The 288,358-nt window shown below is 37.8% G+C and overlaps 2 protein-coding genes and 3 non-coding genes across 13 annotated transcripts; 2 read left to right on the top strand and 3 right to left on the bottom strand.

Annotated features, from left to right (window-relative positions):
- The first annotated feature begins 64,247 nt into the window (after window positions 1-64,247).
- SGCG (sarcoglycan gamma) lies at window positions 64,248-205,867 on the top strand. 6 transcript variants are annotated; one of them, XM_038175207.2, is made up of 9 exons: window positions 64,248-64,407; window positions 109,360-109,451; window positions 137,215-137,409; window positions 153,096-153,197; window positions 156,361-156,448; window positions 171,244-171,363; window positions 179,675-179,747; window positions 201,626-201,749; window positions 202,195-205,867. In XM_038175207.2, the coding sequence occupies exons 3-9, from the start codon at window positions 137,215-137,217 to the stop codon at window positions 202,366-202,368; spliced, it is 876 nt and encodes a 291-aa protein (XP_038031135.1). In that variant the 5' UTR covers window positions 64,248-64,407; window positions 109,360-109,451; the 3' UTR covers window positions 202,369-205,867. The 6 variants fall into 6 exon arrangements, with proteins under 6 accessions (XP_038031135.1, XP_038031126.1, XP_038031123.1 ...); XM_038175198.2 differs by having other exon boundaries at window positions 137,212-137,409; XM_038175208.2 differs by lacking the exons at window positions 64,248-64,407; window positions 109,360-109,451 and adding exons at window positions 111,221-111,360; window positions 127,898-127,945 and having other exon boundaries at window positions 137,212-137,409.
- TRNAN-GUU (transfer RNA asparagine (anticodon GUU)) lies at window positions 112,648-112,721 on the top strand. The gene has a single exon. It is a non-coding gene; the product is annotated as a tRNA-Asn (tRNA).
- TRNAS-UGA (transfer RNA serine (anticodon UGA)) lies at window positions 120,024-120,105 on the bottom strand. The gene has a single exon. It is a non-coding gene; the product is annotated as a tRNA-Ser (tRNA).
- On the bottom strand, window positions 127,141-127,214 carry TRNAN-GUU (transfer RNA asparagine (anticodon GUU)). The gene has a single exon. It is a non-coding gene; the product is annotated as a tRNA-Asn (tRNA).
- Window positions 205,868-208,047: 2,180 nt separating the features above from the next.
- Window positions 208,048-267,300, bottom strand: SACS (sacsin molecular chaperone). Of its 4 annotated transcripts, XM_072032673.1 has the most exons (11): window positions 267,042-267,300; window positions 248,842-249,394; window positions 238,037-238,187; window positions 235,763-235,850; window positions 232,835-232,920; window positions 230,824-230,935; window positions 229,452-229,598; window positions 226,955-228,437; window positions 224,640-224,731; window positions 222,517-222,543; window positions 208,048-221,231 (listed from the first exon to the last, which is right to left on the bottom strand). In XM_072032673.1, exons 2-11 carry the CDS (start codon window positions 248,865-248,867, stop codon window positions 209,671-209,673), a joined length of 13,773 nt encoding a protein of 4,590 aa, XP_071888774.1. In that variant the 5' UTR covers window positions 248,868-249,394; window positions 267,042-267,300; the 3' UTR covers window positions 208,048-209,670. The 4 variants fall into 4 exon arrangements, with proteins under 4 accessions (XP_071888774.1, XP_027325016.1, XP_027325008.1 ...); XM_027469215.3 differs by lacking the exon at window positions 222,517-222,543; XM_027469207.3 differs by lacking the exons at window positions 248,842-249,394; window positions 267,042-267,300 and adding an exon at window positions 238,385-238,847.
- Between the last annotated feature and the right edge of the window lie 21,058 nt (window positions 267,301-288,358).

Raw genomic sequence — 288,358 nt, 5'->3', positions numbered from 1 at the left:
TTTCCCTTCCCCCTTCACTTTCTCTTCCTCTTCATCTTCTTCTTCCACTTCCTCTTCCCCTTTCCCTTCCCATTTTCTTTCCCAGGCTGTAGTAGAGATGGACACTGGCATACAAAGATTACAGACAAGCCATATTCAAGCATACTTTATATTTACATAAAAATAATAATAACAATTAATTAAAATACCCACAACCCCTTTCCGATAACGACTCATCCTATTGAACCATTAAATTTTTCAAGCTTTTGATGAGTCAAAGGTCAGTAATAATTTTATTTTAAAAGAACAGTTTCTAATTAGTGCAATTAAAGCTGGAAAAACTACAAATCTTTACTTAAACTATTTTACCTTTTTTCAGGGTGTGTGAAAGATGGGCATTTTCAGCAGACATTTTTTGCTAGTAAAAAGAAACATCTGCCAAATTTATGTTTTTGAAAACTGTTCTGTTCAATAATAAAAATAACTGGTATTGATAATATGGACAATTTTCAGTTATTAGTAAAAATAAATAAAATACACTTACTTTGTGTATTTTATTAAATTATAGCAATACCCTGGGAAATAAGATTAGGTCTGGAAGGACTTCATTTGTGTATCATTCCATTATAAAAACAAAGAATAAAAAGGCAATAAATGATGAAATATTTAACTTTTATGTTTTTAGAGTTCAATCATTGGCTGCTACTAGAGGAATAAGACTGTAATTTATTCATACTATACTCTGAAAATAGTTAACAAGTGGTAAAGGATCTGCTATTTTAGCACTGATGGATCATGTTTAAGAAATTAAAACTTCTCCAGGATTGAGACTCACTTACAAAAACTAGAGGACACCGCTTTCAACTAAATCAAAACACTATAGAAAAGATCTTCTAAAGGATGTTGTAAAACTGCCTTTGACAGTCGGTTGATGAACAGAGTGGAAGAAAAGTTAGAACTATGAAAAAAGATTAAAACATTGAAGTGGTTCATAAGATTCAAAACTGTATATTGAGAAGTCACTAATGATAAAGTGAAGTATGATGACAGAAACCACTAGAAAAAACTCTTAGGCATACAAAACATTTTCTGTAAAAGTAAATTAAAGTTGTAACTTATTGGCACTAAAGCTTAAAATGACTTAGAAATTATCTATTATTTTACATACAAAACCAATCAATAAGGTTTATTTACAATCTCTAATGCTACCCTCTCTGCTACCTTTGCAGCTTTTTATGAAGAAAAATTCTCTACATCAGTTCTGTAAGAAATAAAAAGAAAGTTCTAGAAATAGCAAGCTTGTTAAAGCAGCGTGAAACTTTTAAAGGAGCAACACAAAAGGAGCTCTTATGAGTAAGACTAAATATTCCTCTAGCCCAGTTTCTTGTTCCTGGCAATGACTAATGGTGACTGCCCAGGAAACAGCAAAAAGGAGGACAAGCAAATAGCGATACCTCCCGTATATATTCTTCCCACGTCCAAAAATTCTGGATCAGAGATTTCCTGGGGCAAAGGCTTGGCATTTTTTTATCATTGTTCTTATTTAATAACCCTGTATAACATTTTCTTTTGTGCATTTGTCCTGACTTTTTAAAGTTAGTGTAAACCTTTGTGAGTGTGTTCTACTCTGTCTTGTCCGGAAGAGTTTCATTGCTTTATTCTGTGAACAACTACTTATATCTGTCTTGAAATATTCACCTTCTGATTTCATTTCACTTTCTCTTCAGTAAGACAGCAAATATTCTTTCCCTCTTCACCACCTCTTTGCCATTTATGATCTAGTAGAACAGTATTGTTCTCTATTCTCCCTTGGCACCTCTTTTTCCAAGATGCAAAGTCCCAGTCTGTCCAGTTTTTTTCTCTCTAGAAGCTACTTCACGACTTCAAGCAACCTTGTTTCTGTCTCTGTGCTTTCACTGCCAGTAATTATCAATTTATCACTTGCTATTTTCACTGTTGCCGAGCACTGGACTCAAAAAGAAAACATACGAAATCCAACAAAACTCTAAAAATATATTTGTTTTCCAAATGCAGTGAAGGTATTCTAAGTAAAACTTGGGCCTTACGTGATTTTAATAGTGTTGCACTGGGGAAAAGTAACAGTGATTTATTGAGAGCACCTACTGTTTCGGTCTCCTGAAAGTTATGGTAACTGCTGGAAAAAGCCTGAAAGACACAGCAAGCTGCTTTGGTACAGGAGATTTTTGTATAAACAACCTTATATACATCTCACCTGGACAGGCTATTGTTGGATTGCAATAAAAAGGTTTCATGAAAACCAACAGTTTAGGCTGGAATTTCCCTAACGTGATTTAAATCACATTCTCAAATTATAGAAAATATGTTTAAACCAGATTAATTGAAGATAAGCAAATATAAAATCACATTGAATGATTATTAGAAACTTTTTAACTGGTATATGGAAAATAAATCATTTTATTAATATTTTAAATCCTTACAAAGAAATAGAAGGTTTCTGTTTAAGCACTCATCCAATGTAGATGCCATTCTTCTTCTCTTTAAATAGGTGGGTATTCTTTATAGAAGCCCAGAATCGGTTGTCTGTTACAGAATAATTTGCATAAATTTATACAAAAACATTTCTATACACTTATATTATTATATCTATGTTAAGAATTACAGAAAATGCCACAATGTGGAAGTTGAGCCAGATACCTTACTGAAGATCACGTAGTTCTCTGAATTTATGTTAATCTTAAAATGCTAGTTGTTTAATTTTTCTGATTTAATCCATTTTCTCCATCCAAAAAAAAAAAAAAAAAAAAAAATCAAGGCTACTGACAATTAAGCTTCTGAAAAAAAAAATCTAGAAGAATTTTATTATTTTAAATGTTCATCCATCCCATCAGAAAATTACAGATTTTATTTTTGAAGGAAGTTCAAGGAAAAAAATAGGAGATAATGAAAATAAGTATTTTATCAAGGGCATCTTTTCTGTTTACAATCCCTTCGTAATTATTTCAGATAAAGCAGAGGATGCTATTGGGCTTTCTGAAATAAGAAAAGAATGACAGTGACTGAATAGACAAGGGGATTTAAATGCCATCTGGCATTATCAACTCAACCACTTTAAAGCAACAGTGAATTTAAGGTTCTTTAAGCCACCTCTTTAATTTCCAAGAAAATACAGGTTAATTAAAACTTGTAACATGAGCAAGCTGATCACATGAGTCTAAATTTCACCTTAACTTGGCCTTTATTTTAGCTCCACCAGGTACAGCTGCTTGTAGTCTCTGGACACCCTGGTCACAGTGTCCTCTTTTGGAGCCCAGCAGCCTTTGCTAGGGCTGTGGGAAGCTCGGTCCCCTCATTTCACACCTCTTCTCATTAGTGTGATGCTGTCTCTGGGCTGGGGCCTGGGGTTCCCTTGTGCCAAGTCTGAACCCAGCTGCTGTTGGTGGCCTGCCCTGTACCAAGGTCATCCTTTCACCTTCCCTACTTGCTCCTTTTGGCCATCTCATCCTTTTTTTAACACAACAGCAACCATCACCGTGGGAACAGAGGTGGTGTGCCACGGTCACAAAAATTGTACAGGCATTCCTTAGTTCCATATGGAAATATTTGGGTAATAAATGATAAGACCTATTCATGGAATCACCGTTATTCTGGGCATTGAGGTCAATGATATGCTGGTGCAGATAAGCACAACATCAGTCAAAGCAGACATAAACATCTGCATCAGAAAAGAGTTTTGCTTGCAGGATTGAGAGAGAAAAGTGGATCCAGCATGTAACTGATAAAGAATGAAAAGAAAAAGATTTCTATCAAAGAAATTAATATAGAAGAACTACATTGCACTGTATTCTCTATATGGCCTGATCCCCTGTTGTCTTGAAAGTTCTCAATTAACATTCATTTTAATAGAAATCTTGCAGGATGTTCAAAACACACAGAATTAGGAGTGTGCTACTTTGAGTAATATGTAAAACAGTAACGAGAGTAAATGAAGTATAAATTAAATTGTAAGGGATTCATCTTTGTTTTGAAAAAAATACAGTATATGGGAGAATTATTTACAGGCATAATTCTTATCTTAGATCCATACACGTATGAAGATATCTTTTTTTTTTTTTTTTTTTTGTGTCTTGCTTTGAGCAAAGATAAGATGAAAAACCTCTATTGACCATTTAATTTTCCCAAAAGAGAACTAGAAGAACAAGTCTGAATTACAATCCTCTCATCATCAAGTTTCCAAAGTATTTCAATAGGATTATGTGCAGGACAATGGGTAATGCTTCTGCTGTAACAGAGTGGTGCCGGTGTTCTCCACATGCATTGTGAGGCTGCAATGTCCAGCCTTTTCAGCCAAGGTTATTGTAACATTTCCAGACAAAAAGAAAGCCTGATGAATAATACATTGGAATTAAGCTAGATTTCTGTAAGATTTTGTATGGTTCATGTGATGCAGAACATAAAGCATTCACATAATTAAAATCTATCACATTTGTGGGTTTTACTGTGCCTGACATTTCAAGGTCCGTGGACGAAGTAGCAGAACTTTCTTGCTGGTTTTCAGTTTATTGAGGGCAATGTGCTTTATTCCCTCACATAGCCATATTGGTAGAGACCCGAAATGGGCTAATGAGAACAAATCCTGAAATGATGGAGATAGCATTCAGATTTCAGTGTATTGAACATGTATCAGTGAATTCAGTCCTAATGCAGCAGAATATTTAAACCTGTTCTTATCCTTAAGGTTTTCTTTTTAGCATGCTTGGAGGTGGTTTGCTGGCCTGATGAGTGCCCCAGACTTGCATCTATTTCAGACAATCCTGGAGAAGGACTTGCCTCTAGGCCAGGCTGCCTTTCTGCTCTTTGTTAGCCACCCAGCAGAATTGCTGTAAGTAGCAGAGCTGCACCAAGACAAGATGATCTGCACTGCATAATGGGTCTTTAATTTTTTCCTACAGCCACCTTCAGTTTTACATCTTGCTGGTGTACAACAGCTGACAACTTTGGCCAGTCATTCATATCAGAATAAATGTGAGCTTCATATTATTACAGATGTGAATTTACAAATATACACATCACCTGGAGTCTGACATTTTCTATATCATCAGCCACTAGCTAGTCAGACTGTTACTTAGATTTGCTGTGAAATTACATGACAATAATGATAGTCTGTTCTGCTGAGAAACAAAAATTACATTTTTCTTTAAGTAACCTTAGCTTTGTTAATGGTTCACAATAAATAAATTCAGTATTTGATTTTTATAGTATGTTGCCTCTATATTTATGCTATAAAGCAAATCTTTGAGGAATGGTGTTACCTGCGTTAACGTTCCTCCAGGATTCTGGTGGGCAATGTGCAGTTCATCTCTCTTTATAGGACCACAGCACAACAGAGGCTGGAAGGGGCAGGTTCTGAAAATGCCCCCGTGGCACAGACTGCACTACCTCTCTGGGCAACCTGTGCCAAGGTACAACTGTCCTCATGGGAAAAAGTTTTTTCATGTGTTCAGTCTGAACCTCTTGTCTCAAAGAAGAAAAATAGGTTTATAGGCAAAGACGAATGACGGTACTGCCCATGGATGCATCCCAACCTGTCCAGCTGCTCTCTCAGGGAGCTCGAATCACCCCCAAAAGAAGTTTAAACAATAATGTTAGATGTACTCTGTAATTAATGTAACTTCTCATCCGTACTGTTTTTGAGGACACTCAATTTGACCTGGTACCTACTCCACAAGCTTGTGTAAGGCAGCAAAATCCCCTTTGATGGCATGGTCCGCCAGTGGGTCTGCCAATGCATGCCAGCTAATTGGAAAAAAAATATTTTAAAAATATAAAATAAAAAAAAATAAAAGAAGAAGAAGAAGGCAAATAGAGTTGCAAGGTCCTATTCTCATTTAATTGTTAAGAGAAATATAGCAAAAGGGCAAAGGCTTAGATGGAGGGAATAGGTAGAGCAGCACACGTCCATCTCTTCTGCTTACTCCCTGTCCTTGATATGGATGGTATGAACTTGAGCCACTACCACACTGGGCACTCACAGACTTTCCTGTCATCTCCCATCAGCCAGACCCATCTGAACATGCATGACCGTGTAGAAGGACTCAGCTGTAACACTCAAGAAATTTCATAGAATCATAGAATCATAGAATATCCTGAGTTGGAAGGGACCCTTAAGGATCATCAAGTCCAACTCTTGACACCGCACAGGTCTACCCAAAAGTTCAGACCATGTGACTAAGTGCACAGTCCAATCTCTTCTTAAATTCAGACAGGCTTGGTGCAGTGACCACTTCCCTGGGGAGCCTGTTCCAGGCTCCATTTCACAGAGGCGCCCTTATAGACAAAAATATATGCACCTACTGGCCTGGCAATATCGCTGTGCTGGGATAAGAGATCACAGAATTACTGAATATCCTGAGCTGGAAGGGACCTACAAGGATCATCAAGTCCAACTCCTGGGTCCCCAAAGGACAACCCAGAAATCAAACCACATGTCTGAGAGTGTTGTCCAAGCAATTCTTGAACTCCAGCAGGTTTAGCGCCATGACCACTGCCCAGGGGAGCCTGTCCCAGTGCCTGACTACCCTCACAGTGAATATTAAGGAAGATGTAGAAAATGAAGTGTATATCTTCTGTTCTTCTAGAATAAAGAATGGAGTATACTTGAGAGGTAAATTATTGTCCACGGCCCCTTCTAAATCATGAACTGTGACCAAAAAATACCTGGCAGAATTTTATGAAGTAAAAGGAAAATACAAGAAAAAAAATCTGGATGTTTCCTACACTCATCTACTGGCACAGACAGAGCATCTCTGTCCTCTGAGATAGCCCTAATAAGCAGAGCTGTTCTCAGAGGAACCAGGTCCAGTTAGTTCCTGGGGATGACTTTTTGGATGATCAAAAGAGATAGAGAAATGGTAATCAAGAGAGAAAACATGCAGGGGACTCTGACATAAATTATTTTTAAAACCCTAGGAAATGGCTTAGCTTTATCTGAAATAAAAGCAGAGGCTGTAAATACATTGACTGGGAAAAAAAAAAAAAAAGAATAAATCTACTGTTCCTCCCACGCTTGCTTGCTGAGAGTGACAAATCTCTTGACATAACCCTTGCCCAATTTAATTCAGCTTGAAAAAACTAATGAAGTCTTTTAAGTAAGGTATGAAAACTTGGCTGCAATTAGAGGGGAGATGCCCCTGTTATACTAAGCGATGAGCTGAACAAGTTCAACCCCAGTTTATGATTAAGGAAAAGATGTGGCTGGGCTGCTGCCTTCAGAGTTACAACCTGCCGTGCATCACACCAGTGCATTTATGAGCAACAGGATGCAATGCTCTCATTCACTCACAAAGTGAATGGCATGCATAAGCCAACAGCATTCCCAGATCTCAGGGGAATCATGCCATACTTCAGTTCCCAGTTTGCCAAAAAAGAATATATTTTAACTTGTAACAAGTGCGGCAACATTAAAATAAGTGAACAATAAATACGTAACTATAATAACCTAGGAAAAATGATGGTTTTCCTCCACCAATATCCTCAAGTATAAAAGAATTTAGTGAAGCATTCAAAATAAAATTATGCTAAATACTTGCTGTCATAAATTTCCTTGAAAAGATAAAAACTGCGGAGCAGTTAAGTCCAGAGTTAACAATTTAAAGCAAAATAAATGGGTCAGATAAAGACTCTTTAAACAACCCTATTTGTGTGTCTGGCGTACCAACAGCTTAGGTGGGACTCCTTTTGACATGCGGGCTGCGTAGTGTCTATATGTGCAGTGTTGTGTTCCCAGAGGATTCATTTTGTCCTACAGGGTTTCCTTAGACATGTCCTTTCCTTAAACACCCTGGCTATGTAATACAGGTTGTGCATCCTGTGCTCTCCCTCTCATGAGACACAGCAGATAATTTGATCCAGTGTTTCCTCGCTCCCTAATGCCTGCTGAGAATGGGATTGATGTTATGATCAGGATTTTCCTCACTTTCCACTTAATAACAACAATTATGAGTTACATGCTGAATGAAGGCCAGAAGCATCAAAGTTCCCATCCTACAGCCCACCCCTGGTGTGGAGAGGCTTAGAAATGTTCAGCTGCTCAGTGGCCACATTACAGCCATGTTCCTGTTCTCTGACAAGCACAACCTGTATGTTTGTTATTTATAATATGGTTTCAGCCCACGTATACATCCGTTCCCTTTTCTAATGCACATCTTCAACATAATACAAGTTACAATGTAAACAGCACATAATGACATCAAGGACTTCCTAACAGCACACTTTATTTTTGCTGTGTTTACTTGGTACAACACCAGCAGGTATGGGAAAATGGAAGAAAATGGAACTCTCAAAACTGACATGAATTTCTGAAACACTTTATTTTCTTTTTGTAAGTAAATTTGTTCAGAAAATATGTCAAGGCCACTGCTTTTAAAAACTTATTTTGCACTTCTGTATCCTTGAAACACTTTAAAAACATCTACTTGATTAAAAACTGACCACTCAACCTTGTCAAATGCTTTTCCTGCACATAAAGACAAAGGAATGCATTGAGCTAGTAAATTATAATAATCCCATAATCCTAAGAGTATGTTTATAGAGCTTTCATATTACTAATTGCCAAGAGGGTTGCATTTAATTACTTTCTACGATCTCCACACAATATTTCTCTTTTGTCTTACCTTTTTAGAATACACATTTATTATTTTTCTCAAATTGCCTGGAATACCTTAAATAACAAGAGAATTGTGTTTGTCCAGTGTTATGAAAGATTCACGTTATCTGTCATCTCTGCAATTTAAATACAGTTTTAATTTTTTTAATGTTGAGATTTTGTGTGAGTTTGTTCTTTGATGATCATGTTATTTATTTTGCATTTATTTTGTTTCCTTTTGAAGTTGTTCAAGATTAATAAATACATCTCTTACAGCCTTGGCAGCTTTCCTAATAATTTTATTAATTTTCATTGTTATAGTCCATAATAGCAGAAGGTTCATCCTTTCTTTCCTCCTCCTTGGATCCTTGCCCAAATTCATATTCAAGCCCAAATCTCATTAAAGCTAGGAAAGAGTTGCAAGAATAAGATTTTAAAGATTAGGTCAAAACTCTTTGTGGCATAAATAAACTGTCTGCACCAATACTGTTTCTCTGTTTATACATATATGTCATAATTAATGCTATGAAATACTGAAATTTCACAAAAGGTGCAAAACAGCTGAAAAGCAGTTCAAACAGTTGCAAAGAAAAACAAAGCTACAGCACTATGAAGTGTTTCCTGTACCATTTTGAGACTTTCTGAAACATTATATTCTGAAAAGTTGGAATTTAAAAGGAAGAAAAGCATTTTTGCTGATGAAAAAGGAGAGTTTTATTTATTTATTTATTTTCAAATTAGAACTCTTCACATTTACTTAAAATAATAAATATCCTCTCAGTTCAGAAACACCAAGGTAAGAAATCTCAATTCAAATATTTCAAAATCTTCTTCCTTGGATCTACTCCTTATAATCCTGTGCCCTGTGTAAATATTTTTATGATATGAACAGGTGCTCACCAGATCTTGGCGAAACATTTGTTATGAAGTACATGGCCAAGAATTAGCTACAAAGAGTAACCAACACTGCTAATGCTACGCATAGTATTTTTTTGAATAATAATCATATACAAAAACAAAAAAAAAGACAATTTAAAAAATGCTAACCTTTCTTTTTTTTGTATAATCTTTTTAGTTCTGAAATCAATCTGACTTTAGAAAATGTTTTTAAAAGTTATTTGTCCCAGAAATCAATATTTTAGTCCAAAGATATTACTTCCAATTCATTAACTCAAACTATTCATATATACAAATTCATATATTCATATATTACAAATTAATTTTTGGTTGGTTAGTTGGTTGGTCAGTAAATTTGTCCTAGAGATGCAATTTCTGTTGTTTGCACAGCACAACTGGCCATAAAGCGGTAAAGGATGCTTCCAATAAACCCAACAGCACTTTCTCCAATTCAGACTACCTTTGCTTTGATCCCTAATGCCTAGGACACATGTATGTTATAAACACCTGCTAAGCATCTGCTAATCAAATGTAGCCACTGGGAAACAAATCTTACTCTTTCCAAAATGCATTTAAAAATTGTTTAAGTTAAATTAAGGAGAAAAATGATGCTTTCATTCTAAGAACTAACCCTCCACACATTTGACAATTCCTAGCACATTCAGGATTTAGGTGCGAATGTTCATTATAGCTAATATTAAAACTTTAAGGTGCATATGTATAAACAACAGTAAATTCAAAGCTCCTCATAGACTGTCTAATTAACGTGCACAGCCAATTTACATTTTAACTATCTTTTCCAAATAACATTGGACAAAATCAAATCTGTCAATTGGACAACTTTTTATTTTAATATTTCTTCTTGCTGTGGAATTATTTGGGAAAAATGTGCAACTTGCTTCATCACTGAATGCTGCAGTGAATAATTGTCATATCTATCTTCATTCTCTTTCTTTTAAATTTTCTTTCCCTTCATTAGGGACAACCTTCTCAGCATTTTGAGTTTCATTTGGCCTTTTCTTCACCCCCTTGCACTTTCCGTCATTTTTTACCTTGAAGCAAAGCACTATTGTCAGGTATCATGGTACCTATAGTGTAGATGTGACTCTGTGACTCCAGACAGTGGGGATCTGGGCCATCTTTTATGACCTAATAATTCTTGAATGTGGCACACTGTTTTCACAGAGGGAGGGTGAGTGCTCAAGGGCTACTTCTCTTCTGCAGCTCTGCAGGGAGAAGCTGCTGCTGGGGCAGCCCCTGCGTCCACTGTATCTCTTTTCACTGGAATGCTGAGAGGTGATGCCATCATCCTCCCATATTTCTTTAGAAGAGTGATTTATTAATTAGTAATGATTTTCTGCTTCACGGGAACACAGACCTGACAGCAATAGCAGCTGTTGCTGTACCAGATCACCAGAGATTTTCTTTTTTCCAAGGAGTGTTGATACAGTGTGGAGGTCACGGTCCTGACAAAGAACCACAGTACAATGTTATATGACTTTCACTGCTGTAAAACTTTGAATCTAAACAAATAAATGTGTCCAACACAATATAGTTCTCTTTTATGTCCTGGACAAACCTGCAGTTTCCATGGTTACCAAAGGGCAGCCTAATAGAGAAACAGTCCACATTCTCCTTTAGTAGGTATTTTTTAGGACTCTCCTTTTGAAAAGTTAGTTCAGAATTGCTCTGTGATAACACATATCCATGCTACTGCATTTTGCTATTTAGTTACCAATTTATGCAAAGACAATTAATTTTAATAAAAAAATTACAGGACAACTTGGATTACTACTCATTCCAAAACACCATCTCTAGACATATCTCTGCAGTTTTTATTCACACACTTTAGTATTTAATTCTTCTAGAATTAAAAAAAAAAAAAAAAAAAAAAAAAAAAAAAAAAAAAAACCACAGCCCTATGTTTTATTTCTATTTCAAAAATACTTTAAATGAATCTAAACTACAGTCTTAGAAATATTTCTGTCCTCCAGGAGCAAACTTTAGATTTTATTTTCATTGCTTATAATTGCCTGCACTATTTATCCCTTATTTATCCCTCCAAGTGCAAGGCAGGTAGCACTCTTCCTGAACCATGAGAAAAACTGAGAACTCTAAGCAAACATCCTTAAATACTATGCAACTCCTTCCCCACAGTGCTGATGTTCTGATCTTGGTCTCCTGCAATAACTCTTGGTCTTCTAAGTGCTTAAGTCATTTCAAAGACATAACTGTAAGGATTATGTGAGGCTAGGCTGAACATTTCACCTTGATTTTGCTGTTTCTGTTAGAGGAAAATAAATAGTGTCATTTATTTAAGTGGAAAGGTTCCAGTAAATAAAACATACTTAATGTTAGGAGCACAAACTATCCAAGTGTATTCAGTGAACAGTTATTATGTTTGAATCTTACTTAATTCAGTGTAACCTTGTGAAATATATTTTTCACAATGGTTTTCCTAAGATTTAACCATATTCAAGAGGTTGCCCCAAAACATCATTGGTTGTTACATAGCCCATGCATACTTCTCTTTTCTCTTTCTTCTGCACCAGATCAGAAAGAGTCAGGAGTGCTTAGTGGAGAAAAAAATCATCTGAATACAATCTCTAGCAGTGTCTGCTGTTTTTCCAAAGCAGACCTTCTCACTGCTTTCCTGAGGCTTCCGCACATCCTGGGAAGATCTGGTTGACATTTTCTACTCTCATGAAACATACCAGGGAGGACCATAAGATTTGTAAGTTTTTAAATTTACCTTCCCTTGTATATAGAAGTGAGACAGGATGGAGTAGAAATAATCCTTGGATTCATTCAGTGGAAGGCATGTGGATAGTTTGCCTATTGGTACACAGGAAGAAGACTAAACAGATCCAGACAGGTCATTTGTAGTGTGGCTTTCTAATTAAAATAGATTAAATTATTACCTGGAATTTTATAATTGTACTTTGGCCTAGAACCTCAAAAATTTTTCTTTCTGCATGTGTTCCTCTATTTAATACATCACATCTGTGTCCTGTATTTTATTCCCAAGACTCCCAGATTTATTTTCCAAGTACCCTTTTGTCTGACAAATTTAAAGAGATTGTGCACAACCTGAGTGCAAAATTAGGGACTGAAATCTAGTTTTAGGGATCATTAAGATTTGACTTTGAAATATTTTGGAATAGTCATTAAATTGTATTAAGGTCCAAAGTACTTGGCTGTAAAACATGACATTGACTTTAATGGTATTTAAGCATAGACTTCAGTACTTTGATTATTACGATTGTACTTTGGGTTCACTATCCCATGTGTTCTAATTCAACTGTATTGTTCAATTAGAATCTTATAATACCAATACCGACAAGAATGGTGACAGTGATGATGCAGGATTATAATTTTACAAATACTGGGCATTGATGTTAAATATGGGCATCAGAGATTATTAACAGCATTGCAAAATCTCATTTTGAAATGGTTTCACAAGGTTCATTTGCATCTGCTCTCTCCAGATGGTTTGGAAATCTCCAACTGTGGTTTTTAGTCCTGCCTATAGTGTCTTAGGTCCCAGGTTTGGCTCCCCAACATTTTTTTTTCATGTTTGCTACCTTTCTTGGTCCTCTATTCTCAGACCTCCTTCCACCTTCCATAGTGAGCTCAGAATGCTTCCCAGTGCTCAGAGCATCACTGAGAATTTACCAGGGTAGAAAGCCTCAGATCCTGATATCAACCCCACCTTAGATTTTGTAACCCGGTGCAGGAGTCATGCCCCACACCAGAAGGGATCTGGCCTTATCAAATTAGGCAGGATCTAAAGAGCCCTCCAACACCTCTGCGCATTAAATCTCATACTGTCTTTGACACCTTTGACTCTTTGACTGTGGAGCAATCCTTCCTCTCAGTTGCTTCTGTTGGATTATTTTATTTTATTTTATTTTATTTTATTTTATTTTATTTTATTTTATTTTATTTTATTTTATTTTATTTTATTTTATTTTATTTTATTTGGGACTCCTTCTCAGTTTGTTTTTTTTTTTTTTTTTCATCCATTTAAAGACAGCCTCTGAAACGAAGGCAGTATTTCAGGAACTGCTGTAAAAGAAATGTGTAAAAAGACCATCACCACCTTACTGCCAACTTAATGCAGCTCCACAGGCAGTCTTTGTCTACTTTCTTACTGTCTCGTGTTACAAATTAATATATCATTTGCTGCCCACTATTTCAACTGATTTTCACATTTCTCTAATATTGATTGTCACTAATGATTTTCAAGCAGATCTGTTAGCTTGCCTTTCTCTAAGAGGAGTTCTGAATCCTCTTTGACTGAACACATGAATACCTCTGTATTCTCTAGTAATTTTTGTGGGTTTTTTTTGTTTGTCTGTTTTGGTTTGGTTTGGTTTTCCTTAATATTAAGACAAAGCTATAGCTGGTATAGCAAGTGACCATGTACTATTTCTAATACTTATCTAACTGATTGCTGCATTTTCTAAACCAGCCAGTTAGTATGTATATAGAAGAATGCATTAAGTGTTTTTAAGTATTTAATTTTGTCCCAAACTGAAAAAAAAATGATGAATTGTCTTCGTTTCTGATAATTTTTAGATTTGGATATTTTACCACCATTACAATTACCACTTCTAGCTAAACTGAGAATGTCTTCACTCAAGTATTCTGATACCTACTTTTAAAATGTGTTAAAATAAAGCATATTCTTACTTTTATCATTTTAAAGACATGATTATGATTTTAATGCCATGATTTCTATTAAATCATTTTAAATATTCATCTAATTGAATTTGGTCTGACTGTTTTTCAGCCACTTTGAAATATCACCATCTTATTTTTCCTGCCAGCAAAGCAGCTGATTAAACTGTCAGGTAACCTCCCCAACAGAAGGGTATTTCCAGCATAACTGGCAGCATAGCACATACTACTTAATATTTTCATCAGCATGTTCATGTTTTTTCTTTCTTCTGAAAACAGAGAAAACACAGTATCACTGAGATCTGCAGAATATTAATTGCTTTCCAATGACTGAAGAAGGCTAGTATATCTCATCCCTTTTTCCTAACACTTTTTAAATCCGCAAATCAAGACTAATTTCAAGGGACATTGAACTATTTCTTACTAAAAGAACCTCACACCACAAATGGGTGTCTTCTGTTGGCACCCAAGGCACCCCAAAATAATACAGGGGTTCGAGCATTGTGTCACTATTTTTGGACATGAACCCCTGCACGCCGTTTTGCAGGGTAGGACCTACCTTCTCTTTGAGTTAGGTCAACAGCAAATGGGGACCTGGGGGCACACAATCCTCCAGAGAGGGCCTGGGCACCTCCAGCAGTGTTCCCTCCATCAGCTCCCCAGTGAATGATGAGCCAGTTCAGCTCAGAACCGCACCAGGGGAATGGCCACCAGCATCTGGACAATCTGCAGAGCAGGAAATGAATTACAGGTAACCCGTTTCAACCACAATTATTTAAGGACATAAACAATGGAATTTAGACATAGTAAGACTCCTGATCTGTGATCAACAGAGAAAAAAAGTAAATTGTGTGTTCCAAGTGTAAGGGCCAACATCTATTTTTTTCCTTCAGTTGTTGCTGGATTTTTTTTTTAATTTTTTTTTTTTTTTTTTGAGGGGGGGGAATATAATTAAAGGCCAAGCAATAGCCCCTCTGGTAAATTAGCTTATAACCTCATCTATTTATAGCTTTATGTATTTAGGTCTGTGTAAGGATTTCATGATAAAATGTTTCTTTGCTAACAGACACAGTACTACGAAGAGACACAATTTAGGATCCACTTTTCAGTAAAGGAAAACAAATCTTTTGAAGCTAACTAACTTCACAGTGTTCCATTAGCAACTTTTTACACTTAAAGAGCCCAGAGTGAAATTTCTTCCCAAGATTTTTCAAAATGCCCTTTAAAAACTGAGATGGAACAAATTCTGGAAATTTCTTTTGGATTTAAATGTTGGAGCACGGAGACATGATTTCCCAGTATTTTAGGATTTTTTTTTCTACCATTTACACAATACCCTGCTGAATTATTAAAAAAAATATATATTTTTTTTCCACTGAGGTTAAAAGGAAGCCTGGAGAAGAAAAGTACAGGGAGGTTTTATCAGTATGCATAAATACCTATTGGAGGGAATGAATAAAAGGAGAGACAGAATCTGCTCAGTAGTGCCTTGTGACACAAGAAGCAATGGACACAAATTAAAGTACAGGAAATTCCATCTGAACACAAGATTATTTTTATTTTTTATTTTTTTACTGTGAAAAACCTTTCTTTACTGTGAGGGTGATTAAACACTGGAACTAGTTGCCTAAAGAGGTCATGAAGTTGCTGTGGTTTAACATCAGTAGGTAACCAAGGACTACATGGCCACTCTCTCACTCCCCCTCCTCATGACAAGGATATGACAAAGGAAATGCTCATGGGTTGGGCTAAGGATAGGGAGATTGCTCAACAATTATAATAAAGGGCAAAACAGACTTGGTTTATGAAAGATTAATGCAATTTATTGCCAATTACTAACAGACTAGAGCAGTGAGAAACTAAAATCAAACTAAAAACACCTTCACCCCAACCACCCTCTGCTAACTCTTTCCACCAAGTGGTGCAGGGGAACGGGCAATGAGGGCTGCGGTCAGTCCCTGGCATTTCGTCCCCGCCGCTCCTTCATGGTTGCTCTCTGCCCCTGTTCCACGTGGGGTTCCTCCCATGGATGCCATCCTTCCCGAACTGAGCCTGCAGGGGCTGCCCACAGGCTGCAGCTCTTCAGGAACTGCTCCCACACGGCTCCGTCCCACGGGGTCCATCCCCCAGGAGCAAACTGCTCCAGCACGGGTCCCCCACGGGTGGGCGGCAGCTCCCCCCAGACCCCTTGCTCCTGCGTGGGCTCCTCTCCACGGGCTGCAGCTCCGGCCCGGGGCCTGCTCCTGCGGGGGCTCTCCATGGGCCGCAGCCTCCTCCAGGCCACATCCACCTGCTCCACCAGGGGCTCCTCCACCCATGGGGGGGCTGCAGCGTGGAGATCTGCTCCATGTGGGACCCATGGGCTGCAGGGGGACAGCCTGCTCCACCAGGGGCCTCTCCACAGGCCGCAGGGGAACTTGTGCTACCTTGTGCCTGCAGCACCTCCTGCCCTCCTGCTGCACTCCCCTTGGGGGCTGCAGGGCTGCTGCTCTCTCAGCTCTCACCCCTCTCTCCCAGCTGCTGTCGCACAGCAGATTTCCCCTTCCTTCAATCTGCTCTCCCAGAGGCCCAACCAGCATTGCTCATGGCTCGGCTCTGGCCAGCGGCAAGTCCTTTTAGGAGCTGGCTCTGATCTGACATGGGGCAGCTCCTGGGCTCTGCTCACAGAAGTCAACTCTGCAGTCCCCCTGCTACCAAGCCCCTGTCATGTAAACCCAATACAGGAGTCTCCATCTGTGGAGACTCAAATCCCTCCTAGACACAGTACTGGGCAACTGGCTGTAGCTGATCATGCGTGAGCAGGGGGTTTGAGCTAGATGATCTCAGAGGTCCCTTCCAAACTAAACCATCCTGTGATTCTATGATCAATAAGCATCTTCTGTGCTGCTTCTCCTTATTCCTAATACTACTTTGGGTTTGAAATACACCTCAAAACCTTAGGAGGAAAGAGTTATTTCAGTAATTTAGGGAATTGCTTTATCAGCCTTTTTAATCTTCATTTTTGGTAGCTTATGATAACACTTTCAAATCTAAAAGATTTTGTATTCTAGTGAACATTTTAATTAGCCTGATACTAATTTCAATATCTGCATCAGATTGTCACATATGACCGTGCTTTAATGCTTCTTTGATTCAAGGCTTTTAATGATAAGTTTGTTTGAAGTGCAAGCTCACATTTCATTACTCTTATAATGAAACTGTGAATGATGAATTCTTAGGCCAATTCCACTGCTTTACGTGAAGATGGATTCCATAACTCTTACTCATTTTATGACTAAGAGATCCTGATTTAATTACAATTTTTTGTAACTCCTAGTCTTTTTCTGTATTTACATTTTCTCTGAAATAAGGAGTTTTTATAACCTTACAAATTAGAAGATTCCTTTATCCTTAAGCCTTGAAAGTAAAGTTACTTATGTTACATATGTCAGTTTCTTAGTCCAGTTGTCCTATTTAAGTGTCTAGTTAATACCGATGGATGTGCTGTCCCATATTGGGCTGTTGTCTCTGTTGCAATGATTTTTCTCTTTATTTTCTATGGCTTGCTGTAAAATCCTTCCATACAATTCCTTATTATACTACTAATGCAATTACAAATGCAATTTTAATGCTCCAGTACTTTTACTTTATGTCTCCACATTACATTATCTTTGCTACTCTTCACATGTCAAGGTAACAGATGTTTGTAGAGAAACGTATTTCTTTATTTCATATTTAAGCATCATTTTTTTGTCAGAGTAGCTGAAAGTATTAGGATAAGCATGCACCAGATCTGGCCTTAGCCTGGCTGAAGTGTTATTCATCATGTCCACATAAAATAACTATTTTGTAAAGATCAGTGATCTGAAGCTGCTTATAGCCTTGAAACAGTCCCTCAAGGTTTGATTCCTGAGTTGTTGCTCCCTGGGGTCATATATTAGTGATGCTGACTTGATCTTTTTAACTCACTCACCAAATGTCATCTGTCTGTATAAGAAACTGTTATTTATGGGTTTGGGAATACTTTTTTAATGACTTTCATCTTTTCCTCTAGTTATTGTTTTCAGAACTTGTAAGATTAGCTTCAAATGAATCTACTAGCTATAATGCCACAAGTACAGGCACGTGGTTTATCTCCCAAAGAGCAATGCTTGGATTTGGCACCAGGTAACACTTGCTTTGAAGGGCTCTGCCCTCCAGCTGTTCTGTATTCTGAGCGTTTTGAGGATGTGTCTAAATGTAATCAGACTTTGACACCTGAACTTGTACCTTGTGCTCCACTGTGGTCCTTTACTCTGCACCTTTTAGAATTCCTTCTATTTCCGGCTCTGGCTCTACAGCCCATTTTTCATCATAGAGCCTTACAACCTAGCGGATGAATTTTATTAATCCACGGAAGGAGACTGGGCGTGGGAGACCAAGACCCAGAGTGGTAACACTGTTCCTGTGCAGAGCGCTCCACTCCCATCAGTACAGAGGCCTTCAGGTGTTTCCAAATGCTTCCGTGTGCCAGAAAAAAAAAGATATTCTGACACCTCAAGTTATTTTGCACATTTGAATGCTACTTGCTGTTGCCACATATGAAAATATTGCTTCTCTTAATAAATCAGGTAGACCAGATTCTCAGTGCACTCGTCTAATGTGAGAAGTGAAGGTTTCCTTCAAGAGCTTACCACTGGACAAGAGAGACATGTACATACTCGAAGGAGTCCAGTGGAGGGCCACCAAGATGATGGAGGGACTGGAGCACCTCTTCTGTGTGGAGAGGCAGAGAGCTGGGGCTGCTCAGCCTGGAGAAGAGGAGGCTCAGGAGGATCTCATCCGTGTCCCTAAATCCCTGACGGGAGGGTGCAGAGAGGACGGAGCCAGGCTCTGCTCAGTGGTGCCCAGTGCCAGGACAGGAGGCCATGGGCACAGCCGGGAACCCAGGAAGCTCCCTCTGAGCACCAGGCAGCACTGCTGTGCTGGGCGGGTGACGGAGCCCTGGCACAGGCTGCCCAGAGAGGCTGTGGGGTCTCCTCCTTGGGGAGCTCCAAAAGCCGCCTGGACGTGGGCCTGGGCAGCCTGCTCTGGGTGTCCCTGCTTGGGCAGGAGTTGGATCAGGTGACCTCCAGAGGTCCCTGCCAACCTCATCCATCCTGTCATTCTGCAACTCTGTAGTCAATAAAATGACTGGTGATTAATTCAGTACCATTTGGATTAGGCCTTGAATGGATTATTTACCAGGAAAGCCTATAAACAAGCCTGCAGTTTACCTGTACCTGACTGACTGCAAACAACAGCACTAGTAACAATATCCCAATGTCAGCTGCAGATTTTATTTTTTTTATTATTATAAAATATGTGGTATGGGCTCAGTTTCATATCTTTTAAAGAGAATCGGATTTGGCAGAAAATTCTCAGGGAACAGGGAAGAGCAGCTGAACTGTCAGCACTGGAGTATCAGTCCCCTCTCTGAATGAGCTTTGCCCTTGATTAGAAGTACAATCAAACACAGTCCTGTGGCACTTGTCCCATGCACATACAGAGCCTGGGATGTTTCACCTGAAGATATATCCAGGTAGTCAAGAGACTAAGACTCATTCAACTAGAGTTTGAAGGTAGTGTGAATATCTGGAGGCAAATGAGCCCTGTTGACTTCAACAGACTGCCAGACAACTAAAGCACTGTGCAGTACTTTGAAACCACCGAGTTTCAAATAGCTTTATCTTTCACTGCACAATCATATCATTTTTCATTATATTTCTGTGTATTCCTTTCATGAGAATTATTACATTATCAAGCAGAGCAGAAAAATGAGACATAGGAGTTACAGCTTCCTGCAAAAGAAGTGCCAGATATAATAGTTTTCTCTTTATCAGCCTCTCTTTCTTCGGCATCCTGCCAGCTATTGTCTTTGGACGAACAAAGCTTTGAAAAGATTTCAGAATCTGAAAATATCTTTTTCAAACAAGCTAGTTCATTTAAACGCCTTTTGAACATTATCTACTGCATTAACAATAACACACTTTCAGATGCAATTACGAGCATCCCATTAGACTGTACCTTATAACTAGGTGTTTGGTAAATGATCTAATTGACCCCAGAGACATAAGGGTACTAGTCTTTTAAACATGATGCAAGATCAGTATCATAGTTCTCTAGTAAAGAAAGTAACTTAAGCAGAGTTTCTGCCTGTAGTTGGCAGTTTTGAGCTGCTTGTTTGGGGGAAAGGGGGAGAGTATTATGCCTACATGCCCACATACATGACAGGTTACATTTACATGTGATTTTTTTTTGTGGTTTTGTTTTGTTTTGTTTCTTTAATTTCCTGAAACATTTTTAGGGGGTGAATTTCTCATTAATAGCTCTCTACATGGACTTATTCATATTTATTGGGCTATGTCAATGAATAAATTATTTGTATTTCCTTGATAGAATCAGCTTTTAGTTTATCTATTTATATCGGAGGCAGAAAAGGCTCCAGTAAACACTGTAAAACATCCTGTTGTAGATTTAGATATCCCATTCCAGAAAAGCATATGCTTCATGGGACAGGCTGTTTTTCGAATTGTTTAGACTGCAGATGAGTAACAAGTCTACTCTCAGACAGCATGTAAAATTATTGGCCTTCTCCCTCTCTTTTGCTTTTCTTTCAGGCATCTGAATCTACTCTTTGTCCACTCAAAACATTTCTTAATACAGCAGCACAGCAAATGAGTTGAAATCACCCCAGACCTTAGTCAGCTGGAGCACTAATGTGGACAGCAAGAGGAATGCATGGCCCATTGTAAAGCAGCTCTGTGGTTTGCTCTCTCAGAGTTTGGAACCAGGGAGATCTCTGCAGTTCCTGTACTGGTAGGCAGCCCAACAGGGGAAAACCTGTGGACAGAGAAGCCCTGTTTCCGTTCAACAGGGTTATTTAGAAAATGTGCTTTGAATTGTGAAAACTCTGTTTTATTTGTAAGGATTGTCCTTAAGGATATACATAATAAATGTCAAAAGTGATTGAAAATGAAATGCCAAGATATGATCTAACATGAAGTAATTTGTCATGAAGAAAAAATGTAGCCTTTTTTTTTTTTAAGTGGTGGCAATTGCTGGAGATCATTTGGAGCAACAAGAAAATATTTATTTCTTGTTCTGGAGCAAGACTGAGAGACGTTAGTCATCACATACTTTACAAAATTATGTTTATTTAAAATGCTTGTTTTGAGAAAATCTCTCCTGGTAATTTGGATTTGAAACAGCAGAACACTGAGAAAAGAGATGCTTAAGATTAATAAGGATTTGCTTATCAGTCAGATGCTCAAAAGCAGTCTGGCACGACCACTCATTTTGTGAATGTGTTTTGTGTGATAGTAATATGAGGCAAACATGTTTTATAGTCAGCATTTCCAAAGATCATTGCCTGAATTCGGGATCCTAACCATGTATTAGGACAACTTCACTAGGGAACGTATTGTTTATTTGCACTTTCCATTTGAAAGCATCGCCTGTATTTAGTCAAGGTAAAAAATACATTGATTGAATATAATCTTTTTAGATCAGATAGGTAAAAATAACATGAATTTGTAAATACTTAGAGTGGCTTCTTCCTTTATTCTATGCTTGAAAAAGCTCTTTTTCTTTCACAAAGAGAAAGCTTTCCACTTCCACAAAACAATTCTTAAGGTCTTGTCAATGACACTTAGCGGGACAAGTGCATGAATTGAAGCATCTATAAAAATATGTTTTATCTTTGAACATTTTGTTCTACAATTGCTTTGTAGTGGGTGACGGGCTGCTTTCATAGAAATGACTGGTATTTCCATCATCTGGTCTGCAGGTCAGCGGGATCCTCAGACAAAGCTCAGGGCAGAGGCTCCTCAGCAGCAGCTTGCCCATGGTGATGCCACCAGGTCCCTGGTAAGGCAAGGGGCTTTCTGCATTGGGGAACTCACACACAGCCCTGAGAAAGACTGCTCCCCTCACCGCATGAAATGTGAGCATGACAGCGTAAAAAGACTCAGGTCAAGGAGTAGCAGGCTTCTTGCAACTCTTTAATCACAGCTTTTTTTTTAGGGGGGCTTCATTTTTTCCAGATTCAGGAATAATATACTGTTACAGGATGTCAGTGGATGAGTTCTCTAAGTTTGTTTCTGTTTTGTCATGACCATAAAGCCCTTTGTCAACATATTTTTTTAAATCTTAAATCATCTAGTGATTGTTACTTGTATCAAGTTCTTTTTTTATTTTTGATAGAGATCATTTAATTTTCTCGTCATTATCCCTGATTTTGACACCTTAGGCTGTTATGTACCTTCAAAGTATGCACACACTGCCACTGAGTGACATAATCAAGCATTTCATATTTTAATTATTTTCTCCTAACATGTTTACAGGCTTCATTACTCTTTTCTTATTCATTTATTTGATGATTCTGAGCACATGCAAGAACCAAGCTGCAGGAAATATTTCTAGTAATTCAGACTAAAAAGCACAACTCTTCACTTATCCTGGCCTGAATGGCAAAAGTACAGATTATAATATACATGGGGCAATGCAAACATTCATCTTTATCAAAGTAGGTCATAGCACAGAGCTATGTTCTTAATGCTAAATACTTATTAATTTTTATATATTTATATATATGTTAGAATATACTCTTTCTAAGCTGGGCATATTAAATTAGCCAACAATAGGAAGTGGCCATGATCACTGCAGAAGAAGACCCTATTCCATAATCCAGCCAACAGAATTGTTTGCTGCCTTTGTTTAGTACTCACTTAAATACCAGATCCACTAACGTGAGGACCATTAAACATTGTTCCAATTTTAATTCAGCAGTTGGTGGTTATACGGCCATTTCCATTAATTCCTAGCAGGTGGAGGCTGCCTTTAGCCTGTATAAAGCAGGACAGCTACCCAGCAGGATGCTGGGCTGCAGTTTAGGGAAAGCAATGACTCTGTGTGTGACCTTGGTAGGTTATATGGTTGCCACCCACTCAGTATCAATCAGTCCTGCTGGAAAATTGAATGAAGAACAGAATCTCTCTGAAAATCACAATCTGCAAGCACTGAATTTCTATGGATAGCTATGTTACAACATTTTTAGGGAGTAGGAAAAGATTATAAATTCAATTTTGGTGCTAGTCACTGTGCTAATGCTCAATATAAAAACAATGATGACAACAACAACAAAAGCATAATGGCTTCTCTTGTGTTTATCTCCTATCAGAAGACAGGAACCTAGCTGTGAGACTGAGATGTAAGTGAATAATTTTGTATAACAGCTGTGATGAATTAGAAGGCCAAAAGACTTGATACTGAGCTCTCTAATCCCACACAATGTGTGGCTCAGAGATGTTATCTGGCTGGATGTAGCCTGTTCCCCTGGATCAAGCATCACCCCAAAGCATGCAGCGTGAAGTGGTTTGAAGGGCCAGCTGCTGGTTCCTACCAAAGTCTGCATTTGCCTTTGCAGTGACTGTATGTACCTTGGAGAACAGCTTCTTGTTGAGTTTCCCCCAACAGAAATCCAGTTCTACCTCTCTGAGCTGCTTTATGAGTTCTGGGACCTGGGAAAAGAGGACACCCAGGGCTTCCTTCTCTGGAGATATTCAAGACCTGTCTGGATGCCTACCTGGGCAACCTGCTCTAGGGAACCTGCTTTGGCAGGGGGGTTGGACCCGATGATATTTGGAGGTCCCTTCCAATCCCTACACTTCTGTGATTCTGTGATTCCCTTCTGCTGAGGTTTAACCTGGCAGTCAGCTCTGCACCACACAGCCATTCACTCCCTCCCTTCCCCCCTCAGCTGGATGGGGGAGAGAATAGGAAAAAAAAAAAAAGAAAAAAGTAAAAGCTCCTGGACTGACATAAAGACAGTTTAATAGGACAGAAAAAGGAAGGGAAAATAAAAGTAATTATAGTGATGATAAAAGAATATACAAAGCAGGTGATGCACAATGCATCACTACCTCCCAACTGATGCTCAGCTGCTCCCCGAGAAGTGGCATACACACACACACGGACAACTTTCAGCCCCAGTTTTACTGTTCAGCATGACACCGTGCAGCATGGGCCATCCCTTTGGCCAGGCTGGGCCAGCTCCTGGCTGTGTCCCCTCCCAGATCCCTGTGCACCCCCAGGTACCTCGCTGGCAGGGCAGCACAAAGAGCTTAACAGTCCTTGGTCTGTGTGAGCACTGCTCTGCAACAACTAGAACAGTGGTGTGTTATCAGCATTATTCTCATCCTAAATCCAAAACACAGCCCTGCACCAGCTGCAAAAAGAAAAATAACTCAATCCCAGCTGAAACCAGGACACCTTCAAGCCCATACCTTTGTTCCAACCCAAAACCCTAATGGAGATGAAGCCAAAAGCTCTGAATGTGGGGAAGGCCACTGGAAATGTCTTCATTAAGTTTTAAAAGATCAGAAAGTCACATTTTGGGTTCTTACTCAGTGTGAAATTACTGAATTTCATTTAACTTTGTTATCCTTGAGTCAGAAAGTCACCATGGTCAAGGCGCATACTAACATTAACAACGGGTAGAATTTAAAGGAAGAAATTAATCTGATCACCAAGAAAAATTCCAGAGACTGTAATATTTTTTTCTGAAATACTTTCTGCATCCTTGCATAAAGCCAGTTAGAGTTGAGGAATGCCAGGCTTCTAGGGCATGGCAAAAAGTCTTGTAGGAAAACATATTTCACAGTTAAACCCTATAGACACATTTCTTTCATGAGATATCTGGCAAGCAGATCCATGGACCACTCCTCTGACCCTCCTTCCTTCTCCCACTTCACAGCAAATATATAAAAGAGGCTAGAGCTGCCACTCTACTGTGACAGACACCGAGACCTCCAATTACCAATATATCTATTCCTCAGTACAGTCTAAAACATGGGAGATAATGTAAGCTTATTCCTTTTGAACAGAGACTTAAAGGAGGTTGTTAAAAGGAAGTAATTATGTTCTGCTTCTTGAGATCTTAATTTCAGGGAGTTATTTATTAATATTCACAATTGTTTAAAGTCCCCACATAGACTGGCAGGACAGTCATTAAGAACAAACCATATGATATAATATTAAAGAAAAAAAAAGTTCTTAAAGTAAAAGGAGGTTAGAAGAGCAGTTTCAGGGGCAGTTTTCTTAGTGTATTGACAGAGCTTTTTTTTCTTTCTGAGTCTAGCATGCCTAAGGAAAATTATTATATATTTGCATTGTAAATTACTGTTCAGTGAGGTCAGATGCTATACCATTATTTCCCAGTGGTTCATATTAGTTTTTCAAAATACCCGAAGGAAAGAAATATTTATACTATTGCTGTTTTTCTTTCTTTTCTTGGTTATTACAGAACATAAATTTTTTTAGACACATTGCTTCAAAATTGAGTCAAATTGGAAGCTTTTTGCATCCTTGAAAAGTTTTGAAATACTAATATTGGTAGATACTTCCTCACCATTGGAAAATAAAGGCAATAAAGTAGCCTGACTTCCAAGAGTGGGGCAAGATCCCTGACCCCAGGCTCTGCACAGGAGCAGCTTGGTGCCTATCTCTGGCAGGTTCTGTGAGGTGCAGAGGGGTTCCCCCCAGTCCAGACAAGCCCTGATGCATGGAGCACACTGGTGTCACCACACACAGTGTGATGCAGACCACTCAGGGCAGAGTATTTTAAAAAGATCTGGTGGTGTAATGGCACAAGGACTATGGGGTTGCTAAAGCAGGAAGAGCCACTCCAGACATCATGCTGGACAAGCAAGCCATGTCTGCTCTAAATAGACTGAGGGTTCAGGAGTATGGACACACGCAGAACATGCCCATGGCTTGGGGTTGATGAGATACCCCCCAAAGGCAGCACAGGGTGGCTTTCCCATATGGTACATTCATATAACACCAAAAAAGAAATCATGCAAATGCATCATGCAAATGCTGTTCTCTGCATATGCAGAAATCACTATTTTCTAATAAAATAACCATTCTGGTCCTGAGTTTGGTTTCCAGACAAGATGGAAGCTGTTGAACTACTTTCCTTCTGTTCTGCATCACTCCTGTTCTATACCAGGACAGATGATCAGTGACCCAAATTGCAATGATTTGTTCCTGCTATTGGGTCAAGATTTTAATAACTGTAGCATCATACGTGTTGTTACTGGAAAAATAGTCCTCTCTGCTCACCATCCAAATATATGCAGGTTGCATCTGAATTACAGAGACAAGCAGTCTTTCTTTTATGTGCACAGTCTTGATATTTAATTATTTTGTCTTTATATAACCTTGAGAGTATGTCAGATTCTCACTTTCTAATTTCTATAAAGTTATTGTCTTTTAGGAAAAAAGGCTATTTACTGTTTATTCAGCTGTCAGAATCATCATAGCATATATACTCAAGGAGAAATACCAAGAGACCTCATTTTAAAAAGCATTTTAAATCTCCATTTTGCTGCCCGTGGTTATAAATGAACCAGAAGTAAAAAATACTGTCTGTATTAAAAGTGACAGGGCATTTGCAGCTGGTTCCTAAGTAATAATCCAGAATGCAAAATCATGAAACAATATCTCATTTTTAAAAATGCCTCAAACTGGTTTGAGGGAACTGTCTGGTAATTCTTAACACAACCCCCAAAAAGATTTATTAGGACACTTTGATCTTTTCAGTTCTTGATTCTACAATATGATAATTTTTGCTGATTTCTAAAAAAACAAATGTTGACAATTTTTAGATAAACCAGCAAGTGGAAATGTTACAAGCTGATATGTTGTAACTGTTGTATCAGCTCAAAACAAAAGCATGGAATGATAAATAAGGAACATGTGCAGTAAAATGATACTAATCATAAGTACATATTGAAAGCCATTTCTGAAAACTTTTTCTCTTTTTATACTTGAAAATACAGAAGGTATAAATGAATAGTTACTCATTGTATACAAAATGAGCGAACTACAAAGGGTTCAGATTACATGGCTGACACTCTTTACACCCTGGATAAAAACTTCAAAAAAATCTAAATGACTTACATGAAAGTCACCAGTAATTAACCTTCTTCATTTCTCGTGTGCTTTTGAAAATACTTGAGGATTCAGGCTAGAATTTTTATGAGCTTGGAACTCACTCCTGAAGCGAGATTTTCAGAAGAGGTTAGCATTCACTTTCCACTTAAATGCTAGAATAAACAGTCATATTTCAGGAGTTCAAGAGGACAGCAAGTCAAGCCTTACCAGAGATTTCAAAGGTTATTTGAAATAATAATAAACATTTCTCAACCATTTTAATTAAAGTAAAACAAGGGAAAAAAGAAGTTTGTTGAGAAGGTCAAGATTAAAGATAATCTTGGAAAGTCCTCAAAACTAAATGAGTACTTGCTTCAGTTGTTAATACAGATAATGATGTTGAATTTGGGGGCAAAAGCAGTACAGGTAATGAGAATGAAAATTATCTCACCTTAAGTGGAAGCAAAACCCAAAGACATTATTGAATTTCAATCAAAAATAGCTATCTTCCAAAGCTTTGGAAGACCTGCTATATCACTTTGCAAATTCTGCAGCAAGGTTTTTCTAATACTGTTGTTTACATTGTTTGAAAAATATTTGTTGTGTTTAACAAAACGGAAAAACCCAGGACATAGGTAGTTTGTTTCCCCTCCTATGTTGTTGTGGCACATACAGAATTATAACTTTTTGTCTTTTACTGCAGATTTTAACTGTTAAAAGGAATCATTCTGTGAATGATTTCCACATATGACATAGTGGCACATGGAACATCTGCTCTGCAAATCCTTCTGAAACAAACATCTCATATACTGCTGCCCAAATTTATAGACACTGGATTGAGCTATCCCAGTAGCCCAGTCTTCCTGTCCATCATCTGGAGACTGATGTTCCAGCTGTCTGGAGATGCTAACAGTAATGCCTATAGTTAAGAGAGACAAATGTGATCTGGGTCACTGCAGGACAAAAACTGGAGGGCATTAGGGAGATAGGTTAGGAGGAGGCTGAGGTGTTGGAAAGGAATACACAGACAAATTTTTTGCAAATTTTGGTATGGATTAGATCTCAGGCTCATCCTTTTTAATGTTTTGATGAATGAAACTGGCACATCTTGTGCTAACAAATTTGCTGGTGACATGAAATGAGAAGGCACAGTTGAAAGTGAGGGGGATCTTACAGTAAGAGCTTGAAGACCCTAAGAACAAGAATCACAAAGAAGAGACCAAGTGCCACATACTCAGACCAGTACTGATCACCTTTAACTTAGGTACCTCAGTTTACCTACTTAAGAAGTCTGTTACCCAGAAGTCAATAAGAAGAGATAGAAAGAGGCATCTTCAGAGGGCAGCTCTGTTCTGAACCCTCCCTGGAAGTGCTTAGATTTCTTCAAGGTCTATACAAGAAACACACAGTCCTAACACATGTACATGGCTGGGGTGAATCCAGGTTTTGGAGACAGTTAAAATGAACTTGTGCTGCAAGTCAGAAGATAATGAATGGAAATGATGATGAGGGGACATAACAAGCTATCAGCATGACACAACAAAATACAACATCAGGCAGTATTAACTGTACAGGTAAAGAAGTATCAGTACCCTTGAAGAAAGTGTTCTAGACACATCATCCTAGGCATGGCACATAATCCTTCATCAGCAGTGCTCAAGATGAGTGACTTCTGACTTGGAAAAGGTGCAGAAAAGTTCATCTGGGATGATAGCCTGTGACAGTGTAAAAGACTGACTGTTCGGCCTGGCAAAATGCAGGCTAAGAAAATGTCTACTTTTTATAAATATATTCTAGGATAAATACTAAAAATAAATAGAACTGTTTCGGCTAAAAAACACTGTTTGCACAAGATCTGGGGGTGTAACCAAACAGGAGTATCTTTTAAGACCAAAAATACTGAAACAAATACATCCTCAGACCTGTCTGGAGCAGCTTTCCAGAAAGAGCAACAGGATAAAAAAAAAAAAAAAAAAGAAAAGAAAAAAAAAGGGGGGGGATTTAAATAAGTGTACGAAGGACATGTGTGTGCCCTGTTTGCCTGCAAGAGCAAAATACTGGCTGCAATGACTGAGGAGATCTTATCTGCAGTTCTGAGTCCTTCTGACTGTCTGTCAGTGAATGTGGGAATGAGAGTTGCTGGTTGCTGACATATCTAGAAAATATATTCCAGCTGGGTTGCTGAGCTGATGAATAAAAGCAGTCTTTAATTTAAAACTAAAAGCCTGTGTGTATTTGGATAATGAACAAAGATCAGACAAAAGTGATGGTAAAAAATATAAAACCTCCTATGTGTGAGGCTCTTTCCTAGCTGGATTTACATTTCTGAGGGCTGTCTCTCATTCATACTTGGGAACAGAAGCAGTTTATCATACCATTGCAGTAATCTTGCTATCAGATGGCCAGCCTGTGATTTGCTTTTGCAGAAGTGCATAGTGGCAGGGAACTGCAAATCCTTCAGTCTCCGGGAAATGAACCACATAACCTGGAGATTAGGAACACTTGCCATCATTATGGAAAACCCCTCTCTACCTCTCATATGCTTTGCCCTAAAACAAAACTGTTCCTCGTGTTCTTCCTGACCTAAGGATATCATACGGAGGAAAAAAAAAAAAAAAAAAAAAAAAAAAAAAAAAAAAAAAGAGAGAGAGAGAGAGAGAAAGAATCCTTTGAACTTTTGAAAAAAAAAATAATCCATGTTCAGAGTCAAGTTAGGGAAGATGGATGTTAAGGAAGTTGGAAAGCTGGAGATAAGCTGTGAAGAATAAGTCTGTGTTAGTGGTAGAGAACAAATAGGTGAATGAGAGATGCATTTGATGAGATTTGGGATGCATTAAAAAAGAGGAAAAATAATAGCTAGGTAAGAAACTACAAAAGACAATCATTAAAAAAGATGTGAACCATAGGCTTAATCACACAGATAGTTGTGTCTTTAATCATTTTTGCAGTCTCTGAATTTTAGACTATGAACTCTTCAGAACAGGACTGTATCATTCTAGTGCAGTCAGATTTTTTCAGAGTAATTCAAGGTTTGATAAATGGGAAAAATAGCATTATGAAATCAGCTTCATATTTGCCAGCAAAGACAATAATGTTTTATTATGACTTCATGACTGGTGAAATCTTTCTTTATTATGAAAGCAAATTCTTATGTATAGGTTCTAACATCTTATTGTATACTATCAGTCTGATTACAAATTTTGATTCTGTCATGGAAGCTTTTGTTGTATGAGTGAATATTTTTCAGAAAATCTCTGTTGAAGTTAATTTGAAATACAAGGAAAGAAGTCTGTATTTCATAAATTTGAGAACTTTGTAGCTAATGTTTCAACACTGCAGACTTTATATTTATTTTCTGAGGCTAGTCCATATTAAAGGTCAAAATAGAAGTCCTATCTGGCCCTGGGAGATTGTGCTCTGTATGTTTATGTTTTTCTGTATGAAATCCTGGCTAGAGCCTGTAACTGAAGTGCTAAGTTAATCTTCCATTTTCAGCAGAGATAATGACATGTTAATAAAAAACTTGTGACAAGTGACTTGCATTATTTAGTAATTAGCAACTGCCAGTGTAATAGAACTGAAACATCAACAAGGATAAAGTGTGAAAAATTATCTTCTCCCTGAAACAGTTTTTCTGCTGGAGTGTTGTGCTCCTGAGAAGCAAAAGCTGTGCAGAGTTGATTTGACGAAGATATTTTGAAACATTAAAATATATTTATTTTATCTTTCCTTATCTGTAGCTTCAGGCAGTCCAGGAACATCAATAAATTTCTCTGAATCCTGTGTTATTAAACCAGATTACAGAGGAGACCATAAACATTGCAGCATGGGAAGCACTGTTTAGTTGCAAACTGCAGCTGAAGATTTACCCTCTGCATCAGATTGTCTTTGTCTTGCTGGTTATGGACATTCAGCAGCTTTCTCCCTTTTCTAGGTGTGCTATCTTAAATTAACCAGTACAAATGAAATGAGGCATGAATGCAGCACAAGCTAGGAACACAATTGAAATAAATCTGCTCCCTCACAAGTTCTGTTTGGATACCCAAGCGCATGCTGAAAGAAATGTGACACATTACCAGGGACATGCGAGGAAAGACTGAGATGAGAAAAAGCTTCTGCATCACCCGTCTGCCCACAGCTGCAGGAAAAAAAGAGCTGCTGCCTCTGCAGCCTCATGCCACACTGAGGCTGGGTGGCTAAGAATCAGGTGGAAAAGGCAGGCAGCCACATTGATGCACCTGAGAGGACCAAGCTCAGTGGAGTGTCTAGGTCAGCAATGACAATTAATGCAACATTACATGCTAAAAGTATTTCATCTTTTCTTTACCCATCCATTCTTCTTATTATTGTTATTTTTATACACTAAACATGCCTGACATGATTTGGGCTGCTAATGTGCTTAGACCTCTTCTGAGGTTTGTGCTGCTGAAAAATAGTCTCAGTGTTTCTGTTCCATTCCCTTGTTTGCACCTACCTCTTGCCCTTCCTTTTATGATGACACAGAAATCTGGAGGTGAAAGCAGAGATCTTATACTTTTTAAAATATGTTTGTACAGGGCTTGGTGTATGCAGCTGTTCATGGTTACAGCTCCTAAGTGCAATGGAAACATAAGCAATATTCAGGTTTAAAAGAAAGTTGATATCAAGCTATTTCTCGTAGTAAATGAGCAATGTCTATAGCAAACAGGTAGTTCTGGAAACTAAACACGGAGGTCTGATAGGAAGGTAGAGCCCCTGTACTCACACTACACTCCCAACAGATACTATCTATCTTCAAAGGCACATGTTTTCTGATGTGCATTGCCATGGTTGTGAAGAAAACACAGGCATTTTGCTGGAATGAAGCAGGACACAAGTCAAAAGCTCTCAAAGGCACTGGAAGCTCTTCCACAGACTCCAGTGGGTTACTGAACAGGCTCACAGGCAGGTTGAGCATTGTGCTATAGATTTATAGACCTTACAGTACTTCCAGGAGAAGGCCATTCTTGGTGAGAGAAATTGGAGCTTGGTGGTTGTTGCAATGCTGATAGATTAGAATGGCTTACTTCTCCACACAAAGACAGAAGCTACTAATGGACTGTCCTACCCTGCAGGTAGGTCAAACATACTAGGTCAATGACAACCTATTTTTGTCACTTCCCACCTTCTCATAAAGCCTTTGGGGTCCACAGATCCTTCTTCTCTGCAACTCAGATATACATATAGCCCTGAGATGTGGCATTGCGTCAGGTTGGTTTAGCAGCACCAGTTCCAACAGTCCTCACCAAATCAGATGTGTAACAAAGAAAGATGGTGACAAGATCTATGTACACTGAGACATTACTGATGCTATTGTAGGACTTTGGAAGAAAACTTCCAAACAAATGGACACCAGAGAACATACATTTAGATTCCTTACCTTCAATTACCTAAGCAGACATGTTAAAAATTGACCTTTGTGTCATGAGAAGGATTTTCCTCATTACCAAAGGTTACTTAATGCTGCCAGTTATTTTCATTAGTTGAGGTAATTAATGTGTGATAAACTGACATAGTATTAGATACAGTGGGTGACAAATAGGCCAAAAACTGTAAGACTAAAGAGATTTTAAAACATTTCTGTGTGATAGTTTGTAAACAAATATAAAAGAGAAGAAATAATAATTTTATGATATTGGGTTTATTATTTTAATTGTTAAAATTGTTGAAATAATTATAACACATATTATACTCACTCCCTAATAATTTTCACATCAGTTCTTGCTTCCAGTGGTTGACAATGCATGATGTGAACCAAGAAGGCAGGTATACTAATTTTTTTGCCTTAATGCCTAAGTATAAAAAGATAATTGGAAGGCTGACAAGAAAGCAAAATATGCTATGTACAATGGGATATTTGAAATTTAAATTGCTTAGAATTAATTATGTCATAAAATACTCACTCAAAAATATAAAATCTATTTTGTAACAAGTATGATTTTTTTTCTAATTCATAGAAGGGAAAATCTCATATTGTCTTCTATTACAGCTATATTACCCACTCATATGCTTTTTATAGTAGAAAACTAGAATGTTTATATCGGAGCTGCACCTAGAGGCTTTGTAGAAGAGACCCAGCACCGGATAAAACTACAATGCAGATAAAACTCATTGGAGAAAAAAAAAAAATGGATTAGTTATTTAGGAAATGTCTCATCTACCCAGATGGACCTACGTTGGTTTTCTGACTGACTGACTTCAAAGGAGAAGATGGTAACTCCTAGGTGACAGTGACTATGGAAGGGAAGGACTTTGAGGAGCTTCCCTGTAACAGGTAAGAGGTGGATATGTTTGTGGCAGGCAGGCAGCAGGGTGATGTAGGGATAGAACAGGCGACATCTAGCCTTAGATGTCTATGACATGCACACTTCTGTGCTCCTCACTTTCAGATCATTTAAAACCACAAAGTAGTCCAGAAGGCTTTTAGATCATAGTTCTTCTCACTTCTTGGTGGTGTCTGTTTTAGAGCAGGATGAATTGCACCCCGGCTCAAGCAGACCCAAGTCTCTCCTGTGGCAATAAAGAAAGGCCAATATAAATAGGTCAGCTGTAGCCATCCATGTTTTATCACATGAATTCCACCTACTCCATGTCACTTTGTTTTAAATACATGTAAAACTCTGAGTCCTGTCCCTTGCCATGTAAATTAATTGATGAATTAATTTACAGACTTCACCATAGCTCTCTAAAGCTCCTGGTAGGAAGTATGTGCAGATGCTGATATTAAGGTGGTTGGGTCTGCAACCAAGAAGATGAACTTGAAGCATTTGCCAGGAAATACATGGATTTCTGCGTCACCTGGAAGGGGTCCACCTAGGAGCTAGAAAGGACCTGGAGAAGGCCACCTCCCTTTAAGAGAAAAGCTCTTATTTGTGAGGCAGGAAAAGGAGGTGAAGTTGTCTTCTGGTGCATGGATTTCCTCGCTAGCAAGATTTCTGCTTTGATCCTAAAGCTCCAGATAGTGGAGCAGAGCCATTGGGATGAAATAACAACTTATGGTGATGGCTAACACAGACAGCGGCTGTGTAACTTTGAAGCAGTGCTGTGAAAACAAGAAACAAACTGTGAAATGGGATCAGAATTTATTTGCAAAGAAAACATGTATTTACTCAGCATAGATTTTGTCTGCTCCTCATGCAATGAGGAGTAGTTGGTAAGCAGAGGTTAAAAAAAAAAAAAAAGCCATCTGTCTCTATATTCCATTTTAATGTTTCAGTATTAATATTTGCATTTTCCTCTTAATTATATATATTAGCACAGTGTCTGATGACTGTTGTGACATATCTTTTTCTTTCTGAAAATGGTTTATAGATATTTTTTTTTTGCGTTTTCTCACAGAAATACTTAAGTTGAAAAAGAAATAGTTTATACAAAACAGCTGAGCAAAATTAAACTAAACATCTCTAAAGAAGCATCTTGCAGATAGATCACGGTACCCAAAATGTTATCCTTTGTCACAGAGGAAACAAGAGGTCTGGTGGAGTTCCTCTGCTCCTGCCATGTAACTGCTGTTCTCAGCTGCAGCAGCATTCCCACGGAACATGTAGAAAAACGAATATCCTGCCTACGGCTGTTCATGTTAGACACCTGACTGCACTGTTTCTCTCCTGTAAAAACAGGATGGCAAACACATGCTGCAGCAGGCCAGCAGGTGGGCACACACCGTGGAGTGCCCATGTTTACAAAGGCTTTAAACTGTAGCAAAATGCTACTTATCTCTTTGATTGCAGGTAGCATAACAGGAAGAGCACCGAGTCCCAGGGGACTCAGGCACACAGGTCATGCTCCTGCACTCCAGAAAAATGACCACTGGAACAGGAGCTTCTTAGTAAGCCCCCCAAAAAAACAAAGCAGAGAAGCAGCAAGAAAAAAAATCTCTTGTAGAGGTAGGAATAATATTATGTTTGCTTGCTTGGTTGTGGGGGTTCTGTTTTGTTTCTGTGTGCCGTTTTTGTGTGTGCTGTTTTTTGGTTGGTTGGTTGGCTGTTTTTCATTTGTTCATTTTTTGTTTGCTTGTTTTATGTTTTCTTGTTGTTTATGGGTATTTTTTTGTTTTTGTTTGTTTGTTTTTAATATTGTTTTAAAATCTTTTTCTACACCATTGTGATAATAATTGTTTTTCTTTGACAGAAAGCACAGAGTAATCCAGGTTACATACAATCAGCCTCACTTCCCAGATGCTTCCTCAAGTTCCCTGGTTCCATTTAGTCCTTCTTTAGCTATGTTTGATAATTGCACTGACACTCTTTCCCTTCATTTCCTATTTTATTTAATTTCTTTGCTTTCTTTTTGGGCCTCATTCTGAGAATCCAGGAGACACAGGACATTTTGTGATAGGGGGCTAAAATATGTTTTTATTCATTCATTTGGAGTTTTGAGTAACAGCATTAATGTCAAAATAAATAAATAGTAGAGTATGGAATTTTAACTGGGAACAACTGGTGAGGATTTGGAGCCTTCCCGCTCTACTCTGCGCTGGTGCAGCCTCACCTCGAGTATTGTGTGCAGTTCTGGCCACCACAGTACAAGAAGGACATTAAACTATTGGAGAGTGTCTAGAAGAGAGTGATGAAGGTGGTGAAGGGCCTAGAGGGGAAGACATATGAACAGCAGCTCAGGTCACTGGGCCTGTTCAGCCTGGAGAAGAGGAGGCGGAGGGAGGACCTCATTGTGGTCTACAACTTCCTCGCGAGGGGGAGTGGAGAGGGAGGTGACCCCCTCTTTGTAAACACCAGTGATAGGACCCGCGGGAACAGTGTTAATCTGAGGCAAGGGAGGTTTAGGCTGGATGTCAGGAAGAGGTTCTTCACCAAGAATCACAGAATCACAGAATTTCTAGGTTGGAAGAGACCTCAAGATCATCGAGTCCAACCTCTAACCTAACACTAACAGTCCCCACTAAACCATATCCCTAAGCTCTACATCTAAACGTCTTTTGAAGACTTCCAGGGATGGTGACTCCACCACCTCCCTGGGCAGCCTGTTCCAATGCCTCACAACCCTTTCAGTAAAAAAGCTCTTCCTAACATCTAACCTAAAAATCCCCTGGCGCAACTTTAGCCCGTTCCCCCTCGTCCTGTCACCAGGCACATGGGAGAACAGGCCAACCCCCACCTCGCTACAGCCTCCTTTAATGTACTTATACAGAGCAATAAGGTCACCCCTGAGCCTCCTCTTCTCCAGGCTGAACAAGAGGGTGGTTGCACACTGGAACAGGCTCCCCAGGGACGTAGTCACTGCACCAAGCCTGTCTGAATTTAAAAAGCAATTGGACTGTGCAGTTAGTAACATGGTCTAAACTTTTGGGTAGACCTGTGCAGTGACAGGAGTTGGACTTGATGGTCCTTATGGGTCCCTTCCAGCTCAGGATATTCTATGATTCTATGATTCTCTTCCCAGAGGAACAAGACTTGTTTATAGATATAGCTACCTTCAGATGAGTTCATTATAAGAACTTTTTATTGCATCAGAATGATTGTGACTGTAGGATAACCTAGCTAACATTAGTTTTTGCGATTAAAAATTATATGCAGCTTCTAGTTTTGCTTATAATACTTGAAAGTTTTTCTCTGGTTAACAGTTTGCCTAGTAGTGAAGTAAAGTAATTTTCAGGTATTCTTACTCTCTATATGAAAGTTTTTGTAGTGGTTGCTGTTGCCAGTTAATCTACCCGATCACCTAGATGTGGAGACCCATTCTGTAAATAGCATATGTACAAATTGCTGCATCCTTATAGAGCTCCACAGACTTCTGCAGGGCCTCTTGACACTCTATCATTCCAACAACATGCTGTTAGACCAAGACCAAAGGTTGAACTGGAGCCCAGCCTTTCATGTTATTCTGATAATACGGTCTGTATCTTTCATTCCAAATGTTAAATGAAGCTGAAGGGGGAAATGCACTTCTTAATATAATACATTTCAAGATTTTTGAAAATCTTGAAAGGTCAGTATCTCAGAGTGTATTGAAAACCTGAAAACTGCTGAGGCTGGATCATTTCCTGTATTTCATTTGCCATTTTAAAGGGATGGTGTATCAGTTTTCATTTCAATTTATTATTTTTTATTTTAAACTTCAGAGGGAGGAAAAAAAATGCTATGAATAACACCTTAAACATGAAAAAAGCTAAACAAGGAATATTGAATACTCAATAGTTATATATTCAAAAGATCTTTCCAAATATGGAGAAGTTACTACGAGATTATCACTTTTTTTGGCAAGAAATAATATTAACACATACTTGAAAGCTATCAAAACTCCCTGTTTTTTGAAGTGGTAGAAAAAGATGCCCTATATGAAAAATGAATGGATTTCATTGTTTCAGTGTAAAGTTATTAGCCACTTTTGGATTTGAAGTCAGAAGCAAATTAACTTTTGTTAGCAAAATTGAATTAGCTGACTTTGACTTGTTTGCATGCTGCAGATATGGAGAACTTTCTTGATTCATGTAAGGAATTTTTAGAACTTAAGATTTTATTTTATTTAATTAAGGCAGTAAGTTTGGACCTACGTCTGTTACAAGAGTTAGGAGAGAAAATGACAGATTTTTGTAAGCAAAGGAAAAAAAGAATTCTATGATTAAAGATACAGGGAGAAAAAGGAGAAGCTAGCACTTTGTATTAGTATGTCTTTTATAATTAATTAGTCCTATTTTGTTTACAAATGCTTTGATATTTCTGACAATATTTTCCTCGTCCAGCTGGCAGTATTCAACTATTGTGAGTTGTTGTTTTTTGTTTGTTTTGTTTTTTTCTGAGCAATCCATCAGCTTTTAACTTTCCCTTATTACATGAAACTTTAATCCATGAAATATAACTATAAATTCAAATTATATATAGCTGTGTGTTCAGATATTTGAGCTGGCAGTATTCTGTGGGGACTATTCTCCTGTATTTTTAACTCTAGTACGCTTTTCCAATATCTGCAGTCTTACACAAAGTAGAAATTTCCTGTAATGGAGCACAAATATTTTGACTTTTGTTTTTCCTACCTGACAAAACATCAAGTACTGGGTGCTGGCTTTGGTACCATATTTGTATGTTATCAAAGCTGAAAATAACATGGAAATTTGTAAAGGCCTGCTAAGATGTTTGGGGGATTCTCTGTAACTTACATTTTAGGGACCAAGGCTGGTAATCATTGTGGAAGGACATAGTTACCACAAGAAGTTAGTGATTTGAAGCAATACAGCTGCAGAACTGTGTGACCTGGGTTGGGCAGTCAGATCAGTGATCATATTTTTCATTCGTTACTGAAACCGGGAAGGGGGAACCAAACACTGATGATGACTGCAATATTCAGTGATATATATTATGTGCTTAGCTCATTAAATCAGACAGTTAAAAGTATTTGAAAATTTTCCATAAAAATACTATGAGTTACTTTATTTGTATTCGTCCCTTAATATTAAACAAGTTGCTTTGCCTTCAGGTATGTGGTTCTATCAGTACCAGTATGTTTCTTGGGCAGAATGTTGTTAATTAACAATTAACATTATTTTTACAAATGGCTGCATGGAAGTCAGTACTGACTCAGGTTACATATTTCACTTGATACAAAACACTTTAAGCCACTGCTTTCTGGAGAAAGAATAATCACTTTCTCTTTGAGAACAAGGATGTACAGTTTTATATTTATCCCATCTTTAGCCATGCTGTTTTTTTTGGAGAATAACAAAAGGTATATATTCCTATAATTCCCAAGTAAGCAGCACAATGACTAAAGCATGGCTTCAGCTTGACAAAACCAAGGAAGAAAAAAGGTGAGAGGCCAGGTTCAGGGCAATATGCTGTTCTCTTGCGCTTCAATTCCTTCGATCCTTTAAAAGAGAAAAATACCACATAGTTTTTTGTGGTCTTGAGGCAGTAATGCTGGTATCAATAGAGATTTCACCACTAGCAGCAAAGCTGACAGGGGATGCATGTAAGTGAAAAAATGTCTTCCCCCTGCAGAATTATAACCAGAGACTCTTTGGAGATGTTAAGCTGCATGGTATTTCAGGCATGAGGAATTAGTGTCTCATGCTAAAGCTCTAATAGCTACATGGCCTACCTAACCAACCTTCCTGGGCTCCCTCTAGGTCAGTAGAAAGGGACAAGCACTACATGAGGCAATCCTTTCATTCCACCCACAGCAGCTGCTTAAAATAGGTGGAATGAATTCCCATTGCAGTCTTTCTATTCCACAAAAAGAGGCTAAACAACTATTTCAGGGAAGAGACGAATGTTTAAAGAACTGAGCCTCAAAACTCCATGTTCCTAACCACGGTTACATCTTGAAACCTCAGTCTCCAGCTATGATTAATGTAAACCTCACAGATGAGATGATAAAGAATCAGTAAAAACTGCAGCAAGAATAATTTAGCTATTTGAAAGCTTTGAAACAGTTTCTCTTCATCTTTGAAGTCTAAGGAAGCAAGACTGTGTGAAGTCCTACTTTTTAATTTAATTTTCCTTTTGTTAAATGAGTCATCTTTTCATAAGCCTGTGCTGTCATTCTGGGACAAAAATAAAGTACTAGACAGCATAGCATATGGTCAAAGATGGGCTTTAATGACATTTGAAATTTGATGGAAGTAGCAACCAGTTTTAGGGAGCTAGTTTTCAATTGAATTAGTAGTTTATTACAGAATAATTTATATTCTAGAAAAAGAAAATGCACTAGATAATTAGTTAATTTATGTCCAACCAAAATATATTTCAGAGGTCTCATTAACATTTTAAAGCACATTTGTAACTTACATGTCTAAATCCCATAGAAAGTTAGTACACTACTAAATCACAGACACCTACTTTTAATTCATCTTGTTTATCCTAACTGAGGCTGTAAAAAACAGAAGTGATTTTAGGTCACCCCAGATTTCACACCTATTGATACATTCAGTGATAGCATATTTTGTTAATTTACGAGTGTTTAAAATACATGTTCTAAATGCAAAAGTCTTTTCTGTAAAAGGCCAGCTAAGGGTTTTGCACTATGCTACTGCCATTAAAATCCTCAAAATATGACTGTTTTGGTAAATGTGAAACTTTTTTGCAGAAATATTTTTTACATGGATTTAGTTAGAATTTAGAATTAATGTAGGGTGTGTTCCTTTTAATTAGGTCTAATTAAAAGGAGAGAGTTTGCTTGCCTGAATAACAATCTAGTGTTGATATTGAAGAAAGAAACTTTTAGGCAAATTTGAAAAGTGCTCTTCAGTTTTACAAAATTCAAGCTGGGCTTGAAAATTCAGCCACCAAGTTTAAAAAAAAAAAAAAAAAAGTGAACATATTAAAGAGCAATAAAAATTCAGGACAAGAGGCAGCAGGCACAAACAGGCACCCAGGAGGCTCCCTCTGAGCACCAGGCAGCACTGCTGTGCTGGGCGGGTGACAGAGCCCTGGCACAGGCTGCCCAGAGAGGCTGTGGGGTCTCCTCCTTGGGGATCTCCAAAAGCTGCCTGGACATGGTCCTGGGCAGCCTGCTCTGGGTGTCCCTGCTTGGGCAGGGCTTGGACCAGGGGCCTCCAGGGGTCTCTTCCAAACACACTCATACAGCATCATTCTGATTCTGTGATTCTCCTAAGCTGGGAATCATGCAGTCCCCCAGAATGCTAGCCAACACATACATTAGGTGATACTTTATATGTCAAGATAGTACCAAAAGAGTTCATCCCTGCAGTGTAATCATGTGTTCCCTTTTGTGTGTGCGTGCATAATTCTTGAATGGTTCATCGGTACCTAACTACTGCTACCAAATACGTAAGATTAGTTACAGGACAATGCACAAAGCAGAGTATTGTACTTAACAGTAGACAAATTGGTTTGTCAAATTGGCAGTCATGTTATAAATAGCATCACCATCTCCTCCCCCTATTTTCTTTTCTTTTGAGTACATTTAAAACAAAGATAACAGGAAAAACACAAATCAGTAAGCAGTGGCATTCAAATAATCAGTATTTATGTGAATAGCCTAATCCTGGCTCTGGATCTCTCAATATTGCTTTTAAATGGTTACTTCCACCTGAAAGTCCTCTAGTTTGCTAAAAGTGTAAATCAAGTTCTTGAGCTTGGATTGTCTGGAAATACTGGGCCATAGTTTACAGCCAGAATATTGACTTCCCATGTACTATGATGTGAATACAGAGAATAAACTAATATTTAAGTCCTGAAAAGGAGCATCTGCTATAATTGCTTTGTTCACAGAAAAGCCAGCTCCAGAAGCCATAAAGAAAATACTTTACCATCTCCCACTTGTTTTGCCCAAAATTTTGAATGCCCCAGCTTCCACTGTAGGTGCTGACCAGGCAGGGCTGCGGCCACCAGCTTACATTTACTGAATGGTATTACTCTGCCTGCAGCCACACTTCACCATCTCTGTCTTACTGTTGTTCTGGAACAAGCACAAGTGCAAACACTTGCAAACATGAATCACACTGAAGATATTCCTACCAACAGTACTTAGGCTGGCTCTGTCACTTAGAGGAGCATATCATTGAATTAACTTCTGGGATTTCCAAAAGTAACTTTTTCAGACATAACATATTCTTTCTTTTTATCTCTTAAAGCACTGAAGAAAATTCTTTTAACTTTTTGTAAATACTTCCTAAATTAATGGGACAGTTACATAGAAGAATAATCTATTATTTGTCCACCATCACATACACAAGGTGATCTATAGACATACAGCATGGATGCAAAAGGCCAGTGCTGTCAGAAAGGTGTTGGCAATTCAATAAATCAGGCTGTAAGTGCAAGTAAAAGTAATTGCATTGGAACAATGCTAGAGATAGCTTCGCCGTGGGATGAACATCCCCTCAGCTAAAATCAAATCCGTTAAATTTCTAAATAGAGCTGTCAGGCAGGATTGCCTGCAATCACAGTGGCCTGGCCTCAGTTCAGATGGCCTCCTCTAGCTCTTAATTCAGTAATGTACTAACATATAAGGATTTTTTCCAATTTCTTCAGTCAGTTCCTCAAAGTATGTCTCTTGGCAACACTCTCTCCCGTTGCAGTTTTATACTGATGCTGTATAACAGTACTGTGTTGCTGCTTGGGACTAAAGCTCAAGCACTCAAACAATCTCTTCTGACATGTTCATAGATGAAAGACCACTTTATAACTGTTCTGTTACATGATAATATCACAAAAACCTTTTCTCAAGTTTTGGTTACGTACATTGTACCTGAAACCTCCTAGCAACAGACCTATTGCAATGAATTGGTTTCTTTTTTATGTTTAGATTGCACATAAAAATACATGGTTCTGACTATAATGTAAAGGTTGCTCTTAAAGTTGGGCTCAAAATGTACTCAAAGCTCCACAATGAAGTTCAATTTCTCTTCAGAGCATATTTTCAGACAAGGGTCTTTTTTTTCATTTGAAATGATGTAGACTGAAGTGAAGTCATTAGGTATGATGACAGTATCCTGCATCGAGAGAAATAAAAGTCTTCAGGAAAAAAAGAAGAGCCACAACATGTTCCTGATGATCTTGAATATTGCAGGCAAATTCTTTTAATAAACCTGATGGTCAAACAAGAAAATTATTAAAATATTGAGGTCATAAATATTTATTGGCATATTTTAAATCAGTTTGGAGAAATATTTTCACAGAATTTCCTCCTTATTTGGAAATATTTGAGTCTCAAAGATCATGGCCAGCACATGCAGACAAAGTCAGAAAGAAAGAAGGACTTTTTCTTCTCTCTCTTTTCTTACATAGACCTGGAAGCAGCTTAATTGAGGAAGAGAGAATTGTTTACCAATACTTCTGAAGAGATCAAGATGATGGCCTTATCTGACCTTCTGACATCAGTACCATGGCTATAGTACACATCATCCACAAAGCCAAAAATCTTCTTCAAACTCTCATTACAGCTCTGCTCAGATGAGACTCAGAAACTACAACAGCCTCTATTTTTGTTGTTTTCATTTTCCTGAAGTTCACAAGTTTTCTGTGACAGATGCTTACATAGATCATGTAGCCACCAAGTGTGACTCCATCTGTCAAAATCATAGGCCAAACAGCTGCAGGTAGCTCATAAGCTACATGGAATCTATCAATTGTACATTGATACAGGTTTTTAAACAAAATTTTACCAACTTTCTATATTCTAATGTTGATTATCTTTAATTGTTGTTTTCTTTAACTGGGTGTTATTTAATGGGGAAAAAAAGTTGCTATGATATCTTGGAGACTAAAACAAAAGCTTGGGAAAGAGGCTTTCCTATTTGTTCTCTTTAATTAACAACATTATTTCAGAAGGCATGACCCAAAATAAATTATTTTCTAAATACTAATGTTAATTAGCTTACAATACCAGATACAATGTAACACTAAGCCAAATTAATTAGAGGCCTTTCATTCTCAGTGTTAGATTTGAAGAAAATATCTTTCTCTTGAACTAAGACAAAAGAAACTGTTATAGCTTATGTATGGTTAAAAATAATAATAGTAATAATAATTTCTCTTTCTCAGACTGCACCACTGGTCTCATCCAGAACTACTTTCCTCTGCCTTCCTAGGAGGTACCTGCAACTTGTCTCTTATTATACAGCTTTAATTACAAGAGCAGAAAATGCTCATGTAGACAACATTTTTCTGACCTGTACCACAGTCTTCAAAGGAAAGAGAAAGGCTGTGGAAGCCAGGTTCTGCATCCAGCTGCAGGCTGAAGAATTGAGGAGGTAGATCAGAAGAGCAGGTACAAGCTGTTGGATGCAACTGAGGAGCAAAGCAAATGGGACAGCATGAACAAGGGAGCTCATCTCAGACTAATTGTTATTTTATACCGGTGTGATTTATACCAGACTTACAGCCCTTAAAAAATCTTGTGTAAAGGTAGGAAGGGTCTTTATTGTTAGTATCATCCTCATGGTACCAGGTGGATGGCTGACAAGTTGGAGCACACTCAAGCTGAGATGTGGGTAAAGATGACCATGGATGTACCCAAGCGGTGTTATGTCCATTGTCCACACATATAACAAGGGCTGCTTTTTGTATTTGCTGCAATTTTTTTGACTCTTCAGCAGCAAAGCTCTACCATTGGGTGGTGAATGACTTTATTACAATATTAACAAAACCACTAGCATGTGGCAAATTCAGAGATGTGTTTTCGTTGTATAATAGAATCAGATGAGAACTGCTTCCATAGAATTGAACAAAGCAGAAAAGAAAACTCTGAGACCTTGAACAACTATGTTAGGTGAGTTTTATAATGCACGTAGTTGACAATTTAAAGCTTTGACCTACAGTGAGGATTTAGGGATGGTTATTATTTCATTGTCTTGAATTGTAAAGATTTAACATTTTAGTCTCGAACAAGATAATGGGAGCGAAAATGTTATTGAAAGGCAAAAAACTATTTTTATCAATTACTTGTTCTCCTTTGAGGATGTAATCCTCATTAAGAAAGAAACTTGTAAGTGGAAAATAAATCCTTCAAAACAATTTTCATAGCTACTCTCACTAGAATAATTTAGACTAAATACCTCATTATATTAATGCAAATTAGTTTTTATTATACAATGGATACTCTTAAATAAAACCTTGTAGTTTAAATAAATTTGGGAACTATCACAATGCTTCAGGAATGTATGAGTCTCCTACATATAGGAAAGGAAAATGTGTTTCATGTGTCACTGGGGCTGAGCAAAAACTTGTAAATAAATGTAGTATACATATTGAATGTAGGTTGTATGGAGGTATCTATGTGTAGCACAGGAAATTAGCTTGGAGGAGATCACTGTAGTTTTCAGGATTTTCTTAAGCTCATACTTTAACACTGATATTTAGTATAAATTATTGCTATTATTCTTAGTCCTCATTTTGTCATTAAATATTAAAAGTCTTACATCTTCTTAAACATGTATATAGTTCTGTTCTGAACAGCTTACAAATGTAGAGGTCTTATCATTTATCATATATGCTTAGCTCTACGTACCACAAAGGGAAATGCATTTAAAATCTTGATTTTTGTTACCAAGTGATTTTGTTTGTTTTCTGTGTGTGAATGTGTGTTTGGTTGGTTTTTGGTTTTATTATTATCAGTCCTATTAAGGACTGATATCTATAAAGAAGCAAAATAACTTTTTATGTTTCCTTTAAAAGCCTTAGATATTTTCTTTTTGTACCGCACATGGGGATAATATGAACTATCACAAGCTTAAAAGTTACTTCCAACAATAATGTTTAATTGCAACATAGCATCGACTCCTCTGGCTTATTGGTTTATTCCCCCACCCCACCCCACACCCACCCCCATCATCACTGCTATGTGATTTTATCCAAGAATCAGCCAAACTAGAATCTAATGCTAAGTAGCTTTTATTTTCTGTCTTCAATAATAGATACTTTCTGTTATGGTTAACATTCTACCAATATGTAAAAGTAATTACAAATATAACTGAGCTTTAGGACCTATATAATACAATTCTTTTGAAAATATATAATAAATAAATAAAACCAACATGATGAGAGAATTTTTTAAAACTCCTAAGAGAAGGAAACAATTTAAAAAACAAACAGGATCATAATCCTGGACTTCTGAAGCACATATTTTTGCTTGTTTAGGGAACTGCTTTCAAGTCCCATGGGAGACTATCCTCAAGAGAAGAGGGGATCAGAAGGGCTGGTTGACTGTCAAGGCTCACCTCCTCCAAGCTCAAGAACGGTCCATCCCCACTGATACACCAGAGAGCTGTGCTGCCATTCAGAGAGACCTCAAGAGGATGGAGATGTTCCAGTGATGCATCCTTGCAGCAATGAAGACCAAGAATGTCCTGGGTGTCATTAAAGAAAGCCTTGCCAGCAGGTCTGGCGAGGTGATCCTTCCCCTCTACTCAGCACTGGGGAGGCCACATCTGGAGTGCAGTGTCCAGTGCTGGTCTCCCTGGTCCAAGAAGACATGGACATACTAGAGAGAGTCTAGTGAAGAGCCACAAGGATGAATAATGGATTGAAGCTTTTGATGTACAAGGAATTGCTGAGAGCTGGGATTATTTAGCCCAAAGAATACGATGTTTGTGGGGAATCTTGTCAATGTCTATAAGGACCTGATGGGGGGGGAGTGACCAAGAGAGAGACAGGCTCTTCTCACTCAGAGGCTCACAGAACAAAAGGCAATGGGCACAAATGGAAATACATGGAATTCCACTCAAACATATGAAAATATTTATATTTATATTACAAAGGTGGGCAAGTACTGAAACACATTGCCCAGAAAGACTGTTGCAGTCTCTGTGCTTGGAGATATTCAAAATCTGACTGGACATGGCCTTGAGTAACCTGCTGTTGCACTCTGCTAGTGTCTGTTGATCTAGATGATTTCCAGAGGTGTTTTCCAACCTCAGCTGTTGCATGATTCAGTGGTATGTGGAAACATTAAGCCTGTTTTCAAAAGCACTCACAAGTTTGAAAGAAAGCCAAACTGTATGTTCGAATTTTCATGGGCTAAAACAAAGTGTTGTTGTTTTTATTTATTTATTTATTTTCTCACATGTTTGAGAAGGAATGAAGTTCATCAAAAATCTATTGACAAAAGGTCACACAATTTGTTTTATTCTTCTCAGTTTTATTCCATCATTAAAAGGTAACAAAGCTGTCTTTCCAGTTTTAAAATGTGATGTTCTTTTTGAAAGCTATTCAAGAGCAACAGCTGGAAAAGAGGGTTTAGGGTTCACTGAGTCTCAGACATTATACATCACAGCTGTGAACCCTGAAAGACTATTGATCCAATTGGCCATTCACATTTTTAATTGAGGCAAGAACATCCAAGCTGTCACGACACTAAAACTAATAGTTTCAGACACCCACAGAAGTCTTACAGAATTCCACTTTAACAGTAGACTCACAAGTTTTATTAAAAGCAAGGACGAAAATAAAATCTGTCATAAAAGTACTTAAAAATGAAAGTAATGCCTTAATTAACCAACAGATTGTTTGTAGGATTTGCAGGTAACTTTGAAAAACTGGGGATACTCTTCTTCAGTAACACTTTATAGTGCATTTTACAATCACAGACAGTAGGGAATATTTATGGGTTAAAGAAAAATCAGTTATTAACTAGGACCTTAGTTCTGTAGTTTTTCAACCAAAGGTCTTTATGCTGCAATGGTTACAGAAAAGATTAAAGATCAAGATTTCAAAACTATTTTATTCATTTTGTGGTGGATGATTGATGAAAACTACTAAAATCTGCAGAGTTAATATATTGATTCAATGTATTGATTATAAAGTACCTAAGTTACCTGGAATTTTCAGTCACAGACTCTTGAAAAGTGATTTAAGGACAGATTTGCAAAGACATTTAGATATAGGCAGAGGCAGCCATGAGCGATCTATACATCAAATAACATTAAATTCTCATTGATCACCCATACATATTTTAGGCAATTACACAACTATTAAAACATGGTCCTCAGACATCTTGGAACAAAGAGTTTGTATAGAATATTCAGAGACATGCAAGGGATTCAAGAGTCTTAGCTCCAATGGCAGTCACTGGCACTTAGATTCTAAATGGCTAAGTCACCTTGTGAAAATGGAACAGGCTTCAAAGTTACTTATATGCATTTGAAAAGGACACTCTTTTTGAAAATGAGTTAACGTTTCTCTGACTGGTCACTGTAGCCTGAATAACATTAGATTTCAAAATCACAAGGACAGCAATCTCACCTTAAAAATCTGCTTAAATATAAAATTTTATGCTTATATGTATAGCTCAGAATGAGTGCTAACTACATAATTTAAAATCAGTGTTAAAAATTCAGCAGAAAAATTAAGCATGCAGAGATTAGAATATGCTAGAATTAAGGTTTGTCCATGTAACTTTAAATTTGTTTCCAGGTGCTTAGGCACCTCTTTTTTATGCTTATATGCTGTTTTTCTTCAAGGATCTACCTCATTCAGAGAATGACAGTGCCCACATAATTAATCAAAGTTCCGTACTTAATGAGACTATAATGTGATTGCATGCAAATTTATATGCAAATGGCTAGTTGTGTATCTAAGCGGCTACTTGTATGTGTCATTATCTGATTTGCATGCATAATCACTGTAATTGTACACAGTTTTGAAATGTGAGACCATAGAGTTTGCAAGTGAAAAGAGCAACTCAATTCATGTATTAGACATTCCTTTTAATCAATCGTTTACTTACAATATGTTTACATTAATCAGTTGCTCTTTGCACAGCTTAACATTGCCTCCTTTACTACAAGATTCATCCTGTTCCTTTTTCCTTTTACTTAACCATTATGTCTCTTATTTGGGAGGCAGAGGCTACATGCACCTCTGCCAAATAGCCAGATCTCTGTCCTGTGGCTGTGATTTGTGCTTTATTCAGTCTGTTCTCAGATAGCCTGTATAAATTCAGAAAAATTTGATAAACTAGGATAGATCTGTCCATCAAAATTGTTAATATTCCCTTTTGCAAGTAATATGAGGTTCTATTACTCTCACTTAAATTCATGAAATTTGTTAGAAGCACCATATCAATTCTGAATTTGTTCTCTTATCTGGCCCTTCCACACTGTAAACCAAGATTGAAACCAGGAGTTTTATAGTCCAAAAACTGAATCATGCAGGAAAAGCATAAAGACATGTTACTTCTCATCAGCCAAATATGTTGTATTCAACTTGTGTGACCTGCTAATCTCATTTTATATTTTTCATTCATTACATGTCAAACCTTTAAGATAGGTTAATCTATTTTCTCAATTACTTCAAGTATAAATTGCAAGACCAGATAACCTCCATATTCTCCAGGGAATAGGCCATTATTCTTTTGTGATCCATATGTCAGTCTGTTCTGCTATATTATACACCATTACTTGTATAAATTCCAAATGATAAAGGACAAGATATCAGCCAAATGTACCATGCACAAAATTTTCATTAAGTCTAAGGAAACAAATAAAGTCTGTCATGAGGAGACCTTTGCCATCAGATAATTACTAAACATGCATTTATCAGAGAAAATTTGAAATGGGATTAAGACATCAGCACAGATCAGCATCATTACAACAGCTTGAAAGGCACTGCGATGCAGAGAACTGTTACCTGCTCCATCGTGAACCCTGTGATAGAAGAGCTACCTATAGTTAGGGGTCCCTAAGGCCATGAAGTTCAGTAATCAGTCAGATAATACTTTTAGTAATAAATTGAACTTCATTTTAAAATAAATCTAGGCTCATAACAATAGCCAGGTGGCAGCATGCTTCTGTGATGACCTTTGGTGAGATATGTCAATGATATTTTCAGGCTGAAACTAATACTAAGAGAAAGAAAACGCTTGGGAAAACTGGATGCAACTGTATTGCTCTGTGCCTCAATGCTCTCCAGCTCTCGGAAATTAACTTGTAGCCAACTCCAAAGAGAGACTGTACAGATGCAAAAGATAATATGTGTCCGTTTAACTGTGAGTCTGCTTTTACTGCATGTATTTAATTAGATTGTTACAATTAATGAGATAGAGCATCCATCAGGATAATCCTCACAATATACCTTCTCCTGGATAACTGTACCAAGCTGAAACAGACTGCTCACTTCAACCATAACTCAGAATGGACCTGGAAAAGCATATGTGGAACAACTTTATCTGCACAAGAGCTATCCTGTTCCTTCCTGGGAAGATAAAACAGGTGGAGCTGCACTATGTCTCTAGAGCTAGTAATGCTGCAATACTGTTTGTACCACTGACATTATAATGCCAGTAATCCTGCTCCCCTCAGGCTTTGTCTTGGTGAAAATGGGCATGATAGAAGAGCACAAAATACTGTTATTGGGTTTACTTTTTTGTAACATCTGACTAAATAGCCCTTATAACATCAGTGCCTCCCCAGGAGCACCTATGCAAGTAAACGTATTGGAGATATATCATGGATATTTTATGGAGCCATATACTAACATGCCTGCAAACTTTATGCAGAGTAAAAAGGCTTTGCTTTTGCAAACATTATCAGCAGAAATCATTAAAAAAAGAGAGAGAGAGAAAAAAAAAGAGAGAGAGAGAGAGAATAAAAGAAATAAGGAAGGACAGATGGAGGAAGGGAAGGGAAGGGAAGGGAAGGGAAGGGAAGGGAAGGGAAGGGAAGGGAAGGGAAGGGAAGGGAAGGGAAGGGAAGGGAAGGGAAGGGAAGGGAAGGGAAGGGAAGGGAAGGGAAGGGAAGGGAAGGGAAGGGAAGGGAAGGGAAGGGAAGGGAAGGGAAGGGAAGGGAAGGGAAGGGAAGGGAAGGGAAGGGAAGGGAAGGGAAGGGAAGGGAAGGGAAGGGAAGGGAAGGGAAGGGAAGGGAAAATTGTTAGGATTCATCTTTCTTCATTTTATCCCCATCAACTTATATAGCATTATTCAAGTCTTCTCCATTGTCCAGGTGCTCTTTGTATTCAAAGGAGAGAGAGAACTAATTGCACAATGGAGCAACTAATTCTGTCATGTTTATGTAAAATGCAGTAGCTGGTTTAAGAAGGACATAAAATTATTAGTGTCCAAAAATGGGCTACAAAGATGATGAAGGGTCCAGAGGGGAAGATGTATGAGGAGCAGCTGAGGTCCCTGGGTTTGCTCAGCCCCAAGCAGAGCAGGCTGAGGGGAGGCCTCATGGCGGCCTGCAGCTCCCTCACGAGTGGAGCGGAGGGGCAGGCGCTGAGCTCTGCTCTCTGGGGACAGCGACAGGACCCGAGGGAATGGCATGGAGCTGGGACAGGGGAGGGTCAGGCTGGGGGTTAGGGAAAGGGTCTGCACCCAGAGGGTGCTCGGGCACTGGGACAGGTTGCCCAGGGATGTGGTCAAGGCACTGAGCATGCTGGAGTTCAAGAAGCATTTGGACAGTGCTCTCAGACACGTGGTTTGATTTTTGAGTGGTCCTTTGTGGAGCCAGGAGTTGGACTCAGTGATCCTTGTGGGTCCCTTTCCAGCTCAGGATGTTCTATGATGCTGTGATTCTCATATTCTAATTTCACAAGCACTGCACTGAGTCATAGCAAAATTTTAAAGTAACAGCACAGTAAAAACTGTTAAAATTACATTCCTGAAAGATGACTGTTTGCTAGTAACTCTGAAATAACTGACTATACTGCACATATCTCCCAGGGACCTGGGAGTGATGGTGGATAGTCGGCTGAATATGAGCCAGCAGTGTGCTCAGGTGGCCAAGAAGGCCAACGGCATCCTGGCTTGTATCAGAAACACTGTGACCAGCAGGGCTAGGGAGGTGATCGTCCCCCTGTACTCGGCTCTGGTGAGGCCGCACCTCGAGTACTGTGTTCAGTTTTGGGCCCCTCGCTACAAGAAGGACATCGAGGTGCTTGAGCGGGTCCAAAGAAGGGCGACGAAGCTGGTGAGGGGCCTGGAGAGCAAGTCCTACGAGGAGCGGCTGAAGGAGCTGGGCTTGTTCAGCCTGGAGAAGAGGAGGCTCAGGGGCGACCTTATCGCTCTCTACAGATACCTTAAAGGAGGCTGTAGTGAGGTGGGGGTTGGCCTGTTCTCCCACGTGCCTGGTGACAGGACGAGGGGGAATGGGCTAAAGTTGCGCCAGGGGAGTTTTAGGTTAGATGTTAGGAAGAACTTCTTTACTGAAAGGGTTGTGAGGCATTGGAACAGGCTGCCCAGGGAGGTGGTGGAGTCACCATCCCTGGAAGTCTTCAAAAGACGTTTAGATGTAGAGCTTGGGGATATGGTTTAGTGGGGACTGTTAGCGTTAGGTTAGAGGTTGGACTCGATGATCTTGAGGTCTCTTCCCACCTAGAAATTCTGTGATTCTGTGATATCTACAGACTAGGTTACACAGACCAGGTTTCAGTAAGAAATAATATATATACGTTGAAATTTAAAGATAAACTGAAATACATGTATGCACAAGGAAACTTCCAAGACTGATTTATAAAATGGTGGGAGGGTGGGGAGAGGAGTACCGAAAAGCAGGGAGAGAGGAAAAGAGGGATCTAGAGCTGCTAACATCTATTATGTAAGACTAAATTTACTTTTTTCTACAAATACAATCACCAATGCAGATTAGTGTCTCAGATATGTAAGTGCACTGGCAGGTAGGTAGACTGACAAAGTACAGTGATGTTTGTGACACAGGGCTGCTGCCACTTAAAGGGGATGGAGAAAGTGAGGTCTTCTTGGTCTTCACAACACTCAGAACAAATGGTGTCACTCTACCTACTCATTCTAAAATCACTTGTACTTGGTTAAAGATTTTATTAAATAAAGAAGTCATTGAATAATGAATACATAAATAATGAATAGTAAATTATGTTTGTTACCTCAGTGCACTTGCATGCTTTTTTCCCCATCAATCATCTTTCCTCACCTCCTTATTAATACCCCAAATAAAAGACTTTTTTCCTCTTCGATGACATTTATCTCCTTTAAAAATATCAAACACTACCATACCTAGTGTATTCTTCTGTGCTCTGTTCTTCATTTACTTATGGAGTGACCTATGAATACACATGTTATTGAAGATACCATCAGCTGAACATTTTGCATTGGCCATTTTATTATTACTTGGGCATTTTCTGATGCCAACAGATGTTGTGATCGTAAATCTGCAGACTGAAGTGTGGCAGCTTCCACTCCTTGCTAAAATGAAGAAATAAACTTGTGAGAGTTATCCACAGGCAATCAAGCTACAGTCAGTCACCTAATGATCACTTTTCCTGTGAGCCTATTAAGTGCATCCCTGCATGAAAGAGTATGAAATAATGTCACTTACTGTATCTGAGGCAGACGACAGTTGAAGCAAGGGGGAAAAGTGAAGGTAATCTCCCAGAAAAAGTATTTTCAGCTTCACAGTGTGCGCCTTTAAAATAAACCAAGTGTGGTAGACAAACCGAAAATTAAAATGCAAGAATCTGCAAGAATCTTCACTGTTCCAGAAACAACACAACTGTGATGAGAGTTTTACTTAGAGATTCTAAGGTTTGTTATGTCAGCTGGTTTTTTTATTAATATTATTTTAAATGAAAATCAAAAGAATGCTTGATGGATGAGCATGAAAGTAAAGTTTTTATTTCTGATTTAACTCTCTGCATCTAAAGTTCATGGCCCAGATCCTCATCAACATCACATCCAGTAAGAGGAAAGGATCCGTGCCAGTTTGCACCACATGATACTTTACCTCCCACTCCTACCTAAATGGCATTGGATATTTAGAATCACACATTTCACTTGGTTCTCCAAATAAAAAATATTATACAATAATTTCTATGCAATTGTGGTTGTTTTAATACCTCAATGCCCATATTAATAACTGGGGGGAGGGAGAGGAAGATACACGTGAAGTATTTTGGATTATTGCCCTTCGTCCTAGTAGTATAAATGTGCCTATTACTGTAGTCCCTAAAGATTCAGTTCACTTTCTTTTAAAAGTTAATTATCCTAGAACCCTGCAGGTGGTTTGTTGAAATTAATTTTTTTTCTGTTGCCATATGTTGGTAAGATTGTCATGTTTTGATTGTATTTGCAGCCATTGGTACCACTCTCAGAGGTATGAACTCTCACCTCACATGCATACCCTGATCAGAGACGCATGAAAGCTCAGCTCTAAATAAGTTGTTGCTAGTTGAAAACCACACCCTGAGATTACTTGCTTAATAGTTGGGGAAGGAAGAGATAGTCAAAAGTAAAGGTCCACTTGCATGACAGGAAAGGAACCAAATAAGTTAGATGGTACAAACCGCAGGTAGGGAAGTGAATCCAAGCTCAGCATTTCAAAAAAGAATTACATGTCTAAGTCTGAGCTGTAGGGAACTAGCTGCAAAAGAGAGGTTAGGATCAACTTTTGTCAGATTTGAATCAAGTATTTTGACCTGACTATCCCACTTGGGAAAACACTGTAAATAAATTATAGGGTAGCATCAAGAGCCATCAGTAACTTGCCTTAAAATTTCAGAATTTTTATGCTCTCCTGGCATCTGAGATACAGAGTTTTCCAAATGACCCCATTTGATCACAGTCATAGAAACTAAAAAAAAAATAATAATGAGTTACCTTTGGGAAATGGAAAACAGGAAACTTGGATCAAAAAGCAATGCCCATAGTGGGCCTAATAAAGGGAACCCAACCTGGGGAGGGGGGCCCATGCAGACAGTACTAATTAATCTGGGTTAGTTATCTTATTCCTAAGCAAATTGCTGCATTTCATGGGAAATCATTACATTTTTATTAGTACAGAAGCTAATACTTATCTCTATACTATCAAATCCTAGGCAGTTCTGTGCATGCTGAAATCAAGCTATATAGAGATTTCAGCTAGGTCCTTCAGTAGAAACCCAGGTATCTTACATGATATCGATTGTAGAGGAGAAAGGATTTTGTTAACACTGGCTTTGCATGACTGTTTAATGAGATTACTGTGGGTCTCAGGTCTCCTTACATATCTAGGTTTTGTGTGCTTTTGTTTGTTTGTTTCTTTGTTTTTAATGGAAATGCAGATTCAGTATTTGCTGCTTTCCGTATTTTACAATGGCTGCTGTTTTCTGAGACCATCGGACACCAGGCTGGGTGTGGAGTGCTTGAAGTGAACATCCTTACCGTCATTTTTCCAAGGGTTCTGAAAATACTTTATATCACAGCTATTACATATAAATATGCATTGCTTCAAGAGAGTAGTTAGTTTTCATTGTCTATTGTGAAGTTTTTATTTCTCATAACTGTAAAAATGATGGCTTCATTGCTTTGTAATTGTCTTGCTAACTTATGGTACTGCCTAATCGTTGTTTTATAGCTGAAATAATCATATAAAATCTTCAAGAATGCATAGAATATCAATGTTATAAAGTTCTTACCCATATAAAAGCAAAAAACAGTTGTTAATTCCAAACTGAATGTAAATTTCAGATATCTGGCATCTGCATTGTTTTTACTCCCTGAACATATGGATGAAACGTATTTTAATACACTCTGTTTCTCATACAAATTTTAGAAATCAGAAAGCAGCTATGATTAATAAAAACAATTTTGAGTGAAATTACAATGCCTGCTGAATGCTTTCTTGGGCATGTAGGCAAAGGCAAATCAATTTCTAGTATGCTTCATGACAGCTGAAAGTAGCTGTGCAATACTTAAGCTGAAGCAGTTTAATTAAACCTTGGCATTTTAACAGAATAAAAGAAAATTAACTATCCTATTTCATTTCCCTATAGTGTAAACAGAGTGTATGACAGGCATCTGTGAGATATATAATTAATCCCATTAGTCAAGAAAGACTTTCAAGGATAGTTATGAAGATTTCAGCTCCTACATACAATAAACTTTGCATCCCAAAGATGCTCATTATGTTCCCCTGAAATTACTTAATAACATGATGTATTGGTACATATGTTGCAGAAGAGAAATATATGGCTATATATGCAATATATGCAAGTAGATGTGTTATACATGTGTATTTATAACTTTAAAAAAAAAAAAAAGAAAAAGAAAAAAAGATGACCAAAGGGAAGATAGGAAAACAAGAAACAACTACACTTAACATAAAATAGGCAACAAAGTCTACAAAATACATTTCACGCACTACAAAAACTGGGTGTAAGGAAGGGCTTGTTTTCATTACGCTTTGATAAAATATTTAATGAAGTATTTATTCATTGGTTTGAAATAAGCATCAGTGAAGTATGGAAAAAGCACAGCATCTTTGCTGGAAACACTGAATGACATCAAAATGTGTTATTGAACTGCAATTTATGTTTAAATTGATTTTAATAAAGCATGCAATTCATAATCAAGCCAATTTTCAATTAAGTGATAATTGAATTGTGACAGCAGGCTGACGTATTACTGCACAGTGAAGTAGAAGCAGCAGAAAGAGGAAAAGGTTTCCATAGTTTATCTTTAAGTGAAGACCGAAAAAAACATTCAACAAATTTTCAGGTAGCCAGGAAATGGTTTCTGCCATATGAGATCCTGTGGGGAGTTTTAACCTGTCCCAGAAGGAAAGAGACCGCCCACAAATCCTGCCTCCCATCTGTTAGATCCCCATGGATGTCTCCAAGGTGCAAAAAAAAAAAAAAAAAAGGTTCTCCAAGGAATCCATATGGGGCTGGCTACGTGACAAAGAATGAACAGGACAACCCGAAAGCATCTCAGCTCAGAGAACACTGGACACCTATGGACGGTTGACTGAAATGACTCTTAAAACAACATTTGCATGGACATTTGCTAGAAAACTGTAGCTAAAAAATGTTCTCTCTGGACCACCTAATCTTACGGGGTTCCTGATTTAATGTAAAGCTCTCTAGTCACCAGTAGTTCTGTACCTACGTGTATTCAGAACTCTTCTTCCACAACTCAGGGTCAAGATCCCACCTGAGCTGAAGTGAAATAGATCAAGAAGCCCAAAGGCTACGATAAAGCTGCTCTGCTTGGAGCATTCCAAGCGATTCTTTTGAAGATACGGAGGAAGGTGGTGTCTCTACTTCTCCCAGTATTTTACAGAAATAAATGGACAGTCCCTAACCACTTAGGAATATATCCGCTAACAGGTTTATGCAGAGTTGAATTGATCAGCAGATACAGGGAAGATGGAGCCAGACTCTTGGAGGTGCACCGTGATAGGTTGAGAGGCAACACACACACAACTGGAACATGGGAAATTCTTACTAGATATTAGGAAAAAAACTCCCGTGAGGGTTGCCAGATCCCTGAACTGGTTGTCCAGAGAAGTTGTGGAATGTATAGACTTGAAGGTGATCAAGACAGAGCTGGACACAGCACTGAGCAATGTGACCTAACTAGACCTGTTCTGATTAGGGAATGGACTAGATGACCTCCAGAGATCCTTTTCAGTTTGAACTCCTCTATGGTTCTATAAACGTAATTTTAAGAATATGGCTTCAGATATTTAAGTACAATTCCCACTAGAATACATGCGATTTCAGTTGAATCTCATACCTAATGGAAACTCTACCCCTTGAATGAAATAGAACCCTGCATTAGTTATCTAAGTCATACAAAATGTAGGAGAGAGAGGTTTGCCTCAAAGAAATTCAAAAGAACACTTATGTTAACCAGAGAGTTAAGAAGCACTGCCCACAGAAGGGTAGCTAACCTTTCTTTCCTTCACTGTTCACCAGTTCCAAAGAATGAAACTAATGTGCTCACAAACTCAACAGTGGAATTCTAGATACTAGAAATAATGAGTTAATCAGGAACTACATTTATACTTGCCCTTCATAATGCTGAAGGTGGAAAAGATAAAGCAGAATCAGGAATAGTGTGCTCTGTAGGAGATTTTGAAATATTTTCTCTACTTTATGCCTGTATAAGCAACTCTTACCTTTCTTATATTCATCTTAAATAAATTTATATTTTGGAAAGAATCTTTGTGTTCTGCATTGGCTACACAAAAGCAAAACCTATTTTATTGTCCTTTTCAATGGCATTATTGGTTTATGTTTAAGAAAAAAACTATCATATAATCATAGAAACAGAGGATCATAGAATATTCTGAGCTGGGAGGGACCCACAAGGATCATTGAGTCCAAATTCTTGCTCCACACAGGACCACCCAAAAGTCAGACCGTACATCTGAAAGCATTGTCCAAACACTTCTTGAAGTCCAGGAGGCTCGGTGCTTTGACCACCACCCTGGGGAGTCTGTTCCAGTGTCCAACCACTCTCTTGGTGAAGAACCTTTTCCTAATATTCAGTCTGAATAGAATGTATGCTTAATGTTAAAATATAATTTTTGTTTTCTTTCTTTTTAAAGAGAAAAGCTGTGTTAAAGAATACTGTGATTTAATAGTGGCTTTCTTCATGACTATTTTATCTCAATTACTGTTACTGAAAATTCTTGTATTTTTCTGTAGCTGGGCTTTAATTTTGCAGAGCTAGTTATTTTCTTCTGGCTATCATTTGCTACAATTCCTTCTTTTTCAGTGGGAAAATATGTTTACTTTAACTGTTTTTCAGAACTATAGAAACACAAGACAATGCTCTCACATGCTTGTATTTTTCTTGCAAGTCATAAGTGATCTGTCACTAGAATATACAGAGTTTTTCTGAACTTCTGTAAGAACACTGCAGTAATACTTCTCTGGGCACATAAGGGAAAAATTGAGTGTACTGCATCACTCACCTCTCATGCAGGAACACCCCTCTAACTATCACCGTAGCCTCTACATTACAGGATTAAAGCTGATTTAATTAGGTATAAGCGATTCTGGAAGATTAAAAGTTGTAAGAGGATTTCATAACAGTTCATTTTTTTCTCTTTGTACCCACTCCAGAAATGGTTACATTATTGTTCCAGCTGTGAAATAGGTGTACAAGACCTAATGTCACTTGTAAGAGATCCTATATGGTATCTCACGAACTACTCTAAATGGTAAATGGTTTTATCTGCAGGTACTACCAAGGAACTCCTCTATGTATTAGTTTACACAAACTAATTGTTAACCCTGTAATTATTTAAACATGTATATAAACGAGTACATTCAGTACAACAGCTGAAGTGAGGTGCAGATGCCCCTAACAGCCTACAAATACAGTAGAACTGATGATGTGTTCATGCTATGACTAGCATGTACTAATTTGTTTCTGTATTAATTGTGGTAACAAACAATATTTTGTTTCTTTATTTATACTGCCTTTTCTTCTGTTCCTTACAGGTACACATGCTACCTACTCTTAAAAGTAAAGGATAAGTGAATAAAGGTGCTCATAACAGTATAAATTAAACTTCAAATTTTATAATAGATATAGCACAATATCACAAGAGTATTTCCTAAACAACTAGTGCACAATAAAAGGACATAAAATAACATTTTAATGTAGTAACATAGCTGAAGCATTGGATTTTATTATTACTATTATTTTTACTTATTACTAAGTAAATTTAAAAAACATTATACACCAGGCATATGTTCAAGTAGATGACACAAGAATTTGTGAGTTAACAGGACAACGCCTCTCCAGACCTATATTACATTCTTGATAAAGTTTGAACAAGAGCACAAAAGAAATTTCAAAAGCAATGAAAGACTGCAGAGACCCCAGGAAATTCACAGTTCCCTGTATAATATCCTGGAAGGCTAAATAATTGTTATGCTGACAGTGAAGAGTTAAAAATAAAACTATTATGCTACATGCATGTACATTGCAATTTGTGGGGAGAGAAATATCAATTCAGATAGGAAAAAAAAAAATAGAAACTTGTTAACAACGTTGTAAATCCAGTTTGTAGAAGGAAATTAAAGGGCTTTCTTATAACCACACCTGTAACAAAAAACAAACAAACAAACAAACAAAAAAAACCCCTAACAAACAACAAAAAAACCTTCATACAACTATATATTTTTAATGCTTATAATTTTAAAAAGTCTTAGTATATTTTTAAAAAGTCTTAGTTATTGTATTTAACAAGTTTAAATATAATACACTATTTAACATACATTGTTGTAAAACAATTACTTATTCAAGTAATTGCCACCCTACCACAATTGCTTTACAATAATACTTTCTTGCTTCTGAACGACCTTTACTATGATATTAGCAAAACATTTATCCTGCTATATCACATAAATGATAAATTTTTGCTTAAGCAGGTAGAATTATAAATAAATAAATAGATAACTCACAGTCAACGTGTGCCCTACAGTAACAAGATTTGTCATAACAAAAGGTTATTTTTTAATGAATAATGCCTCATTTAGAACTACACTATGGCATTTAAAATCTAATTAGTTTATCCCTTTCCCCATGGATAACTGAGAAGAAAATAATATAATATTAGCAGGTAGAGAATTGGTAGAAATGAGAACCATGTATGCTCTCTGCTAGCAGCAAATTCATATTGGTCAGATCTAAAAGATAAAAAGACAAAACATATAGTTTGAATGAATTACAGTAAATTTCCATTGAAGAAGGAGGTCTTTGAAAGTGCATGTTCAAAAATAATGATAATTTAAAAAAAAAAAAAAAAGCAAAATGAGTGAAGGAAACAAGGGAGCAAGGAAGGGAGTAACGAATACATATGGAATCTGAAGGGATAATTGTTTTAGACAAAGGGAATATAATTTGAAATGGTCCTGATCCATACTGCCTTTAAGGAAGGAACAGCAAGGAAAATAGAGGAAGTCTAGGCTTCCTCTTTGTGGGTCCTAGAAGGTTTGCACTGAAAGCAGCCTAGGACTGACCAGTACCTACTCACTGTGTCCCCTCAGTGCAGTAGGGGCCAGAATAAATTGAAAACTTCAGTTACTTGCAAATGCTTCCTAAAATTATTGCCTAAGCTCCTGTAGAATCAACAAGGATCAACAGAGATCTCAAAAAACGTTCTCCAGAGTACTCAAGCAATATTCCTAGCTTTTTATAGACTTTACAAGATGCTCGAACAATTTTGAAAGACAATGATGGATTCCATGCACAAATTGCAGAATGCAACAGGAAACAGAAAAACCTAAGAGGAGTATGTCTGAATTTCTGCATGCCTCAGGAGCTTAGTTGCCTGCTTCAGAGCTGAGTGCTAGGCATGTGCATCCACGGGAGATTTAGAATGCTGAGATATCTTCAGATGCAATCTGAAGTTTTTTGCAGCTCTCATGGTTGCAGTTTGAATGTAGAACAAATAAGAAAACTTTTTTCTTTTCTTCTTTTCTGCAATGAAAACATAGATTTCCTTAGACAAAAAGGGTGGTCAAGGTGGATGAATCTACTATTCTAATGTTACAGATTAAAATTTGATATGAAAGACTGTAATAACTTATACTTTTGACATCAAGCACCGTAAAGGATGAAAGCTGAAAGACATTTCAAGTCAGATATTTCTGAGCTGCAAAAACAAACAGATGCTTGAAAAAAGAATGGATGTTTTCACCATAAATTCAACTGCTCATTCAAATAATTATTAATAGAGATCACAATATACTAATGTTTGTGAGACAAATTTCTACTACGAACAAAAACTATTTTTTTGGCACAGAACCTCACAGGATAGGAGTTCTGTATCTTCTAGCTTCCCACGTAATTTTTAGTAGCAAGATACTGCTATCATTGTCACTATTATCAGTATTATTATTTTATTTCCATAGTTACTATCAAACCACTTTGTGCTAGACACTGTAAAAGGAGCAAAAGTTGTCCTTATGAGTTTATAATCTTAAATGCAGCAACAAAAGTGAGAGAGAAAAAATAAAGACCCTACAGATATATATGGTCACAGAGGTACTATTATGTGGACTCCAGGAGTTCAAATGGTGATTAATTCAAAATGTTCAATTAACCAACAAAGTTATTGAGAAATGTTACAACACAGCTCCTGTATCTTCTACTGGATTCAGAAAATAGCTAGCATCTAATTCTAGGTGAGATGTGTAGGACAAGCCAAAGAGATTTCCCCAAAAGAATGGAGATGTTTCACTGTCCAGTATACCTCTGCCTCTGTAGCTAGGCACTCAGGGCAGGGCTACAATAGAGGCTTGGCAGATGACAATACAGTGGAAAGTCATGCAGTATGCCAAAGGCTGTATTTTTGGAGAAATAGGAATAAGAAACTATGAGCTCTCTGTGTACAGGTGGATCCATACTGTCAGTATGAGCTATTCCCAGCTCTCACTCACTTTCAGTTTCCTTCTTGGAAAGCTTCAGTAACAGTCGAGTATGAATCCAGAAAAAAAAAAAAAAGACATAACCAGTGTGACCAATGAGGGGTGAATAGTGACAGGTGAGGAAGGAGGAGGTGAACTCAGCTGCTTTCATGATGGCATAGGTGACACAAAACCTAACTGATCAAAATGTTAGCCTGTTCATTACAAAACCAAATGACATTAAATTTACATCTCACTGATTGCTTATTCCATGGCACAAGCAGTCTGTCTTCAAAAACAAGTGAATGCATCGTCACTCACTCAAAAATAGATGATTTTTCTTCAGAAATTTAAAAGTTTCTATAAATAATATGAGATTTCATTTTCTGTAGAAACAATTTCTACACACAAGTTATTGCTACCTTTTAGTCTAGGTGATCAACACATCAAATTCTACTTCTCTCCAGTGATTAAAACATATTGTGAACATTTGGCTTGCACCAATAACTTTTAGAATTTTATTTTGAATGTACAAATACATGTATGTTACAGAATCATAGAATCTTTTAGATTGGAAAAGACGTCCAAGCACATCACGCCCGACTGTTATGGTATGTTAGCAGGTACATGCTTCATTTGCTCTAGCTTGTTTCAAAAACTATTACTTGCTTCTCACAGAGAAATATGCTTGTATTGAAAAAATACAATACAAAATACATTTGTATATCTCATATCTATGAGAAACTAGTTTGTAAAGGTATATTTGCCTATAAATACTTATAACTAAATATTGCACTGTTCTAGCAAGTCAAATGTTCCTAAACTAGTTTCACTCATCAGCATGTCATTCTTGTTCTGTATAATCTTTTCTGCAAGAAAGATTTAAGTTGATCACTAGCAACCTTTTTTTATCACATAAAGCAAGGAATTTATTTTTTATTTTAAGAAATCACTGGTTTTTGCACTAATTTTGATTTAACTCTCTAATGTACCCAATAAAACATATTTTCCAGTATATTACTTCTGATTCTGATATACTGGGGTCCAAGGGAAAAAAAAAATACTTAACACAATACCAACTGTTAGCAGACTGCACATCTTTCACACACATACAAAAAAAAAACGCAGTTAGCTACTGATTTTGGTTGATTCATAATTCCCACCAAAACATAAGGACCACTAAGCTCAGAAATAAGTTGAAAATGCTGATCTCTCCATCTTTCAGATGTACAGAATTTTCAGCAGTTAGAACCAGCTTGACAACAGCTCCACTGATCTTTGCAACAACATTGTTTAAAAATATCTATAAATACAAAATATTTAAAATTACTTTTAGACATTGGTACAGTGGTAAGATGGATGAGCCACAAGAAAAAGGAAGATTCTGAAAAATAGATGGCAGAAAGAATGAAGAACGAAAAACAAATGGAGAGATATGGATTACATAGTCCTACATTAAAGCAGACTAGCTTCTCCATTTTTTCCTGTCCAATCTATTCCCTGGCTAGCTTGTGCAGAAGTGTCTACAATATCGCTATTACTACGAGTTACAACACAAGTATTGTGCCAGACACTATGTAGGTCACTACAGCTGTCCCAAAACAACTGAGCTACAAGCAGAGAGTTGCAAGAGACCAGAACGAGATTGAAAATGACAAACACTTTGAAGTGTTCTAGGTCATGCCAGGAAGTTGTGGGAAGTCAGTGGGGGAGGAGTTATTCCACACAATTAATAACCTGGATGAAGATATGAATTTGGTGTTCATCGTTTCCTCCTCTCATTTCTGCAGTGAATACTTCAATGACGCACTTCAGTGTAAAACTAGGAAATCCTACTTTTTTCTCCTTTACGGTTATCCTGATTGCATTCAGTATTCTGTCTTTCTAGATAGTAAGATTTGCCAGAAAAAAAAAAAAAAAAAATACACTTGTCATTTATCTTCCTAATCTACCAGACATAGTTATTTGTCATTGGCAATTTCCCTCACCTCTTAGGTCCCATTTTCTTCTCCCAAACTTCCCAATCCCATACTTCCTCAACCCCCCTAAGGGTCTACCTTATGCTACTTATGTACCCCTTGCAAGCTGTCCTGCCCAGCAAAGACGTATGAGGTGTGGCTGAGGTCCCTTGGTTCGTCCAGCCCCGAGCAGAGCAGGCTGAGGGGAGGCCTCATGGCGGCCTGCAGCTCCCTCACGAGGGGAGCGGAGGGGCAGGCGCTGAGCTCTGCTCTCTGGGGACAGCGACAGGACCCGAGGGAACGGCATGGAGCTGGGACAGGGGAGGGTCAGGCTGGGGGTTAGGGAAAGGGTCTGCACCCAGAGGGTGCTCGGGCACTGGGACAGGCTCCCGAGGGATGTGGTCCCAGCACCGCCTCAGGCGGGCGCCCAGCGGGGCAGCAGCGCCCTCCATGGGCACCGACCGCTGCCTGGCGGCGCCGCCGAGCCCCGGGCACCCCCGTTCTGCCATGGCCGGGACGCGTCGCCCTCAGGGAGCCCGAACCATGTCAGACACTGAGCAGGGAAGGGCGCTTTCCCCCCCAAAGCCGCCGTGGGGCTGAGGGCGGGCACAGCTCGCTGCCCGCCCCCTGCTCGGCCCCTTCTCCTCCCTGCCGCCGCTCCTCCTTCCCTCCCCGCCGCACCGGCGAGGCTGCGGGGCCGGCGGGGAAGGCGGCGCTGCCTGCGGGGAGGAAGCCGGATGAAGCCCCTCGGGCATGCAGCGAGCCGCGGGGACCCTGCCCAGGAGCCCAGCGGCGGCATCAGGTAACGACAGCCCTCGCCTCGCCCCCGGCCCGGAGAAAAGTTCCCTCCCGGGGGCTGCAGGACCCTTCTCCCGGCGGGACCCGTGCGCCGGGGGGCTCCGTGCCCGGCTCTTTGCAGAGATAAGACTGGGTGTGTGTCCGCGGGGGATGGAGGGGGCAGCCTTCCCCGGGGCTTCGTGCCCTCCCTGACAGCCCCGGGTGTGTTTAGGAAGAAGAAAGCAACAAACAAAATGTTACCAGAAAGTAGTAACGCGTAGCGCTACATCGGGGACCTGGGTGTGTTTGTTGTGCCCGGCTGTACACACGCCGCGGCTCGTCTTGGGTCGTGCTTTGCTGGGCATCTGTGGGCTCGCTGTCAACTTTTAGTACAGGGTGTGGGTTTTAATTAACGCGATGGGAGGCTAAATCCCGCTTTAAGTGTGCCACGGTGGTGTTTTGCTTTCCTTTGCTCAGTTTGTATCAAAGACACTAAGTCAGTTTCACATCTATTTGGTTATTTCTTCTAAAATCATTTAAGGAGTGAAAAGTGAGCAGGGTGCCCCACAGAGGTTCTGGGTACCTTTGCTACAAAGCAACATTGAACCAGCTTAAAGAAGAAAAAATAAAACGTATCTTCAAAAGCCTGCTTCCTTACCAGCCCAAAGAAGTGAGAAGTGCATTGCAAACTGCCCTGAGAGTGAAAAGATTTAAGTCACTTCAATTAAGCAAGATTTGCCAAAGGCAAGGTCCCTCCTCATAAAGGATGTGCTGTGCTTATTCCATTGGTTAAATTTGAGAGAAGCTACTTTAAGAACTGTATTATCTGCAATTACGAATGTTCTAAGTCCACTTTTTCATATTTTCATAGTGCCAATGTAATCTCACTATATTTCTTGCAAAATCCGAAGAAAGAAATCAAATGTAAAGATCTTAATTTCTCTAGATTAGAAAAGCATGTATAGTTTTTATTTATTTACTTTACAATATAACAAATTTAGGGGAGCATTCAAAAGGAGAATAGACTGAGCAACATTCATCTGTTACTACAGGTAATCCTAATGATTATTCATTGGACATTGATTAATCCGAATTTCAGATTGAGTTTGTGGTTTTTTTTAATAAACACAGTTACATTCTCTATGAAGGTCCATCGAAGTTATTGACCAAGTGCAGCTTTGAGACTGTATTTTTATGTATGCTCAATTTTTTTATTAATGGATTTTAAGTTGCGTTCAACTAAAGGCTGAAAAAAGAGAAGTACAAATTATATATAAAACTTGAAATGCTTTCCACCTCTATGTGTTCTGTGTTTTTTTTCTCTCCTTGTCAGCTTCAAATGTAACTTCTCCCTAAGTTTTCATGCAAGTGACAGAATTTCTTAAATATATGAAACAATTTTCTATTGTCAAATGTTCTGTAGTTCATACTTGCTTAGAAAGATAGATATGGCTAGGGAATTATCGTTTTTCTTGACAACATGACAGTTAAAACTTGGTGTGCATAGCAGCAAGCATGTGTAGTGCATTAAAAGATGTCACTCTGAACTGTCATTGACTAACTTTTCAATGTATTTTTGTGAAAGTGAATATATCGCTTGTAAAGTGACAGCTAGGGTGTAACTAAGTGGTAAAATAGAGAATTACTGTAGTGACCTAGGGTCTAACTTTGGATTTTGACTAGAGTTTTAATATTGGATGCCTGAGGATTCAGTGTTCAATTCTGTAAACAGGTATTTGATTCATTTTCTTCATAGTGGTGTCTCAATTAAACTCTAAAAAGTATTGTTGGTGCACCACTGCTTAAGCTACCCGGAGGTGGAGTGTAGAATTTTACTTTGTTATGATGTAATGAAGAAAATGCTTCATGTGCTTATAAGCTTCCTGTTCTTTTACCATGTTCAAATTGTATAGAGTCATTGCTGTCAAAACCAGATCATGCTAGAAATCATACACTTAAACATTATTATGTGTCAAGCAAGTGTTCTTTTGCAGCATGTGAAATCTTAAACAGTTAAAATGGCCAGGTGAAGCAGGGAAGTATATGCAGTGCTTTTAAGGTATGGAAATATGGGAAGTCTGGGAAGGAGGGAAAAAGGAGAACTAAGTTAGGAATTCAGGGTTTTTCTTGACCACAAACTTTTTCCTTAAAAACTAAGTTACCAACATTAAAAAATAATATGTACCTTGAGGATTTCAGGTAAAAATATACCTGGGCATTGAGACATTTGCTTTTACCTGAAGACTATATTGCATTTATACCATTTTTCTTGATTCTGTTTCCAAGCTATGTACTGCTGTAATCTAAAGTCTTCTCTTGAAGGCTTCTGTTAAACCATGATAGAAAAAAGCTGTCTGGTGTCGTTGGATTAGGTAAATCATGGTGAAACTAGTTAACTGAGTGTACTACCTCTTCAGGAGAAAGAGACTGTCAAGAAATGAAATACTATCTGGAGAAAAATCCATTTTAGTTACAAGTTCAGGAAGAGCACAAGCTTTGAGTAGTGCATACTGCAAATCTGCACTAGGGCTAGCTTTTGGGAAGCTATTCCTTCTGGCAGCCATGACCAAGTAGTATTCTTGCAGATAACAGATTGAGCTCTCACTTTGCATGCCCATTCTGTGTGTTCTAACCTACCTTCACTTGCATATTCACTAGGTCTCCACTCAGCTGAAAAACTCCTGATTTTGTTCAGTTTTCTTTTTAGATCTTTTCTAGACCTTTGGTAGTTAATATTTTCTGCTGAACTCCTTTCAGTGCATGTTATTCAGGTAGAGTATCATCTATAAAGAATGAAGCTGTAGATTTAGAATCACAGAATCACAGAATCACAGAATCTCTAGGTTGGAAGAGACCTCAAGATCATCGAGTCCAACCTCTGACCTAACACTAACAGTCCCCACTAAACCATATCCCTAAGTTCTACATCTAAACGTCTTTTGAAGACTTCCAGGGATGGTGACTCAACCACCTCCCTGGGCAGCCTGTTCCAATGCCTCACAACCCTTTCAGTAAAGAAATTCTTCCTAACATCTAACCTAAAACTCCCCTGGCGCAACTTTAGCCCATTCCCCCTCGTCCTGTCACCAGGCACATGGGAGAACAGGCCAACCCCCATCTCGCTAGAGCCTCCTTTAATATACTTATACAGAGTGATAAGGTCACCCCTGAGCCTCCTTTTCTCTAGGCTGAACAAGCCCAGCTCCTTCAGCCGCTCCTCATAGGACTTGCTCTCCAGGCCCCTCACCAGCTTCGTCGCCCTTCTTTGGACCCGCTCAAGCACCTCGATGTCCTTCTTGTAGCGAGGGGCCCAGAACTGAACACAGTACTCGAGGTGCGGCCTCACCAGAGCCGAGTACAGGGGGACGATCACCTCCCTAGCCCTGCTGGTCACAGTGTTTCTGATACAAGCCAGGATGCCGTTGGCCTTCTTGGCCACCTGAGCACACTGCTGGCTCATATTCAGCCGACTGTCCACCATCACTCCCAGGTCCTTCTCTGCCTGGCAGCTCTCCAGCCATTCCTCTCCCAGCCTGTAGCTCTTCTTGGGGTTATTGCGCCCCAGGTGCAGGACCCGGCACTTGGCCTTGTTAAACTTCATACAGTTGACCTCAGCCCATCGGTGCAGCCTATCCAGATCCTCCTGCAGAGCCTTCCTACCCTCAAGCAGATCGACACACGCACCTAGCTTGGTGTCATCTGCAAACTTACTGAGGGTGCACTCAATGCCCTCATCCAGATCATTGATGAAGATGTTAAAGAGGACCGGCCCCAGCACCGAGCCCTGGGGGACGCCACTAGTGACTGGCCTCCAACTGGACTTGGCTCCATTTACCACAACTCTCTGGGCCCGGCTATCCAGCCAGTTTCTAACCCAACGAAGCGTGCGCCAGTCCAAGCCAAGAGCAGCCAGTTTCTTGAGGAGAATGCTGTGGGAAACGGTGTCAAAAGCCTTGCTGAAGTCAAGGTAGACCACATCCACAGCCTTTCCCTCGTCCACCCAGCGCGTCACTTTGTCGTAGAAGGAGATCAGGTTCGTCAAGCAGGATCTGCCTTCCATAAACCCATGCTGACTGGGCCTGATCGCCTGCTTGCCCTTCAAGTGCCGCATGATGACTCCCAAGAGGATCTGCTCCATGAGCTTCCCTGGTACTGAGGTCAAACTGACCGGCCTGTAGTTCCCCGGGTCTGCCCTCCGGCCCTTCTTGTAGATGGGTGTCACGTTTGCTAGCCGCCAGTCAGCTGGGACCTCCCCCGATAGCCAGGACTGCTGATAAATGATGGATAGGGGCTTGGCCAGCTCCTCTGCCAGTTCTTGTTACCAACAAGTAAAGTGGAAAGATTAGTTTATACTCAAGGCAGTACTTATAAACCCAGTGTGTTGTCTTTTATGCAAGAGTATGCTATTGCTGATCACTTTTAACTCTTCAACAATAGCTACCAAAAAATCTTTCTGAAAGATAGCTGCATACTATTTATCCTCATCCTGTATTTTCACAGTTGATTATTCTTATGCAAACTATTTATTTACCTTCTTTAATTGCATCTTTATTTTCTACTAGATTGTGTCTTCAATTATGAATTCTAATCCTATTTACTATCAGACTGGTAGCTGTCCTAAGCTAGTGTCACATTCGGATTTACAAGTATGCTCTGTCAACTAAGCTATTAATAAAACAATAAGTATCCAGCAGGATGGACTGGAGGAGATCATTAAATCTTTCTATTTGTCAATGAATTGATGGTAAAGATTCTCTGAATATGATGTTGTAACATATTTTCCTAAAAGCGCAGTGGGTTTCATTCTGGAGATACTATATGCGTGCATAAATATGGATGTTATTGTCTGTTGTCAACTCTTGTAAAACCCAAAGTAGTGGTATGTATTTCTGCTGTGTAGATTTTTGTTACCAAAACATGTAGTTTTCAAGGAAAGTATTCCTGGGGCTTTCAGTTTGAAAATTCTTTCTAATACAATAGTTTTTCATTGAGCAACAAAATACCTTTTCCTGGATGTCAGGTCAAAATAACCCTGGGATAGGTACATTGCAATCATATCACGTATACTATTTGTAATCAAAATGCTGTTCACAAACCTCATGAAAATTACCAAAGTAATACAAGTTGTAGTTTTACTTTTTAGTTTCTGACAATTATTTATAATAAGTGATTTTTGTCAGCAAATAATGGAAAATAATATGCCAAAATACTGAAGTAATATGACAAATTACAGTAGAATTTATGTGTTTTTATATGTAGAATTTACAGAATTTATATATATGCTTTATATGAAGCCTAAAGGTCATGCAAGGTCAGCATTTGTACACATTTATGAAACGTTAGAGGAAAACTAAACTTAGTAGTAAAAACTGACTGTTAGGGGTGTGCATCCCTATAAATCTTAGCAATCTAAAGTCTCTTAATAAATTTTCATTTTATTAAATTTGATCTTAAATTTACTTGCTTCTTGCTAATATATTGTGGCTTAAATTTAACAGAACAATACTGAACATCTAATTATCTTTTTTCCACTTCAGTGGAGAGACACACCATGATATTCCAAATTAATATATTTGTCAATATTGCTGTTGATTTAAGTCACACAAATAATCAGCTTCTGAAATTGAAGGATTAGTTTTGTGAACTGCAACATATGTAAATTATATGAAAATATCCAAATAAATTACTTATTTGTGGGTGTGCATTAAGCACCCACCACTTCTGTTGTGTTGATGAACATTTATTATAAACAAATTAAAAACTTTATAGTATTATGTGTCTAGAAAACAAATAGAAGCTGTCTCTACAGGTTTATAAGAACTGATCTATGGAATTTGGGTTTTAGTACAGTGAAACATTACTATTTACTATCATAAAAATTATTAGCAAAAACATGTTTCTCTGTCACAGAAAAGTACATTTGTAAGGAATACATTTTAGAATAGGACAGTTTTGAGGAAAATGTTTCAGGGTTCAAGAAATTGCAAACTGTGTGCAAAACAAAGCCAAGTACTAATCACAAAAATTACAAAATAGTGTATATTTAAGTATGCTGAAGACAGAAATTTGATTTCAGAAATAAAGAAGTTCTTTAGATATCTGACAGTTTTTCCAAAATAAAGTTTGTATGAATGAGGAATTGTGAACTAATTTGAAAAAATATTTGTGAAAAATAATAGAGCAATACTGTTTCCCTTGCTTGATTATTTTAGACATAATTCTTCTATGAAAATTTGTATGAAGATTTTTGGTAGGAGATTTAAGAATCTCTTATTTTTTAAATACATTTTTCACAGAGGTACGCATGCATGCAGATAAAATGTACTCAGTCTTTTCCTGGTGCTAGGGTCACAAGTCTACAAATACTTGAATCAAACACAAAAAGAGAACTGAAATGGAAAAATCTGACTGATTAAACACAGTGGAATTTCTCTCTTCACTCTCAAATAAGCTCCCCAAAATCATTTGAGAAAGAAGGTTTTAAGCAGTTTTGAAAACTGTTTACTGGTGAAGTCACAGTGGAAGTCTAGAGAGGGCCTTCCACCCAGTCACTGTCATGTGAGCTGATGTTGGGTTTGAAGCCTCTTCTTTAGAAAGAATGTTCAGTTTTTTAGAAAATCACTTACTGTGCCTTGGTGCCAGCCAAACCCATCCTCTTGTCTGAAATACAAGTTTATATCATTGTTTCTCTTGGGACATTCGTCCTTGGATGACCTGTGTTCTTCATGGACCTGGAAGGAAGTCAGACCCAGTTACCTAGATGATTGGGAAGTCACCTCCAGATCTTTCCAAGCACATGATGAGTTCATTAAGCATTGTAAAGGAGGCCAAGATCTGCTAGAGATAGAGTAGTGGATATTCGTGACTGTCTTTCTCTATTTCAGTCTTGCAGTCACTTTGCATACTTAGGGATGTTGGAGGAGAACATTCCAGCAGTTCAGCAGTCCCCATCTTCACCTGTTCTATCAGTAAAAGGGAGGATTATTTCTTTTACATGCAAGGTTTGAGGATGCTTTTACACATATGCAGCATGAAAGTACATTTGGGGCACTTTGGTGAGGTCTGTGCTCTCAGGACCAGGTAATAAAGTCCAGGAGTGAGAGAGTGTTCTCTCTTGGTCCATCCATTTGACTTAAAAAAAAAAAAAAAAAAAAAAAAAAAGAGGTAACTCTTGTGCTGTGTGTGTGGGTTTTTTTGGTTTTGGTTTTGGTTTTCCCTCTCCAGGCACAAGTTTCAATGCCTGGAGAAGTTGCTGTCTCTGCAGAATTCCCAGTTGATGCTAAGGATTCATCAGTGCTGGAGATACCCAGTGCTAGTGGCCATACGTACTGCTGAGAGTAAATTGCACCTTCTGGATGCTTTGGCTTTTCATTTCTGTTGCATGTCCTAAATGCAGCTTTCAGAGCTTTCCAAAGAAGTGCATGTGTCTGAATAAAATTTTTTTAAAGGAATATATATTTGATTCAAAGTCCTTTGTTCTAAAAATGTCCAAGATAGTAGCTATTCTGTCAGATCTTCCATGTGGACCTAGAAGAAAGTGGTCGTTCAATTGACTGTCATCTACCTCGAGGGTCTACAGACCACACTCAGCAGCTTACCTTGGGGATAATGTCTCTGGCCTCTTTGAGGATACTGGACACAACAGCATATGGTTTTTGATCTGCTTTCCTCTGCTGCCTTCCAATTTTCTGGTTTTATCTGGTTTCAGGGACCCTTTGCAAGCACTACTGATGCACCAAAGAAGTCAGTACTTCCTCTGATCACATATGCTACTTACATTGGTGCAAGCCAAGGACAAAAACTTCTGCAGTTGTTTTCTTGTGCTCAGGTACAGGGGAAGCTGGTGTGAATTCTTTTACTTGAAGTAACTCATTATACACATTTGCAAGTTCAGTTCCTAATGGTGAACCTGGCAGGCATCTTCTCAGTGATTCAAGAAATTAGTTCATTCATATGACTTGCAGGATACTTATTTTTGTACAGCTATCAGGACTGTCTGATTCAAGATTACTCAGGACCATGAAACTAATGTTTCACTTTGGGGCAAATACTCGCCAAAGCTCTGTAGACAGAGACGTCTTACTGTTGCCTTGTGTTGCCTTAGTGGATGGCTAGTGCAAGGTGATCCCAAGAAGTTCTTTAATCACTTTGGTCAGTGCAAGATAAGTCAAACTGAACAACTTTAATAGTCTCTCACTCCATATATATATAAAATCTTTAAGGCAATTATAGACACCCATCTTGTGACGCCATCAGATTCTTTGCAGTGGCCTGGGGCCAATGGTTGTTAGTGGGTAGAAAACATTATGGTTAGGGAATTGCTTCGGTTTGTATCTATGATAGAGTGCAGTATGTTTGCTTTATGGTAGCATATATATTCCTGGTTCTTTGTGTTCTCCAACTAACATTGTATAGTATATTCACTCAGATGGCAGCTGCATGAACATTTAGTGTTTATTCCTTCACCCTTTTCTGGCAGGTTAACCAGACTCATGCCAATATGCTTGTTTACTCTTTGCAGTCAGTGAAAATATGGATGTTTACTTCACAGGTTGGCACTTGCCTCATTCAGGATCAATACTGTTTGGAGAAGCAATTCCTTCATTTCAGTGTTTCGGAGTTTCGTGAAGTTCAAAATGCATGCAGATTGTTCTTTCATCAACTTCAGGAATCGACGGTGAAAACTGACAACTCCTGATAGTACTGTGTACTATGTAAAGCAAAAAGCAAGGGGGAGACCCAGGTATCCTTTGTCAAGAAACCATGATGTTTTGGATGTGTTATATCATCAAGTGAGATTGACTTTTCATCAATTAGTTTACCCAGTTCTTCAGACTCCTACAGAGTAATTCAACAGGATTAAAAGTGTGGTTTTCTTGTTGTTGTTTTTGTTATTATTTATTTGATCTTAAAATCATGTCTCTTGAAAATACTTTATTTTGGTTATTTATTTATTTTTTTAGTGGCTGGATTTTGTTTCCTTCTTTTCCTTTTGTCAAACTAGAACAAATATATTTTGTCGCATATACTGCGTATTCTATCCATAGAAGGAATTGGTTAGAGATCAGCCAGTCTGGAAATATTTAGAACTATATGTCTGCAGTCAAGCGAATTCTTGTAAAACGAGATTCCAAAATTTTAAATAAAATTTAAATTAATTTTTTTTTTTTTAATTTAAAAGGCTAGAAAAACATTAATTATGTTGTTGAGCATACATCAACTTGTCAAAAGAGCAGATATAAATGTTTGCAACTAGAGTGAGCTAACAGAAATTGTAGAAGTTCTCCTCTACACCAGGAAGCGTCATAAGAACATTTCGATTTGTTATTTGGAAAAAAAGTATTAATGTTTTTAAAATACATTTGAAGATTTTTCTTTTTAAAAAAGGGGAAGGTTCTTTAGCAGCTTGTGCAAAAATGATTTACTTATTTTTTTCATATTTTCATTTTGCTTTAGGAAAAGAATAGCTTAAAGTAAGGCTTAATTAGGAGAAAGCAAGATGAAAAATTAATTTCTTCCTTTTTATTTATTATTTTTTTTAACCTTGAATGGTGCAGGCTATAGGGGTCTTGTCATGTGGTATGTAGTGACTAACGCTATTATTGCAATCCTGAAAATATATTGTCTTCGCAAAACACTTGATGCTTTGGCTTCAGCACCCAGTTTCCTAAATAATTGAAGAATTATGAAGAGCAGTTTTGACATTCTGCAGGGAGGGAGGATTCTTGTATTTTCTTTCAAGACTGTTGATAATTTTTCAAGACTGTTGATAATTTTAATAAATTTAAGTGAAAAATATATGCTCCGAGGGATATTTCCATTTTAACTGACAGAGCAGATACCTTATACTTATTTTAGAATAACTTGCTGGTTTTATGAAGCTTGCTTTCTGCTTTATGTTGTGACCGGTGTCAGCAGGAAGGATGATGAACATCTTTTTTCCAGTTATTTTATAATAGGGATAAATGGATGTTAAAAAAAAAAAAAAAAAAAAAAAAGCAGATGCTCTGAAAATGTACTGAATACCAGCAAAAGATGAATCTTAACAGCTTCTACCTGATCATGTACTGATTGTAGAAATTCAGATCTTTTAGTGTACTGGACTTTGTGTGCCTTTTTTCTCCACTAGGTTTGATCACTTTGGAGGATCAGTTCATTCCAACAGGCAGTCTTTGTAGGCTTTTTGTCATGTTGTCCTCTATTGCTTCCACTTTCTCTGTTTAAAGTTCTGTTCACTGAAGGATGTTTTTGATTCTTGCTGCTGCTTTCCTCCTTCTCCATCACATATCTACAAGGAAAATATGCTATTAAAGAGCTGGTTTAAAATTCAGAACAGTTTGCTTCCCAGGTTGCGTGTGCCAAATCTGATTGAGGCCTCCCTTGCTAGCAATGAGAGGTTGCTTATGTATATCTCCAGTCTCCTTGTCAAGTGCTTCAGCATGATAACTTATTCCTTGATATTTGACATGATATGACAATCAGTTCTGGAATACAGTCCTGTGAGATAATTGTTTGGGGTTTGTCTTCTGATATAAGCAAAGACATACAGGAGAACTATCAATAAATTTCGTCAAGGTTTTTAAAATTTCTTACCAAAAACTCTCTAAAAAACCTGAGCTTTAGGAGAGCAGCAGCTTCTGAATAGGAGCAAATAGTTACTTAAAACATAGGGAAGAAATTGTATGAATAAATGGTCATTTTTTTTCCCAGATGAGACAGATTACCAGTGAGGTGTTGGGATAAGAAGTGCTGGAACACATGCTGTAAAATGAACTCATAAATTATTTGAAGAAGAAAGATAGTAGGATGGTGAGAGCTTTAGCTGAATAATAGTGAATTAATCAAGGTAGTTACTACAAAAAAGCAGTGTTACTTCCTGGGAATGTAACTTTTATTCTCAGTGTACACTAAGGAACTTCTCAAAGGATCTTAAAGTATCTTTGCTTTGGCCCTTGCCCTCAGTTATCTGTCTGAATACCGTTGGCTTCTCAAATAGGAGTTCTGGAATTATTGAATATCAGAAAAATATAATATCAGACAAATATCAGAAAATCAGAAAAGTGAATTAAATATTAGGAATTAGAATAGGAGCCATGAACAGCATTTAAAGTAAAAATTTCATCGTGAGGAAGATATTTCTGCTAATCTTAAATACCATATGCAGTTAGAGTTCTATCTCAAAAAATAAATACAAGTTTATAAACAATTCAGCAAAAGGCAGAAAACATGTCAAGGAGATGCTGTACTCTTCAACAGATGATCAAACAGATTAGAGCTCTTCAGCTTGTAAAAGAGGTGCTAAAAGCTAATATGATAGAAGTCAATGACATTGAGTGGTACGAAAAAAAGTGAAAATGGGCTCATTATTCACCATTTCTCATTCTGTGAGAACACACAGTGAAATTACCAGCAATAAAATAAAACAAATTATTAAATAATTAAGCTGTCAAAATTATTGCTACAGGATGTTGTGGAGGGCACACATAAAAGAAGTCAAAGCAGGTTTTTCAGACTGATGAACTGTAAGTTCGCTGGTAACCATCAGGTGGGATGGTACACAGGAGTCCTTAGATAGTCTCACGTGTAAAGAGATGGATGAACGTGCCAATGACTGAATCAGTCCTTGGCCTGAAATGTTTCTTTCTTACGTTTCTTTTCATAAGCATTCTTTTTGTCAGAAACAAGATAGTGACTTGACATATCAAGTATGGTCGCTGCTCTGTTCATCTGTATGCCGTGTATGCTGTGTTCCTCTGCAAATGTACATCTTAAAGGAATGTATTCAGATAGCCTACTACAGGAGTCTAACTAAATTATCTTGTCAAAAGCTGTGTTTTAATTCGAGGCTTGCTTCTTGTTCAGTCTAAACAGAGAAAGAGGTAACTCACAATTTAGATGGTCTGAATCATTTATTACTGCTTTGAACCTGTAGAATTGTAGAACATCCTGAGATGGAAAGATCACAAAGATAATTGAGTCCAACTCCTGGCTCCATACAGGACCACCCAAACACCAAACAATTTGTCTGAGAGCGTTGTCCAAACACTTTTTGAACCTAAACATCATTAATAATCATGACATTAAGTTGTGGTACTAATTGGCTTAAATACCCCCCAAAAAAGCTAAGCTTTGGGGGGGATAAGTATCCTCATCACTGGTTTTTCAAGGAGGGAACTACCGGGAAGTTTCAGTCAAGTGTAATTCAGTCAGGTTTTACAGCTGTCTTGCAAAGAATTTGTCCAAGATATCAAAGAGGACTTTTCCTGTTCCAGAAGATTATTTCAGGTTAAGTAAGCATTGTAGACATGCTTCAGTTTTTGATGCAAATTAATATTGCTTTGGTGTAAGTCCATGGCAATACTATACTATTACACCAGTCTTTCTTGATTCTAAATGCAAAGGCATACATTAAGAAATTAAAAATGCAATTAAAGATACTGCATTTTAAGGAGTGTAGTTGGTTTCATGTTAACATCAAGCATTCCATATTTGGGCTTATAGTAAATTCAAGACTAATGAAAGCTTGAATTCTAGGTTCTTAAAAGAAATGCAAAGTCAACTTTATTTAGATCAACAGTGAATACATTTTGGTTTTGTTTTGTTTGTTTGTTTATTTGTTTGTTTCCCAACTTAAATAACATTGCTTTAGGGAAAATGCATAAATTTATGGGAAGGATTATTTTTTCCTCTTATTTTGCAATAGTCTTTTGTGTTGTCTTCTCAACAGCAAATTGGACTGAGAGCAAAATATCAGTTCTATCAGACCTTTCTTTGTAGGGGAAGACATTATACTTCTGAAGTGTCTGCAGTAACTCATCAACATGGGTTACTGGGTTCTTAATACTGTATAATTTTATATACATAATGTGTATATATGTGTGTGTGTGTATGTATATATATGTATATATATGATTCCACTGTTTGTCCAACTAGCACCTGGCTTTCTAATTCCTATTTAAAGGCTGTTTTCATGAGAGTATGAATAAATTCTCCTATTCTCCTTTTGGAATGCTAGTCTTTGGGCCATAAAGGAAGTATCTGTATATGATAAGGGAATTTTCATGCTTACTGCTTTCTCATTCCCATAAGCAAATGCAAATCTTAAATCTGAGACAAATATCTATAGTAAAAGGAAAATATCCCTCCCTCCCCTTAAGTATGCTCTGTGCCTCTGTTATCTTCTCATTAAGCCTAATGATTGATAAACTGTTCTCAGTGGGGGTTATCTTTTCTTGTGTTAATCTAAGACAACGGAAATATCTAAAACTTTTAATGAGAATTGTTACTGTCATAATACAATGTCTCATACAACACTTACTTACTTGAGAATATTTTTAAAGAACATGTAAATTTTGACAATTGTTGTTTGGCTCTGTATTCAGGGTGTTTTTTAAATCTGAATGATCAGTTAATTTGCAGCCAGTTCAGTCAGTAAACCAAAACCAGCATCTTCTGTTATTGTTTGCTCAGCTGAGCCCAGAAATATGCTAATAACAAATCCATTCAGTCCCTCACTCCAACAAAAATTGCAAGAGTGCCTAAGCATTCCAGTAAATTCTTGTTTTAGGTCGCTTGATGTAGTTGGCACCTGCACATACATCTCTAAACATTCCAGACATTTATCTGTGATGAATGCAAAACTGATTGAAGACCCCATATTGCCAAATAATCATTTTTAGACATGTATGCTGATTCATGTGTTGTCTTTAGTTCTGCCATCAAGCTGATGAACAGGCAATGACAGACAATGTTTCTCATTTTTCCAGCCCATGTTTCCAGCAAAGACATTTGCTGCATCCATTCTCGGCTGACAGGCTTACTTCAAGGTCCATGCCTATCCAAAAATCAGGTCCTCGTGCAAATACCCAGGAGTTGAGGCCATCTGTAAAATCTGCTTCTCATCTATCCATCATTAGTACTTATTGATTGTACTGTCATTTTCAGGTATAATCTCTGACTCAGGGTCAGTCTCTTTACCATGTGTACTGCAGCTTCCAGCTCATTGTGTAAATGATGAGCATGGGCTCGCAGTGTTTTTGCACAGTGTGCAGAAATTCCTAATTAACAACAGAAGTGACTAGTTTAAAATAATTTATATGGCTGGATGCAAAATGCTGTTTTCATTTAAACTGCAGCTCTGTAAGGTTTTGGAATACCTACTGGAGTTAGAGAGATATAACTTTGAATGAGGTCACTAGAAGGTTACCTTACAGATACGGCTATGATTCATTCATTTTTCCTAGCAATTACGATAATATTGACATGGCTAAATGTTCTAAAAAGTTAACACAAGCCTGAATTTCTTCAGTAGTTAGCAAAAGACTCCTCCTTGGAACCTGAATTTGGCTTAGCAAATTGTGATACTGAATGTTTTTGTTTGGCTGTTGTTGTTTTTTGTCTCTTATGTACAAGGTGCAGCAAATGAGCTAATATGGTTTACAGATACTAAGGAAAGTATAAGATCTTTCATAAGGAAAAGGATCCTACTGAAACGTCAGCTCAAATATAAAGAGGTCTCTCTTGATCAATATCACTGTCTACACAAACAGGATCCCTCCTGGGAGTTAACTTCCTCTGAAGGAATTTCCAATCCAATTTTGACCTACTGAGATCTGCAAAATCTTTTACAAATACGATACCACCTTCAAAGGTTATCATGCTCACTGTCTTCAGATTTTGCTCTGCTGTAGTGTTCTTTCTGAGTAAAATTGTCAGCCTCCTTCTTACTTGAGAAAAACACCATATTTGTCAATATGCATATTAATTAAATACCATGCTTGTGTTTATGGATGATTCTTTTTTTAAAGGAATTTATTTCCAAGGCTACTTTTAAAGTAGCTAGTGAGAGCACAATTCAGTTGACTAAAGATGGACATCTGGGTCCTCTGGTGTCCTGTCTGGCCAGTAGTTGTTGCTGTAGGAGGGTGTGTAGTCTCCCGCATCTGGGTTACCTTGAGGCACCTAAAATGAATTTGCTTAGGTAACAGAGAAAACCCTCCATTGACAGAGTGCAGTTTTGCTGACAGGTAGACACCTTCATATAGATTTTTTTTTCCTTCTCTCTCTCTTTTTTTTCTTTTTTTTTTTCTTCAGTGAGAAATGAATGAATCTCACTCATTTCCCAAAGCCAAAAGAAGACTTCCAGGTTTGGAAAATACCAAACTGTGAAATACCTGTGCTGCCCCAGTTGACACCAGTGATTCAAAATGACTGGGTTGTCTTTTTGTGGTGCGTAAAGTGAGTACTAAAAATGGAAAAAATCTGTATATATAGCAGTAGTATAAATGTACATAGGAAAAAAAAAATGTGGTTATGTTTTGCTTCTGTTCCATTCATACAAAGGCAATAAGCTAAGTAATGTCATCAGGGAGAGTATTTTGATTATTTTATCTGCAGTGGAAAAAGAAGAAAATACCTACCTGACAAGTGGATTGAGTGAACTTGGCTGTATTAACTAGCTGTATCTGCAGTTGGCTGCAACAGGCATAACAGAATTTTACTGATCTTGATAACGCTTGGAGAGAGTACTGTGACTTTCTTTGAGTAATTCAGCAAACTGAATTCATTCTTTCTCTTTGTCCTTCTGAAGAGTTTATTAATGCAGACATTATTCCAAAGGAGATGCTGGCATGTCTTTTCCTCCTGTTAGTTTTAGAGGTAAACTCCTCTAGCACAAAGTATGTGAATTATGCTTTTTCACAATTTAGGTCTTTAATGAGGGGAGGAAAAAAAAAAAAAGAGATAAAATTGAGATGCTCCAAGCTGTTGTCACAAGTCATAAGGTGTTGCAGGCTGCACAAGACATATGCAAGTGTCGCAAGTCAAAAAATGTCATCAGTCATGCAACTGGTATTGCATGAGAAATAGAGACAGCTGGTGATATCTTCAGTAGTCACAGAAGACTAAGGAAATAGGGTGATTCTAATGAAAATAAAAGATTATATCTTTTTCTTGTAGAAGTCTTACACTATATCATTATTCTCTGGAACCATTTGACAGTAACAAGTGGAAAACTGAAACTGACAGCAACTGTGTGTTGATAATAGGAAGAACCCAATGTTGGTATATAAAAATGTCTGAAAGATAAACCAGTTTAATTTATCTATTCAGAGTGGATATTAAAATCATAATAATTTTCTGATAACAGTTCCGGGAAATGGTATACTCGTACAGCATGTGAAATAAGTGTCCTTTAACAAGGAAGGGATACCTTTATGTCTAAGAAGTGGAGAGTACATCCTAACAGAGTGCATGGGATCATACTGTAGCCTATATATTGGTAGAGATGGTCATATTAGGGATAGCTATCTGCATAATGTGCGCAGATATATGTGGGTGTTTGAGTTTCAACAACTTCTGTTGCTGAAAATCCTGTGGCTGTGCTCCTAAGTTTAAGTGAGTAACTGTTTGCTGAGCAAGTTTGTTAGACAGCAAGTGCAATGCCATGGGAAGATGTGTGCACTACATTTACTCATTGGCATTGTTTTAACATGTTACACCTGAGCATTTTTAAACATAACATTCTAAAATGACTCTCTTGAAAGAGTTTATAAAATCACAAAATTAATCAAATAACTAGCATCGTATAACTGGCAAATATGTATGTTCAGAAATACAATTTACTTCAACCTTTCAGGTTAAATATTCCCTGTCTGTGCTAATAACTACTTTAAATTCAGGAGCTGCCTTGTACTAAGAATTGCTTTGGTAATTATGAAGAATTTAAGTGAATGTAATGGAGAACTTAAGTGATTCTAAAACTAGAGTAGGAGTTGGTAGTAGTGTAACTGAAAATTGAGTTTTTGTGTTGTTTTTTTTTTTCCTGCATTATCTTTATGGTTTCATTATAAGTAAAGTTTCAACAATCAATGACTATCAAATGTATAATTGATAGATGATGAATCCCTATGAAAACTACATTTATGACACTTCTAAAAGTCAGAGCACTCAGATACTAATCCAATAGAAAATATTAAAGTGGAAGTAGGTGAAATGCTCTTGTGTCCAGGGAAAAGAAGTATTTCAGTTACTGTAGATAGTCACAAGTGAGCTTACTTCTACAAACTCTCTGAAAGAATAACTTATGTTTCACTGCAACTAAGTTTTACAATATTCACTGTTTAGTCAAGAACAAGTTAAGAAGTGGTTTTGCTGATACTTCAGGATAACACTGACGTGGAAATTTGGTGGTCTGTGTTGACTTGTTATCTAAGCCAGATAACTTTTATAGCTTTCAGATTTTTAAGTAATAGTTCTATGTGTGCTTGTTGTAGCCTAGAAAGCCACCTGTATTCTGGGCTGCATCAGAAGCAGTGTAGCCAGCAGGGTGAGGGAGGTCTGCTCTTGTGGGACCCCACCTGGAGCCCTGTATTCAGTTCTGGGGCTCCCAGCACAAAAAGGACATGGACCTATTAGAGTGAGTCCAGAGGAGGTCCACGAGGATGATTTAGGGGCTGGAGCACCTCTCCTAAGGAGACAGGCTGAGGAAGTTGGGGTTGTTCAGCCTGGAGAAGAAGAGGCTCCAGGGAGACCTTACAGTGGCTTTCCAGTACCTAACAGGGTCCTACAGGAAAGCTGGGGAGGGACTCTGTTTGGAGGTGACAGGACAAAGAGTAATGGCTTTCAACTAAAAGAGGGTAGACAGATATTCAGTGGAAATTCTTCACTCAGAGGCATTTGAATAGTCTCCCCAGAGAAGCTGTGGATGCCCCGTCCCTGGAGGTGTTCAAGGCCAGGCTGGATGGGGCTTTGGGCAACCTGGTGTGGTGGGAGGTGTCCCTGCCCATGACAGGGGTGTGGAACTGGGTGGGCTTTAAGGCCCCTTCCAACCCAAACCATTCGCTGATTCTATTAAATTTTGGTAAGTAGTATTGAAATTTCAGTAATCATCTACACTCATACAATCATGTAAATGTAAAAGCTTCTTCTTCAAACCTCGTTAGTTCTTGAGGAAAGTGGAAACTTTTCTAAGTTTCCAGTGATCAGTGGTGGCAAATGCTTTCCATCTACTCCATGAAATAATGGGTCTCTGACTCCTTCCTGATGAATTAGTCTTTATACTCTTTATTCAGGGATAAAACTTCTGTTGTTTATGTAATGGTAAATGATTGGCATTGCCTTTATGACTTCTCTGCTATTTTTGTTTATTCTTTTATATGGTAATTTTAAAACGTTGTGAACAGAAACTGTTAACATTGCTGTTTTGCTTCCTTGTGTGAGTTGTCACTAGTCATCATCCATAGGTATGCAACAGTCCTGTATCCTGAGTAAATGGAGATATTGATGACATTAGCAGGTTATATATCTGTTATTACCAGGCCATCAAAACGTAATTTTCAATAGCAGCCTGCTATTCTAAAAGCACTTAGATTTAAGAATTTTGAGTTGAATTTGAGATTGTGTGTGAATGTTTTTTTGTTTTGTTTTGGTTTGTTTTTTTTTTACATGGCTGCATCATCTTCCTTTTATATGTATATACATTTATATTATAATAGCTGTTCCTGTCTATTTCTCCATATATTGTCCTAACTTCTCTATATGCAGCTGTTCCTTGTCAATGTGTTTTACCACTACAGGCTGTTTCCATCTACTCCACATTTTCTCATTCCTTCATTTTGTTTTTGTCTTTTATTCATTTTCTTTGTTCTTCTTTTGCATATTATTACCCTGTCTTGCACTTCCTGGAATGCTTCACTTCTGTCTGTAGAAATAACTATTCAAGAAAGATAAGACACCATTTGATGCCATTGAAAATGCCTTGTGTCTCTTGGAGTATTGACCTTACAATTTAGTACCAAATCTAACCTAGATTTGATGCAAATGCAGGGAATACATAGTAATATGTCACTGAGAAGCTGTATTTCAGTTATGTATCTGATATTAAAATAAATTCATAGTGTTCTAGGCTCCAGCTTTCCCAGCAGATAAATCTCATAGCATTTTTAGTGACAGAAGATGTAACCATGCCATGTAACCTTTTGTTCACTGGCAGAAGGCACAGTGTTACTTACAAGTGTCACATAGTGTTGCAATTTCATAAGAATTCAATTATGTCTTTTAAACTTTTCCTACCTTTTTATTCTTTATTTTTTAAATGACCAGCCTTGCTGAAATTGTAACAAGAAATCACAATTTGTTTCAGCAGATAGATCATGGAATCAATATTTTTATAACTGAGGAAAAAAAAAAAAAACACAAAAAAAAAAACAAAAAAAAAACCTGTTGCACTTTATCACAGCTCCTTCCTATTATTTTGTTTACCTTTTGCAAGGTATAGCAGAATGGAATCCTGATACGTTATCAGTGTTACCTCAGAAGAAGCTCTAGGACACCAAACCCTTAATAAATGCATTTTATATATCTGGTTATGTATTCATCTTAGATGGACTTGATGCATTTTGATATGTAACATTCCCTGGTTACACAAATCACTTTTTCATATTTCCATCAAACTTGCATGACAGTAACTTTAAGGTCACAGTGTTTTTTGTAGCGTAATCGTGGAAGCACCTTATTGAAACTGCATGGTGTCAAAGCAGCTTGACCTTTATGTAATAACTGATCAAAAGCAATACTAGCAGGCAGTTCAGATATATCAAGTAAAGAAAAATATTATATCTTGGTTTTCTTTTATGAGTAACAAACAAGGTTACAGTAACCTTTCTGGCCAAGGGGAGAACATTTAACAAATGTGTCAGTCCTCAACTTTTCCTTTATATTATTGCAAAACTGAAAATAAAGCGTTATAACCAAATAATAATAAAAAAGTCATTCTTTCCTCCCCAGAAATATTAGGCTCACTACATATTCATATGAGCTTCCATGTATGCTACTCCAGGTAGTTTGGAGTGAGCTGCTGCCATCAAAACCAATTGATTAGCCCTTCTCTGGAACTTATCTTTTCAAAATAAATAAATAAATAAAATAAAATAAAGTGGGACAATACCCGGAAAAGTCTGTGGATTGTTCTGAGATGGCCATCTAGTTCCAGCCACTATCTTCTTTCTAAGTGCTCTTGGCACAAGATCTGCCTTGTGCCAAGGCACACCTCTGCCTTGGCACAAGATCGTGCGCTCTTTGAATATCGGCCCACTGGAAGTGCACTGCAGGTATCAATAAGTGCTTGTTCCTTGGCTGTTGTCCCAAGGATCCGCTTTGGACCAGGGGACCTCTAGAGGTCCCTTACAACCTCAACCATTCTGTGGTCTTGAGAAGAAAGCACCAGAAGTGGTTTGTGCAGCTATTGCTGATACAATTGGTTCAGACAGTGGCCTGACACTGAAGGCTGTCTGGAAAAGAGAGTCACTGAGAGAGGGCTAAGCATCAAGGGAATTCTTGTTCATTAGCAATGCGTGAGTATCACCCTTTTCAAGAACCTATAAAAAGCAACTATCTCACATTGCATAGGTAAAAGGAAAAAATCTGTTGCTTATCAGTGAATGTCAGTCTTATGACAGATCTTAAATATTTGTAAATATTAGGTGTTTGGAATATTAATATTCTTGAAATATACGACACCTGTTTAAATGATTATGAGAAATATCTGGTACAGGATATGTAATCAGGCAATCATGGACATAGTAATAATTATTAGCAGATGTCAAGGACAGGTTAAGTTGCCCTTCTGAGGGAGGGATAAGTGATCTTTGCAAATACATTACATGTCCAAGCTGTCATCATGAAGAATTATAGGTCACAGCCAAAAGAATATAAATTTCTTCATATTTACAGGGTTTGGCACACTGGCAACTTAGGTTGTATTTATGACGTACTTTTTAAAGTTCTTGAAATAAATATGAATACCGCAAAGAATTGTGATTTATCTCTTGCAAGTTAAATAAAGAGAAATGTTATTAGACAGTAGGAAAGGAAATGCATTTTATAATATTGAACTTCTTGTATGCAACTTATAAAATAAAAATAAATAATAATTTAAAATAAAAATACTGTTTTGCCTTTTCACAATGACTAACTATTTCTTTTCAAGAGTATGTCGGGGAATATTTTGTAATGTGTTTCACTGGGCTAAATATGACCTGTGCATAGTTCAATGAATCTTTAAAATAACTTATGACTTGGTTTATAGTACACATATGGTTACTGTAAAGTATTAATTTATTATGCAGTGGGTATAAGTCTTAAAAGACCAAAATCTTTCTCCAGAACAAAAACAAAGGAGTTATTTTACGCTGGAGACTACTGAATTTTATTTCATACCATAACTTGAAAAAGGGTGTTTTGATGAGCCATCTATCTACCTTTTTGATCATAAGCTACAAGAAATGGTTGGGGAAGTGGGAGACCAGATTCAGACATTTACTGTCTATTGCAGCCTACAACTTATTCTTCCAAGAGAAATCCCGAACAGCCAGACTGTGGATTAGTATGAGACAGTTTCACTCTCAAGGCAGTCTGTTCATAATGTATCCTTGTCCAGCAAAGAATAAAATACTTGGGTATAACAATAAGTGACAAGGAATCTGACACTGTAATATAATCAGAAAAAGACTTCAGAGAGAAATCTCCATTGACTACACCTGATGACTAGTTAAGACTGACTTATATATGTGTTTTTTTACAAGCCTGAGACTTTGGAAAATTAAGTTGCATGTAAGTTGCATATAACTGTAGACCACAGTGTAGCAACTGCTTCAGAGCCCTTGGGACTTTCACAATTTAGTCGTCTTTGTTCTTGACCTGTTTACCTCTCAAATGCTTCGTGACAGTGTCTGTGCAAACCATTGGTTTGCAGTAATTGCCCAGACATGATATTACTGTTACTGTCACCACCGGTGAAGCTCTGATCCCAGAGAGTTTATTTAGGGTCATCCTGTCTTATGTGTTGCAGCATCGTGAGGTAACAGAACTATTGTGATTTGGCATCTGTGATCATGCTGTACTTTTCTTTGGAGCGTGCCAACCCCCAGCTTGTACCTGAGGAGTGACTTTGACCTAAGCAAGTTAAATGTGGGCCTTGTCATAGTCAACTCTAGAGAGCATGTCCACAAATCGTATTTTAAACAACCAAGCTTATAGGGATATATGTTCAGGGGGACTTACCATCTGCACTGGAGTAGTAGGTTGGGTCCACTTACATGGCTGTCTCCACATAATGCATATAACTGTGGCATCTGCAGTGTATAGCTCTTTACAGAGGTTTGTGGACTGCCAAGGGAGACTTGTGGATTCCCTGACTGGTTTTTGTCAGGTGAATGTGCATTGCGTGCATGGGACTTCTTTTAATGGCCTGGATTCCTTCCAACATAGACAGGGTAGCATTCTTTGCTATTCCCAAGACACCCTGATCAGCCTCAGAACATTAATCTATGTTGTGATGGGTGCCATGCATGCCCTGCTCCAGAGCTGACAGCTAATTGGTGAGGCCAATACAGGGACAACAGCTCAGTCTAGAACTCTTGCAGGTAGAAATGAATTATGCCTTTGTTCACCTTAACATGAAAGGTGTGTGGGATGCTACTAAAATATCTCCAGTGCTGTATTTATGATAAACTTTGGAAATACTCCAGCTCCATCTCGTCTGTTTCTTAACAGTCACTCACACCAAATGTGTAGGAAAGAATACAAGGACAGTAAACATTGAGCTTTTAGTGATATTCCTCAGGAATATTACGCTGCAATCTAGCAATGCATGTTTCAAGAATTTGCAAAGGTAAATGGCATGCCTTTGTATGTGACAGTTTTAGATGGATTTATTTTCTAGGAATTTGTACACCTTCCTTCTTCAACGTGTGTAAATTCTTAGCATGTGTGCTGTGCAGAATCATCATCGGTATTTCATGTGCCTTCTCATTGCCGTGAAATAATACATATAATAATAATAATCATGGCATGTTTTCACTACCTTCTTACTCCAGGAAGTCCCTATAAAAACAGCAAAGGAAGTGAGGCCCAGGCTTTCTTTCCTTCTTGCCCTGGGCCTGAAGTTTGGTCAAAGAATCTTCCTTCAGTCAGTAACTTTTATACCATCCCCTGGAAGTTAAATTGTAAGTCAGTCCAAAGTGATTTGCTGAGTATCTAGATGGACTATATATAGGGATTGTGTATTCCCAAGCCATGGTCTGAAACATCAGAAACGTCAGTGGAACCAAAAATACCAAACATTTCAGTCCTGAATACCTGGACTCTGATTCTTAGGCTTGGCACCCTGAAGGACCTAAAGAGAGGAACAAGAGCTGCAGTTTTCTGTGTGGACGTCTAGGCTGGCATCATTCCAGTGTAGTTCACATGTATAATAAATAAGATAACTCTGACAATGCTTTCACTAGGACTGCATGGCAGATGGTGGCTAAATGACAACCTATGATCCTGAGAATGATGACAGAGGTCAATTTTAGTTTTTTGTTTTTTTTTTCTTTTTTCTTTTTTTTTTTCCCTGAAACTGATAGTGAAGGAAGAAAAAAGAAGGGAAGGATAGTTTTCTGCCTGCTTCCTGAAAAGCACTGGTAAAACAGCCAATTATATCTTTGTAGACCACCTGAAATAAATGAATAAGTTCAGGTATTTTGTGTGTCTTCTGGAATAAAAAACTGGGGCATTGAGTACAGCAGTAGGGTGGCATTCCTCTTTGCTAAAACAGAAATCTCCTTCACCCTATCCTGAAGTGCCAGGTGTGCCAACTCCAGTCCCTGGGCCTGGAGACTGTGCTCAGAGGGAGAACTGATTCTGGAAAAGTTACCAAAATATAGAAATGCAGGTAGATGTTTCTTGAGGTTGTGCGGCTGGCTTTCAGATGGCTTTTATGCCTTATCCTTTTGTTCTTCATTCCTTTCATTTGGAAAGGCAAATCATATGTAGGACTGATGTGTACTGCTGCTGTTACAAAAAAGAAAATCATGTCTCTCTAATAGTCCAGAGTGCCCCTCACATCCAGGAGTTGCTGTTTTTCCCCTCGTTGGGGATTACTCCTGGTAGGCAGCTAAGCACCACACAGCCACTCTCTGTCTCCCCTGCTACCTACCAGGCAATGTGATGGTGAAGAGAATTGAAAGGATAGAAGTGTGAAAACTCGTGGGTTGAATTAAAGATGGCTTAATAGGCAAAATAAGAGCTATACAAACAAGCAAAGCAAAATAAGGAATTAATTCACTAATTCCTGTTTGGAGGTGAATGTTTAACAATTTTCAAGAAAATCAGGGCTTTGTCATTTGTGGCAGTTACTTATGAAGACAAATGTTATTACTCTGAATACTCTTCTTCTGCCCTTCTCTTTCCCCTGAGCTTTTATTGCTGAGCATAATGTTGTATGGTATGGGATAGTCCTTTGGTTAGCTGGGCTCAGGTAAGAGAAGGCTGATGCTGTTCAGCAATAGCTAACACGTTGATACATTATCAACACTGTTTTGGTCACAAATCCAAAACATAGCATGCAAGCAGCGGTGAAGAAATTAACTCTATCCCAACCAAAACCAGTACACCTGCTTATCATCAAGCCACCTTGACCAACTATTTGTATGCAAATGTTTTATTGGTATAGATCTTTTGGTATTCTATTATGGTAGCTTAATCTCTGTCCACTTACAAAGTTCTTTTATTAAGAGATAGACTGGCACAATCTACAACAAAAAGATAGGCTGTTGACTGCCTTTCTGTTCTGCTTCATTTTTCTCTGTTCTTTCTCCACCGTTTTTTGTAGTTGAAGATGTTGGGTTTTGCAAAGCCTGAGCTTTACTTGCCCTGAGCACATGCCTCCTGGAATTGTGATGAATGGCAAATCAAGTTTGGTGTTCTATAACCCTTACTTTTGCAATCCCATTCAGGACCTACTTCATGAGTTGTGACAGCTATGTAAAACAGAAAAAGAGTGAATAGAATGACACTATAGTTACAGTTGCATAAACAATTGCTTACATTTTTCCAGCTATCAGGAATCCCATGTCCAACTGGAACTTTGTAAGAATACTTAAGATTCATACTTATTAATTTTGTATACCTCTGAGAATTTGCCCTTATTGCTATAGCTGAATGTGTGTTTGTGTGTATATTATCATAGGTATACACAGATGTAGATACAAGTACACAAATACATATATAAATTCAGCACATAGATTACTGTAACAAGAGGAATATTTAGCAGACTGACAAATCAAGCTGGTTTTAAATTTTAAAAGAAGACTGCTGAATTCATTAACGGCACAATTTGTGCTAATTGTTAATACATCATTATCACTACATATATACATGAAAATATGAATCTTTAACAATCATATTTCAGGTTAGCTGTGAGTATATACAATCACAGAGATGATGCCATACAATTACCTCTGATGACTTAGGTTTTTGGATTTAGTCATTGAGATCAAGATCATCAGATTTGAGAGCTCTTTGATGAGAGAAGACAAAACTGATGGAGGTTTGTCCTTTTTTCTGTCTTTCCTCTTCATGTTTTTATCTTCTTTGTCTCTCTTCCCAGAAGAGGGGGCAGCAGGTATCTTGCCTACTCCTGATACTGCTTAACCGATTTTCTTTTGTCTTTTCAGCCATCCTTTTTGTGTATTTGAACAGGGTTTTCCGCCTATTTGCAGTCCTCTCTTTTGCTCACATCTTGTGCTTATTTTGTTCTTTGGCAGTTTGTTGTTACTTGGAGGTCTACTGCATGCATCTACATGCATCTTTTGTCCCTTTGGTGGTTTGTTCACGTATTTATATAAAATATTTATGCATTGTGTCTGGCTGTGTCATCACAGTATTACAGAATAGTTGCACGCTTACTATGATTCCAGTTTTTTAATATACTTTTTGCAGTACACTTTACACTACTGTTTGCAGTATTTTTAGTACTCATTTGGATTTAAGGTAACTATTATTAATTATATTCCAATTAGAACCTTTACAATTTCTAGATATCACAGGCCTTTGTTTTAGCTACAGTTATCATCTGTGTCAGGGTTAGTTAGAGGTACGTAAGCCTTCTTATGCATCATCCTTTGTATTCAGTAGTTTTCCCAGGGTTTTCTCAGGACATTTTCACAGTTCCAGAGCTGCATTGAAATACCAGGATGGAATTGGAATAAGGATATTAATTTTTTGTTTTGTTTTGTTTTGTTTTTTTCTCTGTATATATGTTCTTGTCATTTTTGGTTTTTGTTTGGTAAAACTCAGTAGGTGTCTGACTTTTACAAAAAAAAAAAAAAAAAAAAAAAAAAAAAGGATTATTTGACCATTTCAGTGATTTTCCACATCAGTTTTTGTAATCAGGAAATCAAAAAAGCACCACCATGTCTGTTCAGAGACTGTCCAAGTTGTTGAGTTAGCTCAAAACTTCTGAAGTGATTCTGTCCATTTGAATCTGAGTGTTTTCTACTGGTGTTCAAATCACATAATCAGAATTATATATACATGTATATACTAATCTGAAGTATTTGTAAGGTAGCTAGCATTAATGCCATTCAGATTTTTATTAACTAGTTTGTTGCTGCATAGGCAAGCTGCATTTGTTTGGCAGAGCAGATTTCCTCAGAAAGTTTTAAAATCAACTTCCACTTACTATGGCAGAGCTGATACTGTGATTGTTCATCTGAAAAGTACCTAGGAGAAAGAAGTAGAGAAAATTCCTCTATATGTATGTATTGCTTACATGTACATTCACTAGCCTTCCTTTACCTATTCTGGAGGACTCAATCCTATTACAAGACCTAGGCTTCAAAGGAATCTGGAATCCTATGATACTCACCACCATTTTGTTCTTGCATTTTATAGCAGAAGGTAAGGTGACACATATTTCTGCAGATGCAAAAGACATCCAGGCATAGTGCTTTCAACACCCACATCAGTGTGCAGACACTAACACAAAGTGTGCACACAGTGTGAATGTGAGGCATCCCATTTAAAAGAAATGTACAGTGAGTAATCATCATAGGTATAAGAAAATTCTGAACAGTAGGTGAAAAGCATCATGAGAAAGAATATACACTGAAAGATAAGAAAAATTCCTTATATGGTATAGTCAGCATAAGTAGGAACCTACAGTTTTATATACCATTTATTTCCTTGGTGAAACATAAGATCTCTTTTCAGGAATGTTTGTTTAGTCACTGTTTTATATCCAGAAATAGAGCTTTTTAATTTCCTTCCACTTTCATATATCAGGACTTCTAAACAATTATGAGAGTACTCTCATTCCTAATAGATCTACCTAGGATCCTGATAAAGCTTTTCTTTTGTCTTTCATTTGTTTTCCCTTGAAACAAAGTTATGTTACATAATTAGATGTTTAGATAGCTATAGTCCTTTATCTTAAGTGTCTGAAGCCAGGGAGATCATCCACAAGGCTACTTGCTAAAAGATCGACCTGTGCTATACATAGGTTGCCACAGTAGGTTTCAGAATTCCTTCCACTGTCTGATGAAATGTAAATTAACTCTACCTAACTAAGCCAGCATGTTCTTTTACACTGATGATAGAAGCTATCTCATACAATCCAAATTCTGTGCAATTTTGATTAATATTATAGCATCTTTGCATTTCTGTAAGCAACAAGCTAACTCTTAATGCAAGTCTAACACGAAAGTCCTCTGTGCGTATTTTAGTGTGTACCTAATTTATGTAGCTGTGAACATTTAAGCTGTTGATTTGCTCTCCTTTGATTTAGGGATGTTTGACTAGCTTTTGGCTCTACAAAAATAATCTTCCTATCAAAAGTTGACAGTTTTCAACATTCCTTTCAATACTGCTACCACATTGATACTTGTTCTTTAATTCTCAGAAAATTGGATGCTAAAATAAAAGCTTTGTTACATTCTGTCAGTCTTCAGCATTGTCATGTAATTTCAGTTCTTTGATGCATCTTAAAAGTTTTAGACACACCTTTTTGACATAGGTTTTTGTTGTTGTACTGTTAGAAGTTAAAAATCTTTAAAGAAATAAGATAAATCAGATTCTTAGATTTCTGAAGTATGTATCACAAAGGCAAAGAAGCCATGAAAAGAACATGATAAAACAAATGATTGTACATCCATCCAGATGTTTTTGCTTTCAAACTTTAGATTGACCTTTTGAACAATTCCGTTTTAAATTTCATTCCAGATGTATGATCATCATGTTTCCCTGCACATAGAAAATTACATCAGTAAAAATGATCTCATTGATTATAGGTTCTTCAAATTTCCAAAAAGCTTTGAAGAGATTCCATAAGCAGAAGGTTAAGAAACAAAGCAGCCATGGGACAATTAGAAGGGTACCTGAAAGGAGAAACAGATGGCTAAAATGTAAAAAACAAAGAGGAGGAACATATATGCTAAATTTTTTGCAGTGCATAACACAGGTCTCGCATAACACACTTTGAGTTGTACTATCACAGAAGTGACATGGAAAAAAGGTAATTCAAGGGGTTGGAAGTCTGATGATTTTTGATGAGTTTTGAAAGGAGTAAGAATTAGGATCAACGGAATAATTTGAGAAGGACGTTCTGATGCTGGGTGATAATACTGTAGAATCCAGGTTACAGAAATGTAGAACATGTCTATTTAGATGACAGAAAATCCCTCAGCATATTTCCCTGGTGCTGTCTAGAGGTTGGATCAAAATTCCGTTAAACCAGTCTAGAAGATTCATCTCCTGGTGTTCTTGGTCTCATGCTTCTAGAGCTACCTCTGTATTGTTACTCAACATCAAAAAGCTTGTTCTTACTTCACCATTGCACGTGTGAGCCTTGTGGAAAGTGTCCTAGGTACTGGTTTCCACTGTGGGAAGCAGGTTCTGCTATTTTATCATAGTAGTGTGTCCTAACATGCATGTTGCTGTGTTTTAGATATGATAGTTACGATACCACCATTTTACCAGCACTTGAGGGACCCCAGTAGCCATGTTCTTTACATCTGTCCTCAAACATCTTGCTGTGCAGTCACGTATCAGGCACTGTGTCATTGCCAACATCTACAATCACTATCATGAAGGAACTTTTCAAACCCCCACTGCTTAATTGATGGTTGGGTAGTGCATACCGTCATCCGTTGTTAGAAGACATATGTGAGCCCTTCAAAGAAAATCTTTTGTACTCTGTTCATACATTGGTCTCCCACTTGCCTTTTTTTTATGAGTCTTTTCCACAGAAGTCTCTGCACCTGAAAGGAATTGATTGAAGATGGCAGTGATGCAGAAAAGGTAGTGGGTATGTTCTGTCTCATGCAATGTTAGTGAGTCAGAGGTTAGAGTGTTCCTGCAGTGGACATCACAAGGGACTTCAGTCTTTTGTGACAAGGATAAATACACCTTTTGTTAAAATGCATTTGTGAATTATCCCAGAGAAGAACACCATTACTGGTAAGGAGATTTTTTTCCCCTTGGTTTTGTGAAAGCTACAATCATTCAGAAATACAACTAACAAAGAACATCAGGATACAGAAAAGGTCAAGAGTATGACTGCCCTTTCAACTGAGAAGCCAGAAAAGATATTGGGTGAGGGTAAAAAAATAAAATTAAATTAAAAAAAAAATGGTGACAAGATTTGTTTCTTTGCCTATCTAAAATGTGCTGTGCTTAAGACTGCTGATAGGAGAATTCACACTGAACTAGAGTTTCACAGATGAGGGTTTGATGAAAAGAGAATATATTTTTGCCTCTTGAATTAAGCCATATGGTAAACAGCTTTAAATTCATCTACTTCAGTGATATATGCATGGTCAATAACGGTATTTTGGTTTAATGCTAAATTTTGTGCCTATTTATTAATTAGTCGAAGCAATTGAAAAGTTAATACGATGTGAGCAAATTTTATCTCAAATTAAGTTCAATAGCTATTCATCAAAACATTTTAAGAGAGAAAGTAAAATTTTAGTTATAGACTATGTATATAAATGTTTATAGAATGTGCTATTTACAATTTAGAAAACTTCAGTGGACTCACCATTAAAAAATGTTTTTATAGGAACTAAAGTACCTTTTGAGTAGACTGTTTTTTTCTGGTTGTTTAAAAAAAATAATGTCATATTGTAGCTATATAGGGTCCTGGTATGATACAGTTTATTTCATGGATCAGTAACATCTTTGCCATTGCTCTTAAGGCAGTGAAAGAAGTCTGGCAGAAGGATTGATTGATGTGGTACAGTAGGACTTCATTTTTTACCCTAAACTTGGCTGGGACTTCTATTGTTACCTGCTTCTACTTTATAGGTTAACTGCAGTTCATCTTTCCAGGTGGAGCACACGGAATACACACAGCTCTCTCTGTTTCAGCCCTTTCTGTTGCTTTAGAGCTCTCAGTGTGATTCTGTGACTACTTCAGTCGTAAAATCCTTTTCTGCTTTCATCTTGACTTCATAAGTTCTGTAAAGAAAATGGAAGACATTCAGCCAATGGTCTACAGCAGCCAAATTCTCTGCATTGCTATGGTTTTAATAGTTTATGAAACTTTTCAACTTTAACTGCTTTGAAATGTTTCAAAGCATGCTAGTTTATAATGCTTTTATTTTGGAGTTTTTTAGTGTAAATTTTCAGTAGCTTCCTATGTTTCCTTCCTTATAAAATATTTAATTATTAATTATTCAGTGTCTTAAGCCAAACATTTAGATTTTTACATAGTTTATACAAAAGGTTATTGCTTTTGATTATGAACCCAGACTAACACAAATGGAGCAGATAGACTTTTGGTAATTTCACTAACAAAATTGCACTTTAAGATTTTCTTATTAGCATTGTAGTAACTCTAATGAGCTATTAAAGCGAGTTACCTTAGCAGTTTTGTATAAGTCATGGTTTTCTAATGACTGCAAACATTCTGCCTTAAATTTATTCTCTGTGTTTTCTCTTAAGACTGAGTGTTAGTTTCAATATAGTAAGTAAACATACAATTTGGTATGCTATTGATTATTTCCAAAGCCAGGTCACCCCTTCCTGTGGTAACTGTGTTGGATCTTACCCCACATTTCTGAAATCAATGGGAAACAAGTTCCTAAAAACTCTACACTATTCACATTCAGGAAGACACTAATTTGGGGAATTTAATGTATTTTCATAAGTATCCTCTTTGGATGCTTACTACAGCGGGTGAAAGCAAGAACTCTAGTGACTGTAATTGATTTGGGAATGAGGTGTGAGATTTGTTAATACATGACATTGTTACAGATGCTGTTTTGCAGTCTGCTGAATACAGAGAAGCATCTTACAGTAATAGCAAGTTATCAGTAGTGTATCTTCTGGACCAAATAAATTCGATATGTAACTCAGAGTTTAAAATAATTACTGGCTCTGAGGAATTGAAATAGAACTTTCATTGTATTGGTCCATGAAAATTACCATTACCATGAAAATTACTATTTCACTAAAGAAAAAAGAATGTTTCAATGTTATTTATGCTTAGTTATCTTCTGGGAATGCAACATAAGTATAACCTGCTTTTTTTATAACTTTAGTTCATAAGAAATTGACACACTGCTAGCTGCCATATGTGTCCATCTGTTTGTCTTGCAATATTTTAGCTCATCTTGCTAATTGGGTCCTTTGCCCTCTGCTGGATCTATTCCCTGGGTTTACACTGAACATTCAGTTAATTTAATGTGGTACTTCCAATAAAAGTTTTTGAAAAAAAAAAAAAAAAGTTTAAGGTAGCTATCATATTTTCATAGACAAGTATAACTGTATTAATTTTACTGTTTACTAAGCATGGGATTATGAAATGGGATTATAAATCTGTGTGTTTTTTTTTTTCATATTTATTTCCTAATAAGCAATTTAACAATGTATATAGCCAAAATGTTTTCTATTAATTACATTGATTTTTTACTTATACACCCATACTATAATTAAAGACGAATTAGGTTGACATATTTCCTCCATATTTTTTGTTAAGTCATAAAATAATTAACAAAAGAAAATTACCTTCTCATCTTTGCTAGTGTAAGGGAAAGATTCAGAGCATAGATAGCTATAGAGAATGTATAGATCATAAGCAAATCATTGTTGCAAATTTTGATGAGCACTTGAAAAGAATAAAATCTGTCTAAGGTACTTAAAGAACATGCCACAAGTAGAAATAGTAATAGTGAACAAAAAACACTGATGTAACCTGTGAAACCATATTAATATATTTGATTATCTTTTGGCTTGCCAGATAGGGACCAAACAAGACCAGATAATTAAATGTATTACAGTTACATGAAAATTAAAGTTTATCCTTACACTAATGTTTGCCATTGATCCCACTGTAGTCTAGGAAGTACAAAAAAATGTCTAGTCTTATTCATGTGTATGCCTCTGCAAGACTGTGGCTTGAGAAAACAGTTTACCACTTTAAGTAAAATCTGTAATAATACAGTGTAACAACTAATGCTTTCTAATTAGTTTTAAGATTATTTAATACATCTTTGCATGTTAAAACTGGTTAAAATTTTGGACGTGATCTGTGGTCTGTACTAGAGTGTAAAGTAACTACATGCAGTATGGATAGACTTGGTGGATTTTTTGTTTGTTTTCTAACAGAATACTTCGAATTTTAGAAGGTGATCATATAAATTAGATATTTTATTTCACTCTCTTTATTGAAACAAAAAAAATATATAACTTAACTAATCAGAAGTTGATTGTATGTTTCTTTAAAGCCCATTTTACAAGGTCAATTTACAATGTTTAGTGCAGAACATTTCATCTATACCTGTGTACCCCGATCCATGTCTGTATGATTAAAGTGTATAGATAAAAGTAAGAAAGAAAAATAAAACTGAACTCAATTAGAATTGCTGTGCCACAGCACTTGATGTATCAGGAAAATTCAAGCTTTTGTAGGGGATAGATAAGTGAAGCATACAGACCTCAGTTTGCTGAGGGAGTTCTAGCAAAAGGCAATAAGTTCTGATGACTGCTGTCTGTTCCCACCCTTAAACTATCTAAGCTCCACACAAAGAAAGTATGCTGGATTGTATACTGATGCTTCAAGGAGCATAGCAATCATAGACCAGTGGATGCTGAGACAGATCTCAGTATCACAAAACAAACACCAACTGGCAATGCTGCTGGGATCAGTTGGTACAGATTTCTCTGCTTTTAATTTTCCTTTTCCCTTCTTGCTTGCTGAGAACCCAAAGAGGAATAACACTCGTCTGCTTCCATTCTGCTTGATGTTAGCTCAGACAACATGGACTGGGGATTAAATATATGAACCTAGGAAACTTGAATTAGTGCTCTGTAGAGTCAGTTGGTAGATGTGAGCAACATTCAAAAATATCATAGTGTTCAACACAGGAAGGAAGGAGAGAGGTCGTGATTGTAAGAGGTCAGCTTTGAGGAAGACTCTCAAAGCAGGCTAGAGATTTGGGGGGGAAAAAAAAGCAAAAGAACCACCAGCAGATAGACTCCTAAGAATTTTAAGTCACTAGAGAGTAATACTTCTGTGTAAATCAATGAAATTAGTAACACTGAAGATACAAACTACCATTTGGGCATTTAGTAAAATAAGAATCAAGAACTGTTTAAACCAGTTCATTTCTTGGAACCAGAAAAATTGGCAGAAATGGGCCCAGAGAGCATACTCAACCCATTTGTTGCTATGCTTAAGGACATGATTCTGGTAAGAGTAGCCTATTTAAACTGTATATTCCCATTCCTTTTGTGACTTGTCCATTCTAAGCCATGGTTTGAGGATTAAACAAGTATCTTCCTAAGATTGCCCACATAGTTATCTCTTATTAATTGAATGTGGGTGAAGTAACACTATCACCACCACCAGTTTCACGAAGAGAAGACAGCTGGCACTAGCCAGTAAACCACTGACTGACAATGAGATGTGTATTAAAACTATTCTTTTGCAATGAAAGACAAGGTAGGGATGCAAAATCCTTTTAATAAGTGGGTTATAAAATCCTCCTTAAGTGTAAAGATACAACTAAATACAGAAGGATCTCCTGAATGCTCATTTATCTTTTGGCCTCTCCTGTAGAGGTTATGTTGTATGATTTAATGGGTGTACTGGTTTCCTGTATCATGTCAGGGAGCGTGTTATAGGAAAACATTCATTGCGTACAGATTTTTTGCTCACTTAGGTAGTCTTACTAGTCTTAGAGGTCACTCTCCTTTATCCTGTAACCTACATCCTATGCATCAAGAGCAGAAGAGGTATCACAGAGGCAGAAGAGGTATCTGCCAGAAGAGGTATCTGCCAGAAGAGGTATCTGCCAGAGTCGTTATTAAAACAGTTTTGTTAGAATGCTCCTCCTTCTTTCTTCAAGGTCTCTTTTGGCTGATCTCAGAATATGGTAAAGCTTCCCTTTGGAATTTTACCATCTGCTCTTGTCCTGATCTCTTCGTATGCAGTCTTCATGTGAAGCATTGTTGCTACCTTCCTTCCCCATCATTTTCCCAACACTTTTCCCCAGCAACAGTCCAAACACATTTTCATTCAGCTGCTTCCATACAGTTTCTGAGTATGTAACATAGAGATGTGTCATTGTCTTCACTTTTTTGTAGTCTCTTGGCCATCCATGTGGCTACAGGATGAGCATGGCTGCGTGAATCTTCAGTAACCATGTTCAGGAACCTCATCATGAAAATCAACACAGTAGGAGGCAATTTCTGTTCAAGCCCCAGGTGTTAAAGTACCAATCCCTCCTTGATTAAATGTTAAAAATTTAAGGACAGCATAAGTATCTAAAATGGTGCTTCTCCCCCTATACAATTTTCCAGAGAAATTCCAAGTATAGTGACCAGATCTTTTCTGCCTGAACTACTTCAGCAACATAAAAAAATAATCCTTCTTGTTTGTTCCATCCTGTAGCAGTCACCAGAGACCTGTGGGCAAATCTGGGGGTTTATATATTCACATACACCCAGGTATGTGTTAGATTTTATGTCTGTTTTTAAAATGCAGCTTCTTTTTTTTTTTTTTTTTTGGGGGGGGGGGAGGGGGCTACTATATGTAAGGCAGCCAAGGAGTATTAAATTGTATAATAAATAAAAACTACTAGCTATTATTAGTGAACCCATATATCCACGAATTTTAGGAAAAGCTTAAAATCCAAGCACATCAAGCAATTAATAAGAAAAAAGAAGAACATTAAGCATCTACTCAAGCTTGTTTAAGAACATAAAAATTAATTGGTCAGCTCTTGATGTTTTTGCCCAGCCCAGAATCAAATTTTAAGGATCCTCTGAGGCAGGTAAAATTGGTCAATTATAAATTGAACAACCATAATTAAAGAAAAAGAGACCCAAAGGTATATGCCCATTCTGAAAATCTGAAAGGCTTGGAACTAACTACTCATATATTAATGGTCATCCTTTAAGGCCTCTTCCAATCAATATTCCAGGAAACATCAAGAATACTTCCATAGAAAATGCTAGAAACAGTACAGAGGACTGTAAGTCATGGTTAAACTGTGTACTGCGGGTAATTATGCTGTGAATAAAAGGGTCCATCCTATTTATACAGTAGCTGACTGGGACAACACACTTTTACGCTCATTTTGGTGCTTATTTTTTTTTTTGAAATATTCAAAATAAAAATAAAAGGTGGGTCAGAGGCTGTCAGACACCTTTATCTTGGGAAAGGGTCAGTGAATTTCTGGAAGTTGTTTCCTGCTGGAGGACCTGATCTGTGACTTGGCTTTAGGTTTGGTCCTGTAATAGTTGTCTAAGATCTGATGGACTGGGTGCTAGACTGCCCAGCTGAAAATGGAGCAGTATGCTTAAGTACTGCTGTAGCTGTCCAGACAGTAAAGGAGTTGATCGTGTGAAGTAGAACACAGCTGTTCTTGCTTCAGCTGTGTACAGCTGCTGCAGAGTGAGGAGTAAAAATGTAAAGTAAAATGTTTTGATTAAATAATAGGGGAAAAAATGTTAATCATAATTTCAGTTTCTTTGGCTATTGATTCCAAACTATTACAGATCACAAGTTCACAAAAGAAGAAACTTTGTCATTTGCTGATGGTGTTTATTGTTAAAATCAAACCAGTAGTCTCCTGGTCAGCACAACGAGAGCAGCTGACTGAAGCCTACTGCATTTTGTTGACTGTTTCTGTACGTGGCTCTTGTTTTTTTTTTCAAAATAGCCTGTCAGAATTAGATGTCTAATTATAATAAACATTGCTTCGGGTAGCACTCAAAAAGAATGTTATGCATGCTTTTATTTCTTGCTTAAACTAATTGAACTATTTATTTTCCAAGTATGTTCTGACTGTACTTTAAAAAGTACGGTGTCAGATTCCTAAAGGCTGCCAAAACTGCTGGTTTATATCCATCAATTTTAAGTCAACAGTTTTACAACAGTTACTCTGCTTGTTGTGGTTACCCACAGCTCGGCCTCATGGATAATGCTTCAAAATACTTGATAATTGCAGTATCCCCACACCTAACTTAGGCATTTCAATCAAACAAGAAATAGCTTATGGTCTATTCCCCAGCTGATTATAGCTTCTTCTATATTAAAAGGGCTACGCTTATAATTTACTTGCTTATGCCAGATGGCAAGTTCCTAATTAAATACATTTCTCATGTGCCTAATTTTTCTGCTTGCATTTTGGCAAAGCTGAAATCTCGGTAGGGCCAACAGATTGTTGGGGTATATTGTTAACATTAATATTGTTATTTTTGCAGTCTTATAGTGAACAGTAGCTCAAAAAACATTTGATGGTTCAAGAGCTGTGACTTGACTTTTGGCACTAAGGCTCTACTTCTTTACAAGTTCAGATCTTCAAAGCAGATTGTTAAAAATAGTTTGCTCTACAGTTCTGTTCTTGCTCTTTAAAGGCTGTTTGAATTTTTTCCACAGGTCAGAGCACAAATTGCTATCTTATTACGGTGGTTGGTGAGAAAAGTTGTTTTTCCTTTTTCTGCTTCTTTTCCATTGGCCTTCTCTTTGTCCTCCTAGACCCTCAGAAGGGTAAAAATTCCTGAGCATCTCAGCTAAATGCTGAGCTTCCATTGTCTGCCTGATGAGGACAATCATCATGATTGAGAGATTCTGGAGTAAATACATCAATCTGGCATTCTGAACTGTGGTTCAGTACAGAATATCCACAGATTGATCTCAGGAAGTCATCGCTTAAATTACACTTTCAAACATACCTGCATTTTGTTTACCAAAGATTGCCCAGGCCTTCAAGGTGAAGAGTTCTTTCTTTCACTTTTCTGTGGATTGAAGCTACCTATATGGTACATTATGATTTTGAACTGGTAAGTTTTATAAGCTACACAGAAGTGAGGGAGTTGGATTCTTGCAGGATCATCCAGAATGAAAATGGAAATGCTACAAAACACTGTGTACTTCTCGTTTCCAAAATAATAGCTAATGTGTGTTTGTTAGACTGGATTACTTTATAGCACTAAAAATGCTTATTATTCTGCCATTTTTCTCCTTCCCATTTTTGTAATTTAAAAACATTAAGATCTTTTTCCTGACATTCTTTTGGTGAGTCATAGGGTGTAGTATGATTTTGAGTGCAAGATTAAGAGTAATCTGCCTCAGAACAGGACAACTTGTGAAATGTAGAATCATTAATCATTCACTTTTTTATAGCATAGTTTTAAATGAATAAAAAATATGCTTTGAGAACGTGGCTTTTTTTTTATGGTTACCAAAAAACTCCCACAAATAATTGGTATTGGATAAAAGTTTTTCCTACAGTCTGAAAGAAATGATTTCATTCAGTAACACTGGGAATACATCTGATTTCAGAGAGCACTTAATTATAATATGGCTTGTCTTCTGCAAGCTGTTGAAGAGAAGTGTGTCCTTTTGCTCATGAAACTATCTCATCCTACTGCTTAAGATGTTTTTTAAATACAGGTGTATATGGCAGGCTGTCTGTTTTGTTTTATTTCCTGTGATTGATTAAGAGTGACAGAGTCAGTCAAAGACCTCATGGAATCAGAGAAGGTTGTTCATTGCTTAAGGACATTGAAATAGAGTCCAGAAAAGAAGACTTCAGAAAATGCAAGTTTATCAATGAGTAAAAAAGGCAGAGAGAAACATAGCAAAGGGGCTTAGGAGCCTGCAGCTCAAGAGGAACAACCAAGATGAGAAATTGCTGCAAAGGCCAGGGAGCTGCAAGTCAGATTTCATGAGTGATCAAATGGAATCCTCTTTGATTCTGGAGGAAATTTGATTCTGGAGGAAGCAAGAGTTTTCTGCAACTCATAAACTCATTAAGGTGACACATATCAGGTCTGAAAGCAAGGATTTTCTTTGAGCAAAGAGAAATGGGTAGGAAATTACTTATTTATAAACTTCCTTCTGTTTATATTCTGCCTCATCTGGGTGATTTTAGGTTCTCTACTAAATAATAATAATAAAATTATATTTTATAATGTAATTAAGATTTATAAACTTCTGCTTTATTTTGAGTTCACTGTAAGTGAAACATTTAAGCAGATACATTTTAAAGTTCTGTTTTATATCACAAAATCACAGAATTGTCTAGGTTGAAAGAGACCTCAAGATCATCGAGTCCAACCTCTGACCTAACACTAACAAGTCCTCCACTAAACCATATCACTAAGTTCAACATCTAAACGTTTGTCTTTTAAAGACCTCCAGGGATGGTGACTCCACCACTTCCCTGGGCAGCCTGTTCCAATGCCTAACAACCCACTCAGTAAAGAAGTTCTTCCTAATATCCATATTAATATGGATAAAGTAATGAATAGTATGGATAAATAATATAAATAAATAAAATATAATAATATAAATATAAATATAAAATATAAATAAATAAAATATTAAATAAAATAAATATAATATAAATAAATAAAGTATGGATAAATGCACCTCCCCTGGTGCAACTTTAGCCCATTCCCCCTCGTCCTGTCACCAGGCACGTGGGAGAACAGGCCAACCCCCACCTCGCTACAGCCTCCTTTAAGGTATCTGTAGAGAGCAATAAGGTCGCCCCTGAGCCTCCTCTTCTCCAGGCTGAACAAGCCCAGCTCCCTCAGCCGCTCCTCACAGGACTTGTTCTCCAGGCCCCTCACCAGCTTTGTTGCCCTTCTCTGGACCCGCTCGAGCACCTCGATGTCCTTCTTGTAGCGAGGGGCCCAAAACTGAACACAGTACTTGAGGTGCGGCCTCACCAGAGCCGAGTACAGGGGGACGATCACCTCCCTAGCCCTGCTGGTCACAGTGTTTCTGATACAAGCCAGGATGCTGTTGGCCTTCTTGGCCACCTGAGCACACTGCTGGCTCATATTCAGCCGACTGTCCACCATCACTCCCAGGTCCTTCTCTGCCTGGCAGCTCTTCAACCACTCATCTCCCAGCCTGTAGTTCTGCTTGGGGTTACTGCGCCCCAGGTGCATGACCGGCACTTCGCCTTGTTGAACTTCATACAGTTGACCTCAGTCCATCGGTCCAGCCTATCCAGATCAAATATGTGTAAATATAAAATGTGTAGAAATAGATGATGTAAACTTGTGAAAATTTCTTATCCATCTGAAATCTTCATTATTGCTGTTTTTAACTGAACATTTATTGGAATATTTCAACACAGGCAGTCATGTAAAATGAAAACATTTACTTTTTTTTTTTTCTAGGTTATTCCTAAATAAAATGTAGAATACAGATTCAGTATATGCTTATTGTGCTCACTCATTGGTTTATGCAAATATCCCCATTTATCTTGGAGCCAGATTTAGTTAGGTAAATGACCATATTTTACTTACTAGCTAAGACAGACATTTGGGTTAATTCCTACTAAAGTTTAATTCTTTTTTCTTTTCCTGTTTGCTTTTGTTAGCTTTTAAATTTCAGTTCATGTTTTTGGAAGTACTTCTGAGAATTTGAAAGCTGACCCTGTTAAACAAAATAAGGAAGTTCTCTTTAGGACTCAACAAATTATTAAGAATGTTTTCATATAATTTATACTAGCTAGACAGAGTCTTACTCATTCTCTCTTTTTTTTTTTTTTCTTTCAGTATACTTGCTAATATGAATTATTACCATCTACAGTCACATTTTCCGGTTGCTTAACAAAGAAGCACTACATTAGCACTACACCTTTTCTTAGAAATCTTTAACTAGTTGTTCACCTTTTTCTTACTGTTATTAACGATTACACTTTTAGAAAAATAAAACTTGTGCAGATTTCTCCTATGGATATAATTCAATACTCTCTTGCTCAGAACATAAAATTGCAATCCACTAAAACTTTCCTGGCATTGAGTTTGTCAGGGAATGAGCTCTGAAACCATGGTTCCTGTTAGCATCCTGGCCAGAGCACTGTAATTTTCATGTCTCCACTTGGCTTATTCTAAGTCTTTCAAAACAGGAAACATTTTTCTTTTATGTGCCTGAACTCCCCACCCCACCCCTCCTCCCCCATGCTTCTATTTTTCTTTTGGGGAATATGTATGCTGGTACTTTACTTGACTAGAAAACTATTCAAGCTAAAGCAGTGGGCACTGAAGCAAAGGATTTAAACTAGGCTTTCTATCACATTTATTTCAAATGCAGATTAGATGTAGCTATCTTATTATGTTACTATTAAATATATTATGTAGGTATTATGTATTAATATAAAATTATTATAATATATAGAGTATATTAGATGTAATTATTTAATCATAATGTATCCTTACGTATAGTGAAGTATTAAATATTCCTGGCAAATAACATAGAGTTTGATGATAAAGGAAAATTGGGGTCTTTTTAAAATAGAAAGTCAGCTATACATCTGGTGTATCTCTAAGTAGGAAAAGAAACAAGAAAAAAGAATGGAAATAAAAGGAATAGCAATGAGGTCTCACCAGAGCATTCTCTTCTCTGGGCTGAACAACCCCAGCTCCCTCCCCCTCAGCAAGCACACAGTAGAGGTGTTCCAGCCCTCTGATCATCCTCATGGCCCTCCTCTGGACTCACTCCAACAAATCCATGTCCTTCTTCCAAGGTCCCTCTGGATGACATCCCTTCCCTCCAGCATCTCCTGGGATGCAGTCAGTCAGCTTTCTGTTTGATGTAGTCAGGTGACAGACATGCCTTTGACTTGAATTCTTCAGAGTTCAGATATCCCAAGGCAGAAGACTAGAATATCCTGCTCTGGAAGGTTAGTGGGCTTGAGGCTTTTGCTTTACTTTTTAGTAAAGGCCAAGTGATGTAAAAGGAAAAGTTCAGACCAAAGAACATAAAATATGGTTCTTTCTATGACGATTTCCAGTACTGTTGACTCTGTTGTAGAAGTTATTTGACATACATGTACAGAATATAACTGTAAATACACTTTTCTACATGTCTCAGACTGTCTGCAGGTGGAGCTGAATTTGCATATTGAATCATGCACCAAAATAAAAAATCCAATGCACAAAAGTATGAACCCATTAAAATGGGCTTGACTCCCCTGTCCTGTGTAGAATAGCATAGAGTTCTGTATAAATCGAAGTACACATTTCTGTTTTTCTTCCTGAGAAAAAGCTAACAATTAACTTCTACAAGCCAACAGTAGCTGAATTTCATAGTTGGTACAATAAAAGCATTCTCCAAATTGTGAAATAGGACAGAATAATTCCAAATCTGCTTGGACAGTCAAGGTGTTGGTTTTTTTATTCTCTGCAGTATTAAGTTTGGCAACATCTTCTGCCTTTAGGATACTACTAACTACTAACAACATCTCTCCATCATGTCTTCTGGTCAGCACAAAAGCTGCAGACTGAAAATGAGTCTTTCACTCCCCAGCTTGCCTCATGAAAAGGGTCTGTAATACTGAGCTTAATCGTTTGCTCCTTTAAAAAAATAAATAAATATTTAGTCTCATCTTACATCTATTCCACTTATCCTGTTAGGCTCATTTACGCGGAGTACAGCAGCAAGCACAACATACACGTGCAGTTTTTCACTTGCTGCCTCACTCCTTAGCCTCTTTAAAGGCTCACACAGAGTTAAACTCCCAGAAATAAAGGACTTATTTAACAAAAATATGTAAAGATACAATCCAAGCAGAAGATACAATCTAATGAAACAAAAAATCCACAAAAACTACCAACAAACAACAAAACTGTCCCTCTGTCACAGTTTGAATCTGCTTGATAGAGGTGTGGCAGCAAGGAGTTGGGAGATAACAGCTGATGCAAAGATTGAAACACTGATAAGATGATTGGGAACAGACCCACAGCCAGCTGTTCATGTTCACATATGGAAAAATTTAGTTGAAACCAGACACAAGGGCCTGCTGTTCACTGACATGCTGGCCAGTTGGATACTTATAAATAAGTCCTTTTATTTTTATCTTGTCTTGCCTAGTCATTTGGATATTTTTATATATCAGAAGTATACTTGTTCATAGTCTATTAAAACTTATCTATTTTGGGTTTCAATGCTGTTTTGAACCTCCTTGTATGTGTTGGTGTAATGAAACAGTCTAGGCAGATATATTTTAAAGACTTGTGTATTTGGGTTCTTATCACTTTCTGCTCTTAAGTTTTATTGTGTTTATATTCCAAAATGTTGCCATTGAAATATTTTCCACCTTGTGTAAGTAACTATTTAAAATTACCCTATTTTTATAGCTCGAATAGGTGCAACATTATCTTTTAAATATTTATTTCTTTTTATATGTTTAAGTCCTGATTTGGCTCACTGTTTTACTCAGGTTTACATGACATCCGTTTACGAGATACACAATTTAGCCCTATTCTTAGGAAGGGGCAAAGTCTCAGTCTATCCAAAAATGGCCTGCTGTATTATCCCTTTTAAATTTTTTAAAAAGCATAGCAGCAAGACATCTAAATCAAAATGCTTTGGAGAAGAACACTAGAAAAATATATTTCCATCATTTTTTGTTTCATACCATATTATACTTTCTAAAAGCAGTGGAAAGTCAGTAGAAGCAAAAAAAAAAAAATCTCTTATGAAAATGTGATGTTTCTATTGCATCATTACTCAAGCTCACAAGTGACTAACATGCACAACAACAAGAATTGAGAAGATACAGACTTTTATCCCCTGGTTCTCAGCAGTCCAGAGATGACTAGTGACTAACTACCTTTTATATCTTTTAACCATTTGTTAATAAAATTATCCCCCAGTTTAATTCTTTGATAATTCAGTTGTGTTTTGCATTCAGTGATTCTAATAGATATTTAGTTGTAGGGTTTTGTTTGTTTGCTTGCTTTGGTTTGGTTGTCGTTTTTTGTTGTGTGTTTTTTTTTTTATTATTATTTGGTAATTCCAATAGGTGTAATATTTGCATAGGACTTTTAATCTTCCAAAGTATCTGCCATTTTATCATTAACATAAGTTGCTATAATTTTATTATTTTACCTTTCTGAACCCTTATCAAGGGATTGTTTAATATTCTGTACAGCAAAACTTGGTTTTATCTGCTGTTGTACATCTTTACACATCTAATTTTATCTATATTTGCTGTTTTCCATATAATCACAATTGTTCAGCAGTAGAGTACTTCTATTCTCAGTTAGCTTCATTAATAAGTATGGAGAGGGATACCTCTTCCTATGTAATTCTAGGCATATAAGGTTAGGGTATCTTGTTTTTTCTGAAGAAGGAGTGTTACTGACATTTACTAGCTTCTAGAGAAAGCAATACATATAGGACCAGTGGACTTTTATGTCGCTTTTATTTGGATGAATTAGTTAAATGGATGTATGATAGTCATTGCCTTCTCCACCATTTTGTTGTCTTCTACTTTGAGGGATGAGCAGTTGTTGAAATTTTTGTTAAAGTTGTAAACTGTTTATATAAAAAAGTGACATATTTTGATGTTACAATATTCAAACCCCAATTTATGTATCTTTTTTCATTGTTTTCTCATAGTGTTTTTGTGTACTTCTTGAAATTAATAAATAATTATGTTTGTGTTTGTGGTGGTTTTACTCAGGTGGGCAGCCAAGCTCCACCACAACCGCTCTCTCACTCACCCTCTCCTCAGAAGGAGGGGGAGAAAATACAACACAGAGAACTCGAGGTTTGAGATGAGAAAGGTTTAATTAAAGGGAAAGGGAATGGGAAGGAGAAACAGATACAAAAGAAACAATCAGTCCGCGCGGAAGCACAGAGAGAGAGAAAAAAATTATTCTCTACTTCCCATCAGCGAGCGGTGTTCGGCCACGTCCTGGGAAGCAGGGCCTCAAACGCGTAGTGGTTGTTCAGGAGGAACAGCCCCCTCCCCCACGAGAGCCCTCCCTTTTTATTGCTGAGTGTGACATCAGGTGTTATGGAATATCCCTTTGGTTGGTTTAGGTCAGCTGCCCCGGCAATGTCCCCTCCCCATCACTTGCCCACCCCCAGCCTGCTGGCTCTTGGGGGCTTGGAAGGAGTCCTGATGCTGTGCCAGCACTACGCAGCAATAGACACAACACTGGAGTGATATCAGTGCTGTTCCAGCTACGAGTGCAGAGCACAGCACTGTGCGGGCTGCTGCAGGGAAAAGGTGACTCCAGCTCAGACAGACCCAACACAGTGTTATAAATCTGGAGCTACAGGAGTTTCTAATTACCTACTACTTGAAACTCTGCCTCTAAATCCTGTATCTGGTTCTTGCTCTAGTTGGACAAGTATTGGTATGAAGAGTCCTGTCAATGTGGAAGATAAATACGTTTGGTTAGTTACCTTTCCAGGACTAAGTTGCCAGCCACTGACTTTCAAAATCCATACAAAAATGAGGTTGGAAGCTTTTTGTGAGAAACAGGACATCAAGTTTCTTGGACTGGCACCATAATTACTTGACTCCAAGGAAGACCTACATTGTCATGCAGATGCAAAGAGGCCCATAACTGAAGTTATTGCTCACTACACTAACGCTCTCCAATAGTAGATGAAACCTTAATATTACAAGAGAAATCTTTTTATTATTTTTCACATAGATATTAGACTAAGATTTATTTCCCATACACTATAAACAATGCTGATGATCCTGTTTTCAGTCCAAACAGGAGTTGTGTGTCCAGTGTTTTTTTTGTTTGTGTTCCATGAATTTTGGTCTGTCACTTGTAAGATGTGGTCAAAGTACTCAGGAGGACAGTTCAGAATAAACCCAGTTCTTTTGCCAAATCCATGAAAAATTTTCCTTTTTCTTTCTTTCCATTTGAATAGGAAGACAGCTGCCTTCAGATGATACAGAATTCACTGACAGTTGCTCTTGCTCCAATCCTGCTTCATGAGAACTTCAGAAGATACTAACTGAGGTATTTATTTGTTCTTTTTAGAATTTCTACTTTGCAGATATTTGATAGGTAAAAGAACAGACAAAAGTCATCAGGAATATAGACCAAGAGGAGTAATCAGACAGGGAAAATAGCACAGAAGTTCTGTCTATAAAGAGCTACAGTGTCATGTAATCCAATCTCTTTCTATAGCTGGGCACTATGTTAAGATATACACGTATATACATATAAATTAAGAAATCAGTTAATTACAGATATGCCAAAAGGAAACCTATTAAAGTGCAGTTAAAATGTTGCTTTTGTTTTGGTCTTCTATCCAATTTTATGTGGTCTTATCTCCAAGAATGGACAAATAGTTTTGCAAGAAATTGCTGGATGTGAATGCCCGATCACCTAAACAGTGCCTGTCTTGAATCTTTCAAAAGCATCTGACATTTATAGGTTTCTTCCTCTCGTACTGACATGGATTTTCAATTAAAGAGAAGCTTTTTTGTTAACACAATATCCAAATGTTTTCATCCCATTTTTCATAAATCCACGAGTTTAAATATAAAAGCTATTTTAAAGATGTTTATAAATATTTCATTATGACAACTATTTTTCTTTTTTTGTCAGATACCAGTGAATTAATTCATTTGTACAGAAAAGAACTACTCCATTTGTGTATATAAACAATCTGATAAAGTATTAAAGGCCACAGAATTCATAAAAGAAAAAAAATACCCTGTAAGCCTGTGATCAGTTGGATTTGTATCAGTCCTAAATTTATGATCTGCAGCTGTTGAATGTCTGATAGGAGCTTCATCTTTTAGAGCATGATAACAGTATGAGTGCAGTGCTAGAAAAACAAGGAAACATTCTGCTTTGAGAAATAAAATTGTGCAGCCATATGGATGATGATTACAATGCCTCACATAGCAGACATCTACTGGACTTTTATTCAGTAAATCTTACAAATGTATGTTTTAATGGTTTTTAAACTGCAGACAGTTACCAGCATAGATTCTAAAGTATCATAGGTTGAACAGACAGGCTGTGGTTCAGTGTTTCTGTAGTCAGTTTTGTAATCAGTACAGGGCTGAAATTGTTTTATGCATTTGAAAACTCAAAGCTTAAATGACACGGAAGAAAGATGGCTCATAATTTCTAAAGATCATCTTAAAACATCTCATATATGAAACTTCTTTTTGTTTGTTTGTTTTATAAGGCTCTTGGTATTTATATACATCTTTCTTAAATACCAAGAGTAGCTTAACTTTTGGGGAAGGTTAATAATTGTTAATGTAATTGTTATATAAAATTCATATGTACTATTATAACTATGTTATAATCTATGTATTTGCTTTTTGAAAGAAACTCTATATACCAGTCAGTAGAATAATGGTTAGAATACCATTAGTATTAAAATTAGCATTTATCAAAAAATGACTTAAAATTTGGTTGGATATTACACATGGATTCAGAAAAGACAACAGAAGTCCTTTTGTTTCTAATTTTTTATTTTGTGCTCTTAACAGCTATGCTAATAGTATTTACATTGAAATTCTGTGAAGTGCTGCATATTCTTAGATTTTAATAAAGCAGTTGGATTTTTTGATAAAACAGGTTGTGCCATTTTAGTATGCATTATGAATTGGTTCTATCTTATAGTGGGACAGTTCATTTCTAGAGTCAGCACACAACCATTTTAGCAGTAGAATTGGCTGCTTATGTCACAGATTAAAATTAGCTGTGTCTGTATGCCAGAGCAACAGGATGGAATGTAAAACACAGCCAAACATGTGAGCAAATTTTCTTCCAGTGATATTTGGCCAGGACTAAAATATCTTCCACTCCAGATTTGCAAGTAGTGGAAAAGTTAGACAATTCTCTCTTGGGAAGGGTCTGATTGTAGTTTATTCAGAAGTCCACATTCTTTCAGATCTCTAAAGTAAGTAACATATTTTTAGATTTCTTTTTATTCCATATTAAAATGTTAGCATATTAATGATCAGATTGTTTTTGATTTGGTCTTTGCTTAACCTATGGATATTTTGAACTTTGCTCGGATCTGATTTTCTGCCTTTTTCTGTCCTCAATTAAGGATCACGTTGCTGCTAATACGATCCTTTTTAGGACCTAAATTGAAGTTTTAATTTTTATATAGTTATAGTTTTAGATTCTGTTAATTTAAGTATGTTTGTTTTAACACTTAGAGGTGGTATTAAGTGGCAAAGTATAAACTTGCACTTGTGTAATATTAAGAAGCTAACTTTTAGTACTTTTTAAATTTGGTACAATATCATATGAGTACACAGAGATACTGTTATATAGAGAGAGATCTGATTTGCAGAAGTACATATCTGATGTCTGTAGTTTGAAGTTTTTATTCGTTTATCACATACTGAAAGTCAAATTCTGTAAAGATTGGATTTCTTGCTTCTGCTGAACACTTCTTTTTGGCATGACAATGTGATACTAAACTTCTGTCTGAGGAACTGTTATCAAAATGAATTATAACTTCTTTGGATGTGAATCTAGCTTACTTGCATTCATAAGTAGTGTAAAACTGCGTATACAGAACTCCTTTTACAGGTTTGTAGTCTCCTTGAATTCAAATATACTTTCTCTTGGATAATTTCACTGACTGCAAGAAAATGGCTAGGTAAATATCAGTGGGTTAGTGACATATTATCAAATGATTTAGTGGAAGATACTTGGTGTGTCTCTGTCAGGCGCTAGCACTGAATCATGCATCAGAATGAACGTTGTTACTACCAAAGTGTAGGAATGTGATTTGACTGCATCAACACCAGTCAGCTAACCTCCTTTTACAGAGAGGGAGTAAAACCATGGGAGGTTTTGCCAAATCTAAAATACATTCTTGAGGAGGTGACGGATCATGTACTAGCCTCTCCATTTTCCATGGAGGGGGCCTAGGTAGGTCTGTCTGATAGCTATGATTAGTAAGGTGAATTCTGGTCTGCATAGCTACATCCAAATGGGTGAACCATAGTTTGAGATCTTTGTAGTTTTTGGTTGCAGTGCAGAGTCAGCACTGATGCTACCTCGGCTAAGCTGCATGTCTGTTTCTCATCTAAATAAATGTGATACACACATATTAGATACAGACCTCCTTTTGATTACATAATGAGAAACAAATGATCCTGATACACCACCAGGGTGTAAAAACAACTGCATAGAATACAATTAAAAATAAAAGACACCAAATTTGTATGTCTCTGTGGCGCAATGGGTTAGCGCGTTCGGCTGTTAACCGAAAGGTTGGTGGTTCGAGCCCACCCAGGGACGGGCAGCAAGCTTTCTGGTCGTGATCTTATGGAATATGGGCCTGGAAAACAGCAAACTCATGACCCTCAACTTTAGGAGAGCCAAATTCCAGCTCTTTTCAGTTCTCTGAATCAGGGAACTGATCAGATCTTGGAGGACACTTTTCTTAGAGCACAACAGCTCTCCATCCCTGTGTCTAAGAAATCAAGCAAGGCAAGGCAGGAAAACGGCACAGCTCAGCAAGGGACCTGATGGGCAAATGTAAGAGAGAAATGCACAGGGAATGGAACTGGGGATATGGGCCTTCGGAAGAGCACAGGGATGCTGTCCACATGTGCAGGGATGGGATCAATCAAATCAGGAGAGCCAAGGCACAGATGGAACTGAGTTTGGCAAGGGATGCAAAGAATAAAAACAAGAGCTTCTAGAGGTACATTGCTCAGAAAAGAAAGGCCAAGGAGAGCATTTGCCATGGATAAACAAGAAGGGAGAACTGGTAAGGACAGACATAGAGAAAGTTGAGTTACTCAACAGGTTCTTTGCTGCAGTCTCCACTGTCAGTCAGGCTTCCCACAGCTCTCAAGTCCCTGAACCTCTGGGCAGGGGCTTGGGGCAGCAAAGTCCCTCCCACTGTAAGCGAAGAGCAGGTTTGAGACCAGCTGATGGAACTGAACAGGTACAAGTCTATGTGGTCCAAAGCTGTGCATCCCAGGGTCCCCAGAGAGCTGACTGATGGAGGTGCCAAGCCTCTCTCCATCATGTCCTGACGTCAGAGTCATGTGAAGTCCCCGGTGACTGGAAAAAGGAAAACATCACTACAGTTTTAAAAAGGGTGGCAAGGAGGGACCCAGGGAACTACAGACCAGTGAGCCTCACCTCTATGCCTGGAAAGATTGTAGTATCATAACATCACAGTATGGTTTGAAATAGACCTTAAAGACCATCTAATCCCAATGGCCCTGCCATGGGCAGTGACACCTCCCATCAGACCAGGTTACCCAAAGCTCCATCCAGCCTGGCCTTGAACACCTCCAGGGATGGTGCATCCACAGCTTCTCTGGATGTATAATCATAAGGATCCAATAACAGAAGATAAAATACTGAAATAAGTTTGTAATTACACAAATATGTGTGGCCGTACTTAATATTCTTCATGCAAAAAAAATATTCTTATTAATGGGAAAACAGTTTTGGAAGAACAGTTGAAAGGAAAGGAAAGGAAAAAAAATTGATAAATTGTATCATACAAACCCAAGCCTCTGCCAAAATTCAGAGAATAATTTTCTGGTCATATAAGTTTCTCAAAATTGATTGTCTTAGATGTTTAATGAGGTTACTGGTGGTTTTCCATAACAGGGACATTTACAAGGTATTTCCTAATGCAGGTGTTCTGATAATTAATAAGTGTCTTCTTGTCCACTGCATTCTCTTAGTGGAGACTTTAATGGGCTTTATTCTACTGTTTTAAGTTTCATTTTCATGAAGCTTGTAGCAATGTGTGATTACATCCTAAATTTTTCAATGATTCTAATGTCTTTTGGGAAATACATATTATTATTATTATTATTATTATTATTATTATTATTATTATTATTATTGATATTGATATTGTTATTATTATGTACTGGTCTTGATTACTCCTCTCACTGTCTTAATAGTTGATGCAATCTGCAATGTTTTAGATTTCAAGTTTGTTTCAGTACATGGAGGGCATCACAGTTTATCCAAATAAGATAAGTCATCGGATATTGGTAGTTAATAGAATTCTCCAGTCCCTGCTGGCCCACTTACAGTACCTATAAATCAGTAAGAATTGACCTTATTATGGAGCTTGAATTTTACATGGAAAAACAAGGAAGAAAATGGACAGATTAAATGTTTAACAGGCAAAAAGTAACAGGGAGGATTATTTTAATATCAGCATTTCCTGGGGGCTAAAAAATCACAGGAAGATATTTGGGAGACTGGTAGAAAAGTTTGTAGTTACTGTTTGTCTGACTGATAGTTTTCATTAGTTGATTGGAGATTGGCCTGAATGGCAAACGAGACAGAACTTACTGAACACTCCCAAAAGCCAGCATGGATGAGGCAGATGAGGCTATATCAGATTTGGTTCTCTCCACACAGAATCATAAAATGGATGTTCATCCTCTGATCATCCTCATGGCCCTCCTCTGGGCCATCCTCATGGCTCCTCCTCTAATACTTCTCTGTCCTTCTTGTGCTGGGCACCCCAGAGCTGAGCACAGGGCTCCAGGTGGGGTCCCACAAGAGCAGAGCAGAGTAGGAGAATCACCTCCCTTGCCCTGCTGGCCTCACTGCTTTTGGTGCAGCCCAGGATACGGGTGGCTTTCTGGGCTGCAAGCATACATTACAGGCTCATATTGAGCTTCTTGTCAACCAACACTCCCAAGTCCTTCTGTTCATAGCTGCTCTCAATCCATACTCAACCCAGTCACCAGTTAAGCCTTGTGCCTTCTTGTCACACTGAAAGGCTTGTAACATATTCCTATTCCACAAAAAGTCAGTCATATTTGAGGGCTAGAGCTGCATGTTTACCCAGAGGGGACCGTCAGCCAAGTTTTATGTAATATGGATGAAGTTTTATGAAGGATGGATGTAGTATACAATTTTACGTAGATGGAGACAGCTTTACGTAGTATAGACAGCTACACAGACCAGGATAGGAGATGGTAGATTTTTGCTGCTCATGCTACATTTCATTCTGCATGATTTCATGAGTCATTTAACAGCTATGTTCAGTGCATGTAAGAAGATAATGCTGGTAAGCAGAAATGCAGTTCATTTAATGCATTAGCATAACACAGAAGAATCTGTTAAAAGTCATACTTGATAAAACCACTGCTTGTGTTTATCTGAGTACCCCAAATCCTTTTTGAATTTTATATTTCATTGAAATTGTTAGTAAAAACTTTCTGAGTCTGTGAAAAGTACTTTTAAAACAAACAAACAAACAAAAAAACATTTCCATATCTTTTATTAATTTTTCTTTTAGTTAAACAGATATTGAACTGATAGTTCTGTGATTCACAGCTGGTAATTTACTTTGTTAACTGATGTTAATTATGTTTATGGAAGATAAAGCCATATCCCCTTAGTCATATTGAAAACATTTAAAATGCTAGCTAAATTAAGAACAATAAAATTACTGTCATCCTGTATCAGAAATGCTCAAGTACCTAGTAAAATATGACTTTAACTCAGGAGAAAATTCAAAGCTCTAAGACTAGAAACTTGTCTAGAAATAAACTTTGAATTTAGGCTGTTGAGTAAGTGAAACATATAAATGGCTGCATAATAAAATAAGGAAAGTAAAGAGTGCAGAAAGTTAAATTATTTTCTCATCCTCTGCTTTATCAGAAAATTTATTTTTTGATACCTTTCCATTCACTTTGTGACTTTCTTCAGCATTCGCTTGAAACTTTCTGTCCCTATTTTACAGTGTCCACTTATGTTTTAGTTTTCTTTCCTGAGTGTACCTATTATTTAGCCTTTTCCTTTTATTCTCAAGTCTACTCAATACTGAATTTACTGTACCAAGATCTAGCACCATGTACCTTCATTTTGTAACAAAATTGCACTTAGAATGTTGTGTAGACTTTCCAAGAATCTGAGGTTAGAAAGCCTAATTTGTGGCTCTTTCTGTTTCTGGAGGAACACTTAAATGAGAAATCACCATTCAGTGAAGTAAGTTGTTTTCTTGAAATAAGAGTCTAATTCAAACTGTAATGCATGTGGTAAGCAGTCTAAACATGCACATAAGTGACAAAGAACCTTTCTTAACAGCATATCAGAACCTGTTCTTCAGCATGACATGCAGTTTTCTTTGGACCTACAAGAAATAGTTTAGGTAATAGGTCTTAAGCCTCTAATACTGTTTTTACAACTGTGATACAAATTTCAAAGCTCTGAAACTAGTCAGTTGCTCATTGTTCATGGTCACAATTGTAAATAAAACTGTAATGGGTGCATACATAGCAGAAAGCAATTCTTCACTATTACTTTATTCCAAGTTTTGTTTTTGTTTTTGTTTTTATCTTCTGGGTTGATTCTCTGATCTCAGACTATAAAAACTGATGGAAATGTTTAATCTGAATTTAAAAAGGCAAGTTCTAGACATGCTCTATGAATATTTTTCCCATATACGTCCAAAGAATGACTTTAGAAACTAGAGACATGCTTCCTGGAGAATGTAATGTGATTGTTCTTTGATCCTAACAGCAAATGTTTTCTATTTTCCCAAAGTAGGATCTTTAAAATTAAGAAATATGCAAAACATAAGTCTTACTCTTCAGATCACATTATTAGATTTACTGATGTAAATCAACTTTAATGGAAAGTTAGGAATTCTAGTAATAACCATTTATTTCCATTTCAGTTAAAATATTTCCTATGAAAAAAATCTACTTTGAGATACAAAAGTGTATATGTTATGTTGAATGAGAGATTTTTCCCCTGGTTTATTTTGGAATGCATACGTACTTTACATGCACTTCTAGCTTTTGTTTATGCTTCATTTATTTTTACAGCTGAGTGAAAGATTAGCTATGTATTTTATAACTCTAACATCGTACCTGTTGGTTTTAATCCAGAAAGTAGCATATTGATCAAAAAGAAGTATTTACAGATTTTACTGTGTTCTTCATCTTCTATGTTTTTGCATTATTGCTTTGTCATAGTCACTGAAGAAACATAGTCGGTTGCTACCTAAACATGTGAAGTCAACATCACCAAAAAAGGCTTCTGCTGTACATGTCATTTGATGATTTCCTTATGTTTCTAATACACATTTAAATGAATCTTTTTTCTCCTGTGTAAATAAAAATGTGTAATAAAGCCTTAATGTCTAGGACTGCAGTGCAAAAGAGACACATCAGTTTGTGTTCATTAACATTAAAAATTCATCAGAAAAGGGCAGACATTTAAAATATATAATGACACATAGTATAAATAAGAAATTATTTCGCTTCCTTCACTACTGAAAAGGAAAGTGAATTTTGAAATTGTAGTTTAGTTACATGGTAAAAAGGCACAGTTAAGGCTTTCTAGATGAAAAGTCAAATAATTCTTGTTTCATATTTTTAAAATCTTGTCTGTGAGCAATCACTGAAATTAGGAAGGGAAAACACAAAGATTTCTAGCCTCTGCACCTAGTTCCATTGCTTTTTTTCTGCAGCATATTTCCAACTTATAATTCAAAAAAGCTCCACAGAGTAGCATTTTATCTCCATTTAATACACAAAATCATTTAACAAGGCTACATGTAAATGCATAACTTTTCAAGGTTCTCAACCAACATAGTACTGCACTGGAGAAAGGAGTTAGTGATATTTTTATACATGAGAACCACCCAAACCTGTCAGGTTGTTTTTTGTGATAAACAAGAGTAAGAAAGTAAGAGTAAGAAAGAGAGTAAGAAATGAGAGTAAAAAGAGCAGTCAGAGAAGCAAACATGTAACATGTACACAAAAGTGAATTATATGTTTTCCTGTTCATTTGTGGAAGAAACTGGAGAACTTTCTGTGCTAGGACCCCACTTTATGGAGTACTCAACAAGGGATCTATTTCAGATTGGAAGAACTATTAAAAAGCATATATATATGCGACATATAGATAAAATACATAGTAATATTTCAAAATCAGAAGATATTCTCTTAAGACCTTTAAAAGTACTCAGGAATGAAATAGGTGAATTATTAGTGGTGATAAAAGGCCATTTGTGAAGGCTGGGAGAATCCTAGATTAGTCTATTCCAACCTTCTGCAGTACTTGATGAGGAGCTTATATAAACTTCATAGCAGACTCTTAGCAGAACATCACTTGTCCTTTGATCTGTCTCCTTTGATCCTTTCCCATAAGCTCTTGAATGTCTCCTTTTCTGTTTCAACACAAAACTGTTTGACTCATCCCTTTGCACAGAATGCAACCTTTTTCCACCATGCCTCCCCAGCCTTTCTCTCCTGAGTGCTTCTAATCCATCCATTGCAACTCTCCAGTCACGTAGGCTATCCGAGTGTATTTTTGTAAGTCCAGTGGGATCATTGCTCTAAGACTGTGCATGGACTTCTAATTGCAGTTGTTTGTCTCCCAAACCATCTTCATTCATGTATAGACATTGGAGATGTGCCCTGGTTATGCTGCTTTTATAGGGAGAGGGACACAGACTTCTCCATCATGCTGCCCCCCCATGCATTCACTTCTCATAAGGTTATAGCAACGCTCCCCTGATACACTTAGTTTAAAGCCTTCAACAAGTTACCAGAAATGCTCTTTCCCCACTTGGTCATATGGATCCCATCTCTTCTAAACGGTTCTCATTCCTCTGAGATTCCTGTGGTCATAAAAGCCAAAGCTCAGCTTCTGACACCAGCTGAGCAACAAGGTGTTAACTTGCAGAATGTGTCCACTGCTATTTGAACCTTTCTCTTTGACTGGAAGGGCTGAAAAGGAAAAACAGCTGGCCCTTTTGCCCTTCACTTTCCCCCAGAAGTCCATAGTCAGGGTCATGCTCAGCGTCACCCTTACAAATATCATTTATGACCACGCCCCAAGGACCAGATAAGCCTCAGTGTTCCCTCTGCAACACCCTAGGTCTGATCATGCAGCAAGCAGCAAAACTCCAAAAACATGAGGTGAGGTCAGTGGATGGGTGTGTCAGTCCCCTCCTAGGGGAAGTCTCCAGTGGCTGTCATCACCTGTCACTTGCTTGTGCAGGTTGTCACCCTTTTTTTTTTTTTTTAGCTTAGCTGGAGGACATTTCAAGACCAAATGACTGGGAACAAATATGGCAGTGATCAGTGCTTACCACTGATAAGTTGTAAAAATTAATCACAGAATCAGAGAATCATCTAGGTTGCAAGAGACCTCCAAGATCACCTAGTCCAACCTCTGACCTAACACTAACAAGTCCTCCACTAAACCATATCACTAAGCTCTATATCTAAATGTTTTTTAAAGAGCTCCAGGGATGGTGACTGCCCACTTCCCTGGGCAGCCTGTTCCAATGCCTAACAACCCTTTCAGTAAAGAAGTTCTTCCTAATGTCCAACCTAAACCTCCCCTGGCACAACTTTAGCCCATTCCCCCTCGTCCTGTCAAGAGGCACCAGCTTCGTTGCCCATCTCTGGACTAGTTCGAGCACCTCAAGCACCTCGATGTCCTTCTTGTAGTGAGGGGCCCAAAACTGAACACAGTACTTGAGGTGCGGTCAGCCGAATGTGCTAACCTAATTGATTGCACCACAGAGACCATGCTGGAGAGCAGCATCTGCAGCCACCACTCTGAGCCCAAACTCTGCACTCACGTCACGGACAGGATTCGAACCTGTGCGGGGAAACCCCATTGGATTTCAAGTCCAACGCCTTAACCACTCGGCCACCGTGACTCAAACGGGGCTTCCTATTTTGCTGTTTCCCAACGTTCCTTCTAGATGAAACACCTGCCAACACAGATTCCCAGTTTGTCTCAGAATATTATTGCTGTAATCATAAAAGATGCACTGTCTGTTTGAATATCTTGTCTGAAGTGCTTCATGATTAGAGCTAGTAAGAGCCAGTCCTTCCCGTCTCATGGCTGTTTGTAACATATAAGAATTCCTGTGTGGGATAACTCAGGGGAATCATAAGTCAGGTGTTAAGTTAATATTGGTTGATAAGCAGAACATAAAGACAGAAAATCTGCTCACCAGGGACTTCATAAACTACTTTATATTCACCTTGCCATACTTGAGTTATGGTCTGACACTGGATTTTTAGGGTGGTTTTTTTTTGGCCCCTCTCATTTGAGCAAAATAGCTAGTGTAGGTAAGCCTGAATAGCTTCTTCAGTGGAAGATACGCAGAGTTACATACCTACAGATTAAACCTATCTTGGTATTTTGAATAAATGAAAAAGCAATAATGGCAGTTTAAGCCAAAATGTAACCCATTTTTAATTGTACTTGGTTAAATGATGCCTTTTTTTTTTTAGGTAAGTTCACCTACTCAAAAGTTTTTCAAAGGAAGAGTCTCTTAGGAATAAGTAAAATGTAAACTAGGCAAACAGAGACCATCAGAAGTTTGCAAGCAACCAGGGTAGAGTGCTTTAAGTTACAGTTCTTGAACAGGAATACAATGTCCCCAGAGTTCAGACTTCCAGAGGTACTCTGGGCTTGTTCCTAGTCCATTGTCATGCAAAGTCACAGTCTTGCTTAACAAACAAAAGTAATTTCTTGCAAATACATCTTTTCTGTAGTTGTCTGGCAACTGCTGTATGTTTCAAGACTTGCTAATGATACTACAGATCCAAGTGAGTGAAATTTTCTCTGGAGGACAGCAGAGATTTTAATAGACAAGTGAGAATACAGAAATAGTTCCATAGAGCAGCCTGGAAATGAATGGCAGACTCACATTTCCTCTTTTTTTTATTTTTGTCTGACACTTTCTTCTAGGTCTGAATATATTGCTTTGGCAAGTGCCACAAGTTGTGGTGTAAAAATGTGTTATTGAGAGTAATAATTTGAATTTCATGAAATGTCGAATTGTTCATTGGGCTACATAGCCTGATGGAGCTACGACATGATGCAAAACAGTTCACTTCCTCTGGACACTGAGAAGTTGATGACAACCTTTTCCTATTTCAAGTGAAGAATTATTCCTTTTTATAAAATCAAGAACATTTTTCTGAGGCAAATACTTAAAACTGCATAACAGATGGCATTCTTGTTCACCACACAGGGATTTTATAATCTTGGTAATCTCCTCAAAAGAAAGTTAGTGCAATGTCCATTTAATTTAATCTGTGTAGGAAAATGGTTGTTGCTTACTACTTTGGAACGTCTTACTATTCCGTTCAATATATTTAATTAAGACAACTTAGAAGTAGTTTGCTTAAGTGGACAATAAGGATAACATTCACGTGAAAGGAGCAAAATTTTGTTTTCTATTTATTTGAGTAAGCCACATACATGCTAGCAAAGGCTAATCCTCAGATTTGAAGGCAAATGGCATGACACAGATTGCATCTGTGTAACTGATTTTCAACCCCAGCAAAACAGACTGCTCCTCTGGGAGTCCTCATCTGTGCTATGCCCAGACTATGAAGTGACCATAGTAATGTCTGTCAGGATGCCTAGTGGCACAGGCTGAACTATTCCAGGAGGCATGCCATCAGTTGGACAGTATGGATGTTCACAGTACATGCCTTAAACATGTGTAGTTTACTATTCTAGATGTGAAGTATGAAAATTCTTAGCACAGAAAATGTCCTTGGTTAGCAAATGGGTGACAACATGTACCAAAGTATGCATTTTATACCCTATGAAAATCGATCTGAATTTACATCAGTTTTTAACCCCAAAAATTATAGTTCACCATCCCTGAAATAAATGTTTCAGCTAGTCCTTTAAGCTCTGCTCGTACTTTGGTATCTCACTTTTCTCCAGACCAGATTCATGTGCAGTCACCACAGAATGATTAGTTATTCTTCTCTAGGGAATACAGAAGTGAAGCACAGTTCTTCCTGCAATAGGTTTGGGTCTGGAAGTTGGATGTAAGACGTTTCTCTCACCACTTCTGCTGGAGTCTGTAAAGAAGATAGAGGAAGACTTGATTTTAAGGCAGAGTGAACAAAAGCCAAACAAGGAGAGGATAGAGGATAGTAGGCAAAGATGGGTTCCTCAAAGAAACAAGAAGTGAGCTGGGTCATCCAAGAGTTTAGGACCAGGAAGAAATGCTAGCAATAGATGTGACAAAAAGGGTGGAATTATCAATAAATGTAAAGATTAAGGGAACAAAAGGAGAGGAGGCATATTAAGATATAAATAATTGAAAACATGGAATAGTTTCGGACAGCTATGTTGAAAGTATAAGTCAGAAAATTAGACCAAAGGAAAAGAACCAAAGAAGACATGAGAAAGAAGACTGAGACTGTGTAAAGGGGGAAAGGAAGATGCTAAGACTGTAAGAAAGTAGAGAAGGAGAGGGAGATTAAACAAAACCTGGGAGAAGCAGCTGATTTAAGAGGAGACTAAGTCTGTCTAAAATAAGTAAGAAATTAAGTCTTAATTGCATGGGCAAGGGAAAGACAAAGAACGCAGGAAATAATAGCTTTATATGGAAGAGCTGATTCAGTTTCTGGAATACACAGAAATAAGACAATCCCACCAACCAATGGTCAGAAGGGAATCTGGAATTCCTTAGCATTATCATTGTCCCACTGTAAATAAATTAGGTAGGAGATGTTCTGCCACAAAATCTGATTCTCCCGTAGTGCTGGTCCATATACAGGACTTATATCCAGTACTGCAACTATTTTTACCAAGATCTGTGTGCTATATCTAAAGATTCTGCAGATGAATCAGTTCAATATAAATAGTTTGTCATATTATTTTTTCTTTTTTGTTCTTTTGTGATATTTTTGTGTGTGTGTTTTTGTTTATTTTTAACCTAGGAAGCTACATGAAAGAGAAATTGAAGACTAGAAGACTAGGGCTTTGTAAAGGTAGCAAAGTCAAGTATCTAAAGGTTAAAAAAAAAATCCAAATTAAGAGCTAGATCTGTACTAATAGATTCACATGCACCTGCGGAAGAGTCAAAGGGTTGTCTGGCATCCACATTATTAAGCTCTCTTACTCTCTTAAACAGAGTAGCCACATCCATATTATCACTTATAAATTATAATAATGCAATTACAATGTTAAATGTCTGCTAAGTATATTTACAAAAGTGCTGCCTTTCCAGCCCATACACATGTTATGATGGTTGGCTTCAAGCAGGGATAAGGAGGCTGGCAAGGAAAGAACTATTTCTGTCTCCTCTTCTCCATAGGTTTGTAATTACTTCATGTATTTTTAAACATCAGGTTTTTTTAGGGTAGTGGAGGACTTACTTGTGAGCTAATTTGTGTTCTTGGCACAGAATATCTTGTGTCTAGTTCAGAAACTGCTGGCTGTTAGACTACAAAATTCCCATCTGCTTCAGTACAAGTTTTCTGGGATTTAGTGTGATTACAGGAAAAATACTTGAACTGTTTCTTCTGTTTTTAAAGGCTTGAAGAGCTGATTTGTGTAACAAATTGCATTAATTTCTTAAATATTTTCAGTATTGAGCATTGTAGAACCACAAAAGCAATAAGCTCAGAGAACAGAGATCAAAAGATAACAGTTTGAATTCCAGTATTGGAAATATAATCAATGTATGGAAAAGCAGATTAACAAAAGAAGGGACAATAATTTTTTATATAGTACTTTAATAATTTACAAGACTTTACAATGATTCAAGTTTTTTTAATAAGTATCTTCTCATTAGAAACGTGTTCTAGTACTTAGTTCATTAAGGTTTATTTCTCCTTTTTTACCTTTATTTCCATTAATGTTAATTGGTTAAAAACATATTTTTGTTGAATTTTAATCCCTGTGATAATTACACTGTATTAATGTAATATTCCTGTAATATTAATGACAGGACAAGTGGAATGGTTTTAAAGTAAAAGAGGGGAGGTTAGATTAGAGGTTAGGAGGAAATTCTTCCCTCAGAGGGTGGTGAGGCCCTGGCACAGGCTGCCCAGAGAAGCTGTGGATGCCCCATCCCTGGAGGTGCTCAAGGCCAGGCTGGATGGGGCTTTGGGCAACCTGGTCTGGTGGGCAGTGTCCCTGCCCATGGCAGAGGGTTAGAACTAGATGATCTTTAAGGTCCCTTCCAACCCAAGCCATTCTATGATTCCATAATTACAACTTCAGAATATTTTCAAAGATATTGTTAAGTGCTGATATCCATCAACTTCTCATATGAAGTTGTGTTGCCAGTTGTTCCTATTGCTGTTGACTGTCTGACTTTGGGTGTTTCTAGATTTTGGTATGACTATATACCTACTTTTAATTTTCATGTTTTACTTCTGATTTCAACTGATTGTCATGCTGCCTAATATAGTTATTTTTAAAATTATTTAAATTGGATGCCTAGGATACATCTCATATCATAAGAACATAAATTATATGTTGTAGATGGTAAATATCACAACCTTGTCTGGTAACTAAAACAGTTCTTTGGTTTTACATATATGGATTTATACTTTATATATAATAAGGTATATAATATATAATTCTATTATTTTTTATTTTATTCAGAGTTATGCCCATTAAGGTGCTTTCAGAGTACCCTAAGAATTCAATGCTAGACTTTTTCAATGAGTTGCCATAATAAAGACTGAACAAAAAGGCCTTGTCTAAATTCTGTGTAGTGTGCATGTCTATTCTGAATAAGAAAATCATTCAGCTGTTACTGAATAAAAGCAATAAAATCCCAGTGAACAAAAACTACCTCAGAGAGATTATAGTAAAAGTTCAGTAATTTTGCCAGCCATCTTCTGTCTGTTTCTCTTCTTGCAGTGCCTGCTAATGCCTGGATCACATTGTAAAGATGTGTTACTTGCAAAGCATAAAAGCCAAGGGAAACTTCCACTTTGACCTGAAGTAAAGCCTTCTCATACCTGGAAAGATCAAATGATCAGAATAAGAGAGCTGCAGTATTCAGTTCTCAGTGTGATTTATAGTCCTGTAAAGACTATCATTTGATAATTAGGGACGGAAACATTAAAGGATCCTCAAGTCATCCTTGTGGTTTTAATTTTGTTATGTCTTTAATGAGAAAGCCCTTTACAGAGTAGACAAAATGTATACTGTTCTTATTTTCCATACAGACGGGATTTTTATTAATTTTAAAGAAAAGAATCATAAGATGGCTTGGGCTGGAATCATAGAATGGCATCCTGCTTTTAGTTGAAAACTATTCCACCTTGTCCTATCAATATCTGCCTGTGTAAAAAGTTTTTTTGTTGTTCTCCATCTTTTTAATAGCCCCCTTTAATATCTAAAAGGCCACAATGATGTCTCTTTAGAGCCCTCTCTTCTCCGGGGATGAACAATCCCCACTCCCTCAGCCTGTTTTCACTGGAGAGGTGCTCCAGCCCCTCGATCATCTTTGTGGCTCTCCTCTGGACCCAGTCTATTAAGTCCACATCCTTCTTGTGTTGGAGCCTCAGACCTGGACACAGCACTCCAAGTGGGGCCTTATTCATGTAATTACAAACTTATTCCAGAATGGATTAATATTGTATCTTCTGTTATTGGATCTTTATGATTATATGTAAACATTAAAATACAACTTGCTTTTTAACACTGACTTTTCAAACAGAAAGAACTTGTGTATTATTAGTATAGTCATAAAAGTTCAGAAAATATATTTTAAATGGCTTTCTCTAATGCTGGGTTTAATTCAGAATCACAGAGTGGTTTGGGTTGGAAGGGACCTTAAAGAACACCCAGTTCCAATCCCCTGCAGGGACACCTCCCACCAGACCAGGTTGCCCAAAGCCCCATCCAGCCTGGCCTTGATCACCTCCAGAGATGGGGCTTTGGGCAACCTGGTCAGGTGTGAGGTGTCACTGCCCATGGCAGAGGCATTAGGATTAGATGGTCTTTAAGGTCCATTTCAACCCAAATCGTACCGTGATGTTATGATACTAAAATCTTCCCAGGCACAGAGGTGAGTCTCACTGGTCTGTAGTTCCCTGCATCCTCCTTGCTACCCTTTTTAACACTGAAGTGATGTTTCCCTTTTTCCAGTAACCATGGACTTCACCTGACTGCCAGGGCTTTTCAAACATGATGAAGAGAAGCTTGGCACCATCAGCCAGTTCCCTTGGGACCCTGTGATGCACAGAATCAGGCCCCATAGACTTGTACCTGTTCAATTTCATCATCTGGTCTCGAACCTGCTCTTTGCTTACAGTGCGAGAGACTTTGCTCCCCCAGCCCCTGCCCAGAGGTTCAGCTGTGGGAAGCCTGACTGGCAGTGAAGAGTGAAGCAAAGCAGTTGTTGAGTACCTCAGCCTTCTCCATGTCTGTCATTACCAGTTCCCCCTTCTTGTTTGTCAGACAGAAACACTTCTCTTGGCCTTTCTTTTTTAAGCAATAAAACCTCTAGAATCACTTTGTTTGCACATCCCTTGCCAAGCTCAGTTCCATCTGTGCCTTGGCTCTCCTGCCCCCATCCCTGCATGTGTAGACAGCATCCCTGTGCTCTTCCCAGCCCCCATGTCCCTGGTTCCTCTGCCTGAGACAGCTTTTTCTCTTACATTGCAGTTTCTCTCTTACACTGCAGTTTGCCCAGCATGTCCTTGCAAAGCCATTCCATTTTCCTGCCTTCCCTGCATGATTTCTTGACACGGGGATGGAGAGCTGTTGTGCTCTAAGAAAAGCATCCTTCAAGAATTACTAGCTCCTCTGTCCCTGAGGACTGTTTCCCAGGGGGATCTCATCCACTAATAGAATATTTGAAGAGCTAGAGTTTGGCTCTTCTAAAAGTGAGGGTTGTGACTTTGCTGTTTGCCAGGCCCATATTCCCATATTCCTTCATATGATGACAACCAGAAAGCTTGCTGCCCGTCCCTGGGTGGGCTCGAACCACCAACCTTTCGGTTAACAGCCGAACGCGCTAACCCATTGCGCCACAGAGACATGCAAATTTGGTGCCTTTTATTTTTAATTGAATTCCACGTAGTTGTTCTTACAATTTGGTATTATAACAGTATCATTTGTTTCTCATTATGTAATCAAAAGGAGGTCTGTATCTAATATGTGTGTACCACGTTTGTTTGGATGGGAAACAGACATTCAGCTTAACTAAGGTAGCATCAGTACTGACTACATTGCAACCCAAAACTACAAAGATCTTAACTAACTGAAACCTTCCAGGACTCTGTGGCACACAGTCATTATGGTTCACCCGTTTGGATGTAGCTATGCAGACCAGAATTCACCTTACCAATCACAAATAACAGCCAGACCTACCTAGGCTCTGTTCATGGAAAATGGAGAGGCCAGGACATGATTCGTCACCTCCTCAAGGATGTGTTTAAGACAGATATGGTAAAACCTCCCACGTCTCTATAAAAGGAGGCTAGGTGACTGGTGTTGAGTCTTTAATGTGTTTTTTATCATTCAGGAAGACATTTGATGTTTTAATTACAGAAGATAGGATTATAACTGCTTCCAAGAAAGATTTTTTTATATAGTAACATTTTCTGCATTTATATTTCATTCTTATTTCCTCTCATTCACATTTTCCTTTATTCATGAGAAAAAGGAATGAAAAAGGGAGGGTTGATCTTCCTCTTGTGATTCATTCTATTATTTTGCAGGCACTGCTGAGGTGCACTCAGGAAGTACTATCAGCTAAAATTATAAATGTGAGTGAATTGCTGTGTTTTACTTTTGGGCCTCAGTTTGTGGTATGTCTCCACTATGAAGGAAATATCTCCACTATGCTTTACACTTCCCTTCCCAGCATGAGCAGCGGGAGTTGCCTTTTCCTCTTATCCTGTATGCTGTGCAACACTCTGCTCTCATTGTACTTCCTTATTTTTTCAGCAGAATTCTTAGTTAGCAATTTGTCTTTTCATTCCTTTCTTCTTGATTTGTTCACCATTTGAGTAGTAGATATAGAAAAGAGATTTGGAAAGGGATGGCAGTGCACCAAGTGAGGGGGTGAAGGATGAATGAAAGTTACGGCATTGAAATTGACAGTCTTTATGTGCTTGCCACAATTAGCATTTGGATGGCTTCTGAACCTATTTGTATATGATTGCCCTAGGCTGGAAGATCTGAAAGCAATTTCAAGTTTGGGAGTTCCCTGAAATTCACCTTCAGTTAAACTGTTGCTGTATCCTGAGCTAAATAACTTTTTAGGATCTAGGCTTGACTATTATCCTGAATTTGTCTCCCACTGTCTCAGTGGACTATATTAATTACCTTGGTTTTCTCACATATTGGGCAAATACTTTAGGACAAGAATTCTTAATTTCTGTTTTCTAAAATTTGCCCCACTGATGACATCTAGCTTGATGTTCTTTTGAATGGTTGTCCAATAAACAATATTTCCCTAAAATATTACTAAAAGTATTCATGGAGTACCAAACAGGTTGCAAAATTCCTGGAAGCTGCACAGGTGGCAGATTCCTGCTGAAGAGACAGTGCCAGTGTATAAGCATGTTCTGTTGTTGGGAACAACACTACTGAAACTGGAGTATCACCACAATGATTCTGCATGCTTAGCTGTTACTTTGAGCTGGAATGTCTTAATCTTCTTCCATGTCAATTTGCAAGACAGTAGAAGCATCTTAAATTAAAATAATACTCTATTAGGAGTGGAGGAAGAAAGAGGAGGGTGTGGAGGAAGTTCTGCATATGGTGTTTTAGCTGACCTGTCCATTTTTTTAACTTCTTAATGTCCTAGACAGGTTGCAAGTAGAGTCATCATTCACAGAAACAAGTTCCTTCCATACAAAACAAAGGCAATTCTGGCCTATCATCAATTATGTTAGTTAAACCAAGCAGCATCTTGGCATAGACAACAAACTTCATGATTACAGTCCTGAAGTGGGGGGAGGATTAGGAGAGTGAAATCATGTTAAAGAAGATTTTAGTTGGTATATTAAACTGGAAATCAGCACCTTACCATTTATATATATGTTAGTAACATTAAAGTAGAATGAAACTTTCAGCAGATCTAGGAAATGCAGTATATTTTTGTGCTAGAGGCAGAACATCTCATTAAGCATAGAATCTTAGTTAAGTGAATCGGAATAAAATATTTCTCTCTGACTACAACAGAACCACATTTTAAACTCTGATCCATATAGATGGTTAATGTATCTTTTCTCCTTCCTTTCTTACCAAATCCAACTACTAAGGCCAGCTGTCAGATCTGTTGGAGACATATATCTAGAATTTTCACAAAGATGTAAAAGAGTAGCACATTTCTTCACTCTGAATGCAGCTATAGCACCAGTAATTCCTGCACTTTATGCAAGTCTGTATCAAAAGTAGTTGCACCTGCTATTCAGCAAGTAAGTTGGATGCAAGTTACATAGCTTTAGTGATAATTTATACCTAGTATCAATATTTAGGAAACCTGTAGTAGATCAGAAACAATATGAGAAAAAAACTACTTTGTCTTTTACTTCTATGTGTAAATGTCATAGTTAGGTCCAATATACAGTTTTCAATCCCATCAATGACTGTTTTCAGGAGCAGTTTCTCAAGAAGCAGAGTCATTTCCTGACTTAATTCTGATCCATGGACAAGATTTTTTTCTTGTTAAGGACTATATTTTAACACTGGCCACACTGATGTTGGAGCAAATAATTTTGATGGAGCAGCCACAGCCGAAGAATCTTAGTCATTGTTCCTAACTTTAAAAAGGGATGCTACATAAAGCAACTTGTTAAAAAGAAAGAAAATTTTACATGGTGACTATTTCAAAGTATTGTATTAGATGCTCAAGGTAAATACATACTTAAGACATTGGAAGGACCTAGAAGAAGGTAAACCAGCAGAGCTAAAAATCAGGACAAGAGGAGTTACTAGATGTAGGAAGTTACTCATAATAATATGTTAGTTGTATCAAATGAGGAAAACAAGGATCAAACAAGGACCCGGTGTGCATTAAAAGGAGCCTGGCCAGCAGGTCAAGGGAGGTGATCTTCCCCCTCTACTCTGCCCTGGTCAGGCCTTACCTGGAGTACTGTGTCTAGTTCTGGGCTCACCAGTACAAAAAATACAGGAATCTCCTGGAAAGAGTCCAGCAGAGACCACAGAGATGATACAGAGCCTGGAGCATCTTCCTATGAGGAAAGGATGAGATACCTGGTTCTCAAGTTCAGCCTTGAGAAGACTGAGAGGGGATCTCATCAATGTTTACAAACATCTTAAGTGTGGGAGACAGAGGTATTGGGCCAACCTCTTTTCAGTGGTTTGTGGGGACAGGACAAGGGGCAATGGCCACAAGATAGAGCACAAGAAGTTCCGCACCAACATGTGAAGGAACTTCTTCATGGTGAGGGTGACGGAGCACTGGGACAGGCTGCCCAGGGAAGTTGTGGAGTCTCCTTCTCTGTAGATATTCAAGGCCTGTCTGGACGCCTACCTGGGCAGCCTGCTCTAGGGAACCTGCTTTGGCAGGGGGTTGGACCCGATGATCTCTTGAGGTCCCTTCCAACCCCTACAATTCTGGGATTCAGTGATTCTGTGAAAACTCCAGCAGGTTAAATGTAAAAGAACAGTAAAGGAGTCCTGTTTGGACTTGGTCCTGTTTGTATTCTAGAACCTGGAAAAAAAAATAAAAATCTAGTTTTCAGTTGCATCTGTCTGGTAGTTTTGCTTGTTTAGTCATTTAATTCTAAAGGAAGTATCATGAATACTGTAAATGAGATTGAAAAGTACAGACGTTAGACAAATAATAATTTCTAATATAGCACTTCAACCTATGCTGTGACTACCTTTCAGCTATTACAGTAGTACTTAAAATGTGCAAAGCTGTTAATTGTGACCATCTTGTGGTTATTATGTAAATTTGCACTGTGGGGTATGCAAATAGTTAATGAGGTCATATGAATTTCTCTGCTGGTTTCAACAAATTGCACTGCAGGGATTCATCTCTTTTTAGCTGATGTTACTAGTTTACAATTCAATCTGTAATATACTATATAATATGCAAATCTAAGCAAAGCAGAGTTGGACAAGATTGAATATATGATATTGGAATGATGGAGAGTTGAATTAGAAAATTTTCATCTTGTCATGAGAGTTTGAGTTTTCCCTGCCTTTCTGAATTTAACTTGAAAGTTTTCCATATGGATTCCACGAGTTCTTGATCCTTCCTATTTTCTTTGAACAACAGGTTTGCGTCAACTGTTTTTCCTCTGGTAGAAAAATACTACAGCAGCATTTATTTCCTATTGCTTAGTCAGTGGACTGCTTCTGTCTCCAGCAAAGACAAAAGGTCTCTAAATAGGTTGCCTTTTATTGCCTGCCTGAATGCCACCAAATTGTGAAGTCAGAGTCTTAATGTACTTCTGATGTTCATACTATATAATAACAACCTTCTAGCTTGATGCATTATATGAAAACATTAATGAAGATAATGTTCCATGAAGACACTATATGCAGACTGTATAAGTAGTTCTCACTTGTCTGAGTTGACAGGTGGTTTTATTTCAGCTTACTGTTCATTTATAATGACAAAAGAATTCAGGGAAGGTTAAAATGATTCAAATGGTGTTTCTACTGATCTGTTTTAGTTTAGCGCTCTATCACCTCTTTCATCCCCACACGTACTCTGAATTTTCTTGCATGTGAATGAATATGCTTCAGGTAAAAACTGAAGAGTAGAAGTACTGATGACTGAAGTTCCTTTTCAAAAGAATCTATATAACATGAGCATCAGTGGTGCAAATTTCTTCATGACACTTCACCATTTCTTCTTAACTCTGACTTAAAAGAGTATCTCAAGTGCTTTTTATCTCTTTGCTGAAAGCCCCAGTACAGTTAGAAACAGTCCAAAGATAGAAAATGCTAATAATTGTATAATTATTAATTGAATTACAGTTGTTTATATTATTAACCAATTAAAATTTGCTTTCTGTTTATTTTTATGAGTTGCTTCATGACAGTATGATAAAGTACTACAGTAATACAGATTTGAACTAAATATTAAGGAGAACTTTGTTCAAGAAAACAGCAGCCATTTGTAAATAAAAACAGTGAAAACGCATTTATATATATTTTTTTAGTTGAAATAAAAACCCCTGTGATTTCTTATTTTAATTGAAACAGTATTTTAGCTTCAATAATCATTACACATAATTCCTGAAAATAATAGGATTAACAAGTTTCTACTCATGCTTGCTTTCCCAAGCAGGCTTACAGATGAGTTTGTAAATTCCTTCTTCAAAAGGCAGCTGTCATAACTGAATATTCCAGATCTGTCAGAATATCTTCTTGAACTTGAGGTCCAAACTAACCTGAAACCAATGGTAGCATTAGTGATGGACAGGCTTTCAGTATCTAGGAATTAATGTGAAAAAATCCCGGACCGCAGAATCATGTAAACACAGAGGTCCATTTGCAAATCTTCCTTGAAAAATGTGTGGAATAGGTCCAAGGAAATGTTCTTTTATGGCTACACATCTTCGGAGGGCACCTTTAGTAGCACATTGTAAAGAATATATAGATGTTTCATCTGCAGCTCATACACATATTCCCGCAGGCATGAATGTTGTGCATTACATGCAGCACTTTTAAGTAACCTCTGAAAACATGAGAAAATCTCACACAGTCAGAATATCAGCAATGTCCAGGTTAGCAACATTTTATATCTATCATTTAAAATCTATGACAAATCTTTTGGCAGTTAATTACCATTCATTATCTGTTTTAAATCAGCAAATGGATAAGAAGTAATCACATAAAAATGGGTTCCAGTAAAACAGGGGAAAGTATTGGAAAATACTTCCAAATAGTAACCTATCACTGTAGAGCTAGGTCCCATGAATTATTTCTGCATATACAAAAATCCGTAACAAGTATGCAAATATTTGACTGTAATCCTATTTAACTTCTGTTCAGGTGGGCCCAAGTGTAGGAACACCGAGAAATTCCACTTCCCATTAAACAGAAGACTGACATTATTATGCTAATGTCATCTGACATGATCCAAATAATTCATACTTCCATCACCCATTTGAATTATGTCAGAATTTTCATTTTGAAACTGAATTACCATTTTATCAGCGATATAGGTTGCCAAGACCACTTTACTCTGTAGTTCATCACAATGTGCTGCTTCCTTGTAGAAGAGTATAAAAGATAATAGTTAACAAAGTCATTGTTCATTTTTTAAACTGCGTGATTCTCCAACTGACTTGTGTACACTCAAGTGTCTAAGTCACCATTTCTTTCTAGGTGTCTGTTTGGTGTACTCCTGCACAACTGGTGTTCAGTTTCATGGTTATTCCATTTAAAAATCACATTCTTCATCATAGTACTAAATACCTATTGTTTACCTTCTAAGAGTCTTGAATTTTGTCGGACTTCACCAACCAACTATAAGATATCCTTGTCTAAGGCTTTTCCTTTCAGCCCAGATTTGTAAAACAGCACTGAGCTATAAAAAAATTTCTCTCTGATTTCTCCATGCAGGTCTAAGAGTATTCTCCTACGTAATTTCAGCTCTGGAAAGTATAAATTGGTAATATCATCATTCATCACAAAAACCCAAATCTGTTGATCCAAAAAAAAAAAAAAAAAAAAGTCCAACGGTATTAATTCCTAAAGGGTTTCAGTTTCAATTGCTTGGTACTAATTCTTTTAGAAATCATGAAATATTATATTAACTAGAAAAGTTGTATATTTTTCAAAGCAGGCAGTTGTCTAGGCCTGCATTAACCATTTGCTGGGACCAAAGCAATTTTCAGAAGTAGTAATGCTCAGGAACAACAGAACTGTTTTCTGTCAGGAAAAAATAATTTGTGGAGGGAACAGAGCTGCACTGGGAGATGTCCCCTGTAGAATTTCTGAAGGGCTGAAAGCAATCACAAAACTCATAGGTTTTTTGGTGAAATGCATAATGGATTTTAACCTTGCCTCATTAAACAGCAGTACATAATACATTATGTATAACCCACACACACACTCACACAATAAACATTTTACAACAGAGTAAAAACAGAGCAGAAGAAAACAGGAATCGAAGGAATCCTATCTTCTTGTTAAATTACATGCTTCTGGAAATCATTCCGGTTGGAATTAATCTGACCAAATACTTATGTCTAAAGCATGTAGGTGTGTACATATAAATAAATAAGTCATTCCAGGCTCTTTATTTCTCCTTTTATGGAGAGAAGTTAACCATGTTTAAGGTGCAGTTCATTGGAGGTGTGAAATACACATCCAAAGTTAGATAAATAATTCCCAGCAGGGGTGAATTTATTTCCATTGATCATAAAAGGAGTACAAGTTGACTGGCTCAGATATTGAAAGCTAAATTACTGATCTCTAACATGGTGAGATGAATCTCAACCTCAGAGACCACTGTGGTGAGACTGGTATAAGAATGTGAAGAGCCAAGAATTAATTTATTCATTATCCAATTGTGTTTTTGCTGAGAAATTTATCTTGAGGGTGTAACGGACAGCAACACTAGAAACAGGAAAAGCATAGATGTCATACCTAGAGATTTGTTGTTGAAAGCTCAGCTAACTTCATGGGATTTTGCAGTTTCTAAAGAATGACACATTTTCTCACAGCCCCATTGAAATAACCCTCTAAGTATTCTTAGAAGCAGATTTTATTTTTTTTCTCCTCAAAAAATAGGCAGTCTGTCTTGTGAAAGGGGCTTACATTACTACAGAAATTTCTGTAGCTGTCATCTGTCTTGTTTCTTGTTATACCGGCATTTACCACATATGTGTGCTAAAGGAAGCAAAAGCAACTCAGAGGACGTTAGGATATCCCCGTGTTAGGATATTTATATTATATATAGAGATATATACTATTATATATAGGGATATATCCTGTGTTAGGATATTTACATTATATATATGTATATATGTATATATGTTAGGATAGGACTTTTGCAGGGTACTATAATCTGAGCAAAAAACATGCCGCTTATTTCTCCAAATAAATGTCACCAGATTACAGTTAAACACATCTTGTCCTCTAAGTTACAGTTTTCAGGAGAGAACTGCCTGAAAGTAAGGATAGAGGTTTTTCTAAGTATTTTATGTAGTCTGTCATATGTATAAATGTCCCAATTTGTTTTACTTGGCAGAGCATGGTAAAGTAAGCTTAACATAGAAGGCTACCTCAGTGTTAATGACTTGGTTTGTTATACAATGATTAGTGGGACAACAGTAAAAAAAAAAAAAAAAAAAAAGGAACTCATATATGAACAGGATCCTATTACCAGTACTGGTAGCTTTAAGCAAGTGTAGTTCACTTGGTAAATATTAATTACCATCCTGTAAGTCTACAGTGTTTTGCAGTAATGTTAAACAAAGTTATTTCAGAATCTGTGATTGTCCACTGATCATTATACAACTTTCAGTAGTTTCTGCAAAGTAAGCATTTTTCTGCACAGTATCATAAGCAACTGTGACTGATAGCAGCAACAACAAATTAATGAGAATATTATACTATAAAGGCAGTAACAGTTACATTATGAAGTTCTGATGATAAGTCTCATTTTTAATATGGATAAACAACAAATCATAATTTTGAAATATTTTTGAAGGAAATGCAGAAAAAAGATGAACAAAGCACGTGTACAGAGATTGCATAAACTTATGTTTAGTTGTAAACTCATGTTTTGTTGGCTTATAGCTTGATAGGAAGCTATATAAACTAAAGATAATGTATTTCTAAATATGAGGGTCAGTATTGGGAGCCACAGGCTTGTTACAGACACAGGATGCCTCTGCAGGAGACTACAACGGAGCTTCTTTAATGACAGAGTAATTCAGCAGCTGTGCAAGGATGCAATTTGATCACATTTTGAAAAGTGTGTGTGCAGAGCACAGTGATCTAATTCCCAGGAATAAGTTCAGAATTGAGAATAGACCTGGTGTGGAACCTGTCTAAAGGCACTTGCATCTGGAAACATTACATTGTAGTAAAGTTGACCCATTTTTGGATGTAAGATGCCTGTGAATATTCCTGGCTCATAGGAAATACCTGAACTTACAGTCCCTATTTTCATTTTGAAATCCATGGTTGTTTGTTTGCTTTTTCATTTTATAGCAGTGGAAATGGGACAGATGTTACCCACTGCTGTTCTTGATAAGCAGCTTCAGCTGCTGAGGTTTTATTCTCATGTCTGAAATGTAAGCTTTAATGAATGTTTTGAATTGTTGGTGATCTCTGTGCTGTAAAGGTGGAAATTAGTGGATATCTTTATGGTTTAAGGAAGCATTGTCTGGTAAGATTTCTTTAAATTCAAAAACTGCTTCTTTGTAATTTAAAGTCGTACAAACTAAATAAAAGTATATAATGTTTTCACTGTTAATATGTCTTTGTGAACATCTAATAATTTAAGAAATCATTATTTCCTTTACATTATTAAGAACTATTTTTTTTTCTTTACATATAGATTCTGAAGCTTAATATATTTTGTCATTCCAGTGTTACACAGTTAAGTTTTGCAACACAAAGAAACCGCATTTTTTTACTGAATTGAGGAAAGATTATGTAGAAGTGTTTTAAACCTGTACTTGCAAAGCACTTCTAACACATCTAACAGTATTTTTACAGTCCAATAATTTTGTTCTGTGAGCTGCAGATATAATCCTATTAAATATTTTGTGAAGGGAGATTCAGAATGTTATGAAAAATTGGAGAATACTGTTACCATTCTATATAGAATAACTTTGAGCCTCCTAAAAATAGTTATTAATACATTTCACATATTGAACGTATATTACATTGTGCCAAAAAGTAAGATGTAATTGTAATTTTAATGAGAGCAGATGAAAATACTTTCCAGCTAAAACTTTGTAACAGTTTCTGGTTTCTAGTAAGTTGCTATTGTAACTATGTCTTCATATTTTCCTTGTTTTTTATATACATAATTTAACTCAAGTAACTAAGCAGTCTCTTTTTTTTTTTTCTTACACAGCAGATGGTACGTGAACAATACACTACAACAACACCAGGCACTAGCCTAGAGAGGCCAAAGAATGAGTACGTCTACAAAATTGGAATTTATGGATGGAGAAAGCGTTGCCTCTACCTGTTTGTTCTTCTACTGCTAATCATCCTAGTTGTGAATTTTTCTTTGACAATTTGGATTCTTAAAGTGATGTGGTTTTCTCCAGTAAGTGTCCTTTTAAATTTTCCATTCTTTACATATTCTCTTTTCCTGCCTCACCATTTCCTTTATTTCATATGTACCTCAGCTTTTCTGTTTTTTATTAATTGTAATTTGTACTTGGGTTGACATATATGTATGTGTGGTTTATCTTTGAACATATCTATTGATCTGTAATTTCTTTATTAGCATTAATTTTCAAAATATTGAGGTTGTTGATACCTTTTATTGAAGTGAGTTCTAACTACTGTGAAGAGAATGTATTTTATTGTTCTATTGTAGTGTGTTTAGTTTATATTTTATAAATATGTGCTGTCATTTTCTCTTATACACTAGAATCGACTAGTGTTAAAAGATTGCTCTCAGGTGCTGTTTTTTTTCTTAGTTTAATTCTCTTGTTTATCAGCATCTAAAATTTAACAATTTATTTGACCAATTAATTAAAGCTCAGAGGTAATTATTATTACTTCATGCCTGAGGCTAAACAGATGTATTATTCAGGAAAAAAATGTAATAACTTTCCACTGCCATATGTGTTTTAATATTTATAATGCAATTTTGTGTGTAGTAGATTAAGGGGTAACTTACAGAAATCTGCAAGATATAGCTTTAGTCAGAATGCAATAAAATGCATCAGTGAATATCAAAGAGCTAATTTGTCCCTAATAAGCAGCTGTGATATAGAGATGATATGAGTAAACTAGTTACAAGAAAAACAATAATAGTTAATTCCTACAGCTCTGCCCTGCTATTGAAGAAAATTGCCACGATCTATCATTGTTACACCTCTGTCACTAAATGGAGGGTATTAGAACTTCACAGAAGCATTTCTATACTTTGCATTCTCTTACTATAAAGAAAATAGGTTAATTTTAAGTGCTACTTGCTAATATGTACTGCTGCTTGAATTTCCATCAAGTTTCTTCCCCCACATAATTTCTTTTCAACAGCGTTACTGCCATAGAGATTACAGTGTGGAACATCTTAGATCACATATAATTTTTCTGTTATGCAGTTCACATGAAAGATGAGCACTTAGTGTCTGCATATCATGAATCACAGGAAATATGAATAATTGTTAAAATAGTTTTCTGTGTGGCTGATATTTTTAAGCAGTTTTTAAATCTGTTTCTGTTGGCTTGGTTTCTCTGTATGAAACTGGGTGTTTCTTCTCTAACATCAGTCAGGACTAACAGAATAGTATCAGAAACTCCACTTTCAGGAACCACTGTCTCCTACTAGGTGTCTGTGAAGAAGGCACTAAATGGGTCAAACTGCTGAAGCACAACATCCTTATGCCATTGCAACAAGAGCGGTTTAATAACAACTCAAGTACTGCAGGCTTATACTCTTCTGATGGATGGACTGTGCATGCCATGGCTATAAGGATTTTCTTAATTCTCTGTTAAAAAATCTGTATTCCTGACATACTCTGACAGTGAAATAGTGACTTAACTGCAATGCTGTCCTCTATAGGGGTTAATTCTAGGGAACTACCAAACTCAGTTCTAGAACAAGAGTAAGAGCTGGGCAAAGTACAGGTGTGTGTCACAATTCTTGGCAAAAGTATGTACAACACCATTAAGAAATGGAAAATTGTTTTAGTATCTTGTCAAGATAAGAAGCAACTCAGATGATACCAGAAATAACATCCAGAGAAGTGCTGTTAGCCTCTAAGAAAAGTCCAAGAAAGACTGTAGGGTATACTAAGAGTATAGAACATAATAGGTAGCATAACTTGAACAAGCATACATGTATTGCTTGTTCAAGTCTGGAAGTATAATCGAAGCATCACAGTCCTTTCCTGTGTCTAAGGAAATACCGTTTGTAAAGAGTGAAGGTAACAGTCATAGAAGTCACTAATGCTATGATCACATGATTTTCCTGATGAAATTAAGCTTTTATGCCTCCAATTTTTGGTTAACCATTAGAAAAAGAAGGGTAGCAGTATATTTTCAGAAACTGTTTTTTATCGTTCTTGAGTTCTACCCACAAATGGTATTTGCTATCTAAGAAATAATTTGATTAATATATACCCAATACTTACCCAACTAAACATTCTCATTATTGGGAAGAGGTTAAAAGTAATTGTGAAATATCCTATGCAGTCATCAGTTATTTGGCAAATATTAGTCTGTTAGCTGTGATGATACTTTTTATATTTATTATGTATTCCAGGTATACTGTGTAGACATTATACTACTTATTATGCTTAATTATAATAATAGATACTTTGTTTTTAACATATACTTAAAGAAGTATTCCGTCCTAGTTTTAAAAAATACATTTAAATGTCATCTCTGTTAAAAATATCAGATTAATACCAAACAAAATTTTAACTGTTTCTCTGTAAAATAATATCAGGAACAAGCTGTATTATTCTTTCTAAGGTTGATAAACATATTTAGAAGAGAAAAAAAAAACCACATACATGAGGAGTATTTAAAAAGGTATTTTACTAATATACTTTAGAATATACAAACATCATATGATCATACATTATCCCCGTTAATAGATATAGATACAGATAAAAATAATAATGGAACTCTGAACAGAGTTTGCATTGGCTTTGGCAATGTAGAGTTCTATGGCAAAACAGAGTTCTATGGCTTTGGCATAGAATTAATTCATGGATACATCTTTTGTCTCAACGCCCCCCCAGAAAACAGACAGTGTGATAAATACTAGCAAACAAGCTAAGCTGATAAAGGAGAACACGGACCAGACATAGACATGCTGCAAGATGAATAGATTTTAATCTTCTTGTAGAAATTTAGAAGGATGATGAAAGACAGAGACTTTTCTGAACTCCATTGTTTGAGAGGCCTTCAGAATTTAATAAGCATCACTACGCTGAACAGAATTTCATTCAATTTCATAAAAACTAGGCTAAAAGGGAACAACGTGAACATAGAATGTATTCCTTTTCTCATAGTGCTCCAATTCCATAGTATATGAGTATCTCCAGGTTGTGCAGATTGATTTATGAGTATCAGATATGGTTTACTCTTTTTTTCATTTTCTCTCCCAGAGTTTGGGGGAACAGGGTCTCAAGTAATTTAGGGAGATGAGGGAAGTAAGCTATGAATTCTTTATATTCATCTGCTTTAGAGAAGACAGGATTAAGTATTTATGCCTTGAGCTTGGTGAATAAGGTGAAATAGAACAATTTAAAAACTGGAACTGCATGAAAATTAGAAAGTTGTAAAAAACTGCAGGTGGTTGTTGTTTTGTTGGTGGTGTTGGTGGTGTTTTCCCATGGTCATAACATATCAAAATTGCTCATGAAACGGAAATTCCAGATTTCATTTTTTATGTATTGAGGCTTTCTGAGAACTAAAGGGGACTGATAGTCCTAAGAGTTTAAAAACTAAGAATCCTAAGGAATTTGGGGCTGCAACAGGACCAGGATGTCAGAAGATGTGAGTGATTCTGAGGGGTCTGATAGTTCTGAAAAGGGGGACTTAAACATCCCTGACAGCTCCTGAAAGGACGAATATGGCAGGATAGAAGCAGTCAAGGTTTCTTGATGGTAACTGGAATAACTGATGATTATGGATACTGGATGGGCCAACTAGAGGCAACACACAGTAGGAGCTGATACTGATGAACAAAGTAGATCTAGGGAAGTGTGGTAATCAATGGCAGTATTTGTGAAATAGTGGAATTCAAGATCTTGAAGGGAGTGAGGAAGGAGAGTAGCAGAGTACAGACGCTGGACTTCAGTGGTGCAGATTTGGTTTATTCCATGTGGGAGACAGAATCCCAAGGGAGGCAGATCTGAAGGATGAAGTTACTCAGGAAAACTTACTGATGTTTAAGGACAACATCCTTCAAATGCAGAAATGATCTGTCCTGAAATTCAGGAAGATTAAGTAGTCAGGCTTAGGTAGACAGTGTACTCATGATGGAGCTCCAATGCAAAAAGCAATATAGAATAGTTGGAAGCAGGGACAGGCTTCCAAGAAGAAATTTAGAAACATTGACTGGGCAAGCAAATGTATCAGGCTTCATGTGTCAGCAAAGCCAAAGCTCCGATTTGTTTGAGACTTTCAGGGATCATCAAGGGCTTGTTCTGTTGCATTAGTAGTACAAGAACAAGGAAAATGTGTGTCCATTACCAAACGGGACAGGTAAGTTAATAACAGCAGACGCAGACAAGGCTGAGGTGCTCATTATTTTCTTTGCTTCTGTCTTCACCAGCAAGTTCTCCCAGGCCTCTGCTTAGAGAAAGGAGAACTACTAGCAGTGCATGAGGGCAGAATCAGAGATTGTTTGAAAGACCTCAGCCTACATAACCTTATGGGACCAGCTCATCTGTCTCCATGGGTGCAGAGAGAACTGTCTGATGGCCTTACAAACTCATGTTTGAAATTTTATGGAGACTGCAGAGATCCCTGATAACTGGAAGAAGACAAGTGTTGCTTGTCTCCCCATCCACTCTCCCCCCCGCCCCCTCCCCCCAAAAAAAAAAAGTCCAATGAACAGCCTAGGGAATTACAAGCTGCTCAATCCCACTTCAGTTCCTGTGAAAATGGTAGAGCAAGTCCTCTTGGAAGACATTTCAAGGTGCATGAAAGAGAAGAGGGTAAATGAGAACAGTAAGCATAGATTTAGTAAAGGTGGATGATGACTGACCAGTGTGATTACATCTATGATAAAACGTCCGGATTTATAGATGAGGGGAGGGTACTGTATGTCATTTACCTTGAATTTAGCAAGGCTTTCAACATTCTTACACAATATTATTGTATCCTAGTTGCCCACATGATGCGCAACCAGATGGGTTAAAAAATCGACTGGATGATCAGGCTTGGAAGATAGCCTGTACATGTAGTTCTGCCTCCCTTGGGGTTTCCGGGCAGCAACAAAGCCAACAGATCCTGTGTGAGCAGGGTCAGAGCCAGAGACTGAGGGAAATGATTATCCCCCCTTTACTCAGCACTCATTAAAGCACACGTACAACACTGCCTCCAGTTTTGAGCCCCCCAGTAGAAGAGTAATATTGACAAAATGCAGATTAATTTTTGTTTTTTAGAAGTTTTATCTTGTGCTTGTCCATCTGATGTTGCCAAGAGAGAATATCATGTTGTTTTTTTTTCCTATTATACTAGTGATTTTACACAAAAAACTCATTTTTAATATATCTTATGCTTCGGAGAAACAGAAAAGAAATGCTTCATGGGAAAAATCATAGAATCATAGAATCATAGAATATCCTGAGTTGGAAGGGACCCTTAAGGATCATCAAGTCCAACTCTTGACACCGCACAGGTCTACCCAAAAGTTCAGACCATGTGACTAAGTGCACAGTCCAATCTCTTCTTAAATTCAGACAGGCTCGGTGCAGTGACCACTTCCCTGGGGAGCCCGTTCCAGTGTGCAACCACCCTCTCTGTGAAGATATGTATTAGTTACATATTAAAAATATGTATTAGTTTCCTCTTTTACTTTGTTGCTTTGTAATTGATAAAAATGATTGTGCAATTTTAAAATGATCCACTGACTCTTAGCTTATAACATTTTAATTTTAAGGCCATCACTTAATGGGCTAGGTGCTGTCATATGAGATTAAAGTTCATCCTTGTAGGTCCTATCAGATCCTAAAATACTTAACTAGGAAAATACTGAATATATTGAATATAAGAATATCCTTTACTCTCATTGTTCTTTTTCAACTCCTTACTGTGGTATAGCCTACAAAATCAGGCATCTGTCAGTCTTTCTAATTTAAACTTTTAATTTATATGGAATAATTTAATTTTTGTTGGGCTAGAGATAACACTTGATTTAACTGTCAGATGATGATGGCACTTATCTTGGAGACAGAGGCTTCTGTTGTAGCTTCTGTTCCAATTACTATTTAATGAATTTATATGAAGAAAACTAGAAAAACAAAGTAGAAAAAGAGTTTATAACATTCATAACAGGAAATGTATTATAATATGTTGAATAGAGCATGGATCTATGGAAGAAGGTATGAAAACAGATTTTCCCAAGGAAAGGAGGAATTTTAATCTGGGAGTGCAACATCCTAGTTAACTCCTGCAACTACTTGTTCTTATGTAAAAGGACATCAATACATTGCCACTCTTTATCCCTGTAGGCTTTACTCATAAGATAGTTACTTATGGGATTTTGATTGTGTTTATATTAATATTTCTAGATCTGTTGGACAAGTGAGCAGGACTTTTGAGGATCTGTAGGTTGGAATTTCATTCTTAAATTATTTTAAAATCCCAAATAATAATTGCCCAACATACCAATTCAATGCTAACACAGCTCTAGAAGGCTGCATGACTGGAAAATAACTTGGAGAAGTTGGACAGTGTTAAGCTAATCTGAATAACAATGCTTTATAGATTTGTAGCATCAGAAAGCTTTACAAAGATCAGCTGCTTAGCATGAGGCATTAACAAGAGGAATTTGGCTTCTCAGTTTGTTATGTAATTGATACGATTTAACAACTATAATCTTTTGCTTGCATGGTGGCAGATCAATACATATTTTTTGACATTTTTTATGACATTTTTTTTTCTTTTCACATTTTTACTTTTCCCATACCTTTATAGTCCTTAGATAAAGCAAGGTTCATGAGACTAAGTTCACATTTTCTCCTGAATACAACCGTCTTCAGCTTTCCTACTCTGCTGTCACATATAGAATTGGTATTCAGAACTTCACCCTTGATACTGATCCATTGTGTCTACACTATAATCAGTGAAGACTTAATTCAATTATATCATTCATGTGATGCTGCTTTACCATAATGCCAGGAACAGTTGTGTGCCAAAGAGTATTTCTGATTCTTTTTAGCAACTGATGGAGAAACACATGGTTACATGGGTTTTCACAAATGCCCAGCTATTACGGTTTCATGGAATAAGAAAGGCCAAGAGAACCCTGCTCTATTTCAGGTTGATAAGGACAGAATCATGAAACAAATGTGCTCCCCAGGATAACTAGTTGCCTTTCTCCAGACTGGAGTTTGGCATGTAGCACAGGTTTTTCTCTGCTACAAAACTTCAAGCTCAGTGCAAGTAAGAGAGGCAGAAAGGTCTTTATTACTTTAGCTGCATTGTCAGTTAAACATGACTTGAATGTGCACCCAGTCTCATGCTCTCCTGCATGTTAAACCTTACCTGTGTCTGAGTCACTAACGAGTGGAAAGTCAAGCCCAAATACTAAGCCTTAGAACAATCTGTGGATCACCTTATTATGACTGGAATTAACTTTGTATATGGAGGCCAAGCACATGATGTCCAGTCCATCAATGCATATTCTAACCATGGTTCTTCCTAAGGACAGGGCAAATTTTACATGCTCTCATATCTGCTCTTCACCTGGACATACAGACATAGGCAATGAGAATTGGGAAGGTCTCTGTACTTTTTGATTAGAGAGTGGTCTTCCAGTTTCTCTTTCATGCACACATATTGCTGGGACTGGAATAAACTGTCCAGCTACAGCAATTGTCCTGACAAATACAATGTTTTCCAAATACCATTCGCATGTATTTTCCTCTTTTGTCTCAGTTAATGACTACTCTACCCATATATATGTACCCCAAAATTTTTTTCCCTGATATACCATTTTGCTAATTTTCTTGGGTTCCTATGTGCAATTAATAATCAATGTAAATTAAGTACTAAATTTGATTTTTCATTACTTTTTGAAGTTTAATGGCATGAGAAAATGTCAAAGAGGTAACTTTATATTATTTTACTAAATAAAACATACATCTGTTCATTAGTTAGCTGACGATACCAGTCTAGATCTATGAATATCACATGCATTTAGAAATAAATTAACTTATTATATATTTAAATACTTCTTTAAGCAACTATTTAAGTACTTGATAAGTTCAGACACTTATAAAGGAGAGGATCATTTAAGGAAATTTGCACAATATGAAACTAGAAATATGATGCATTAAGAAAGGAAATTTTTAACTGGAAATCAAGTAACACTTTCTGACTTACTAGGCTGTGCAATAGCATGCCATATTAAATTGTAGGTGACCAATCATTTAGAACATTTAAAACCTGACTATCAGCAATAAAATGTAGAGTAAAAAACACTCATGGCAAGAGTTCTCCTTCACTGCAGAGACATATACTAATGAATCTGAACAGCCTTTCCACAAATTTCATCATTAACAGTGTATACTCCATGGAATTAGTTGTCATTTTGAAGATGCCACATTTTTTAATAATCAAGCAAAAGCAAACGTAGTTAATTATTCACAAATTTTCATCCTTTTACTAAAAAATTCTCAAGTCAGAACAATAATATTCCATAGTTTCTATTCTGAACAATCCTGAAGAGTTGTGTTTTGCATTTTTCCTTTAAATTAAATATATTTTGCCTCCAACCAGACCACAGCCATTCCCACTGTCTCTGTGAGACAGTGGATATCTAAGTGACCTCTAGTGACTGGCCTCCAAGTAGATTTAACTCCATTACCACAACTCTTTGGGCCCAGACACCCAGCCAGTTTTTAACCCAGCAAAGTGTACACCTGTCCAAGCCTTGAGCCACCACCTTCTTCAGGAGAATGCATGAAATCCCACCATCTGATCAGAAACATTCACTCTGCAGTTTCTCAATTGCTATTTTTCAGTGTGGGACTTTTAGGACATGTCTGTTTTGAGTCCAACGTTAAAATGACCTGAGTCTACTGAGCTCCAGTAGAGATCAGTGAGACAGAAATGTAATCACTGTTCCCAAATGATGGCTGCCTATGTATATTTGTTTAAATTATACATTTTATTTTATTTTATTTTATGGAGGACCATTATGTAGAAAACAAAGAATTGAATATATCATTCTTCAGAATTGTACAATAGCCTATGACTAAGCTGTACACTTCTTTTTTTTCTTTTTTTCTTTTTTTTTTTTTTGCCTTTGGTACAAAGAAACAAGAAAACAGTGGTTTTCTATGATATCTTTACATGTTTTTTGAAGATATTTAGGTATGTAATAAAGATTTTACTAGTAGCCTTACCATTGTTTTTACAAATCCCCAAATCTGTAAACTCAAGGAGTAGATGACCACTCCCACAATTTGTTCCATTCTTGTTTATTTAATGTATGTTTTCTATTGTTACTCATTCGCTTAAAGAAACCTGCCTGTCATGTCCACAGAAATAAACAGAAAGCCATTGTATTCATGGTTTCTCAAAAGCCTTCCACAAGTCTGTATCAGATCCTCATACTAATGGCCCCAAATTTACCTTACATGTTTTGTCTGATCATTTTTTACTCAAATAAGTTGTCCAGAATTCTTTCCTTTCACTAAGATATGTATTCTGTGTACATCTTACAATGGTCTCATATATTTGAAAGAAATTATTTATCTTTTAGCTTTTGAAATCTCTTGCAGTTAAAACACTTGTCTGTGCCTCAGTGTCTGCTCAAGCAAAGTGATAATGAGAATTCATACTTCTACACACTTAAATAGCATAATATGTACCTGTACTGACTGCTTACTAAACTTTTCCAAATACATAGTTCTGTATATATACAGTAGTGGGAAAAATGTAATTTGACAAAGTATAAATATAATTTAAATAATATAAAATTAAAATGTAAATGTTTTTAAAACTCCTCATTAACTGTGTTGGGAAATATACAAATTGTCCTAAAGCTTTCACTTTATTTTATAAAAGAAACTTCATCAAAAATAAGCAAATGTTTTTGGCATCTTTCGTAGCAATTTCTGTACAAAACTGTTGAGTTTGGAATGGCCATCTACTTTACTAGACAAGGGAATATTACCTGCAATCATTCTAACCATATCAGGGAGTTGCGTTTCAGGACTTATCTAGCCCTTTTCTGGCCAGGTGAGATTAACTTCTATACCAGGAATGCTTGCTGTTGCTAACTGTTCTGATTTGACCAATATCTTTGACAAAAAAGACACCATTGTCATCTGAGAACAGGAATTGGATAACCTTCTCTGTCTGAGCCCAGGAAATAGAGTCCTTGCAATAGAAAATGAGATGAGGTATCAGTAATGTTATTATACCAAGCACGTACTTAGCTCCAAAATAGATATTGTAAGTCAAACAGAGAGTTTCATCAGATTCATTACCAGTCCTGTTTTTGCTGATTGCTCTTTAACAATCTCTACCCAAAGCCCTATTATCTCAATGAAACAGTACGCTCTTGTTTGCAAAGCAAGTTCTCTAAATAGTAATAGCTGCAAGAAATACTGCAGTGAAAGCTGGATCTATAAAGCCATTAATTGAACTACCTTTGGGGCACAACAAATGATGTTTCAGTCAGAACTTGCCAAAGTCTTTCCCTGGGTTGACCTAAAAGTAGGATGCAAGTATCCTATAAGACAAGGTGTTTACCTGAATCGAAATAATGCATCCAATCTACTCTGAAGTTAATATAATTATCAGTTTCAATCAGCAACTACAGTATGTGTGGACTTCTAATACTCAGAAAATTTGAAATATTCAAGGAACTGGTATTACAGATCAAATATGCTATTAAGTTGTGAAACAGGAACCACTTAAAATTAAGAGGAGTGCATGTCATCTAAACTACTGTCTGATTTAACTTAAAGATTTTATTGTTGCTTGTTTTTTCTGTATCTGATTTCTTCCCAAAAGAGGAGAATACACAACTTCCTGTGCAGCTCTTAGCTGTTACATAGATCAGAGGTTTAATTTCCGTTGTTAGAGGAGTTTGAGGACTTCAGTTGAGACTAACATTCTGAGAAAGTGCAGAAACTGTGATGATACGATACGATACGATACGATACGATACGATACGATACGATACGATACGATACGATACGATACGATACGATACGATACGATACGATACGATACGATACGATACGATGTAATAAGAGTAGTGGTTGACCAAGAGTAGTGAGTCCCCATGTATGTCAGTTTCTACATTGGTAGGAAAATGCAAGCTATGGATACTGATTGAATTTAGGTGACAAGAAACACTCGGCATAAATTGAATGAATATTCCTTATGCCTCATCTCATTTTTAAGGGCCAAGTACCCCAAACAGCAGACCTCTACATTATTATGTTGGCTTGGGAGATAAATCCTGAATATATATTTGATGCTCTTTTGAATCCATAAGCTATAGTCTGTATGTTGCTCAGCTGCCTGAGAGCAAATTGGTGTGGGTGCAAGAGCCCTAGAGCTGCATTTTTCCCCTCTTGATAGTCCCACAGCAATGTGCATCACATTCCATGTGACTTTTTTGGTCATATAATCATAGAATTATGGAATTATAGAATCATAGAACAGTTTGGGTTGGAAGGGACCTTAAAGATCATCTAATTTCAACCTCCTGCCATGGGCAGGGACACCTCCCACTACACCATGTTGCTCAGAGCCCCATCCAACCTGGCCTTGAACACCTCCAGGGATAGGGCATCTCCAGCTTCTCTGGGAAACTGTTCCAGTACCTCACTACCCTCTCAGTAAAGAATTCCTTTCTAATATCTAATCTAAAACCACACTCTTTTTAGTTTAATACCATTATCCCTCATTCTGTCACTACACTCCCTGATAAACCCCATCGTTTCTGTAGGCCCCCTTAGGTATTGAAAGGCTGCTATAAAGGTCACTCACAAACCTTCTCTTCTCCAGGCTAAATAACCCCAACTTTCTCAGGTTTTCTTCATAGGAGAGGTGCCCCAGCCATCTTATCATCTTTGTGGCCGTCCTTTGGATCCAGTTGAACAGATCCACATCTTTAATATGCTGTGTGCACCAGAGATGAATGCATTACTCCACATTTCTCCAAGTGGGGTGTCATGATAGGAAAGGGGAAGAATCACCTCCTTCAACCTGTTAGCTAGACTTAACATGGAATCACAGAATCATTAAGGTTGGAAAAGACGTCCAAGATCATTTGGTTCAACCATACCCCTACTACTAATGTCACCCACTAGACTATGTCCAACCTTTCCTTAAACAACCCCAAAAACAGTCACTCCACCACCTCCCTGGGCAACCTATTCCAGTGCCTGACTATGCTTTCTGAGAAGAAATGTCTCCTAATTTCCAACCTGAACCTCTCCTGGACATACTTTGTGGAGAACAGAACTGCTTTCCCCTTTTTCAGAGGAAAATTATTTCACATTTGTCACGTTGCGGAGTCTAAGACAATGATAGCCCATCCAAGATGGCCCTCCCATGCAAATGTTCCATAGCACCATGAGTCTTATCTAATATTCTAATAGTGGTAGCTAATTATTTTAGGAACTTTGGAGTATCTGATGTATGTAATTGGATGAATAGAGGTCAACTATGCTTTAAACTGTGATTTCCAAATCAAAGAGCCTTTTGCTGACCTTTTAAGAGGCTTGAACCCATTCAGAGCTTGCATTTATTATAGAATCCCTTGGCTCTGTTTCTACAAGTGCTTACCTCTACAGGAGCATTTTCAAATGATGAAAAAGGCTTCTGGAAGGCTTCCTCTTATTCCAATTAGAATCTGCTAGTTTTGAAATAAATAACTGGTCACACCTTTCTGAACACTGTTGCTAAATTGTATCTTTACTTTGAAAGGTTTTGGTAGGTGCCAGCAGTTCCCACAACAGTAAACTTGCAGGGCGAGCAAAATCTGCTCAGTGTCTACAGAGAAGTACCTTTTCATCCTCATCTTCTATACAGCTCAGTCCCTGCCTTGCTGTGAGCTTTTAGTAATTGGAAAACATAGGAGTCTCAGGGCGTTACACACAGTGGTGTGTAGGGCTAAGGGTCAGCACAATCAATCAGTGACAGTCACCAGCATCAGGACAGCAGGAGTCCAGACTTACTATACATCTGCTATGTTTAATGAAGCACGTTTTTCCCTAATCAATAGTTTATTGTATAACTGTATCAAAGCCTTCATCTAACTTACATTTGGACCTTTTCCTCACGTCAATAAAATATTTTTATCCAAGGATTTGAAGAGGAACACAATCAAATCCTTGAGATGGAAAGCATCAAGGTTACTCATCACTGAGGAAGTCACAATACTCAGTAAATTATAATTGGCTTCTCCTGAGTGGTAACGTAAGAAGCAGAAAGGTTTTTTAAAGAACATAATGTGTAACCATTATACTCTTCCTTTTTATGGAACTTATCATTGCATCTCGGTACATTACGGTACCTGTTCATACTAAATCTGTCTCTTTTACATTCTGTGTAACTTCATTTTACCTATTATCAAAGGGAAATAATAGAATTTTCCCCATGGCCAGATGATGAGAATGGATGATGAGGCTCTTACTCAAACATGTAAGAATGTGAGCATTGTGCTAATGCCTAAATGAAATATTTGATGAAGAAAATGGTACATATTCGAGCACTTATGCAAAGTAATCCTGAGTGGTATGTCTGGATTTATGGAAAATAAGAACATAAAAATATAAGTAAATTAAAATGTTAAATTTTGCCATGTGGTGTATTATTCTTGATGTCAAATATTCTTTTGTCTGTACAGCATTTTTGGAATAAACATTAGAGAAAAATCTGAGTCCATTAGAAAATGTGTGCAGAGTAAGTTGCAAAATTTACTTTTTCAGCATCAGTTGCAGCTTTTTGTCTCTTGGCAATGCCAAAGTCAGTATAGAAATTGTCACCCAAGAGTTTATAATTTTCCCTGATTGCTACTTCTTCCTCTACCTTCTTAAATTTCAAATTTGTCAGTCTTTTTTTTTTTTTTTTAGCTTACTCTATTACTCTTACTCTACTGTTTACTTAGTTCCCTATATTCCAAGAAAAATAAGAAAACTGTGTTAACAACTAATGAAGTTTAATATAGTCTATTTTCACCTCATGGAAAAAGGCATGAGATGAGAGCAGATAATCAGATCCTTAATTTATTTAACAAAATGACAGACATCTACTACCTGTATTTCTCTAGAATATCATGATTTTTCTTATATTTTTCAAAAGTGTTTGTCTTAAAACCTCCGTTTGTTTTAAAATCTGTGTGTTTTTATAGTGTTGAAATTATCTCTGTTTTATGTTACAAGTTAGAAAAAATAGTCTATAGTCTTCACTAAAAAAACACATACCTGAATCGTTCAGTGGTGCCTAGAAATCGTTATTAAGGTTACATAAGGGGATTACATAGGGGATTCATCACAGGTATTAGTTTAGTTTAGACTCCTGATATGTATCCTAGCTACTTTTTAAAAAGCTTTGCAATGGTCTAGACTTCAGAAATTTTATCTAGTGTACTGAGAAAAGTCAGTACACTATCTATTTCAAAGCTGTAAAATACTTGACACAAAATAACAGATTCCATGGATAGCTATTCTAAAAACCTCTTTCCTTAAATAAACGCATACCAAGGAGGAATCGTAGTGGTACTCTCCAGCAGAATGAACTGCTGACATGAGGATTTCCCACCTTATGGAATTTAAGCAAAGTTTGTTTCTCTTCATCTTTCTTTAAGCCTGTTTAAAAAAAAAAAAAAAAAAAAAAAGTTTTTCAACGTAGTCTGGTTAGAAGTTATTTAACATTTTATATATAAAATATATCATTTTATCGGAGAGAACATGCTATATTGGAAAATAATTACAGCTAAAGCTACATTTTTTCCAGTGGTAAAAAATGCTTTTTTTAATTAATTAGCTGAATAGGTTATTGATCTGTGGCCTGTCATCTATTACCTCTTCTCTCCTTTCATGGAGAACAGCCTGAAAAATATTTGGAACAGAAATAGTTTTTGGATTTATTGTTTTTATTTAGCTCTCCCACCTATTTCTTGTAGCTTGAGGCAGCTTGGACTTGGAATAATTTTGTCTGTGGCTGAGCTGTAAGGGTTGTAATACTTTTTTCAGCTTTTTTCTCACTCTACATTGGTGGTGCAGGGGGAAAATCCTTTATAAATTACCTAAATACCTGTGAGAAATGTCCTTTGGCTGAAGCCTAAAAGTCCTCTGATTTGCTTAATGTAGTATTTCCAGATTCATTTTTCACATTATCAATGCTGTGATAACGGTAAAAGAAATAAAAGTTTAAAATGGGTTGAAAGTGTGGAAGGTGGAACTGGGTTAGAATTGCGAGAAAGAGACTAAGAGAATGAGGTCAAAAACTAGCAAGCAGGTGAGGGAGAAAGTAATATGATAGTGTGAGAGGAGGAGCCTGAGCCTACAATCAGAGGAGGAAAAGATCATTCTTTTTCCCAAGAAAGAAAAACTATTAAAAAGAAGGAAAACATTATTGAAAATGGAAACAAATATAAATCTCCCTTTGTCCCTTCAATGGGCATAGAAGTGTTGCATTCTGTGTGAAGTATAATGCTGATAGAATAAATCTTGAGATATGACCATAAGGTTTGTTTTTTGAGCATTTGTGTGTAAAACTATTTTTCATGATTTTTAGAAGTACAAAAGGTATTTCAGCACAAGCAATACAAATGACCTTCCTTTTAAGATAATGAATGTAATATTGTATTTTTCCCTTAAAAACAAGAAAACAAACAAACAAAAAAACTACTAATTTTTCTTGAAAGCTACTATTTATTAAAGAAAAATGTTCTTGAGGAACATTGTGAGGAATTCACAAAAAGTTAAATGCATTACTGTGGGTATCTTTATAAATAGAGGTTAGGCAGACAGCTCTGGACATTTTCAGTTTCTGAAATGAACAAAAGAGAAATATGGCAACAATACTAAAATGCACATACTTCTTGCTTCTTCTCCTCAGACTGGAATGGGACATCTACGTGTTACAAAAGAAGGCCTTCGTCTAGAAGGGGAATCAGAATTCTTATTCCCTCTTTATGCCAAAGAAATACATTCTAGAGTGGTAAGCAATTAATCTTACAAAAATACTGAAATAAAATTAATGCAATTATGAGCAGTTGAATTTAGGTTAAGTCTCGACACCTGTCAGGGGGAAAAATATGTATATGAGTATAATGTAGATATATGGATATGTATTTTTATATATATTATGCACTCACAGTTTTGCATGTGTGTAATATTTTTGTAGATATATAAATATTGTATTGAAGTATGCAAAAATATAATAAATATTTTACAAGCAGGGTCGTTAGGTCAATGTTCAGATACTGTAACATTTTTCTTTTAGGCATATGCTTACAAATTGCTTAAAAAGGAATTAAGAAAGATGATGTGCATAAGCAATGCTTTCAAGAATGTATAGAAAGTTTTTAATTATTTTTATTTAGAATATTTTTACGTATGCTTCCCTGTGAAATTGCTTGTTTTGTTTATTCATACATTACAGAATTTATAAGCTTACAGAACTGTGTAAATATCTTTAAAATTAGTGGATGCTGTAGGAAAAGTTATAATTTCTATGTTAGGTTCAATTTTTATCACTTTAGGACAGCAGAATTAAGTGCATGACACCTTTATATATGTGTATGTAAAACCAACAAGACTTAATGGAAATATTTCAGATTGAATTTTGTATATACCAAAAATTTTATTAGTATTATTGAGGTTAAAAAAAAATGGTCAAAGGAAGTATTTCATAAGCAGTTTAACTTTAAAACAACAGTAATAGTATGCATAGTATGGAATAGTAGGTATAGTATGGAAGATTTCTATTAAAGTACTGAGTTTTGATGAAGATAGAATCTGAATTGGTTTTGAATTGTGCAGGTGAATTCTGAAGCAGGTGGATTTTTTTTATTTTTTTTTTGAGCAATATCTGTTTGTTGTCAACAAAAAAAAAAATAGTTTTTGGATCTATCTTCTGTCATACAAACTCACAAAATATTTTATGAGCAGTATCATCAACCAATTGGACATTTCACAGGATGAAGCACTACTCAATGAGAGTAAAAGCCAGCTTTGACTCTTTCATTACTTCATAATTATCCTTACTACTTCAATAGAAAGAATAGCCAGGTATTAGACTTTTCTGAAACTAAAGAAAAAGTTAGCATTTGTATTGCTATGGCAAAAGAAAAGGCAAATAAATTTATCAGATAACATGGTTGACATAGGATTTAGGATTAGGTCATTAAAATGACTGAAATTCAAGCAATGCCAACATACTTTATTAAGACTTTCTTCTTTCTTTCTGCAGTAATTTTTTCCAGGAGCAGGAACAGCTCTTATTTAGACAGAGAGATGCTGTTACTAAAACTGTAGTTTCATTTCATTTCTTATGCTGTGTTCTTTTCTGCCCCATAGGCAGTGTAAACAGTATTTATGTGCTTAAATTGAATTTCTCTTGATTTTTTTTTTATCTGATAAAACATGTAACTTTTTAAAAGCAACATAGCTAATACTTAGTAGCTCACTGCACAGAGAAATAGGCATGCAATGTTCAGCTACCCTTTGTACTTTTTTTAAATATTCCTCTTAATACCTTTAGTACCATATAGGAAGGAAGATGTGTAGTGGCATCTAATATACACCCATCTATCTAATGACCCATTGTGATCATTAGTAGCATGTATTAATTAGAGCCTTGAGGCTGCTGGATGGCTCTGCCCCCTATGAACTGATCATTCATCAGGGTTTTGCTTATTTGTTTCCATGCTTGTTTTTGAAACATTTGAACTCTATTGAATATAAGCCTCTAGAGAGGTTTAATTGCCTGTAGCTTGATCTCCTGAGTGTCATTCAATATATTTACTCTCATAAAATTGCTTATTTGTTATGACTTCTTTTTCTAAGTTTGCCTGTTAGAGAATTAGACTATCACAGCAGCTTTCTTCCTTGCCTTAAGTGTTTTCTGCTTGTAGTCTCCTAACAGCTTTTCTCACCTAATGAGGCCTCCAAAGTGCTAAGAAAATATATAGCAGAAAATCTACTCGCTGTGTATCATCTCTGGAGCCTATTACAACTTTATGCTTTTGTTATGCCAACACAGAGTTGTGGGCAATACCATTGCATTTTAGCTTATACATATTCATAACAATATAAAAGTTGAGCATTTAGAAATATGTTACTAGGCCTTAATTAGTCAACAACACATGTGGCAGCTGCAGATTTAGAATAAATAGAATAGCTTATTCACACTTCAAATTAACATTACAAATCAGTAAATTATTTTTGAAATCAATCAATAGCAGTCAAAATAAGTTTACCAGGGATGCCCAGATTTGTGGGTCATTTAGAATATGCACTTAAATGTAATGTATTTATCTGATCTTCATTGACTGTTATAAGTCAACAATAACAATTTATAACTTCTATCTGATGTAATTTATAAAATGATATTCATTTATGTTGCTTATTTAGTGACTTCTTTTGAGATAGCCTATCTTTCTACTTGTAAGACATCCATTTCAACAAAAATGTGTAAGTCATATTCCAAACAGTTTATTGCTTTTACCACAGTTTCTAGGAAAGTGTTTATAGCAAAAATCTTTGTATAAAATATATTCAAAATTCTCAGGTTAACTTGTATATTAGATTACAATGCAAACGTGATTTGGGAGTGATTTTCAGGGATTAGCCTTTCAACATGCTGGCTTGAGTCCAGAAGATGTACCAGAAGCAATGTATTTGAAAGAGACTGATATTTTACAGTATTCAAATAGTTAGAAACTATTTATCTAGGGATGAGGATCCCCTCTGAGGTCACAAACAGACAGCTTTTTAATACTCTCTTTGTATCACATATTTCCTGATAATTTGGCCATTGCCTTGTAGGAAGCCTCAATTTATGTATAGAAAAGTAGTTAATCTAATACTAAAGCATTTTTCTTCTTAAAAGATAAAACATTAACAACCATATTCAGTGGGCCAGTAACATAGATTTTGGCCACTTGAAGTATTCTCTATAATTGGTTTCCTGTTTTAAATCGGATATACTTGAAATAATCAAAGGTATTTGCCCAAATTATTTGATGACATCTGTGGATGGTTTTGTAACTGCAGAGCTCTTTCAGTGACTGAGTTAATATATACCCCAGACCAAATTTTGAAAATTGTTACAGTTCTAAGTATTCAACTGAATCTACTGTTTTTTCTCCATACTTCAGGACTCATCACTGCTTCTCCAGTCTACTCACAATGTGACTGTGAATGCTCGCAATTCAAATGGAGAAGTTACAGGCAGATTAAACGTGGGTAAGTCTAAGTAATATTTCCTTGTTCACTGTTTTTGGATTTAACAAATATTTCTAAGGACCTTGGAGAATACAAAAAGTTAAATGTGATTTTTTTTATACTGTTATGGCCACATTTACATAGTGCAGCTGCCACTTAATAAGTAGCAACAGTATATTTCCATTTCTCACTTAAGCATTAATTACATACATATTTAAAGAACTTCTTTATTGCAGTTATGCAGGAAAGGTCACTAATTAATCCCAATTTGGCCTTTAAATGTTTTCTCTTTTTTTTTTTTTTTTGGTCATTCAAGCTAATTATAAGGATCTGAATCATTCCTCTTAAAAATGCTCATAAATATTTATCAAATCACAGTAGTGGAACTCATATCTCATTTTGATAATAATGAAGGGTTTGAAATGTACAGTACTTTTAGTTTCATATTATTGATACAGCCATTAAGCTACTTTGCAATAGGTAACAATACAGTGACCACATGACCAAAACAGTACATATTACATGGTTAAAATTTCCATTATGTGTAACATATGCTATTGATTTTGTCTGTTTGTGGATTCCCATCATGGGACCAGATATACTGTTGTGCTGTGGTCAGGTCCCCATCCTGCCTGATGAGAAGTTCTCAGAAGGCCCTTTGGGAAGGGTGAACCACAGAACAGATCATTTATCACCACATTAATTTGTCCAACCTGATTCCTGCCCAATTTGAAACTTAGAAGTAAAATCATGTCAGACAGTAACCTGAAAGCCTGATGAATTGTTTGACAGGCTGTGTCCAGCCTGCATTACCTAGAACTGCTAATAGGAAAGGTGTGCTGTACATATGTTCATGAATACTGGGCCCTGAATTGAGTTTAGACACTAGTCAGATGAGTGACCCCATCATTAATTGGTGCTTTTGCATGAAAATGAAAAGAAATGCTCAGATTTCTGCTGAACTCAATTCTGTTATCATATTTTAGTATATTCACAATGCGCTTATGGGACTATGTCCCAATGGAAATAAGGCACCTCCTTATTTCAAGCCAGAAACATGACATACTGGCAGGAGTAAGGTGCATCACTTCAGACAGACGTTTCTGCATGAAGACTTAAGAAGCATTGTGGGGGAAAAAGTATAGGCACTGAAGAGTGTTGTAACTGCATTGCTCATTTAGTGTTTGGCACCTGTACTGTAATTGACATTCTTAAATGATCTCTGTCTGAGATAGTCATCCATAGTTTATCTTTCTTCTTAATGAAGAGGCTGCAGTGCTGAAAGTAGTTAAATTACATATTTTACTGAAAGGAGAGGTATTTTAATTATTGTGCCAGCCAAAAGAAAAAAAACCTCAGACCTATCTCTTTTAATTTCCTCTTTTCCCCTTCCCAGTCACCACAGAGGCTTTCTTCTGAGATCATTAATAAAGAATGGTATGGAGAACGCATGGGAATGTGCCTTCTTAAATACACAGAAAGTTAAACATATCTGTTCTGTAGAGTTAGAGATATCTGGATCAAAGAGCACTTGTAAACCAGACTTGATTGACTGGGAATGGTCAATACGAACCAATATCATATAGGGACTGTGTTATTTAGAGGGGAATGTTCTGCTGGATAGAAACAGACTTGGCCATAGTGACTGATTTATAGCAAGTACTATCCATATTTAGTATTTTCCTTCCTTAGTGGTAGTTTAATTCTGTTTCTCTGATTTTAATCACCTGGTTCTTCTGGCCTCATTCCCATTAATGTGCAAGTCAGTATTGTTACATCTTACGATCTTTAACCCATTCCCAAAGGAAAACCCAATACTTCATGTTGTCCAGACAGGCTTTATCTGGCTTAGGCAATATATGAGGAAACTATGAGGAAGGAGGAGAGTTTAGAGTGGAAGACCTGCATCTCAAGCCTCTTAAAAGTGGTCTGTGTTTTAAAGGAACTCAGATTCAACACTGAAGTGGGGAAGTTCTGACAGCACTTTGGCTTGCTCTTTTAAAGCTACTACAAAAAATATTTAAGAGGGTGTGATAATGATTTGAGCATGGGAAAATCAGAACTACATCAAGAGTAAGTGCTGAAAATGCATTTACATATTACTTAAAATAAATTCGTGTCTAAGTAATCTCTGTTTGACTGACAATTCTATGTATTCAATTCATTAATAATTGGTCTTAAATGATGTCTGGGATAATTGGTAGCATTGTAAATACTAACATGAAATATTACTAATATTAAACAATACTAATTTTAAACTAATAAAGTGTTGAAAGACCAGTAAAAATTAATTGAGTAAAGAACTCTGTTAATACCTAAAGATATGATCAAGCAACAGTGACTGGGGCAAGTTACAGTTTATTGGATTAAATGACCATCTATAAATTATTTGATATTTTTAGTCATCCTTAGCTGGTCAAAATACATGCAAGATGATGTTCTCTTATAAAAAAAGAGTGAAAAACAGGTGTGTGGGTAATTTACTTCATATGCACAAGACATTGCTAAAGAATTAATGCCTTTCACAGTTGCCAGCATGCTGAAGTTATCTCTTAATACTCAGTTCATCTTATAAATATGAATAGTTGCCATTGTGATGTGGTTATATAGATAAAGATTATTTCAAAGATGACAATATAATATAGTGTCACTCATCAGATCATCATGAAAACACATTTTAACTTACAGAAGACTGTGATTTAAGTGATCTGTTAAAATATTTTAATAACTTATTAAGAGTGATTCAAATACCCAGTCTTCAATAGAAGTAATTCGCAAGAGGGATGTGAAACAAGTCTTCACCTGAGGAGTTTCTATGGAATTCGTCACATGAGGATAACAGGCATGTATTATTCAAGAACGAATGAAGTTTCTCTCATGAATTACAGCTATGCTAAAATATCTTCAAATGTGAGCAACTTCTACTATTGATGCTCTTGTTTTAAAGTTGCTACATGCTCTTAAGTTTACTTGCATGACATACCTCTTGGAGAAGTTTTGTGAACATTGTAGTTCTTTATAAGCGCTGTATGTAGAGCTTGCTGTGTTTTGGACTGTGTTCCATAATCACACTGCTTTTAGAAGCCTCTGTGAATGCAGATACATTTAACTGTCTGTCAAGAATATAGTATTTTCAAAGTAATAGGGATTGTAACTAAAAAAAATCACCACTTCTGTGCTTTACTCTTGTCTTCAGTATCCCTCTGGATGGCAGAGATATCCCATTTTGTCTGAGGTACTCATTAAAATCATTTAAAACTCACAGAATCACACAGAATCGCAGAATCATTTAGGTTGGAAGAAACCTTCAAGATCACCTAGTCCAGCCTCTGACCTAACACTAAACCAGTCCTCCACTAAACCATATCACTAAGCACTACATCTAACTCATATGTGACCAAGGAAGGAAGGAAGGAAACGAAAACTAATTACTAAATTACATTTAAAAAAAAAAAAAAAAAGGAAATGGGACATTTAGTTCAGAGAATGTGGGGAGATTATTTATTTTGGAACAATTATGGGAGAAATGGGGCTTAGAAGAAGGATGTTGACCAACAGAGAGAAAGGAAAGAATCTAAGCAAGGCACATGTTTGTGAAAGTATAGGATTGATAGTCAGTCAGAGGGAATTAAGAAAGCAATAGAGAGAGATGCCTTATAGGCAAATCAAGGATGTCCACAAAATAGATGGTAACTTTTTTTCATTAGTATATATATATATATCTTTAACATCACGAATAAGCCTCAAAAGTTCTCATTATCACAGCTCGTTTATCAACCTTAAAAACTGAAATATCCTGAACTTTCTTTGATAATCCAAGCAGTTGAAGAAGGCTGCTAACTATCATCTCTAAGACCTCCATTCTCATCACTTCAAAGCCTTATTCAATCCTAAAATAAAAATGTAGCACCTTTGATTCTATCAAAACTCTTCTTTATAATAAAGGAAAATAGTGTAAAAAATGAGCAAACTTTTTCAATAATGAATTTTAGCATGTATAATATATATTTAAAATGTATAGCCTATAGAATTGATGACCAAGTATTTAAGAGCAACATTTGTATCAAATAGTAAATGATGCTGCAGTTAAGTAAAGATATGCTTACATACACAGCCTACTAGCAGATTAATACAACAGTCATAAATTTGTGGTGGCATTGCAATATATTAGGAGCTGAATATTAAGAACTTTCTGTGAAAGTGGCTGAAGAGCAGCATGCTTTCCAACTCATCTTTAATTAAAAGTATGGCCAGTTTTTGAAAAGATTTATTTTTCAAGTATCATATAAGGAGGCTTCAGGCTCCAAAAGACTGAATTTTGATGGCTTTTTTCAGGGTTAATGACACAAAGGAAAGGAGCTTCCAAAGTCTTTCAGGGCCTGTGAGAACAGATTCTAGTACAGTGGACTACTGGTCCTTCTCCTAGTTCAATTATTTACACCAAGTAATGGTGACATCAGTAGCTTCAGGTGAGGAGTTCACTTTAAAGTAAACTAGAGAGAATTTATTTAGATACCTGTGTTATGAAGCTGTTTTACACTTTGAAACATGGAATCAGCACCACTCAGAAAGCATGGGAATATGGTAAATGTCAAAATGGTTTATGCAGTCTGAAAACAAAATTACAGTCAAAATTCTGCCTATTGACTATTTTCATGTCCATCACATTCTAAGAAGCTCTTAAATGAGAGCCATCTTACCTCTTTTTTTTTCAGAGAGGAGCAACATTCTGAGGAAGCAGTTAAGTGTTAGTACCTAATATATTTCTTCATTAGCATTAATTGCCATCTGTAAACTACTACTTTCCAGTGTCAAGCCATTACTGTTCTTCTTATCAGCATTTTGATATTTCATTCTCAAGTGATAGTGTTTTTTTCGTTAGAGACATAATAGGAAGAAAACGGTGTTAATGAAGCATGATGTATGTAAGAAGAGTTTGGTGGTGTTTTTACAGGGAAAACCCTGAAGCCAGTTTTATAAACTTGACTTAATTAATAGCATTGTAAAATCATTTAGCTTTTTCTTCTTTACTTTTCCCAGAAGGCTTTCATTAAAAACTTCATTTTTGTCCAAATAAGTTCTTTCTTATCTTTAAGATAAAAGCCAGAACATATTTCTTGAAGATCTTTGTACTGCAGGAAGATGATTATTTGCACAACTTTAATTGCTGTCCAGCTGGGTTATAAGAAGGAAAGATACAACATAGGAGTAATTAATAGAAAGATAAATTGCAAATTTAACTGAAGCATTTTTAAGGTGATTAAGTCTTCCTATGATCAAGAACTTACATTATTTGTTCCAAAAGGATGAAAGTAGGGATTTTTACCCCCAGGGATATAAGAGTTTAGCTACCAATGAATCTGATCATATCAAGGCATACATTCTAGTTTTATTTAAAAGTAAAGCTTAGTTGACTCAGGCAAAATTTAGGCAATGACAGGTGGCTGCTAAATTTTTTTCTGATTTCCTGTTTTAATCCATGGCAGATGTGTTTCTGTTCTAAATTAAATATATACGCTATTAGACATTTGTGACAACATTTTCTATTTAAATGGGTGTAACTTTGAAAAGTATTTTAAAAATAACAAGAAATAGTAAGTGGTAATCAATATGCATTTAAGGGATAGTTAGCTAATCGTATCACCATGAAAACTTTATTGTGAAAATACAAATTTGGTCATCACAGCCACGGTTTAATATTTAAACTCAAACGAACAGTATCTTCTTCTGCCAAAAATATCATTGATAGATAGTACTATGTATAGTAAGGTGCTTACCATAGCAGATTCACATGTTGGTCCCAAACATGATAGTCTTTATAAAGAAATATGTGAAGATGTTCAGAATCAGCAACGCTGACTTAAACCAGACTATAAAAGTCCTCTACAAATTAATCAGGTAGTTAGGTACATTGCTAACTTGCTTAAATATGCCAACATCACCGTAAAGGAGAAATTTAACCTGTCCAAGGGGATTTGAGTCCAGTGCTGTCGTATCTGTTTTAATTGTGTCTAGAAGAGAAAAGTAGTATGCATGTAAGTCAACCTGGTTTAGCTCTGAAAAGAAACTAACATCTGGGAAATCATTTTTATGTGAAATATTATATAGAAAAAGAACTAGGTTGTGGATACCAAGCTCTTACCAGAGTGCAATTACTTATCTTAGTAGCTCCCCCATCCACTAACCCCTTTATTTCAATGGGAGTAAGGAATTCAAAATAGTTGAAGAAAAAGGAATTATAAAATATTTAATATCCTTCTCGACTTTTGCAGTCTTCAGTAAATTTACAATCCCAAACAACATATTTTGGTTCATATTTTGTAGTGAGCATTAACATAGATCTTGGGAGCAAAATTTGAAGGTAATAACACCAAAAGTAAGGAATTAGTTCTTGTACCTTCTTCCTTTAAAGTAATAAAGAATGAATTATTGAAATTGGTTAACACTAGATGACTTCATAAAGGTTAACTTAAAATGGCTGAAATTTATTATGACTAAAATCTATTATATAATTTGGATAATTAAGTACATCCAAGCTATTCATATAAAGTATAACAGTACTTTCTTCTTAATGCTAAATATATATATATATATATTCTCTATCTTTCGGCAGTAGTAGCTGTGTAGGAAAAGAACCCTCCCATCCTGGTGAACTACTTGAACATGTGTCTGTAGCGTACCCTTGTGGCAGTAAGGGCTAATATCATATTGGGTTGCATTATCCCACTCCTGGGAGTTTACATCTGGATCTGGAATATGGCATTAAAATTCACCCCCTCCTATCAGCCTCCTATCAGCCAATTGGGGAGACTCCCACGGGGAGTCTCACATTAACATGATCAGGCACTGGGAGCACATGAAATATAAGAAGCTTAAGAGGGTGCATTTTTAAGCTACGGAAAAGAGGGCTTAAGGTGGGCTTCTCATTCCTGCTAGGGTGTAGCTGTACTCTTCTCAGAAACACATAGAAAAATGCACAGAAAAAGGGCAAGAGGCAACAGTTGTGACATGGCAAAATGTAACTGGATGGAAGTGGGGGAAATACCACTTTTAAAATGGCTAAGCACTGGAACAGGTTGCTCGGGGAGACTGCTGACTCCCTGTACTTAAAGATGTTATAATTCCACTTGAAAAAGACCCTGAGCACCTTCAGCTAACTTCCAACCAAGCTGGTCCTACTATAAGTAGGCAGTTATATGAGGTGACCTGCAGATGTGCCTTCTGACTTAGATTCTTCTATGGTTCTGTCTTGTCCAGTCTTTGGCTGGCAGTCTTCAAGGGTTCAGGTCACTTACAGATCCCAGGACAGATCTCCAAGCCCTTCTAGTCTTAGATACTGCAGGGCAGCTAAAATAAGCTGAAGACTAGGCACCAAAGTATACATAATGGCACAAAACAGCTATGCTTAGGCAATTGAGTCATGTCCCACCTCTTTAACTGGTTTCACATTGAGTCTTCTGCCCAGATCCAGTAGACATTTGTAAAATGTTCCTAAAATGTAGGTCTGGGGTCAATCTTATGAAAATAAACCCATATCTTCTTTAAAAAAAAATAAATAATAATGAGAGTAAGAAGAGGTAATACAATTATCCATTAAATAGAAGATATTATTAAACAGAAGTATTCTTTAACAGTATTAAAGAATAAAGGACTTACTAAAATTAAACTATCAAGTATTCTTTGTAAAGTAGGATAAAGTGTTTACTGAGGAATGAGAGGCTCAGAAAAGGTGACACCATAGCCTTTTGGTCAAGTAACTGTGTGAGGAACATGATTGTCTATTCCTGCTATGGTTTCTACAAGCAATAATCATTTTTAAAATCAAGTATTTCATGTTTTTATTTTTTAATATTTATAGATACTATTTTATAAAGATAATGCTCAGATGTATAAAAACATCTAGTTAGCAAAACCATGCAGAGAGTGGACGACAGGTTGACCATGAGCCAGCAGTGTGCCCTCGTGGCCAAGAAGTCCAATGGGATCCTGGCGTGCATTAAAAGGAGTGTGGCCAGCAGGTCAAGGGCGGTGATCCTCCCCCTCTACTCTGCTGTGGTCAGGCCTCATCTGGAGTATTGTGTCCAGTTCTGGGCTCCCCATTACAAAAAAAGACAGGGATCACCTAGAAAGAGTCCAGCGGAGTGTCACAAAGATGGTACTGGGCCTGGAACATCTTCCCTATGAGAAAAGACTGGGGGACCTGGGCCTGTTCAGCCTGGAGAAAAGAAGACTGAGAGGGGATCTTGTCAATGTTTACAAATACCTGAAGTGTGAGAGACAGAGGGATTGGGCCAACCTCTTTTCAGTGGTTTGTGGGGACAGGACAAAGGGCAATGGCCACAAGATAGAGCACAAGAAGTTCCGCACCAACATGAGAAAGAACTTCTTCACGGTAAGGGTGACGGAGCACTGGGACAGGCTGCCCAGGGTGGTTGTGGAGTCTCCTTCCCTGGAGATATTCAAGGCCCGTCTGGACACCTGCCTAAGCAACCTGCTCAAGGAAGCCTGCTTTGGCAGGAGGGATGGACCCAATGATCTCCTGAGGTCCCTTCCAACCCCTACAATTCTGTGATTCTCTGAAAAGCATTGCCACCTAAACACCTAATACAAGATTGGGTTGCTGGTGTAATTTATTATCAGTGTCTGCATTGATTGTTCAGTACTAGATTTTCAAAGATCTCTAGACTTGTGTTCAACTGTAGGGAACAACAATGTATAAGAAGTGCTGACAATAGTGCAAAGGCACAGACTGTTGAATCCATTGCATAAAAGGAGAACTGAGAAGAAAAAAAAAAAAAAAAGAGGAGCAGCCAGAGATGTCAGAGATGTTTTTAAAGGTGATGAGGGATATATGATATGGAGATAAAGCGTATATATGCAATGTGCTTTATATACTTTGTAATAATGCATTTGTTCTAATAAGAGATGAGCCAGCACTTCTATACAATTCCATATGAAAATCTGATTAATTTTATGCTTCTAAAAGTAATGGCTTTACATTTATTGGTATTGTATTACTCATAGAACTAGAACTAAATCTGTAGGAGTATTGCATTTTTAATACAGTTTTAATGAGAACTTATTTTAAGTAAGGTGCTTTAATATAATAAAAAAATAACTTAAAAAAAAATGAAATTGCATAGCAGTACCCCAAAGTACTCAGGATTTTGGCTTATATTCAAAACTTCAATGATTCTAGGTAGTAGGAGAAGAGGGAAGCATACAGACTGGGTGACAGCCATAAGGAATAAAAAAATGATGGATGGTAGAAGAGCCTAAGAAAAGAAAAGATCTGAAATTAAATAACTTAAGTGATTAAAATTCTTTTCTTCTGAAAGATCGAAAGACATACTAGAAGAGCTTAATACTTGGCAGAAGTTTGAAGACTTTGCCTATATGTTACCAATGTGACTGATGTTAAGTCTTTGTGTGTACATATGAGACAGCAGACCCTATTTTTGACAAAAATATTCTTCTTTTGGATAAAAGATTCTTCACCATTTTGTCCTACATTTGTATTGGACTGGAACTCAAAGATCTGGTAACAGTAGAAGGGAAGTAACTACTGAACTGGAATCACTCAACAAAAGACTTTGCTTCTGTGGAAAGCTACCTAGGGCAATCAAGAGTGAGGAGGGGAAACAAAAAGGGAGACTGCTTAGCAGCATGCCTATTTGCAGGGATTTATGGCAAAACACTACAGGAAACATTGGAAGATCACACGCCTTAGAATAAATACATTTATTAAAGGGCAACAGGTCAATTGTTTTTAAAACCATTTTTCATCATTTAAACTGTCATCCTCAGTGTCAAGAGCTATGTGATGTGATGTGATGTGATGTGATGTGATGTGATGTGATGTGATGTGATGTGATGTGATGTGATGTGATGTGATGTGATGATCACATCTGAGGTCTGCATCAGAACTGCACATTGTTAAAGGAGGAAGTATAAAGAAACAATGGACAAATATTAGTCATCCTAATTAACAAGAATAACCTATTGACCTGGAAGTTCTTGTGGCACCTCTTGCAGAAATGGGAAAACAGTTCAAACGTTCTTTATAACCTATGTTCTGTCATGTTACATTTTTGACTGTAGGATTTTATCAGGAAGCACAATTATATAGTATTAACCGACTTACATGTAGTTAGGATACTATGGTGCTAAACAAAATACATTTAGGAAGCAGGAGATTAAAGTTTCAGATATTGAATTAGGCTGCTGTTTATGAGCTGAAAATGAATCATGATACAATTATTGTTATTGCAGTATAGCTGCTGCATGTGTATTGAAACATACAGCTGGGAGAAATTAATGGCTACTTTTGGTTACGTAAATGTATTTCCATTTCTTTAAAAGCCTATTTTTGTTTTTTGAAATTTATTCCACACATGAGCTGTCTCATCTCTAACACAAAAGAAACATGCTTGAATTAATTTACCCTGGCATTCCATTTAAAGACTTCAAATAAGTCTTTTTTTTTTTTTCCATACCATTCTTTGATAATGGGGATTATCCATGGGACAGTCCTCATCCAACTTTGCAGGGGCATTTGTGTTGACAAAACCATGATCCTAAAGGTTTTTGTTAAAGATTTAGTCAACTGTGCAAGGACCAGAATTTAACAGGAGTGAAATACAGATGCAAAGCCAGCTTAAGCAAGTCTATGAGTTGGTGTTTCAAACAGCCACCAGTTAATACCCCTTTGAAAAATATATAATGTACAGTGAGTACTTTCAGTGCTTGTTGTGTTTTTTTTCTTATTTAAGTTCAGCTTTAAAATGTAATGGGAATAGAATGCACCCATCTACATACTACCTAACTGCCCCTCCACATGCTTAAATTCATTGTTCAGATTCTTGTAACTTGATCAGAAGAAAAAAGATAAGAGCAATAGGCACCAATACAACTCTTAAGCAATAAAATCCCTGGATGCTTTAATGAGTAATTCACTGCATGATTAACATGTGAACGTGTTTTACAGGTAGAGATAGGTTATGCATAAATTATCAACTAAAACAGGCCAGGATCCACAGTTTGCCCCCGGGGCCGATGGCAAGTCACAACTCTCATTATACAGCTAAACCCACTTTCCTCCAGAGCTGGAGAGCTTCATCCATCCTGCCTGTGAGGAACAGCACCCGTCTATGCATTGTCAGCAAGTCACTGTGTAGTACAGGTCTAGACTTTGCCAAGGATCATGCTATTAGAGTAGCAGAAATTGGCAGTGTCTCCTCTACTTTGGCTTTTCTCTAATTTATTGGCGTAGATGTACTCATTAGTTTGTTAGAACTTACAGCTCATCCAGGATGAGCACTTCTCTACACATGCTGTTATTCCTCTTGTTCCTCTTCTAAGTAGATTTTTCTGTTTTTCCCACGTCTCATTATTTTAGAGTAGTACTCCTTCAGTTCCTACTGCTAAAGATATATTGCTTTGCCCAGAATAATTAGATATTAATTGAGTAGAAGAAAAGAGGAGAGCCCAGGAATATTATTATTTGGTGTAATGTTAAAAGAAAAAAAAAAAAAAAGATCTGGGAGTGGAAAGACAGAATCCCAACCTTTTTCCTATTATTGTTGGAACTGTGGTCACTGTATACATGGGCCAGATTAATTAAAATAGTAAATACTGCAGCCGCAGTTGTATCAGTATGATGTTCATTATGGACACTGTGCCTGAAATTTGCATTAAATAGATAGAACAGCAGACAAAGTCAGTCTGCTAAGCATATGTTTATGTCAACTATACCTTTTACTCTGGTTAGGTGAGAGAAATCAGAATTCAGTCCAAGGTATGTAAATGCTATATAATATATATGTATTCATCCTAAATTCAAATAGTTAAAACAGCTCCTCCATCTTATAACTTCCTTCTTGTGTCATGTTACATCTCTCTGCGAATTAATCTGCATTCCATAATGATCCAATTAACAAAAAAGATGTCAATTTTCTAGAAACATGCAGGTGTACAAATTAAATTAATCGATTAATTCTGTTTGAGCTAGTTCTTTCCTATTCCTGTTAGGAGAGACATGAAAAATCTTCCTTTGACAAGATTGCTTGTGAAATAGACTCAGCGAATTAGCAAATCAATAAGATAAATGTACTCATAGACGAGATCAAGTTAGGTCTGGTGCAAATCATGCCACACTTCTTCAGTTCTTTCAAATCTACTTTTTTCTTTCCCTGGTGATTTATAAGCAGTGAAAACTTCTGTATCTACCAAGGTGCTGAAAAGGAAAGAGCAGAAGTACCACTATTCCAGCCAGCAATTTATTATCAAGGCTAATTGCCCTTGTACCAAGGAAATCAGTAGATGGCATTCCCTCTAAACATACAGTGTCTTCATCATACTAAAGTATTTTCCAGTGATCATGTGTAAATACTTAACAACGAAATATAACTTAATACTATACATGTCTGATCTGTTGGTTTTTTAGAGATATTCCTGCACATTTTTTGCAGGTTTACATAATAGTTTTAATACAGTTACAGCAGTTTCTAATGAGTATTTTAAAGATTACCCATACTATAAAACTTTACAGGTTAGAACTGAATCTGTAGAAGGCCTTGAGCACCTACTTTACTCTAAATTATATATGCCTAAAATGTAAATTTTCAGGATCCTCACTCAGCTATTCATTGTTTTAAGCAATAAATATTCTATGGCAATATAACTATATTTGCTTCTGGCATGCCAGACCTCCAAAATATTGACAATACTGAAAAGACAAATACTTAACCTTGTCAGAGCCTTACAGAATCAGCATTCACATTTCTATCTCATCTGCTGAGTCTAGTGTAGTAGATGTTGTAATTGCATGCTTCTTAGAATGAGCTTGGACAATGAGCAGGATCAGAAGACATGGTGTTAAGTGCAGCTTTTCTCTATCAGTTCTGCAGCTAGCATATTGACCACAGAAACTGGACTCATGGGTTTCTTTCCTATGGAGGAAGTAAAGGCTCAAAAAATACCTTCTTTTCTATACTGTATACAACTTCTATAACAAAAGTGACTGAGAATTGCTCCTAAATCCATCCCACCAAAAAGATGTGCCTCAATGTGCCTGAATCGCCAACCTGAATCATGTCAGACAAGAAAGGCTTTGATTTGTGTATCCCATAATAGTCATGCTAAACACTGTAATTCTGGTGTTGGATGAAAGAAAGGAAGAAAAGAGGAACCAGACATTGCAGCACCAATTAAAGATAATAATTGCCAGTTTACTTAGGCCTTTGACTTTGTATAAACAAAGGATCTACCCACACTACATAAATGATCAGTAACTACATTACTCCCACTGGACAGGATCACAAGTAATAAAACAACCAGTATTTTTTAGGAAAGCATTGATAGGGAACCATCCTTGTTTCATTTACCTGGAACTCCTTTGTTGTTTGTTTGCTTGTTTGTTTTTTCCACCAAAAAAAAAAAAAAAAAGAACTCTGAGTAACTCCTTTTCTCTGAACAAAGATATTTTCTGTATTTTTGCGATACACTTCTCAGAAATCAAGCCGTGTGCTTTGGAGGAGCTGTTGAGAAGAGCCAGAGAACAGTAAGATTGTGCCTGAGTACAGCAGAGTACAATGTATGAATTCAGCCCTCTATTCTGACCATTTTCAAGTTGAGTCAGTATTGTTTTTTATTGGTTTACATTCTTGTGGCCTGTATAATCCTTTCTATGCATTTTAAGTGATTAAAAGTAATTGTTTGCATCTACTGAATGAAGCAGTAGCAATTTATGTAGGACCTTATGGTATGTATCTCTTGCATCAGCTGCCATGGAAATTATAGGAAATGTCTGAATTTATTTCATTGCTATATTAAGCAGCTACCTAATGCCATTTCAACCTAAGATCTGTCAAAAACTCCTAGTTCCTTTGAGAATTACTACCCAGAAGGTATTTAATGTCTATGTTCCTGCAAGGAAATGAAACATCTCAGTGCTTGTCGTCCTGTGGATGTTCTGTGAATTCCCTTAATTAAAAAAGGGAATCTTAAGCACTTTGACCATTATCTATAATTTTAATTCTGAACATAAAATTAGATGACTCTGTCAAACAGATACTCAAACTTATGTGATGTGAATTTTTAATTGATCTAATTGTTTAAAATGAGGAATGTTAAGGGCTTGGCATATATTTACTCAAAAAGAAAACTGTAGAACAGAATTTTTTACTGAATTTTGGATCTGGTGATATGCAAAGACTCATGCACATGATATTAATTTCTGGAGTTCCAGATCCAATTGAAAATACTCCCTCAGCTTTTTAAAAATCATCTAAGTACATGATCAGTGATATTTGTTAGATATGTGGAGCTAAACTGGCATTTGTTATGGAGAACTGAGGATCCAGGCCTTACAGGGGATTTTAAAGCATTTGAGACTCTCTAATCAAAAGGGATGATGCTGCAAAGACTCTGATAATTAATTTTTATGTTAAAAAAAAAAAAAAAAAAAGGAAGACCTTATGCATTCATATAGATCAAGGAATCTTAGCAACTTCAGCACCAAGAATGTGAATGTTTGTCTTGATCAATTTGTGAGGGATTTCCTGAATTCCCTCTTGGAAACCCAACCTGAAAGCATGACTCCAGGCACAGTTTTGAACAAGGGATCAGAACATGTAAATACACTTAGCCAATTTCAGTATTTCTAGGGCCACTGTCCTTGGAATATCTGCTTCATGATCTTTAATGTACTTAAGTGAGTCACTAAATTAAGACCATAGTTTGAATGGTTAGCAATTTACATAGAAACCTGAAGAAAGCTCATGTAATTATTCCATTATTCTGCTTGTGCTTTGCAGGTCCTAAAATGGTAGAATTTCATGGTCAGCAATTTCAGATCAACTCAAAGGATGGCAAGCCACTTTTTACAGTGGATGAAAATGAGGTTGTAATTGGCACAGATAAACTTCGAGTCACAGGTTTGTAAAGTTTAAGAAATGTCCAACTGATTGTCGCAAGAAAAACACAACAAAATGGCATTTTAAATAAACCATTGTGAAAAATGCTGGGTTTACCTCATTAGAAAATAGATATCTGAAGGTATCGTGACCTTTTTCAGTAAATAATCATAAGAAGTGTTAACAAAAAAGTAATAATATGTATGTATAAATACATATGCATTTTGTATGTATGTATTTTACTTAAAACAAATACAAGTAGTGATTGGAACTGTATTTATGTGGATTTTCTTTTTTTTAATTAAAATTTCTGGTACATACTGTTAATTGAAGGTGGAAAAGTCTTACGTATTTCTATTTGAGAAACCAGTTGTATTAAGGTTTATTTGTGAAAACTTAATTTTTGAAAATTAATGTTTATTTGTGAAAACTTTTTAGACTCCGATATTTTATACGACTTTTTCTTTCAAAGTGAAAGCCAATGTATTTCTGCTCTATGTGTAGCACATATGCCATGGGATGGTATTTATAGTGTATTTAAAATGTCATCTGTCAGAAGACAAGTTTGCTTTAGGCTATTTCTGCAAATCACCAAAGTACTCATTTACAAAGTAAGATGTCAAAGTTATCACATGAAAAGCTGTTTCCTTTTATATGACCTGATAAAGTCAACCTTCATTTTCCAGGTGTAAGGTTGCATTAAAACAGATATGTCAAGGTGTGATTTCTCTTTAACTGGAAGACTCCATCAAAGGAAATACTGAAATTATCCTGTAGCTTGATTTCAATTACGTTTTTGGTATTTTTAAAATGATTGCAACTATCATGTTAACTTTTGCTAATTATCGGTCCTCTGAAATACTGAGCTCTTAATTTTAATGGATCAATTCATATTATTTCACCATGCAAAACTACAAATTTGATAGTTTAGTACACAATTAATGTTTCAAAGCCAAAGTTATGAAGAATGTGTTAATGAATTTTGTTTACACCTGAGGGTCTTATCTTAAGTTTTTTACTTTTTAACCTAATTGAAATTACAACTTTGTTTAACCAGGAAACCATATCAAATGATTATTGTTTGCCCAAGGGATGCTAAACTTTAATAGAAAAGCATGTTTAACAAAGATATGAAAAACTGCATAATTGTTAACTGATTTGGAAAAGGTCTATCTCTGCTCAAAGTAAGTAAAAATCATTCATACACAAGGTGAAATTGCTATGCTAAAACATGTATTCTGACATGTCCAATATTAATCTTTGGACTGCAAGGATAATTGTTTACTTTAGCAGATATTGTAGAAAGGCACATTGCCTGTTTCTTTTTTATACTGTAGTACAATTCAAAAATAAATCCATTAAAGTCAGTAAGGTTATTTCAGTGTAAAATTAACAGAATTGAAAGGAGATTCATGCCTACTATGCTTTAAAACCATTTGTTAGAATTGTGATTTAAATGATACTATTACCATAAAGGATAAATTAGTAATACTTTGAGTACTGAGATAATTTTTTTAAACATTTTTCATAGAAAGATCTATGTCAAATGAATTTTGAAAAGTTCATACAATAGGACTGCAACAGGCTTAAAATACATGAAGAATATTTTGCAGGGTTTTTTGTACAATATGGTGAGCTATTTGATTTTACTTCTCATTGTCACATGAATTATGAAAAGCCCAGTAACAATTCATAAGAAAATTTGGCAGTTTTTAACTAAAATATAGTATAGCAGAGAACCGGTGTCTGTGATGTATAGTATTTCAGGAAAAATGCAAATCTAATCCAACCCAACACATCAGGAATTGTCATTTTCCAACAATTTGGAAAATGTTAGCATTTCCTATTTTGGAAAAAATAGGAAATGGATAGCAACCAGCTGAACTACATAGACATATGCAAGACCATAGGGGCAGATAAGATCCACTCAAGGGTACTAAGGGAGCCAGCAGAAGTGCTTACCAAGCCACTTTCCATCATTTAGTATCAGTCCTGGCTATCAGGGGAGGTCCCAATCAAATGGCAGCTAGCAAATGTGACACCCATCTACAAGAAGGGCTGGAAGGAGGACCTGGGGAACTACAGGTCCTCCTACTACTGTCAGCCTGACCTTGGTGCTGGGGAAGCTCTTGGAGCAGACTATCTTGAGTGCCATCATGCAGCACTTACAAGACAAACAGGTGATTCAGCCCAGTCAGCATGGGTTTATGAAAGGCAGGTCCTGCTTTACAAACTTGAGCTCCTTCTACAACAAGGTGACATGCTCAGTGGACGAGGAAAAGGCTGTGGATATGGTCTACCTAGACTTCAGTAAGGTTTTTGACATCATTTCCCATTCCATTCTCCTGAAGAAGCTGTCTGCTTGGATGGGTGTACACTTTGTTGGGTTAAAAACTGGCTGGGTGACTGGGACCAAAGAGTCATGGTAAATGGAGTTAAATCCAGATGGAGGCCGATCACTAGTGGTGTCCCTCAGGGCTCAGTACTGGGGCCAGTTCTCTTCGATGTCTTAGTCAATAATCTGGATGAGGGCCTTGAGTGCACCCTCAGTTAGTTTGCAGACAACACCAAGTTAAATGCAAGCTTTAATCTGCTTGAGAGCAGGAAGGCTGTGCAGAGGAATCTGGATAGGCTGGACTGATGGGCTGTATGAGATTCAACAAGGCCAAGTGCCGGGTCCTGCACTTGGGGCACAACAACGCCGTGCAGCGCTACAGGCTGTGGGAGGAGTGGTCCAAAATGGTCTCAACTACTGACAAAAAACATTTTAAAAAGTGCTTTATGTATCACGACTATAGTAAAGGGTAATATTTTGATGATGAGAATAATGGAACATAAGAAATTAATAGAATGAAGTTGCTTATCTTCCACTCTTTTTGCGGAAAAGTTGGCAATGAAGAGGTGATCAGTATTATATCACGCTTTATCCAGTCTACTACTTGTTCTGCCTGCCTGTCCTTCATAATCTTTTAGAGTGTTTGCTAATTATTGTCAGTGGTTTTCTAGTTCTGTGTGGAAAGGTTTTCAGTTTGAGTAGCTAACACTGAAGCTCAATGTGAAGATGTGTGTTTAATTGAAATGTTTCTGCTCACAAGCTATGTTAAGTATGTGACAATTTTAGTATATGAATAAACATTCTGCTGTTAGACTTTAAGAGGCAGATAGACCTTGCTTGATAGTGTATGTGGGGAGGGTGTTAATTAAACCTTCTGGCTTCAGTCTTCTCATTAAAATCCTCTCCTTAGAAAATGAGTATCTTGTTCTTGTGCATTTTAGGATTAAATAATATTTATAAACAACATTCTGTATATATAGCAAATGCAGTAATATTTATAAAATAATTTAAGACTCCTTAACAGTTTAAAAGATAAAGTAGTTAAGGTAGGCAAGAGATCAGTTTAGGGCCGTTTTCCAAAAACTTTTGCCATTAAGTGATTTTTTGTGTGTGTGTCATACTGACTAAAACTTAATGTTGTTTCATTAAGTTTTCCTCACAGGAAGGTAACATTTTAAACTTTCTTGGAAATGACAGCTCTAGAACGTATAAGTAAACCTTCTTATTCCCTCTTACGCACACATGCCCCTTTAATACCTTTCTCTCTGTAATATTTAAACTGGTATTTCACATTGGCTTTTTTCCTTTAGCTCCTGTTCCCATGCAAGTAGTACTATCTCTATTACCATTCACCTGTCTTTCAGAGCAGGGTGTCCTGGAAGCACACACTCAAGAGGGCTCTTTTCTTTTTTTTTTTTTTTTTTTTTTTTTTTTTTTTCAAAATCTATTAGTTAGGGCACTTAGGAAATGGGAGACATGATCTGAATTTCCTTCTGTGGCCTGGGAAACTTCAGGCCTGCAATCCTACAACCCAAGACAGTGCTCTGTAATGCCATGCAAAAGTTATGTGCACAACATAAGGAGATAGCCGAAAAAGAGCACTCTTTGTGTCCACTAGCAATGTGAAGCTCTGCCTGTGGCCCCATGCTCTCATATTTTCCTTTTTCATGGTTCTCCTTCAAAAGGAGAAACAGAAGGTGAGCTCCTCAAAGTTGCTCACTGCCAAGTGTGGGCTTCTGTCTCCTCCAGTGAGGAGGGAATGCTTCAATGATAATGCTGTTATATAAAGTCTATTGGAAAGATTATTTTTAATTAAAATGCTGTGGTTGATGGTTTTTAAAACTATCTCTATTGTTCTTGGTTTGCACAGGCTGAGAATTAGTGATACAGTTGGGCTTCTCTAGGGAGTTTGTGTGTCTCTCTGCCTTGTTTCTGAGCCATGGTGGTGCTTAGACCTGTCATGCCAGAGCAAGAGACAGAAGTACATCCTTGAAAAAGGGTCTGTTTATTTTTCAAACAAGGTTTCAGCAAACATAATAGTGGGAGGTGTCCCTGCCCATGGCAGGGTGTTGGAATTAAATGGTCTTTAAGGTCCCTTCCAACCCAAACCATTTTGTGATTCTACGGTTCTGTGATTGCACTCAGGCCTCAGAAATCTCCATATAGATGATTGCTCCCCTCCTCCAGTCAGTTTTGCCAGGCTCCTCTTTCTGACATCTCTCTGTGCATATCTGGTCATTTTAATCACAGCAAGTCCAAACCTTGATAGGAATGTAAAAGTGGGCTAGAAGAGGCATCTGATTTATCAGCTCCCATCCCTTTCATGCCTGATAAGTAGGTTGTACAATGTCTTTTATAATCTTATCAAGCTACATCTCAAATGCAAGGAAACACTATTCGTTTTTATATCGTCAAGTGTGAACTTATGTGTAAAAGGCACTGTAGAAGAAATACAAAAGGCTGTTCATAATCAGGTCCCAGAGTGAAATGAGAAAAGTCTGTGAGAAAGAAGAGTTTCCTCCCCTTCTGTAAGCACTTTCTAACTAGTCTTGCAGTGCTCTGCATATTCTGTAGCAAGATATCATGAGGGCACCTTTGGTATGTGACATCCCTTGTGTGCTGTAAGAAGCCCCCAGAAGCCTGCTAGCCCACTTCTGAGCAAGCTCCACATCTAGTTTTGAGGGTGGCTTTAAAACTAAGCTCAAGGGTCAGTAGGACATTCTGAATTTTAATTACAAAAGAAGTAGTTTTCTGCGTAATAAAGTTTAGGAATGTTGCCAAAGCAAAGCATTCAGGGTCAGAAAATATTACTAGACTAGACAAGTTAGTTTAACTTAAATAATTGAATAGGGAGCTCATGTATAGATAGGTCAGCTTAAAAATTGCTGACCTGATAAAGTCCCATTTGCTAAACAGAGGTATCCCTTTATTAGTGACTTGTCCTTTTCACTCCTATCTCCTCTTTCACAGTGTCTGTGTCAACTGAAATTATCTTTTTTTGTTGTTCCAAGTCCATGATAAAATGTTATACCACATTTGGCCCCACTAGTAATACATCCATTCATTCATGGCTCTCTGTTTGCAATTATGTTTAAGACCTTTCAGCCCATTTTAATTCATGTAATGCATTCCAGGCTGATTTGTGTTGCACTAATCTCTTAATCAAAATGTGATGTGGCATCAAAGTAAATACCTATGAAAGTTTATTACGCCCGTACTATTATCTTTATCAACCAAGCTTGTCATCTCATTTACAATTCAAAGATATAAATGCATTTAATAATGTCATACCCAGTGCTTTACTGCATACAAAAACAGTGCAAGAACTACAGAAGATGGTGTTTAATCTGCTAGACAACCTTAGTATTTTCTGCTCACCTTTCATACTGATACCTCAGTTTCTTGACTATCGGCTAAGTATGTATGGGAAAGAGAGCAATTAAATTTCTTATGTTTTCTCCTGAAGCCACTGATGCAAACATCCATACTTAAAACCTTTAATTCCACTTTTAATCAGTTTTGAAACTACAAATAGATGATGAGCTATGGCAATTTTATGGATTTCTGAAGATGACAGAGAAATTAAATGACAATCAGGCAGAGCACAGAGTAGGGCTTTTCAGAGTCTGTCCATGCAGGTGATGTCTAATGTGAAGATAAAACTCATGAGTTGAGTTACAGACACAAGTCTTTTCCTTTTGAAGTCATTTTTTTTATTGTTTTGTAGGCTCCACTTACCTTTTATCACCTGATTATTGCACTGAAAGGTAAATACGCTATCTCATGATTCTTGGAATATCTGTTGATGCTACTTTTGCAAAATATTAATGGAAGTGATGATATTCTTCCCTAATCTTTATAACAATTCTAACTATATGGCTTATAGCAAGTGGACTAAATTAAAACTCTTTTTTTTTTTTTTTTTTTTCTCACATGCACACAACAGGAAACTCTATAAAAATGCAAATGTAAGACTAGACATTTAATGGCACTAATCATGCACCAGAGGAATTTTAGATTGGGTATTAGGAAGAATTTCTTCATGGTGCATTGGTCAAGCACTGTAATGGGCTGCCCAGAGAAGTAGTGGAGTCCCCATCCCTGGAAGTATTCAGGAGATGTGTGCATATGGCTCTGAGGGACGTGGTTTAGTGATGGGACTTGGTAGCTCAGGTTGACGGTTGGACTTGATGATCTTGAAGGTCTTTTCCCACATAAATGACTCTGTGATTCTGTGATTATACCACATCCATTTACCAACCACATATTTCTTGTCTTTTCTGTCTTCCTTCTGATTCCACATTCACTTTTTCATCCTGGTCTCATCAGATCTTCCAGAAGAAAAACACACAAAAAAACAGATTTATCTTCTAATTGATTACTTATCAATGACTGATTACTTACATGTATGTATATGTACTTTTTTTCTCAATGACTGATTATTTATATGCACATATTTGTGCATATTGATTTTATGACTTCCAAGTGCTATCAAACTGCTCCCAGAAGTTTGACCCCCAGTGGGGATCAAACAAATATCAAAAGAGTCTGATTAAGAAAACCATCCTCAGGGAAGGATCGAATAAGAAAAAAAGCTCTCAGAAGAGACCAACCCCACAAAGTTGGCCTGAGAGTAGGACCAAATAAATAATGAATAAAGTTTGCCTTTAAATATGATCTGTGACATAGAGTTCAGAGTTAAACCAGGACCTGTACAGAAGATTCTTACAGGAAATCCTGTAAGGAAAACTTCATTCAGCATGGGAAGTTCTGAGAGAAAGAGGCTATATTTTGGGTAGAAAACAAGACATAAGAGGGCATAGGACACTACCTTCATTAGCTGTCTGGCCATGATATTTTTTTTAATCCTAATTGTTGTCTTGAACCTCAGCACTTCACACCTAGGTTGAAAATTGACTCTTGTGTTATTATGGGCAACTTGAATTCCTAAATAAATTAAATGTGCAGGAGCTAGAATTCATGTAAGTCCTTAATTGGATTTATCCTCTAAGATCTTGGTTTCTGAGCTATTACCTTTTCATTTCTGTTCTCATTGTAGAAGCGCTCAATCTTGCTTCTATTTCAGACCATAAATTCTCACAGTAATATTGTTGTCCATTGCATTCTGTGCTCTGTACTACAAGTTCTGGTCTTGAAAATTACTGCCTTTATTATCATATCATTTGTTGCACAAAATAACTTAAAACTGCAAAGAAAGAGTACAGCCACAGACTCTTGATTTTCAGCAGGGTACTGATATCTAGGTGATAAGGCTAGACATTGGCCGCTTTATGGGGAGGATCTTAGGAACAGTTCAAGACTGTATCCACTTCAGCTGGTTTCTGGATATCTTGGCTTTAAGTTGCATTTACCTTCAGCCGAATAACACAAAAAATCTTTTGATATGTCTGACTTGCTTTGCCCAACCTACCACATGTAGGTAAGCACCATTTCTTCTCTCTTGGGCTGAAATTACTCTTATTTCAAGAGCTAAACCAACTGATACCATTTTACATGCATAAATACTATTTTATGTTTACCACATCTGATTGACAATCAAGGGAAATCTTCCATGAAGCTACATGGCAGCTTTTGTGCTTTATATAGAATGGTCTAAAATGCAGGTGATGTTTTAATTCTATAATATTTGCAAAGGTTTTGTGGAGCTTTAATTATCTGTGTTAATTCTAAAGGAAGTTGTATTATAAAAATCCTGTTAATTTTTATTTTTGTCCCAAGTAGCTTAAACATTGACTGTCTTCCGACTTTTCAAATTCCATTTTAAGAACTTAACTTGTACTGTTGCATTAACAGTGTATTCTTTTGTTCCAATTAATACAATGATAGTAAAACTGTGTCTGGATAATAATTGTCTCATTAGTTGTTAATACACGTTTTTGTATCTCAATTTCTGTTTTCAGAGTGGCTGTATAAATCACTGTCACTATTTCTTTAATATTTGAACTTTTGTAATATAGTATCTTTCCTTCTTTTCAGGTCCTGAAGGAGCACTTTTTGAACACTCTGTAGAAACACCACTTGTGAAGGCAGAGGCTTTTAAACAGCTTAGGTAAGAACTTATACATAAAAGCATAAATCTAATAAGTAAATGTTGTTTGCACTTTTTTTTTTCATAACAAGGAATTTTAAACAATATTTACAGAACTAGTGCTAACTTTTCCTATTATGTGATAATTTATTTTTTTACTGGAAAATTCTACATTGGTGTGCAACTCTAGAAGTATTGCAACCATTATGAGATGATTTATTACTGTTGGTGAGTATTTAAAGCCACATAATCTACTGTGCAAAGTTTTTCTGTACACTTTAATTTTACAATTTCAGAACACATAAGTATAAATTTTTCTGCTATGTTGAAATAAAAGTTACTTATTTGAAGTAGGTCGTAGTCTTATGACAAGTCAAAATGTTTATAAACTATTATCAGTCCAAGGAAACAGACTAGTAAGAAACATTTGGAAAGATACAAAACTGTGTCATTGAAAAGCAGTTTGGGATGAGAATATAATTATAAAGTATCTCCTAAGTTTCAAAACTTCTTAATCCTGGGATAGATTTCTTTGTGAATTACTCTGTGTCATTCGTAGTATCCCTAATTAGTTTATAATGTGTTGATTATGATGAGCTCAACTCAATCTACATTCAGTTCATGAAAATCTTTTATTCCATTTGTATGTCAGTTCAAAGAAAAATTAAATGAAGAGGACCTCTTTACAGTTTTACTTCTGTCCTTTCATACCTTGGCAGTCTGCTACTTTCTGTAATAATTTCTTAGTGTTTCCTCTCCAACAGGAGTAACTATTAGAGAGTAGCAGAAGATGATTAAAGCTTTCAAGAGCACTGTCTGTACCTTGGTGACTGAACTTGCAAATTGAGAATGGCGAATGAGAGGGAAACTTTATTAAGATTCTTCTTTTAATTTTCTTCATGATTTTCGACATTTACTTAGAGTGAATACTGTGTGTTTGCATTTGAAGACAGAATGGGCTTGGGACATCAGTTTTTCCACATGTTTATCTCTACTTTCAAAAAAGTGTTCCTTCTACCATAGTAGAATTTGAATTTGACAGACTTCAGCCAATATATAGGATTGTGCATTGTAATGAACATTGTCTGGTTTTGGAGGGAGTGGACTCATTATGTTGTATATTTTTAATTTCCTGTGGTTGTCTCAGTTTTGATAAAGTAGCATTTATGAACAATTAAGACACTGAATTTTTTAATTACAAAGTCAAGAAGCTCTTTATAAATTTTAATTGGATATTTTCTGTAGTTGTTACTTTGCTTTAAATACATCATCAATTAGTATTTAATAGGTTTAAAGCTAATAGTTTCTCCTACAGTTATTGTACCATGTTACATTTTAAGTGTAAGCTCTTACCTACATTTCATTTAACAACAATTGCACTGTTTTGAGCTACAATCAACTATGTCTATTATAAATTTTTCATCTATTTTTAACACAGAATATCATTAGAAGGAACAGACTAAGATTAATTGAAGGTATTTATAAGGTTCTCATTCACAGATGTTTACCTGGTGGTTTATCTGTTTAGTGGCATTACCATGTCAACTGTAAGCACATTTTTATCTAGAATGTTGCTCCACGTGAGCAGGGTTCAACAGTAATAGTTAAAATCTCACTCAGTTCTATGTCCAGTGGACTTAAAATAGCAGGAAACACAGATTCAGAATTTACAGAAGTTAACCTAATAATTATTAGGAACTATCTACGTGGTGGCATCAGCACTGACACTTGTGACAGACATTATTATCTGCCTTAAAGCCAGAGCTGCTAACTACCTGTGCTAGAAACCAAGTTAGCTTAACCCTAAGAAAAATGGTGAATATCAGGGCATGAAGCTATGTGATGTCCCGGCAGGCCCAGAAGACCTGAAGCTAAATCACAGCCATTCAAAATGCCTCGCTCCTTTAATTTTTTTGCTGTCATCACCACCCATAATCAATGTCAAGTCTGAAAGCAGAGGTGGCAATGATTCCATGGAGGGCTTCTTAGGAGGATCAAGAAGCAAATGTGTTTGTCTGCAGTGCAGATGCTAAGTTAAGATACAGAGAAGAGCGATTTAGAAAGCTCATACTGGAGAAAGGTTATTTTCAAGGGTAACCTTAAATGGCAGTGTAAACAAAATTCATGCATTCCATTGTGAAGAAGCTGAAACAAGTTTACCAATGCATGGTAATTTTGTAATGCTTTATAAATATTCTGTTTTATTCCACATTGTTAAATACAGGAAGATACCTATTGAAAAACACTTCAATATGAATTTTTTAAATGCAATTTTAAGTAATACTTTTCTATTTTAATTTTGAATAATACTTCTTTTACAGATTAAAGTAGTGACTATCAAGTTACAGGTAATAGAACCTATTTGCTCACCCCAAGCCTTATCTCCACACTTTCACCACCTATTAATCTTCTTCTATTTTTCTTCTATTTTTCTTTCAGTGGTTATATTGTACTATGTGAATATAATATGCTGGATGAATGTGATATAAAGTGCCACAATATTTAGCCTTATATACAGAGAATAATGTTTCAAGAAAATCCATCCACTTCAACAGTAGTTGCATGTTTCAAGGAGCTGACTGGAAAGCTCTTAGTGGTCATAACATTTCAGCTAGTGTCATATGAATGGGGACGACATTCTCTGTCATTCAGGTTTAGAGCAGCATTGCAAACAATGTTGACACAAATGGCCTTCCGAATTACACATTCTGCTGGATTTCCTGTCCAAATGCCAAATTTCAAGATAGACTATTTTTCTGGAAACAAAATGATGTGTGTTAGAGCATATCTTTTTTATAGCTAAGCAATGGAGACAGAGCGATGCAATTACACTGTGGTTAGTACCTGTCTTTTCATTTTCTACTTTGAAGGAAACACATCAAGTCCTTTTCAGTCTAGTAGATTGAATTCACGACTCACCTGTAAAGAAAAAGAGATGTGCTTGCACTTACTTCGAAGTGGTAGGAAGAATTATAGGAACAAAATCTACATCTCAAAGTTGAAACATCCCTAGGTTTAAAATAACATTGCCTACTTCTATATAAGATACCATTTATCAGCTAATTGCATATTATGCATGGTGAATATAATGCTCACTGACGAGTACTAGCATTGTTCTCATAGTTGCCACATACAGATGTCTGACAGTCAACAACTGAGCATTATGACCAGAAGTCCTATGGGAAATCACTTTTAGTACAGCATGTAGTATTTTGCCAGTTCTTCAACTCAAGGTTCAAATGTGACCCACATCATTCTACATTTCTTGGATTTGAAAAGTGCTATAGTAGAAGTGATGTCACTTTTCCAGAGAGTCAGCTTTGGTCAGAGCATGATTATAAATCTATAAATACTGTTAACAGAATATAGGTATATTTAACAATCTACATGTATATTCTGTGAAGATTTCAATATTTCCTAGTGAAAACAGCCTTATTTTAAATAAATACATTCTATTGGCATTCACCAAAACTTTAAAAATGTAATTTAAGAAACTATCGTTCATATTTTGATGAAATACCTCTGTCCAACAATGAAAAGCATCAAAATATGTATGTACGAGTTTCTGATATTCATGTTGTAGAATACTGGTAGCTTGAGGGCATAATTATACTGATACATCTCAGCATTTAGATAAGGCATGTACTTGTGGGTTGCTGGTAAACATCCCAACCTGTATATTCAAAATAAATATGTCCCTGCTGTGGCAGCCTGTAAGTTTACTTTTCTTATGGCTTCTGCTTCTGTTTGACTCTTTATGAAGTCTTACTTTTATCCTTTCCATTCCTCATGCATAATCTATTTCCTTTTCCACTCAAAGTATAGGTTTGCTAGGGTTAAATTGGACAGTAAGAAACTGCTGGAAGGTGAAGCTCTGGGGTTCTGTAAGGAAGGAAGAAAGTCTAGAAGGAGATGTATAGAAGCCAATCAGGGTAAAAGCATTCACAAAATCATTGCTTAATCATATTTGTAATACCAATGCTTACATGCTAATTGACTAAAAATACCATTTGACTAATTGAAGTACAGTGATTTTTATTTGCATTCATTATGCAAATTAAAAGCCCAGTCAGTCAGAAGAGAATGAATTGCATAATGGAAAAGTGAGTCTACAATTATAAGCCAGTATTTGTAAAGCATCTCTGCTCCCTGACTAGTGAGACATTTCTACTGCAATATAATTTTATGAGACCTGGCATTAATTTGCTAGATACACATTTGCATTCATGTACTTTACTGCTTTCATGTTAACTGAAAACACCATCACATACTTCTTTTGGAAGCTTAAAGATTTTCTTTCCATTCAATTAATGATTTCAAATCTATGAGAACGCATAGTGTAAAAGGATGGGATGGTACAGGTCATCACATTTATCACCTTTTCAAAAACATATCTGACAATTTTAAAGATCTGACATATATTTTAAAATACTTTATTAACATAGGCCTGGGTACTATTTCACATCTTGTCTTCTAAAATGAAAGTATTTTCCAAGTAAAATCTCTTTTCTCTGTCATGGGTTGCCAGTTTCTTTTTGTGCACCCATCTACTTAAAACAGGTTGTTCATTGGGACTGACATTACAAATTACAGTGCTATTTTTTTGCTTAATTACAACAATTCCTTATGTCACGTCTCATATTCTGTCAATATATTAAAGTACTAGCTCCATAAGCTCAAGTCATTTTTTAATTTTTCTTGTTTTTCAGGCATTGAATTTGTAACATCTTCTGCATAGGTTTGTACTTACATTCATTCTAAGATATTTCTGATACATCCCTAGCATATTACAAAGAGAATAACAGTAAGGGAAAGGAGACCCGTCTGCACTGATTATTTTCAACTAACAGTGCTCTCTGTACAACTGTTTTCTCTTCAGCTGAAATCAGAAGATACTGTAGAGTTTCCAAACTCAAGGAAATGTACTTCAAAGCATTTACCCTTTTCACATACCTGGAAGCTTTAATCTGTCGAGATAATCTTTCCCCAATATTTAATTTCACCATCTTTCTTGAGCTATTTATGAGCACATATTCCTGGTGGGCATGCAAGTGCCTGGACTACAAACAATACACACATGGCCAGCCACACCAAACAACCGAAGAGTAGTACCATTACCCAGCCACATCAACACAAACAGACATCACATAAGCATGAGTAGCATGGACAGCTCAGTGTTGTTCCTCCTCCCTGGCTAACCAGTATTGAGGTCCACTGGTGAAATACACATACACACACACACACACACACACACAAAAAAAAGGTTCCTCCAGTAGCTAGCTTTGAACATGCAGTGTATCATGCAGTAGACCAGCCTGCTTCAGGTTTGAGTGCTGAGAACACTCATCCTGCTCACCAGCTAACCAGCTAACCAGCTAGTCAGGCTTGAAGTTCACCACACTCTCTTCATACACACAAGCTCAGAGTAGGGAACAAACTCATACAGAAAATAGTTAGGATTTAAGATGAATAGAGGATAAACCACAGTAGTCAAGAACTGACCAGCCATTTGTTTGCACCCAACCAGCCACTTTTATCCCCGTTTCCTCCTATTTTTTCCTTTTTTTCATCTCTTTGATCCACTTTGATCTATCTTTTTTCCTTTCTTTGATCCTTCCCCTAAACATCCCATAATAAGTTTTACACAACTCAGGAGGTCACCCTGCTATGTCTCAAGATGCACCTCCTCTTGCATGCCGTAGTAAGTCTTGTAGGCAATAACCCCTTTTACTCTGCATGACATTACAGAAAGAGAGTTTATTTCATTGACTCCTCTTGGTGGATTTCACACCAAGGAGAATGGTCTCATTTGTTTCCCTCTGGTGCTCATAGGAGTGGTCCATTCTGTATTCTCTCTTTCCACTGATGTGGCTGTTCATGCTCCTTCACTCATCGTTCTTCTGATTCTCCACAGATCTGTCTTTATTAGCCTTTAGTAGCATTACCTAACAGAGCTGGCAGTAGGACAGGATCCTGGCTAGCTTTTTAACTGAGAGCTCCCCAGGCTGACCACATCAAGTCAGCTGTAGATGCTGTATTGAGATTTCAAGGTTTGGTCTTGGTGGCCAAGAGGTCTTACTTAACCTTGAACATGCTTCGGTTCAAATTTACCAGTTTGTGGGAGGCACCCCTGCACTAGTGAAAACAGTTGGAGCCTCCATTACATACATACACATAGATTAAACTGGGTCACCCAATGTTTCACCCAAAGCTGATTGATTTAAGGAATTTTCAAAATCTTATAAATAAATGAAGGACAAATGGACTATATGACCTTAGGGGACTAACTTACTTCTGCTGCTTAGATAATCCTCCTTTCTGTAATGCTGAGTCTGTAGAGGCGCTCTCTCCTGCTCTCACAGAAGATGTTTCCCTCCTGAGGTAGGAGAAACATTTGGTGACCAGTGGAAACAGAGCCTCAGATCTAGCAAGCCTGTTTTCACATAGATGTATTGGCAGTCAGAGCTGCTCTCCTGAGCACCTACAGTGTTTTGTGCATCAGAGAACTGCCTCTGAAACCAGTGAGTGATACCTCAGTAACAGTAGAGGAAATCCATGCACCAACATTAGTGGCCTTTTTGCCAAATAAGATTTCCCTAAGAACACATGCTAGGTTTCTGCCCATTCTTGTAACTGACTTCCACTTAAGATAGTAAGGTGGCTGATGTTCTTCCTAAAGCCTCAGCTTTTCAGAGAAGTTACTTAACACATTAAAATCAATAGGAGTTATTTCTGCTGCTTGTACAGGACAAAGCCATTTACATGTTTTCCATGGCTGCTTATGTCAGTAGCGCAAAGACTGGAGGTATAATGATTTCTACTCCTACACTGTTGAACTGCATACCTGATAATGTCAGATTATTCTGTGAGATTGCTGAAGTGAACGTGTCATCAGTGATTAAAGCATACTCCACCAGTGTGCAAGCTACCGTGAAAATTTCATTAATGATTGTCACAGTTATAGACACCTTGCAGATGACCACCTGGAGCTCTTTCTGTAAGTCTATGATTATGCTGTCACTTTAAGATGTCTAAGATGTAACATTGAGCTGGGTAGAGCACCCCTTACGTTAGTTTTCACTTACATACTTGCCAGCACTTATATCAAAGAAAGTAGGGGAAGGCATGAAATAGGAGTCCCCCACCATAAGGATGTGCATGTGGCAAATGAAAGGGAAAAAAAGGGAAGAAGGGGAGCATTTCTTAATAACAGTAGTTCTTTAAGATATATTGCACATGTGCACGGGCACGTCTCACATTCTTTACCCTCTCTCTGAGCTTTTATGTGCAGTTGTGAGGACAATGACAAGAGTGTGGCACACTCAATCACTGTACTAATGAATCAGAAGAGGGAAATGGTATGACCTGCTTGTTAGCAAAGACCTCTTCACTTGAGTGTTTCTTTTCATGAATATCTGTAGAACAAGTGGACATTATGAAGAGCACCTACTGAATAATTCTGGTTTCTTGAAATCTTTGTATGCTTCTAAATAACAAAGGAAAAAAAGTGGTTGAGTTATATAAAAGGAAAGGCATGGCGCATTTGAATCTGAAAGATATTTTTAAGAAAATAAAGATTCATAATAAAAATAATAACCAGATTTTGACAATACTGATGCAAAGAAAGTTATTATATCAGAGTAAAAATTTATAACACTATAAGTTGCTTTATAATATCATTAAAGTCGTTTGAAAAAGATAACCATGCTGGAAACATCTGTGGTGTGCCAGATTCAATCATATTCACTGGGGTCTTGGTTGTTTTTAATTACCTTGAGAGTCAGCACATCACAAAATTGAGGTCATCCTGGAGACCTTTTTTGAATTAGCTCTGCTTACCACTCTTTATCATAACCGCCAGTCTTGAGAGAAGCTTCTATTTTAATCAAATCTCAGTTCTGATCTTCAGTCTTCATTCCTTCAATATCTCTGAATTGAGTGACAGTGAACAAACAGGCAAAAACATCTCAGTATTTAAGATGGATGAAGCACTAGCAAACAAATAACTACACTCTAATAATCATGCCTGCTATGCTCTTGAATAGGTTATAAATGTTGTTTTGAATTGCTTTTATAGTCTTTTCAAAGTATCATTAAAACTTGGCAATGTTTTATTCTCTTTTCAAAAGAATATATAAGTGCATTTGTCCTAGAACTTGAATCATTTCTTTCATATTGCTTACATAAAATAAGTTCTGTTATCCAAAACCTTGGGAACTGGAAAACATCTGTTGTTCAAATCTGGCCTTGTAATTGTACTTGCATACAAAGATCACCCCTAAGCAGTAAGCAATGTTGGTGCCTGCAGTGCTTATGCTTCACAATTCCCTTGAATCCAGAACCTTATAATTGAACTTTACTGGAATCATCAGTTGCCAGTCATTTTGCATTTAGAACGTAAATATGGAACAAATTGGAACAGTGACTATTTTAAGAAAGAAAAATATGATGAGAAAATTTTTTTATTTAAATAATGGAAGATATGCTGAAGAACATACCAGCTGACAACAGCAAATAATCCCAACATTTAAGAATGCTGCTTGAAAGGAATGGAGTGCCTCAGGGATATGCCCTTTAGCCTTGATCATTTTTAATGTAAGGCAACATAAGCTAAAAACCAACAGTGATACGTATTTGAAAAGCAACCACACTTCCTTAATGTATGGAGTAGAGCTAAAACAAAAACAAACAAAACAACAATAACAAACACCTGCTCAAAACTTTGGGTAATCCTAAATGTGTTCCTCATTGTTTCCATGATTCAGCTCATAATTCAGCACACACTTCTGGTTACCATTCAACTCATACATATTCAGGCTGCATTCACACAAGAGATTCCAATCATAGAGGATCTCTGTGCCCAGTATAAAGAGGTGCATCTTAAATGCTCACCCAGGTTTAAAACTCTCCTCTCTCTGCAAGCAGAAACACTCATTCACAATTCATTCACTGAAGTGGGAAGGGTTCCTCTCATGAATCATCGAATATCCTAAGTTGGAAGGGAGCCACAAGGATCATCAAGTCCAACTCGTAGCTCCATACAGGACCACCCAAAAATCAAACCACGTATCTGAGAGCACTGTCCAAATACTTCTTGAACTCTGGCAGGCTCAGTGCCATGACCACTGCCCTGGGGAGCCTGTCCCAGTGCCCGAGCACCCTCTGGGTGCAGACCCTTTCCCTAACCCCCAGCCTGACCCTCCCCTGTCCCAGCTCCATGCCGTCCCCTCGGGTCCTGTCGCTGTCCCCAGAGAGCAGAGCTCAGCGCCTGCCCCTCCGCTCCCCTCGTGAGGGAGCTGCAGGCCGCCATGAGGCCTCCCCTCAGCCTGCTCTGCTCGGGGCTGAGCAAACCAAGGGACTGCAGTTGCTCCACATACGTCTTCCCCTTAGCCCCTTCACCATCTTTATTTCCCTCCTTTGGATGCTGTCTAATAGTTTTATATCCAGTAGGTTTACATATGAACCATCCTCATAAATATTTTTTTCAGAGGTTAATTAAAATCCCTGGAACATGGCTTCAGGGTTTTACAACTGCTCGGACAGATAGTTTAGGTGCAATTGATCTCATTTCATTTATACATCTGGAGTGTAGCTAGCCACATTGGATCTCATCACCTCTTTGCAGGAAGAAACACGTATTGTTAGGGCATGATACATTTTACCCCAAGAGAGGCACCTGAAATAGATTTGATGAATTAAGCCCTAGCAGTGCCTGTTTTTCTCTGTTCATTTTGAAGGGTGCACAGGGGATGTCCAGTACTCATTACCAGAGGCAACTACATTTGTTTAGAAGAGTCATACACTTACCAACAGTGCCATGTTTGGCTAAGCTCCGAAGACATGAAAATTCATCATAATAAACAAGGCCACACACTGTCCTGGGAAATATTCCAATCCCAGAGTGAAGCTTTTTCCACTTGTAGGCCTATATTCCTTGAATTCATTTAAATTGTTAATCATTGTTTATATAGCCTTGTAACAAGGACTAGCAAATACTGCCAATTACTGGCTCTTGTTTGCTATCAGACACAAGGTAATGAGTCCTTCCAAGGTAATAATTAGCTTGGAGGCCCTGACCATGCTAGAACCTTGTCTCTTCAGGAAAGTCATGAAGTCATGATCCCATCATATTTACCTAAAATAAGTGTATTTTCCTTCTATGTTGCTAAAATCCATAGAAATGGGGGGGGGGGGGGTGTTCAGATATTATTTTTAAGCTCAGTAATCATACTTTCACAGCTTGTTTATTTCAGACCAAAATAGTTGACAATGTTATTTTCAAGAGAGTATGAACTTTTCAAGTAAGAATCCTGCGGCAATATTACACGTCATACAAAAGTCCTGTATTACTATTAACAGCTTATATCAGATAACACTTGTCCAACAACTGCTGCATCACTGAGTAGGACTCTCATTACATGTATATATGTAAATGACAACAGCGTTATTGTCCCAAGAAAGAAGGCTACCAGAAAGGGCAAAACCTACTGAATCTTTGTGTAATTATTTCAGAGTAGCTCTGCTGTTACTGAAGTATGTGGGATGTTTCAGTGCATTACAATGTTCTTTTGTGTCTATTTTCTAGAGGTCAGAAATGTTACAAACCACCAGCAAAGCCTAGCACATTTTGAGACTTTCCCAAGTGATTGCAGACAAAATAATAGACCTCCCCAAATGACATTTTCATCAATGTGTTTAACCAGTAAGCAGAAGAGACTTGAGAAAAAAGTGACTTTTAAAATCAAATTGCAACAAATTGCTCCATCATTTTGTAGTCTCTAAATTACAACATAGTGCCACTGAAGTTTTTTAAAAAATGGCTTCATAATTACTAAAAAAACGAGGTAGTTTATGTGCAGCTCCTTCATTCTGGCCAAATAATTTTTCTCTAATAGATTTCTTTTGTATGTAAATGCAGACCTCTAAACAGATACTCTTGTAGTTTGTTGCTCTGAATTCAGTTGTCACCTACTCATTTTCTTCTGATATTATCAGACAACTTTTCTATATTTTTCCAAGATACTGGTGATTTTCTTTTTTATTTCTGGAATGGTAAATTTTATGGAGAAGTATTAGCCTTGGCATTCTTAAGTCAGAAGTATTTTTCTAATATTAAGATGTAATTTGCGCTATTATAAGTTTTCCTGTGCATTTGTCTGGAATGAAATAGCCAGGTGCACTTCAAAGAAAATGGAAAAAGGTTCTTTTTTTTTTTTAATTTTTAAGTAATTGTTACTTCATTCTTCTTCATTAAAACCATACTGTTTTGCATATTACGTTTTATTGTGACATAAATGATCGACTAACTTGGGATTCAGTGTAAGGGAGCTGTAGGTATTGACATTAGTCTTACTGGAACAGAATGTGTGTCCTGAGGCAAACAAGTCCCAGGAGCAATAACTCTTAGAAAATGGTTTCTTTGAACTAAGTTACAAAAATTGGGATGATATAACATAACCATTGACCAAGTAATGGACTCAACAGGGGAAAATGGATGCTGTTTTTCAGTCAAATTTTTTTTCATTATAGTTTATTTAGTTTAAATCACTGAAGCTCAGACTTAGAGTATCAAATGAAATGGAAGAATACAAAAGACTGCACCATACAGGTAGGAAGCAATTACTCCACCCTTTAATGAAGAAATTCAGTTTGTGTGATTTACAATAGGATGTTTTCAATTAAAAAAAAGAAAGTCCATTACTGTGCAGAAACTGATTGAGGAATATTTAATTAGTCATTATTATTTTGCATTTTTTGACATTTAGTAATCAGAGTTTATTGCTGAGTACTAATACTTCCTTGTACTTAAGGTATATACAGTTTTTTGGAACATGCTGTGAAACTCAACTTTCCTGTTTGAATGGAGATGTAGTTTTAGGAGACATTACAATGAAAATAATTTTCCAAAACAAAACAGAAATGAGGCATATACTGAGTCTGAGAGTTCAGTCCTTCTGTCTTGTCCTTCTTTGCCTTTGGACCTGCTGGCAAACAACCAAAAGCCTCAAGACAGAACACCAAGATCCATAGCTGTGTGCATTATTCTTCCTACATCCTGATCACCCTCCACACTTGTCTGACCTCAAAACAGCAAGCTGCTGGGAGATAAGTGAGTTTGGGTGAGAATTGGCAGCAGGCATTAGTGTGTGCCTGCTGCTCACCTTTCCAGCTCCAATTTGGGAAAGGTTTTGCACAAGCTCATGTCAACAGAAATCCAGCTTCCTCGTAAAGAGAGAATACGGTTTGAAATTCTGTACATTGGACCATAAATTAATAATGATCACTTTTTCCAGTGTAACTAGTGTATGCTCTGGCTATGGTTTACCCTCTTACAATGTCTAGCTGCATTGCTGGTGAATTAGACTGCCTTCAGATTGATTATATATATATATATATATATATATATATACACCTATTGCCTTTCAAAGGTTAACATGCACTCAAAGAGCAGAGCTGAAAGCAGAATGATGCAGAGAACCATGGCCAGCTAAGCCCACAGAATCCTCTGTAGGCTGCTTTTTGACTCTAGAGATACTAGTTTCTTAGCAGGTTAAAGATTCTCCTTTCCCCCTTTTTATTCCCTCTCTTTTTTTTTGTTCCTTACCTTTCCTATTCTTCCATGGCTCTGTGGCCTCCAGTCACTGACTAATTTTATTTCTGTTCCTCTTTCACCTTTCTAAAGTCAGACTTGAACTCAAGGGCATGTATACCTGTTAAGACTCCTTTCTTCATGCTAGAGGCATATGGGGGGATTCTTCTTTACTTGACAATGTGAAAAATCTATTTTCTTTATGTGCCAACAGCATATGTTGCTCTATACCCCATTTTCATAAGCTGTGGCCTGGATAACCTCAGTACTTCTGCATCTTTATATACAGTAGCATTTTCTTTCCTAACTCGTCCTGTTTCTTTCTAGGAAATAAAGTAGGAATGAGAAGTTACATATATTAATAATCTTAGAAAAAAGATGAGCCTAGTCTTGGAAGTTCATATGCACAGGCAGCATTGCATGGGGCTTACTTTCAGAGTATTGTAGGTTTGCAGGATGAGATCTTTAGTCCCATAACTGGCAACCTTATTGAACTCACTGTAATGGCGTTATTTGGCCTTGGAACAGTTTAGTCAACACACCATTTTTTGTAAATGCTTTCTAACACTGAGATGTCATGGAGGTCATTTACTGAGAAGTGGTTCACACAACCATGTACTCATAAAAAGAAGAGTGGGAGACAACCATATCAGGTCATGAGGTTTGATGTTATTATCTTCATGAAACTTCAAGGGAAATAAGAATAACATGCAAATATGACCAGTGCAGAAAGTACCGTTATCCCAGCTCCAGCTCTTCTGAGTATCATTTTTTATATCTCTTCTTTTTTCTTCATGTTCTTCAATCTTTTCTCTAACACTATACTTCCCATGCCTGCTGCTATACATGTATCAATGCCTAGGAGCAAGTGTGAAGCAGCATCTTCAGTCCCATAGACTAAATGACATAAAGAAAGGGGCACGGGATATTTCACTGTTTTCTGACCTCATTAGTATCATAGAATCTTACAGTGATTAAGGTTGGAAAAGCCCTCCAAGATCACCTGGTCCAGCCATCCCCCTACCACCAATGTCACCCACCAAACCATGTCCCTAAGCACCACGTCCAACCTTTCCTTGAACACCCCCAGGGATGGTGACTCCACCACCTCCCTGGGCAACCCGTCCCAGTGCCTGACTGCTCTTTCTGAGCAGAAATGTCTCCTAAATTCCAACCTGAAATTATGTCTTCATTCTTAAATCAGACCTACTATATATTTATTTGACCTTTTTTGCATGAATCCTTTTATTTTAATTATAGTAAAGCACTATGGAAGGAAGATTGAGCACATTAGAGAAACATAAGTGATGGATTAATAAATGTTATGAATTCTCATAAAAATCAATACTGGCAAGCATTGTGAACAACTTTTAATGAAATTGTGAACTAGCTAGTATTTAGCTTGGGCCCAGCTAGTGTTCTTTCATTGTTTAAAAGAGCTTTCCAACAACCACAACAAAAATCACCATACCAATATCTTATTAATGGTGTAGTTAAACATAAATAATGCAATACAAAGTAAATCAAGTCCATTTATTTATGAGATTTTGTTTCTGCTGCATACAAGGGTCCTTTCTTTAATTAAAGATAAGTCGATGCTAGAACACATAGGTGCTTCTCTTTTACTGATACAAGAATACATTTAACTCACATGCCTTATACAGTGCTAATTTCTTTACCACACCTTTAACTTTTTAGTGCCAGGTTTACCTTTTACTTTTCACTAAATGTTCTCTGTTTTGTAAAAGTGATCAGGATATTCGATATTTTAACCAAAAGGCAAGAGAATTTAGCTGTATGTATGCAAACAGCTGCTGTTGGGTGCACCACAGTTTCAAAGGCAGTGTCCATTTACCTTTCCAGTCCACTTACACTAAACCTGGACTCTCTTAGGTTGGCGCTGGGAGGAATAGTCCATGAACTTTTATATAGAGTAACATCCAGGAGTTCTGTCTCTAATGAATTCAGGATACTTACTGACTCGTAAGATGTAAGAGACAGAAAAGGGCCAGAAGGAAGGAATTAGCTACTCCCCAGATCTACAAGAGGAAGCTGGTTCCTCTGTCCCACTCTTAAGAGTCAAGCAACCCCACATTGCTTTATGAAGGGCACTGGGGCTCCTGAAGACCACAGTATTCTTTCTGCAGTGCTAAAACCAACTCTCTGATACGTTACGTTACTTGTAAGATCAAGTATGAGCCAGGCAACAGCTAGTCCAGAGCACTCCCCACAACACATACAATGTGGGTGTCAAGTCCTTGGCATCAAATGTTGTGTAATCCCACTCCATTCCTCCTGCACTGCACCAGTTGCTAATAACCCCTGTCAGCTACCCCAGTACCTAGCAGCTACCCCTAAGTGCTGAATCCCTCTTCTCAAATGAGACACAAGCTGTGACAGATATCTCCTTTTGTACAGCATATTACATAAATTAATCACTCAGATGATAAAGATTCTCACTCCATTCTGTTAAATGCAATTTTTATGCCTGTAATAAAAATAATAATATATTAAAAAGATGAAGTGATTGGTAACAATATATTCCCTCATCGTTTGACTTCAAACACTACAAAAGGACCAGAAACTCCAAGACTGTCCTCTAAGTCTCCCTGCACCTCTTGCATTTGCAAGCAAGCTGAATTCCTGTTTTGCCAAGAATTTTGAGGGATGCATTTTTATTTTTGCTCAGCCCCCTCTACTCTCTTCTTCCTTTTATTTCCTAGGGAAGAGACCTTGAAACTTTATCAGCCACTGTATGCACACAGTAGTGTATCTATCTGCTCCCTGACTGATGCAAACTTTATGCACTGCATAGCAACTTCTAGTTTTAAGTAGATCCGCTGGTCACTGAACCAATCTGTGGTCTCCAGAGCTTTAAGGACATAGGAAAAGTCCAAACCTGCCCAGCAGTGACAAACTGGCAGTTCTTCAAGGCTGTGACCACTGAAGAATTTACGGTCAAGTCTAAGGACTGGTGAAGTCACGGGCTTTGGGATCAAGCAGGGACTAAGAAGGGACGTTCAAAGGCATGGTTCAGCTCAGTCATGTAGTTTCCACAATAGGTGCCTGTTTCCCTTTTATTATGTCTGGATTTGAGACACGGAGTCTTTGACATGACAGCTGTATAAAGAAATATGTCTTTATTGTTACTGAATGTTGCCTTTGTTAAAATCTCACACACATGACTTCCAGAAGGGCTTAAAATCACTGCTTGAGCTTCACTGCAGTTTCCATTGCCCAGAAGCCCCAATAAGGTAAATCCTAATAAATTAGCTAACCCCACCCATAGTTAATCTAGAAATAGGACCCTGTTTACTAATAAACATTAGAAAATTAGGATTGTGATTAATACACCAAATGTAATCCTGCCATGTAACTTAAATTACATGCAATTCATATCATAAATCTGTAACTGCTTCCGGATCCTGTAGGCTTCTTGACAGCATTAAATTTCGTAGAAAGTAAAAAATATTTCGCTGTTGCTTGATTACTTTTCAAACTCCATGTCTGATATGCTCTTCAAAAATCTGTCCCAGTCTGCCTCCTTCTAATATGCAACAGACCTTAAAAAGAAAAATTCATATCTACATGTAGATTATTTATATATGTGAAATGCTTTACAAAAAACATGAGCAATTTCAATGTTTATATCATTTCCCTAAAACAAACTAAGGAAACAGTTGTATTCCTGTTATATGCAACTACCTTGACACAGATTTATGAAAATATACTAAACTTCAAATATTGAAAATACAAACTTTGATTAATTTTTCATTATACAATGCATACAAATGTGCATTGAAAAATGCTCCCAGGAAGCAGACCTCCCATGTAAATCACACGATGAAACATCGAGTTCCCTTTTCATGAAAGTTTAAATCTACAGATCTGAAGCAAGGTCATAGAAAAGTTGTTAAATCACAGACACTGTTTAATAAAAATTACTAATAGAAGGCTGATGCAGGACAGAGCTGTGCTCATGCCCTTGTCCTCAGCATGACCATGATAGGTGTTTGTGCCATCTCAGAGTCCCGAAGTAACTGCAAAGAAAGGAAGAACTGAAGCAGTTTGAGTAAATGAAAGACAGCTACATCCGTATTGTGTATGAAATTATTTCATGCTTTAGCATGTGATTGATAGTCAGTGTCCAGACCTACGATGGGATGCATCCTTAGTGCAGGACCTCCTGGGGCACAGTCCTGCTCTCATCCAGGCCGGCAGCCATTCAGCGCACATGAAGAGGCCAACACAGCATCTGCTGGGAGTGCCTGAGTGTGCACACACACATACAGCCCTTGTCCCTAAATTTCAGGAGGTAGACAGCAAGACAGAGAGGCTGGAGAAAGCTGTTGTCTGCCTGGTGATGTTGGGTGACCACACACAGAGAGGGAACAGGGAAGCATGCCTGAGGACTGTGTTACCGATATAGGCCCTGCTATTCTGTGCTTGTAGAAGGAGGGCACAGAACAGACAAGGTAACCCAAATGTAAAGTAAACTGGGACCACCACAGTGTTCCCATAACTCCGAGAAGCTGAATTTTCTCCTGAGACCTTTATTCCTCCTCACCTGGGCTTTATTTTCTCATACAGTCAGTCTGAAAGGCTGGAACCTGCCCAGGTTCCCCCTCCTGTGAGGCTGTCAGGCCAGTACCTCTCAAGAAGGCCTGAGATTTTTCAAAAAATATATCCAGTGATGTAACTTGCTTGCAAAAAATTCAGGTCAAAACTGAGAAAGGACGTTGATAATGTCTGCTGCCTTATTTAAAATGCTAGGAATTGTATTATCTGAAGGAAAACATAAGGTCCTCTAGTTTATTTTCTCTAGCCTTAGTATTGACCTGTTCAATGGGGGCTGCAAAATTCCAGCTGGTGTCACCAGGGAGGGTCCAGAAACAAAACACAGTTTGTAAGAAGTCTGATACCAGAGTCCCAGTGCTTCCAAGTGAAGCAGTTCTTTACTGGATAACTCGAAAGAAGCAATATAATCACTAGCTTGTTGCTGAGCTTGGGCTCTCATGATTTTTAATTACTGCTTCTGTCTATTGTGGAAATGGTACCAAAGTCCTGAAGAAACAAGACCTTATCCGTTTGGAAAATAAAATTCAGTAATCCTGCACGGCTGGCCCACCGAGGTGATCACTGAGCTAACACGGTACCTTCCTGCCACCTTGTGGCACAGAGGGGTTTGCAACTTTCCATTATATTGCATAATTTTTCCTTCAAGCTATTTGAGTTTTACGTTTCAAATGCTATCAAGTTATCAAGTTATCAAATGTTATCAAGGAGGATGCCTAGGGCGAGGAGGTCGACTCCACGCATCAGGACTGCCTCCACCAAGAAAGAAAGAAGGGTGATTGTCGTGGGAGACTCTATCCTTAGGGGGACAGAGGGCCCTATTTGTCGGCCTGACCCTACCCGTAGGGAAGTCTGCTGCCTCCCTGGGGCCAGGGTCAGGGACGTTGCCAGGAAGCTCCCCAACCTGGTACGCCCCTCAGACTATTATCCTCTTGTGATAGTCCAGGCAGGTAGTGATGACATTGATGACAGAAGCCTGAAGGCTATCAAAAGAGACTTTAGGGGGCTGGGACGGTTAGTGGACAGAGCAGGAGTGCAGGTAGTATTTTCGTCCATCCCTACGCTGACAGGGAGGGGTACGGAGAGGACAAGGAAAGCCCACCTGTTAAACACGTGGCTCTGGGACTGGTGCCTATGCAGAAATCTTGGGTTTTTCGACCATGGGGCAGTTTACTCAGCACCTGGTCTGATGGCCGTAGACGGGTCCCTATCCTTTAGGGGAAAAAGGATCCTGGGCCAGGAGCTGGCGGGGCTCATTGATAGGGCTTTAAACTAGGTAAGAAGGGGGATGGGGCTGAAGCAAGGACTGTTGGGGCTGTGCCAGGGGGAGCAATGGCAAGGCCGGAGGATAAGGTAAAGGCCCAGCTGAAGTGCATCTACACCAATGCACGCAGCATGGGTAACAAACAGGAGGAGCTGGAAGCCATCGTGCAGTGGGCAGGCTACGACTTGGTTGCCATCACGGAAACGTGGTGGGACCAGTCTCATGACTGGAGTGCTGCGATGCCTGGCTATAGGCTCTTCAGAAGGGACAGGCAGCACAGAAGGGGTGGCGGTGTGGCTCTCTATATTAGAGAGTCTTTCGATGTTGTAGAACTCGAGGCTAGGAATGACAAGATCGAGTCCCTTTGGGTTAGGATCGGCAGGGACAACAAGGCTAGTGACCTGGTCGGGGTCTGCTATAGACCGCCGAACCAGGATGAGGAGACGGATGAGGAGTTCTACAGGCAGCTGACAGAAGTTGCGAAATCGTCGGCGCTTGTACTCGTGGGGGACTTCAACTTCCCTGACATATCCTGGAAGCACAACACAGCCCAGAGGAAGCAGTCTAGGAGGTTTCTGGAGAAAGTGGAAGATAGCTTCCTGACGCAGCTGATTAGTGAACCTACCAGGGGTGGTGCCCTGCTAGACCTTCTCTTCACAAACAGAGAAGGACTGGTGGAGAATGTGATTGTCGGGAACAGTCTTGGGCAGAGTGACCACGAAATGGTGGAGTTCACTATTCTTGGCGGGGCCAGGAAGGGAACCAGTAAAACCACTGTATTGGACTTTCGGAGGGCTGACTTTGGGCTGCTCAGGACACTAGTTGGTGGAGTCCCATGGGAGGCAGTTCTGAAGGGCAGAGGGGTCCAGAAAGGCTGGGTGCTCTTTAAGAGGCAAATCCTAATGGCGCAGGAGCGGTTTATTCCCATGCGCCCAAAGATGAGCCAGCGGGGAAGAAGACCAGCCTGGCTCAACGGAGAATTGTGGCTTGAGCTTAGGAGAAAAAAGAGGGTTTATAATCTTTGGAAAATTGGGCAGGCCACTAAGGAGGACTATAAGGATGTAGCGAGGCTGTGCAGGGACAAGATTAGGAAGGCCAAAGCTCATCTGGAGCTCAATCTGGCTACTGCCGTTAAAGATAACAAAAAACGCTTTTATAAATACATCAACACCAAAAGGAGGACTAGGGAGAATCTCCATCCTTTACTGGATGCGGGGGGAAACTTAGTTACAAGAGATGAGGAAAAGGCGGAGGTGCTTAATGCCTTCTTTGCCTCAGTCTTTAGCGGCAAAACCGGTTGCTCTCTGGATACCCAGTACCCAGAACTGGTGGAAGGGGACGGGGAGCAGGATGTGGCCCTCACCATCCACGAAGAACTGGTTGGTGACCTGCTACGGCACTTGGATGTGCACAAATCGATGGGGCCGGACGGGATCCACCCAAGGGTACTGAGAGAACTGGCAGAGGAGCTGGCCAAGCCCCTATCCATCATTTATCAGCAGTCCTGGCTATCGGGGGAGGTCCCAGCTGACTGGCGACTAGCAAATGTGACGCCCATCTACAAGAAGGGCCGGAGGGCTGACCCGGGGAACTACAGGCCGGTCAGTTTGACCTCAGTACCAGGGAAGCTCATGGAGCAGATCCTCTTGGGAGTCATCATGCGGCACTTGAAGGGCAAGCAGGCGATCAGGCCCAGCCAGCATGGGTTTATGGAAGGCAGGTCCTGCTTGACGAACCTGATCTCCTTCTACGACAAAGTGACGCGCTGGGTGGACGAGGGAAAGGCTGTGGATGTGGTCTACCTTGACTTCAGCAAGGCTTTTGACACCATCTCCCACAGCATTCTCCTCAAGAAACTCGCTGCTCTTGGCTTGGACTGGCGCACGCTTCGTTGGGTTAGAAACTGGCTGGATAGCCGGGCCCAAAGAGTTGTGGTGAATGGAGCCAAGTCCAGTTGGAGGCCAGTCACTAGTGGCGTCCCCCAGGGCTCGGTGCTGGGGCCGGTCCTCTTTAACATCTTCATCAATGATCTGGATGACGGCATTGAGTGCACCCTCAGTAAGTTTGCAGATGACACCAAGCTAGGTGCGTGTGTCGATCTGCTCGAGGGTAGGAAGGCTCTGCAGGAGGATCTGGATAGGCTGCACCGATGGGCTGAGGTCAACTGTATGAAGTTCAACAAGGCCAAGTGCCGGGTCCTGCACCTGGGGCGCAATAACCCCAAGCAGAGCTACAGGCTGGGAGAGGAATGGTTGGAGAGCTGCCAGGCAGAGAAGGACCTGGGAGTGATGGTGGACAGTCGGCTGAATATGAGCCAGCAGTGTGCTCAGGTGGCCAAGAAGGCCAACGGCATCCTGGCTTGTATCAGAAACAGTGTGACCAGCAGGGCTAGGGAGGTGATCGTCCCCCTGTACTCGGCTCTGGTGAGGCCGCACCTCGAGTACTGTGTTCAGTTTTGGGCCCCTCGCTACAAGAAGGACATCGAGGTGCTTGAGCGGGTCCAAAGAAGGGCGACGAAGCTGGTGAGGGGCCTGGAGAACAAGTCCTATGAGGAGCGGCTGAAGGAGCTGGGCTTGTTCAGCCTAGAGAAGAGGAGGCTCAGGGGTGACCTTATTGCTCTGTATAAGTACATTAAAGGAGGCTGTAGTGAGGTGGGGGTTGGCCTGTTCTCCCATGTGCCTGGTGACAGGACGAGGGGGAATGGGCTAAAGTTACGCCAGGGGAGTTTTAGGTTAGATGTTAGGAAGAATTTCTTTACTGAAAGGGTTGTGAGGCACTGGAACGGGCTGCCCAGGGAGGTGGTGGAGTCACCATCCCTGGAAGTCTTCAAAAGACGTTTAGATGTAGAGCTTAGGGATATGGTTTAGTGGGGACTGTTAGTGTTAGGTTAGAGGTTGGACTCGATGATCTTGAGGTCTCTTCCAACCTAGAAATTCTGTGATTCTGTGATTCTGTGAAGTTAAATAACACGGAGTGAAATCTTGGTCTGACTGATTACAATGTCAAAACTTGTTAATTAAAAGACATCTATGCTGCACTAGTTATATTATTTTACATATCTTATTATATTACAAATAAAAACATGTTCAAATGAAACAATGTAAAAATGGGTTTCACTAAAAAATAAATAAATAAATAAATAAATTAGTTATAATTAAATAATCTGAAACTATCTGAAATAATACCTTGCATTTGTAATATTACGACTTCAGCATTTGTATTATTATGAATGCCGATATATTTTTCATTTGGGATGCTTTGGTGTAATTTAAGTTACTAGCTACTTTTTCAAGGCTGCCTGGAAAAAAAAAAAATAAAAAAAATAAAAAAAAATAAAAAAAAAAAGAACCTGCGTCTTTTATATGAGTTCAGGCAAGATCCTTGAAGTGCTTGTTCAAAGTTTACTTGCTTTTCAAACTAAAGAAACATATGAGAATGTGCTCCTATCAGATTTCTTGTTCCTGTTTTCAGGCTGGAATCACCAACACGATCTTTGAGCATGGATGCACCAAGAGGCATTAATATCAAAGCACAAGCAGGGAATATTGAGGCTCTTTCCCAGATGGATATCAAACTACAAAGCAGCGATGGTGTGGTGAGTATAAGCCCTTCTGTTTCTGAAGCTGTGGTTCACAATAAATAACTTCAGGTCTTTTATCAGTTATATCAGTTCTGCTAATTGAATTCCTAAGATTCTAGAGGATGGGATATTAAAATCAATGGTGCCAACAAGAAGACATTTATTTGTGGATCGGATTAAACAATAATGCCAATTGATATAATGCTGTATTAGCTTAGAGAAATGTCTTTTAATAAAACTGTGCTGGAGCTCAGCTCCCTGCCAGTTCCCAGGTGCCCAGGCAGCACTGGGGGCTTCTTGGCAGAGCCCCAGCCCCAGGACTGCTGAACAAAGGCACAAAGCTCTGCAGAAACCATTTAGGCTCTTCTTAATCTACCACCTAGGTCTGTTTGTTTTTATGGCACACTTTATTACATTGTTATCTCAAAAAAAAACATTTGTCCTTCTTTCTCCCATGTAGCTTTTGCTCGATGCAGAAACGGTGCGACTGCCTAAGCTGCCTGAGGGTACAAGAGGTGGATCTGGTATTTCTCAGGGGCTGTATGAAATCTGTGTTTGCCCGGATGGCAAGCTTTATTTGTCAGTGGCCGGCGTGGGCTCCACGTGCCAAGAATACAGTCGTGTCTGCCAGTGAAGCACTAGAAAATGCGGCACGCCCTCGCTATTCTCAGTTTTGTAGTATTGCTAACAAGCATTTACTGAAAGTGGAATTTTCAGAATTTTAAAAACAAAGTACTTCTGTTTATGAAACAAATCTGTACCTACAACTCCGGACTACAGGGTGAAAGGGGAAGAAGAGCACAAATGACATTTCAACTTCAGAAGAATGACCTGAGTCAGATTATATGTTCTGGCAGTCACACTTTGAAAACATCCTGACAGAGAGCGTAAGGAAAAATAAAGGGAGTATGTTTTCTTGCTGAACTATTATTCCGTCAGATGATTATGTCATTACTAATATTTCTGAGCTCCGTGTTTTTTTTCTCTCACTACATGTAAATACTTACTGCATTAGTGGGTGAAATTAAATTGAGGGAACTACTTGAACTATTTGATAAGACAATGCATTATTTGGAGAATTAAGACAGTGCCAGCAAATGGTCTATGCAATTTTGTTCTTGCAATAACACAAAATAGGAAAGATGTGCTATTTGTATAAGTCCTGTGTAAAAGGTGTTAATTTGCTAATAGCTTTTTATTTTAATTTGGCAACATACATGCTGATTTGCGTATTTCTGAGATTCACATAAAAATAATTAATACAAGAAGTTACAGGAGTTATTTATACCTTATGTGTCTTCAATACTGTTCACTAAAGAGAAGAGAAATATGTTTGTATATTTTATAATAGCAATAGTTTGTTGTACCATCACACTCATTTAAACCCCTTTTTGATTTTAGGACACACTAATCCAACAAGGCAATTTACTCTACCAGCTCGACCACTAAAAACAAAATAATTCTTAATGTGGCTCCAGATTGTCTGCTACAAGGAACTGTCTGGGCGGTGGGGGAAAAAAAAAAAATCATTTCCATCTGCAGCTGTTGACTGATATCTCTGATCCTATCAGAGTGGGACTCCATCACAAATGGAGGCAGTAAAATTATTCTTTATTATTTTTTATGTTAGGACTTTGGATACAAAGTAAATTCTCACCAGAGCTGACAAACCATTTATTGACCTTGTAGAGAAACACAACCACAGACCCATTCCCCTGTACAGTGTTGCACCGAATGCAAATAAATTGTTTGCACACCTCTGGGTAGTAGGATTTGTATTAAATAATCTGTCATTTAAACCTCATCGTCTTTTTAACCCCATTGATGCTGTTTTATATACACTTGTTATTATCACCCAAGTAGGAGCTGCTATCACATTGTGCCTTGGGGTCTATTTACAGAAGGATTTTAAACCATAATCATTATTAGACCACAGAATGCCTATCCTTCACAGAAAATAATCTTCATCCTTAAGGCAGGAGAATCAGAACAAACGACGAAGATTGTACCGTGTTTTTACACTTGGTACTTCAGCGTTGGTGGACAACTGAAGAAACCAACACTCAGTTAAGATCCCAGATAGCTACAGAAGCCTGAGTTGAAAAAGAGCCCCCATTTAACAGTATCTGTTCTTATTGCAGCAAAGCCCTGGGTAGTCCCTGTCTCGAGGGCTGCCTTTGTAATTTATCCAATGATGCTAATGTACAGTCCTGAAATTACCCTTCATTAGCAGGGTGGAGCTCTTAGCAATTCCTGCAAATTAGAAGAGATTCAATGGGAAAAGTAGGAAAAGTGTGAGAGTTGAGTTTTTGGGTCCTTTCAGGCAAAGGAGGCAATTAAATCCAGGTCTCCCTTAATATTTGGAGACTACTCTGACTGCTAACATCATGCCTAAGGGAGAAGTAGGAAGCCACACATCCTCCATGTCTAAAATTCCTTATTTCTGGCTTTAGACATCTATCTTCAGGAGTGAATCCAGGGCTCTTGGCCCTAAAGAGGGGAATGTATCCCTACTACTGAATAACGCAACTAAACTCTCAGCTGAAACAACCTTTAACAGAAACCTGTTTTCAGCATTAATTTAAGTTAGTTAGGTGGTTCCAGCTCCATGTACAAGTTTTTCCAGGCCAAATTATGAGTAGTCTTAGCTTATATATATTAGATGAAAATTCTATATATTACAATAAAAGACAGCAAATTCCACTGCATGTGCCAGATACCTAAAAACTACTGCTAAAAGAAACTTGGAGTGCTGTAATGTCCAGAAGTAGTGGAACAGCAAAAGAGGGAGTTAATCCTCAGAGAGTTAAGCCACTGTCTAGTTTCAAAGACATCTCATTTTCCTTATACCTACATTTCCTTCAGCAAGGACCATATACCCACTTCTGTTTGGTACCAAACTGCTCATCTATCTGATTTAATCTCTACATTTTAGCCAGAGACTGAAAATAAGTACGTTAGTCACAATCTGCCTATTCTGCTGGCAATGAAAACAGCATTTTTAAGTTACTCATTTTAAGCTTATGTTTTGGAGGCACACTTTCAAACATGAATTGCCACTTAATACAGTCAAAGGGATAACATCCAGGCTTCCCATATTACACAAGAATAACCTAATGCCTAAAATGTTGGGTATTTGGAGGCAAGGTCTGTTGCAACTTCATCCATTGAAGTTGCTCCATCTTAGTTAACATTTACAAAGCTGTGGTGTAGACCTAAGAAAATAGGGGTGCCATTCCCTGGCTAAGTAACACTACTGAGCATTATAGCACCTCAGATAGACATTGCAATTACTGCCTTTCAGTGGAGGTAATCCTTTTTGACTTGCCTAAGTTCACAGGTGAGTTCTGGGTAGTACAAAACTGCCGTGTACCAGGCTGGGCCATCATCCCAACCACCAGTTTGCCCCTCTTTATTTTTTTTAAACTTCAGTCTCATTTTCATTATTCTGCAAAACTGATGTTAAAACATAATTGCATCTTTTAAGTTGTGAAGTGAAAAGCCGCAGAATCTTTAAACCCTGGATAGCATCTTCTTGTCATTGAAGAACATTTCGGGTATTTTTTCTTTTAATTGTGGTTAGTAAAGAAGCCAAATTCATGCTAAAATTATCACAGTGTAATCAGCTGATGCTATCATCTGAATTGTTAACATCAGTGTAGTTCATACATCACTAACTTATCATTTCTGATATCTCCATGTGGCCATCCTTCCATCAACCTTTATTACTTCCATATTATTGCTTCTACTTGAATCAAACTCTAGTAAAGAGTTAAGAGATTAACAGAAAATTATGGCACAGGAAAATGAGAGTATGCACTTCTCTGATTTATTTACAAAAATGTTAAGCAAATGGAGGAAAAAAAGAAACACCCAGCATCATGAACAGTACTTTTCCCCAAAAAAGAACTATGAATGGCAGTTTTTGTAGCTGGTTGGGATTACTATACAGTGGAAAAGTAAAACATCAAAGCAGTAGTAAATACTTACTGATAATTGCCCAAACACTACCCTTTGTTTCCATTTCACAGGCCTTTAGTATTTACATTTGTTTATATAACTTTATGCAAAAGGAAATTGCAAGAATTAACTGAAAACTGAGTTCTTGAATAAACTTTATACATTTTGAAAAATCTGCTTCTCCTTTGTGTTCAAACAAAACTCACCTTAATTGAATGTTTTTATGTTTTAAAATGTGATTGTCTTCCCAAGACTCCAAGAACATGAAATTAATGCTATTTAAAAATAGGACTAAATTTGGACCATGACTGAAGATTTACTTCACAGCATTGAGACTATGCTTTGCAATTAGGCTTCACTGGTCATCTAGAATTTCTTTGTCTTCATTAGTAGTTGGTGAGAGAAAGCAAAATATTATGCCAGTGCTACTGAATTAATCACCTGGAAAGCAAACCAAAGAAAACGTGAAGAGCTTTGGTAAAAAACTCATTGACCAACACCTCCATGTGACAAAAACATGCGTCTTCTCCAAGTGAAAACGTCTACTTCGTCTGTCAAGTTTAATTATTCTTGAACTATTATTTCTGGCAGTGTTACACAATGTCAATCCAGCCATCTTCAGACTGTTCAGATCTGGCAATATGAAATCTTAAATTTGGTACTATCTTTTTTTACTTTAATTGTAACAATTACAATAGATTTTATTAAAACCTCTTTTAAAGTAACCCAAGTACCAAATTAATTCAAACCATACACTAATAGCTCTTAAACTAATCTTACTTTTCCAATCTCCACTGTAACTTTATTTTGATGACAATTAAAGCACAAATATTAAAAACCATGTTTCTTTACACAACTATTTTTTCTTTTAGTAGTTGCCTACACAAAAATTTATTTCCTTTTAAAATGGCATTTTTTTTCTCACTAAATGCTGAGGCAAGTGAACAACTCCTTTTCAAATAGGAGCTAGTGCTGTTGAGAGGAAAACTTTTGAAACTTCCACAAGGAAATAACATAGCAACAAACTCAACAAGACTCTACCATGACAGCTGCTTAGATTTAAGCTATTGATTGATGGTTCAGTCAGTTTCCCATAGCAGTTATCCTTGTTAAGCCTCGAAACTGTAATCCTTGAAGACAGGACTGCTGTAGCTCCTTTTAGAGACACACAATATTGGTGCATATGGATATATAGCTAGCTGAAAAAAAACTTTTTCACTCATGAATTTGCGTAATGTGCAGAATTACTTGTAAAAATTATTTTTGTGGAACCTGAATGCAAACATTTACTTTTACAGACCCTTACTAAGCTTCATCACAACATACTGTTCAGTTTCCACGCTGAACTTAGGAACAATACTATGCGTTTCCAAAGCTCCCAGCTGAGCCAAAAGAAAACATGAATTAAGGTGTTTTGTTGTTGTTGTTTTTGTCCCCCTCTAGGGATTAAAATACCCTTATGAAATCCATCTCTATCACGTTTTCCTGGTCTCATGAGGCCTCTTTACTTAGGCTGTTACAGAAAGTTAACCAAATGAAAATTGAGACTTCCAATGTAGACACCCACTCTTGCCTGTCTTTCTATACTCATATGTAAATTCATTTACAGATGGCATCAACACATTAATAGAATAAATTATTTATTCTGTGTCATTCAGGTTTTCTTGCTCATCTTGGTTCAGCATTTAAACTTAATTTAGACCATTTAGCTTCCAAAGAACTAGAACCATTTCTTTCTTATAGCATCAGCACCCGATGATATATCCGACATAGTTAACAAAATAGCTTAATAATTTTGCACAGCAATTTTAGTGGTTCATAATGTCAATGCTGCAACATAAGTTGCTTACAAAACTTAGTTACCTACTTTAAAGATTTTCTTCCTCACAATCTCACCTAAAAATGGAAGTGTTCACATAGCTTCTCTGCTTTTTCCATGCCCCCCGCTACCTTGTATTTTAGGTGTACTTAAACTGAAAAGCAGGGAGAACTATTCCCCCTTGTTTGTATTATGCTTTTTCTGAATACTGTTCAACCGTCAATACACAAAATAAGGATGAGCAACAAAAGGGTGTTTAAAAAATGTATAGGGAATTAACTGATTTATTTCATGGCACACAAGAAGTTTTGTGATTTACTTACATGCTATTTATTGAAAAAATCAACAAAATGTACAATTTCTTGAGAAAATCACAAACATTTGTCATTGTGAGAAAAAATGCATTTTTCCTTTTTAATATTAGTATCTGTACAATTGTTTAGAATTGAAAAGATTGCATATAATATAATAGAAAGCTTGAAATAATAGTTAAATTTAGTCTACTTTATAAAACCAAGACACATCAGACTGAAGTATGCTTGCATTTTTATTAAAATTATGGCACTTAATATTTAATAGCAGAAATAATAACAGGGCTTCACAACCAGAAAGAATATCACTTTCCAAACATCAAATTTCTTCCAACTACTGTTAATTATTTGCAAGAGCTTCCAGAATATTTTCAGAGAACAAGCCCTTTACAGATTGCACAAAACTGAAGAAGCTTTTGTCATGACTTTTCTTTTGGATTTTAACACTTCTAACAGCTGTATCAGCCCTGCAAGGTCACTGTTGTTTATTTTCCTTTGCATTCTGTAAGTTAAATTACAGTTTTGCTGTGCTGTTGAGTAAACAATCATAGCAGCATGTCACTGGAAAGTGATTAACATGTTAAGTGTGGCTGACCCAGTAAAGAAGCAGCCTTCTGTTTAGCATTATCCTTCATTTTATTTTATTTTTCTACAAATAGTTAATGTTGAATATATTGCATGACATTACCAGAAGTATTATGAACTATGAAAGAAAGAGCATGAACTAAAAACCAGACTTCTGCAGGGCTGTAGCGAGCAACAAAACAAAAGTATTACATTGCAGCACCTTTACATATGTAACAAAAGAAAACAAAAACAAAACAACAAAAAAAAACAGCACTCACTGTACACCAGAAATGTGTTACTGAATTGTACTACTACCAATGTTTGTTTGTGGAAAAATATATGTATATATGTACATGCACAAAGGCACACATAAGAAACTCAAGCATTTAGACATCTGAAAACTGGGTTTTGGTGTGTGGTTTTAAAAAAAAATCATCATAATACACTGTATAATAATGGTCAACAATATTGCATCATCCACATGCATTTGTTCATTAAACAAAAGAAGACAGGTTCTAGAAAAAAAAGAAGTAAATTAAATAATTATTTTACAATGAAGTAAATGCAATCAATGCATGACATGAAGTTGCATGTTAAATCAAGTATCATTATTCAGGATTAAAGTACTGTACCAATTCACAGATACTAAACAATCCTTTAAATGTTCACAAGGAGAGACTGCAGCAAATTTATAATCAGATCCAGCTGATAAGAATATTACTGTAATTGACGTGAATGTCCATAGAACGCAAAAGAAAACAAATGGTTTGGAGCAGTATCTCCAATGTTATTTTATTTTCCATCTTGCCTCCTATTTCATAGTATGTCCAGTCTTAAGATTAGTACATTGAAAAATGGCATCATCTATTTGGAAACATAATATTAAATGAAGTAAAATCTAATGAGGACTTATATTTACAGGCTTCATCTAACAGAAAGCTAAGCTTTGGTTATATAAAGTGCAGATCAATAATATGCCAATTTATCACGATACTATACACACAGCTAATTTTTGCAGCTCAGTTTCCTTGGAAATTTTTTAAAATATTCATGTTTTACAGTTTGCTTATACAGCAGGCTCAGTTAAAAATAAATCCCATTTAAATAAATTTCAATTCTAAGCAGTTCAGTACCATCCACCTGTGCGCATTATACTTCTAAACTGCTTTGCAATGTTTAACCCCTTGGATGTTCAGTAATCTGCATAATCACATTTGTGTCTCATCACATGGAATACCTAAGCTCTTGACAATGCACCTCTCTAACATCTTCAACCCTCTTACACTTTTTGTTGTATGAAGTTTTCAAGCTTTATTATGATACAAGCAGTACATTCCATCACTCTCATAGCAACTTCTGAAGTAAACCTATCATTTGGAATCTGGGGAAAAGGAAGTAAGTCAGGATACCTAGTTCTTAAGCTATCTACTCCATAAGCTTCCAATGTCTGAACATCATTTGAAAGCCCTTCAAGTTGTTGACTATATTCTTCTATCTTTTGTGCAAGGGCTGCTGGCTTTACATCTTTGTCTGATTTTCCCTTCACAGCATAGTCAGCTGCAATCAAGGCTAGTTTAGTAGAAAGGTAGCATTTAAAGCATACCCATTCATTGGCATTTTTATGAAGATCATTTCTTGCAGCTGAAAAGTTAGCTCGGGCCTGCCTAAGCCATCTGCGTGCCTCTACAGGATTGCCAACAGACCTGAACGTAGGTGGGACAAAAAAGCGTTGCGAGAAAGACGGCCCTGTGGAAGATGGACATTTTTCTTTATGCTGTTGCCTTTCAGATTTGTGGCTTGTTGCTTCTTGGTTCCATGAAGTATAAAATCTTTGAAATGAAAATTTATCTGACTGAAATCGAGAAGCTGAGGATGAAAATGTTCTTCTTGAGGTTCTGTCCATGTTTTGATCCATAAAAGCCTGTTTTTCCATCCGGTTAATCTCATTCTGTAAGTGTTTGAAAACTTCATTAGCTATATCAAGATTATCTGCATTTTTATCTGGATGCCATTTAAGATACAACCTTCTAATAATCTTTTTTCTTTCAGATTCTGGAAGCTTCCAAGCCTGTTCAATCACAGATGTCACTTCTCTTAGTATTTCTGGCAAGGAGTTTGGCTTTATCTTCTTTGGAGAGTGATGTTTTGAGGACGTTGTTTTGTGGCCATCTTTACCACTGAAGAGAGGTGGAATTGTTCTCAGTCCATGCGCTGGGAATTCTGTAGGACTAGTTGGGGTAGAAGGAGTGCTATCCCTGCCTTGAGAACTTTCCTCAGGTCTTGAAAATTTGTACAAGTCAAGAGAGCTTACTATTTTATACTCACTATATCCAATATCAATCTGGTAAATCTTCCCTAGAAAACTGTGACTTTCATCATCTTCTCGCTCTACTTCTTGTACAATGATTGCATATGTGTAAGTCGGCTGATATGACCCATATATATCACCACCTTCAGCATCAACAAGATAACCAACATATTCACCAGGATAAAAAACATTCATTGGATCCATAAGAAGTGTATAGTGAATTTCAGCTGGTATAGGAGTGCCAGGTGTTGGTAGTTCAAGTTTTGATGGCTCAGAAGAGTCATACTTCACCCCTAGACTGTCGAGCTTCTCACTGATCCGGTAAATGTCATTGCAACCCAGCATAGCAATTAAATATGAGGTATCAGAAATCAAGTTGTCAGTTGCAGATTTTAAGGTCATTGCTAACGCTAACAGGAAATTTATATCTTTGCTGTCCGAATGCTGTATATAAAGCAGTATTACTGCATTTCCATATCTCTTTAGGAAAGCAAATGTTTCACTTTTACTGTGGGGAATAGGAGCAAAGCCTTTAACTCTTAATGTCGTTTGCAACTTCTCAAAACAGGAAACTTTCAAGCCTTCTCGCAAAGCTTTGCAAAGTCTTATTGCTTTTTCTTCATTAGCTAAAAATGCATTGTCATTTTCATGCTTCATAATCCTAATGAGTCCTGTGATGAACTGTTCTGAAGATAACAGTAATTGTAATCTTCCCTGCAAAGAACATAATGCTCCAAATTGACAAATTTTGGGAGACTCTTCATCCAACTGTTCTTCAAGAATACTGCTAAGCAAGCGAGGCCTCAGTTTCTGAGGGAATAACATTATCAGTTTAGTGTGAAAACCATGGTCTTTGCCTAAATAACACTGGCTAAGATCAACAAGCATTTGTACGCCGATGTTACCCTGGATTCTACTTTTGTAGTGGGGTGCATCATCAAAAACTAAGATACTTGACTTTACTAACCTACCATCTTGACTGGGAAGATAAAGGGCAAAATCCCTCATATTCTCAAGGTCATTTCTAACCTTTACAGAATCATTCTGAAGACTTTTGAACAGGCCAGAAACTACTCTCTTAACTGTGCGCATTTCATTAGGATCCAATTGCTTTCCTTCAGAGTTCTTGAATATGCGACCTAGAACTTCAACATACTGTTTTGTTGAAATAATATCTTCAGTACCCAAATGCTTAAATAACTGATGGAAAGTACCAAGTTCTAAAGGAAGTTTGTAAAGATAAGGTTTAAAATCAGATTCGTATTCAAGGTTTATTACCACCTCTTCAGGCTTCAGGAGCTTCCAACCTTCTTCCACCATTACAAAAGAAACACCTCGAAGCTGGAAGCGGAATTCCCTTTTCTCTGTACTAAGAAATTCATAAATGCTTCTCAGGACCTTGGCCCTAGTTTTCACCATTTCTTCATCCACAGTTGTTATATTGCATATATTCCTGCAGTTGTTGATAACCTTGTCCAGGGGAGGGTCTAAATTAACATTCAGCATAGTTAAAACTTGCTCAAGTTGTTCTTGTGCACCAAGAGTACTTCCTTCTTGCTCTTTGATACTTAAAGGCGTTGCTTTCTCTGGAAGAATGGGACATGAGGTCCACAGCAACTGTAACACATCAGTCTGTTTGAATTTTGGATTCACTTGTGCCCCGTTGAATCGTATAAGAGGGAGCGTCCCATTAACTTCTTGATACTGAGGATGAAATCTAACAAATTCCGCTGGTGCTCGTTCAGGGCACAGAAAAGGAATTAATGACAATTCTTTCAGAAAGTTTCCTGACAAAAGATCGGTTCTTTCCTGAAATATATGATGAAGGAGGACATCAACAGTATTCTGCAGTGTTTCTTTAGACCAGTTTTCTGTATTAGCTCGCATGCTGATCTCCTTAGCAAATTGTAATAACTGTTGCTGTGAAATAATGAATTTTAGCCCAATATGTCGTAGAAAAGTTATCCACGATGGAAGGAACGCAGCTTGACTTTTTGGTTTTGTAAGTTGTTCTAGTTTCTTAAAAAAATCTTGAGGTATAAATAATTTTTCAGGAAGCATAACTTCAAAGACTTTTACAGTCCTGTCATAAAAATATTTTGCAGGTTTTAATCTATTGCTTGCATCATGAATGATCAATATGTTTTCAAGCTTTTCAAACAACTGTTCTTTTGTTTCTGAAGTTTCTTCAATGCTAGTTAGCCTGTTCTTTAAGTAGATCAGGTGTTCCAACTTCGCGTCATAAGACAAACTTTCAATTTTTGGAAGAAGATGTTTCAAGTATACTTCAAGATCATCCACAGAGACACAACCAAGCACAGTATACAAGTCTTTCAAATGAATTTTCTCTTCAAGAAAAGCTGCTGAAGTTGACTGTGTCCATCTATCTACTTCTACTGATGGGATGCTTTTTGTGAGCACGTAACACGTCCCATATTTTGAAATGCTGATGTATCGACCACTAATGGATTTATAACATGGAAGAGACTTTAAAATTTTAATGTCATCCTGAGATGTCAAATGACATAAATTGCAATTGAAGTACATTAAGAGAGCCTCAAAGTCACATTCTGCTAACTTTTCAGTTCTAAAAGTTGATGTTTGTACCATATATTGTATGGCTTTCAGAATGCTTGAAGGATTATCTATATTTGCTGTACGTCCTGACAACAAAGGCACTAAAGCACTGTCTTTGGAGCAAATTTTGTTCAATGCCAACTGAATACAACCTGTTTTCATTAAAGCATGAAAGACTTTATCACTCTGAGCATTTGGAAAAACAGCAATATGCATAATGCTAAGTGGCAGCAAAACATCACACTCTGGCACAACAAGGTGATTAGCTGAGACAGTAAACTTTACACCTGGAAGCAACGTCCAGTCCTTCAAAGTTTCAACAACATCATCAAATTTTGCTTGTGTATCTTCTTGCTCTTCCTTAACGTTTATAGACTCACTAATAAAATGCCAGGCATTTTTAAGCCAAGATTCACTTGCAAAGTTTTCTTTCCATTTCACGCAACTTTTAGTTTTATATTCTCTAGGCAACACAGAAGATAGCAACTCAGCAAAGCTTGTGATATCAAAGACTTTTGCTACATCACTGCTAAGTAAAATATTGTTGTACCTCAAATACAATGTGTTCATAAAGAGATCCTTGCGAGATGGAATCAGTTCGTGATATGTCGTTAAGAATTTTGGCCGCTTTGAATCAAAAATTTGCAGAACATTATCAAGGGTAATAAGGAGTGGCAAGCCCTCAATTTGGATTTCATTTTCTTCTGCATCTTTAAAACAATAGTCAACCAGAAGTTTGAGACTATGGAAGAGTTTTAAATTTGTCTGCTGAAGACGACAGGGTAACTTTCCAATGTGGCAGTTAGAGTCTGGAAAAGAAAATGTCATCAAAAATAATCGAACATCAGCAGGTGTCACATAGGTGACAGGAATATCTGCATCTACCAAGCAGTGATAGAGATTTGCAGTTTCATCACAGTTGTATACCAAATTAAATCCAATTTCTAAGAGTAAATGTTTGAGTCTGTAAACGTTTTCAGCCACAGACTTCCGAGTTGTAATGTTGTATTCTGTATTTTTGAGATGTTGCAATTCATCTTGTAGCAAGTTGTCAAAGAACGGCCTGCCTTTGTTCACAGTAGACATGTTAACCCACGTGATGATAACAGCAGAATGCAAATCAGAACCATCAACATTCGGAGCTCGCATAACAGGCAAAAGACGCTTCAAATCTTCATAAATACAACTGTAAACTGCTTTCACTAAACAATACCAATCCGGCTGAATATCAAGTCTATTAACTGGAAAAAAGGATAAAAACTTTTTCAAAGTGTCTTTCACAACATGAACTGCTGTGTTCTGCAGTACTGACACTGTAGGATCAGTGCCTGGAAAATACCGTTTCTTCAGCTGAATCAGCAATTCAACATAGGCTGGTGCTATCAGTGCTGTCATTAGGCTATTATTCCAGTCACTTCTTACTCCGACTCCATTATCATCACGCCACAGATTTCTTCTTGCAGAATCCAGAGCAAAGTGTCCATTCACATGAAAAGGTAGCCCAGTTTCTAAAGATAAAGGTAAGAAGCAGAACGCTCTGTGGGGCTTTTTGTAATTATGAGTAATACAAGCTGCTACCCCACCACGTGGAAAAAGAGTTATGTCCTCATTCTTGTGGGCTGAAACCACACTTTTAGATACCTTTTCCATGGCAGAAAAGCCTGACCTGTTACAAATTAACCAAGTTGTAAGATTCCCCTCAGAGTCTTCAGTATCCATCGTGTAAGTTATCTGTTGCACAGGTATTTCACTTAGCTGTTTTTTTTTAGTTACACTGTCAATTACAGATGCATGGAATTGCTTTCGTTTTAATCTGTCTCCATCAGTGATTTTTCCTTGTACAGAATACAACACATTCAGTGCTCCTGTTGTTTTTTCTATCTCACAAATTGAAATTTTTTCCATGTGGTTCAAAAACATTAAGAGTTCTGCTCCATCCGAACGCAGCTTATCTAAAAGATTTTGGACCATTCTATCTGAGCATGGAACTGAGGAAATTTCTGATACTTTTGCCATTTCTCCATTTCGAAGAGGAAACCTAAACATTGTGCAATTATCCAGTTTAAAGTGATTTCCTAAGTAGAGGTCCAGTACATCTGAGAACTGTGTTCTGAAATCTGCATCTAAATCCCTAAACATGCGGCCAGGACTTGTTGACGTCGCACCTGGTGCATATCTAGCATGAGGATCAAAAATACAAAGTATATCATTGCCAGATATGAAAGAAGGGCAGTCAGTAATGTGATAAACAGAATTGAAACCTATACCATATTGTCCGGTTTTACAGGGATTTCCTACTTTAGTACCTTTTCCAAGGTTCTGAATTCCTCTAATATCATCTTCTGTAAAAGGCTGATTGTTGTAAACACACAGTGCTGGTCCTTGAAGCGGTGCCCATTTCTCATCAAATATTCTATCAGCTGGATGCTGTCTAGGATCAAACACAAAACAGATCTCTGTAGCTTTTGCATCATCTGCATTCTGAAGGAGCTCTTTCAGCATTTCTTTTTCTGAAGGGTAAGCATTAAGGATGCTTTTAATTCTACTCGTCAGTTTTTCTTTCTGGCCAAATTCTGTTCCAAGGGTAGTAAAACAAATATTGGAGGCATACCTTTCTAAAGCTTTATGGCGTTTTGGTATTGCTCCAAGCTTTACTGCAACTTCCCTCGGTATATCACCATGACAATATTTAACAGTCGTGTCTTTAACTTTAATCCATGGACAGTCATTGTAACACAAAGATTTAGCAGGCAGAAGTGCAAGACGAGTATCGGGTAACAAAATATCACCATACTTTTTCTTACAAAATTCCTGCTTCTTCTCCCTAATGAGGCTCCATATTCCTTCGCTGATTATTCTCCTGCACAGCTGAAAATTGTCTTCTGTTAGTTGTTGGGTCCCTCTTTCCTGATTTATTAATTCCAGAACAAGTGCAAAATCTTCAACCGCAAAAGCCTGTCTTACGCCCACACTTTCAAATAACTCACGGAAACTATTTTTGTATTTATTAGGCAACTGATATAGATATGGTGCTGCTTCAAAATTCAAGTGAAAAGACACTTTTGTTGGATCAACATAGACATTCTCAACAAGAATAAAACTATAACTTGTCAGCTGTTCAATTATCATAGCTTTTGATGATTCATTTTGTAACATTGCTTCATGTAGATGTTTGTAACAAGCATTAGTGATATTCTCCTGATATAATGTAATGCCATCAAATGACTTCGCAACTTCTTCCAATTGATTTATGACCAAATCAACAGCTGGTTTCTTCAGAAGACCCAAAAATTCTTTTACAGCCAATGACAAAGCACCACAACCTTTAAAGGAATGGGAATTTTCATTAAGAATTGGTTGTATTAGGCAAACTATATCTTGATGATCAGCAGTGAAAAGATCAGTCGCTGAAAACATTGCTTCAGGCTCAAAATCACTGCCTTTCCAGTGTAGCGAGAAGCCTGCTGGCTTGCTAAGGAAAGGAAGAAAAGGGATGGTTTGACATTTTTCAGCAAATTCTTTAGCTCTAGGGTCCCTACACTTCAGTTTTTCATCAATAAGACTCAATATAATACTGCTTCTGAGACAAGCTGCTGCATGATCTGTCTTGTTAACTTCAGCCACTGACTCTGCACGTTCTATCAGATCTTCCCATAAGATATCATCTTTAGCCATTCCCAACTGAACAAGTTTAACCAAAATGACTGGATTAAGATAATCCTGAGTGGTACCATAAGGAAATCTTCCATCTTCAGCATCGTATAACTTTGCAACTCTTCCTTCAGGATGGATCAGTCTTGATGGTGTAACTAACGGATGTCCATCCAAAGAACAAGGAATACATGGAGTAACACGAAGAATTCCTGAAAACTCCTCAAGTTTTTCATTAAGAACATAACGCATCAAAGGATCACGCAACTCTGCGTCAATCTCCTGAATATTTGGGAAAAACACCTCAGAAAAGAATTGTTTTTCAGAGAAAGTGTTCTCCAATAGTATGTACTTGCATCCCGCTTCTTCAAATCCTGTCTTAACCCAAGAAGGGAGATCTACAGCACACAGATTTTTGGAACCAGTTTTTTTAAGGTACTTTAGAAAGATCTTAAAGGCTGACGGTCCGACATCTGGTCGTTTCAGTATCGAGTCATCTAGAAACCTTACATTCTTCATGGAAACCCAAGAGAAACCATCAGAAAACACTTTGATCCCTTCTTTGCTTTTCATATGAGCTATGTCTTCATAGAACCCTTGACAAATAACAGAAAAATCATCATGAACTGAATCAGGATCTGGCCACACAGCACAGTAGTTATAGTCAACTAGCTCACCATTGATTGCCATGTCACGCAGAACGCACAGAGCTTCTATGTAGGCTTTAACAATAACATGCCTCATGAACACCGTGTTCCATCTCCCCTTTGTGTCTGTTTTCCAAATCTCTTTCCGGTTTGAAGTAACTGCAAAGCAGCCATTTATATGAAGAGGTAAACCTGTTTTTATTCGTAGAGGTAAATAGCAGAATACTTCACCTACGTTATTGCAATTAGGTTTCACAATCCACTTTTGATCCTGGGTTTCAGACAGCAACACTCCCACTCCACCACAGGGAACAAGACCTAGTCTTCGTCCACTTTCATGTAATGAAAATTTTAAAGCATCACCAGTGTCCATGCAAGAACATATGAGCCATGTTGTTGAATCTACTGTCTTCTGTGGCAGTTCATCAGATGACCTTTTCACCTGTCCTGATTTAGCCATTTCAAAGAAAGAAGCTGGATCATCTTCTGCACCTCGGAAGAGCGGAGACTGTAAATCAGCAATCCGCCTGAATACATGGTGAAATTCTTCTACTACTATCTGTAAGATACACGAGGACTTTGGTGTTTCAGTGGGATGCTTTTTATTACTGCTGCTGCAGACCTTCATTAGTTTAGCTGCTTCCTTTAAAACGCTTACATTTGGTGCGGTCAAGGCTTTGGAAGAACAAATTTTTTTTTTAATAGTGATAACGTCTTGTGCCACCCCAGGATCATCTTCCTCAATTTTCAAGTATTTCAAAACCATTGAATTTACACTCTGAGCAAATATTATCAGTCTGTGACCACAAATGCTAAATTCATCCACAAGAGAATAAATGTCTGCTGTATTGTAACATGTGCTGCTGACTTCACTCACTTTAGCTTCCTGCTGAGTTCTGAAGGAGAGCCTGAACAGTGTTCCTTTGTAGCTGTATGGAGATTCTACAGTCAGTGGTAGCTGGCAACCAAAAACTCCTATAAATGGCTTAAACTGATTGGGAAATTTTCGCAGCCTCTTCTGTTGTTTACTCCAGTTAATTTTGATCCCAGGATTAGACTTATCTCTAATATGCTTACTGATATGGTTAACATTTGGATCAAACATAATCATGAACTCCCGGCTCAAAATAATAGGAACATCAGTAATATGATAAACAGAATTGAAACCCAGTCCAAATTTTCCTACTTTGTCAACTTCACTCCTTTTTAAAGACTCTCCTAATCGAGTTATATTTAGAAAATCGGAGTCAGAAAATTCAGAATTATTGAATGACCACAAAGCTGGACCATGACACGCTGCCATTCCTGGATCCAGAAGATTCTCTCTTATATCCATATTTCTCCTCATGTCAATCAGGAAATTACATTCTGTCGCATTAGCATCATCAGCATTTTGAAGAAGTTCTTTAAAGATGTCTGAAATGGAAGGGTACTCTTCCAAAATGTTTTTAATTCTTACAGTCAGAGGCTCTCTTTGCCCAGATTGCTCAAATCCCATGTTTTCTGGATTAATCAACCTTGTGCTAAGGCATGGGACATTTAACCACTCAGCAGTTTTCATTGGTATGTCTTCATGCACCAAAATTATTGGTTCAACAGAATCTTCAAGCAAATCATTTAAATCATCAACTTTGATATCACAATAACAGCATTCATGAATTGGCCTCATTGCAAGTTTGTAAGGATGTTTGCCACTGTACAGTGGCATGGGTGTATGCAGACTTGCAGGAATCTGATTGCTGTACAGCCATCTAATAATGCTCAACATAATGTGAAGATTTTGTTTACTCTCTTGTTCTGAGAGAGCCTGCTCGCTTTTCAGATATATTTTCTGAATGACCATAGAAACATGGTCTGGTGTTAACTGCTCAATTGAACCACAACATTTAAACAACTGGTGAAACTTTGCCATAGTTTTTGGCACATAATGCAGATAAGGCTGGAGATCAAGATCAGGTACTGACTTTATTACTGCTTGCGTGAGGGAACAAAATGTTTTTCCTGTCCAAACCCAGGGAAATTTCAAGGCTTTAAAAGCTTCTTTCCCTTCTTCTAAATGATCATGCATAAACCCATAAATTTCAAGCAAGATATGCTGAAACTGATAATAGTCCTCATCACTGAAGGTTTTAGAACTGTGCCAATCAACAACTACCTTGAAATGTTTTAAAACTGCTTTTATGCTGGGCTTTGTGGAGATGCCAAGAGCTTTTTCTATATCTAACTGCACATTTTCCACAAGAGGAACTGAGGAACCTACTAAAATTGCATGAGAGATATCACACATTTCCGGCGGTAAACACAGATTACAATGATCTCCTTTCCAAACTAAGGATCCTGGATAATTTGGAGGTCTTTCCTTACATGCAGGAATCCATTTTATTTTTTTCAGCACAGCTTTTGTTTCAGATGACTGAAGCAGCATATGGTTTTTGTTTAAAATCATCAAGAGAGTTCTAGCTTTTTGTAACAGTAAATCATGATCGGTGTTAGAGTTCGCATGCAAATTTTCAATTTTATTTGCCACTCTCACAATATCACTTTCCTCAAGATTGGCTTCACTTTTTAAGCCTATTTGTCTCAGAGAATGAAGAATATCTGAAGATGTAAAAATAGCAGGGGGGAAGCAAAATTCCTCCTCAGCATAGAACAGGTTTTGCAGCAGTTCCACCTCAGGATCAAAGAATTCATTTGCTGTCATTATCTTTTCTTGTGAAATCCTAATAAACTTCAGTGTTGTCAGCCAATCTATCACATCCGTATTCTCATTTTTCAGAAAAGTCAAATTCTCAAGAACCCATTGCATTATCTTTGTTGTTTCGTCATATGAATAAAAATCACTTTTTATGTCTTCTATAATAAACTTCAAGCAATCTGTGCTCTTCAGCTGTTCTATTTTTAGCAGGTTAGCTAAGCGAATAGTAGCTTCATCACTGCTGTCAATTATTGGAACAGAAAATCTTAGACCAGGTGGAATTTTAGCAGTGTGGTGTAATACTTTACTACCTTTCAGTCCAGCAAAAGCAGGGACACCTTCATCAGATAATTTTTCCATTTTTTTAAATATCAGCAATTCCTGAATAATTCTTCTCTCTTTTTCATTTGCATCAGTTAAACTAGCTAAGAATGCCCTAAGAGCATCTTTATGTGTTGATGGTAATGATGCAACCTGATTGCATAGTTTCTGTAGGGTCATTTTTTCCATTATTTGTAAAACAGCACTTGGTAACGGTGGATGCACATATTTCTTTATAAGCGGGTGTTGGATAGAAACATCTAGTTTCTTCAGTACCACTCCACCAACTTTCTGAATAATATCAGCTAAGTATTCCGGGAGTTGAGTCTCAGATTCATCTTCCAGAATAATAGGTGATGGATTCCTAAATCTAACCAGTTCCACTGACGTTTGGTTTTCCTCCAGAAGAGTCTTAGGGATAAGCGGCATGTCATCAAACACACTCAAGTCATCAGCAAAATGCATATAGAGGTTCTTCCAGACCATCTTAAGCCAGGAAATTGATGGGTGATTTTTGTCTTCCAAACCTGGATACCACTGTACTACCATGTCTCTGCCAGGCCACACACTATTCATAACTTCTTTAATTAGCCGAGCAAATCTTTCTGGGTTCAGAAGCTGCAGCTGAGTGCATGGTCTTCCTGAAATTACAGCAAAAGGGTAAACCATGAAAATCAGAGCAGAGTTACATAGCAAACTGCTTTTTGAATTTAGAAATGAAGCTCCTTTTTATGTGGAAAAACTGCTACATAGAACTGCATATACCAGCTATTCTTGCTTTTAGGAGTTAATTAAAAACAAATACATTCCATATTAGTATAAAAAACAATCAAAATGATCAATAAGTTACTGCATTTGTTAGTTTGCTATAAGAACCTTCAGGCATACAAAGCAACTACAGATTTACAATCAAAGTCAAAGCTTCAGTAGTTTTTTCCTGTTTGGTTGATTCTTTGTTCTACTTACTTGCCCAGTTGCAAATAAGAACCTAATCCATTATTTGTTTGTCTATACCCACAAGGACTACAGTAGTTTTGAAAGCTTATTTATTAGATATAACAAACCAGAGCAGGTATAGATGCTCTTACACTAAAAACTGACTAAAAACTCTGCTGTTCAAGGAACGCTAAGTTTAGATGTGTATGTTTTTATTCCTATCATGAAAGCCTTCATTAAAAGAAATGCTAACACATCTTAATTACCATTAAAACAGCCTACACTTAGTCACAGACACTCTAGTTTAAAAAAAAATAGTTCAGAACACAAAAATACCAACACCTCCCAGTGACACCAAAAACAATAACAGGGAATCAAGACACCTGAGTTTCAGATCTTTCTTTCTAAATAGCACTGCTGTTTCATTAAAAGCAACAGTCCAATTAAATATACTGTCATTGCTCTGCTGGAGATAAGTAGTAAAATCCTTCAAAAAAAAAAAAAAAAAGTTCTTTCACTTCATGCCCACAGAGCTATGTATTGTTAGCCATGCTATTAGAAAAACACAGCAGTCTTAAGAAAGTGAGAAATACTGGCAGCAGTGGACCAACTGCTTAAGAATTTACTTAAAAGCTAAGCTACAATCCCATTTTAAGACTGTATCGCTAGTTCTGTGCTCAAAATCTGTACATGTGACTTTAAATTCCTGAAGTGTAGGAAGACTTCCAGTATTTTATTTAAAAATATACATAAATAAACTAAGGAAAATATTGATCATTTCTGTGCAACATTAACTACAAGGTTTACTTCATTAATAAGGAATTTTCCCCTTATCTATATTTAGAACTCTTTTCCTAATTATTTTTGGTAGCTATGTTTGGATGGTTTTATTTACAAGAAAACTGGGGGTAAGGACAATAGCTCATCACCAAATTCACACAAATATCAAGCTTCAATCCAAACCAGTACATCTTCAATTGATAACCATACCTGAAAATCCCCAGAGAAGCTGTTGGGCTAGAACATAATCAAATCCATTTAGAAAACATCTAGTCAATTACACATTAACACACCAAATATAGAACAGCTTTTAGCTACAAAAATATAGCACATATTTTTGGAGAGAAAAAAAAAAAGATATAGTTCTCTTTGTGCAAAACAATTTATTTTTTTTTAAAAAAAAAAAAAAAAAAAGCATATCCCATCTTCTCAAAGAAATCATATAAGGAAGTTTCCATTTCTACACTGATATCAAGAATATCTCCAATATAATTTCTACAATTATAGAAGTAAGATCCTTGTCAATAATTCAAAATCTGTCAAAAAATAACAAATTTATAATGTACAAATTTATGGTACTGAAGATATGGAGGTATAATTTACAACTATGCAAAATCTGAGAATGAAGAATAGGAGGTGGAAAGTAGAGAAAAGTAAGCCACGTAAAAACTTGCACAGGGTCATCTGAACTTCCCCAGGAATTTCTAGAAGATTTGGAAGAACTATTCTTGTCATATTTATTACAAAAAATATGTTCTTCTAATGAATGAGAGGCACACCACCAACCAAGAATAAGTACCTAGAATAACGGAGTTCAAATAAATGGACAAAAGAAGAGAGCAGGAAGTTAGACCTCAAATGTGACCAAAACTTCTTCTAGGAACTAGAAGGACTGGGTAGAATTTGTTGCAACTCAGATACCAGCATGCCCTCCTACAACAACAAATAGACATCACTCATCACATAATATGCCCCCCGTAAGGCTTTGACAATTCTGCTTTTTAGAAAATAATTTTTTTTAACAATAGTTTCAGACCTGCTGTCATTCATATCCAATGAAAGTCCCAGCACTGATTTCATATCTTCTATACAATTTGTATGTACACTGTTTAATCTGTGAAATAAGTCACTCCAGTTGTCAGCCTTTTCATAGATGCTTAGCCATAATTTCAATAATGCATCTTATTTGCCTTAGAATTATCTTATTTTTCTATTAGTTTTGATAATCAAGTGATAAACAAACCATGGAGAAAGCAGCAGGTTTCCAAGTTAATAGGAAGAATAATAAACAGAAGACATAAAAGGATTGCAGGGAAAAAAGGTCAGAATATGGACTGAAGAAATGGAGACTGCCACTGAAGACATCGATAAAGGGTATCAAAGAAAGAAAATCAATACAATGATTTCTAGCATTCTATTTCTCGTTTTAATGTTTTCAGTCTAAAAAGAATTCTGATAAATAGAACAATTAAGAAAAACATTCATGTTTTTCTTAAAAAAACACATTTTCTAGAGATTGAAGAGTAAAATAGTTCACTGTATACACACTACTTAAAAATAAGTTAAAAGTGTGACTTGTTTGGAGAGAAAAAAAAAAGTTTTGGAGACAGACTTCAAATTTACCCATCAAATGCATAGTGAAATGCAAAGGCAGAAAGGTAAATTAAACTAATGCTGACTTGAAAAGAAGCAAAAAAAAATGTAATAGTGAAGGAAGTTAAACATTGAAGCATCATATCTACAAATGCAGCAAGCTTTGTAGCAAACTATTCGGATCATGATTAGAAGTATTTCAGTAGGTCTGCTTTGAAACAACAAAAAGCTATGAACTAAGACTCAGGTAACACTTGACAAAATTAATACGGTCTTCATCCATGTATACTCCAGGCCAGATGATTCGGTTTCATCTATTGTTTTTTTTTAAATGCATTTTTAAAATGCATTAGTGTCCACTAGCAATTGTGAGATACAAGATGATCCACAATATAAAAAACATGACATAGCTATTGCATATGAAAATACTATAAATGTAAAACAGAACTCAGACCTTCTTACAAAGAGGAATACTAGTTGCACAAAATTTACACTAAGACATGTCCTACTATTATTTTATTGTAAGTTTTCATCCTTCAGCTTTTGCCTTTTTGTTCATTTAGAATTTTCATTTATGCCATTTACAACTCCGTCTGTGGTATCTTATTTTTTTTTGAAATGACCAACGTACTTAGGCAAGCTCAATATCATAGAAGACATTGCTTTTAACTTGGATTTAGAATTAGTCTGTTTAACTATTATCAATCTGTTTCACTTTATGAGAATACCAAAGACATTACCTCTGCTTTTGGCAGCTTCTTTCAAAGCAGCTAGAACCTCAGGCTTCAGGTCATCAGAAAGCAACCTTCCTTCAAGGCCAGGAAAGAGTGATCTAACATACCATATAAAAACAAAAACACATTAGCAAAGCATCTAATTCATCTACACAGAAGAGCTGCATGCAAAGCAGTCACTTTCATATGTGGAATTGGGCTTTCAGTGGGTGTTTTCTTATTTATAAGAAATTCATGAACTTAGAAAAAGAGAGTAATAAGGAAATAAATTTTCCAACTACTCATCTTTTTAAAGCAGGTATAAGTTTTCTAATACTAGTTTTTCTATCAAGAGAAAAGTATTTTCATCTATTTGTATTCTAACAAAAAAAAATAATACTATATATTATGTCTCAAAAATTATCTGAAATAATAAAGAAATACGACATTTAATTCCAGGACTTCACACATATCTTTATGTTCAGACACTGGTCTGTGTGCAGACACCATTTTAAACTATTGTAACCAAGCATCACTTATCTTGTAATTTCTTCACTTTCCCTTATACTGGTACTTAAAATTAAACAACTAATTTAAGGGCCCTGCTCCTTCCAATTCTGAAGTCACCAATAACTAACCATTTACTTTTGACAACAGGTATCTCAATTATACAAATAACAAGACTTTATGTTGAATAAGTCATACTTTCAAATGCACATGTTAACAAAAAGAAATTGCCTGTTTACACATATTAACAGATTGCTTTTTGTTAACACAAGCCAACTTGTGTTACAAAGTTCACAAAGTTTGCCCAGAGAGGCTGTGGGGATCTCCAAAAGCCTCTTGGATGTGGTCCTGGGCAGCCTGCTCTGGGTGTCCCTGCTTGGGCTGGGGTGGCACCAGGGGCTTCCAGGGGTCCCTTCTGAACTCAGCCCTCCTGTGAGTCTGTGAAATTTGTAAAGAGCTTACTTCAGCTTTTTAAGTAGGCTCCAAATTTGAATCTGCAAAGAGCCAAACAATTCAACTGAAGGTGTTTTAAAATATCTTACGTAAATATCTTAAAAAAAAATATCTTACGTAATTTATCATATTGACAGCATTAGAATTGGAAATATTTCCTGTACTCAAGGACAGAGTCAAAGCATTACTATTTGCATTATCATAGCTAGCAAGTTGATATACGCATACTATGTGCTTTTGTATCAGCTTTACAAGACTAACCAATTAAGTCCATTAACAACAAAAACATGAACTGAATGAGATACAGCAGTATCATTAACTTCCCAGAAAGTGACTTAGTCTTATGACTAGTCTGAAGCAGCGCCATAAAGAAAATCTGTTAGTTTCATCATGGATATGTATGTTCTCTATTGGTGTAATGGCTTGAATTTTGAAAGAGGAAAAGAAAATAGTGAAAGAATATCAGAAGATAAATGATCTCACAAAAGATGCTAAGCACTTAGAGGGGTTTTTTTGTTTGTTTTGTTTTTTAAAGAATACACTAGAATCACAGGTTCTTCAATCTGTGTCAATCCTCTGATGAATGACCTGAATTGTCTAGATCAATAAATATATCTAAGAGATAGCAGTTTTAGAATACAGAAAAAGAACAGCAGCGGGTTTGAAAAAAAAGGCAAACTCTTCTCAAGCAACAAAGTAAAACCAGCTACCTGTCTGAAAGTGTTTTTCTTCAAGATGTGTTGTCTATATGTAACGCTTAAACCATGACTTAGAGTAGCACCTTTATATGGAATACTTTTTGCCTTAATACCTACATGGGCACACCCCAACTCTAATCTACATTCCTTAAAGGCCAGTAAAAGCAGCAAAACACATGCCAGATGTCACACCTCTAACGCAGAGGATCTGAAAATCATTGAAACTGAGGGAAAGGAGGAGGCAGCAGTTGTACACACATATTGGTAACTTCTTAAGGAGGAACAGATAAAGGTTTTTTTTTTGTTGTTTTTTTGTTTGTTTGTTTGTTTTTTAAGAGCACAAAGCCATCTCAAATTTTATGAAAGCCTTTTAACTTTAACTGATTTAATGTACTTCCTAGTATGCATGTGCCTAAACTCCTCCTGTTTCTAATCGTTTATGATTCTAAGAAAGCTAATTTGACTAATTCTAAACTAATTCTAAGAAAGCTAATCTGAAGCATTCCCCTAAAGCCTAGATTACATGATTCTCTAGAAAATTATAATAACAGGTAGCGGTCAAAATTTTCAAATGAGACGTATGTCTATAAACATCTACACTTACATAGAGAACTGAGTTCTGTTTATGCAATATTTAATTACATCATAGGCTGCTGCATATCATCTTGTTGCTGGTAAGCATACCTGGGAAAATCTTCTGAGGTTATGTAAACGACATCCTGTTCTGACACAGATGAGGAAAAAGGAATAAAATTTCCATTCTGCAGTGGCAAAAGCTCCAGTCCAATCAGTTCACTGTAGACTCCATCAGAAAGCACAAATTCTAAGAGGTGAAGCTTTTCTTCAGCAGGTCCACTGTGTCCAGATTTCCTTAGCACTTGCCGTACAACAGCAGGAGTCACTTTTTTCACAGCTTTAACAGAAGAAGTAGTAAGATGCACGGCACTAGCAATATTTGCTGGCACCTTGGCAATCTGCTTCCCTGAATCCTGGAGGTAGTTGAGAACAGACTGTGTGTACTCCAAACTCTCATCCATTTCAGAAAAGTGCACCTGTTCCACCTTTATCCACTGATTACTCACTGAGTAAATAACTGTATGCTGGAGCAGCTCTTTAAAGAGAGGTACTACAATTGGTTTCCAGGGCACCCTGATTTTGTTCTCATCAGGCCATAAACTATAAATTCTTTCAGCTGACAGTGGAAAATCTGAATTCTTCTCAGTCTCCATGCGTTTGATAGCTTCCAGAATAAGAGTGGCATAGGCCTTTGGCACTATGTTCACCACAAGAACATCATTCCACAAAGCTGCTGGATCTCTCCACTGATCCAGCTCTCGCCATTTGATACTCCTTCTATTGTCTGTGAGACCAAAGAAACCACTAACATGAACTGGGAGACCAGTTTTGCTTTCCTCACCTGGAGGCAAAGGCAGAAAACAAAATGCTCTTCCTGAAAAGTCTGCCACAGCTCCATTTTCCTCCTCTTTATTTGATAAAGACATGGCTATTCCGATAGTAGGAACAAATTTCAAGTCATCAGCTAAACAATCCAGTTCCGTACACATTCCTCGACCACCTACACAATTACATACTAACCAAGACGTTTTCTGTGCATCCTTAACACTCTCATCTTCCAGCACTATATTTACATGGTATGTCACACATGTGATGCTATTGCTTGGAACACCCTTACAGTACTGATTTATTGCAGTTCCTAAGATTTTGATAGAGTTGGGTCTTTCATGTTTCAAGGCTTTGTTCTCACTAGCAGTTACTCTGAAAATCAGCTTCTCTGTTCCATCAGCCTCTCTAACATGCAATGAAACATCCTGAACACTCTTTAAGAAGAGCAACACTGTGTCAGCATCTGCTCTGAAGGATTCAAACAACTCCAAAACCTTCTGCTTGTCATAAACATTGCTGCTCAGTTGAGAAGGCTGCAGACGAAGTGGGAAGCGAAAAAATGTACCAGGAAAGTTTCCATTCTTAAATGTTTCCTTAGTGCTGCCAAATACACCAATGAATGGTGCAAACTGGTCTGTAAGTTCATTGATTTCCTTGCTATCTTCTTTTAGATTCCAACACTGGCCTGATTCATGTGGTCCAAAGAGGGTTTGATGGGGATCCAGCATTCCAATTTGTTCCCCACTGAAAATACTAGGGAGATCTGCATAAATAAAAACCAACAAATATTAACAACCCTAAAAGAACAGATTTTCAAATACAGTCTTATAGAAAGATTTTATTAAGGGCAAGAAAAACAAATGTTCTAAAACTGCAATGAACCTAGTAGAATTCTGATAACATATACTTCAGTACTTACTGACAGGAAGAAACAAGCACATCCCCTATTCTGCAATTAAATTGAAGGCTGGCACATTTGAAAGCATAAATTCCCCAAACTGTCAACCACCACTGAATGCATTAAGCTTTTATTTTACTCAGTAAAGCATGAATATTGTGAGAAAACATCCTATGCCTTACAAACTCCCTTCACAGGAAGTCACAAGTTAAAAATGTTATTTCAGCAAATTTTACCTCTTATCCTGTACTACTGTAACTGATATGAAGGATGTAGGCAGTATTTACATTACCTACTTCTTTTTTTGCTATACGTTAACAAAACATTTCACTAGAAAAATATGTTTCCAGACTTAATATTCCTGGTTAGTAAAACTGTTTTTTCTTGTGAGGGTTTTGGGTGGCTTTGTTTTTTTGGGAGGATAAATCTATTTCCATTGTATGTGTGCATATCTCTCATAATGGAGTGTCCTTTTTAGCATGAAATAAACATCACTGCTTATTATACAAAGAACCTGCATGAAAGTTTAGGTCTAGTCCAATTTAGACAATTCTACTTGTTTATACACCCTGTATTACAGGCCTCTATAATGTGAACTGCAGCACATAACTGACAGAACAATGTAGGGAAATGTTCATTTGAATATAAGTGACTAAGTACATAATAATGTTATTAGAAGAAGTAAATCTCCCCCATACGTTCAAATTAAAAGGATGCCTTGTAGGGTTTTAGAAAGTTATGAATGCTCCATAGGGAAACCTAGCTAGGGATCTAATTTAAAATATACCACAGAGACAATGTTACATGCTTGGTGAATATCTAAAATAATCAAATAACTTAAAAAAAATATTTTTAAATGAAGATTTCTACTGAGAGTACCTGTTATATGATAAACTGAATTAAAGCCAATTCCAAATCTTCCAACTTTTAAGGGATCATCTTTCTTTCTGCTTCTTGCTATCTCCTGTATACCATGCCAGTCCTCAGGGGTGAAAACTGCATCATTGTATGCATAAAATGCTGGCCCTAAAATAAATAGGCAAGCATTGAAAAGATAACAGAAGAAAATTATTTACTGTTGAAATCTTCTAGAGAATGAATTGACAAAACTGAGAAAGCATTTCTTTAAAGTACGCATGTGCAAAGAGTTACCTCTGTGTATGGTACTTGAGAGTTATATATTCTAATATGGTGTCAATTTTTGGTGTCCACATAAGAGAATGATTCTGAAAAACTGAACATAAAGTAGAAGCAAACAACAGACCTTCTGAAAGAAATGTCCAGTGGTGAAAGGCTTAAACTCATTCTGTTCAGTATATTGCAAAGATGTTCAAAATATGTACTAATCACAATAATACCTGCACTGGAGGGAAATATGTGGCAATATATAATAAGTGTCTAGAAAGTTAGACATTTAAAAGCATAAATTCCAAAAGCATAAATTCATAAATTATAATAAGTAATAAGTGTCTAGAAAATTAGACAGAACAATTCAAATTAGAAGACATAATGAGATTAACAACTGGTAAAAGCCAGAAACAAGCAGTGGATCATCCATCACTGAAATCTTCAAATCACAGCTGAATGCCTTGTGGGATAATTATGCAAACTAATTTGTTTGATAAGCACATAACTGGCCTCTTTCACACCAAGACATTTTAGACTTCAAAAACCTTACAGTTAAAAGAAACTACATTTGCAGTAGACAGGCAGAAGCTACACGTGCAGAAGACACCATTTTTAGGTACCATCTTTACATTAACGATTGGAGATAGGACTGAAATGATGTAGTTTACATGTAAAAATCCAAAAATGACAGTCAAATACTTTTGTTCATCTTAGGTCTTGCTTACTAAATCTTGTTTACTGGCTCTACAAGAAAGTCCTGTCCTGTATTTTGGAATATCAAGGGAACTCAGGGAATTAAATCCAAAGATGGACATGTCTCCCTGGAAGAAGTTACTTAGAATAAAGAAGAACATGAAGACTTTCTCACACAAAATTAATTGGAAGCATTCAGAAAGCTGCTACTGACAGCATGCAAAAAGACAGTAAGGCCTTCAAGATGAAAAATTGGCTTTGGAAAAGAATTATCAACATTAGAACGTAGACAAAATATCCACCTAGCAAGGTGGAAGTGGAAATGCAGTCATCTCTATACGGTCAACTCCACAAAAGAAAAAGAGAACCACAGAACCACATTCAAATTGAAAAATAATGTCCAAAATAATTAATTAATCAGTATATTTACCCTGATATTGTGCCATTTCCTTTGACCACAGAGTTTCTGTTCCATACTGAGTTTCATCATATAAAAACCTAACCTCTGTGGCACCAGCATCTTCTGCATTCTGTATCAATTCCTGACAGCAAAAACAAAAAATAAAACATTAGTATTCAATGCAGTAATGAGATACATATTGTAGCCAAGGCTTTCCAACTTAAGCAGTAGAAAATATAAAGTAATTGTCTCAAGTTTAATTGTTGTCATACCTTTCAACTTAGCCTTTTATCCAGCTTACCTGAATGAAAACAGACATAAAAGGAACATACTATAAATGCAAATACTGCGAACACAATTTGAATTTGGAGCTGGAGCTGAAATATCATACACAAGCAGTATTTATAAAGTTTAGAAATAAGGGCCCCAAAGATACACATGCACACACAAATGTACACCTGTATGGGGGGGACGGGGTGGTAATTTGGCATAAAGGAGTATCTCAGCTGAATTGAAAAGCTATGTAGGTACAATACATCAAATCCAGTGTAATCATACAACATCAATTTAATTCATAAAAATAAAAGACTTGCTAGCAAGATAAATGTTTACATTGGATCCTAATATACCATTGACAGCAAAAGATGTTTGCTGTTATCTAATGTATAGTTTTAAAACTATAAGCCCTCAATTTTTCACTTTATGACAATATATTTAGTCTGTAAGGTACATCTCACAAGCAACCAAGATAAATTATTTATATTGGCAATTCTATATTATTCTGAAGCAAGATGAGATAACAATAAAAATAACCAGCTTAGCATCAATAATTATATTTTTTTAACAGTATCTGTACTTACTGAATTTAAAAAAAAATGATTCTAAAAGAATTGCCACAATTATGCAAGAAGATACAGAAAGATAACCAAAGTTTCTAGAAAAATTAAATAGCTATGGAAACCACAATGTAGTCAGAGACTTGCATTCATTTGTGTCACATCAAGGATCTACTACACTTAATTTTAAAAGCAATGTACTTGAAGAATATTAACAATGAAATCAAATTAACAGACCAGCAAAAATCCTATTAACTGTAAATTGTAAAGTGTGGAAAGATGAGCATTTATAATTTTAGATCTACCTCTCTGACTTCTAAGCACATTATCTTAGATCTTCACGTTGGAATGAAAATCTAGGTTTTAATTGTTAAGTATGAACCCTTCGTGATTCAAATGCACCTCATAAATTCAACTAATACTGGGGAATGCATAGTGAAAATATAGCACCCCTTCTACAAAAAATACAATTCTCAGAAAATATCCAGGATGCAATCTGCCAAAACAATTGATGAACTTATGCATTCAAAAAAAAAAAAAACCTTCTAGTTCCATGGTTGCAAAGGAAACCTTCCAAGACAGCTGGGACTTTCATCTTGCATCACAATTTTTACTTGTCTGTTTTATATGTACCGACAAATATATACCTGCCTATATATACAAAGTGCACTTAATCGAACAATGAAACGTTGTGATACTGTTATAGTTCATTGAGAAAAATACATTTAGCTACCAAGAAATTCCATGGCGAAATCTTATATTAAAGCCTCAGGCTTATCCCAGTCTTATACTAAGATGAGCCCCCCAAAATTGTATATACTATAAATGTGGGTTTGTCATCATTTACAACAGAAATGTACAATAAAGCAGCTACCAAAATACACATTTTAGATAGCTCACTCACATATAATTACATCAAAGACTTCATGATACAGATTAACATCAGCACCTTAATCTCTATTTTCTAATATAAATTACAATGGCAACGACAACAAACAAGATCAGAGACAATGTTAAACAAAACACAGCTCACTTTGCTTTGTACACAGAAATAGAAATATTTATCTACTGCTCTGGAATGAATATCTGATAAAGTATGATTTCCATACTTCAAATCTTCCAGCAAGATTTGCTGGAAAGCGTTAAACTAATGGTAGGATGTCATGCACATTAAATGTCTGCTAAAAATACCATCTTTTATATACCTTAAGAATCTGTCCTCCTTCTGGGTATCTTCTTAAAATATCCTTAAGAAAATCAACAAGTGGCGGAGTTGTTTGTCCAAAGCGACCTAGAAACAGAAACAAAAAAATCTGTGTTTTATTCTACGATGCACTAAATATCAGATTTTTAAAAAATACTTATCAGGCAATTACTTGAGTTAATTTTGAAAAAATATCCTAAGACCTGACACTATAAAATCTTGGATTTACAAAATGAACTACAAGAATATCATATTATAAATCCTTTTCTTCAAAATAAAGTAGCAGTCCTGATGTTCATGTCAGCATGCTGTTTCATATCTGGGTGAAACAAAGCTTTTAGATCAGTTATACTCCAATTCCAACTACTGTATGTTTAATATAGTAAAAAGTAGTACTCCTTTAGTAGTTAAGTAGCAGGATGGTGGTCTATGGCATCAATGTCTAACTTCTTTACAGCCAGCGATGATCCCTAGTGACATCTATTCACTCTCACACTACGCTTCGGCTCTAGCGTACGCTTCTTGTTCTGGCATATTGTGGTGCTAGCATGAGTGTTACCAGTGCTTTCTAAGAGAAAGAATCTATCACAGAATGAAAGGATCAAAAGTCTTCAATTCCACCTTCAGCCTGGGACTGAAGAGCAGTTCCCTAAATTGAAACCTCTAAAACACACACTTCAAATAGTAGATGTATTTCCCTCAAGAAAATCAGGCTCTACTGATGTCATCACCTATTACGTCCCTTCAAAGTTACTAATACAACAATTATTTCTGTCTCCCTTTGGCCTATATATGTTTATCAAATATACAGATGCAAACATGTATATATTACATATATTATAGAAAAAAATAAGACAAAAAAAGTAAAAGACCACAGTCTTCAGCAATGTGGAAGAAGCAAGAGATAGAAGATCTATTTGCTGAGAAAATGTCAAGTGTTTGCCAAGAAAAAGTCACATCCAACATCTTGTCTTAGGAAACTTTCATCACTCTATATTCGAGTTTAGATAATAAACCATGTGAAAACAAATAAGAAGTTGCAACATGCAGTTGAAAATGTGGGAATTATTTTATAACTTTTTTTTTTTAACTGTATGAAGAAGTACATGCATATCAACTTGTAATATGCAGACCTCCAAAACAAACTGAACTAATCAATACAAGAAAAGTTTGTGTCTCTTAATAGAAATTCTCTAAGATCAGGAAACCTATCTTCTTTAGGTCTAACTTGGGTGGAGGGGAGGAAGTATTAACACTATATTAACACTATGGGCAAAACAAAAACACATCAGTAACTTCAAATGATAGCACTGAAGATGAACATTATTCTAACTTTTAACATCTAAAATTCTGGTCTACAAACAACAGAAAAAATTCTGAGATCCTGATCTACTTAAAAAATCTTGAGATTCTAATTTACTGCATGATATCAAGTGTTGAACTGATTCTTCTTGAGTATCAGAGCAGATCATATTGGTTCCAGAAATATGAAGAAGGAACATTTTCCACCAGTACAGTCAAGCATAGGAGCCCAAAGAGTCCATGCACCTCCATCCTTGAAGGCTTTCTAAACTCTTCAAGATCAAGCCATGAAAAACCTGGTCTGACCTCAAAGCTGACTGTGCTTTGAGCAGAAAGTTGAAGTAGAGACCCCCCAGTATCCCTTCCGAAATGAAATATTCTGTGAACATATAGAATTATTATATATTACTTGACAGACACTAGCAATGACTGAACACAGATGTGACTTAAGTGAACTTCAGAGTGCTTCAGCAACCAGCATGCCTGGCCCTACTGACCATGCCCTTGTTGAAGTTATAAATTCAGGGCCTTCCTTGATTCACCTGCTGTTAGAAAAAATAAATAAATAAATCTCTGAAACAAGGCTCCACTATGCACATAAAAGGCTTGAATTAAAACCTTCAGATCTTTTAGACTGATTTAGATCAGAGTTGTGGGCCAGAAAACAAGTGCTATATCTAAACATGGAATCCTTAGAGAGGTATCTCTATGAAAATCTCATGGCCAAAAAACAACAGTTCCCAGGCACAAAAAACAACAGCTTTTTCTTTCCCATGAAGGATTTCATATGGCTGCTTACTCTACATTCTTCATGTACTTGCACGACAAAAAATAAACAGAGGAAAAAGAGGAAAAAACTGTAAATAAAGAGTATACCACGGTCTACAGATACCAAAATCACTATCAGAGCAGTCAGGGATAAGAAAAAATGTTTTATGCCATAGAACCATGGGGTCCATTTTCATAGGTGTTTTTTAACCGTTTCAGGTTCTAGAGAAAGAAAACATGAACTTCTAGCTAATAACACAAACACCTTGCTTTCCTCTATGTCTAGAGATCCATCAGCCAGTAAACTCATGGCTTACATAGGCTGAGAAATGCAGCTTTTTTGTGATAACAAATAAAATACCTGCATGACAATAAAGGCTTCCTTCTTCATCCTACCATTACATTAGCATTTATTTCATTCCCTTATAATAAAGTTACTGTTAAAATAATATTAACACTTACAACCAAGTAACAGAAGCTTTTTTACTGACAGTACAATTGTCTATATAATAGTTACTGAAAAAGTATCTTCTCAGTGGCTACCTTGTCCACAGGTATTCAGCTTATTTTATGTGAAACAAGGCAGCTATTAACTTTGTTGCAAGATGAGTTTTTATCAGTTCCAAAGCACAGCAACATTATAATTTCTATGTATCAAATTACAAATAAAAATTGAAACACCAAAGCACTGTTTTTCCTGGAAAAGAATTAAAATAATAAAATGAAGGAATACCTGTAACATGGAAGCAAAATAATTGCTTCCTATCTGAGGTCAAAAAACAATTTGTGTTAACTCCAGACTGTGTCAGAAAATGTTTTGACCTTTCTGTTCATAAACACAGACAACTATTTTTCATACCTCCTCCTTTCAAACCTTCTGACTGAAGCTGCAGAAAAACTTGATTTTGAGACTTTTGAAGATCTGCAATCTTAATACCATCAGACAACTGAAATAAAAAGACAAGTTTTGGTCAAAACATTTCACAGTATAAGTAATTTACTGCAGTTTTATTCCATAAATATTTATACCATGAAGCCTAGTTTTATCTAAAAGTATACAAACACTCTGCAACGTCCAGTATTCAGTTTAAACTGCACTTTAAGTCCTTCCAGACTAGGATGGCCTCCTTGCCAAATGGTCTACATAATACTCACATGGTGCATCAGTCTGACAGTAAAAGGACCCAACAAATGGCTGCAAACAAATCAGGTGGAAAAATGCCTGTGGAAGCATGCTAAGAGCAAACCACAGCCTCGTATTTTTACACTTGAAAAGTTCCATGTCCTGGGAACTTCTGAAAGCATGCAACTGTAACAGTTATTTTTCTAAGGTACAAACCTATAAAGAAAATAAACACACTAGAAATGTGCTCTATGTACTCCAAAAAGTACATAAGTATACAATTGTAAAGTAGTTTCAAACTAAGCAGTATCAGCTAAGAGCAGCTAATAAGACAGAAAGTGTAGAGACAAAAGTACGTCATAGAAAGACCCCTGAAAAACTTGGCAGCCTCATCTCCCTATTACCTCCACATGCAAGCCTATGGACTCACTGGGACCACAGAGAAATAAGGGAAAAAATAAGCAACAAATTCCTTAGCAGCCATTGGGAAAACTATTTAGTGATCATAACACATCATGGTTTTGTTACAATGTCAGTTTATTATGTGCGTCCCAATCACGTATCATGCGATGCACAAATATAACGAGCATAGAATTAGAATCATAGAATCATAGAATATCCTGAGTTGGAAGGGACCCTTAAGGATCATCAAGTCCAACTCTTGACACCGCACAGGTCTACCCAAAAGTTCAGACCATGTGACTAAGTGCACAGTCCAATCTCTTCTTAAATTCAGACAGGCTCGGTACAGTATTTTGTGCTAATTTGAAGCCTAAGCAATTCAAATTAGTCTCAGTTTACAGTAAGCTACTTGAAAATTTTTTTATGAGAAATCATCATATTAGTCTCAGTGTATAGTAAAGTTTAGATCTACTTTCTCCAATGGGTAAAAACAAATCACTAGTTGGTGCTTACACAGACATGCTTACAACCAAACTACATTTAATAAGCAAAAGACAGTCCCAGTCCACAATGTATATTTTTTTTAAACATTAATAAGAAACAGATGCTTCTTTTCATTTACATCAGTTTTAAGTAGTACTTACAAGAACAGTACACTTATCGTAAGTTCCTAGATAAACGTTGTACTTGAGCTGACTGTGTCTCAAGATGTAAAATAACTTAAAGTGGGTACACCTCCCACTCAGAATTCACTAAAATTAAAAAGAACCCACAAATGCTGGGAGTTTTATACATTAAGTATAAAAGGGGTAGAATAACCAAATTTTCTCAGGTAGGCTTTTTGTACCCAAAACACCATCAGAAACTAGAGAATTAACAGATTCATATTAATAGCTTAACACTGTAAGGAGCTATGAGAAGCAGAGATACAGGATTTCACTCAACAGCTGGTAATTGTAGGTAACAGCTGTAATGGAAAAAAAGATTTAGCAATAAAATAAAGAATAAAATAAGAGTTCAAAAGTTCAGGAAGGATTTTCAAGATGACTGCAGCACACATCTTTGAGGTTAATATTTAAAACTATATGTCTCAGAATAGCTGTTACAGCCTGCTCCTTGCCAAAACATAATTTCTGTGCCAGACAGCGTGCTACTCACAGCTTGGCTTCCAGATGAATTTTAGAGAGAGATATATAGATCTCCTTCCTCCTGAAACAGGAAGGCCTGAAGAGAACAGAATCAAGGGCACACACACAAAAAAAGGGCAGAAAATAAAAGATGCACTAGATGGGTTTCAAACCTGAGCGCTCCGGAAACTCCCTTCCTGAAGCCTGTGGAGCAGCACAACCACAAACACCCGCTTTTTGGTGCTTTTGGAAACCCCCAGCCTCCTCTCCCCTTCCTGCCCACCTCCAGGACCCTGCTCCCACCACAGCCCCGCGCAGGGCTGCCCTCAGGCTGATGCTCTCCGCAGGACAAGGGCATTCATCCCTTCCCTCCTGCCCTGGGATTTCAGTTGACAGCTCCTGCAGTGCCCAGGGCACCCGACCAGAGGGAGGGAGCAGCAGCAGCAGCTTCCCCCCCTCACACTCCCCGTGCTTCTCTCACCTCTCTGCCGCGGTGCCACAGGCGCTGCCGGGCGGCGGGGAAGCCGGCCTCCGCGTCGATCCGCGCCTTCACCTCCCCCACGGTGGCGGCCGGCGGCAGCTCAAACGTCCTGCAGCCCAGGCAGCCATGGAGGACGGTGACCCGGGACAGCCTGCGGCGACACGAGAGACACCGGCTGAGGAGAGCCGCCCGCAGCCCGCCTTCCCTCCCTCCAAGCCTCCCTCACGGAGGCCGCCGGAGCCTCCGCGGCGCTCCCCGCCGGGCTGAGGGGAAGGAGCCGCCGAGGAGGGCGGCTGAGGCAGCGCCTCACGCCCGCTGCCCCCCATGCCCCGTCCCGATGCCACTCACATGCCCGCCTCGGCGCACAAAGGGCTGGTGGAGCCGCCACAGCCACCGCTGCCCCTCACGGGGAAGGGGTGGGATCGAGAGCGGGAGGGGCTCGCCCTCAGCTCCGCGCCGCGGGGGAAGAGGAAGGAGGAGGAGGAGGAAGGGGGGAGCCGGCGGAGAAGCCGCCCTAAAAGCAGCCGTGGCTGCGGGGGGAGGTGGCCTTACTAGCGGTAGTAAGGGCCCGGCCCTTAGTAGGGTGCCCTGGGGACGGGGGGAGGATCCCCGTAGGGATAAGGCTCCTCTGTGCCTGGTTTTGGGGGCTCGTTGGCCCTGGGTGAGGCAGCTCTCAGTTAGTGGGAGTGTGTGGCATGAGGTCCCCAAATCCGTGAGTAACGCTTGGGTCCAGAAGCACGGCCACACACAGCTCCATCCTTCATTCAGCAGGGAAAAAGCGCTGATGGGGCAGGACCGAGGCTGTGGCACCTACTGCCTTCAGCGCTGCCTGATCTGTGCACTGCAAACACGACTTTGCCACCTAGGGAGTAGTGTCTCGGTAACAGCTCGACACCCTGAGGAGAGCAGGGGCTGTGCTTTGTCCCTCCACTACTTCCATCCTTAAGTAGCTGTATCTCCCACCCCTCCTTTTCCTCATCATATCTCATGTAATGCCCAGCATTCAGGCACCACAACGCAGAACGCACAACATCAATGCTAATAAACCTCATGTTTCTGAAGTATACAGAGCACAGAAGGAAACCTCATTTTTCTGTTTTTCTGTCAGGCACTTGATTAGCCGTGAATATTGACTGGTGTTGATCTTCCATCCTATCCCATAGGGCATATGGTAAGTCCCCACGCTGTTCAAGACTCATGGAAAGTATTCCTGACAATAGGCAGGAGCAACTCCAGTCTCTCAAGGCACAACCAGAGGCAAAGGATGCAGTGGATGTGTTGTAACTTTTCACTGAACCTGTACAGCAGCTCAGTGATTACCAATATGCTAGCAGGAAAAAGGAATTTCTGCAAAATTGTGAGATGGTTGTTGATGTGTGGAGAAAGCAACCTAATGACCATCAATATGGAAACTGCTGAAGCACTCAATGAATTAGACTTCAAAGGCAAAGCCTGTTTCCAATCTCTGACACGTTTTGATAAAAGTGAGGAGCAGCCAAGGATGAAAACTAAATAGCAATTAGGTACCACAGTTAGGAAGTTCTGTCTATTCAGGCCCATAAACCCAGATAGGATTCACCAGAGTGTTCAAAATGCAGACCAACACGACAGCAAGGCCACCTCAGATATCAGCTGTCTGTGAAAAAGCACATTGTTGAGGAGAGCTTTATGGATGGGGAAAAAAAGAAAATAAAAAGGTCCATCTTTATGAAAGACTAGAAAGAGACTGAAAGGAATCAAAGGCCAGTAAATTTCACCTCAGTCCCAAGAGATATCGTGAAGAACATCCACTTGGAATTCACTTCCAAATACTTGAAGGACAAAAAGGTAATCATGAAAAGTAAACACTAATTAATAAGGATCTAATGAACTTCTAATTGCCCTATATGATGAGATGACTGAGCAAGTAGATGAAATACATGTAGTAGATGAAATATACCTTGACTTTAGTATGACTTTTGACATGGTCCCCGATAGCATATATATATGGAAGCTGATTAAGTATGGGCTGGAAATTAGATGGGTTACAATTTTATTGGATCACTGAGATTAAGAATTTACAGTAAGTAATTCAACACTGAGATGGCAAGCGTTGCGTAGGCCTGATATTGTTCAGTCATGACCTAGATGATGACAATGATGGCACTAAGCAAATTTGCAGAAAGCACTTATGAGGGAGTGTTCAGAGCCTTCTCTTGACACCTGGGGTCAATCACAGACAACCTTTGATATGACTGGTATGGAAATTAAGTGACTGTTGTGCTGTAAGGTGACTGATATAATAAAAATAATAATAATAATAATTGGTACCTAGCCAAAACTAACAGTAGAAAGGTATGGTTTGCAAGAGATTTATGATGGCTAGATAATGTCATGGCAAGATGAATAAAGAAATATCTGATTGGGTGGCCCATGTGATCCCTATCCCAGAGAACACCGTTATAAGCATAAACTGTGGCAAATCAAGCTTAGGAAAATTGTTCTGAAACCTCAGAAGAGATCCTGTTTGGGGACTTTAATTGCTGGTTAGAGAGAAGAGGATGAGTCTGGCTTTGATGCACTCCTGAAGCAGAGAAGCCTAACATGAATGCTAGCCTAGGTTGGTGGCAGCACACACAGAGACATTTGCCCACTGTCTTTAGTGCGGATACCCTCCTCCTGTCACCAATTAGGTGGCACAGGGGAGCAGGGCTTCCATGGTATTGCCAAGTTGAGCTCCTGGTGGCTAGTAGGGTAGCAGTACTGCAGTAATGGGCCAACTACTGCATGAGTGAGCTAACTCAGTCTGTATCTGTGTGAGTGTGGATTTTGTTATAAGTGGGGTTATTGTTATACATGGATATACGTTGTGGATATTGTAATAGGTTAGATATTGTTTGCACATAACTATTAACATTAGCAATAGGGTATTTATATAATAACTATATATATAATAATAACTAGTAATAATAATATATATATTATAATAACTAGTTGGAATTTTTTTTTTATGCAGTAAAGGATATTGCAGCTCAATGATCCTTGTGCTTCTCATCAGTCAATTAAACTGACAGTCTCACCGTACAAATCAGTCTTCGAGTTCCAGAGTTTTAGTCTATCTGTGATCCCAATGACCTAGAGGAACTTTGAGAAACTGGTGGAGGGGGCCAACAGAAACCTCCAAAGTTAATGTGTGCAGTGTTCTGCAGAGGGGACCATGGGCTGTGTCAGCACAGCTTGGGAAGCAATGGGCTGAACAGCAAACCTGCTTCAAAGGACATGGGGAATGCCAGGCTGAATGAGGCAACAGTGTGTGCTCTCTGTAAAGAGAATGGCCAGCAGACTGCTCAGTGCTGATGAGGCTGGATATTGTGACCAGAATGTGGTGCTTGGGGCCTCCTCAGCTCCAGAAGCCAGCAGAGGACTACTAACATGATGAGGGACACAAAGCACATCTCCTACAAATAGAAGCTGAGGGAGTTGGCCTTGTTTAGTCTGATGAAGAGGAAAGTGAAACACAATCTTGCAGCATCCTGCAACTACCTGAAGGGCAGTTACAAAGGTGATGGAACTGAACTCTTAGAAGAGTAAGACTGTAACAAGGAGCAATGGCAACTGATTGCACCTTGGGAGGTTCACAATGGACAGTAGGAAAAGACTTCATTAGGAGTAATTCAGTTCTGGAAGGAGTTGTCTGGAAAAACAATTGACGTATTGGCATATTTTCAAGGCTCGGCCATGGCTGACCCGAGCCTCCTTTGAACAGGAAGCTGGACTGGAAACCTCCAGAGGAAGCTGAAAACCCCCAACCAACAATACTATTTCATTCCAACTGGTCTTAAATTCCAGTCCCTGACTATAAATGAAAACATTTATGGCTTCAGTCAGTGTCAGGGAGTTAAAACTACTGCATGGCAGCAACAGATAACAGAGTTTCTGTGATCAGCCCACTAAAATAGAAGGAAGCTTAAAAAACAAAGGTCAAGTGGATCAGCACCCAACACAGCATCTAGGTAGACAGCTTTGCTAGTGCTACAACATCTTATTTTCATTTATCAGCAATACTTGTATATTGTATAAGAAGTGGGAGCCCTGAGCTCCTGGAACTTAGCCATATCTGTTCCCCTCAAAAGTCTGTTCTTATGAAGACCACTTTTTCATGCTGGCAGGACATTTTTCCCCATTTTCTTTTTTTACTATGGGACAGCTTTCGTTTGTATCTCCTTTATTATGTGTTTTCTACTATGTTTTTCCCTTTTGATCAATTTCTGCCCTGGGTTCTTTATTTCTGTCCATCCAGATAGAAGCAAGATAGTCATCCTCTTTGTGTATCTGCATTAATAGAGTAAGCATGACTAGAGCATGTGTTCCATCACAGCCATGTGATTATCTGCACTGTTCAACTGCTGTTGTGCTTCTTGTTGCAATTTTGACCCACAACCACCACTAGTCTTTGGGATGATGACCAGACAGTTCATAAACCAGGGACAGCTGCCCACAGGCAGAACAGACAAGGACATTTGGTTTTAGGTGGCTGTTGATTTTTTTAGACATAAGCCCTTACCCTTAGAGTTCTGGCCCCTTTTTTAGGGCTCCCTTCTTTTTTGTTTATTGGATAGATGTTGCTGTTGATGAACAAGCTTCCCACTGATTTCAGTGGTGCAAAAATTTAAGGTTAACAATTTTATGACACAGACTCCTAGCAAGAGCAGGACCTGATTTCAGTAAGAAAGATAAAAACAAACTGACATCCGATCCAAAGAATGGGGAAAACAAGCTCTTCTCAAACTCCATTTTAATAAATAAATAAATAAACAGGTTTTCAGTAAAAACCTATTTGCAGAAACTTAACAGGAACTTAAAGCCACTACTGGAGCATCAATTACAATGCTGATTTCTATCAGCAATATCCTGGCCATTCATCTGGCAAGGAATATAATATAAGTTTCCTTTTATTGGTATAATTTTCCTTTTTTATTATGAAGTGATTTATGGACATCCTGTTATCCATTATCAATCTCTTTGTCTTTTTGACAGTGACCTTTATCAACCTTCCTTTTTTTTTTTTGTCCTGATTTCTATAAGATTTTTATTTATCTAAGTAACTCCAAAGAGTTACTCAGAAATTACAGTGTCTAACCAAAAAGAATTACAATTTCTAGTTTGCAGAATTTGGGAATACACACACACAAAAATCTTGGTTTTAGTTTTTGATCTTGCTTGTCTCTTTGTAAAAGAGAACTAGGAAACTGTGTAATATCATGTGTATATACATGAAACCTAAACATACATATTTGTATTACTGATTGTACACGATGGTGTTAAAAAAAAAAAACTTGACCCAACCAGGTGGAATTTTGTAGCTATGGTACTTACAAGGCATAAGTTTTACATTTAAAATGATTGAGATAGATTTGGGAACTTTCAAATAATAAATGTAGAAATCCCTGTGATAATATTCTTATAACCACATTTCCAAGCTGAACAGCATTTGGATTTAATAATATATATAGGAAATTCTCCTGCATGTAAAAACAAGAATTCTGTTTGGTTGAGAATGAGGTCATATAACCCCTACATAAAGGGACATGCAGTTAAAAAAGTGGAAAGTCTCTGTAATATTATTTTCCATGAAATGAAATGAAAGACAATTTCATAGTGATTATTCCTTGAAAGCAGAAAATTATGTGTTGGAAATATGACCCCATATTTCCAATAATTTACAATAACTGTGCAGTAGCAGAAGGAGATGGATTTGAGCCCATTCCTTCTTTATCACTGTGCACAAAAAGATGGAATGGAGTCTGCAAAAGGAAGAGTGTATGGTGTGATAAGAAGTAAACATCGTTAGGTTAGTAATGCAAGAGGAAACCACTGCAGCACAGCACCATCCAGTGCAGCAAATATTCTGCAGTGCTGGCAAGCAAGTAGTGGTGACTCAACAGCTACATTTATTTCAGACAGCGCACACTAAACTCAAAGCTGCCTATGACACAGTAAGCACTTACCTCCATTCTGAAATCAATTCCTTAAGTGTTTCTAACAGATGTTTTGAACATTACATTGTACATATTTCACATTAGCCAGAGACTATAGATTGCAGTGGTCTGCAGTCACTGCCAGGAGCTTGCTATATTCTTGCTTACAAATGCTCTTTCAAGAAGTTCGAACATAAACCTACCATTTGTTGATGTCATTTGCTGATGACACATGTGCTACTCATTGGGAAAACACCCCTTTCTGGAAAGTGGAAAGTTTCTATGTTATTTGAATAGCTTTGTTAACAGAAAACAATCCTTTCTTTTTTATATTTTTTTTATATTTTTTTAAAAGAGAGAGAGAGAGAAATCACTGAACAAGCTATAATGATATCTAGTACAAATAACAAAAGTTTGGCCTGTGAGGCACTTGATCTAAACAAAATATCCAGTTTTGCCGTGAATTCTGTTACAAAATTAATTAATTTTTTTTTTTACAGTATTTCAGTGCAGTGAGTTTAAATCAGTTTTCCTACTCTGCAGTCCTCATGTGAAACCACTACAGCCAGCTTCTGAGCCAAATAGTTGCATGATCATGGCTTAGTAAAATATTCAAGAACTAGAGGAAAGTATTCTATTTGCAAGCTGATGTATTTCTAAAATAACAAGATGCTTTTGAATTACTACTACTAATAAAGGATTTAAGGACAAAAAGGCCAAGGGCAGCCATTTATTTCCATCTAATGATTTTGTGCTCTCAATTATTTATTTTAACATTGAAGCCAGTTCCTTGATGGCCCTAAGCAAATGCCAATTGGAAGTGCTTAAAAGACCATAAAACTTGTATAACTTTTGCTAATAAACAGCAAAACAAGAAGGCATAAACAAATGGCAAAACGTCATAATCTTCTCAGATTCTTAAGTAAAACTTCCTCTTATATCTACCTCTGGGAAAAGAATACTTGAAGTTCTTCAAGGGCGGACCTAACCTTACTCTTAACTCTAGTACAGTAACCATTACTCCACAAATGTGAATTCTGAAGAATCTTGGGGTTTTCTATTCCAGATGGTACAAGTAACCAAATACCAGTACAAAATGCTTGGAGTTTCAAAATATGCAAAACGTTAAGCCAAAATAGTGATAAAAATAAACTCCTCAATTGCTCTTCAGAGAATTGCCTTAGGAGGGACTGCAGTGTTGCAAGGCTGCTGTTGGCATACATTTTTTTAATAATACTTGTTTTCTTACAGCATTTGGTGACAATAAAAGGGCCAGATTTAGAACACCTACTTTAACCTTGTAGCACCAAAAAAGCAGAGGCTAAATTTGCAGATTGATTTCAGTGCCTAAGGTAGGTTCCTAAATACCATGACAAATCCAGTCCTGGGTTTTTGGCCTCCACTTAGGACATGCAGTAATCAGCTTATCAAGGGCATTTCTTCCATACTGCCTTAAGACAGTTTTCTTATTTCTTTCCAGAAGACGTAACGAAGCTATTATCTTTCTGCTTAAGTGAGGAAAATCCACTCAACAACTGTAAAATGAGATCATCAGCCCCAGATTACACATGGATTATACATTTTAAGATCTATTTTTTTTATCCTTGTGCAAGAGGATTGATTCTAAATACTGCATCTATTCATGCTCCAAAGTTTCTGAATATTTTGTAGGCATCACTGAACAGAACACCCTACGTATTTGGAGAAAATATTAAAATATCAAACACAAGGAGATGCAAGACATGCATTTTTATTTATTTTTTTAATTATGACTAGCCACAACTTCAAGCACCTCTGCAAATAACTGTAAATCAAATATGTAGTGGGTGGTACCCTTTAATAGCCTTTCAGGTGATGCTAGCTCTCTGTCAGTCCTGTCTCATTTCTAGCTGTTTTTAAAATAGTAAGACAAGCAACACATTATCCTTTGGACAACAGGATGGGTGGCACAAAAGAAGAAACACTAGCTACATGTAATGCCCAGTGAGAGGGAGTAAAAGGGGAAGAAACATCACAGGGCATCCTCTCTGGGGAAAACACAGAGAAGTGAAAGGGATTCTTGGTTTGTCTGACAAGTCCAGTGCCACAGTTGTGGTATCTCCAAGTAAACACTACTTCAAGCTATAGCTCTTGCACAAGAGTTGCAGAATCATTTGTCAGGGGCCAGAGGCGGTGTTTCCATCTCCTGTCCTCATGTCCTACATAAGGTAGCACAGGGTAAGATGGAAGTATTTCCAGCCTTCTACACCCCACTGCATTTTATTCTTCTTTTCGATTTTCTGGTGGAACATCTTACATAATCACCCCTTACCCTGATTCAGATGTTATTACCCAATTTAGCAAATTCTTTTTGTTTGAGCTGGTTTGGCTCATTTTCACAGAGCTGAGACACAAAGCAACTACAGGAGCTGCGACACCCTCAGAGCTAGCGGATTGCTACCCTCTAGCTTCAGCAAGGATATAAATGTTCTCACTGCATCCACTGAAGATAAAGGTAAAATTTTCCTAGCTGGGGGTAGGGTACTTTTGAAAATGCCATCATTCTCGTTTACATCTCCATCAGTGTGACAGCACAGATATGGCACAGATATCGGCATACCTCTGTATATTTGGATAAAAGAGAAGCACAAAAAGTCAAGGTATTTTTCTAAAAAGTCCAAGGAAAAGGAGATGGGACACCTACAGGGGCTACTGAGCAGATTTTGATACAGTACTGTATGCTTATTTATTATGAATATGTATTCATGTTTGTACATACACAGCTATGGAAAGAGCTGATTAGATGCAATATACCTGTAAACTCCTAAAAACTCCTAAACTCCTGTAAAATCTCTATTGAAATATGGGTATGACAACTGCAAAGTTACCCAAGCCTGTGCCAATTTCTCATCAATTAGCCTGCTTGTGTCTGTTTTGAACAGAAACGGCCACATTGCAGCAATTGTTTTTTGCACTAAGTGGCTTCACAGCCAGCGAAGAGTGGATTAACAGGTGTGGTAACGGAAGGTGTAGTGTGACTGTGTCCCATGGGAGCATCAGCACCACCGGGCTGCAGTGCACTCTCACCCTCCCACCACAGACCAACTTACAACACTTCAGTACCCAAAGATTTTTGTGAATGCACAGAAATGAGATTAAATGCAGCATTTTTTTTTTAATAACGCAGCAAAACCCACCTACAGCTTAATCAGTGAATCCCTTTTGGAAAAGAAGTTCATTCTAATTAGCTATAAGAGGTTTTGTTGTTGTTGTATTAGATCTGTGTGTTGATAGAAAGTGGAATGAGGTTAGGAACTTAGGGGAATTGCACTCCTGTTAGTATGAATTAATACTACAAAATACATGTAGTGAAGAGTTCTAAAACTTCAAAGTCATCACCTGCAGTGGAAGTCTGCACTTTAGCTACTGTCTTTAAATATACTGCACAAATTCCATGAAGCTCCAAGCAGGACCAAGGTCTTCTTGCTATAGGCACAGTACAAAAAAATGAAATGCATAATAGCTTGGCCCTGCCCCAAAAAAACATTTGCAGACTTGCTGGAGGAAGGGCATACATCAAAATTTAAGAAGCAAACTGATTTGGTATGATACCACAAGGTCACAGTGGTCTGCTAAAGCTGAGACAGTTGCTTCAAGTCAGGCATCTAAAGCCCAAACTTCACACACTCATTTGATAACTGACACTTCACTACAATTAAAAAATAGCTAGGAACAATAACAATATTAAAATTGATGTGAAGTTAATGTACTGTACCAAAGTCTTTGAGATCTGTATTTTTTTTCCTAATTTAATGATAATGAAATAGAAAAAAAAAAGCCAGTGGGGATTCTGACATATCACTTCATAGTCTAATGGAAACTCAGTTTAACTGAGACTTACATAAAAACATAAACTGCATGGAACCAAGTGAGCACAAATCATTAAATAATGGATGTCAGAATATTTGTCATTTATGATCAGGGTAGAAGAAAACCCATCACTTAATAGTATGCAAGAATGTCAATATTGAAATACAGAATTTTAAACTGTTGGCAGCATGAATAATACTCACTACAAGAAATCTGCCTATAGCAGAACAGATTGAGCCATTCACATACAACAGTCAATATGTGTCAGGCCCAGTCTGTTTGCCTCTCCCTTGTCTACAACTCTTAAGCCTGATTTATTCAGTCCCATCTCTTCCCAATGCATGGTTTCAGCTTGAATATTGGTCCTGAACCTCTAGGACAATCCACACAGAGGCTGTCTTACAGAGAAATGCTCATCAGTGGGGATCCTGCAGATTTACAAGGCTGGGGGTAGAGGCTGCCATCTCTTCATGCAAGGCCCACTGGTAGCAAGTAATGACATTTATAGTGACAGCTTAATATCCAGATAAACACCTAACTCCTGAGCTTTGTTCAGACACTGCCCATCCACCCAAGGAACTTGCTTAGTTCTTTGGCTGTTAGCTAGATTATACTTTGTTCCCAGTAAAGCAATATGTTAAATTCACCCTTTGGCAATAGGGGCAGAAGAATGCTTTTACTTGTTTTCAAGAAATGTTATTGTGAAAGTGGACTGCACATGTAAACAGAAAGTTAGACTATAAATCCATTGCTCACAGGAGTGATAAATTTCACAGGGATAATTCATAAGTAAATGCAGCAGAACCTGGTACCTATGCATGACTTTGCAACTAAAGAAATTTCATCCTCAAAAGTAGTTTCCATTTGTTTGTTTTTTACAAAGAATAAGACACAGATACAAATAATAAGACACAATCTTTATCTTACTGAAGACCACAAGGGTTCAAGCAAGCACATCTCAGCCTAACAAAAGATTCTTTCAGGAGTTAATCATTTTACCTGCTTTTATCCTTGATCTCCATCATCTCTTTTTCTTTGATATCTTCCCTGTAGGAACATGAAGCAGATACTGGATTTATAGATTAGCAAATTATTTTTTAATCTTCTCTTGGTGGTTCATCACCTCCTCTTCAGTGGATACAAGAAATCCCAAGCATATGAAATTCAATTCAGTGCTCACACCATCCCTGTATTCCAAAAGATTGCTGTACGTCTCACCATCTGCTGCTTCTCCAGTTGTCTTCTAAAATCCCATGCTTAACTGTTCACAGAACTTGCCTTTCTGATAATCAGGAGCACAGTTAATAGGACTGGTCTCAGAAAGCAAGGAGGTCTTGCTTATTTTTTGGAAACAGAATTCAAGCTATGTTTTTGTGGGATTGATTTCTGTAGAAGGGGTGGAATTGTGGCAGCTGATGTTTCTGTTTTTTCTTCCTTTTTTTTTTTTCCCCTGGAAGCAGACAAAGTTGGAAGAGTATTTGTCAGGACCAAAGTCTGACTTGTCTTCCCTCACACGTGCTGGAAGCTGCTTCTTAACATCAACTCAGGAGTTCTGGAGGAAAAGACAGAAGAGAAAATGGGTGGGCCATTAATGCAACACAGAATTGAACTGAAGGGTATGGAAAAGTCATTTCCTCTGAGGGCATAGTTGCAGTTACTAGTATTAAGTGAGTCATGTTGCTAATTATAAATTGCTTTCTGCATTACAGTGCTTGTAAGCACATGGAGAGCTGGAAAAGAGCAGTGAGGTTTTTTGCTTCTCCTCCAGTACAATACAGTGCAATCAGTACAATAACTAATATATGTAGCTGTAAGTATGCTGAATTAATGGACAAATTTTCAGTTTCTTCCTTTACATCAGTATCTGCTAAAAAAGGCTCTAGGATATATTACAGCTTTGATATAAAATTATGCCATCAAAGAAAAGAACAGGCTGGGCAGAACACCAGTGGAGAAGGATTTTGCCCTTCTGCTCAAATGGCTGGCAGCTACGGGAAGAGATTAACTAGCTTGCAATGAATTTCCATAGGGATGATTCAAAGTCTTCCCATCTAATCCCCCCTCCCAGCTATATAGGTCAACATCCACCCTACACTGCCCATGTCTTCAGGAACTATTTCCTTCAAGCTGACCCGCAAAATTTTTGTGGCACCAGAAGAGTGTATAAATTAGGCAAGCCATGTGCTGTGAAGCAGCAGAAAACATTTCATTCAATATGCATGCTAAATTATTACCCCAGGAGAATATGTGTGAGAGAGCAGGGAGAAAGACAGTGGTATTCCATTAATGTTCTGCATCTGTGCAAATGTAAACCTTCTCTGAGCCTCTGACAGTGCTGGCAAGTCTTTTCATAATGTGCAGTTGCGTATATCCCTCTTTAAACAGGAATGCAGAGAGCCTTTCTTTCCTGACCCAGAAAGGGAAACAACTGTGACTGCACTGCAAAAGTTAAATAAATTAGTTTATTGTCTAAGTATGATATCGAAATACAAATGGAATGTGAGAAAGGAGGGTCAAATATATGGTTTGGGTTTTGCATGTTTTTGAGGGGTTATTTTTTTCTTTTTCAATATTTAGGAATTTACCTACTCAGCATGTAAGTGAATATCAAAGGATATAGACTGAAGATGTATTTTGATGCATATTTTCCATGAAAAGTATCGCAGATCATGTGACTTAGCATAATGTGCTGCTAAATGGCTTTAATATATATATATATTTTTTTATTTTTTTTTTCCTACAGATGCTGGGATGTATATCTAGCCAAAGGAAAAGTTCCACACTTAAGTCATAGTTAAGTAATGGAGACTGAAGCCAACAGCCATGCAAATCCAGCCTCATTTTCACAGGTGCGAATGATTCCATCCAGAATAAAACCAGTGCAGCCCTGCTGCATAATGAGTTGCAACTGGGAGGGGAGCACCAACAAAAAGGATGTTGGCTGCAGTAGAAAGCCATGCCTGGGGGGCCCTGGCACACTAGTGCAGCCATAGCTAGAGACCAGGACAGCTTATACTGTCTTCCCTAAAAAAAAATCATTAGTAAAATCATACATGAAAAACATTGAAAGTTGTTTGAGCAACTTCAATTGTCTTGGGGAAGGAAAAAGAAAAAATAGGTTTATAATGGAAAGCTAATTATGACTTTAAGAGACAGCCTCTCCATAATTAGTGAGTGACACACTTTCTCAGGCTGTATTCTATTTCTAGGCTTGGCCTTTCAAAGATTGTCCTTTATTATGTTGCTGTGGGGACGCTTTTTAACTCACTGTGATTTTGTGCATGATTTCACACATATCACTGTGCATGACCTGCATGCTGACAAGACTCTAGCTAAATCTGTTATCATAGTAAGTCAGTAATCACTATGAGTATTTCTCCTAAGACACTGAATAAACCTTTTGTTTCAGAATTGATATCTTACTTGGCTTTGGTACTGACACGCCCTTAAAAAAGAAAAATCCTTTTAGGGTTTTTGACAGTGATACCTCATTCAGAAAATGGACAGATCCAAAGTACCTGTAAGCAACCTAGAATTATTAACACAAAAAATAGCTTGCTTAGCAGATCAGCATGTTAAATCATCACATGAATTGACATCTCTACACTGGCAAAACATTTTGATAGTCCTCGAAGGAACTTGGTCTTGCCTGCACAGATGTGACCAAGTGGTGTTGTCAGTTTGCTTCCAGATCACATTGCAATCCTAGAAAGACTCTGACACAGTCATCTCCATATTGTCTCGCATGGTAAGAAAGAGACAGCTTGGCTATGAGACACCAGATACAGACAGACTCTGGCACACTAACTTCTTAACCTTACACTGCTTCACTGTCCAAGGTAGTCATGCAGGTTACCCTATAACTTTACACAATATTCAGCTCCAGTATATGGCACCACTCTTTCATTTAATTCAACAGTATAGACATTGACATGTATCTCTCCTGGGTAAAAATTATAAAAATAAAAAATAAAAAATTATAAAGTTACAATCATTGCCTTTATCAGTTTTGCTGGAGGATTTTGACTTTAATTGAATTCTGGTGGAGGAGGTTTATTAGCAATCTGTAAAACATTCTTCAGTTTTGTGGATGCCCACAAGTAGTTGTGGGTATGAAGCCACAGGTATGGGTCCTAGCACACTACTATGCAAATACTGAATTTTGACTGCAAAACAGGTACCTAAACTTAAATACTATTCCAGGAATTTTTTGTGTGAAAACCGTTATCTGACTATATCTGTTTGCCTCTTGACCATCCTTTTAGTATTGGGATCAGTCTAAACTACGTGTACTTCATGGGTTTCTTTCCTCAGCCAGGGTAACTAAAACCAAACCTCTAATATTCCATCCAGCAGCATGAGAAGCACGCAAGAACCATCACAATTGTTGAATACAATCACAAGTTTAGAGAAGATAAAACCTAAGAACAAAGACAGCACAGCAGTAACAAATCCTGAATCCATGTTTTATACCATTTAAAAGCACAACTTGATCACAGGACCACAACAATGGGAGTTGTGTGTCTTCAAGCAGAAGAAAAAAAAGTGAGCAGCATAGCATTAGAACAGGCTGAGTGGACCAGAGCTGCAGCACACCTGGGTCACAACAAGATGTGCACAGCCAAAAGGTACCCCCTCTACCTGCTGCATCCACAGGTAGCACTGGCTCTACCTTGCTTTTGTCCTCAAGGTGCAAAGATACACTGTGGAACAATCCCGTTGTGCTAATCACAGCTCCTTGTAATATCATTGATACAAACAATCCATGTATAAAGGAGCTAGGGGAAAAAACACTTCTTCGGTTTAGGACATTTCACTCTCCCTCAAAAATGTTTCCTTAGTAAAGCACAAAATGAAAGGAAGCATACAACACAATCAAACCCCATGAATGTGACATCCAGTTTGGTTTTACCAATAAATCTTTTAACAGTAAATAAAGGGAGATGTGCCTTGTGACACATGCTAAAAACTTCCATCCCTCTGTATGAAACCTGAGAGCATGAGAGAAACATCCCTTTAAAAGGGAAAAAACAAGGATACCTGGTGAAACTGAGGACTGACAAAAAGGCAGATGGAAACCAAGTATGCCTGAAGACTAATGATCTCAAGTAGTATGGGGTCATCTAAGGGCTAATATGTAATCTCCTATACACCATTACAAATGCAGAATGGCTCTGCTGTTTCACTAAATTCTGCCTTCCCCTGGATTTATTAGGCAGGAGCACATGACAGGTTTAATTCTCCCAGTTAAAATCCCACTCTGTGCAATATGCATGAGCCTAGACCTGATCCACCATGGCTGCAACAGACTGGTGCATGAAATGGGCTGGCAGTGCTTTGTGCACACGCAGCCAACTTGCATGTAATGTGTTACTGTGAAGTCCAGCACTGTCACTATGGCACTTCAAAGACACAGAGCAACATCTACATGCATAACAGGCTACAGAAACTCATGTAGAAGTGAACCTGAATGCATACTGAGACATAAAACTGTACAGCAATTTGCACTCTAGGGTTTCAGACATACAGGGTTAAAAATAGCCTGAAGCAGCAGATCTACTCAACATAGCTTGTATTCCAGTGGAAACAGCTAAACCTCAAAATAAATAAATAAAAAACAGAGAGAGAGAGACTATGAGACCATCCAGGTACCAAAAAATCTGAGAAGACAGACACAACTTAAATACAAATTGTTCCTGTTGATGCACAAGTACACCAGTTGGGTTCGAAATTCCTTTCTATCAAAGGTTAAATTAAACTCAAGGCTACCCCACAACTGCAGGTATCACACAAATGTATTGAGTTGCTTTTCAGAGGTGGCTGTCCTGCAGAAATCTGAGACAGACCTGATACAGTGCAATATGATAACGTGGCAGCAAGCCAGCAAGCTAGAAATACTGTAAGTAAAATATATGCCCTTAATATGTTTATTGTCTAGACAGCTTCGGTGCAGCAAATTCAACTGAAATGAGTAGTCCAGGCCACCAGCAAATATAAATCAGTGCCATCAGACAAGTATATGGTTCTGCATTTATATTGCTGTGCACAATACGGTCTTTCAGTCCTTATCACAAATCATTTTAAGATGAAAAGTAAAATATTTTTTTTCAAAAGTGCCAACACATTAGTACTATTGCTGCTATTGACACTATTCATATTATATTATTAATACTTCTGCGAATAAAACTACTGCACTCTTGTTCACTTTTATACAGAGTATGAGAAACTGAGCAAGTTTTGCAGTCATTGTGGTGGGTTTTTTTGGACCATATGTTGTTGTTTGTGCCTACCCCTTGCAAGGCTACACAAGAATCAGAGAGCAGCAGATCTCTCTCTTAGACCCCATGGACTAAGCACTGTTAGAAATTATATTATACATCAAAGGGAAGAAGGGAAGGGTCTTTTCCTCCTGATCTCTCACAGACCAGCAGACACTCAGAAGCAAAGGGTACACTTCAAACAGACCATATTCCAACCTCCTCTAAAAACAACCTGTCAGATTCCAAAGGTATACTTGCATAACCTTATATTAGATCAACATCTTTTAATATGTTTTTATACTTCTTTATCCACTCAAAGGAAAAACAAAATAAAAGAAAATAAAAGAAAAAAGAAATGAGGCAGGATTATTAGAATTATAGGATAATCTAGGCCAGAAAAGACCTTCAAGATCATCAAGTCCAACCATCAACCTGGCCTACTGGGTATCATCACTAAATGCTAAGCACCACATCCACATGTCTCTTAACTACCTACAGGGACAGGGACTCCACCACTTCTCTGGGCAGTCCATTTCAATGCTTGACCATCCTCTTCATAGCAAAATTCTTCCTTATATCCAATCTAAACCTCCCCTGGTAGAACTTGAGACTGTTTCTTCCAATTAAGTACTATTTACTTCACTTTCATGCCAAAAATGTATAAAGATAAACCACGGAGAGCAGAGAGGACCATATTTGTCTAAGATGGTTGTTACAGACAGCTGGCATTTTTCAAAATGCCTGTGATTGCTGGGCAGCTTAAACAACATTATGGCAGTGACCCACGAGTCCATGAAGGCTGTCAGTGATTCAGACTTCTTCTGAAAGATTTTAGACACCATTTTCATTGCTCTCTTCAAAGGAGAGTATTTGTAAGGCATTAAATCAAGCACCCGCAGTAGGCCGGATTATGGCACAGAAAATTCCCTGTTCATGTCTGCCTGAACCCAGAGAATGCCAAGAACTGTTTGCAAAAAGAGGAAGTGTTCCCTGATACAAAAGATTTGTTACGGAGAGTTTTCTTGTAGAACAAAGACAAAAAATGCTCAATGCTCACATTTCCCCAGTAATTTCTTGAGAAGTACAGAAAAGTGCGACTTACGAGAGTGTTCTTGGAATCGATTGCAACTAGTTTAGATTTAGGTATTACCTTTTAACAGAAAAAAGCTGCACCAGTAGCAGTGTGGGTGGGGGCACAGACAGGTTGCTCATCAAAACACACACCAGTGTCCAGAGCAAATTCAAAGCAACAGTAAAGTCTTATCTACAGCAAAGGTCACAAAGGTCCCTTGTGGCTGAGTGAACCTTCCCTCTGCCTCAGTGTGTGCTGGTCAACTGACAACCACTGTTTTGTTTGTGAAAATTTATTACTCAAAGAAAGATGACAGTCTGTTGACAGTCTCTCCAAGAGACAGTGAAGTTGGGCGATAACCTTAAGAACAGAATTTGGTACAGATGCTTCTATAGCACATACTGGGGAACAGTTCAGAGTTACCTGAGCAAACGGAAAAAGTGCTAGGTCTAAAACCAGAGGGAGCAGAGCAGTAACAACCCAGTGGTGCAGCTGCAGCAAGCAGAGCTGACAGCTGTATGGTTCTCAAGATGAAGCCATTATCTTAATCAGAGATCAACCATTGTCTCAATCAGATAATGACAGGACAAGGGGGAGTTGTTTTAAACTAAAAGAGGGGAGGTTTAGACTAGAAGTTAGGAGGAAATTCTTCACTCAGAGGGTGGTGAGGCACTGGAATAGGTTGTCCAGAAAAGGTTGGAGATGCCTCATCGCTGGAGGTGTTTAAGGCCAGGCTGGATGGAGCTTTGGGCAACCTGGTGTGGTGGGAGGTGTCCCTGCCCATGGCAGAGGGTTGGAACTGGGTGATTCTTTGAGGTCCCTTCCAACCCAAACCATTCTATGATTCTGTGATCTCCACATAGATCAACACTGCGTGAGGACATAAGCCAAGATCACCATTAACTCAAGCCATAGAATATAAGAAATTCGTCTCAGGGGCCAGAAAAAGTACTATTTTTATTCTCAAGAATAGGCCTAAGTTAGATGAAATCAGATATAGGCTCCATGCCAATTCCATTTGTTTCTTCCTCAAAGGAAGAAAGGAAAAGCAATTCTGCCTAACAAAGAAAAGCAAATCTGCTTAACAAATGACTTGCAACACTACGGAAAAGGGGACTCAGGAAGTATGGTTACATACAACAATATGAAAGATCTAAAAAATGATTTGTAATGATATGACTAACTTACAGTTGGATTCTGTGGTATTCAAATGATCTTACATTAACTGTCTGGGACTGTGTGGTTGAACTATGTATAAAGAATCCTTTCATTGAATTCTGATGAAGTGAACTAAGAGCCATTTTCACAGGGTATCTAAGTGATTTCTAAACAATACATAGCAGATGGAGAAAAAGAAAAGGCTTGACAAAAAATGAGGGAAAGAGACAAGGATTTAGAAGGTCACCAGAACTGTTGCTCACCAGAAACCTTGCAACTTCAAGACTTTTTCTCTGAAAATGAAAGCAGTAAGTGCCACACAAAAGGACAATCAGAAGGAGAACCAGTTCTGCTGAAAGTTAGTTCTCAACGATTTGTTGGGTTTTCCAATGAAACATGAAATTGAGGCTCTCTATGAACCATGAAGCAGAAGTCTGAAGAGCTCTGCATTCATAAGCAAATGAAGTATATGTACAATGGGTCTATTAAGCAGAGAAGAAAAAAAAAAACTCTTAGGAATATGAGTTATGGCTTGACTGCACAAGGCAATGCCATTTAGAGATATTCAGCTTAATCAATAAACTCTGCTTGCTCTAAAGCAGGGTACATTAAATCTCTGAGCTCTCTCTGCTAAAAACAGCAATATCATTTCTACTATCTAAGCTAGTCTGGACTGTCCAGAGTAACAGCACATTGCTGGATAATTCACAAAGTTTTGTATGGACAATTCTGCACAAAACAATGAGTTGTCTCTCATGAGGCCCTGATGAAAAACCACATTAAGGACACAATAGGAACAGAGTGTTTGTACAGAAAATACTGAAAGTTCAGAATAAATATGCCAGCTGCATTATTAAAGTCAGTTTCTGTAAGGGATACAAGACTGAAAGGAAGAGAGTCAGTCAAATGTAAATACAATTCTCTTTGGGGGAGAGAGTACTTTCACAGATTTCATTCCCTTTCATTTTATTTTAATTGGATTTTCTTCAGATTAATGAAGTGGTTCTTTTAGTTACAAAAACGTTCTTCCTTGAGCACCTTTCTTAAAAAGTAATCCAGAAAACTTACACCTTGACTTTTGTTTTGCAACATTACTACTGGCTAAAATACCAGGAAACACATATATCCTGCATGGTTACATAAAGGCACTTACAGGGTTGTACACAAAAGACCATTATAACAGATGCATTAAGTCTAAAATTGCCCTGAATTGCCTTAAGGTGAAAGAGAAAATGAAATTATCTTAAAGATTATGGTAAATAAATATTCTTCCAAAGTTAAAGTCAGTCATGCTCTAACTTCTGAGTACCTAATTTTAGTAACTGAATTATTCATCTGGTTTGCCTCCTACCTTGTAAACTAATAACAGACAGTTCAGGCTTAAGTATAATGAATTAGAATAATGTACTTGTGTTATTATTTGTCTTGGATGATCACAAGATAATTGTCCAAATGCCTAAAATAGAAAAAATAATCTTATCTCTTAATTAAATCCAATTCCAAATAATTATCATAAATAATGCATATATATGGAAAAGTATCATTTCACACAATGTTTTAAAAGTAAGTCTGATTTCACCTTCAAAACCAGATTTTCTGTGTAAGTACTCTAGAACATAAAATCAAGTTTTAGTAGGAAATATTTTAAATAAATCAAACTGCAGTTACCACTATACGACTGGGAAGAAGTGTTTTGGGCAACTGCACATCCTTTGTGCAATAACAATAGTGTGCAAAGCCTCAGAAATGAAAGACTAATTAAAGACATGAAAGCGAATGCAAAATGAATTAAAAATCAGTAAAATATGCAAAGTCAACTTAATATATTCTATTGAAAATATATTTTTCCAGAGAAAATGAAAAGAATAAATCTCACCTTCTGAAGTTTAGAAACACTGAGCACCTCAAAAAACATCAGTTGAATAGGAGAAGGTGGAAATTATTACAAGAATGGTAGATATAGAACCAGCTGTGTGGCAGATGCTTATGAGAATCTAATGACAGATCCCCAAAGACATGACTTAAGACCACAAGAACAACCAAGAGAATCAACAGCCTATCTTTTAAGCAGAGACTAAGAGAAACCAGCCTCTTTAATCAAGCAGAATGAAGAAGATAGCAGAGAAAAGGTGAGATTATTTTTTTTAAAGCTGGGTGGATTTTTTTTTTTTAAGATGGATGAGCACAGGAAGGGAAGAAGTCCTATTTAACTTATTAGATCATGTGGGTACAAAAATACATAGGTTTAAATTATCCCAGAATAAATTTAGCCTGGGAGGGCTGGGAAAATTAATCATAAAAGCATTGTGGTTCCCAGGCAGCCCTCCAAAAGGAGAAGCAAGCAGAGAGTTGTCAGCTTTGGAGGCTGATCAGCTTCCCTCCAAAGAAGGATCTCACAGAATACAACATCAGAGTGCTGCTCTCTTCCAGGAGATCCCTTCCAACCCAGCAGTGCACAGCCAAGCCCTGGAAATCACTTGGGACATCTAAGCTGACAGCATCTAATTTTGTGTATCTGGAAACTAGCAGCTGGTAAAGGGTGGGGAGAAGCTCTTAACTGAAATTCACATCTGCCCTCTTATCTAGTAGCAACTGAGTTCATTGACCTGTGGGTCACTGAATGCATTCCTAATTTCTCCAGAAAAATTAGATAAAACAAAATAATTTTCTACTCATGATTTGGGAATACTACGGTGTTGTCAACAAAGCTTTATTTTAAAGCTCAGTCATGCATCTCAGATTCGCTAAATGTATGAGACTAAAACAAAAATGGATGGATATATTAAGTCAAAAATTGTTTTAGTGTAGTCTCCTAAAACAGAAGATCACTCTCTCAGTTGTGCATAATATGATGATCTGGCTTTTAGAGAATGATGATATGAACAAATTGCAGGCCTAGTACATTATTTAGCAGCCTAATATAGACAGATGAGTTTGTTCAGTCAGCTTGGCAGGGAATTTCAGTGTTGATGTAGTTGATTTTGTTGTGTTTGACTTGCACCCAGACATACCACAGGACTGCCTGACGTAGGTCAGGAAGCAAAATATTTTGTAACAGCTATTTGCTTGGTATAGTTGCATAAAACTATCAAAACTAAGATAAAGGTACTCAATCTGCAACTGATGGAAGGAATCATGTAATCAGCAACAGTCTGCAAAATACAGAACACCAACCTGAACAAACAAGCCACACCTGTGAGAAGAAGTCCTAATACTTTAAGCCACTCTAGTCCTCACCTATGTAAAAGGTGTATGGAAACTCCAGTGATAGCCAGTGGCACTTGGGGAAGACTGAAGACAACCTCTTCAGCATCATCTTTGAAGTGCTTTGGAGACTGTCCATCTCATCCCAAGACATAACCAGTAAAGCCTGTGGCCATTAAGACAAACCAAGCAGCATCAGATTTACAGTAACTTATACCTAATGCTTGGCATACATGTTATGGTTATTTATGTATGTAAATTTAGTATGACTGGTTATTACTTGAAACTCAGATATGTAGTTGTCACACTACTTGAGTAAAACATGGCTTGCTTGAAGTGTAGAGACTTGCCTGGTGTCCCAGAAAACTCCCATCAAAGTCATTTCCAATCCCCTATTAATGAGAGTTGCAATACTTAATATCTAGCCCAAAATCAGTCCTAGAAACAAAGCCTACAATCCTTGTTAGAAAGGACATGGAGTTGCCACAACACTGATGTAGCTGAAAGGTTGTCTGTTTTTCATATTTTATTACCAAACTAGTTATCTAAGATATTTTTGAAAGGACAGTAATGAGGATAGGCAAGGAGGAGATAAAGGCATCTACAAGTTCCTTACTCGCCATTAGCACCAGCTGGTAGGGACATATGGGTACATTGCATAATGTGGTTTCAAACACAAACTGTGCAGTCCCTCATCATCATCCACACTTGATTCAGATCAGCATGTAGCAACCCCTGGCATTTTGTGGGAGAAGTTACTTAGGTGTTCAGTCGGGGGAAAAAAAAAAAAAAAAGAGAGAGAGAGAGAAAAACATTTGAGATTGACATCATTGGTCAATCAAAAAGGCAGGTCAGCTTCACAGTGAAGATCATGACAGAAGATTGTGTGTCAGGGTTGCAAACGGTTAGAAAGTAAGGATAGACAGCTTACGCTTGATGCTTAGGAAAAGAGAGGAACCAATAAAAGCATAGAGTAGGGCAGCATTACCCTACTGGCACGTCAGGAAAATCATATGCACAACAGAAACTGGGTCAGTATCAGCAGGGAAGGACAGTGACTACTGAAAGGCACAGAGAAGGATGCTGTAACCTTTAAGATCCAGGACAGACAGCAAATCCATTTTCTGCAAAAAAAAAATAAAGTCAGAGGCAGCAATAAAGCAGAGCAGAAAGGTTGGGAAATATTCCCATCCTGTCCATAAAGGTCCAAATGCAGGACTTGTTCCCCTATCTAGATGGTGTTTACTGACTCACATATGCTCAATATCAGAAGCACGCTAGGTCTAGGCTACAGACCCAGTCCACACCCCTTGTCCCAGGTCTTCTCTGCACTGCATTTCACAGTCCTGTGGTCTTAACAGGTCTGGGAGAAATTTGATGGGAGGGGAAGGCTCTTTTTAGGTCAAAAGGCCTTAAATAATGACAGTTAAGTTGCATGAAAATAATACTTTTATAGCATAAAGTTACTATCACAGACATAATGCTGCATGCCTCCACAACTGCTGTCAAGGAGAAAGGCAGGCAAATATGAAAATGTAGGTAACTTGCAGGTGGACTCATTTCTTCAAGGAAATTATATATTGCACACAAGCAAATTTTCCTGCAAAGTAAAGGAAACTTTGGAAACAGACTCAATAGTGAGAACAGCCCCAACAAGTGCTTCTCATCTACCTGACACACAGTGTTGTTCAGACCGATATATCCTCCTGAGGTGTCTGTTGCAAGGCTGAATTTATTTCCAGTTACTGACATTAATCAAAAGTAAACAACTGCCTTCCTTCTCTCCTGGTCCTCCAAACTGAATTCTGCACAAAAGCAACAAGAAGAGGCTCTTAAGATCATGACATACTTCTCTAAGTATGGATAGAGTCTGACAGACATGACCAAAAGTATTTTCAACTCTATGCCATTTGTTGGCCAAAATTGAAGACAAATGGCATGGCATTTTCTGCCTATGACTAGTATGCTTTTAAGTCGGGAATTTATCTATATTTGTGTCTCCTGTGTAAGCAGGAGGACTTGACTCTAAACTGGGGCACAATATGCTGAAAATTTACATCTGGGAATGCCAAACGTTGCAGAAGCAAGGAGATTAACACAGAGGCTTGGCTAAATACAGGATGCCAAGATGGTGGGGAGAAAATCTTTACACATCTGAGAATAGTTAACTCCTTTGCTGATGCTGCAAATCGTTATGAAAGCATGGAAATGTAGCATGTTTAGCCGGTGCCACTCACGACAGCAACTGTTGTTGAAATATATTCTTAGGAGAGCTCTGCCAATATTTGGCATGCCCATGATTTGCCATCACTTCCTTATCTTCTGTTGCTTCACAACATGCCCAATTCAAGATATTATTTTGTAAACAGGTATTTCTAGGCTGTTTTTCTTAATTAAAAAATTTAGAAAGGCAAATGACTGAAATGAACATGGACATTTCAGCATCTGAAACAGAAATAGCATTATTCAAAGAGCTATATTAAGCAACAGGGATAACATAAGTATCTTCATACATCCATGAGTGTTTGCAGAGTAGTTTGAACTACTTGATTAAACAGCACCCTATTAGTGAAAATTATGATTAATGAGATGCTTATAACAACAAATCTCATTCTGCAAGTACTGCACGAGAAACAAAGAAGTAAAAGAGAAGTATATTTAAGAATGGAGCTACTAAATCACAAATTAAGAAATGAAGTTCCACTGATTTGGAAGATTTTTATATTATAAAATTTAGAATGAGAAGAAAAAAATAACGTGTACCTTGTTCTTTTTTTTTTTTTTTTTTTTTTTTTTTTTTTTTAAGAATACTTTGGGATCCTATTTTTATTCCTTTTAATCAAGGTAGTATTTTACAACATAGTGAGAGAGATGCCAGAGAACAAGACAAAGGGTGATAAGCAGGACCCCCCAGGATCAATACCTTCAGTCGTGTCTGAGCAATTCTTTTTAATCCATTATCCTCCATAAAGCAGGCTGGTGCCTTTTCTATCCAGCTATAATACAAATGCATTAAAGAAAGAGGAGACATGGTCCTTCTCATTTATTATTTATAAGACAGAGCATGCACAACTTGTCTGACATCATCCCTGTCATAGCTAATGAGAAATTGAAATAAATCAGTTTTTGTGGCATCTCAGCAGAGATGAAAATGCCCTTTCAGGTCTAATAATCCATTTTTCTGCAGTAAGGTAGTGCTCTCTAACATATGCAACCAAACAATTTATTGTATATAATTCTCTATGTCCCAGAGTGATGAGTTTTCAACTCTACCACTGCTGTTTGGGAGAAATCTCTAAGTGTAGATACACGTAAGTTGTATAAAATTTAACAACCAATATGATTTAAAGAGATTTAAAGTCTCAGTGCTGACAGAAGTAGCCAAAGCAAACTGTAAAGCACTTTTAATTTCTTCAGCTCTTAAATCTAATTTGCTCTGATGTATCTGCACTGTGGTAGGCTGAGATACTCCATGGCATAGGACTGCTGGGGTAATATAAGCCTATACCAGGATCCAGGTTTCCAATGCCAGTCTATATGAATATAAAGGTTATGAGGTCAAAATTACTTGTTAGTGCCTGGAAAGAGAGTCCACATAATTCTGCTGTGAAGAGAGCACCCTACAGTGCGCAGCCTGTTATGTCTCTTGCCCATGGACTGCTCTAGACAGAGACCATGGCTCAACACATTTGTGCTGCTCCCAATTCAGCCATGAGCTTGGCTGTACCAGCGAACACAAAGGAGGCAGAATTTTCTTTCCTGGCTCTTTTATTGGGCAGCACAGATATGGTTAGTGCTTCCAAATTCACCCTTGGGGAGTAGGAAAAATGTGAGATGCTGCTGGAGGACTGGGGAAAGAAAGGGACATTTCTGTTACAGAAAAACTAATGAGAGTAGATCAGAAGAGGTAATTCATATAGCAACTGGCCTGGGAGGAAGCAAAAAGAGCTATATCAAGGGAGAAATGCAAGAAGGAAGGGAAAGATTTACATGGGGTGGTTTATGGAGCAAGCACAGGTTGCATAAGCAAGCATTGAGAGCAGTGGGCTGCAAATCCCCTTCTATCCCCATGGGTTTTAGACATCTCCTGACATTTGCAATTTATTTCATAGTGTGAATGATCTTATGGAACAGGACTCATCGACAGCTGGTGCCTTCTTATAAAACACATCAGACCTCTCTGAACCTGCTGTCATGTTCCTGAGGATCTCAGCTTACACTGGTGAAAACCTGAGAGTGATTTTGCTGTTAGTGCTGCAAAGCTTCAGCATGTACCATACACAACTAGCAAAGAGACAGCTGGATCTATTAGCCTGACCTAAAACAATTCTGTGAGGTACAAGATGCTTCAGTGAAGCTTCCACTAAAACTGGTAATTTGAATATTAATGTTATTATTTCCTTCTTTGTGGAAGCCCAGAAGTAAAGCTCAGACCTTAGCAATTTTCTGCCATCTGTGTCACCTCAGACAGGTGGGGAGTATGATATGCAACCACATATAACATTCTCCTGTAAGGAAAAAGAAGCCAAACACTACAGCTGAGAGGAGCCTGGGCATATTCATGCCCTCCTGGGGAAGTTACCAGAAGAGCTCACAACACCTGCCCCATCATGTCCTGAGTATAATCATCACCCATCAGATGATGCGCTATTGTGGACAATTTCTAAAGGTCAGTTTAGAGAAAACACCTAGGCCTCATTTATTTCTAGTCTGACCTTCATGGTTTCATGTTTGTTTGTTTGTTTTTATGTGTATGAACATATTTAGGTCTTCACAGGCAGTGTGAAACCTTCCTCACACAGCTGTTTTACCTCCATCAAAACAAAAGAGATACTGGGCAAAAATTCCAAACTGTGACCACTGAGATGGCCAAAAGGAAGAAAAATGTTAATAAACTAAACCACCTCATTTAGAGATTTAGTTCAAGGCTGGTAAAATGCATATGTACCCATTAAGTACACACTGATAAGAAAAATCTGAATACAATATACAGAGAAGAGCTACTGTACCAAATTAATATTCAATTTATATTTCTTAGCTGGGGCAGAAATCATAGCTGAATAGTTGTGCATATAACAAAAAAAAATATCACTGAACTAATGAACACTTATTTCTAAAAAAATAAATCTTCTAAAAGATCAAATGCTTCAAAATCCAACATGTTTTCCTCATATTTTAATTCATTGCGTTATCCCAAGGATTCATGCAAACTGGGTAGCATGACACTTACTGTTGAACTCTTCAAGAAAATGCTCTTTTGGATTACAAGAAATGACTCTTCCACATACTTTAACAAAAAATCTAATGTAGTATTTTAGAAGCAGAGTTTTTGAGAGTAGGTCCAAACAGATCCCAAACACTGTGAGCACAAGGACCACTGGCTAATTTTTGGCATGCTGTCTATCAATTTGCTGGGAAGTGCCCCCATGCTTTACAGGGAGCCGTAGGCAAGCATGCTCTTAACTTGGGCACTTACATCCTTCATATTATTTTTGTATGAAACTTGGCCTGTTGCCTTGGAGTCCACAAAAAAAAAAAAAAAAAAAAAAAAAAAAAAAAAAAAAAAAGTCTGAGAAACAGGAGCACAATAAAGAAAGAGGGACAGAAAGAAAAGGTTCTCCAGTTGGTCCCAAAAATACCAAATCCACCCCAGTGTAATTCTGCTGAAAACAATGGAAGTACACAGGAGCTGAACTTTTCCCACTGCCTTCACACAACAGTAAGCAGCCTATAAAACAATCTTATCTAATTGAATTATGTCATGGTCCTGCACATTTTCTGTATGGGAACAGAAATTCTCTATATGAGGCTGGGTTTTTGCATTCTGTTATATATTCATATAACCCCAACGTGACAAAGCAAATGATTGCTCTCTTAATCTTTGGAAATTCTGCTTCTAACTAGAGATGTTACATGGTGTTGGTGACAATCTTTACACAGGAGAGGAAGGGATGAGAGTGAACACTGACAATGCCACAGCCTCACCATTCACATTCCCAGCTGGAACAATCCTCAGGTAATGGTATTTTGTTGTAAGCTAATTGAGGGCTAAATTGGGCCTCATATAATTCAGTTTTTGATAGCAAGCAATAAGAAGTTGTTTTGCAAATGACCAGTGACAGTCACAATACCTCTGTAATACCTCTGAAAACATGAGGTGCAGATAACCCCAAAAGCGTGATAGGTTTCCCAGTATATGGGAGGCTCTGTCTGACATTCCCAGTGGGACAGGGTCATGAGTGTGTTATTACTTGCCAGCACCAGCACCAGGAGCTGTGGTTCAGCTAGGTCCCAGAAGAGATGCACAGAAGACTCCTCCTTGAATCATCTACTCGTCCTCCATAACACGCCACCAAGGTTGCTCATCACATCTACCCTGCTGTTACCTCCCCTGCTACTGGCATGAGATCTCCAGCAGTTTCTGCAGCAGCTGGTTAGGTACCGAGCTGCAACTGCAGAGGCCATCAAATAGATGATAACCTTTGTTTCAGAACAAATCACTGTGGCCCTACACAGTGCTTAGACAGATGAAAGCAAAACTGATATTCTTGTAAAAGGACAAAGGAAATACTCATTACTTAGTTTTAGCTACATGCATAGTTTTAGCCACAATAAAGAAATGTTGCCTGGTTACTGAACAATTTGCTGAGAAACACAGTGCAATAAACTTGCTCATAGCTCTGCTTTTTGACTTGGTTTTAAAGCTGTACTAGATCGTCCCAGCAGATGCAGAACAAAAGGCATTAAATCATCTGCCAGAGAGCAAGACACTGGATTTCCATAAGCACAAGTGTTTACATTTAAAAATCCATACATATTCTTAAACCAGAAATAAAACAAAAGATAGGAAAACATTCATTCCTTTGAGTAATAAATCATACTTGGCACTCTCTTAGCAAGAGCTACATTAAGACCCAGCCTACCAAAGGTAACACACAAAGCAGCTGGAATTTCATAAGCTTTCTACAACTGCATACGTAATGAAAATTAAGAATACAGCACTTGGCATGAAGTAAGCTTGTATAACAAATAATTGTAGAATTTTTGGAAATCAGGTCAGGCACTGTGACATGAGAAAAATGTATTGTGTAGCCCCGTGCTTGAAGGCGATGCTGCTATTCAGGGAGGCCTGTGTCCAGGGAGGGGGGTACTGCAGCATGCTGCTGGCACGCCTAGAGGGAAGCCCAGGAGAGCCACCCGGCAAGGAGAGCAGCTCATGTGCAGAGTCCTGGGCTTCATCCACCCTGCCAGTGCACTGCAGCTTGTCAGTCACCCCAAAACCCTGTCGAGACAGAGGGTGCCGTTATTAGGCTCGATACGCTGCTAAATGTGACACAGCCAATGCTTTCATCAACTGTGAGCACTAAAAGCATCAGGATACCCGTGAAACACCTCCCAGAGCATCAGGATACCCGTGAAACACCTCACAGGGCATCAGCATACCCGTAAACATCTCCCCAAAAAACTGCAGTGGCCATGGGATCTGAGATCGAGCGCGTACTTACAGCATCGGCCGAGACAAAGCTCTGCACGTAACTATTCCTTCATAAACTGCTTCCACATGCTCGTCTGCTCATTGTGCCATTTCTTCCACTGGTTGCTTGTGTTTGACAGCATCTGGAATGCAAGACGATCTTTTTCCCCTCTCTTTTGCAAAATCAGCAAGCTGCGGAGGGATGCGTGACCACTGCTGCAGCCTCAATGTATCCGAGCAGCCCAATGCAGCAGAGGCTCTAGCTCCCCCTTCCCAGCCCTGGGTTATTCTTTCTTTCCTTTTTTTTTTTTTTTTTTTTTTTTTTTTTTTTTTTTTTTTTTAAAGAGATACGGTCCTGACTGATCTCAGGTTTCAGCAGCACAATACAAACTGCAGGCATGAAGTAGTCATAGAATAAAGGAGGATACCAAGGCAGAAGGACGAGGAAACATGTTTTTGAAGAAAGGCAACACGAGGCATAAGTTGTAATTGAAGTAAATATCTCCTGTAACAGATCTGATTTGGGATTTTGTTGTTTTGTTTAATTCAAATCTACTTCCTGCTATTTCAACACACTATTTCTCCACTTTTTGCATTTCTTTCAGCTTATACAGGAGAAATAACAGATTTTATATCTATTTCATGTTTGAGCTATCCTGCTGTGTCAGAGAATGTTTACATTTATAATGGTCACAATTTGAAGAAGTTCCCTCTGAAAACCTCTGTCTGTGGAGCAGCTTTATAAATACCCCTGCTGTTCTGCTTCAGCCTCCCTCATCCACCACCAGTGTGCAATGCTTGCACTCTTCGGGACTCCAGGAGATTAATTTCTTCAGTGCTGATTACATCAATACTCAGAGGTCTGTGTACTACCAGGAGCATCCTGGATGTGCTCTCCTCTTTTCCAAGTTGGCACATTTTAAAGCACTTACATATTTTAAAACTTAGCTCCTTTGCATTCCTATTCCTATTCGTATTCAACCGAGCATAAAGCAGACCTCCGAAGAACTGGTGATCTCAGGGTCCAGCAACCCACCACCACAAACACTTCCATCTGACCTCTCTCTGTTTCTATTTAAAATATTACACTAATGTAGCACTTCACAAGAGCTTCAGAGCTGGCTAAAAGTATGAAATTGAGGGTTTTGAGGGATCCTGGAGCTCTCTTTTCCCTAAGCAGCCCTTGGTTGCATGAAGATGCACCAGGATTAGCTTGTCCACAGGGTAACACCTGGAAAGGTGTAGAAAACAACCAAGAAAAACGGCGGTATTGCAGCTTTGTACAGGCAGAGGGCTCCTTCTTGGAGAATTCCTGGACTTTACTATGACTCTGCTGCTTTTGCTTAAAAAAACTGTTTCCTTGCCAAGAAGCTGAGGCTGACTTCTCTCACGTTGAAGGTTAGAGCAATGCTGCAAACATTAAGGAGTGCCTGCAGCATTGTGTGAAAGGATATTAATCTCCCGAGGAATAGAAGTCTGCTTCTTATTTTTCATGTTAAAATATTTCAGATGGTAAACAAAATTATTTGTGCTATCATAAGGCTTAGAGTTTACTTACAAACAGTTTAGCAGAGGAGGCCAACATCCTCACAGGTAGAGCCCTGTTTGTGAAAGGTGCTGAGCATAAGTGAGCAAGAAAATTGGCCTTACAGTGTTGCTTTTTGTCACACAGAGACCATAGAAAACACATTTTTATGGTGATCACACCTCAGCTCTACCAAAGCTCGCCACGGTCACATAAGAAATCCTCTCTGAGTTCAAGTAAACAAAAGCGCATTGTAACCAGGCAGACGGGGCTGTTTGGCCATGAAAACATGCTGTGCCAGTCTCCAAAGCATTACCCCACTGGATAAGCTCCTGCAGCACAATGATCTCACCCAGCTGTCGCCTCGCTCCTAAGTTTAGCAGTTCAGAGCATCGTCTGTACCACGGTGGCACGCCGGGAATGCCGCCCTGCTCCCGAGCAGGGCACATGTGTAGGCCACAGCCATGTACGTCGGCAGGGTGGCTTGTCAGTGTCAGACCCTGCAGGCAGGAAAAATCCCTATTTATCCCACACCTGTGGGAACTGAGCCACGAGTGACAGAGGAGGCATCGCAATGATAGGAGGCAATGGGGTCATGGAAAGGAGAGTGTTTGGAAAATGCTCTCACAAAGTGCTCAAATCCCTCCTAAGCAGCAGGCTTGAAGAAATTCACTTCCTACAGTGCAAAAGTGGATTGGGAGCTGTTAGTCTCATCAGTGATCTCCTGGCAGAAGATCTCCTGAGGCAGCCAGCCCTCTGTCTCAGTACGACCACTGGAGAAGCAGCTGGGCTTCCTGGTGGGACTCAGGTGAAGGGCCAATTTCCCCTCCAGGGATATTTAAAAACGAAGGCCAAAATAAGCATTTGATTGATGAATTCACCATCTCAGCTGTGAAAATCACAGTCATATTAGAGGATTCATCGACACTGCTGCATCTGGCACACAACTTTGGTCATTGGTGGGGTGCAGCCGGCTACTCTCATGGATTACCTGTAGGGTAGATGGCTCCTGAAGTTCACCTACCTGCTCTCTCAGCCAGGACCATTCTTCTCTGCCTCTTGCATTTCGCCTCCCTCCTCCCTGAATAGCTGCGGGAGAGCTGGACTTCCAAACCACATGCTTGTGCTTAGGCCCTGATGCACTGTGCCAGTGCAAAGCCCTCCATGCTGACCAAAGGTTGCAGTCCTCGCAAACCACGTTAATGAGGGAGCTGAATCCCTCCTCAAATCATGACATATTTCAATTACATCATAGACACAGCTCAGAAGTTACAAGGGAGCTTTAACTGCTTTAACTCCATGGAAAATCCCAGAAGAGGTGACCCAGCTGCTATCAGAAATATGAAGCAAAATCCAATATCTTAACCACAATTCATTTTTTATAAAGAGAGCTCAAATTCACAAACTATTTGATTAAATTTTTCCAGGCACTGCAAGCTGTTGGAGGAAAACTGTCAGTTTCCTCTCAATCAGTCTTCTCAGCCCCATGTGTTCCCAGCCTCAAATTAAAAGGGACAAAAATGAGGCTTGGCCATAAAGCTTGCCAAATCCATCTGCTCACGATGTGCCCAGTGCAGCAGTGAAGATTTAGAGGGCTCATTGAACTGAATGAGTGTTCAACAGATAACTGATGAGTGAAATTTAAAGACAAAGAGAAGTGTTGACAATCTAAATTAATTTCTTATAATATCAACAGTAGTGAGAGCTTTGCTATCGTATGAGGTTAAATATCTGGGACTGTATTGGTTAGATGCTGTAGTAAGATCACAGAGCAATACTGTAATGCCTAGATCAATAACCACCAACAGAGTGTGGCCTGGCTATTGCAAGGGACTCACATGAGGTTTAAAGGGGCAGAAGAGAAGAGAAATTTTAAGAAGAGAATGAGGGGAAAGAGGCAATCTGACTGAAGAGTATCTGGTACAGTGAGTGCAAATGCTCCCAAGTTTGATCCTTTCTTAAATTAAAATGGAAATTTCTGTATTTTGTAACTGATGATATCTGAGGTAGACCTCTTGGTAGCCTTGATAAAAAGACAGAAATGTTAAAAATTGACAGTTCTAGGCTGTGATCCAGGATTATTAAAATACCATCTTGCCTGGGCTATTAGTGTAATAACAATTATAATGCCAGAGAGGCCAGGCTATTAACATTTGGGTGATTAAAATACCAGTCTGATCTTCTGGAGACAGCGTGATTGGTATGTGGTTAGCCCGGGCCATTATCTTTGGTACCATCAATGGTGTGGAATCGTACAGTACTTTGAGACTTTGATTTAGGCTCAGATTAGCTTGACATGATACTTTTTTCATTAATAATACTTTTCATCATTAAAATATATACATATATATTTCAAATATTCATGAAATCATAAGAAAAACACGTTTTGGTGCATTTGTACCTCCATGGCAATGCAGAATTTAATATATCATCTGGGTAGGACAAGTCATGAAGAGACTGGATGATCAAGAAAGAATTCCAGGCAAGGAAATTAAAACAATGATCATAACATATTCACTCTCTAACTAAAATGCAAATGCCAGCTGTCAGCTGATGGCATGCAGCCCAGTCGGAGCCGTGCAGCCTGACTGACCCCATTTACCCGGGGCACTCGGTGCGTTAACCACTGACGTGCACACAGACCTCCCTGCTTCATGGAGGCAGATGGCAGCAGCTCATGATGGAGAGATGGCTTTGACTCCACGTGTTGAAATTCAGGAGGCGAGCTTGTTCTGTAATTAATACTGGCAACACTGATGGAGAGACAGAACTTCACACCAAGAGCAAAAAAGCCAGCTGTGCAGAAGCAGCTATGGGATTTCCAATATCCCTGCACACTTCTGCTCTCTGTTCAAGTAGGTCTGAAAGGCACTATTTGCATTTACAGATGACTTCTGCCCAGTGTCATAATTATTTCTGTCCTCCAATTTTATTCTTTATTATAGATCTTTTGAAAGTGTCCTGTTCAGATATTGTATATATCAGTCTGTAGTTTCTCTGTTTCCTCTTGGGACTCTTTCTAAAAACTGGTCTCTTCAGTTACTTCCCAGCCCTTGGGGAACCAAAGGAATTTGAAACAAAAAATTACAAGCATAAGCAGTCTTTCAGGCATTTCACTGTTGAGTTCTTAAATGAGATTCTCTTTGATAATGTCTGGGTAAAACACCTGGCCCCAGTAAGTTGTTACTCTTTGTTTACTTCTCCTATAATCTTTTCTACACATACTTCACTTTAAGTTAGCCATCCTGTATGGTTGTTTCTGTCCGGAAGGATGCCAGCATGGATATTTCCCTTACCTCTTTTGTGGTGAACAGAAATGCAAATAACCAATTCAGCTTTTCCTGCTATGAGCTTGTTTTCTTTGTTTTACCATGGCAGGGCTTTATGGGAAGTGTTTGAAAAGGGACATAGAATTAGCTTTATGCATTTTCAGGATGTTCCTCACTAATCAGCTCACAGCTGTGTCACATCCAGTCATGGTTTATTTATGAAAGGATATTCCCTAGGTGAGATGTTTCCTCTAAGTAGTGGTAGCTACTTAGCTAGCTATGATCCAGCATTACGCGTGGTGTTCAACAGTCAGCGCAGAGTCATCTTTGACTCGTTATCTGCCATGATTTAAACACCAAGGGAATAGACTCAGGAGAGAAGGGTGAAATGATTCACATGTAACAATTTCCATGCATCTCAGCAGATATAAGTAAACCTGTGGAAAACAGATAGCACTCTTGAATCTGCTCTCCAGAGATCACTGCAGAACAGAAGAATGTGAAATGAGGAGTGTTAAACTGGGTCTTGAAGGCAGACTGGTAGCATGAGTCAGACTGCAGTGTCAATGAGCCCACATTCTGTCTCCATCCTGCAGTCAGAAAATAAAATAAATAAATAAATAAATAAAAAGATTATTAATTAATATTATAAATAATAATATGTATTAACTAAGGTGTAAATATAAAAATATATTTTAAATTTGTATTCATATGTATATATTCATATATATTTTATTCAAAAAGATAAAAATTATTTTGCTAATCATCATAATTGTTGTTGGCAATTTTTATCTGCTGTTGTTGTGAGACCATGAAGAAGGAAAGCATGATCTACAAAAGACAGAAAATATGAAGCTTTTGGAGAGTGAGAGCTGTCTGCGATACTCTGTGTGATTCTGATCTCCTCTCAGGATGCAGAAAAGATGCAGAGAACAGATTCAGAGGAGCCCTAGCAACAGTTAGAAAAATAATCTTCATCTTCAAAGAAGAAGTTAAACCCACTTAACTTGTTCATCAAAAAGAAAGTGAAGAAAAATTATGACTGATGATCTGATGATCAGAAATAACCATGGATAAAAAAAAAAAAACAGGAAGCAAAAGAGGGTTTTAGGCTACTAGACACTATTAATTTCACATTCAGAAAAGAGCTACTCATTTTTCCTACCTAAATCAGTTTCCACAACCTCCTTGATAGCCAGCTTTGCCTTTTACCTCCCATTTCATCTGTCAGGCACCAGTATATTGGTCTCACTATCAGACAATTCAGTCATGGGGAAAATCTTGCTCATCTTCCCTTATCTGCTTTTTGCTTGGCTCAAGAGCTACTCGCTTTTTTTTTTTTTTTCTTTTCTCTCTGATGTTTGTGTGTGTGTGTTTAGGCTTGACCTACAAGTCAGTGTGGGCAGCCTTTTATTTCTGACCTCTGTGGTATTTTTCACTAAATAATTTTAAATTGAAATCTTTTTTTCCTCTTTTTCCCTTATTCTATGCTTCTCCTTTTCCCTCTCATCATGCTGAAATCAGTTAGAGGGTCTCAAATTACCTCTGATGTTGCCCATACCTCTGATGCTGTCACAACCCTCAGGCTCAATAGCTCAATGGCACTATTCGCAGGTGCACTCAGCAGCTGCTTCATGCTTCCTAGCAGCCTGTGATTTGACCCAAAGCCTGCCTAGCAGACCCATCCCCTCAAAACCAGCAGACCCAATAGCTTCCTTGCTGTTAGCCACCTAAGATGGTGTGCAAGGAAAACCTGAATCCACGGGGTGCCAGCTCTAGCAGCTACTCTGACAGCTTCTTTCTGTCAAGGGTACATCTCACTCCCGAGGCCCAGGCAGTGATTGCCCAATGGGTTTGTACCAGAATTGGTTCTAAGTTTCCTCTAGAAGCACAGCAGTACATTTCCAGCTTCTCTATAGGAACATGAAACTTTAATGCTGGTGCTTGCTCTGTTTGTTTAGACTACAGGCTGTCAGCAACACCAGCTACTGAGATAATGCCCACTCTTTTTTTATAAACTTCAGTGGTTGCAAGATAAGGGTGAGCAGAAGTTATGCAGTTAATCTGGTCGTTCGTATAAATACACAGATTGCCTTCATGTCTGTTCATTTTGCTACTTTCCCTCTTTTCTGGGTCTAACCAGAGTCTTCTGGAAGCCAAAAAGAATCTCTTCAAGGAGTGTCAATTCACCTAACCTTCAGCTTCTCTCTGCCCTGAGGAGCATCTGGCTTCCAACATCTGTTCAGGTTATTGCAGGATGGTATCAGCCCCTGGACATGCGTTTCCTGGGCATATTCCCTCTGGAAGTGAGGCTGCCACCAGCTCCCTCAATGCTCACTCAGAGAACTGGAAACTCTTCCATGCACAGCTCTGCTGGTGCCTGCAAGTGCTCACAAAACCCGAAGCTTGCCAAAATCAAGATGATTGCTGATAGGTGTCTGGAAGGCGAATTATTCAACATGCCTGAAGTCAGGTTGGAAATGACAATCAGCGATGCTGTTACATGAGACAAACAGGATAACATGTTGTCGTGGTTCCGCTCGAGTGGGCAGCCGAGCTCCACCACAGCCGCTCTCTCACTCCCCCTCCTCAAAGAGGAATGGGGAGAAAATATGTGAAAAGGGCTCAAGGATTGAGATAAGGACGAGAAAATCACGCAATAATTAGTGTAACGGGCAAACCAGACTCAGCATAAGAAGACAGATAGTAAGATTTATTGCTCATTACTAACAAGCTAGAGAAGTGAGAAACAAAGGAAAGAAACCAAAAGCACCTCACCCCCCATCCACCCTCTTCCACCTCCTCCCCCTGAGCGGCGCAGGGGAACGGGGGAATGGGGGTTATGGTCAGTCTACAGCACTTCTTCTCTGCCGCTCCTTCTCGGTCACTCTTGTCCCCTGTGCCGTGGGGTCCCACCCACGGGATGCAGTCTGATGAACTGATCCGGCGTGGGCTTCCCACAGGCAGCAGCTCTTCCAGAACTGCTCCAGATATGGGTCCGTACCACGGGGTCCATCCCTCAGGAGAAAACTGCTCCAACCTGGCTCCCCTACGGGCAGCAGCTCCTGCCAGGTCACCTGCTCCTGCGTGGTCTCCTCTCCACGGGCTACAGGTCCGGCCCAGAATCTGCTCCGGCAGGGGTCTTCCACAGGCGGCAGCCTCCATCGGTGCAGGGCCACCTGCTCCACCGTGGTCTCCTCCTGCTCCACCGTGGTCTCCTCCACGGGCTGCAGCGTGGAACCCTGCTCCACCGTGGTACTCCATGGGCTGCAGGGGGACATCCTGCTTCACCATGGTCCTCACCACAGGCCACAGGGGACTTCTGCTCCAGCGCCTGGAGCACCTCTCCCCCTCCTTCTACACTGACCTTGGCACCTGCAAGGCTGTTTCTCACTCCCTTGACTCTCCCGGCTGCTGTGTGGCGCAGCGTTTTTTCCCTGTCTTAAATATGCTCTCACAGAGGCGCAAAACAACATCGCTTATTGGCTCAGATCTGGAAAACAATGGGGCCCTTCCCAAACATGGGGCGGCTTCTAGATCTTTCTCACAGAAACCACCCCTATGGCCCCCTGCTACCAAAACCTTGCCATGTAAACCCACTACACATGTCCTCATTCGTGGTGATCAATAATGATTTCTCTTCGGCACTGCTCTAAGTGACTTCAGAGTAATTAATACTCTCACTGTCAGTTTTCTGGCCAGCACTAAGTTTGGATCCACTTTATCAGAGTGCTACTTCTTTCAGGCCTGCCAGCTCAGAAGCTCCACCAGAGCCAACTGAACATGCATTTTGGTGGACTTACGCATTACACTCACATGGGACACTGGAGCCGACACAGCTCAGTTTTCTCGTGCTCTGAACCAAAAGCTATTTAGCTGTGATTAGCACAAACCTGATCCCATGCTATTAAGCTCTGCTGAGAGGCAAAGTGTGTTAGCTTAGGCCGGATGCCACAGAAACACTTGGGGCAGGGATACAGCGAGCTCATGTTAGTCTGCATGGAATCATGTAGCCATACACATGGCCTGCATGCAAGGATCTATTTCTAATTAAATTTTGCAGATGATACCAGCCCAAGGGGGAACTAGTGACTAGTAATTCATACCTTTCTGAGGGACCTAGAAAGTCTGGATGACTGGTCCAGCCTTGTGGGATTCAAGAATGAATGCAAAGCCCTGCTCCTGGAATGAAAGAGCCCCTGGCACTGCATAGGCTTGGTCCACCTGGCTGGGTTCACCTTCTGCAAGAGGACTGCAGTGGGTTTCTTTGGAAACAGAATGGGAAATTCTCCTTAATCCCTGCTTACGAGTAGCTCTTGATAAAATCAAGAAAAACACTGCACCTTTGTTTTACATTCATGAGAACAGATCCAAAAAGAATGAGAGTCTGTTTATGTCCATTGGTGAACCTAAATGGGAGCCTGGGCTACCTGCTTCAGAGACCCACATGCTGTGGTAGACTAAGAGTTTTCCATAAAATATTCTAGAAGTTTTTCTGTTAAAACTCAATGAAAAGTACATGAAGGTACATTTTATATGATAACATTTTCATACTGATTTAGGGATAATTTGGGTCATGTCTATAGAGGTTTATTACAAGAAAAAAAAAATCACTGTTCATAATTTAAAATAATAATAATAATTTCACTAGAAGCAAGTGTTTTACATTCTTTTTTTTCAAACTCAGGGCTTAGGTATTTTGGGGGAAAAAATCCAGAATGCAATGAAGAAACTAAAAGATCCTAAATCATATATGCATAAAACTAAAAATATTTTTGACTCCTCAAAACTAGTGTTACAAAAAGAGATAACGAATTGCAGGATTACTGCCTGGTGAAGGCTAATGAGCAGGTCCTTCCAACTGCCATAGATATGGAAAATCTTTCCTGGACTGAGTGTTAAGGAAAATGATATGTGTAGAATGAATATAGGGACCGATTACTTCAAAAAGCATGAGTTTTTGTGCAATATGTTTTTAGAATACAGCCGGGGACCTGAGTTTCTTTCAGCGCTGTTATCATGTAACACTCATTGCACTGCTAAATTTCTCCGGGCTCATCTTTGCTCGTGTCCGTGTCCCACTGCCCCTCAGCTTCACCAGCAGGCAGAGCACTGCTGGTGGCAGCCAGGGCTGATAGTGCCAAGATTTATTTTCTTCTCAGAAAGAGCAGTCAGGCACTGGGACGGGTCACCCAGGGAGGTGGTGGAGTCACCGTCCCTGGGGGTGTTCAAGGAGAGGTTGGACGTGGTGCTTGGGGACATGGTTTAGTGGGTGACATTGGTGGTAGGACGATGGTTGGACCAGATCATCTTGGAGATCTTTTCCAACCCTAACCACTGTGTGATTCTGCGATTCCACCACTAGAGGTCCCCACAGCCCCACGAACCGTGCCGGGGGCGCTGTCACCGCAGAAGGCACGGCTCGGCTCGGCGTGGCACCAGCCACAGCAGCAGCCCGTGTGATCGCCAGCCAGCCACTTAGTCAAACCCGGGGGTCTAAAACTGAGCATTTAAATATGAGACTTGATTTATTTTTATTCTCCCCTCAATTAATTTATTCCCCCTGGGAATAAGAACACACTGACGGGAAACACGGAGCAGGGAGCAGACTCTGCTCGTCACTTGTCCATCACCATGTGCAGTTGGGTTTGGGGTTCCTTCAGATGACAAAGTGTTTAAAGCCACATTATCTGCAACTCCATGCCTGCCAGCCTTGTGATTGCAGTTGTACATCCCCGTGTTTCAAAGACCAAAGCTGTATTTGATGCTGTTGTTTTGATAGAAAATTAAAAATGACCTCACAAAACCAGAAATAGGAAAAAATGCCCCTGAACAAAAATTCAGAATCATTCATAAACACATTCTGTCTCTGGTCAGACCTCAAATAAACTCAATTACTCTCACTTCCCTCCAAAGCTTCTTTCGAAGTTAACATGGAAGTGCAAATTTCTTGGTGCCAGTGGGGGCCCTGAACAAACAGATGAGCACTTTTCTGGCAGTGCTTGCCATATGACTTTACTGGAGCATATTCTGAGATGCGTTTTGGTAGGCATCCAGATGACTGCAGGCCTGGGTGTGCTCCAGCTGAATTGCTAACATGGCTAATGATTCGTGGTAGCGAAAGTGACAGATATCTGTGCGATATTCATCGGCATGAAAGGGCGATGCAAGTGGCAGCATATGGGCAACCCTCTTAGTTTTGGTCAATGCTGCATCCCCATGGCTGTCACAGGTCTTTTCTTTTGTTGTTTATTTAATTTTCTGAAGACTTTGAGTGCTGCTTGCTGTACATTAATCACCACTGTGGAGGGGAATGGCGAGGAACAGGTTGGCCCAGTCGTACAGTTAGAAAGAACCAGGGGCTAAGTTTGGCAAGGCTGTACTGCAGCCTGAGTCCAACAAAGCCTCTACTTAATTTTCAGTTCAAAAGCAATTCACTGACAGCACTATGGCTGTTCTCACGTTTGAAATGAAGCACCTGTGAAAATGCCACACAGGATCAGACTTCTCCCTTCGATACCCTCCCTCTATTCACATCACACCATTCCTGTTAGTGTCTGAAAATCTGGCTCCTTAGCTTCCTTTACCCATAGTGATGCCACATAACGCAAGAAGCAGGTGGTTTCAGGCCCAGTCTTGCCACAAGCTCCACCTGGGCAGATGTCAATAGGACATCTATTTTCCTGCTTAAGTCTCCTATAATCCTGGTGAAGTCTCCTAAAGCCTCTATGCACCATCTGCAAAGATGTACTGTGGCTCCTACTGTGTTCTTCCTCCATCCGAGTCCCAACACAACTTCAGCCTGGTCGTTCAGGATCATTGCTGTGCCAGGGGAACAGCGTTAGCTTACATAAAACTTAAGCTATGCCTTGGCTTAACAAAGTACCCTGCTATCTTACAGCCTTCAGAAATCTGCAAATTCTGATTAAGACACCATTAGAAATATATTCCAGTAGATTTAAATGTTTGTTTTCCTAAAACTCTTAAAAACCCTACTTAATTCTGAAATAGGAAGTGTTCTGTACATGGGCAGCACGGTTACCAAGTGGAACTGCTGAATTAGCCTGAACACGGAGGCACCTCAGCTCAATGCCTCGGTGACATACCTTGGTGATGCTCTGCAATGCACACAGCAGAGTGCGTGTATTTGCATGCAGCTACTCATAAACGTTAAAGCTTTAGCACCAGATGACCTCGGGGGGAAATGAAGTAACCTTGTAAATGGCTGATTAGAAGGCAAAAACCTTATCCTGTCATTAAAGAGTGACTGAAGAGGGAAATAAATTTCCAGATCAAAGACATGCACGAAAAGCATTTGAATTGCTTTCTGATGCTGAGCGGAGCAGGCATTTGGACAGCGGCCATCAGGGCAGACCCGCTGCGTGGTGAGGCAGGAGCTGTGCCCGCAGTGGGGCTGTCCCTGTCCCCAGGACACCATGGTTTGTGCTGCAGGGACTTCTGTTGCAGCATGGGTGTGTGGTAAGCTGCAGCACATGAGAGTTGTCAGCTTGGTGCCTCACGCCCTTAGCCATGACACCAGCTCTTTGTTTTGACATCAAAGAGGCAAGATTTTTTTTATTATTTTTTTTTCCTGCGTGTCTGCTCATACAAACATTAAATTCCACTTAAAATGCTTTGCTTCTTAGAAAACAGGGACTGCCCCTTCGATTGAACTATTGCAAAAATTAGATGAAAAAAATTAGGAAGTAGATGCCTTAAGTCTGCCTGCTAAAGCTGTACTAAACCACTTTATTTAAAGTTTTTAAAATTGTTAGTATTGAGTGGGTCCTACTGACATGAACGGAAAGTACAGCATAGGGCTTATATACAACCACAAATTGGGGTTTAGGAGCCCAGGCTTTTCTGAAAATCTCAGCCATCACATTGAAGGCCTTGAATAAACCCATATGTTTACATCAACTTCAATTATATCAGCTTCAAAGACAGAAAAGCATATGAAAATTTTATTCATAGGACACACATTTCTACAAGTTAATAAGCTATTTATGATCACACATATTTGGATAGATGGGCTTTTTCAACTTTTTTTTTTTTATTTCAGTGTCTTAGCTTATGATGGTTGGTACCAGGATTAGTATAGAAATGGGAAAATTATATTGTTTAAAATTGTATATATTGACAAAAATTCATGCATGGAAATGCATGAAACAACAGAAAAAAAAATACAGAGGTACAGAGGTCATGATGGGAGTTTTGGTAGCAGAATGTGTGTGGTACTCAAACAACACCACTGCTGCTGTATTTGGACATTGATGTGGATTTTTTTCATCCACCACTCTATTTGCTTTTTTTTTTCTTTCTCTTCCATAAGGTATGAACCATGGTTCTGCTCCAAAAAGCCAGATCTTGCTATGGGATAAAGAAAGTGCATTTTGTCCTCCCTCTTCTCCCTGACACTGCACACCTTTGACTTCTCATTCACATCCTCTCCTGCTGCCCCATTGCCTGGAGGGTAGGACTTCTTCCTCCAAAGCAGACGTAACCAGAAATGTCCCATTGTTTGCAAAAAGCAAAAAGCCTCTGAATTCAGTCTTTCATTTCATTTATAGTAATCCAAATCTCATCAATGCAGTGCAAATTACAGCAGAATTTGGCCTTTGCTGGCTTCGAAGCAATAAGGGAAAACATGTGTGTAATCACTAACATCTGTGAATTTACACATTTCGAGGTGCATTTTTAAATGAAAGTAATGTGCTCAGTGAAGATGTGATTAGTTGTGTAGCCATGAATCCTATAGCTGCACTGAAGTTTGTGGTGCAAATAACAGTAAGTCTCTGGCTTCAGATGCTCATAAGACTTTTTGTAATTTAGTCTATATCAGGCAATCGTTTTATCATAAAATCTTTTAGGAAAAGCTACGGGCCATTATACCAAAAGTGGTACAGATCATAAATAAGTATATGAAGATGGTATTTGCTGCAGGAGGTAATAAAGACCATATTTGGGTAATACAGACCATATTACCTCTATTCAGAGGCTTATGGCCTTAAATGGTGACTGCTACTGCAGCGTTGTCGGGGTGTAAGGGAAGGCACTGCTTGCAGGATGTATTCTGCTGGAAGCATCCGTGCATTTTCTTCTTCAGTAAACTCACGGTTTTAAAACATCTAGCAGCTCATCAGTAACCCACCCATAGCGTGGTATACAACTCTCTCTTGCTTTTTAAAATAAATATCTCACATTCCAAAATGTCTAATAAATCTCCTTTGTGTCTCTGCGCATTGAAAAGGGAGGCTGCACAGAAGTGCTGTTCCCAGGAATCAGCAAATGGCCCTGGACAATAGTGGAACTATTCCAGTGATTTCCCCATCACTCTATTTAAAATCTGTCCCTGTGCACTGAAAACCATCTGAACATTTTAATCCTGTTAAATGTTTGGGCACATAGAGTACAGATGTGCACCTAAGCATGGGATTTGCTGTTGCAAAGGTTGGATTTTTAAATTATTTTTATTTTCTTGTGGTTTTGCCTTAAATTCACTTAACTGTTAAAGTGCTCCATTGTCTGCACCCAGTTCCCTGATAGACCAGAGCAGGCACCTGGTGGGGATTGCTGTAGCTCCTGCCTGGCTCACATCCCACATGTCCTTTCCATTCAGACCAGGGACCTCGGGAGGGATGGCTGGCATGCACATGGCTTCCATCCAAAATGTGATCAAGACACGGCCTCTGTGCACATCCCGACTCAGAAACTCAGATGTTTCCCTGTTACGGTGTCTAGACATAGGCTTAGTGCATCTGGGACAATCAATTACATTTTCCTGTGCTTAGGCTTCTCATCATCACAGTGGAGGCATTAGTGCTACCATTGTGCTGTCCACGTTGCTGTCAGATTGGGGCAAGAACTGGCTCTTGAGTTCCTTGTTGGGAGTCAAGACAGGAAGATCCTGATTTCTATTTAGGTCTCTAGCCAGTATTATAATCAGTACATGCACAGTAATTTGTTGCAAAGTGCTAGGGCATCTACGTGAACAGTATCATACAGTCAGAAATCAAAAAAGAGTAGTTAAAATAGAAGTATAATCTCTCAGAAATGTGACACATACTTCTCTGCTGCCCACCTGACTGTGGAGATGACTACAGTGCCACACACCACATAAATCCAAAATGTTTATAAAGAAATGTGTGTTGCACCACCTGTTCTGATCCAGCTTTTTTTTTTCTTTCTTTCTTTTTTTTCCTTTTTTTTTTTTTTTAAACTAAAGCAACTGAATGTGAAATGCAGGCTTTCAAGCCAAGGAAACATTCCAGCCAGAGTCCAATTTCAAAGAGTTCTTATTAAAATTGCATGAAGAGAGATCCAACAGGAATAACATAGGGTACTCAAAAGCATAAAAACTGGCAGTTTCAAATTCCGTACTGGAAGATGACCTATTTTTAGGTACAAATGAAAAATTCTGCTTCACTTTAAACCTGTTCTATTCTTGGACCTCCAGCCAGCTGCCTTTCCAATAAAAATGAATAATAATAATAATAACTACAACATGTGAACATTGGCCTTCTTGAAAGGGCTTGCAACTTTTCAAAACATTGCTAAGAGTCGCTTTCTGTTGCTGCAGCTATCACATCTACACCAATGCTCACCTTAATTGAGGGCAAGTTAAACTTTTGGCAGAAAATGTTGAGTTACGAATTATTTTAGATAAATAAATGCAATGCGAGCTATGAGGGAAAGAATGTGTATCTAGACACCTGTTTTTCATTTATAATATTGGATTAAGTTCATCTCATCCTCAAGGCAGGAAAAGGATCATCTGAATCCATCTGTAAGAAGTTGGATAAATGATAACTTATGCAAGAATGCAGAAATTCTCTTTCAACTAGAAGTAAGCAAAATGGGTCACTGGTAATTAAATTATTGATTAACATGGCCTGCCACCCATTCCACAACGTGTACTGATGTTTATTCGTTTAGACAACACATCTCAGCGCCCTTCTTAATACAGCAACCCTGACTGTTTCAACTGCTATTAGCCTCCCAATTTTGTATATGAGTATTGTTTCTGAAGCTCGATACTTACTGGGCCAGAAAGGAAAGGACAAAACAGAGGACTCTGTAGCCATCTAAACTATAAAGTCTTTTCTCCCTGTACATTTTCTCATTTGGTGGCTCCTCCAGCATATACTCAGGATGTAATTTGTTTTCTCAGCAAGCAAATGAGAACTGAACAGGGCCGGCTGACACCTCCTGGGTCACTCACCACACGCAGCATTAGCTTCTTTCATGAAGATAAATGAAGATTTTGAATATATACAAAACACAACATTAAAATCTAAAACTTTGGGAAACACCTTACTTGCCATCTTAACAGAGCCTATTTAGATCTGCAGAAGGGCTTTGTTGTAACATGAGGCACACAGAAGAAAAGATGTTTGGGGGGGTACTGTGGTACCACACGCATATGTGCCCACATGTATGTGCAAAAAGCATGTGAAAGTTTTTCATCTTTCACTGAATGAACAACTCTTAATTACTTCCTTCAGCTAACAAACAGCATCTGCATTATGTTGATGTTCTTAATATATGTCTGATTAATACACCTCCAACCAGTAAGTCTGGCAAAAATTTGTAAATATATATTTAATTGAAATGTTCATGAAACTTGTATAGGTTTTGCCCTAAAATACAATAATAAGGAAATAGAATACCATTATTGCTACAACACTGTGTAAAAAGCTTTTCAAAAAAGGATTTAAACTTTCAAGCAAAAAATCGTTGTCAGACTTGATGTTGAACACAATTGTCTCTGAAAATAAAAATTAAGATAATTAAGGCAAATCCAACTTTTTGTTATTAACTGTGTATTTGTCCGGTATTTGCCTTTGTGCAGAAAACATCAATTTGGTCAAGACCATAAATATCCTCAAATAAACAAAAAGACATAGGATTCCATATGGCAAATAAAAAGGTTTATATATCAGTTTGTTGTCTCTGATTCACTGTGTTTGAAGCTCCACTAATCCTTTTATTTATTTATTTATTTATTTATTTTTCATTTCCTTACTGGTTTCTGTATTGTTAATTGCCAGCACAGGCACTCATTTTCATTACAGAAATCTAACCTATGAAACAGGAGGAATATAATAGTTAATCAAATACTATACAAATAGAAGCACTTGTATCACAGCCTTAAGGGCATTGGCTGATTTTAGAATGCAAGTTTATCTTGCATATCATATTGTATGTATTGTAAAATTTTAATATAGATAATGAGAGAGAAAATTAGGTAAGTAATACCAAAGCAACTTCAGCAGTATTTCCAGTGTCATATTTTCTGCAAATAGAGGGTCACTATTCTTTTTATTATTTATACACCCTAATCTTAGCTAGATAGCATACTGATTTACCCAGTTCTAGTTATTTCTTCCAACACTTTTTTTTTTTTTTTGGGGGGGGGGGGAGAGCAGGGGAGGAAAATGTACCCAAACGAGAAGCCAGATACAACTTCTGACAAGTACAACTCGGTGAGACTGTTCAGAGAAACCTTTTGGATGGGTTCGTTATTTCCTCCAAAGCAACATTTGCAGCTGCTGGGAGCTGACTGAAGGCCTTCCAAATTTTTCCTTTTTGTTGTGGATCTTCACATATCATTGTTTTTGTAGATATCTGCTCAACATGTCTTGACAGCTACTTGATTTCATATTATCTGATAAGAAAATGTAGAATAATTTACTGTTATTAATAATAAACTCTCTTAAGTGCTACTTTGCAAACACAGGAGCAAAGTGTACTCACATGCAATGAGCAGCATGCAAGTATGTCCTGACAAGTTCGCCATCTAATGCTGGGAGCCTCAGAAGAGAACAGCACGAACACTTCATGTGCCCCAAACTGGAGAAAACTAGCAAGGAAAGAAATGAGGCAACAGCGGGGGGAAAGGAGAGTGAAGATTAAACTAATGGGAAGGAGTAAGGGCTGTTGTAACAAATGGGTTTTCAGAATAGTTATAAGAGAAAAAGGAAGTTTATTGTTTCATTTGTGTGGGTTTTTTTTTAAGTTTTGCTGTCATTCCCAGGATAAACTGGATACCCTGTGCCTTCACTCCAGCTGCCAGGCTGCTCGAGGCTCTCTCTGCCCCTCGATACCACACCTGCCTGCACCCACAGCATCCTCTAGATGTTGGCAGCATCCTCTGCAGAGCACACCGGTCTAGGAATAGAGATATAGTAGGAAAAGTGGTAAAAATAAAAACAGACATGAAAAAATCAAAAGGAAACTAAGTCCACCACCCCTCCTATGTCTGTAGAGACACTTGTGGACATGTCTACGTGCTTTAGTACAGGTGATTGAATAACTGCCATACCCATCTCCCAGGCCTGGCAAACCATGAATCTATATTAACAGAACACTGAGTGTAAGGAAATCATTTTTTCCAGCTTGTAGTATTATGCATCTCTTATTTCACCAGCATGCTTGCATGGATATCAGTTCTGAGCTGGCTCTTGTCTTGCAAGTTCCGGGATGCAAGGGCCCACACTTACCCAGACAGACACAGCACAAAAGTCTGTGTTTTTCCATTTCCATATATATGCAGATAACATTCCTTCTGTCTCTCAGAACTACTTTTTCCAATGAATTTAACATAGCTTGCTTGAAGATAAAGCCTTAGCCTCTTTCTTTTTCATTAAAACAAATTCTCTGCTGATGAATATGGATATAAACCTGCAAACCATTATTTCTTCCTCCAGTCTTTATGGATGAAATTCAGTTCTGGCACAGATGGCTGTATATATATCATCCTGTGCTAGATTAAAGGATTGCAGGAAAAGGGTCTGCGGGATCTTGTGTTCAGCAAAGCAGACAGACTGGCTGGGAAGGTCCCAGCACCAGCCCAGCTCAGCTCGCCCCCAGTTATCAGGGGCTTTGAGGAAAGAAGGTTTCAGTCTCTGCATGGATTAAATGGACTAAATGGAAGTTAAAGGGGTGTCTGCTGCAATGCCCCTTCAGCCACAAGATTCTTGAAGTTCAGCGTGAAAAGGGTTTATCAAATCCCTCTTAGACAATCCCACACACTAATGTCAAGCAGTTTTTCATTGTTAATACACTGTGGTGCTGGGACCCAAGCTAAGACTGACAGAGAGGATGAAATAAGTTGTGACTGCGGAGCACTTTTCCAAATGAAGCCATAAGTGCCTAATTCTTTGCCTGAAGATTACATCTAAACATTTTTTTACAGATCTTAAGCCCTTTGAACTTTAAAACTTCACAATAGCATAATTGATTTTAATCTTTTCTAAGCACTTATCTGGTGTATGAAACTAGATACTGCATATTGTGAGTCAGCCCTAAGGCTTTAAAAATTGTAAAGACAGTTCCTTTAGAAAAATAAAATATAAAATCAATTATGATATCTTTAAAGACACTACGAGGCTTCTCAGTTTATAGTTTTATTGCTGTGTTTAATATACTGCCCCTCAGCTCAAGGTGAAAGAGCCCACAGTTGTGAGAAGAACATATGTCCAATGTAACACTAAGTGATATTAATAATTAACTGAAATGAAAAATTGTATCAGCAATGACATTAGCTCAGCTACCCTGGATGTGGCTGCTTCTGTCATGAGTGTGTAATTTCAATTCCCATCAATGTCAAACAGCTCAGAACAGCACAGTGCTTGAAGCACCTCTGTGGAGCAATGCCACCCCTAATGTTTAGGTGCTGCAGCACACACTGAGATTCATAGCCCCAGATCAGATGTCCACAGTGCTTGGTGAAGCTTTGAGCACCTACAAAAGTGATCTTTACATGGCAACACACAAACTACATGACCAATTAGACTAACCAGCAGGAAACAGGGAGAATGGGGCACATCCCAATTTCTTCCCTGGGGCCCTCAGAGTGTAGCATCCCACTGCAGGATCTGCTCAGGACTGGCTAAGATGTGTCTTGATCCATCTCTGACCTAGTCCGTAAAGCCTTAAATGTCTCCTTGATGTGCCCTCTCAAAAAAACTGAGAAGCCTCAAAATAAATAAATCCCCCAAATAATTCTTCTACCCAATGCTTGTGTTTATGCCTTATGCAAGTACTCGTAGTATGTCCATTTATTATTATTATTATTATTATTATTATTATTATTATTATTATTATTATTATTATTATTATTATTATTTTAAATCACACAATAGAATTGCTGATGCTCTCCTTAAGAGGTGTGAGACCCAACTTCCAACTCTCCAACAGTCAGAGGGCATCTGAACAACACTCACCTCACAGGAAAAGTGTGGTGAGTGAGGTGTTCACATGAAGACTACAAAAATGTATACATATGTTCTTTCTTAAAACTGTAGTCATTTGAATTTCATGAGAACGCTGGGTTAGATTATCCCATATTTTGAGCAAAATGATTAAAATCTGGAATTGGCATCCTGGGCTGGACTCTCACTCCCCATCGGTGAAGCACAATAGAAGATTTTGGGAAACTATTTACGGTGCTCAGATTCCCTGCCTAAATTTAGACTCCTTAGGGGGACCTGGAGAAGAGCTCACCTTGCCAAAAAACAACCATCACTCAGGAGATCCCCTACTACTTGTGTACAAAAGCAGATCTCAATTTTTTTTCTGACTCATAACCCAAAACCTTACTTAGTCGATCTTAACCCATTTTCCTCTTTGCTAGTAATAAAGGGTATCCCAGAAGTTGGCAGGGCTGGCTATGACAAAGGCATAAGTGGTGTGGCTGGAAATCAAGAGGTTTAGCTCTTCCCTGCTCTTTATTTGATGGAAGGATGTTGAGGTGCTTTCACCAAATGCTGCTGCTCTGCTCATCCAGAGACCTGGGGGTGGGAAGGCAGCGGGAGCACTCAGGTGAATCCCTCCAGGGCTCACCTGGCCATGCTGGCACACGTAAGCTGCAATTTCTGTCTCATGGGTCAGCAGAGGTGAAGTGGGAAAAGGATGTAAGAGATGTCCTGCTTTTAGGGCAGGAAGAACCATAAATTACAAACTGAATGTAATGTCTGTAATAAGCTAGCTCAGATATCTTCAGATGATTTCCATGTTGCAGAACTTCAAATTATGCCTTAAAATTACTCATTGAAAACGGAGAAAATGCAAGCCTCATAAGAATCAGCAGGAGCCAAACCTAAAAAAATATGCTGAAACATCTTTTTGTTTGTTTGTTTGTTTTCTTCACATTTTTCTTTTTCCCTTATTACACATTTTATTGTTGCACCACCAGGTGCCAGCAAAGAGTGGGATGAAAGGATCAAACCAAGCTGCAGCTTTGCATTTGAAGACTCAGGTACCGCTCTGACACCAAGACATTGTTTTTCTGAGGTCAAAGCATCTCACAGGACACAAAAAATAAGCAGCACCAAGCACAAACACTATGAAGAGTAATTTTAGCCCTCAGCTCTTATTTCGCTGTTTTGAACTAGAACAGAAGCTGCAGCAAAACTTCCTGAGAGCTGAATACAATCTCCATCTCAGATACATGGCTATTTCTCCATGCTACGTGACACCCTCAGATCTGTCATGCCCTGCTATCACTCACAACCATTTATAACTTGTTAATGGGGTGGTGACAGGGAGCTG

This window comes from Anas platyrhynchos, chromosome 1 (genome assembly GCF_047663525.1).
Source record: "Anas platyrhynchos isolate ZD024472 breed Pekin duck chromosome 1, IASCAAS_PekinDuck_T2T, whole genome shotgun sequence".
Taxonomy (NCBI): Eukaryota; Metazoa; Chordata; class Aves; order Anseriformes; family Anatidae; genus Anas; species Anas platyrhynchos.
This window is presented reverse-complemented; position numbering and strand designations above follow the sequence as displayed.

Excerpts from the sequence above, each read along its gene's own strand:
- SGCG (XM_038175207.2), top strand. The coding sequence starts at position 137,215 with ATGGTACGTGAACAATACACTACAACAACACCAGGCACTAGCCTAGAG. Across the intron at positions 137,410-153,095 it reads AAGTGATGTGGTTTTCTCCA|ACTGGAATGGGACATCTACG; the intron begins GTAAGTGTCCTT and ends TCTTCTCCTCAG. Across the intron at positions 179,748-201,625 it reads GAGGCTTTTAAACAGCTTAG|GCTGGAATCACCAACACGAT; the intron begins GTAAGAACTTAT and ends TCCTGTTTTCAG.
- SACS (XM_072032673.1), bottom strand. The coding sequence starts at position 248,867 with ATGATGGAGATCAAGGATAAAAGCAG. Across the intron at positions 232,921-235,762 it reads AGAAGGTTTGAAAGGAGGAG|GTCGCTTTGGACAAACAACT; the intron begins GTATGAAAAATA and ends TTCTGTTTCTAG. Across the intron at positions 229,599-230,823 it reads GGAAATGGCACAATATCAGG|GGCCAGCATTTTATGCATAC; the intron begins GTAAATATACTG and ends TATTTATTTTAG.